At 37.1% G+C, this 288,358-nt stretch overlaps 5 protein-coding genes across 11 annotated transcripts; 3 read left to right on the top strand and 2 right to left on the bottom strand.

The window, feature by feature from the left end:
• Positions 1 to 97,093: 97,093 nt before the first annotated feature.
• Positions 97,094 to 101,239, bottom strand: MZT1 (mitotic spindle organizing protein 1). Its single transcript, XM_005516416.2, has 3 exons — positions 101,115 to 101,239; positions 99,058 to 99,203; positions 97,094 to 97,639 (listed from the first exon to the last, which is right to left on the bottom strand). The coding sequence occupies exons 1-3, from the start codon at positions 101,161 to 101,163 to the stop codon at positions 97,616 to 97,618; spliced, it is 219 nt and encodes a 72-aa protein (XP_005516473.1). The 5' UTR covers positions 101,164 to 101,239; the 3' UTR covers positions 97,094 to 97,615.
• A 202-nt stretch (positions 101,240 to 101,441) lies between these two features.
• BORA (BORA aurora kinase A activator) lies at positions 101,442 to 119,243 on the top strand. Of its 2 annotated transcripts, none has more exons than XM_005516417.3 (12): positions 101,442 to 101,564; positions 102,176 to 102,346; positions 103,431 to 103,537; positions 105,863 to 105,908; positions 107,271 to 107,352; positions 108,538 to 108,603; positions 109,361 to 109,417; positions 111,095 to 111,312; positions 112,695 to 112,848; positions 113,878 to 114,482; positions 114,844 to 114,975; positions 116,272 to 119,243. In XM_005516417.3, exons 2-12 carry the CDS (start codon positions 102,191 to 102,193, stop codon positions 116,455 to 116,457), a joined length of 1,809 nt encoding a protein of 602 aa, XP_005516474.2. In that variant the 5' UTR covers positions 101,442 to 101,564; positions 102,176 to 102,190; the 3' UTR covers positions 116,458 to 119,243. The 2 variants fall into 2 exon arrangements, with proteins under 2 accessions (XP_005516474.2, XP_087907462.1); XM_088051336.1 differs by lacking the exon at positions 101,442 to 101,564 and adding an exon at positions 101,696 to 101,833.
• A 129-nt stretch (positions 119,244 to 119,372) lies between these two features.
• DIS3 (DIS3 exosome endoribonuclease and 3'-5' exoribonuclease) lies at positions 119,373 to 138,904 on the bottom strand. Its single transcript, XM_005516789.3, has 21 exons — positions 138,659 to 138,904; positions 136,563 to 136,720; positions 135,639 to 135,832; positions 135,455 to 135,528; positions 134,214 to 134,381; positions 133,135 to 133,299; positions 132,120 to 132,233; positions 131,894 to 132,031; positions 130,710 to 130,856; positions 129,905 to 130,021; positions 129,019 to 129,120; positions 128,365 to 128,429; positions 128,176 to 128,260; positions 127,457 to 127,584; positions 126,911 to 126,997; positions 126,112 to 126,268; positions 124,338 to 124,552; positions 122,691 to 122,859; positions 122,168 to 122,326; positions 121,641 to 121,763; positions 119,373 to 119,677 (listed from the first exon to the last, which is right to left on the bottom strand). Exons 1-21 carry the CDS (start codon positions 138,902 to 138,904, stop codon positions 119,594 to 119,596), a joined length of 2,895 nt encoding a protein of 964 aa, XP_005516846.2. The 3' UTR covers positions 119,373 to 119,593.
• A 168-nt stretch (positions 138,905 to 139,072) lies between these two features.
• PIBF1 (progesterone immunomodulatory binding factor 1) lies at positions 139,073 to 243,168 on the top strand. 5 transcript variants are annotated; one of them, XM_005516418.3, is made up of 18 exons: positions 139,073 to 139,367; positions 140,203 to 140,518; positions 141,388 to 141,488; positions 143,262 to 143,460; positions 148,416 to 148,535; positions 156,604 to 156,737; positions 158,757 to 158,865; positions 162,068 to 162,249; positions 164,047 to 164,172; positions 168,153 to 168,251; positions 200,919 to 201,084; positions 204,367 to 204,517; positions 208,499 to 208,589; positions 211,864 to 211,966; positions 213,736 to 213,866; positions 222,642 to 222,726; positions 240,519 to 240,695; positions 242,927 to 243,168. In XM_005516418.3, the coding sequence occupies exons 2-18, from the start codon at positions 140,267 to 140,269 to the stop codon at positions 242,981 to 242,983; spliced, it is 2,283 nt and encodes a 760-aa protein (XP_005516475.2). In that variant the 5' UTR covers positions 139,073 to 139,367; positions 140,203 to 140,266; the 3' UTR covers positions 242,984 to 243,168. The 5 variants fall into 5 exon arrangements, with proteins under 5 accessions (XP_005516475.2, XP_014118253.2, XP_087907571.1 ...); XM_088051444.1 differs by lacking the exon at positions 139,073 to 139,367 and adding an exon at positions 139,448 to 139,600; XM_014262778.2 differs by lacking the exon at positions 168,153 to 168,251.
• An 18,804-nt stretch (positions 243,169 to 261,972) lies between these two features.
• On the top strand, positions 261,973 to 281,453 carry KLF5 (KLF transcription factor 5). 2 transcript variants are annotated; one of them, XM_014252476.2, is made up of 4 exons: positions 261,973 to 262,192; positions 265,220 to 266,090; positions 267,192 to 267,251; positions 279,532 to 281,453. In XM_014252476.2, the coding sequence occupies exons 2-4, from the start codon at positions 265,232 to 265,234 to the stop codon at positions 279,708 to 279,710; spliced, it is 1,098 nt and encodes a 365-aa protein (XP_014107951.1). In that variant the 5' UTR covers positions 261,973 to 262,192; positions 265,220 to 265,231; the 3' UTR covers positions 279,711 to 281,453. The 2 variants fall into 2 exon arrangements, with proteins under 2 accessions (XP_014107951.1, XP_005516476.2); XM_005516419.3 differs by lacking the exon at positions 261,973 to 262,192 and adding an exon at positions 262,907 to 263,317.
• Positions 281,454 to 288,358: the final 6,905 nt, after the last annotated feature.

Below are 288,358 nucleotides of genomic sequence, written 5' to 3'. Positions count from 1 at the left end.
TCTCCCTGCTCTGTTCACCTTATCTCTCCAGAATTAAATTTGGAGTGTAAATACCAGCAATCTTCCTTGGAGGGCTTAAAGGAACTACCTCATCAGCTTGCAGACCCATTTATCAGCCTGAGTTGTACATTTTCTTACTCCTGTACAAAATGACATGAGTTAGTTGAAGGCACTGAACCTCACCATTACTTCCCCCTGAGAGTAACCAATTCCCTCCATACATTTCCCCTTGAATTAAATGTCAGGAAAAACCACAATTACAGACCACAGAAAGCCTTTACAAAATCAAGAGAAGTTCAAGCTCTCCTACTGGAGCTTTGTCAGTATACATCCAGCCTTGCAAAATGGGGGGGTTTTATTCCAATGTCAAAAAAGCCAGTCTATTTAATCTGGGTACCAACATGAGTCTTCACTATCTGGGCCCCTAGATGTATGAAGCCACTGAAAGCCTCAATCAAATATAATCTGGTAAGATCCTCAAGTTTACATTCAGGTGGAAAAGAATCGGCATTAGCACCTGCATTTGAGAGAATTTAATGGAAGAGAATTTATCTCCATTAAAAATTAGAGACACCCCGGAGACACCTGCAAGGACTTCTCAGCCACAATAAAGCAGCTCCTAAGTTGCTGGATCCCAGAGTATCTAGGCTGGAGTCATAGGCTTGAAGGAAGTTGTTTTTACAGGGTTTGTCCTGACTGCAGCTCTGGATGCCACACCTCAGCTCCTTTATTTGTGTGGTCCCTCTCACTCTGCTGAGACTATCCACATCCTCAGTGGGTGAGACCAGCAGGGTCTCATTGGTGATGGGGTTTTTTTGTGTGACAAAAAAATTCATCAACTCATGGTATGCTATCACAGACTTGTGCCAAGTGATGATTTTTGCTGCAGCTGACCTGAGCTGATTGAATCTATGAGTTATGGATGAGACTTTGCTGTCTATTACAGATCCCCAGAGTTTCTCTGTCCTTCAAATAACGTCCAGCATTAACACTAGGCCAATGAAACACAATGTTAAACTTTTATTGCTATTGTAGACTTTTCCAATTTAGACTATTCTCAGAGTCATCTTCATGTGCAAATTAATGCCAGCTATGCATGTACATACACACAGTACACGTGAAATTGCTTTGGATGATATAAGATTTCATCAGAAAGAAGAAGAGCTGAAGTTACCAAATGTGTTTTCATCAATGACCTCCTATTAGGCTCAAGAGTCACTAGGTTAACTGTCAATGATCTGATATCTATGCTGTAGCAGAGCCATCTCTTTATTCACAGAATATCTACTATTACACCAAGTACAAATCAGAGCAATTGTTTTCCCATTTATGAGATTTATACAGCCATTTAAATTTTTTTTTTCTCATTAAATCACTGATAATATCATCTCAATAGTAAAGTGAATGGTTTGAATCAAATTTCTTCCAAGTAAGTTTTGTGTGTCAGCAGGAACTTTCAGAACATGCTGGCTTATAGAAATGAAGATAAATATAGGCATATTAAACCTGTCTTTTTAGAAAGAATGATTCAAACCTCCTATCAAGTTTTCATGTTACCTTGGAGGGGGGAGAGGGTAAAATAACACTAACATCGCATCCAGACACACACACAAAAAAGCTAACCAATCAAAATCCTCCAAAAAAATAAACACCCCCAAAACCCCAAGCTAAAGCAGTCCCAGCAGAACTGAGGCAAAATTTTTGTCCAGTTGTCTTGTTTTTCAGTACTATTCTTACAAAGTCCTTGAGATGAAAGAGAAGGCCAGACCTCCCAGCAGACTGTGAAACAGTTTGACTGTCCAGCTGATGATTCCCATTTCATCCAGAGCTGGTTCCCTTTCTCCTGCTGATCACTGCCTCACATCTGTGAGACTCCTGCTGCTCATCTCTTCTACCCTCCTATTTAGAAATAGAAAAATGTGCCCTGCCAATGGCCTTTTGCACTTCTGCCTTTGCTTGTCTTCTTGCTGTGGTGTTTGCAGTGGTCTTTGTGACCCCTACTCTTTTTTTGCTTTCCTTTACCACTCTCCCAAAGATATTATGAGAAGCAGAGAACACAACATGTGTCTGACATTCTGAACTACTTCTGCTTCTCTACCCCTAAGGATCACACATTCAAGACAACAATGGCTCTGTTGGCCTCTCTTTTACTCCCTGGGATACAGACACATTTGAATTCCTTGCATTCAGGAGTTTCCTATTCCTTGTTCTACAGAGTTCATCACATACAAAACTCTTCCTATTCTCACTCTGGGAGATATTAATCTTGTTTCCCAGACTAAGGGAGTTCACCCATTACCATATAATGTATTCCCTCTCCTGGGCACAACAGATAAATATTTCCAACATTTCTTTAAAAACTGACAATGAAAATATGTTAAAAGCGGAGCCAACTAACACTCGATGGCACTCTCACTAAGGTCTCAGGGTGGAGATGGAAAAAGAGAGGAGGGAGAAAGAATGTTAAAAAGCTCCAGATATTAATAACTAAAGATTCCAGAGAAGTCCTGTGTGCCATATAATGCTTTGTCACTCATTATATTGCAATCACATGTGTGAGGAACAAGCTCATCTACACAAATCAGGATTACAGTCATGAGAAGATGAGGACTTTAATTAGCTGCATTTCTAACTTTTAACTATTCCCTTATAATAGGAGAAGGATTCTATCTATCTGTTATAAAATTGTATCTCCTTCTCCACACCTTCTGGTTCTATGCAGCACACTGGGTGCTCACAGTGCTGGCTTTGCTGTTTGTTTGGGGTTTTTTCCAGTTTCATTTCCCAACCGATTTCCATTTGTTTCATTTTCTTCTGATGTATCAGAAATCATCAATCACATAATTAAAAAAGGAGCTGAAGAATCATGATTAATTACTATCTAGAGCAAAGGAATGTTAAATCCCAACAACAGTTGAGTATGTTCTGTAAAGGGCTGAATACCCCTCCAAGAATCCAGCTTAACTGGTTATACCAGCTTCACCTACTTTGGAGGCAATGTTTAGAGGGATGTTTTTCTTGTCATAAATTTTACTTCAGAGTTGTAAAGAGAAATCATCAAAAGTCGAGGAATTAATAATGAAAAAGTCATTGTTTCTTTTGGCATCCTTGATTTAATTAGTCATTTATTACGCAATTGCACAATATATTTCCATAGGAAAAATCACCACATTTTGTCTACAAGATGGACAAGGTTCCGTGAATGAGACAGCTGTTCTGTGTTTTCTGCTAGCATCATATTTCAGCATACAGTCCCAGACCTCATTTACCCAGCAAGCCCCACTTTAAAAATAAGTATCTTTTTCCTTGATGGGATTTGTTTTTATGACACATCTAAAAGGTGTCAGAAAACCTCACAAACATTAATAGATGTTATGCGTATACAACGCTTTGGGAGGCAGGAATGCAATCTGCATTTTCAGTTGTTTGCTCCATCAAAACACAGTGTCTGCTTTATTTCAAGTAGTCCTTTCAAGAGCAAGTGCAAGGAAGAGCCTCCCTCACAATGCTGCAGCTGCATTCCTCATGTCTGCACATTTTTCAGTAGTCAAAGATGTAGCAGAATTTACAAACTTCCCCAGACACTGCACATGTTTACTAATGAAGCATTTGTAGTAAAAAAGCAAGAAATATATTTTGAAGATACTAAAAAAACACAAAACATTACTTGTTCCTTTCCAAGTATCAGCTCCTTGTAAACACTTGGTAACATAAGACATCAATCTACAGATATTGTAAGACTTTATCTTAGAGTAATTGTTAAAGTATTATAAATCTTCCTCCCCCCCCCCCCACAATCTGGGTTTTTTAAGATATCTGAACTTTTTCTGTTTGTCATCCCAGAAAAACTAACTTCTGGGCAAAGAGCAGCCCAGCAAACTCAGGCCTGGAATAATAATCTGAAAATTGTAAGTTAGAATTGGACAAAGATGAAAAGCAGAAACAATAAGATTTGCTAGAGTGCAGAATGGATTTAATGATGCCCATAAATAAAAACTTTGTCCAGAGAAAACTAGAAGCCTCTGCAAGGCACTTCATCTCCACAGAAGTATGTGAAAAGGTTCTCTGAACAGACTATTTAAGTAAATTCAGTCAGAAATGACAGTCCAGTTACATTAAAATACAAAATCTTCAGAACTGAACTAAGTGGCAGAGGCAGGACATAATGAATCTTGCCTCATCCCACAGTCCACGATGAGACATTAATTAGCATTTTCAGTCCACTGCCCATGGCTATGTTGTTAATTTTACAGGCTTTTGAGTAACTCCTCTGCATCATTTCTGTGTGGCAATGTATCTCCTAGAAAAACAGAGTCAGGAATGCTTTTTCAAACTAGAGTTTGCAGAAGAACCCATCTCAGAAGACAAGTTACATTTTCAGTTTACAAAAACTGGATACATAAAACTGAGAACTAAAATTACTGAAACTGTGCCAAAGCAAACATTGATGTTTAGATCTGTGTTTAAGACACTTTTTTACCTTGGAGATGCAAAAGGAGCACCTATTTCAGTCATGTGAAAGATGGTAAATGGACTTACCTTCCAAGAGAATTAAAGAGATGGTTATGAGAAAGGAAAACCAGTGAAAGGGTGTTTGACCAGCATGCTAAAAAGTGTTGCTATGGTTCCAGACATCCAGTTCCATAAGTCAGTGTTGACTTTTATATTGCCCCATGAAGAGACAAGTACAACATGTGTCAGTGAGTTAACTTCCTTGGATATGCACAACCACTCTTTTAAACTCAACTTACATTTAGTATATAAAACATTGCCTTAAAATATTCCCTAAATAATACAATAGCACTACCTGGGTAGTGCTGTTCAAACACAAAAAATTATCTGTGTGTTAAAACTATCAAACAATCTCCTACAGCTGATTGTTGTCCAGAGTAGTTTTATCAGATCTGAAGTCATTGATTTGAACATATCATTTTACTTACCATCTTCTGCTTCAGACAATCTCAGCAAGCTTCAAGGGTTTTCCATATTGGAAGCGTTGTATATTTTGACTTTGGTGGATTCCTTGTTTGTAAATAGAAATTGGCAATATTTCACATTGAGCGTTTAATTGTGTGCGCAACTAGAAGAAACAACAAACAAACAAGCTTCAACACAAATAATTCCTGAAAACATTGTATATTAGCTTGCTTACAGTTGTACTATAGACATGAATAATAGAAGAGATCTGTACATCCATAAGTTTATATTTTTTTCAGAATTTATTATGTTTTCGATCTAACTTTTATATTTGTATGGGTATTTTTAATTTAATACAGAAAATCAGATGCCAGGTACTAATTCGAATTTTTTATTAGCAATTCTTAAAAAATAGTGTGAAATTTAAAATCTTCTGCACATTTCTAATTGTGACCTAAATGAATAATTGTATAATTAAATTTACATAATTTGATTTATATAATGACCTCTACTATTTTCTACTGTTAAACATTTACAGCAATAGTGTAGGATATTGTATTAACCTACTAACATGATTTTTTCATTCTTTTCTTTTTTTTTTTCTTCTTTTTATTTTTGACCTTTGTGGACTGCATTAAAATCTGTCTGTTGAAGGGTAGAGTGTGATTACAGTTATGGTGTTGTAAATTTGGGACAATCATTTGAGTGACAGTGAAGTTTAACTGTTTAACGGAGTACCCAATATTACTGTAAGAAAAAAAGCCCAATTACAGTAATAGGGCATACAATATAACTAAAACATGGCAAGAGCTGAGACATGCCCAGCTGCTTAAAGCTCATTTCTCTTCTTCTCATGCAAGCAGATCATTACAGAAGTCCTAGCCAGTGCCACAATTTTATCTCACACATCAACTCTCCGAGAGAAACATATATTTGGGCTTTGGCATCCAACTCAAATAAGGCTATTCTTGCACTCTCATAGAGGGAACACAGGCACCATGGGGGTGAATATACAAGAGAGAATGAGAAATGACATGATCCATCAATACAGGCGAATGGGGCAAGGATGTGTAGCCTAAAATGAAAGGGTCACATTAACTCCAAAAGTCCTATGTGGATCTATGGGATGAGAAACATCCTATATGCCATTTACTAGGGTGCCATTTGAAAGAATGCGCTGCACAGGGTTCCTCATTATTCATTAGGGCTGAATCCTCATTCATTCTCCTTTATATGCCATCCTGAATCTGCCCTACAGAGTCTTTTACAGGGAAATAACAATAAACTCTCTTATCAACAGCTTGTTGTAGCAGATACAATACATGGGGTACTGAGATCAAAAAGAGCATGAAAAGCATTTCTGCCAACATCGTACAAAATATTGAACATCTGCTATATCTGGGATCCTGGGAGTTGTAATTATAATTTTTGAAATCTGCACACAAGAGTTATAAATATTAGAACTGTAGCCTGTGAAAGCCATGAAATATTTAAGTTGTTTGGCAGGCTTAAGAAAAACTCATAAACTTAATTTAAGCAGCCAAACACTGTATTTTTACAGGTTTTACATCTTTCATGTCATTAGTCATATAAATTAAAGCAACCACGGAACAACACAGAAGTTGCAGCAGCAAGACCTGTGGGTGAAAAAAAAGGTCAGCTTGAGATTTAAGACTTTCACCAACACTTCACCTTTCCACTTACCCTGTATTTCAATTCTTGTATTGAATTTGTCATAGGTATCTTTAACGCATCCATTATTTTATTGTCTGTTAATTCTCAGTAGTGTGCCTGATGCTGATCGTGTGCATAAACACAGCAGGTCAGATTCACTGGTTACTTGGCATCAGTCTAGTGATGCAAAATACTCCTTAAGCCACCCTCTTTATCCTTTCCAGAAAGGTTAATGGCTCCTCTAAGCTAGTGGAGAGATGCTCAGGGTCTTTCCCACCCTTCCTGCTCTAAAGGAGCAGCAGAGAGGGCAAGTACACGTCATCCAAATGGTGATCAAACCTTAAGGAGCAGCAGGTAGCTTACACAAATCAGTGATGAAAGGCATCAAGGAAGGAGCTTAGACAGGAGATGAGCTTCACAGGAGACAAGCAAAAGGTACTGCCACGCCTTGAAGGGTTTCATGAACCAGAACAACATGATAGTAGAGAAGGAGGAGTAGGAAGAGGAGAAAGAATCATTAAGTTGTGCATAGGGGGTTTTCAGTTTGTAACAATCTTTTAAACTTGTTCAGACACATCAGAAATGTTCAGGATTAAGATGAGTAAAAAAAAAACAAACCAGTTTAAAATAGCAAATTAGTAAAAAATGCAACAGCCAGATTCACAGAAGCTAAAGCATGAAAAGCCCCAAAGGCAAATTCTCATTTGTACAGTGTCTGCTCCACCTGTTAGATAGCCATATGCTACTAGAGAAAATGGAGCTCTGCAGAAGGATTCAGGGATCGCCAACTGTGCCACCAAAAGCAAAGCAAGAATTTCACTTGAAGACAAGTAAAGAAGAAAATGTGAGAATGAGGGCCCCAAATTTTGCTCTCCATAAATCCTGTGTTCAGCAGAGAACACTGCTGTACAAGAAAGTCATCTGACATCAGAGATGTCACAATGGATCAGTGTAGGGGAAACAAAAGAGAATGTGTCTCAAGGGGAACAAATATATGCAACACATTCCCAGAAATTCTTCTTTGAACTAATGAACTGTGAGTAAACAGAAAAACACATCCCCATTCTTGACTTATCTAATAAAATATGTATCTAAGTGCCAGATGCCATGAGACTATGAGATGTTAGGGTAGTTATTAGTTAATTTAAAGAACCTAATTATGATCTCACTTGTATATATTTTACACCAGCCTAAGACCATTTGATCCATTCAGGAAAGCCATTCATGAACTGCACCTTTGTGCTGCACTTGTCAGCAGATTCCCTTTTCAAAGGTGCTGTGCCCAGACTGAGGCACACTGTAATTAGGGAGGGATCTCTGTGATTTAGAGGCTTTCATCTAAACTCTTTTCCTGGCTGCCATTTTAAGATTAGAGGGAAAAGGTGTGCTTTCAGTATCTCCCATGATACAAAGATGATGCTCCTTTCACACAGACAGGGTCTAAGAGGTTTTCTCATGTTACACAGGAGTGTAGCTACTTTGGCCAAGGAAAGTAGTGAAAGACTCTTTTCAGTGCCTACCTTCTTTCATTGATAATAAGGAATTTGGTTTCTGAATAAGGTTTAGAATTTTGTGAAACTCTTCTACCAAGAAGCAACCCAGGTAGACACAGTGTGTCTGTGAATCTGAAAGTACTGGAAGTACTCCACAAAGACAGTATTTTACAAGAATCTTCTTAAAACAAATCAGTTCCAAACATATGATTTAAAAAAATGTCATTATCTGTCCTATTTTTTCATACTCTCATTAACAATATTTGTGTTACAGACTAGAGCACAAAGAGCTTTCACTCCTCATTTTCACATGAAACGCTGAAGAGATTTCCTGTTATTTTCAGGACAGACAGTTGGAAATGTAATCATACACCTGGTGTACAAGTGTTTTAGGGAAGCAAACATGTCCCATTTCCCTGACAGACAAACACACACATGCATACCTCCATCCAAAGATGAATATATCAGCAAGGAGTCACCCACTCTGTTGTCATCATCCTCATTATCTCTCCGCAAGTCCTCCCTCCAACAGCTGGGGTTTTTCCCTGTCTCATAGATGTGCCATTGAAGACAAGTTGAGCAAACACTAGCAAGGAGTTTATTCTTTCTTATTTTCTAGTTCTTCCTTCAATTTTTTTGGCATCTACAGGAAAGAGGAAGAAAAAGCCAGGAAAGCTACTGCCTATCAGAATGGAAAACCTACAGAAGACCCTAAAAGGCCTTAAGAGACCTGGAGATAATAACAAGGTCTCTGTATCTCTGAATTTTCTAAGCTACATGCTCATCTGAGGCCAAGCTCTCTAGCCAGCTTCTGGCAGAGAGACAAAGCCAGTGTTTTTCAAAAACAGGGCAGTATCGATATCCCACCTCCACTTTAATGCTGAAAAATTTCTTCAACAATGTATTGATTAAAAGTTAAGGTCAAGTGAAAATAAAAATTCATAAAATAATCAGCAGCATATTTCTAAGAGAAGGAATAGAATGCAATTCAAAATAAGAAAAGAATCCGTCTGTTTTCCTGCCTAAAAATGTACAAGAAGTTGGAAACATCACTGTGAGGCTTTTCAGACAGCAGAAGTGTGTTTTATTTCAAATGGTAAAGGGCTGTATTTATAGAAAATTAATTTCTCAGATTTGCCACAGATATTAGTAGGATGATAACTATGGCATCTGCATTAGTCACATCTGAATCTTATTAACTCTTGTTTTCACCTACATTTCTACAGCATTGCCACAAGGTATTTGCAAATACCAATGATAAAAATATTAGGAATACCTACCAACATCCCTAGGAGTTCAGGCAAGCTTCTATTGACCTTAGCTGGACCACAGGTTCTAGTAAAAAATTTGTAAACAAACAAGGGTACCATATTGACAGCTGATGCATATTTTTCAAAACAAAAGTAAACCTAAAAGGAGAAGATTCATAGTCACTTTGATGAGATGTCACACTATATTAGGAATGGCGAAGCATGACACGGACTCTTTTCTGGGCTGCACAGGAGAGCAAGTTTTTTATTCTAGGTCTTCTTTAATAGACAGGTCTGAGAAGGTCCGAGACGTAAAACTCTCATTGGTCATTAAACTTACACATCACCATCGTTGGGCGATTAGGAACTACACCCCTTGACTGTTTTTACAAGTAAACAACAAGGATCCTAAACAACACCTGCAAAGGTTGTTTTCCTTCTCCAAGGACTGCTTGGATTCCTCTTTATGATTTCTCACACCAGAGTGAGAGCCTTGTGTGACTTAGTTTCACACAGGCTCAAGCTAATGCCCAAAGCCTAAAAATCTCTTATTTGACCATTGTCAGTTCCCATATGTGACACTGTTACTTGGCTCAAAAATTAACCCAAAATGCACTGAATATGGTATGAGGAAAACATGGACTGTTTTCATCATTGTGGCCATACCTGCCACATTTTAAATAGTTGATATTACTCCATTGTTATCCACTCTAAAATGAAAAAAAAAAAAAAATCCATCCCCAAAGGATAGGTTTTTATAAGTTAATAGCAATGTTGAGTGGACTGGACTGTCAGGTGTTTTGGAAATCAGTTGTGCTGTCATACCCAAAGGGTAGTGACCAATGATTCAACATATGGCTGCTACCCAGTAACAAGCACAGTACCCCAGGGGTCAGTACTGGGGCTCATATTTTTCAACATCTTCATTAACAACATGGCTGATAACACAGATTGCACCCTCAGCAAATCTGCAGACAACACAGAATTTAAAGAGGGTGGCTGACACAAATGAATGGCCAAGCTCTGCTCCAGAGGCCCTTTGAGAAATTTGACGACTGGACCAACAAAAAGCTCATGAAGTTCAACAAGGAAATTTCAAAGTTGTGTGTCCAGGTGAGTAACCCCTTGTGCTTGTGCAGGCTGGGATGCACAGCCCTCTGGACAGCTCCACAGGTGTGTAATGTTGAGTTTGTTTCCAGGAGACCCCACTAACACAGGGCAGCAGCACGGTTCAGCACCAGCAAGGCTGATGTGTGAGGAGGAGCATGTTTATAAACAGAGGAGTGTCAGGTACAATTGAGGGGGACAGGAACAAGAACAGAAAACTTTCACTCACACTGGCATGTCCGCATGACTTGTGGAGCAAGTTGTTTCTGTCCTCTGTATCAATAATCTGGTATCTCTGCAGGGACCATGGGCACACAGTACACATGCACAGCATGCATGTGCATCTAAGGTCTCATGTAATACTCTTAGTCACAACAAAGCCATAGGAGTTCAAAATTAACAGCCCAGTTACAACAGTGAGGACAGAAGCAGCAAACTGGCAAAGCACAAAGGCAGAAAACCCTGCACACACTGCAAGGCTTTAAAAAAAAGCCTTTCATAGCACATAGGAACAAGGGAAACACAGACACATGCACACACAAATTCCCTTCTGAGCAGGTTAGATTGAATGAGAGTAATCATTTTAAGTGCCCAAATTGCCTGACACCACATGGTGCTATCAAAAGCATTTCCATTTTTATCCAAATCAATGTCACCATTTTTCTGTAAAAATCAATGTGGAAAATAGAAGCAGGGCTAGAGGAAGATGCAGTTTTTGAGCCCAGTGGAAGCCATCACATGGCAGGATAACTGTAGGAACTCAAGACTTAAGCATCTAAGGCATGTCCAGCAAGTTCTGATGAGGGGCAATAAACAGCTAGAGAGAAATTCTGGGTTTGCACATGGATTAGGAAAACTGGTGTTTAATTTTATTGCAATTATAATCTCTCTTTCCCCCCAGCTTATACCTAAAAGCACAATGGTCAGTCTTCTGAACATCTTTCCTTCATATCCCCCTAACTTGCATTAAACAAGAAAGGAACTCTAAGTGAAAATTCAGTGAGCGCCTGTCTTATAATGCATGAAAGCAACAGATAAACACTTGGTACCAGTGTGCAGAGCTGCTGTGACAGCACATACTCACAAATTCTAGGGAGGAAGTATCGTTCAGCCTGTACCCCTGCCTGTTAAAAGAAGAAAACTGAGGCACTCTCTGCAGACTCATAGTGTGACTTATGGAAACTCTGAAAATACATCAAGAAATTACCTTTCCAAAGACATTTGTTGTAAACTTGGCCTTCTAACACAAGGAAAACATCTAGGGTATCTTTTCAGAGTCTAGTTCTCCATCTTGATTTTCTTAGAAAATCATTGTATCATTTCCCCTCTTTGAGAAAAAATGCATATCAACACATTCTTTATTGAGGACTTCCCTTCTCATTTTCAGCAGGACCTCCTAGTAGGACAAACATAGACTTGTCACAAGCAGTCAGGAATATATAGACTTCTCCCAGAAGTCTATATCCAATGCAGATTGCATCCCTGGACCATGTCACACAGTCACTTTCCATCTGCATGATAGCTATAACTGAATTGAGGCCATTATAAATCCTTAAGAAACTCACTTTGACTTGAATCAAAAGCCAGATTTCTCTTCCCCTCAGCAGTACATCCTCATGGCATTTTTTGACATGTTTCAAAGAAAAACTGACATTGAATATACAGCAAAATATCCAAATCATAAGAAATTTTCCTGTCACAACCCAGTGATTCTTAATTGGAATAACCACATGATTTTGGGTTAAAATACCTTGGAGTATGTGCAAAGAATACTCCACCATCATTGTCTTGCAGGTAGATCAGAATATCCTGCTGCAAATTAGCTAGTGTCAGCCTTCTCAGATGAAGAATCTAAATTCTCCAGATATCTTCCCTATTAGGGGATTGGTGTTGCAAATCTATGTAACTGTATAAGGAGCACCACGTTTTGATAGCAAAATCCTTTGTGATGATTACCTAATAGCCAGCATTTGTTCAAACACTTTTAATAGACCCTTTTTATCACATGCAAAAGAATTTCAGTGCTAGTTCAGTCTCCTGTTTCATTCTGTCATGAATCACTTCGTAGAGACATTTAGAAGTCAATAATCCACTGTAGCTTTGATGACAGGTGATTAATTTCTACATTTTAGAGACATAATAAGATTTAGCAATAAAAAGGCCTTGAAGTAACCTACCAAACAGCTTTAATCTCAGCCTTGGGACTGTTGCTAAATATGAATGCTTGTACACAAATGCAGATGATTTAAGTTAGGAGGTTTTATTGCAGACTTCTTGCCTTTCGTATTAATCTTGCTTTACAATCAGGCTATCTATACAATCACTTTATACTGAATATTGTTTCTGATGCAGTACTTGAGGAAGGAAAGTATGATTATTTACCCACAAGGGCTATATTCTCCCTAAAAACTAGTTTTACATGCTTTTCATTATGTGGCTTACCAGCACTCTTTGTGTGGCAAGGTTGGATGGTTAAAAAAAAAAATTAACAGACACACAACTAGTCAGTGCCGGCCTGCGCAACCACGCAGAGCCCTCAGGGCTCAATCCATCACACAGTGAAACTGGTGGGAGTATTTTGTTAATGCCAGTTGGCAGATCACTGTAACAGACAAACTTGAATAAAGGACCAAATTCCAAACTCTCCAGACATGTGCTGGTAGTAAATACAGAATACCTACATGGGTCCTGATCTGGCTTTTCTGAGCTCTCCCAAAAACTGCCTGGATTCTCATCTTTCAAAAGTGGTTTTCTGCTGAAAACAGTATCTGAGGAAAATGAAAAATTGCTCTTTTAAACTCCCAGTCTCCTATGTTTTCTTTATACCCGTTCAAGAATGCTTCATTTTTCTACTCAAAGTACGTCAGTCTGAAACCTTTGTCTATAAAACACTAAATCTTCGCTAAAATTCCTTCAGCCAAGAATCTCAAGATAAACTCACTAAATGGTTCTGTGGGCTACTTCCCTTGAGGAGAAGAAAAGACACCACAGTAGCAACTGCCTTAGAAAACCCATTTGCTAATGCCAAGTTTAGAAGACTCTTAAATTAAGTGGAAGCCTAAGGTGTCTAGTTTAAGTTGTATTTGTTAGTGATCATATGGTTTCCTGTGTAAAAGTAGACTAACAAAAAACACAAACAGCTCTGGTATCTGGGGAGACAAGGCAAGTCAGTGAACTCTTTTCTTCTTGCAGTGTATAAATTTTGTAGTGATCAGTCCTTGGGAGAAAAGGTAATAGAGGAACTGAATTTCTCACATCTGAGGGCAGCATTAAAATGCTGAAGAATATTAAATGTATTGTGCTTCTCCTGCTCTGTGTTTTGTGAAGGGCAAAGCGTTAGCAAAGAAGGGATGGGTTCTGCTTTTCTGTCTCTCAACACTTTTGGGGGTGGATGAAGTAGAAGGGCAGAACTTCCACTCCTGAAGAAGGAGCAACACCCTCAAATATCATCTAAGCAAGCCCTGAAGATGAGAAAACTTAAAAAAAAAAAAAAATAAAGCAAAACAAAACACATGTGACAGAATCAAAAGCAGCAGTAACACCTCCTTCCTGTCAGCAGACTTTGGGGAGGAGGAACAGAGGCTTTTGCAATCATGACAAATGGCATTTTATCAAAGACAAATGGTAGCAATATTGCATTTCACTAGCATCTATTAAGAAGCCATTTGAATTTTAAACTCATTTAAGTAAAGGAGATTTCAATGTCAGGAGATGTGGATGAAGATGTTTAGGACAAGTGCTAGATGTGGGGGTAATTGGAAGGTTGGGAGGCATGGGTGACACAGTGATGGTGGTGGTGAGGATGACAGCAAGAATTCTATTAGAGAGTGTAGGTGTTCATATTTGGCTAAGTATAAAGTGGAATCTGTAAGAAATCTATTTCCTAGCCATATTCCAGACTGATATGAAGGCAAGACATGAGTGTATAAGTTTTCTCCTTTCCTTTCCAGGGGACTTAGGTTTCTGCTGGAAGAAGTCCTAGGCAGCTTTTCTGGAAGGCATTGCAATATGGTCTGAGTACATGATTCCATTCTAGATGACCAGGAACAAGGACACCTTAGTCTAAATATATCTCAACTTTTTTTACAAACTTCAGGAATATACCTTCTTTAAGTTGAAAATCTCAGTTTTAATCCAGATTCATAGGTTCTGAAATCTTGCTCTTTTACTTTATTCATTTTTCCTGTTAAGAACAGGAATGAAAATGCAGTTTTTCTCATAAGACCTTGAATATAGGAATCTGATGGTTAAGAAGTCTTGATTACCACAAAAGTTGTGATAAAAAAGAAAATAAACATTTTTCAGACCTATAAAGGAAGCAATATTTGGAACAGCAAAAGTGGATAATGAGGGAAACAGAAGGAAAACAAGCATATGCAAGTTGAATCTGAAGGCAAAGGAAACTCAATCCATGATTGAAGCCAATGTTGAGATGTTGTATAAAACTGGAAGGAAAAACAAAAATCATAGATATCCAAACAGGATGAAATAAATAGAAGCCCTCTATGCATTTATGACATGTAAAATCCTAACTGTTCTCATAAGTACAGAATATATTGATTCATTTCAGCACTTCAGAATATAACTTTTGCACTTCAGACTTTCCAATATTTGTATCTCAGTAGGGGAAAGAGCTGCTTCTACATGTAAAGTAGCAACGTTGTGTGTGAGGACAAACACATATTGAGGAAATGAATCATAGCTAGAAACTGGACAGTTGGGGAAGATTAGATATATCAGACAGCAAATGGCAGAGTGAGGTACTGCAGTGGAGCTGCCTGTGCTGCAGAGCACAGGAAGAGTTATGACATTTATGCATTTTCATTTCTACAGGTGGGGACCTCAAATCATTCCATGGGTTAGGTTTCAGGTATCTCTAATATGGTCCTGCTGTGGCACACAGTTGATATACTTCTGACTTGTCAAGAAAACACACAAGACACATTTAAATCTCTTCATGGTCCTAGCATGAGACATTAAGTTTGAGCTGCTTGTGATTTCAGGATGTTATGTCCCAAGCAACACATTACATTTTCACTTTCAAAACTTAATTTCTCTTTATAGACTGTGATCTTTAATTCTTATGTAGATTCCTTATTTAGACCTTCAATATGAAGCAGATTATTTGAACTATTGCACAAAGGCATTTCTTGTCTACTTCGCTGAATCAAACGATTTATGAAAAAAATTGCCCAAACATTTTTTTTTAGATCTAAGGGATTTAATACTTATTTCATTCAGATAAAAGAAGATATAAAATGGCCTTTTTATCTGATAAAAATTCAATATATTCACCGTTTTGAGATCTCTCCTTTTTTTCCAAGAAAATTACTAATCACAGAAAACAACCCAACAGCTTGGTGGATAAGTAATTTTTCAAGGAATTGATATTCTAATCTGCACCTTAACCCACTGACCTTCTTTGACAGAGGAACATCCTACCTATTCTGCCCACTGTCATCATAGCTGGGAGTCTTTTTCACGAAAGTTTTCTGCAGTCAGTTCTGCAGTTTCAGTTTCAGGGTCAGACACTTTAAAAAAAATGGCACTGGGTCAAACCCTTTTACAAAAACAAGCAGTCAGAGAATACATTTCAGTGAGTTCTGTAACTTTGTTAAATGTCTATGCCATTTTAAATAGTATTTCCACTGCATGTGATCACCACTAGCTATTCCTGCTTGCTGAGGTCAACACAACTCTTCTAGACCATATCTCCTGCAGGCTGCTAGACCACCTTAATACTTTTGGTATGGGGACTATGATGTAAACATGGTTTTGCTACAAACAACTATTTCCTTTTTCTTTTACAGAAAATAACTACAAAAAAAATGTTTTCTCAATTCTTCCTCAGCCTGAGGATGTAAGCAACTTATTAATATATGTTCTACTCATGACAGGCAACCCTGGTTTGCCCATATTGTCTCCAACATGACTAAATCTCACTGTGTTTCTGTGTTTATAGTCTAATTATTTTTAATAGAATACATCCCAAAATAATTTAAGATATAGGTGAAAATAAAGGTTATTCAGACCTCCCCATTTCACCTTTTTACAAAATAAGATGAAAACACATTTCCTGTCTTACAATCATAGCAGGCCTTCACCCCTCTTAAGTTTCTAGAGAAAGCAAAAACAAAAATTTAGGAAAATTTCCAGTACTCTATATTCACGGACGCAGTTTCTGCTTTGAGAATCCTACTAGTAAGTATACCTTTGATGTTGTGCTTCTTTCATGGCTTCTTTCATGGCACTATGGATGGTAAAAACTGCCTGGATGGCCAGGCCCAGGGTGCTGTAAATGCAGTCACATCCAGCTGCCAACTGGCCACTAGTTATGTTCCCCAAGGCTCAGTACTGGGGCCAATCCTGTTTAATAACTTTGTCCACTACCTGGATGAGGGGATGCAGTGCACCCTCAGTCAGTTTGCAGGCAGCAGCGGGTTGGGTGGGAGTGCTGATCTTCTGAGGGTAGAAACTACAGTCCTCCATCAAGAAAAGCACACAAGGCAAACCACTGGTATCAACTCCAAAATGTGCTGCAAGTGTTTGACAGGAAGCACTGATCACAAGGTGTGTGCAGTCCTCCTCACACTGCTGTGCTCAGCATCTCCAGACTAATTCCAGTGTCACTCTTGACTCTGTGAATCAGAAATAAATGCATGTTCAGAATGGATGATGTGGCTGAATAGAAGATAAAGCAATGAGATACCGACTCCGAGAATATGTTTTTTGGATGGGATTCTTTAGCACGGATGTTTACACATCCAACATACCAACTTGCGTATAAAAGCAAATATTTCAAACAATTTCATAACAAATTCACTGCCATCTACTATCCCTTGATTTCCTTGCATCTTATTTGCCATGGGCTAAGTATTGGCCGAGTGGATTAAATGGCAAAGCTCCCACAGAATTCAGCATTCTTTGAATTTTATCCAAACTGTCTTCTTATCCATGCATTCTAGAATATTTATTTATATATTTCAAAATTTTTTTTCAAGATTAATTTAATTTTATTTCCTCCTGATAGTTGAACCACTATAATATTCTTTACCATTTGTATCATTCTGATTTTCACATGCCATCTCAATTCAGTATTATCTGTGAAATCTCTGTGTTTCCATGCCTTTAGAAGCATTAGAAGTCAAATGTAAAAAAATACATTGTTGTAATAATATAATAATATATATTTATGTATAATGTATAATGTAATAATATAATATTCTAATCTATGATATCAGTAGTAAATTACAAAGGAACAACTAATCTTGTTAAAAACTAGACTTCTAGAATGAAGCCCATTCTAGTCCACAGGAAAATAATTTAAATTTTCAGTTAGATGTGATAGCAGGCTGAGCCTGTCACTGGAACAAGCAGGTGAATAGAACTTTGGTAAATTGAGAAATTGCTGTATGAAGAAGTTTAATATATCTGCTGCTGAAGCAAATGACGGTGGTTTCTCTGCAGGCCAAGTCTAGAAAAGCTAATGTTAGCAAGATGTGCAAGACTAAATAACAGGCATCAGGGTCATGCATCTTATTAAAATCAGTATTTTAAAAACTGCTTGCTTTAAACATTTACCTTGACATTGTAGATTATCTTTAATACCAAGCCAGCTCTTCTTCAGTTGACCTCTATTTGAAGCAGCTAAATCCCAAATATATGATTGATTTTTGGTCTTCTCTATTCAAAGAAAAATATGAAGCAAAAATAAAACTTCAATATATTTAAAATTTATGCTTGCAGAGACAGACTCTGGTGAAATTCTTCCAACTTCATTTTGTGCTGAACAAGATGAGAAGATTGGACAAGATGCATTTTGAGAGGACCTTTACCAACAGATAACCTAGGTGGTTATAATTAACATTTTAGCCATTTCAAATATTTAGTACAATATGTTTAGTACAATTATAAGACACCCAAAAGGGTGGTTGTCCAAAACCTGAAGTTTCTCTAGATATCAGGTAGCAGTACAACAAAATTCCTACACAAAAGCTGAGCCACAGCAAAAAAAAAATTGTCAGCCATGAGTCCATTGTCCCTTTCCAGTCGGTTCAAATGATTCAAGCAGAAAAACTGCCATGAGAGCAAAAGAAAAGTGAGCAACCTAAAAATTTCAGCATAATATTTTAACAAAGTTGACTTTTTTGTCTTTTGGTTACTATTGAGCTCTTGATGCTTACTAATAAAACTTCAGTAATATCAGCACTAAAGTTTTGTTTTACCTGTCAGCAGATAAGTAATAGTTTAGTAATGCCTCAGGGTGATTGATGGAAAAGTAGCAAAAAAATAGCTAGTACTATAAACCCTATTTACAACATGTGAGAAGAACCTTGAAAAGATAATACAATGGATTACCTTTGTGTTATTTTCTATACTTGTTATAAAATTTGTCACGGGCTCTTTAATTGTCTCATTTTCCATTTTTTATGGTCTTTGTCATGACAATAAGTTTTCACATAACTCACTCTCTGCTAGATTGCTTCAAACTACGCAGCACAAGTCCGAATGCATTGGAGACGCTGCGGCATGATCATCCAGCTCTTCAACCCTTGTTCACCTAGTTATAAAATTTGTGAGTGAAGAACCATAGGAAATTTTATGTCCTCCCAATGAACAGCCATTCCCTACCTGTTACTTTTACAATTTTATTCCTTCTCTTTCCCTGGGCTGTCCACTCAAGGACTAGCTAATTTGACCGCAGAGAAGTCAGACATGTGCAGGTCCCTTTGTAGTACCAGTGAACCCCACATTTTTCACTATGGCCTCCAGAACTCTGGGGTTTCCTCATAATCCCATATTATCATAAAATAATCAAATTCTTCATTTTCTTTTGATGAAATCCAACACCCTTAAAAAAAGCTAATGGAAGGGGAATCATGAAACAAGGTAGAAGCTCAGTAAGATCCATAAACCCCATTTTCCATGCATGTATTATAATTTTTAAGCCCATTCCAAGTTGTTTTGGGGTATGATTCATGATTTTTTAAATGCTCATTGTTGGCAGTGTAGATGATTATTGAAAAAGGTTGATGTAAGATACTAAAAACTTTATATTTTAACAAATACATTGATGGCTCCTAGTGCAGCCTGAGGAAAGCTTCCTTAGAGCTGGCAAAGCTCATGGAAAGCACTTCCTTCCTCCTCCAGCTGGCACAATGGCTCCATTTTATCCTAGAATACTGTAGCTTGGCCTCATTTATTCACATTGCTCACATTCTGTCATTGTGTTTCTTTAAAGCAACGTGATAATTGTGCTTAAAGACTTCAAAACCTAAGTCCAAAAGGTGTGTAACCACATGTTAAATATTACTTATATTACATAGATAACTACAAACACATTTCATTTTTCTGCTGTTCCCTACTTTATTGTTCAGATTTAGGTATATTAAAATACCAAGTAAAGCAGAGGGGTGATGATAGCTTTCTTCTTCAGCAAAACTGAACTTTGAAACTTCCTTAAACATAAGTAGAACTTCATTCGTCAGAAGATTTTGAGGAGTTCCAGAATCATAAAACTGCATCCACAGAAAAAAGAATGAGCAGAATTTCACATTCTTCAGCCAAATGTGAGGTCAGAAATCTTACAGAGAAGCCAGCTTGTGCAGAGATGGCAATGGAGCCATGTAGTCATAGTTTTGGGAAATGAAGCAGACACTGACCAAAAACATAGGCTGCACCAGCAGGACAAAATGCTTTACTGACTGCAGCCAATGCAGTTATTAGCTCTTAAGAGAATTATAGTTCCAGAACTTCCACTTGTGACAAAAAACTGCAACTATAAGAGAAGCAGCCTTTGTATCTCCAGCAAGCAAGCTCTTTAATGCTCAGTGCACAAACATCAGCTTAAGTAGAAAATAATATAAATTATTGTAATAACATTCTATAAAAAAAGAACAGATTAGAGATGATCACCTGACCCTTGATGCTTGTTTACAAAGGAAGGCAAGGAGCCAACATCAGCCCTTCCTCTCCTATGTTGGTTAGTATGATAAGTATTTAGGTCAGTAACGAGAAAGGAAGTGAGAGTCAGTTGGAGTGAATGGAAATTAGACATTTAACAGCAAGTCTTACGTCTCATTGCCATTATTTTTATCAATGTAGAGCCACATTTTAAGAGACTTACAAAAGAGAAGAATGATATTTAAACAAGAGATCTTATATTCTAAGAATATACAATACAAAAAAAATATACAATGCAAACAAATTACAATAAAAAGTGAGCTGTCAAAAATGTCACAGATGCTGAGGAAAGAGGTCTGAGAAAACAGGATGCATATGTCATGAGTACAGGTACCATGGCTATCTGTGTTAAATGGAATGGTCAAGCTGCACAGCCTGTGGCTCTGCCCAGCCCTGGAGCCCAGATCCTTCTGGTGACACAATGCAGAAGAAGGTTGAGCAGCAATTTTAAAGCAGGGAAGTGGCCTACCTGGGAACACCTGCACTTGAGTTCCTTTGGCTGAATAAAGCAGAAGTGTCAAATCTTAAATCACCTCTTCTGAAACGTAAATCTGTGAAGGAATTTGTAGGGTGGAATGGCAGATGAAAGAAAATAAACAATATTTGGGTGCCAAGAGAGGATCAGGGAATTCTTTCAAAAGGAGGAAGGAAAAGAAGCTCCTCAGCTTTTACCCTTACTCTACAACTCCCAAGATTTGCACATCAAACTTGGATGTTACAAAGGAGACAGAAATCCTTAGCATGACAAGCAGTAATTTACATAAATTTGATCTCCCAAGAGCTGACTTTAAGAAAATATTGCCACATCTATTTCTCATCTATGTTCACTCTTAGAAACTGCACTCAGTGTTCCCAGATAAAAAGTAGCAATCCAGAACCATAATAAAGGGGGGAAAGGAAGGGGGGCAGGAAAACAAAGGCCCTTAGATAATAAAGTATGTGCTCACATATTTTATTCTTGAATACTTAAATGCACGTTGGAAATACATATAAATATATAGCTTTTATTTTAATTTATATTTAGCACTGTAAGGTTTTATTTGGCAGTGTATATTTGGCAAAAGTTTATCAAGCCAGTTGCTCAACAAGCAAATCCCTTATCTTGAACACAGCCTCAACTTCTTACCTCATTATTTTGTTCCCAGCAAGAAGATGGGAGTTTCAGTTTGTGGTACATTTCATGTTGACAATAGGTCTGTTTAACAGAGGGGAAAAAAACACAAGGAAAATACAATTAAAATGATACAATGAAGCATTGTTCCCCTAGTGTCATTGAACAGGGCCCAACTATACCATTCATGGGTAAATACAGAACTCTGACATTTAACTGATATTACAGACCAATGTTTTCGAAGAGTCACATGCTCAGTAACTGCAGCACATTTGCAATTGTCTTTGAAGTTTTAATCTCAGTTCATGCTATTAAAGCACCATGAAAGTTTATTTTTAACTTGTTATATAAAATGTCTTTAAAAAAAAAATTAAAGGAAACATCTCCAAGAATGAAATATGTCAAAATGAAAGCTTCTAATTGTGTAATTTCCGTATAGTGGGTTTTTTTAAAGTTGGGTTTTTTTTTGTTTTTTAATGTAAAAGAAAAAGTGCCTCTCAGTTTATAACAGTTTTCAAATTTTATTTTTAAGTTGTTGTACAGGAAGTAGGAATTTTGAGTGCATCTATAGTGAAATATAAATAAGACTAAAACAGATGATCCCACTAAGCCTAGTTTTTCTCAATAAAGCTCTGAAAAAAAAAATTATAGTGAAACTATAAAGAGAAAGGATAATGTACTGTTACTGAATTGCTGGCACACTCCAGTATTTCAGCATTTAGTTTAGAAAACCCATTTTACCTAACATCATATACACCTCAAACAAATGAATTTCACTTGGGTTTGCTGTGGGATCAGGGTCTGAACAAAGCAAAGCCAGTTGCAGACTGCTGTGACAAGAATTACTGTGTGTTGTTACCCAAAGATGACAACATCTAAGGCTTCCACTGAACTGTACTCACCACCGCTGAAACTTCTCACGCCCTCTGCCTCCCACTCATCCCTGCTTGGTGTCGCTCTTGCCCTTCATCTCTAACCTCACCAAACTGTGTGTTTACAGTCAGTATTGAGAATTTTCTTTCAAATCCATGTTAGATCTCTAAAATTGCCCTCTGCTGAAATTCCTTTCCCTGTTGCCTCAGTTTCCCCACTGGCAAAGTTCATTCAATCTTTGTTTACTCCTAAAATATCTTCAAATCAAGTCTTCCCTTGATCATCCAGTTTGCTGTCCTAGTCCTCTTACTACTTTGGTTGTCTTTCTGTTTGTTTATTTGTTTGTTTGGTAGGTTTTCGTTATTTGTTTGGGGGGAGTTGTGGGATGTTTTTTCTTTGTTTTTTGAGTTTCTTAAATTTTTTTTTTAGAGTCTAATTCAGCCTCTGACTTGGGGAGTGGAGAACAGTTATGAAGGCATATGGGCCCCTGCTACCCTAACTTTAAGAAAATCTAACACACAAATGCAAATTTGGTGATGAGGTTTATGCAGTTAAGTCCTAGCCATTGCATCTAGCAAGCAAGTCTGGCCAGTAAAGCTGATTTTCTTCTTTTCAACACCACTTTCTTAGTTTCTAGTCAGCAGGGCTAAGATATTCTTGTTCTTTCTTTGCTATTCCTTTTCAGCTTCTCTGGACAGTACTTCAGTATATATGCCAAATATCATGCTTATCACTCTTGTGGAAGTTATAATTAAATTTTGTAGATTTTTCTATGCATCTCTTCTTAAAGACACAAACTTTTTTACATATTCAAACAATTAGATTTTTTTGCCCAGTGTTTCATCCTCTCAGTCTTTGATTATGGCAGCATTTCACAACAAAGGCAAGCCTTCCATTTTCCTAGACAGTTGTTTAGACCATATAATCTTTTTTTGAAATCTTTCTTCTAACTACATTGTTTATCACCCAGGCCCTTCATGGTCTAGCCCCCACACTATTTTTTCCCTCTGTATTTCAGAGTGTCAACTCCCAACAGCATCCAGCAAACAGTGCCCATGCCCATGACTCATTTCTTGCATCCTCAAACACTTTCTTGCATGCTACCCTTCATGCTTGGGAGCTCTCCACAAACCTTCAAACCCATTTTCTGCAAGATCTCTGAAAGGCCTGGCAGTGGTTAGGCTGGTAGTGCTGGCAACACTTCTCATCACACTGACTTACGCTACTCCCTGTCTATATCACATCTGTCTATATCAATCTGCTGTGGTTTTACAGTTTGAAATTCAAAACTTGGTATATCCATCACCAACTTTTTGTTCTGATTTTTAGCAGTACCTAGGACAACTGGGACATGGTTCACAGCAGTGGTTTATAGCAATTCAAATAATGGGGAGAGAACACAAATTTTTCACATCTCTGAGAACAAGTTTAAGTTCTATTTCATACATTGCCTACAAGATTATAAGCATCCTATTTTCAGGTTACAGAACACACATGCTAGTATCTCCAGGCATGGAAAACAGACTAAAGCTTCTGGCTCTCAGTCCAGCTTTGAATCTTGGTAAACCACCCTACTTGTTAAATTTGTAAGACTGTTTCTGGAACTTGTAAACGGTGCTGATTGAGATGAACAAGCGTATCAGTCACTGAGGAACGGTCTCAAAGGCCTGCATCTCTGCAGAGTTATTAAGTAACACAGTGTGCTATGTCTGTGATAAAAACTGTTGAGCAACAGTTTGGTGGCAAAACACATGCTAAGGAAGTAAGATTTCTCTGAGATAAGTTTTGTTCTAGAGAACCACCTAAAGTGGAATCATCAGATTTATTTTACAGTGGATTAGATCACATTCTCTCAATGGATATGAGCATTTGCAGATCAAAATGAAAGTTAAAGTTTTGACCTTTTCTTTCTTTTTACCATTTTGAAACACAAAATCTCATGAAGAGGTGGGTAGCCTTAGGTATTACATGAGAGACAGAAAAAAAAGCAGTAACTAGAGTATACCAGTTATTTCCAACAATTGCATCAGCCTATTGTTACAAAGATATTCAACAAGATTAAAGTTAACTGCAGTTTCCCAAACAGTTTGATTCAAGCTGCAGCATTACTTACTGTTTTCCTCCTTTTTCCTAAAAACTAAGAGCATTTTGCTACTTAATTATGTACATGAACAAAGTTAATTGCATTATTAAGTCTTATTAACATGCAATTTACTCTGAAATTTGAGGATATGAAGGTTTAGCTTTACTTTTCGTATTCTGAGAATATGAAATAAAACGGAACATTTGTGAGGACTGGTGTTTTCCATTTGAGTTTTGTCTATAAAAAATACAATCACGTCAGACGTTGAAATGGGTTATAAACGTACTCACAGCACAGGATTTTCATTCAGGAGTTTGTATCCCTTAGAAAGATAGACCCAAATAATGTAAATCTGATGAAGAAGTTAATTATGGGGGAAAAGGGCCAAAAAGTTAGGAAGAGAAGAAGTAATATCATTGATTTGACAATGATGGCTGCCAGAAACAGCTTGCAAATCATGGAACTTTGCAAATCATGGAACTATGCAGGGACGAAAAGTTGACTCTAAATTATGGTGAGACTGGCTATCTCTAAATCACTGGGGAGCAAAATTACTTCAGTAGGCCTTTAATTTTCAGTTATTGAAAGTCAACATCATGGCAAATAGCTGCAATGTTTTACAGCAGACCATCATGAAAGTATTTTATTTTTCACTTTCCAAAACTGTATGAAATTTTCAAACACGGGTGAAAATCAATCATCTCACCAATCATACAAAAAGCAGCTCCCATCCCAAGTGAGGTATGGATTCACAGAATAATGAAGGAGATGTTCAAAGTCATCTGCTTAGAATATCTTGCTCTTGTAGTGCCTTTATCCAAGGACTCCCAAGTGCTCTACCAGTCATAAAGATGTTTTATTTCAGCAAAGCCAGTAGCAGAACAATAAGGAAGGAATATTCATAAAAAAGAGCAACCCCTTTCATGCCTTACCTCCCCCTCTCCACCCCTACCCCCCATCCCACTCCAATGTCATTTTCTGAATATGGAATTTCATTCTTGGTCAGGTAACTAGAGTCTTGCACCAAAATAATCAATAGCAACCTGATAAGATTTCTGCAGTATCCCATGACACAAAATTCCTTCTGCTTTTCCTTTTTCCTTCTCTCTCCACATATACAGAATCCTACCTAGAACTGTGTCTCTAGTCCCCAAAACAGCAATAAATACTAAGCATGGAGGTGAGAATAAAGTTTTGGTTTTCCCCACAGCACAGAAAAATATCTCAGGTCTGTGAACGCTGGCTGTTTGGAGCCCAAAATCTTTCCTGAGAACAGGACCCTGTCTTTTGCAAAATTTCCCTTGTGTATCCAACCAGTGGAAAAGCTGAAGACAGCAATGCAGTTCACCTCCAAGATTCAACTTTGACCCAGAGAGAGGGGATTTACTCTGCTAGTGAATAAAATAGGGCCAACACAAAAGCTCAGAAATTTTTCCATGATTTTTCAGATTGTCTGTTGCTATATACTCTGGCTCCTTCCAGACTCTGACTGGACTCAAGAATAACACACAGGAATAGCATTTACAAGGAAGCATTTCCTGTATTATTTTGGTTGCAGCCACCCTTTCTTAGAGGCAAAGAAGAAAGAATATTCCAAATTACTTTAACATTTTGGGACATTTGGATTGCTACTAGCAGTAAATGACAGAATTAGTAGTTGAATCTTGCATGTCTTAGTCATGTTAACCTGCCAAAATGTCCCTGGCTTGCTCTAGAACAACCTCTCAAGCCAAGCCGAAAGCTAAGCCTTTGTATTTGCTTAGTCCTTGCCCAGATTGGTTGGCCAGATTGGCATGAGAATGCCAACAGAGTGTTTTGGAGACATATATACTGTCCAGATTGGGAAAAAGTGACCTTCAGATATCTTTGATCAACTTCAATGTGGAAACAATTCCTAGTTGCTATGAGATAGGACACAGTCTTGACTTGTAACTAGAGCTATGTAAATTATTTTGGCTCAATAGGTTCAAGCTCCAATTTTTTATCCTCTTAACTCTCTTTTCTTTTAATCTTCTTTCATTTTTCTCTTTTTTTTTTAATAGAAACTATTCTTATCCTTATGGTTTGATGTAAAAATAAGAGATAATAAAAAAAGCAATTTTTTTTACTTTTTATTTTTGTTGTTTCAGTTTCATTTACCAAATTAGAAAGCAGTTTTTGCCTTTTCTCAGAGAATTTATTATTGTCCAAAATTATTCTGTTTGAATTTTGCATATTTATAAAGATAATGTCCACTTATTTTCCTGAATTCTACATTGTTTTCAGAAGAGGACGTGTCGTATTACGAATGATGATACAGCAAAAATAAAAGGTCTGCTGGTAGTTCTCAGGTACTGTCAATGCCATGAGCCTGATTTCTTTATGTTACTACTCTCATTGACACCATTTTTATACTTATTATATACATACTTATATTTATATATTTATATACTTTATATTTATATACTTATATACTTATTTATATATTTATATACAACCCACAAATAATCAGATAATACAGACTATTTAGACAGCAAAATACTGAAGGAAAAAATTAAATATCTGTTTTTCAGAGGAGCAAGGCTGTGTGCAAAAACTCAAGAGAGGCTCAGAAATATGCAAAAAACTTGACATCTGAACACAGAAATGACCATTCCTCTTCAAAATATATATTGGAACCTCAAGGCAGAAGAACTTGTTTTCACAGTCCATAATATATTTCCAGCATGGTAATGTACATTAAAGGGCACAGGATGATCTTTTGTCCTGTTTTAACTCCAAGTCCAGATTCTAAAGCTGCTGATTTTTTGTTGATTGTTGATTGATTAGTTTTTGTCATCTGTTTTTTTTTTAATGAAAGCCCAAAAAAGTGCACAAGAGAAATTTCATGAACAAAAAGAACACAAAAAATTACTAGGATGTCCAAAAACAAACTAGTAGGCCAGTGCTGGCAAAAATTGTCATCTAACAACTTGCATCCCTTAACTGAATCTTTACAGTGTTTTAGTTCCCTCCCTACTTTATGTAAAAATATGGAAAAGCAATAGCCCTAACTAGATAACACTTTTCAAGACTTTAATATTATCTATTGGATATAAGGACTCTTCAAAGAAGATAACCATAATGCAAAATGAGGTTATTCTGGATCCAGTTCAAGGGAATGAGCCAAGCATGATTAGCACCATAAGGCTGCATCTACAGAACATCTTGTACAAACGGTATTAGAAATAATAAGTCAGGAGGACACAATGTGTACAAGAAAATACAAGCACAGTTATTTAAAGGAAGCTGACATTGATGGGAATTAAGTACTACAGAACATATTGATTCAAATTTCATAACACTGTTACAGATATGCATAATAAAATTCCATAGGTCAAATCTACTTCCACAGATTTGGAAACACCTACAAAAGCAACAGCAACAGCAACAACAAACTACGAGAGGAGAGTGAGAGACCATTAATGCTAGAAGGACAGAGGTTCTCAGCCTCTATCTTTACCTCTATCTTTACCAGCACTGTTGGCCCCTTGTCCCTTGGAACAAAAACTCAGGTTAATGCAAACACAAATCCACCGTCAGTGAAAGAAGAGCTGGTTTGTGAACTCTCACAGGAGATTGACCCCTAAAAGAAAAAATAGAGACTCCCTGTTTACAAGGAAACATATGGAAAAGATGAGGCTTAATGGATACAAGTTGCTCCTGTGGAGATTCTGATTGGATTCAAGAGAAAAAATTTTCCCAATGTGAACAATAATCCATTGGAACAATTTCTCCAGGGAAGTGGTGGATTCTCCAACATTGGACACTTTCAAGAGTCAGCTGGAGAGGGTGTGGAGTAAACATGCCTGTGGTTTTGCCAAGGAAGTTTGGACCAGATAGTCCTTGAGGTTCCAGCCAGCCTGGTGTTCTCTGAATACATTAAAAAAAAAAAAAAAATTAAAAAGTAAAGACCCCAGAAAATATTACATAGAATTTAACAGAAATATTGCCATTTTCCAGAGACCATAGTTGAAGAGCTTACCATTTATTTTAGTACACTGTGAAGTTCACTACGTTTGAAGTAAAAGAACATTGCAAAACTTATCTAGTAGGAAACTGATCTTTTAACTAGAATTATTTTTAAATACTTGAGAAATAAAAACAGTTCCATATTACTGGCAATTAAAACAACAATGTGGATTTTATGTGACAAAAAACAAAACTTCAAGGGAAGTCAAAGTATTATGTGCTTCATGCCAATTACAGAAGAAGCTTGGTGTGACTTAGATATAAAACAGTAGCCATCAGTAATAGAGCTGATCTCCCAGGAATTGGTGGTTGAACACATCCCTCAAAAGCAAGTGAGTAGGAATGGACTTCTGCATCAGCATGAGATACCTACACCAACGTGTCTTTTGGGAAGGATACTTCTCACCTAGCTTCAGAAACTGGACATGTAGTCTCATGTACTCATCAGTGTATGGAGAGAAAAAGCTCCAGAGAAAAATTTGTCTTCTGCTCAAACACCCACAACATATGGACAGACATTTCTTCAGGAAGTTCTCTCCAAGGACTGTGGAGGGAGTCAACATGACCTGCTTAGGCTGGACAGATCAGCTGGAACAGTCCCAGACTCTGCCAGCTCCGCTTTATAAAATATATGCCCTTTCCTCTCTGCCTTCTGGCTAGAAAGGTTACCCACACATCTTGCAGCCACACTTACCTTCCTTACCAGTTCTGGCCTCCACCAGTAACTGCTGTAACATGTGCAAATGACAATCTTTACACAGAAGCTACCAGAACTTCCACTTTTATATGTCTTGCTCCACTTTGTACTGAATTATGCTATGTCAACATATATATTTCAGTGAAGCAAACCTATTAAAAATTAACATTGTTTTATCTATTGAATGAAAATATTTCTTACATTAAATGTTTAAACAGTCAGTGAAATTAAGTTCAGCATTTATACTAAGATGTTTTTAAAGCTTCAAACACAAACAATCATAATAAAAAATGTTCCTGTTTAATCTACAAAATAAGTTCATTTGATTTTAATTATCTGGGTAATGACCAAGCAAGTACATCAAGCACATCTCTTCCAAGATATAATGAAAGGAACAGAGGAGCAAACAATATCCCTGAGAATAGACCAACACATCCTGACTCTAAAGATGACTCCGGTAATGAAAATCTGTCTGCTGCAAATGACTCATCTTCTGAGGACTGCACTGAAGATGCTGAAAATCAGAATGATGCACGTGAAAATAAAATTATCACTATGAAGATGAGGAGCAGCAGTGTATCACTGAAGACCTATTTGATAATAATGAAACTGAGGAAACAGCTAGCAGTACAGAAACAAGGAAAGCAAAGGAAATGTCAATGATTATAGTGACTCAGTAACTATTTATTTAAATGCAAGAAGAAGATATAGAAGACAAGGAGGAAATACACTGGACAACGATGTTCCTGACTGAATAATGAACTGAAAGGACTAAAAATGTTAAATTAGAAACAAATAAATAAATAAATACAAACCAAACTAAAACCTTGCTGATGAGCGAAGACTTAGCACACTGCATTCAGCTCTACACAGCAATGTAGTGACATTATCACTATACCCAGATCCTGAGAGGGTCTGAAAAGAGTCAATCAATGGGAAGTGTAGGTGCTCTAGGCCCTCTGGGGGTTTGACTCTTCATTTTCATTGAAGTGAAGACTCATATTGACTATACAAGGAAATAATTTTCTCCTTATTTTAATTTTCACATTAGCTGATGGTACTAGCAGCAGTACTGATGAAAATGTACCTGATGTAACACCACCACAGGAAACTAACGATCATAATGAATCCCCTTCTGCTGCTGAAGTACAGAGATGCTAGAACATACATCTGTTTAAAAAGAAAACCAAACAACAAACAAAACCTAAAAGCAGATTTTTTAAATACAAACACATTTTTATTACCAGTGTCTTCCTGCTTTATGCATTTATATGTGATACTTTTTTTCCCCTCTTTAAATACATTTTTCATAAGCAACCTTTAAAAATATTAATCTGTTTCTATCCTTCATTGTCATACCTCCATAGAGATTTCCAAAGAATTTCCCTTCCTACTATCTCTGTCTAATTGTCATTGTGTGATGGCTGATTAATCTATTTCTTTCTTTTTCATCTAAAGATAATCAGTGGTTAACTGGTATAAAATATCAGTTTCTGAAGCAGTTAATGTTCTGTCAAACCTATTTTTAGAAGTTTTTAACTGATCACCTTCGTTTGTTTTTTACTTAGAATTATCATTTACAACATTGTTAGAGAATTCTAAGAAGCAAAATAACACAAAATACTTACTGAACTTTTAACCACATGTGTCCTTCATAATATTATAGCAAGTGGTGTTTTTTCTTCTAGGCTTAATCACTGTTGAAGTGTTGGGTCCTATTTTATTTTTTAGACAACAGGACAAAAGACAATCATAAAAGGAAGTGTTCTTTCACACAACACACAACTAAATTGTGCAGCTCTGATGTTGCAGAAGCCACATCAAAACAAAGCCACATTAAAATATAATTTGTTTTAAAGCAATTACATTCAAAAATGGGGGAAAAAAGTGTTTTAGAACTTTTGAACACTAATGTTGCAGACAAGAAGATGCAACACATGCACAGGACTTTGTGCTAATGGTATCTAATGGCACGCATTCAAAATGTGTAAATACCAAAAGAATTTTTTCTTGTAAAGCAAGAATTTTATCTCTAGATGGAAAGTAGGTTGGCTTTTTTATTTTTTTGCAGAGGAAAGAGAAGAGCTTTAGACTTTAACATGTTTTAGATATGTAAGTCAAGGTTTTGATTCAGGGTAAATCATTAACAGTTAAAAGGGACAAGAAAGCCAGAAAGTTGAAGTTGTAATTGAGGATGTGTCTAATGGTGATCGAAGCAGCAAGTCCAGCTTGGGGTGTAGAACCAGCTTAGAAGCCAAACCTATGGAGACACTAAAAAAAAGTGGAGATGAACAAAAGTTACCATTGTAGGTGTAAACAGTGTCACTGGACATAAATGTGAGACAGTATCAGTAGAGGAACAGAGTCACAGCAGCCAAAAATGTGGCATTCAACACATGGGTTTATATGGGGAGAAGTGAGATAAATGTTTGCTCAGAGATGTGTACCGGTATTTGATTTCAGAAAATGTTGCTTCTCCCCTAAAATGAGTAGATTAGAAAATAATTCAAGTGGATAGTAGAAACCACATGGAGATTTCAAGATGATGCTTTGATCTGCTCAAATCCATGAGGGCAAGACCAAAGACCTTATAAACTAGGAATTTCAACAGATCATAAAATAAGACAAAGAAGAGATAAGAAATGTCACCAGAAGAAAAAAAGGAAAACTAAAATGAAAGGGGAGTCTGGCATGCACTTTTTTTCCTTACTTTTTTTGTGTAGGCTAGTGTAGAAACAGATAGATGTGGCACCAAAAGTTCAAGGAAGAAATATCAAGCCTATGATTGACAAAACTGATTGCTTTGATACATTCCCCTTCCCAGATAATGAAAATATTTTTAAGGTACTGCCAGCTTCTTTACACGGTTATCTGAAATTCTGAGGGAGAAAACAAGTATTAATTTTTCCCTTTTCTTTAAAAATATCAAGAAGCAAAAAGAGCCAGGATGAAACTCTCAATTAACTTTTAAAAATCACATGAGAATGCAAAAATAACAGATTCTCTCTTTCTGGACTAATCAAAACTTAGAGGAAAAAAAAGAGGATAGAGACTTGCACAGTCATGTATAGCAAAAGCACTGATGTAAATTGACGCTACCTGGCTACTGTGTGGGGAAACATATTGTATTTCAGAGTATTATCTGTATCATAATTCAGGTCAAAGAACACATTTAAGGTGTCTTTTATGATTCTTGGGCAAACTTAGATGAATAAAGAATGAGCTGAGTAGTTTTTGATACTACAGTTGTAGTAAAAATCAAAGGAAAAGAGCTTCCATTCACTCCTTTGAGCTTTCAGAATGCCTTTAGGTCTTTCCATTAGAAGACAGAAGTCCCTGAGAAGGATCAGAAAACAATATTCTATTGGGAGCAATTTGATATCTGTAATACAGTTGGCCTTTAAATAAAAACCCCAAACTTTACTGATGAACAAATTTAATGCAAAAATGTTTTAAGATTATAAAAGCATTTTAGATCTTTTAGCTTTGCAAAGTCAAGCATACAAGTATGTTTTATTTGAAATAATGCAAATTATCTTACATTATCTAACCATCTTGGCTATGTAACCAAGCACTCCAAGGGTTTGTCTGACTATTATAGGAATAGCACAGAAAAATTGCCAGTGCTACAGCGCAATTTTACAGAATGCAAGCAAACGAAAAATATTCATGACATTGTTGAACACTGCTATTTAAACTAAGTCCTCTTTAATATGCAGAGGACTCATGCAGAGATTGCAAATCAATGCACACTTAGGATGTGTTTAAACATAACCAATATGTGTATCAGGAAAGAGGCACCAGTTCAGTAGTGTTGAGGCAGCTACCTGGTTTTGGGAACACAGGACTGGACCAGGTAGGTCCCAGTCCCAGGTGCCGACGGTTGCGAGCCGCAGATGCTGATTTTGAGGAGGTGTGCTGAACATCCACTCCAAAAACACCACACCCAAGGGGGCACAGAGCAATTCTCTTCCCCATGTCGTAAACTGTAAAACTAAAATGCAACCCAAGCTATAACGTGTCCAAGACAGAGAGTGAGATTCCCCAGAGTTCTGGGCCTCTCCAAACAAACCAGGGACATGGCAAATTTAGTTGCCTACATGCTTGTAGATAGTTGACTGCAAAACTTGTGCAGAGAAGTACGAAATAACCCATCTCCCCCTGGAATGTTGTTCCTGGGAGAAAAAAAACAACAATTGTTTTTCTTAAATCCAGCAGTGGATTTGGCCCTAAATATTTTAAAGATGCACAGAGCCCAAATACAGAATATAAGAACAAGTAGACTCTGCCCTAGAGCTGTGATAGAGTTTTAGACTGCATAAAAATTTAAATTTTAAAGTTTAAAATTTTAAAATACCCTTCCTGTAGTAAGATACTGTTATTGCTTAGCACCTGCCTTGCAGGTGTGAAAGAGGATGACTGTCTTCAGAAAAAAGAAAAAATATCTTACTAAGGTTTCTCGGCAGACACATTACACTGTTTTGTTTTTACACATTATTACTGTTTCAGTTTTGTCTTTCCTTTGTTTCCCCCACAACAGTAGGGCAGTTTTTCTGCCCTGGAATGTAAAAAGGAACCTTTTGAAAGTACTTTGCTGAGAACAGATGATTCAACATTGCAGTTTTGCCTCTTCAGGCTTGGTACTGTTGAAGGGATTTATCTCAGCTAACTTCAGCTATTTAAAAAATTAAAACTCTCACCTGAGGTGGTTATCCAGCATCTTCTCATTACCTACAAAGAACAGCACATTCATAGGGTAAGGTGCCCTAAAATAAATGCATAGGGTACATAAAAAAGGAGACTCTTTGAGAACAATTTTTAGGAGGACAAAAATTTTGGCCATTTGCTGACTAGTGCTGGATGCCAGAGTCTTGCAGGGCATTTCCAGATTTGAAGGGGTGGTGAGGAAGGGGAATAATCCAGTGTCTCTCTGTCATATTGTTTTATTCAGACACACTCACACACACACACACACACACACACATGTAGATGCAAATACAGAGTAGCTAATTGTGCTCATCAAACACAAGACTGCAAACGACTTTGACCATAATTGTTCAGCAATACATTACTGGAGGGAGATAAGGAGAACTGCTGTAACTGAATTTAAATGTGCTTAACACCTGACTCTTGAACACCAATGTAACACTGAGCAGCCCTCTGAATATCGATGAGGCACCATTTACAATGAGGTGTCGCCTTCCCCTTCCCCTACCCCTCACAGATAAAGCTGTGTTTTGTCTTCTCTCATAACCTAAGACCAGTTCTTGGAAAAACAGGTAACCTTAGCATTTCCTGCTCCAGTAGTGAGTGTTGGAAGGGATCCAGAGTGATGGTGAGTGCTGTTCGGGGATGGGTGCCTGTACAGAGCAGCGCTAAACATCTTGCTCTTCCCCCCCTCCCTTTTTTTTTTCTTTTATTTTCCTTTCTTTCTCTTTATTTCCTTCTCTTTCTCTCTCTCTCTCTCTCTCCCCGCCCCCCACCCCAGTAGCCAGTGGAAGTTTGGCATCAAATGGCTGAGAAGCCAAGTCTGAAAACCTTAGTGCTGTTCCTTATTTAACTGCTGCCATCAAGACCACTGAAGTAGAATAGGAAGGGAAACAGGAATTTCCCCTTCGAAGCCTTGCTTTAGTGATCCTGCCATGACAGCACTTCAAAGAGAAGCTGTTCCTTCCCCTCCCAGGCCAGCTTCCACCCTCAGCAACTCTACAGAGCAGCTGGGCTCATTAAAGCCCTAACAGCACAGGAAACGGCACAAAGAACTAAATTAAATTAAACACTTAATTTATTTATTTTGATGTATGAATTAAACAACATTGTCATAAATCTCATAGCAAATCCTGGCCACATCAGAAAAAAAAAAGCCAGCAAACATTTCCAAGGGAAAATTGAAAGTCCCTTTAGTTCTCCAGATAAGAGTTTTTATTTGTCAGACTCCATCCCAAAATCTGCTTTACAACAGGCTGATTTAGATCAAGGCAAAACTACAAAGAGGAAAATCCCTATGGAGAAGAGCCCAGATCCTTTGTAAAACAACTGGGTTCCAAAGCCAGACAATAGGCTAACAAAAGGATGCTACCTCTTTAAATAGGAGTTTTAACTCATCCCTTTCTAATTATTCATGTAAATTAAATTCTACAAGTGAAGAAAAATTCATAAAAGTCGTACTTATTCATCTCAGAGGGAGATCTGGCATATGAATAGTGCCCATAACCTCGGAAGGTGAAATGTAGAAAATATCACAGGCAACTCCCACCTCAAGTTAACTGAACCAAAAAAAGGGAGAATCTTGATGTGAAGGAGACTTGAAGGAGATCCTCCCTAATCACTTCTTAATAGACTCACAGTCCTGACACAGGAAACAAATCAGAAATTCTGAGGACATGTAATTGTTAATCACTAGCATTCACTATCAAACTCAGTCAGAACTTAGAAGCACAGACAATGAACATTATCACACTGAAAAATAAGACTTATTGCTAAGGGTATTCACAGACTTCTATAGTGTACTAAAGCAAAAGCTCTGGCCATGACAATGCCATTGTACTTCCATAGTTATTTATTTGCCTCAAGTGAAGAGAGGGTGGAAAAATCATTATCAGTTGTAATCAATATATTTCATAAGCAATTTTTTTCTGTAGGATTTAGCAATACTAGATTTATAGTTCTAACCTGTTCAAAATACTTATTAGACTTTCAAAAGATGAAACAGACTGAGCTTCTTTGGGAAACAAAAAAAAGACCAGGAGAAAGAAATTGAATTAATAGCTCTTACCACACCACCACACTCTGTATTAATGAACATTGTGTCATAATGACATTGCAACTTGGAAAACTGAAATTCAATTTTTTTCATATTTCATCTCCTAGAAAAAGAACAATGTGGTCTGCAAACAGGGTTTTAGAAGTCATCTAGAGTGTCTATGGAATAAGCCACATAATTTAACACAAAAATGGTTGAAAGTATGAGGGGAAACTATACTAAGGATAATTAGGCACATGTTTATTCAGTGCCAAACCAACAGACCCGTACATGCCTCCTTTTCATTAAACCTTCCTGTCCAGAGGCATGAAAAAATCCCACACTGGGGTTTTCTCTGCCCAGAAAAGTTACACTAGCAGAAGTGGTGTAACCCCTGGTGAGGTTTCCAAATCATGTATGGTTTGTTGTTTTATTCCACTAAGCCCTTCCATTATAAATAGAGATTACCCTGACGAAAGAGTACTTTACTTGCTAAAACTTCATAAGCCAGGTCTTCAAATAGGAACTCTATAAGTGAATGCAGGTTTTTTTTCCTTTTGGTGTTGTCACTACTCTTCACCTTCCATCAAAATTGAAATAACTGTGAAAAGTAAAATTCCATTCTGGACAGCAGAAAATACAAGCCAAAACTGCTAGCATAGCCCTCACCCTGGAGTAAATACAACCAGAATATATATCCATAGAATATATGTGTATATCAGCAGAGCTTCACTCTTACAGAATGCAAAGAGATTATTCTTGTGCAGAACTTTCATATCTATACCTGTATCTGTCTATCTAATTATTCCATACACATATGCATGTAAACACACACATTTACAATAAATGGTTATGTAACTGTATCCATAGCTAAAGCCCATCAGTGTAAGTGTATTAACACAAAATACAGATTACCCCTCCACCAAGTAACAGAACCAGACAGATTCTGAGTGCAAGCAGAGCCTTGCACTATACCAGAATTACAATGTTAGTCAGAGATGAAAGTTCCCAGAAACATCTTTCCCTTTAATTGGGCCAGTTACTGGTTCCCCTTCAGTGAGTTTTCTGACAGGAGCCCCTATCCTCAGAAGGTTTGCTGCTTACAATCGCCTGCTTCAGCCTCTCCTTGCATCTAATTGCCATCTTTCTTGTGTTGCAGATAGAAAGGCTGATTGCCGGGTGTGAGGGATGGGACGGACTTTTCCTGTACCAACAAACTTCTCTGTGTATTTTAGTTTTGGTTTGGTTTGGTGTTTTTTAATGTTCTAGTGGTCTGCTTTTTCTGGTATTTAAATAAGCATTCCTTCAACCTGGGGTAGCTCTGCTGTGTCAGGAAGCTGGAAGAGTCCAAAGGGCTCTGCATCCCAATAAGACACAGGAGGTGAATAGTGTGTGTGTGTGTGTGTGTGTGTGTGTATGTATATATATCAGGGCAAGGAATGTGTCTCTGCACCTTGGCTGGTTCATGTCTCTCTGTGTCTTCTGCCCCTGCAGAGTCCCTTGTGATGGATCAGAAGAACTATGGCTGTTACTAGGTACCATACTAGAACTTATTATTCCCCAGTGAGATCCAGCTTTGCCAGCAACTTTAGCTGGTTCTACTCCAGGGAGATTAACAGCTGTTAAATATAGCTATAGCATCCTCATTTAGCCAAGAGCAAAGTCTCTTACCACGTACAGGCTAGGGGCTGGCTCTCTTCACACAAATACTACTTCATAATACATTTTTCTTTTGGAATTTCAGGGTATATTGAAAGTTTTTCTGTGACACTGCTATTCTGAACCCATTTCTGGAAGGTTTATTTAGCACTTCTGCTCCACTGAGTTGTGAAGTATAACTCTATACAAAGACAGGTAGGTCGTGCAGGGGAAGACCACCCTCTGGAGTCTGGGTGCCTGCTATTCTTGGGGTCTTGCAGAAACTTGTACAAAGTCCTCCAAAGATTGCTAGTGAAATGCTGAAATTCCCCTCCCTATGATTGAGAGATTTAATAGGTTCTCCAAAACTGATTCAGAACTGGTTACACCTATCCAACAGTAACAACATTAACGTGACATACTTTCCCAGCACAGAGATAAGCAATATTTCTGAGAGATCAACAAGGTAGAAAAAAAAAATTCTAACACCAAAATACTAAATGTTGCAACAGCCACAAAACTTGACAAAATTTTTTCAAACCATACCATATAACTTAAGTTTCTGTTGCAGGGATTTATTCCAGTATAGTTAGATGAGCGATCAAAACTGGCCTTACAGCTCAAAGCTAGTTACAAACTTAACTACACTGACACCAGTGTGCTTCCATAATTAGCCCATCATACAAGGAATGTACTTGTCAGCCTGTGAATGCATATACAATTATTCAGCAATGTTTCAAGGAGCAAAGGAATAAACATGATCAAAGAACATCCAAGAATTAGGGATATATAATTTTAATCTCTGAAAATTGTGCTACACATCAAATGCATGACAAATAGAATAAATAACAGACAAATCTGATTTATAAAGTTTGAATACCACCTAGGGGTTATGGTGACATCATGCAACAAAAGAAAGAAACTGAATTTAAGATTAAACATAGCCTTCAAATTTCACCAAATTCTGTTTTCTATACATTGAAATGGATCTCAAAACTATGTCTCTCACCCCCCTCTGGCTCCTTTGTCTGTTTTCATTAACTGCTCATATCCCTCACCTTGGGTTTCCTAGCTGTTGAAGGAAGCCATAACCTATTGAGGTAAATACAGTTATTTGGTTGCCACCACACTCTTTGATGCATATTTTTAGTTGATCACAAAACTATAGTTACTCTTTCTTATCACTGAAACTTAGCTGCATTTAGCAGAATTCATCACAGACTTTTTAGGTACGTGTAAAACACGGTAAATATATGAGTGATTTCTATTCTGTTTGATCATACAAGGTAAGCAGTTCTCAAACCTCACAACACTCATCTGCTCCAAGAGCTCATACCTCTGCACAGGTGAGATAAGCTGGCACAGTCTCTGTGGGTCCTTTTCCTTGCAGCTACACTGGTTCCTGGCTCGTGCCACATGGTATCAGCCTCTAGCATCTACACAGATATGAAAGACTCTCACAACAATTCTCCTTGTTATCAGGTGTTTGGATCTTGAGCTGTTCGATTGAATTACATCAACCATGGTATATTTACACCAGTCTGATACCAAGGCATTTGTATAGTTTTTTGAGTCACAGAAATGTAGAAAGAACAAAGAGGGCAATCCTCAATGCAGCCCGGTTCAAAAGCAAAAACACTGGCATGCTCTTTATGTTTGTTGTTATGCACGTCAAAGCAAAACAACCAGCAGGCACAAAGCGTGTCTAGACTCTACCTCAATTTTCTATTTCATGCTGATTAAGATATGGCTGTCCCTTGTCCCTCCTACTCTTGCTTTATGCAGGACAAACCAGCTCAAAACATGATTTGTACTATACATGTCCAGGGGGCAGGTGGGGAAGGAGATCCATGCAGCCAGAAAGGACAGTCTAGATGAAACAGGAGGATAGGACAGTGCAGCCTCTGTACAGAGTTTTACACATAATGCTACTTACAGACTCAAAGTCCTGCCCTTGTGAAGCTTCTGTGAATATTCACATAAATAAAAGTCTACAATTAAAGAAGAAAGATGCTGACATATCACTGTGTAATGGGTATCTGACCCCCCTAAAGATTACAGCCCTGATACAGAACCTCAACTCACCCAGGGTCTTTCAGCTGAATCTTGGTAAGCTCCTCACTTTCACCTGAAAAAAAATAAAATACTCCAAACCCAAAGTCTCTGTTTTTGTTTTTTTTTTTAATAAAACCACTAAAAATGATCAAGAATAGAAATGGAAGAGTTAATAAGCCACTATCCCCCTTGCCCAGTGGCAAGATGTGTTATTTTCTTCAGGCTTGTGCTTTGGCCAACAGCTTTTCTATTGCAGTAAGTTCTGTGTGTCTTCCCAGGCCCATGGGAAAAGCTGGGTGAGTTTCCCCACTTCAGTGCTCTGGCTGCTTGTCAGCCTCCTCCTTTCCATGGGCAGTGGCCATCCCAAGCACCCCACAGGTTCCAACCCCATGGTGCCTCTTGGTCCCTCCCTGCCAACAGCAACACCTGGGAAAATTCTCCCAGAACTTGCTCCCAGGGATGAGCCAACCCTTTTCTTTAAACTATATCCCACAACTCCTGTGCATCCACCAAAACAAAGGAAAGAAATGCCTTCTTTTAGGCTATTTTTCTTGGCTACCTCTTTAAAAGGAAGATGACATACATTGATGAAAAACTAGCCAGAAAACACATCAACTAGGAGCTATCTATCACAGGTCTCCCTATCCTCAAGTAACTGACAATTCAGCTTTATTCCCTCTCCTTCCCTGTAGCTCACCATGTGCCTCAAAGCTCTCTGAAAACAGGTATTGATCCAAGATGCTGCAAGGACAGAGCCTTTTGAGCAGCTCTGTGCCATCATTTTTCCTGAGGATCTGAAAATACAGAAAAGCTGGGTCAGCTCAGACTGAGCCTGGACTTAACCTGGGCAGGTGCAGGAGTGGCAGTGTCTGCCCCAGGTGAATACACCCAGGACAATTTCTCTGAAGACTTACTGGCATGAAACATTTGCTCTCTGCAAAGGTGTATTTTTTATTGCTCAGCCACTCTCAACTAGATTAAGGGTTTTTTATTACCTTCATCGGCTTAGTATCTGTCACTTTCAATTTTACTGACTCATATTTAAGAATAATGTTAATTATTTTAATGTGTTTGCTGTAAATCTAGCCTATGATAAGAGCTATAATGCAAACCATTTGCAAACTGAATCTTGAATTATAATTAAAAACAAATGCTTTGTATTGTTTGTATTTCCATAGTGTTCACAAACCACTGAGGGTTGGGATGTGACTGCAGAAGAATTACATCAAACACATAAGAAGAAGAAGACTGGTTTCCTATCTCTAATTAAAACAAAAAAAAAATATTAAATGGATTGAAACTATGGCAGGTCCTAAATTGTTGTTTCAGAGGTCTCTTCCATCAGACATGCAACATTAAACAAGGAAAAGGAAAAACCATCAACATAAAAGAGTTAATACAGATAATTTTTCTGGTGGTTTGGGTTTGTTTTTTTTTTCCAAATAAATATATATAATATAAAACTAACAAGTCTTAGCATCTACTCACTTTTGGACTGCAGGGGCACAGGCAGCAGAAATTTCATAACCACTTCAGAAAATAAAAATCTCTTGAATTTAGGAAAAAAAATATTCAATTCTCTTCAGATTTAACAGAAGTCTTTTATCTAGGTGTACATTTTTCACCCTCAAAGTTTCAAATATAAAATATTACTCCCTGGGTTAAAAAGAGATAAAGTGACTAAAATCTGCCTTCTAAAGGAAAAGATATTACAGCCAATTTGTAGAGAGATTAATAGTATGTGCAGTTACACCAGATTCTCAGAATAAGGAAAACTAAGAACTAAACATATATCATTTAGCTACAAGCTGGAAAGTACCAGCTTAAAAATACCAGGTTAGAATGAGATAGCAGTGACACCAGGTCACAAAATGGCCATAAGACAAAATATTTCCATGATGTTATAGGGGCTGGGTTGCAGAAATGAACAGCTGGAAATACATTCTACAAAATGTTAAGCCAGCAAGAAAGAGTAGCCAAGAATAAATAGGAAGCTATGGGTAGGATTTTGCCGTCTGCTGAGGAATAAAATACAAGGAACTAACAGCATAGAAGTCCTGCTTTCCCCAGCTGTGGTGTCATCCAGCTGAGAACCTCACAGCTATGGCTTGGTCCAGACCTCTGGTGCGTGCTGTTATAATTTTTTTCACAAATTTTTATTTAAAGACTCATTTTCAGTAATGCACAGGGAATCTCAACTGGGACCTTCTCTTCCACAGCTTTGTAACATGTCGGTCTCTACCTCTTAGACTACAGAGAAGTGGCCTGACTTACTGTCTTGCTTAAGTTATGTGATACAAGAAATCAGAACAGAGACCCTGATCCTCAATATTTGTACCAGGAAAATAGAAAATAAATAGCACTTTGATATGTAGAGCAATAAAATAGTGTTTTTCTATTTGTCACATTTACCAAGGGACATATTTCTGGGTTGGATATGTATCTGTACCTCTGTATTATCATTCCCAAGCCTGTATGATCTGTTGAGCTGGGAACCATATAACAAGGAATTTCATGTTTTGCTGTTCTTAGAAAAGTTTTTAAAATGTTCCTCTATACAGACACAGTCATGTGTGTGACACCAGGTACAGATGTGCATCTCAAGAAGCTGTAATCTCTAGACTTTTATTGTCTGAGAAAGATCTTATCAACTAATTACTCATAAATCACATTACTTTGGGCAAAAAGTTGCTTGAAAATATTTGAATCTTCTTTTGAAACTTGTGTGTAGCTTTATTTTCCATCCTGCACTTACAGCCCTAAATCTGGAAGACAAATCCCTTCTCACTTTTATATATCTTGAAGAAAGAAATAACAATAAAATGTCTGTGACAGTGTCCCCAAAAAGAGAGGTTCTGGGAACAGCTCATTTGATCCAGAATTTCAGACAGTGGAACCTCAGGGGCAAGCTCATTGTGTGAGGAGTGAAGGGAAGAATAGGCAGGATATCCTGCTGAAATAATTTTGGGGGCTTGGCGTCAGATTTATTATATTGGTGCAGTCCAAAGTGTTTTTCCATACCAGGCTGGTAACGATGCCAGTGTTCACTTTCACAAATATAGAAGTTTCAGGTGCATAGTCAATAGAGGTTACTGCTGGTAAATCCTGTTTGAAATGGATATTGACATCAAATACCTTCTTGTCATCCTGGTAAAGACGGGGGGCACCTGCAGTGCCTGAAGCCTAAATCTCCCCAGATGCAGGCTAACTAGCACTTTGCCTTGCCCTGTACAGCCCTACCACACAGAAGTGTTTTTGACAAGGAATCCCTAGCAAGTTTGCTATTCTTTGTGGCTAAAAACTGCTGTGACCTCACCAAATCTGCTGTCTTGTCTAACCAATTGCACACTGCAAAACAGTCAAGGTCAGTCACTGTGTCCTCGATGAAGCCTCAGAAGAAAAGAAGCAATAACCTCTCTTTCCTCATTCCTTCTTCCTCTATTCCCTTTTCTGTTTTCACTCCTCATAAGTACCGGGGTATACATGATTTGTTACTTCCACGGTACAGCACGGTCTCCTTTTGTTTCTTTATCCCACAATCAATCAGCCTGCGAAAATAATTCTGCTTCTAGACCAACACAAAATTACTAGAGTAATTAATCTTGTTTCAAATTCTGGCCATCTGTACAGAATCTCAAAAGACAGGTGCTTAAAATTATCTTTGAGAATACCTGTGGAAAAAATACTGATCATCCAGCTATTTGCATACCTACCACATTAAACACAGGGAGGGGGAGCTTTGAAAATTCTGGCATAGATTTCAATGCTCTCTGCAATAATCTTAGATAAATTGCATTCTGCCTGTGCTTCAAAACCCCACTTCAAACACTTGTGCCAGCAAAATGCTGCCATTTTAATTCTGAGCAAACAGTGGATCACCTGCTGAGTCCAATGTTAGGTCTAAAGTTTTCTGTCATTTAAAAGCAGTCTTCCGACTTAAATATAAAATCAGTGGCTTACACAGTGAATCATTATAAATCTCTTGCAAGCTTTTAAATCAATCAGTCAAGCTTAGAAAGCAGTGTTTTGGAGAATCATAGCTCTGAGGCTTTGGGGCCTTTTTGTACAAGAGTAATAAAAGTAAACCATTTTGTAGCTTTTATGTATAGTGGTTAGTTTGCTTTTTACTTCCCAAGGACTACCCAGGTTTGACTAAGTAGGCTTACCACAGTATTTGGGGGAAAAAAATCCATTATTTAATATTTTTAAACCATAAAAGAGAGACTAACACGCAGAGAAATCATTTTCGTTCTGCTTAAACATAAAACTTGATCTAAAATGATCCTTTATACAGATGTGTTATTTTCTGGCTGATCATAAAGGCTGAAAATCCTGAATGTTTTTCAGTGCAAGGCTAGACAAATAATCGCAACACTGGTGGCAAAAGTACTGTCACCTAGAATTAAGGGTGCTTAGCAGTTTCCATAAATACAGCACTGCTTCCAGCTGCTCTAAACTTTGGAAAAGCTGAATTATGAAGTTTTAATTTTCTATGCCCCTGCCTGTCTATGGCATGTTTTTCAGAGAGAAGCAGAAATTCAGCAAAGGAATTTGGGAATTTTTCAGAATAAGATTAGAGAAAATTTTTTATTCATGAAAATTGTATTTGACTTCCTACAGCTTCCACAAATTTTCCCATTTGTCTAAGGACCATTGGACACTAATTGTGCTTTTCGGTTGCCATCATAACTCTTAAGTGTTGGATGGAAAATATATCTTTGTGATAAGAGGTACAATGTTTTATTTGCTCTGTCTCTTCTTAATTTTGTGTGTGCTTAAACATATATATTTATGAGTGTCTGTATTATTTATCTATATGCATATGTATATGTATATGTATATGCAAATAGTATCTATGTATGTGTATTTATTTTTCTTTTATACTGTTACAAAAGTTGTGCCTAAGCACAGAAAGGAAGGCTGCCTGCTCCTTTTTTTCTGTCATCTCTACACTGGCAGAGGTGAACCTTCTGAAAAGAGAGGGCTACGTCTTTTCTGAGACTGAGATTTCTTTCCAGGGGAAGTTCTGGAAGCAGTTTAAAGTAGGAAGACAGAGATACATGCAGAGTGGGCTGGAAGGCTAAGGAGCAAAGGAGCTGGTTGCAGTGGGAAAGGTGAAAGAAACCACATCCAAACTTTAGGGCTGCTTGAAAGCACAATATTTTTCATGACCAGAGGGGTGGCATGGAGTCTGTGTAGCTTTATGAGGAAAATAATCTTGCCACTCTGGAAAGCCATGATGGAGAAAACTAAGAATCAACCCAGAGAGGTGTAACATGGAGAACGATCTTTTCCTTTAAATGGTGCCACTGAGCATACTTACTAAGGACAGTTTATTCTGGGGGCTATTGTTATCTATTTTTACTAAATCAAGCTTTACTGACTAGAAGCCCAAAGGTGTATCCTGGGCACACTTGCTATGCTGTGGCCTCACCACAAGGATCCAGTTGATCCAGGTCTTGCTGACCTTCACATCCAAAGGCCGGAGATTTTGCTGTCGTCTGGGATCTGCATCTGTCCCTCAGCTGCTGGCAGAGCTATAGTTTTCTCAGTTTAGGTGCCCAGCTGGCTCTCTGTAATACAAAAGAAGGAAGAGAAAGACTTTAGGGATCTGTGAATCATTTTCCTCCACTCAGCAGCACAAAGCACCTTCGGCTGTGGACCTGGAGTTTATGCTCTGTGCCATATTCCTCACGGATATGTCTTAGGAGGGAAAGAGACACCAAAAACAAAAAAAATACAGATAATTGTTTGATATTTGCTGTGATTTTTCCTGGTGTGATGTTTGTGATGACATGAGGAAACCACTACAGTGCAGGAGAAGCCATAAACAATCAGCACAGTATTCCATCGATTTGAGTCATCTGCCTTTGATAACATCTGCCACTGGTTAAATCAAGACATAAACTCAATAAAAGAAAGTAACAAAGTTTCCTCTGGAAAAGATGTTTTTCCGCCATCTCTGATGACTTGTATGTTTTTACACTATAAAATGGATAGGGACAGACACTCTAAAATTATTTTATCAAACTCAGCAGCGCACATAGCGATTTTGTGCAACTATGCTTTTAAGTCATATTCTTTCAACAAATACCAGGTGCTTGGCTCCTGCCTACTCTTAAGATAATGTGTCTCATATATTGATTATGCCTTGTATAAAAGAACATTTCCTTTGATCCGTTTTGATCTTCAACTGCATGGAGAGCTGCTTTGTCCTTGTGCAGTGCAAGGTAAAGGAGCAGCCAGCCCCTCACCTGAACTTATTCTGGCTTCCATGAGACTGAGAAGTGCTCAGCCCCCTTGAAAACAAAAAGGCTAATTATGTGACTTCTTGTGGATTTAGGAGCCTAAACTTACACATTCTATGTTAAAATAATTCTGCAATTAAGCATAACCCATTATTTTCTTTTGCAATGACTGGGCCCCTCCTGTTTTCACATCACAGCCAGAAGCTATTCTCACTATTGTTACAGTATTGATTAAGTTATGCAAAGAATTTATCATGCAAGCAATATAAAACTTATTTTTTTACATAATTACCCATAATGTATATAATTGATGGAAAAAATATCTCTACATTTGGTCATCTTCGGATCAGGCCTAACGTTCATTTTGCTCCTAACATACACTTTGTTCCAGCAAATTTTGCTTGTAATTCCCTGAGCTTTGTGCCTTTCTGCCTATGGTACTGCATTAACATACTTTTATTGAATTATATTTCTCATTCATGTTAACCGAGAAAAATTAAGAGCTTGCAGCAAACTAAATTCAGGTAGATATAACATCATAGGAGCAGTGTTTGAATAGAAACATGAATCAGGTAATAAATAGCTCTCTTTGATCATTGTTTTTAAAATCTCTTGAACCATACTTTGATTAGTTCTATTTAATATTTAACATCTGGTTAGTCAATTTCAATCTGCGACGAGCGCTGCTGGAAAAATTCTATGCTGACTAAATACATTTATAATACTACAAAGCTGACATGTAATTGATTTTAGTTCCCATAAAAGGATTATGTTAACATTTCTTAATCCATATATTAGGGTTTCGTGAAGTCCAGTGAATTCACACTAGGGATACTAAGTGTTTATTCCTTATCAATATTTTATGTAAAAATGATAGGACTATATTTTAGCCTGCTTTAGTACTGCTTGCTAGCTTTTCCTCTGGAAAAAAAGCTAAAATGCAGAAAATTGCTGCTGTAGCATTGGTGCAGTGAAGGACTATTTGGTGTTTTCAGGTTTTATATTAGCCAAACAAAATCCTACTGCACGGAAATTTAGCATAGCAGTAAACTGCTACCAAAAATTGTTTCTCCTTCTGCTAAAGGAGTATGATGGATGCTTGGAATTTTTTTAAATCTTCATACTTGAACAAAAAGTATGAAATTCTTACCTAGGCTTTTGATTTAGCAAACATAGCATTTCAGGTCAATGTGAGTTTAGGAAGCCATAAAAATTGCCAGTAGCTGCTGCTGGCTGTGCCCAGTTGCCCAAGTTAACCCAGGCAATTTGTTAATTGTGTTTATCTCCAGTCCAACAGAATAAGTACTATATTAATAACAAATTTAAAATCCAAATGTGTCTCCAAAAATGCAGAATTCTTAAATTCAAAAAAGATCTTTGCCTGTCTGAGGAGAGTTTGATTTATAAAAATTTCCCTGTTTATCTGATCAAGATTGTGTGCATTTCTGTTCAACACCATAACTAGAAGTATGAGATCAGGCAGTGTGAGTTGCTGACTACATCTTCTCTTTTCCCACAGTAAACCCACCCCTAATCTAGAATAGTAAGTCAAAAGGGGTTTAATACAAATATTGGTTCTAAAGTGAGGACCACTTTAGGACCATCCCATTATATCCATCCCACTATGTAATACTTTGTCAGGAACCAATATTTTGCTCCAAGGACAAGGACCATTTAATGCTCACCCCTTCACAAGAAATTATCTTATAGAGAGGTAGTTGATATGGGCTAATTTAGAGTGGGGGGCAACTGTATGTTAATCACAGTAGCATCCACACACTTCTCAATACTGATGCTCATTTATCATTCTCTTACATGAAATTCACATTTGCTTCCCCTGCAATCCTAATTAATTCACAGCAGCTTAAAATTGATGATAAAAATTAAAAACACTTTTGCCATTTCCATGAAAAAATGGAACTGCACAAAGTGTTTTTTCTCCTTACACCAGCTGTACTACAGTGAATCTGGACTTCCATTTCTCATAAAGTATTCCATTATACTATCCTACTTATTCCTTTAGATTAAGAATAGCTTACACTAAGAAGTGTTATAAATTGTGAGGGATTTGGTGAAGAGAAATCTGAAAATGTTAATTGTGAATCCCTAAGTTATGAACTGAGAACTCAGTTCAGGCAAGGAGGTACCTTTGGCCCTCAGAAGCGAGGGTGCCTAGATGACTTTAGTAGCATGTACACATGAACTTTCTAGCACTAGATAGTGGACTTGTGCCTCCTTCTCTAGGATTTAAACACCTACTTTCCACCAGAGTCCTTCAAAAGGCAATAGATATTTTTTTTAATCTTGCACCTTGTCCTGTGTGTTCCACACAGGGAAAAAACAGGCATCTGCTTGCAATCAAGAAATGAATTTCTGAGGCAGAAAATTACTAAGCAATAAGGACAACCCAGAAATTAATGCTTCCTACAATCATAGATCCTATTTTATGTTTCCATAAATTATTTTCCTCTGTTCTTTTATCTTCACAAGAATACAGATTTACAGCTTAATAGTAATATTTATATGAGCTAGTAGGCAACTGCACTTTAAACCACTTGTTGATGTAAGTCTTCACCTCAAACTACTCACACTAATAAAAAAGGCAAGGCTTTCACTTTAGCTTGTCCAGGGCATCCAGAAATTCCCTCTGCTTAACACATAAGCAACTATTTACATGTTTGGACCATACACATAAATGAGTGTTGCACAGGCAGAAGACCAAAATGTCCATTGCTTTACGCCATATGTTGGCTGTAACCCAACACAAGAGCTATTATGTATGATACACAAAATTTACATTATTTGTACTATTAAGAACACTTGAGCAACACGGAGGCATTTGTTTTGGAACTAGGACCCTTCAGCCCTGAAAAGGGTAGTTAATAATGGAAAGAGTTTATTCCTTAGCAGCAATACTGCATTGCTAGCTCTGAACACTCCTTTTTCGAAGTTAGCATATGGCATATAAATGATATATGACTTTGGGATGTATTTCCATGAAAAAAAAATTCTTCCAGCCTTTGTTCTACCTTGAAACATCATCCCATTATTAATTTAGAGAACTGAAATATAAATATATGATTAAATGTCTCTGTACATTGTTCTCTTATTAGTGTTACCCTTTCAAGTCCTTAGTATAAGGTATGGACAAATTTCTATTGTGTTTACTGAACTCCTCCAAATAGCCAGTCTGAACGGATCAGATGTGGTTGCTGTGTAAGGTACCCAAGTTCAATGCAGAAAGTCCTTCACCCACTTGTGCAGAAAAAGAGCCCCTGCACTGAAACAAAACCCCTAGGAGGGATATTTAAATCCTGAGTAAGCGGTCAGGTAAGTGCCTGCAGAAGCAAGAGGACAGATAGCATATTTGGTATGCTAATAGAAACCTATTTACTGGAGGAAGTGACAAAAACATCAATCAAATCAGAAAGGGCTATTAAGAACCGTTAACTCCCTTTCATATGAGCAATGATTTCCATTGGGAAGTAAATAAATATTCATGACAGGGAGCAGTGACAGAAATTTCACCAAAATTACACTCTGGCAAGGTTTCCACACTAGACAAATCTTTAGGAGAGGCAGTTGGCCTGAAAGTTGGAAGGGGATTGACTATTTAAAGAACCCGACACAAGTCACAGAAAATCTATTTCTGTATTCTCTTTTCCTTCCTTGGAAATCTGCTGTAGATATTGTATTTCAATACTGTCTGGTAAGTAACCCAAATCTGAGATTTTTAAGGATTTAAAGACCACTTTAAAATCATTTGAAGCCCCTACCTCCTCATATTTGTTTTGGTACCTTCTCAAAAACATCTTTTTATTTTTCCAAATATAAAAAAAATCTTGCAGAAACTGACAGTAGATCCTGTTATCTCACACCATTTGAAAACAACATTTGAGCCAAAATCCATTTGAAAACAAGGTTTCCATCAGTTCAGGAGCTCTTTATGCAGAGCTCTGTCTACAGAGCTCTAAATTTATCAACAGTACAAAGTAATAAAAGGTTATTATGCATTTACAATATCCCATAACCAGACTGGAAAACAAACACCTGCTGGCTTTTCCTATATTTCTGTAAGAAAGAAATAAATCTTTGACTCTTATTTCCTCCTTTTTAGGCTGGAATATGGGAAGGCAAATTCTAGCTTGGTATATTCCTTTTCCATTTGTTAGAAAAGGAATACTTGTTCTTTTATTAAAAAAAAAAAAAGAAAAAAGAAAAAAATCAATGCAAGTTAATAAATATAACAACTCACGTTGCATTAGTGCATTAGTAATGTAGCCTGAAATGAAATAACCTACTTACAAATATGGCAGCCTTCCATGCCAAGTTTCAGCCTGGAGCAAATTTTTATGGTTAAGTTATGAACCTCTAAAATGATGACATGTCCTTAATACACAATCTTAAATGTCTCCATCTTTACAATTTACTCCTTTTTTTTTCTTTTTTTTTTATCAATTAAGGGATATTTTTCAGATGTCTTTGCAGAATGGTTTCTTCCAGGGAGCTAGTCAGTAGGAATAAATGTTTATGCCTTGTCTCAGTGAATGGAGGAGATTTTTGCATAGAAAAGCAGAATATTTTGCCTGAAATCTTAAGTGGAAAGAGGAAAAGGATGCCCTGGCTCATTTCCTTAAAAGCCATCTCCTTCTTTATCAAGATTGCTTGTCAAAATCACGAGAGGAAAAGATTTCTTTCCTTCTTTCTGCTGAGAGAGCTAGCAATTTGAGGAATAAAGATTTTTTTATTTTTTTTTGTGAAGGTTCTCTGGTCCTGTAAAAGGGTCCAGGGGGGTGTTTAATTTTGTATTTTCTCCTTTCTAGATGCATTGTAGGGGCTCAGATATAAATGTCTAAGACTAGTGCCTAAAAGGTGAAAATATTTGTAAAACTTACCTGTAGAATTTCATTTCAGCTTGTTGCTGGTGTATAAGAAAGGTCAGGGACTCAAAGAGGGCAAAAGTGAGATTAAGAAAAAAGGTGGTGATTTTTATAGACTAAAGGAAAAAAGGTTTAACACCAAGGGTCCAACACCATTTAGTCAGACGTGACAGGTATGACAAAAAAATTTATGGAAAGCCCAAGCTGGGTTTACAGTTGGAGACAAAGCAAAAAACCCAGGCTAGCTCATGTGACAGCAGTCTCATGCTCAAGCAGCTAAATTTTGCTTGCAGGGTAGGATTCAGTTGGAGATCAGATCTTCCGTATGTCAGTGGCTATGTTTAGGTTCTCCTCCTAAGTGAGGAGCTTGATTCAGCTCAGTCTAAATGTCAATATCCAGTACCATTTGAACTGCCTCTGTGCTGGAAGAACCAGATGCTCTTCCAGAGGTGCTCATGTCTCCTTTGGGCCCCATGTCACATCTTCCAGCTCTCTGTGCATACCAAGGATGCTGTCAATGGCACAAGATGAGCTCTGTAGAGTCAGTATAGGTGTACCCTAGAGAAACTGAAGAGCTACTCTAAAACAGACATGCTAGGTGAAATTCAGTTACCTAAACAAAGGCCATTTCAGAGGTTCTCATGGATCAGAGATATCCTCACAGGGCTGCTAGATATGACACACAACTTTTGGAAGACCAGTATCCTCCTGGGGAAGCAACTAGAACTTGATGAAACACCTCACAGTATCTGATACAACAGTATAAATCTACTTTTAGGCATGAATCTCATCATGGCCCTTTGAGTCAGTGGCAGCCTAGACACCATACCCTATGGACACCACAGGGATGGCTTAGTTGCTCACTCAAACCACCATTTTGAGGTGTCCTTGGTACGCTGAACATCGACATAGGGTGACAGAAATGACACAGAACCTATAGGAAACCCATATCCTTCTGCCACAGCTGCTTGAGTCCAAGTTCTCAGGTAAATTATGGGATCTCTCATGTAAATGCATACCTATGTGTGGTACCATCTGATCCTGGTCCTTAATCTCTGCAGGCTGTTAAGGGCTTCTGGAAGAGAGGTCTGGGGGTTTTGTCTGTTTGTTTCTTTATTGGTATTAGTTATTTTTTTACTATCTACAAGAATAAAATCAAAGCAAGAGCAGAGCAACTGAATCTTAGTAACAAGAATCACCCTGAATACTGATTATATGCTAGGGAGTAGGCAGGCTATGTAAAGGGAGTTCAAGAAAACCTCTGTCTCTCAGATGTGGAGGTGAAGAGATATTGAGTGCTCCACATTCCATGAATCTGAAAATTACAATAAGTATATCTACCCATTTTAAAACCTCAGCCTCAAGCATCTGCTTTACTTTTTGTGCTCATCCTAGGCAGCAATTGGTATTTGTGTGGGGTATATAGTCCAGTTCAACTGTGGCAGCTGCACAAAACACTGCAAATCTGATTTGGACAACAGTCTAACACCAGTTGTGCTGTGGTTCCAACACAGCATCATCACACCCCAGTGAAAAACTGCAACATGCATGCAGGTACTTAAAGGTATGAACCAAAGCACATGAATTTGCATACAGTGGTATCATCAGCTCTGCCCCTAAAACTGGCCTGATTTCCAACTTGATCCTCAATTTGCTGGTCATTAGCAGCATTACAGTCACAGCATGGTTACCAAATATATAATGTACCTATATGTAATGATGTTACTGCAGTCTACCTTACCCTAATGGACAAACAGGCACATTCAAGTGCTACCACCTGATCTCCTTTGCATCCTCTTCTGTTTTGCAAAAGGATGTTGTCTCAAACACTGTGTAACTGATAAATCATTACTTGGAGGAAGGCACCTAGTCTCATGTCTGTTTATTGTCCTTATCAATATGCACTTTCAGGCAAGGGATAGAGTTACTTGATGTCAGCTAAACATCAATACCATGTCACAAACAGCGCTTCTAATTGTGGTGCTGCATTAAACTAGTATTGAAAATTCTATGCATTTCTTTGAATAATACATCATGAAAGCCCTCAAAAATAAAGTGGTATTTTATGAGATCACTGCTCATCTAAAATTTCTTAATTCTAAACCCAGTAATACGTGGGTTTCAGGGAATGACAGCCAATGTTGATGTGTGACTCTGAAATTTGTGCCTAATGATTGTGGTTGCCAAGTATCCCTGTTCTTTCCACAGTGACAGTCTATATCAAGACAAGAACTGACTCACTAGTCAAAGTCAGCCACATTTGCCTTTTGACCACTCTACAGTTCAGCCTTTTTTGTTATGGAAGCTGTGAGATGAGATTAGATTGTTGCTTCTCATAACATAAATAAATAATATACAGCTATCAAATGTATCAGTTTCATCTTCATTCAAAGGTCTGAAAAATATTACTGTTGCTGTAAGGTTTTAATAATGTAGATTTTTGGACCCTTTCTTTACAAATACCTACCTTTGAAAATATAAATAAATGTAGACCAGCATATCAGGGTTGAAGTTTATCTGCTTTTATAGACATGACAATAGACATATGAATTGTAGGTACTTTTAAAGATTAGTATTCTCAGGACCTTTGAAAATGAAAGGAAAAGGAGTCCCTGGAGTGAAACTGTAAAAGCAGCTTCCAGAACTGAAGATATATAATTAAATCTATGATTTTGTAACGGGACCAATCTGGTCAGAAAATAAAACAACAAAAATTCAGTAATAATTACCTATCTGATCATTTTCAAATATAATTAAAAAATAGTGTAAGATATTCAGTTGCATAGATAAGTCAATCAATAATTACTTCTTGCATCCTGAGAATGTTACCCATGTAAAAACCACTTAGGTACACACCAGAGGAGAATTTGTGACCATATTACATGGCTGGAATCTATTTGGCTTTACAATCAAAGAGATTATTCCCTGGCTGGATTTAGCCCAACCCAGGACAAGCCTAATCTTTTTAGTGGTTTGGTTATCAGAAATTATGTTTCCAATATAACTTCAAACACCATTTCATGATCTTTCTTATTATTAGTTTAGGGGAATATTTTCTATACAAGTGTTTACTCACAAATTTTAATGACCAAAAAATTAAGCATGTTTTATTCAAAACACAGGGTGAAGACAATTTCTGCAAATTTAGAGTATGTAGCTGTCCAAACTGCAGTGACTATAGCCCCTTTATGAGCTTCCTTAGGAACCTAGTAGAACACTGTCATTTAGATCTTGTCCCTTCTGAGCTATAGAGCCAAGACTCAGTCTCATGTTTCTGAGCAGGAATGTGTGGGCACCCCTGGAGCTCAGCTTTCAAACATGGCTCAGCATCTCTGCTCTTGCCATAAGATAAAATCAGGCTGATTTTTATTAGACTGAAATATCCTACAGGAGGGTACTGGGTGACCTTCATTGCTGTATTACAGGAAATGGGCTGAAATGGATTACTGTGAAAAATGGAAGGTCACAAAACTAAGAACTAGTAACAAGAGCTTGGATTCTGAGCTGGGAGCTTACAAATTAGAAATGGCAGAGGAGAAAGAACAGGCTGTGTCAGTCAGTCACAGAATACCTATGTGTGCCTGTGTGTTTTATCTGCAAAAAGCCAGCTCCTAGAGCACATCACAGAATCACAGAATTTATGAAGAGGTTGAAGAGCACAGAGCTGAGGGTGGAGCCCTGTGGAACCCCACCAGTGACAGGTCTCCAGTCTGATGTCACCCCATTACTGTAACTCTTTGTGTCCAACCTGTGAGCCAGTTGTTCACCCACTACATGATGTGTTTATCCAGCTGTGTGCTGGACATTTTGTCCAGGAGGATCCTGTGAGAGACACTACTGAAAGTTTTACTGAAATCCAAAAAGATTGTTATCAACTGGTTTCCCTTGAGAGCAAGGTGGGTTACCCTGTCACAAAAGGAAATCAGGTTTGATAAGCAGGACTTCCCCCTCATGAAGCTGTGCTGGCTGTGACCAATGACTGCGTTGTCTTTCAGGTGTTTTTCAATACCTCTCAGAATAACCTTTTCCATACCTTTACCAGGCACTGAAGTGAGACTAAAAGGTCTGTAGTTTCTGGGGTCCTCCTTCTTGCCCTTCTTGAAAACTGGGCCGTTCTCTTGAAACGTCTCTCTCTCGTCTTGAAAGCTGGGACCTCTCCAGATTCTGAAGACTGCTCAAAAATCATCAAGAGAAGTTTTGCCATGACATTAGCCAGCCTTTGAGGATTCTTGGATGAATCCCACCAGGCCCCACAGATATGTAGGAATCCATCTGGAGCAGCAGATCCAGCACAATTTCAGGGTCAACTGCGAATTTATCATCATCTCAGTTACAGTCCTTATCAATATGCAGCTCAGGACACTGGGCCCCCCTTGGCCTGTCATCCATGCTGAAGACAGAGGCAAGGAATGTGTTAAATACCTCTGCCTTATGCCTCTCCCTGTTTGTGTGGTGGCCATCCTCATCCTGCAATGGGTTGGTTTTATTTTTACACTGTCTTTTGCCATCAATATGTCCTGGCAGCTTCAACTCCAGCTGAGCTTTGGCCGCACAAATTTTCTGCATACAGTGGCAAGCAACATCTCTGTATTTTTCTCCTAACCTCACTTCTACTGGGCATACACCTTTTTTGTCTTAATTCCAAGAGAATATTCCTGTTCAACCAAGCCTGCCTTTTGCCTCACCTGCTTCACTTCCCAAATCTGGGAATTCTATAAATACCAGGAAAGTTATATCCATCAAATATAGGAAAATATTAATGTTATCACACACAATTTACATTTCACCTGGAATACTGTGTCTGGCTCTACTTTTTCAGGATACATGAATTCAGATGGGGGGAAAAAAAGTCTAGAAAAAGGCTAATAGAATAGTCAGGGGAATGAGAAGGAGAGACCAGAAAGGAGACTAAAGCTGTGGTCATATGTCACTTCTGCCAGCAGCAACCCAGCACGTACTGTTCCCTATTGCATATCTCTGCCCACTCCTGACAGGAAACTTGGACCCCCAGACCTGCCAGCTTAATTTCTTGGAATTCAATCAGGGAAAAGAACAGTGTTAGGAAGTCTAGCATTAAATCTCTACATGATTTAATTTGGGGGAGGTTGAAAGATCTTTCCTGTCCCTCTGAGTACTGAGCTTTTGGAGTTGCCTTCTTATAAAAGGAGTGGGGACAAAATTGTTACTAGCTTTCAAGGGAGCTGTGGTAGGATAACAATTAATATTAGATGGCACAGTGCCTTTAAAAGCATGGAGATGGACAGAGGACTGTTGCTGTGCCTTTCATTCCTGTGTTCTTTTACCAGTCCAATATTTGTTTCTATGCATATGAAAGACTTCAAAGATGTATGTAATTTTTTATCTTTACTGCGTTAAAAAAAAAAAAGTAATAGCACTGATCTGGAAGAGAAATATTCTTCCAAAGGAAGAAGAATGGATTCATAAAGCTTTGCAAATTACAGTCATTGACAAATTAACTCTCTCACTGAGAGATCAATATCAAGATTGTGCTGTGACTTGGGCTTCTTTCCATGTGTTCCACAAAAGGGTAAAACCCCTGCTAAACCATTCCTTTTTATTGTCACTTTAAATAAATTAATGACAATTTTATCATTCAGAGGACCTAGGAGTAGCTAATTGATATTTAGGTCTCTCCTTTTGTATCTCACACTGAACACATAAATGTGTGCACAGTGGGTGTTTGTGTGTGTGAATAAACATGTATGAAGTTGAACTAGTATTTATTGCTTTATGAGAATAATTCCCCATGGTGCACAATTGCTATCCTACCAAAAAGCCAGCTGCTGTGTACTAATTCATGTAAGAAACTTCTGTGACCATATTTATGAAAGCAATGTAGAAAACCCCAAACATTTAAAGGAAAAAGTAGGAAGAGATTGAGTAATGGTGCATTGAATGTACCAGGGTTTGGCCCAGTATGTCCCCGCTGTTTTTTCAGGCCAACCTCAATTTGTCAAAGATGTCACATTCTTGTCCACATTAGAGCTTTCTAGCATATACACCTATATTTTTTTGCACTAATGGCATTCCTATCTTTCACTTTGCCAAAATATTCACCCACTATTGGAATAATGCCTATCATTCAACATGCAAAATTCTGCACAGATCCCACCCTCTGAAGAGAAAAATCAGCATTCATCCTTTCAGCAAATGGATAGAAAAAGAACAGCCATATTTGATAGTAGCCTTCAGAATCATGCTTTTGATGGCTGATATTTTAAGTCAGTCATAAACTCAGCCTCACTGGCCTGTTAAAGAGGAATATGGCTGCTTTGCAACACCAAAGCAGTGCAAAATGGATAGAGCACATCAGTGGAAATGGTCCCAGATGTCTTAAATAATAAAATAATATACTAAATGCTTAGCAGTGCTAATGTGCCTTGTGCACACAGATCTCAAGGCACCTTACAGACATTAATGAATTAAGCCCTGTAAAGTGGGTAGTATTATCCATATTATGCCCAAGGGGAAACTGAGAAACAAAGATGTAAGATGATGGTCCAGGAAGCCTGTGACAGACGTGGGAATAGAACCCAGGTCTCCTGGTCCCCACTCCAGGGCTGGAGCAACAAAGCACTCTCTAAATTCATCTGTCAGTTATTTTTTTGAGTAAATTTAGTCCTTATGAAATTGACAGCCCCAAAGACCAAAGTTAAACCACACTACAGGTACATCACCAGCACTGGCTGAGCACGTCTTTCCCACACTGTCTCAATAATAAGCATCAACTGTGTTTGTTTGGAGACTGTGAGCTGCTCCTTTTGCATCCTGCCCATTCAGCTCTCAGGTTTCTCAGAAGAGTTTATTGAATTACATATTACAAGGTGGAGCTTGTTCCATGAGAGCTGGTAATAACAGCTGGTGTCAAATATTACTTATTCAAACTGAGAGTGATTCATCACCACTTTTGTAAAATGTCCAGCACATGTTTAGCAGGCTAGATTTTTTCTCAGAACTACAAAAAGCATATGTCAAATGCATCAAAACTCAGGAATATTATTAAGAAACTAGACTGTGGGGTTTATTTCTCTCATCAAAGCTTTGAAGTCTCTCACAACCGAAATTAATGCCAGCTTTACCAGCACTATCACAGGATCATTCAAGCATGAAGACACCCAGTCCAAGCAACTACTCAGAGAAGTGGTAGCTCTGACCAGGTTTCTCAGGACTTTATGCAGTCAAGTCTCAAAAATTTCCAAGATTAGGAGCTGGATGGCCTCTCAGAGGAACCTGATCAAATGCTTGGCTCTCCTCAGAGTGCAATTTCTTTCTTCACACCTAGATGGAATTTCCTCTGCTTCATTTTATGCCTTTTTCCCACCATAATCCTCTGTGAAGGGTCTGGCTCCATCCCTTCCAAAGCCACTCACAGACACTGCTGTGCTGTTAGGTGCCCCTGCAATTACCTCTTTCCCAGGCTGAATAAATCCTGGCCCATCAGGCTCACCTTTGCAAGGCCAAACAACCTCAGTGGCCCTCCATGGAATTCACCTCAGCTTATCAATGTCTTTCCTGTACTAGGCAGAGAAACCCGGCTGTGTCATTCTGCATACAGGCTAATGATTACTGAGAAGTCAGAGATTAATAATTTCCTTTTATCAGCTGTCTCCACTCCTGCTGCTACTGCTCAGGATGCTGTTAGCCTCCATCACTGCCAGGGTACATCACTGCCAGGGTACAACACTGGCTCAGCAGAAACCTTAGCAGTGTGGTAGGAGGTGATAGAAGCTCTACTTGATGCCCTTTGTTTCAAATCCATAGTGTTTTTGCACAATGTTTCTGTGCTCTTATTTGCGCCCTGTCCTCATGAACCTTGCCTTTATGCTGCCTCCAGCACTGGAATTCACGAGTTCCCAGTTCAGTCAAGCCAGTCTTCTGATACATTCACCAGCTTAGGTGAGCATCAGAGTGGCCCATTCTTGAGCTTGAAGATGGTTTGTCTGAAAGACCTCACAGTTTTCCTAATCTCGTTTTTCCTTAAATGCTGCTTCCCACGAGATCTCACCCATCACTTTCCTGAGGAAATCAGAGTGTGACCATTCTGAGCCTATGGGCTGTACTCTACTACTTGCCTTCCTTGCCCTCCTTAGGATGTTGCAGAGCATTGTTCAACAGTAGCTGCACCCAAGACTACCGCTGACTGGCACACGCCCAATCAGTTTGTCCAGCAGGGCAGCACCTCACTTAGCATTTGTGTTGTCTCCAGAAATGTTCTGGACTGCTCCTTTCTCACTTGTAAGTTTCTACAAGTGAAGTGATTAGGGTTTCTGACAGAGGATTTTCCAACTGGCGTTTCATAGACACATTAAAGTGTCCCAGACAAACAGTACAGACCAAAGGAGGTGAGTTTGTGATTTGGGACTTGCACTTAGAACCCTCCTTCTCAAAACCAATTCTAATTACAGCTATGGTATTTTTCAAAATGAGATTGATTAATTAATAGCACCATTTCTTCAGAGATGTTGCTGACACACTGTCATTTGAAAGTTTTCCCTTTAAATTAGATACTTTCTGAAAAAATCATTAGCTATGAAAAACTTGTAAGTTTGATGTAAAAGCCACTTTGAAAAATATTTAAAACATCTGTTGTGTCAGACAAACATGCTTCGAATTAAAAGTTTATGCTTATAAGTATGTCTCACTCTCTGGAAAACCCACTCAACTTACACATAAACCAATGGCACTCCCAAGAAAAATTAGTCTTTGCTGAGCTGTTTTGGATTAAAATCAGTGACCTATAGTTAGAAAGCTTTGTACATCATTAGCGATTTCCCAGAGCAGCCTGGTAAACACTAATGTTATGCCTTCTAGAATGAAGCTTGTTTTCTGGAAAGATAAGCTTATTAATTCATTTTTTGACCTTTATTGAGCACTCAGGCAAGGTTGTCCACCCTCTGGACACAAAGGTAATATCTGTTGCATACATCACTCTCAATGCCATACACGTTCTACAATTAAGTATTTCAACCTCTTCCCAAAGAATCCACTTCCATTAAGTAGTCAACAAGCATTGCAAAACAGTATTACCCTAGATTGCTTCCTGAATGTGCATTGCAAGTTAAAAATTCAATCAATTTTGCAAGGAATTTGTATTAATTTCTGGGGAGGTTGTACACAGGCACACCAAAAGATCCTGTCAGTCATAGAAGGTTTTACATTTTCATACTTGAGAGGCATTGTAACTGCATGGAGACCTAGGAAGGAGAGCAGCAGTCTGCTCCGCTTTCTCAGAAACCATTGCTTCCTAGAAATATTCCCAGACTCTGGATCCTGGTTCTTCATGTTGCTGAACCATCAGAACAGATTTTTGTGTGGTTTTGGCCCAGGGCAAACAACCTTCTTCCAGACATTCCCAGGCATTATTTAGGAGCCAGCAAAGACCAAGGACCATGATTAAGTGGTAGCAATTTACATGTGGCTACCCCGGAGGGTAAGGATTTTAACAACATAGATGTCAGCCATTCCATGTCAATTAGTCTTGGTGCCAGAGAGAAGTCCTAAAAGTATTTAAAGTTTACCATTTTAGATCTGGTCTTGTGAAGACATAACCTCTCTTTTAAGGTTGCTAAAGTATTTAAAAGGCAGCAGAAAGAATTTAAAAGGCAGAGACATTCCTGTTTTATTTTGGAAGCAAATTGAAGACTTGGGATTACAGACTTAACAGGGAAGTTTGACCAACTGTAAAAATAAAACCTGAAGATTTGGGTTTAAAACCATAAATGCTCATGGTACTTTTTTGCTATACACAATGGTCTACTCTATTAACAAAAAGCTATGCAAACAGCCTAGCTTCTCAGCTTGTCTAAATCAACACATGTTGTTTCAAGGTAAATGATGGAATAGGGTGAATATCTGAAGATCTGTGGGCTGCAAAAGTACGTTATTTGGTTTATTCCATTTTATATTAATTACAGTATAGTCAATGGCATTGGGGTCTTCTATACTACAAGGCATATTCTGTTTATAGATTTAATTCTGTGACATTGTCAAACACTTATTTTTCTTATTTTTCAAATGTGTGAGTGATATTTACCTAGAAAGATACCTAATAATAAAGATTATGGAGGACATAGAATTGAGTAAAATGCTCTTGGCCTGAAGCTCAGTGCAAGTCAAACTTGTGTGCAAATTAAGGGATGAGAAAGAGGCATTTTCATCCAGAATCAATTATCAAAATGATCCCACAGTGATGGCCAAAATCACATTACTCACAAGAAATTAAAAATACCTGGCAATTCATTTTAAGTGCCTATAGGTTTAGACATAGCCAAAAAACCCCAAAAAAGTTCAAGTTCAATACAAGTAAGGAAAATTCCATCTTATTATGGCCTCTCCTGTGCCCTACTTTCTTTCAGTCAGAGCCTCAGCCTGCTGTGTCCATGTCCCATAGCACCCCTCATGCCCATTTTGGTGCCTCTGCTCATTAAACGTTTCTTTCCTTCACTCTTCAGCAGTCCTGCTTTCCCTTGCCATTTCTCTACATGCTCTTTTCTGTCAACCCTCCTAGTACTTATGTTGAAGATTCAACAACAGATCTTCATCCTATTCCTTCTTTCACCTTGAAACAATGTTCATTGATTCATACAAGCTAAGAACTTTAAAATTGTTCCTGTAATTTTTTTTTCTCTGAAATGATGTGTAACACACAGCATGTAAAATTCCAGAGAGACTGGCAGGTACTGGCCAACATGAGGTGTAGGCAGTGAAACTGGTCTCAGAGAGGAGGATAATTTCTGACATAGTTACCCATACTGACTGCAGTTTCGTAATATATAACTGGGTCCAGAAGCAAGTGTCAGACAAATAATTCTGTGACCATTTGCAAAATTACATCTGGCATAAATAGACTTAATAGGCACATACACTTCCTATATATTCATGGAAAGTAAACACGAGTTAAGAAGACTAATGCTGGTTTGCTTGTGTTAATGCTTGAGGAAGAAAGGTTTAAGCCTATAGTAAAGATGCAACATATCTAAAGCCCACAGGTTATTCTCTACAGTTACTGTGTCAGGAGTCATAGGCTGGTAAATGCAGAATTAGTAAACTGGTAAACAGAATACATTGATTGCTTTTACATAGCATGATCCCAGTTGAAATAAATGGTCAGCGTCCTTATAAATCTTTGTTAGTGCTTTTCCACATAGACAATTAAATAATATAACAGCACCCTTCACTGCTACAAGCGTGCAGTCACGAGCAATGCCTTTGTGATGAAAGAACATCACATTTTAATTCTTCACACAGACACTAATTTTTAGTGGTCTACTTTCCTGTAAGAATGACGCTTTGAACAAGATAGTAGCAAGACCAAAAATGGAAAGTTTCTGAAGTTTTTAGTCTTGCATACTTGATGACAGATTCAAAATCCTAGTGTTATTTTCAAGCCATCCTTTTGTATCTAGGACACAGGAACCAACAGAAGGAAATATTGCCACACGAGCTGCCTGATCAGTCTGTGCCATAAAACATAATTTGATTTTAGGCATGAACTTGCCAAAAACCTTTCCTAGTTAATTCAATAAGACCTTTCAAGTCACAAATATTAAACAAGTTGAAAAATATATCTTTGAAGAAACCACAATGTAAATATTCCAGAAGAAAATGAAGAAATGTTCAGAAATAAAATGAGTTGCTGAAAAATCATTTGCTTAATTATAATTAACACTGTTTCTGCTAGCTCATATACAGCTGGGTAAGGAGGGAATAATATTAATGCAGACAGGAGTCCTGCTTTCAGTAAGGAAGTACTCCTGTACCATCTTGCTTAGCTAAAAATGAAAAGAGACCTTCTTTTTTGTTTGGTTATGGTTATTTCTTCATGAGAAATACACTGGGGAAAGGAAAGTTGTTTTTAGAACAGCACTGAGGCAGAAAGAATGGGAAAATGTAAGGCAACTGTTCTCTGATCTTCATGTACATCAATTGCATGCAATAAATTCCCTGCTGTTTGAGCACAGACAGAATCTCAAATGCACATATACTTTTGCTATTAGAAAGTATAAACCAAATAGTGATAAACAGTGACTATTTGTTGTTTAGATTTATTTTCCGAGTAATATAACTGGGTGGAAAAAAAAAAGAAAAAGCAACCTAGTATTGAAGGATGTATCATTTTTAATCTCAGTGCTTTGGCTACTGCCAACATCAGATAGAGTGTCATATTGCAATAATTCAAGGATCTCTCTATTAGTTTCTCTAAGCCTTTAAAGTAAGGGAAGATGTTACAGCGGGAAATGTTAGGCACATTCTCTAATTCTCCTCAGGTCTGGGACTTAAATTTATTTTAAGGAGAAATTCAAGGTAAGCTGTATTTTACTTAAATGCATTAATCTTTTTAACTGTTATTGTTTGATACAATATCCAGCTGTGGGGTTTTTTTTTCCTTTTCAAAGCCTGCAATAAAAATTGCCGTTGCTCCCTTCTGCAGTTCAGCTGTATTAGCAGCAGCATATTACGGCTCTGAGCTACTGCCTAACATCACCAACTTTGGGAAGTGATATTCTCTAATTGCTCTCATCCAGCACTTACATGTACGTGGCACTCAAAAAGGGTTAAGCATCTGAATCCTCTGGAACAGTGTCTCCTAAGGAACAATAGAAAAATCATTAGTGTGTTAACTGGAACAATACCATACTTTTCTCTCTATTGTTTAACCTTTCGTCCACATTACAAATATCTCAGTGTAGTTCTTATCTTTGACCTTGAGGGACTGTAGCTTTATCAGTGCTTCCGTTTAGATCCCAGATGACCTTCAGCTGATATCATTGAGCCCTGACCTGCCTCAGTGATCTGCTCGCACAGAATACATATGCTGAACAGTGCTGGTGTGTGCAGTAGGGGTAAGTGAATTATTTACAAAAATTTGAGTTGACACCTTTTATCAAATGTGGAAAGATGAAGACAAAACAGCTGCTATTGCTGTCGTAAGCAATCTGCTGGTGATTGAATAAAAGTGTCAAGAAAATGGCTGCTTGATGGCCTTTTGTTCTCTCTCATCCAGCTTGATGTTAGTTTGAGCTGTCAGTTAGGAATCACGGCACAGTGATTTATCAATAGGCTGAGTGACCTTCCCGTGCAGCCGGCGCTACCGCGGGCAGACAGCACCCTCTGCTGCGGGCCGGCTCCGCTTCCCAGCGGGAACGGCCATCCGAAACAGCGGTCGTCTTTTCTTATCTTTCCCTTTTTTTTTTTTTTTTTTTTTTTTTTTTATTTCTCCTTTTTTTTCCTGCCTTTCTTTTTTTTTTTTTTATCAAATCTCGAAAGCTTAGCTGTGAATGTTGAGAGAAAAGAAAAAAAAAAAAAAAGGAAAAAAAAAATTAAAAGGAGTGCTATAAACTGCACTAGGTATTTCCAGCCTTTCTTCTAACAAAAGGGAAAGTACCAAGTGAATCGATCATTGATGTTCGGGCAAAACAAACTTGCTGCAATTAGACAATGGGAAGGGGAAAGGCAGCGGCTGTCAGACGAGGCCCCTTTGTGAGGCGGGTTTGAGCCGTGGTGGTTTTCTGGCACCACATCATTCCCGCGTTACCCGCGTTTGTTCCAAAGCTCCCAGTTTTACAGCTCGCAAACATCGTCACGCAATGAAGCACTGGCTCCCACACGGCCACGCTGCTTTGTTGAGCTGCTGTGGCCAAAGGAGCGAGGGGTGTTCCACGCCATACGCTCCTCTGCAAGAACACGCTTCTCTTCCCGCCCAGCGCCCCGACTCAGGAGCATCTCACTCCTCTCACCGACTCCCCAGGGGCAGCTGATCCCGGCGGGGCTCCTGGGCTATTGGCACGTCAGCCTGTGCCGGGGATAGCCCTTCCTGTCCGCCGGAGGCCGCCCCGCGGGCAGGGCAGCGGTGCGGGTCGGGCACGGGCAGCCCCAGCCCAGCGCCGGCCCCGCCGCCGCCGCCGCTGCTCGCAGACCCCGCGGTACCCGCAGCCAGACGATGCACTGCGCCTGTGATTATTGGTACCTAATAATGGGGTTATTAACGGCTTTCAAAGGCATCCGCATAACAAATTGCTTTCTGGACCAATTTTCCCTCTTCGAGATTATTTTCACGTGTTTTTGTTAAGATTAAATTTTGCTCAGTTTTCTTTCACAGGTTTCCAGAATATTCTGACTTGGAAGGGACACTCTAGATTTTCTTTCTCAGAGTTTGTGGAACCGATATTCTTGTACTGGGTATTATAGTCTAAGGTGCATCTTTTGTTTGTGGAGGTGTGATTTTTGCTGCAATTATCAGGTGAAAGGGCAATTGTTAATGCTTTAATTTTTTTTTCTTTTTTATTAAGGCTAAAGTAATGTGTGATTTTCTTTTTGGAGGGCTTTGCTTTTCATATACACATGCATGCATATTCAAAACCCAGATTGCCTTTGCTTTTTCCTAAAAGTGGATTAAAAAGGGAACTAGTGACTTGGAAGGACTAGTTTATTTTCTCTACACATGCTGAGTTAAAAAGTAATTGTGTGAAAAAAAGTTTTCCTTAAAAACTGCTGTAATAAAACAGTGATTAAATATCCCAGCAGCTGTCACTGCTCAGAAACAAGCTTTTAATTTTTCTCTCTTTTGTTAGTTTTTCACAGCAGTTTCTTCTATTATTTATTTATTTACTTCCTTTTAGGACCCACTAGTTAATCCTGCTCATAGCCAAGGTGTCAGGTTCAGTTGAAGTTTAGTGAAATTTAGTGAGGTTTGTGCATATTTGTCCAGGCCAGATCCTGTGTTCAAGTCCATGGCAGCACAAAACTTCCACTGACACCAGGATCCAGATTCCAGGCAGACACCAAAGAAATTTAACTTGATCAAGGAGAGAGATCCTCTTGGTAGCACACGGGTGACCAGCTGGCTAGTGGGGAGGATACAATTCAAGGGCTATCCTTGGAAATCCATTTAGTATCCTAAACTGATGGAGTGCTAAGACAAGAAATATTTTACTTACAAAAGGACATGAATTTCCTCATCTCTGTCAAAGGCAAGGATAGTCAGTGGCTGAATGAGGTGTTCACATTCATGTAATTTCTTCAATCTCCTTCTAAAAAAAATAACCCTTTTTCCCCATTTATTTTTCATTGCAGTTTCACTCATTTTCCCTGCCTTGGTTTCATGGGCATGATTTCCTTTCTGTCACTATCGAGTTAGAGCCAACGCTCTGGAATAGTACAGTTATGCTAGTGCTAATCTGACAGAAGTGAAATCAGAATAATGGCCAACATTTTCTAGGAACAGTATTGAAGCAGTCTTTGTGCTCACAACATGGCTACCATGCTGAGAAACACCTTGCTGGCTTGGGTGAAGGTTACCGAACTGCGAGTTGAGCATGGGTCTTAAAAGCAAAGTTCTTTGGATCATGAGAGCCTGTAATAGGACATAAATGGACATTTCATCTATAAAATGCCTGCTCATACACTGTCCTCACACCATAGCTAATGCATCAAAATCTGAAATGGGTTCTATGTGACAATTTATTCCCCTGGTTACAGAAAATAATGTCTCGTAATATCAGTAGATTTTCTGTAGTACTTATGTGTTCTATTAAGATGTCTTTCCAGCTTGTAGTGAGCTTTACTATCAGCTTACATTATTTCAATAAAACCTGTTATTTTAGTTTGTATTTTCCTGTGTTCAGATGTTTATTCATTGAATATTCTTGTTGCTTAGGTGCTCACTTTATTTCTCTCAAACTTAATAGCTGGGGGGAGAAAAAGGCATGTTGAATGCCCTAGTTGCAAAGATCAGCAAAAGTATAGAGAGCATGTCTTTGGTGTTTGGGGTCATTTTCATAGGAATAGCTCTCATGTTTTTAATGAAGATATTGGTTATTTGCATAAAGACTGTGGCATTGAAGGATCTGAAACAATTTTGAAATCATTGAACAAGCACAGTTTCCTGTGGAGATGAGGACTTTGAAGATGGCATGGTGGTACAATACGTTAAGAAGGCTACCCAGTACTTGTCTGACTGTTTTGCTCACAAGAATTTTTAGGGTGACTATTTTGGTGCCAAGCATCTTCCTCTTACCCTTGCTGTGTTTTATCCCTTGCCTTTCAGCTCACATCTTCCACATGCAGCACAACTCTGGAGACTGTAAGGAAATTCTCCCATGTCTTTGGGATGTGGCATAGATGTTCTCACAGAATGTCAGAAACACATTTCTGTACTGGATAGGGGAGCTATGTGAAACTTACCTCTTGCAGACTGAGGCTGTTGTTTGGGACTGTAAGAGACAACCTGCAGGGACATCATACAGCAGTCTTGAGGTGGGATGAAGGGATGAATGTTTCAAGCACACTCCCAACCAGACATTTCTGGGAGCATTTACAGAGCAATTAAAGTCCAATTTACCATCGCAGTGGGGATTTTCACCCACAGTAAGTCTATGTCAAATTTGAGTATATTTCAAATCTCTGAAACTATGTAAAATGTGCTTACAAGTGACTGAGTTTTACCAGATGAATTCCTGAGAGATTATATCCATGTTAGGCTTGCCCCATCACAGCTGCAAAAGGTTTTTCTTGCAACTGAAATTCAGGTGATCTAAATGTAGGTGTCTACACTGCAGCTAAGCCTGTGTAAGTGTGTTGGAAAAGGAAACATGGAGACAAATGAGATATGGACTGTGTGAATAAGTATTTGGAGGGGGACTGAGTAGATCTTGGAACAGGGATGCTGGACAGGCACTTTGGGAGAAGAGTTTGGACTAAAAGCTGTGTGGTGGAAAATGGGATTTATGCATCTGCTGTTGAAAACCCTGAGGAAAACAGACTGAGCATGATTTGTGGAGAAAATAGAGAGCTGGTGTTAAAATTTTTGTAGAAAAGTGCAACTTGGAGGAGGAGGGTGACCTCCAAAGTGTGAAGCCATGCATAGTTTGTGCCCAGAAGTGCTGTTCTCACAGAGAACAGCAGGAAACCCAAAACTCCTAGGTCTGATGAGAGCCAGCATCTATGAAAACCACCACATTCTCCAAACAAGGCATCTGCACTGTGAAACTCTCTTTATTTGTATGCCCAGCATAACTCATGCTGTATTCAGTGAAGAGGACGAACCTGCTGCGCTAACAAGACAAACACAGTAATCTGGTATTCCTACCCATTAACTCAAGTGGCTAATGTTTTTGTGATTGATGTCCACCATCCAGAAAGCGCTACTGATGGCTGTTCATATGACATAAAGTGACAGTTCTGGGTGGGATTTTTTTTTCAGTTTATTGTCTTAGAAATAAACAAAAATGAGGTAAAAGAACTTCACAAGATTCTGTCAGTCAAAAACTGTGAAACATCAAAATTAAGGTTACCTCTGAGAACTTTAATTTGCTCCTGCACCTGCATTTTAAGAACTCTTAAGCTGACATAATCACATTCTACCTTTCCCACTTGCTTCATTCAATTCATGTTAAGGCTAATGCTTAGTTAACAAACAGATTTTCAATATTGTTGCCTCCTCACTGTTCAGCATATGAACCAGGGTCTTGCTTGCACACAATTCAAGTCCTGCTCTGAACGCAGAATTATTTGTTTCCCCAAGGGCTTCTTTGTAAAACTTTCCTAACACCTCTGGGAGATGAGTGCCGTTATTCCCATTTTACAGTTGGGAATAATGGTGCAAAGAATTTGGGCCCCAAAGTATTCACCAGTTTGCAATGTTCAGTTTAAGAGCAACAAAACCAAGTATTTATGAGCATGTAGAATTCTACAATAAAATTACAATTTACTTCAATTTCAGTTGTGAATGCTTATTGCTTCTGTAAATCAGACTCCAGACACCCATAACACAAGAAACACACAATTATTGACCACCTGTTCAGTGACTTGCCAAGCATCCCACAGGAATTCCCTGACAGATGCACAGATAGAGTAAAATTCCCTATGGTTGTATTCAGCTCCCTTAACCATGACACCTTCTCTCGGTTTTTTTTTTTGCAATCTCTTATGTTGGCTACTGCGCATGGGATTATTTCATCAAATCTGAACCACCTAGAAGTTAGCCCCAAGCTGGTCATCATGCCTCTCTCTTGACAAAAGGGAGATTGGCTGAACCACTAAACCTCTGTAGGCATAAATTGGACCGGAGAGTAGGTACCCGTACTTAGCCACTGGCTACAGAAAGATTCCAGACTAGCTTAATAATTAGCACCCAGCATCTAGAAGGCTAATTTATGGTAAAATAAATCCTTCCCAGTATTACTTTATTATCTGTAAGAAAATAAGTAGACAGCATCATTCCTCACAAAAATCTGACAAACGCCCAGTACTCAGGTTCGCTTTTTAAAATAAATACAGCAAAATTTATGCAGGTGGAGCATATAAATAAAAATAGTCTCATAATGCATATGTATAGTCAGGGTAAATTAAACCATAATTGTACCCACCTTATATCAGTCTATACAGCTTCTGAAGGTATTTTAGTCACATTCTTGAAAAATTGTCTTTGCAAGTAAAACCTGTTTAACTCAGGCAGGACATGTCCTTGTCTCAGTCCTCTTTTTCATCTCTTATGCACATTACTGCCTGTATTATCACATTTTGTGATAACAATAAAGAGCCCATGTTCCGTATCCTAACAGAAGGTGGAATTTTCAATCCATAATCAGTTCAAATTCAAAGCCCAGGTCCAAGTCTTTGCTGAAGGCTATGTGATAAGCAACCCTTAGGTAAGGCAGAATAACTGAACTTGAAGCCAAATTTTGAGGGGTCTAGGAAATCAGTTCTATCAAAGGTGACTATGTTCTCTGTCTAACTAATGGAGAGAAATAGATGGTTTTAAAGACCCTCAGAATGTACCTTTGCCTACCTAAATCTAGGCATCTGGATCTTATCCCTGGAGTCTGACTCCTAGAACAGCAAAAACTGAAGTGATCCAGTCTTGAACCACTCTTCTCCAGGTGAAAATCATGTTAAGCCTATGATTTTGACACAACACTGAAATCTGTCAATAAATTCTGATGTTCTGGAAAAGGCTGCCTCAAGATGGCATAGAATGTCAACAAAGTCATGGAAATTAGTAGAGAAGCCAGCACAGCCTTTATAAGAGGTTACAGCTAATGTCTGGAATGAAAGAGCTATCCAGCTTCCAACAAAAGTCAATGTGTGCTGCTTATTTGTCATTACCCCTCCTTTACACAGATTTTGAAGCTTGGACAATTTACAAGTATCAAGTGTCTTACCAACCCCATGTATTGCCTTTGTACTTTTACAGATACAAAATCATAGAGTGCTCTCCAGCAGCAGGGCCTTGGAGCAGTGGCACAAATGCAGCAGAGCAGGTGCTGGTGTGAACACCAGGTACATCTCCAGAGATCCACAAATGACTGCACAACAACCAGGTGCACAATATCGGCTGCACACCTGAGGTGGATCAGTTTTAGAAAGTGGTAAACTGCAGCTGCTACTATCTGCTGTGGCAAAGACTGCATGTTCATACTCCCAAAACAAGAATAATTAAGCAGAGAAAAAAAAAGGTAGGACTACTGGTACAGTGTTCGGAATGGGTTCCAGCTGGGTATGTGCAAACACAATGCACAGAAAAACTCATCAATTTCTCAATGAGGAAATGCCCCAGCCTGAGCCTTCATATGTCATATCAGTGCAAAACTTCATCAAACACAGGAACAGAGACAGGTAGGTCTTGTCAGGATTTACAAAAGACACAGGAATACAGCTAATATCCAATACAGCATTGTCTCTGTGTGCTCCATTTATTTTTATCTAAGATGTTGATCAAAAAGGTGTAGCCAGAGTCATCCATTTCATGGATTAAAAAAGTGAATCTTTTCCAAACTGCAATATTTTTTATTTCATATTGTCTTCAATCTCTACTCTTCAATGTGCAAGGGGTAGTTGTCTGCCCTAAATCTCATGTACGTATGCATCATGACTTCTTCATAAAAGGACAGTAGAATGTTGAATAATATGTAAATTTTATGTTGTAATGAATTGGGTCCTAACATCTTTAAAGGTCAGACACCTGATATAATACATCATGTTCTTTAATATCAACTACAAAATAACTGTAATAAATTTTGCCAGTACCATATCCTCACACGCTGTTACCCACAAAGAAGCACCAAAGGAAATGTGTCATTTGTCAAAACATGTAGGGAAGGTGATGTGTGTACAAGTAATTTTAAAAGTATTGCTAAGGTTAGGCATAGTTATGCAAGTTACAAGGTTGACTTTTCAGGGAAGTAGTACACTGTCAACAAGCCTGTTGCTTAAATTTCCTAGAAGATCCATAAAGCCACAAGTCTATTTCTTTTACAGCGAATTCACATCTAATGAAATGCCTGTGAATTAAAATTAGCTACCAAAAGCCAGACACATGGAAAATTGAATTTATTGCTGTTTATGTAGAGTTAACAAAACACCAGTTTGGGTTTTAAATAAAAAACAAGTTTATTTTGTCACAAATTCAGTAAAGCCCATAAGAGCTTTAGGCCCAAAAGTTAAACATGTTTAAATACCTTGTTGAACAGGAAAATCATAGACATATATTTCAATTTAAGCACATCCTTAAGTGTTAAATATAAGAGGTACTGAGCAGTTAAGTGCAATAGGCATTTCCTTAGAAAAATATCTCCTGGAAATACTGACGCTAACAGGAGGAGAAATAGACGAAAATGTGAAATATACACAGATTTTGCGTACTGTGATGACTGCACCCAAGATTCCTTGGGCACACCAGAGTGTAAAAAGGATAGGGCAAGCACAAAAAAAAAGTATGTAGCTCTCTGATAAACTTTGACAAAGATAATATGTGAGGCATTTTACTGCTTCTTCGCTGTCTGCACAGGTAGGCAGCAAGGACAAGCAGTACACATACTCACTGCTTTCTCCTCAATTTCTGGCTCAATTTGTGCCTACTGTTCCTGTCTTTAAAATGTGAAGACAGTGAATCGGTTACAACCTATGTGAGTGGCCAAATCACCAAACTGTACTTTACAGAAATAATAAAAAATATGAAGTGCCCTTGACCTTCTAAATGATAGCAAAAGGAAACTCAGGATCATGTCAGCACAAGAAAAGATGTGTCCAACTATAGGTAATGCCACTGATAAAATTTTTGTCACTTAACTAAAGGGAACTTCTGTCTAAGTCAATAAATAGTTTGCTGTTGTACTGAGTTCCCCATCATGCAGTTCTAACAACGTGGTGCTCAATCCTGGCCTTCCAGTATCCTCCTCGTATGGCTGCTCTTTCTCCCACAGACACAGGGTAGGACTGAGGTTCTGCTTCACATTCACTCACTTAGATTTAGCCACATCCCATACAGTAGCTACTTGAGAGTTAGGTGTTCAAGTTCCAGATGTAGCCAACAGAGAGATCTGGGCCTTGATTCCTTTGCATGTGTGGCAGCTTCTGGTACCGCCTGCGTCACGCTGAAGTGTCCCAGTGAAGCTCATGCTGCTGCTGCTTCCAAAGGTCTCACCTGACACAAAACTGGGCAGGTGTGCACAGAGGGTGAATGGTGCAGCTGACTGCCCTGTGAGCTTAAAACACCCAGCCCCTGAACAGATGTCTGCAATGTAGGCCTAGACATTCAGATAAGAGCTTTGAGGTGCTCCCACACTTGCTGTTTTTCTTTGATAAGACCTACTTAGTCAAGATCAAACTGACCACCATTTATAAATAATGGCCTCCAGAGAAATTGTTCATTGCTAGGAACATCTAGAACTCTGAATTCCAGGCAGGAGCGGTGAATGAACAGGCTTCACTTCAGCCCTAATGAACTGCTTTCTCATTAACCATAAAATGGAGCCCCGACAAGAAACTCTTTAACAACTAAACCTCAGAGGAATGAATGTGGTGCTATTTTTATGAATTTATTTTTTGCCACTCAAAATGTATTGCTATAGTACATATTATTTCTCTGGTTCCATGGAGTTATAGGCATGGTCAATGGCAGAAAAATAGTCCCAGATGAGAAAGCCCCTCTGAACAGGAATTGTAGAAGGGAGGTTCCCTTTGGCCCTCTCGCAGCAGGAACAGATAGACCTGAGCAGAAACAGCATGAGAAACAGGGAATAATCAGTGAGATTTCAGTCTGTATATTTGGCAGATTATACTTATCTACCTTGCAAAAGTCTTTGGAAAATTACTGCTTAAGCCTGTGCATCATTTTACAGGGGATGAAATGTGCAAATTGTTACTTTTATACATATTTCCTAAGATACATTCTTCCTTTGATACCAATATGTAACCATCATGTATTAAAGAAATAAGATATTTCCCCATTAGTGTAAAACAGATGTATATTATAGGATTAGCACCTGAAGAATATAATTTTAATTTTGCCATTTCATAAAGAAGCCCTAATTCATAAATGTTAATGACACTGGGGAGTAACAGGCTTTTCCCTGGAGAAAGATTAGACCTTATATCATATTGCATATTATTGGACAGTTTCAACTTGAATTTTATCGTCGTGTGCATTTGATAATTTTTTTTTTTAGAGTTTATTCCATTATGTAAAATATTTTCACTTACATGAAAATTTAAGATTTGAATATATATGACATAAACATAATTTTTTAACCACTTAAACCATTTCCGTTAAGGCATCTTAGTTCACTCTGAAAGAGTATGTATATACAATGTATTTTTTACTTACTAGTGTTGTTTACCACAATGTGTGATGCACAATCTTCCAAAACTGTTTCCTACATTTTAAATTAATTCTAATATAGGTTTATCAGTTCCTTGTTATGGTGCAGAACTTATATTAAATTCTGTGATCCATAAAACCTTTTTTTGAATGACACATAGTTTAGTTTTTCATTTAGAGGCTATAAAAGTGTTCACAAAAGTTATGTTGGAAAAAAAATGATTGAAAGTGCTAAAACACTGTACAGAATATAAAATCCTTTCATAGACTTTTTATGACACATGAAACATGAGTCTTAAAGGTTTAATGTTACTGACTTTTATACAAGGCTTTTTAATTCTTGATTCCAGTTATGGTTCTGCAAATGAACTGTGACATTAAAAAGAATCAGGCTGGAACTGCCTTAGCTTTCTCTCTAGATGAGTTTCTCCTGGCCATGAAGGGTTCACATAATCTGCCCCACCCTGCCCACGTCTGGTTAGCACTAACTCGCTATAGCAGCAGCCAAGTGTAAATCCTGCACTGCATTAAATCTGCCTAACACAACACATCCTACTCAAATTTGTCATTTAGGTTAGGTGGGCTTATAAATTGTTAAGAAGGGTGAAGTGTTACTTAATTTCCCTTTCTCTTAATATTTAATAGTGTGCTACAACAATTGGGCGCATGATTTAATTGACTGAATACAGAACCAGCATTGATATATACTCAAATAAAGAGAGACAAAGCCAGTTACTGCATTATTTGCATAGAGGTGAAGAAGCTCATGCTGTTGGGATCAGTGGAGGAACAGGTTCTTACACTTTCTAACAGCTAAAGGAAGCCAAATATTCACACATGGACCACTGTCCCAGCTCAGCAGGTTTCTGTGACTCTCCAGAGTAGTGTCACATGTTCTCTGGGCCCTCCTGTGGGGGGATCTGTCTCTAGAAGACAGTTGTACATGATATGTTCTCAGCCAAATGTAGCCAGGGTGCAGCTGGAGAGCTTCCCCAGCACACCAAGTGACCTGCAGTACATACACCACATCAGGGACTACTCATGGGGGAAGGAACTGCCATCTTCTCGCTCTCCTAAAACCCAGCTCTGCACCTTGGATAATCCCATCTTGCCTGAAAAGCAGATCAACTCCATAACCCCAAGGATTAGGGAGGCCTGAGAATTACTGAACCCGGGTTTTCTTTGACCTGGACATTTGCAGTTTCCTGCTTCAACAGGTTTATCTGAACAAGTTATCTGAGCAAGTTTTCTACACAATCAAGAGGAAGAAAAAGGATGTGACTAACTCCATCTTGAAATAAGTATCTTACATCATTAGAAATGCCTATTTCTCTGACACCATTCAGGTGTACATTTACATATTGGATCTTGGCCTTTGAGTCACCAACAGCAGCCAGTCGGGAGAGCTCTGTCATGCAAGGTCTTGCACTTATTCGCTACTGCTTGCATCTCTGCAACTAAAACTTATCTCCAAACACAATAGCCCTGTCTCTACTTCTTACTAAGAAGAACCCTCAGCTCATGCAAAATTCTGCCCAGCTATCATTAAAGATACACGTAACAGCCCAAGTTGTTGTGGCTCTTTATTTGCCACAACTTATTTGGACAAAAATGGGTGATTCTGGACTGTGCTTAAGGCCAGGCCCCAAACCTGTTTAGTTTACTTGTACAGGTACAGTCAAAAGCTGCAGATGAAGAGAGCCTTTAGCTTGCTAGCTAATGCAAATGTAGTATTACTAGTAGATGAAATGATTGGCTGGGACTAAGTACCAGGGGCTTGATGGAATCAAAATATTTGCTGTAGAATCTTGTTCATGCTTGCTTTATATTTCATTACAAAATTATTATCGCTGTAGTATGCACACTTGACAAATTTCAGAGTATGCCACATTATAAATTATTGAAAGGGAACCTCACTATTCTCTACAGGGTTCAAAAACCTCAATAAAAGTTTTCTGGCTTTCTTTTTTCTTTTTAAATCCAATTACCAAGTGGCAAAAACACATTTACAGCAAAAGTTAATAGTGCATGATTGTGAAGCAGCAATCTAGTTCGTGAGCACTCTGTCCAGCAAATGTTATGAGCAGTGTGATTCTGCTGCTGATGAAGAAAAATTCAATGCTTTTACCACAGTACATTGATCTATTCTGAACTAATTTCATAATTCCAGGGTTTGCATTTGTTGCTCTTGAAGATTTGACAAGCATATTAATGCAGACAGAAAAAAATTGTATATTGTACATTGACATTAGCATCCAACTTTGTTTTCATTTTACTTTTTTAAGGTTTTTTATCTAGATTTCATCTAGAGAACATGTTTGAGTTGCGTTTGTTGGAAGACATATTTACATTGTGAAAGAGAAGAAAAGAAAAATAAAGCTGTAAAGTACCATGAAAAGCTGTCTGCTACAAAAGCAGTATTTCTCTCCTGACAGAAAAGCTCCATGTTCTTTTTCCAAAACCCCTCACTAAACTCAGAAACATTGATCCAGACATTTCTATTGCTTCCTTGCTCCACAGGTTGATTACATACCTCACAAAAACTCACAGCAGTTATAAATTTTCAAACAAGAGAAAGCATACCACTTATCCACACCACAGTAGGATGGCATTTTCACTTTCCTTATAGCTTTCCCACCCAGCATTTCCATTCAGTCTCAGGTCAGATTAAACTATTGAGTTATGTTAAGCTGTAATGTAATGTAAATACAAATTAGAAAGTCTTGCTCTCAAATATCTGTAAAAGTGATCCAGTAATTAGAAAAGTCCTTTTTCATGATATATCACAAAAAGTGACAAAATTGTGCTGAAAGAACCAAGGTCAAAATCTGGATTTGTTTTTTAGGGTTTTTTTTCAGTCAGTGCTTGTATAAACGTTCCAGTGCCCAATTTCAAGTGGAGGTATACTAGGAGAGAGGGTAATTTTTTTTTACAGTGGGTCATCTTGCAGTCTCAGGTCCCTCTTTTCTCCTTGCTCTTTATTCAGGACTTCCCCACTTCAATACAGCCTTTTAGAACTTCTCTCTGTTAACCATTTAGTCAGAAGACCCCATATTCAAAGTTTTATTTTTCCTTGTTCTTAATGTTGTTCTAATATATGACTTCTGAGGTGAGAAATTATATTTTCTCAAGTATTTTGAGGAAAGGAAGGTTAGAAATGAAAATAGCACCCAGACAAGCATCATCTCTGGAGCAAATGTTTTTTTACAAAAGAGACAAAGTATTTTTTTTCCTCAAAAACTCCAAAATATCAGAATCAAAATAATTGTTAACCACAGTTAAAAATGTTGAAAGCAATTGTAACCAACTGGACTATATGAGAGAGGCTGGAGTGGGACAAAAGAAGACATTTTCTTAAGCTATTGAATTCAGGTAGTGATAACAGATAAGAGATGAGTGAAAAGATGCAGAATAAAAAGATAGCAAATAAATTTTTATGATAGGAAGCAGTGAGTTAAATTAATTCCTTGCCAAATTTCAGTGAAGGTACCTAACCTGGATGCATGCTGAAAATAAACACAGGAGTGTCACATGGGTGTAAAGCAGAGCAAGAGAGAAACATTAAAGTAGGAATAAGAGCACTAGAAAGGAAAGCAGAGCTAGAAGGAATGACATAAATTGTTAAGTATAGTTTTTTTGCTATACCAGTGTAGGTACTTGCTATGGCTCCCATGCTTTCAAAATTCATTCTGTGCTTCTTTCCTTGAAAATTTCTTTTACCCCTCATTTAAATTTTCTGCTTGTCCCTGAAATTTTTTTCAAGAGATATAATCTTTTTTGTTACATGGGGTTGTTTTCCTACATATCTCCTTACTTTATTTGCATAGAGACTCTAGTTTAAATATTTTTAACTAAAGAAAACTCCAAGTCTCCTGTAGATTTGACTGTCTAAATCCACATATAGGTGACTCCATTACCTTACTTGAATTTATTCATTCATCTTTTTTTAATTATTTTTATTAAGATACCCATCTACACACATACTTCAGCTTTTCTTTCCATTGAATTCAATTTTAATCAAGTTATGATTTCTTGATCCAAGACCAGCTCTTTTATTTTTATCTGAAAGGAAGTCTAAACTAGCACTGTCTCTTAGTTCAGGAAGAGTTGGGGAAAGGTGTGCTGGGTGTGTATCATTGCATGTAGATTTCTCAGCACTTACTGTTGTCTCTGCTGGGACTGGGCTAATGGGAATTCTGTTTGAGTGTGATAAAGTCATTCTTATAATGCTATTAGCACCACAATCTAGTACAGCCTGGCTTTCTATTACAAAGGGGAAAAACAACCTCATACTGACTAAACTTCTAAGAGCTTCCTTCTCTCTTACTGCAATAGAGGATTGTACACAACTCAAAACAGAAGAAACACATTTATAGTTGACTCCTAGCCCTAGACCAGGACTTCCTTTATCTTTGTTTTTTAATGATTCTGGGTCAGATCCTTCTTTTCCCCGGGGGCACTCTCTCCTGGGATCTGCAAAGACATATGCTTCATGTGGGAGGCTGGACCAGGAGGGTCACAGCTGTGGGAGCCAGCTAACAGAGACCAATAATTTCTTTGCCTGGACTGTGCACCATTCATTCTGCCTCCTCAATATGGATATTTTTCTGGATGGTATTTCAACCTACACGTATCATTTTAAATGCTTTAGAAAACACCACAGATACATTATTAAATATGGAACCTGTGACAAACTGCCCTTGGCTGGTAGGATTTGAATCTTGTCCATGGTGTTGATCTATTCTGCATGCAGAGGGAATTAAATTAATGTCAAAGTCTCCTGGCCAATACATATCTACATCCACAAAATGGAAAGCATCTTGATTCTTGCAATAGTGGCACTGAGCTGACTAAAATAATATCCTTTTCACTGCCATTATACTAACACAATATAATTGGGGAATTGCTAGTGTCCCTATATTTAATTTTAGTGCCTCGGCAAATGATCCTAATAGCCTAATGGCTAGATGCTGCTGTTGCTAATGCTATTCAATTGACTAGGTTTCAAAGTGTATCAATGAGTCTTTTAAGTATCCACTAGAGCTGTAAGGTTTCAGATTACAGCTCTTAAACTATATGTGATCTCTAATGAAAAAAGGGGAAAAAAAGGAATTGATAAAGCAAGCTAAGGCAGCAAAGTCAGCAAAAATTGTGCAGGTGATCTAACTTCACTCTATAACCGCATGAGGACAGAAATTACATTTGGTCACTAAATAATGCACCTGGGAAAGTAAGAAACAATGCAAATAATAATCCATTTTTTAATAATTAAATCTTAGCTAGGTCACAATGATTTTTTTTTCATAGACTATAAGTATAATCAGGGAATTTGTAAACAAAAAAAAATTGCCTTGTAATGTTTTATGAAAATTAACACATATTTAGTATTGATCCTGATTTGTGCATGTTAAAACAAATCTCCTTGGGTAAAATATTCTTAAAGTCAATAATATGCTGTAATCTCATGTGACACTAATAAAATAGCACAAATGACAATTCATTTTTGTTTACTTGTCTCCTCTTAAATGGATTGATAAATTTTGTTAGAAAATAAAACAACTAGATCTTGGTGCATAGTAGGCATATTTCTAAAACAGTTCTGATTGATTTTTTGAGTCATTTTTGAAGAAGCAATCAATCTTGAGAATTCTTTTCTGAAACATATTTTAATGGCTGTTGATGTATGTTGTGCATATCGCAAACACCAAAAATTCTGTGCTGAAGGTCTTTATCCAGCAAACACTTTACACTTGCTTTCCCCAAGCATTTGATTTCTCCAAACATACAAGCAGCTCCAGTGAGGCACAGCTGATTTCACAGATTTCAAGTTTAGCATATGTGTTTGCAGATTCTAGCCTAAAAGAAGCTGAGATGTCACAGAAAACAATTCTGTCATAATCAGAGTTTATCTGTCTGCAATGCCAGCTGTATTTATTTCAAATTACCCCAAATTAAAATTGCAGCTATTACCATTCCTCAAGAAGCTGTACTTTTCAGCTTATGGGAAAGAGAATAGGAAATGGTGAAAGTGCTGTCACAATAGTGCTAAGAACTACATGTATTCACTGAGACAAAATGAGCAAACGTGAAACTATTCTGCCAAAGAAAATATTCCATCTCCTCAGCTAGGGGAGAGAGAGAGAAAAAAAAAAAATAAGCTCATTTACTCCACCTGCACAAAGTGCTAAAAGGAAGCAGGGTATGGGCAAATATTTTCACAGGAGTAATCTTAATAGTCTCAGCTGATATTTTGATGTTCACATAACAGAGCTAAGAGCTCACTAAATGGCAGAAAAATAAAGCCTAAATGGGGAAATGCCACCAGCCTATCTTTTCAGAGTGGAGGTGGATTTGGAAGAGTGTTCACTGGACCAGAATGCAAAGTGTTGTTGGGTCCAGTAGAAATGTTCACAGATCCAATCTATGGATAAACTTGCTGCCCTTCTGCACTGACAACTCCAGACACTTAGTTTCCTGTTACTGTGTATTTGGGCTGTCCTTACTCTCCAGCTACAGAGATTCAGGTGTGACTCGACAGCATGGAAATGAAAACAAGCTAATTTTAAACAGAGCCTCCTGGAGTTTTGGTGGGGTTTTTTTTGTTTGTTTTTGTTTTGGGTTTGTTTTGTTTTGTTTTGGGGGGGTTGTTTGTTTGTTTGTTTGTTTGTTTTAATTCTCGGAAAAATCTCTGCCTTATCAATTTTCTGGACCAGAAAATATATTGCCAATGCCTGGTATTTTTTTAATAAAAAGCAGGAATTGCTGCAAAAAAAAAAAAAAAGTTTATTACAAAGTCAGAGTACTGCCACTTGTCAACAAAACCAAAGGAAAAACTTTTTATATGTAAACCATATCAATTGAACAAATTACATATTCTGAAAATTATGGTTTAAACCAGTTAAATTCTCTGGCTAAACAAGTTTTCAGTGTTGCTACTCTGTTGTGCAAAGATCTACTCCAGAGACAGGTTAACCTTTATACTTTCTGCTGTCTGTAGGTATGCATTGGCTGAAATACCTTCCTATCTCTTCCTGATTCAATTTAAGGAAGCAGATTACTTGAATTACGCTACCTATTAAGTCCTCTGCTTTGCTTTTGCCTTAAACAGCCCCACTTCTAGTCCTAAGCTCCTCGAAATTCCATCCGGCCCCCCACTGTTCCTTAAAACAAACACTGCCTATTTCATTATTTGCAGTCCTGCCATCTCTCTGCTGAAACAAAAGGGTAGATTGTCTGCTGCACGAGACACCTGGAAAGTGCACAAAGTACAAAGGCCAGAATTCAAAGGAGTTCCCAGTGTATTCAACAAGCAATTACTTCTGCTTCTGATGGGAGACTGTCATCTTCAAACACGAGGCATTCTTTGGAAAGATTAGTCCAAATTACATTTTATTACATTGGCCTTCTTGGACGGCCTAAACTTCATCTCGTTCTTATTCTAATGGAATTCAATCAAGGGTATTAATATATTGTTTATGACATGTTTGGAGTTCTTGTGTTATCAGCACACATTCATGAGAGGAGCTTCAAACAGTATCAGATAACAGTGAGCTGGATGTTGGATGTTGTACAGCACAGGGGATTTTATCATCTTGTTGAACCAGTGGCAGTGATTAAATTAAACTGTCTGAACAAAGCTTTTGCATGTCAGGCTGTTGAATGGCAAAATGAAAGAGTGACACACTTCAAAGATCAAGGAGAGAGAGAGCTGAAAAATCATACTTACGTAACTTCTTATTTAATATACTGATTAACTGAACCATTGGCTGCCTGAGCTTTTACTAAACAATAACCAGAACAAAATATTTTATTCATCCAAGCATCAATACACTACATGTGAATACCAAGGTGAAGACAAAGTTTTTGTGTCATTGTTCTCTCACCTCTATGAGCACCACACTGAACCTTACCAGTTTTTCCCTGCCATACTTTCAAATAATTTCCAGAAAATATTATTTACATTAGTTTCTGTTACAGCTCACTTTACATATTTGTGAAGGCAAAAATTTTCACATCTTCTCTAAACGTGTAATAACAATATGCATCACTTCATGGACACCAGTAGGACTGTTTGTGGGAATAAAAAGTGTTCATTAAAGTAAGGACTAAAATATCCAGACCCCAGGCTCTTGAAATGCAATGCGGTAAATAATTTATGTTCTCTTTTCATATCATTTAGAAAAAAAAGAAAAAAAAAAAGAGAAAAAAATTGCTAATATGGAAAGACTGGTTGAAAGAGAAGTAAAAACAAATTAAGGACCTACTATTGTCTCAGACTGTCTGGTTTCTGGAAGTAATGACTTTAGACAAATTTAATTTGTATATGTGAGAGCTTTTAACGTGTGCAGCATGATTTACAGTTTAGCATACAGATTACTGATATTTTTGGTATGAGCTCAGATATCTTCCTTCTGCCAAATCTTATGTAAAAAAGCCCTGCTACCCTTTCATCTATTACACTGCAATCTTCATAAAAAATGGCTTTCTTCTGAAATCCCAAATAAGAGAGTCTTAGATTTAAAATAAATAGTCTGAACCAGAAGGCAATTTCTGTTGCAAGGTTTAGCTGAATCTTCACCGAGGATGGATTATTGGTTAGGTATTCATTTTTTTAAATATTTATTGCTAGTATAAGTCAAATTTTAAAAAACATCAGAATGATTTCCTTTCAATTTTCTGAGAATCCAGAACAGGTCTTGACCTTGTGCACAGTATTAACATAATAGGAATTATCGTTTCTTATCAATATTAATTTCATCTGATTACTCTGCACATTTAAACAAGCTTTAGTATGTTTTCTACATAAATAAATAAATTTCCTTTATTTATATAGCTAGATTAATTTCTTTTCATGGGCAAAAATGAAAGCATCCTTATTTTCATCAGAGCTGTGGCTTAAAAAATGTCTTCTTCAAAACTTCCAGTGTTTTTTTTGATAGTAATATTCTTCCTTCTAGTAGAGCCATAGTGCATTGACATCCATTAACATTCAAAACTAGAGAACACTTTCAAATTCAAATCCACTTGAAATGGTACAGTAACAGAAATGGAGCCTGAGGGAAACAATTTTCAGAATAAACAGAGGACCAACCTGTTAGAATATTCTACTGTGTATATCAGTTTTTATAATTGGTGGTACATATGTGTGCATACATGTTTGTATTTCTTTACAGCTCTATGAATCAAGATTTAATATTTATGGCAAACAGGCTAAATATTAGGTATTTCAATGCACTACAGTGTTTATGCAATAGTACAAATACACCTGATTATCTGGTGTAGATTTAAATATATATATATGTGTATGCTTCTTTAAGAAAAAAACATACAGTAACTTTCCAGAGATACTTGTTCATGTTAGGCATTTGAGGAATTACAGCCTATGATTTACTACATGCATAATTCTTACTTTTTTTTTTCTTTCTCTTTTTTCATCATTAAATAGCAATCTATATGAAAAAACTTAATAGCCAAATAACATAAAAAGTTCTACTTTCTATGCAAGTGCAATTGCTTAATTTTCTTTGCAAAAAGCAAATATTACATATTAGTGACTTTTGAGGCATGGACAATCTAACTAAAATAATTGAAACCATTTTACTAAATAGCAAGTCTATTTTACTATTTTCCAAATATTTTGATTTTTTTTACAAATAATTATACTTAAAATGCCTATACATCTAAAATGTCTATAAAAATGCTGGCTTTAGTATCATGCAAGTGTCTAGCTTTGCTGAGATGAGCAGCATTATAGTAGAATGCTCTTTTGTTTAATTTCAGTTCTGCTACTAGAGAAAGCCCAAAAAATGGGTCTCATTTCTCATATATCACATATATCATGGGCATATTCATGTAAGACAAGGAGAGTGTGACCCAGCTTGTACACCATGTTACTACATCCCTCTGTGTTGCAGGTTTTTTCAGTCTATAGATTACAATAAAAAATGCATAGTAGTATGTACACAGGTAACATATCTTTCATCGTGTCTAACCCTCTGTAAACATATATATATATATATATATATTTATACACATTACCCTGGTGTCTTTTAGTTACTGTGTGATTTACTGAGACTTTTCAAATAAGACAACTTTCAGATATTTGTAGTATAAGGCCCTCAGCATTTATTCATGCAACCAGTTGCACTGGACTCAGCTAAAACACTATATGACTAATGGTAGTTGTGTCTCCAGGAATGAAATTCATCTGATCGATAATAAAAGGCTGTGTCTAATTTAATCTAGATAATTAGAAAATTAATATAATTTGATTTATCCACAAAACAAGTCAGACTGTGCCCCAAAATTGCATCTCTCCATCAACAAACAACATGCCTAAGGCAACCAGCTCAGAGGTAGACATCATTACGGCAAATGTGAAGTTAGACAACGTGAATCTTCAAGCTAAATATCTGCAAAGTCAGGTTATAGTTTGTGGGAAGCAGGTCTCCATCACAAACTATTCACGTGCATGGGAATTCTATTGTAGCTTGTAAAGGAAAAATAAATATATTCAATACAGGATTGCAGCCCAAAGCAGAAACAAGATGAGTGCTTTCATGAGCTGTAGAAGTATGAAAGAGTACAGTAACACTCTGAGACATTTGTTGTCTGTCATCAACTTTTCTTAAATAGGTGCACTTCAAATAATTGCAATTTTTAAAATTATGTTCTCAAAACAAAATTCATACTATGTTCCTAGATCTAAAATAGAACACTGTTGTGCTTTGGTGGTATTATTCCCCATGGAAATGTGTCAGGAAAAATGACATCTAGTCTTCATTTTCTGTGTTCTAAAGACTTCCAAACCCTGGGTAGAGCCTGAGGAAAGATGCTTGTGAATTTTTTCCCTACCATGCTATTCCTTACAAAGTCATGCTGACATAGGCTTGAACAGTTCCATATTCCATATTGAAAGTAAAACCAGCAAAGAGTGGAGTCCTGTTTGTCCAGTAAAAGCCTCATTTAGAAAAGAACTTTACAACATGACTTTCTCATCTGGAGGACACATTATTTCAACTAGAATGCCTGAGGAGTGTATTCCCATTCTTAATACCTAGAAATATATTAATTATTCTTAAGCATGGCTATTAGAAGCATTAGCACATCAATATAAAGCAAAGAAAAAGGTGCTTTATAGTGTGCAAAAGGAGCAAGGCAATATTTTGCTGCCTTAACTACATGCTTGCATTAATACTTGTGGTCAGAATCCATCACCACGCATCAATGTGTGCCAGGTCATGCAGGAAGGCAGCACTGCTCTGACTGGCAGCCATAAGCATGGATCAAAAGACCAGAGTGATATGCTAATTTGGTTTAAAATGAATAAGCATGTCAGCCACAGCATTTTATGTAAAACAGAACTTGTGAAGTTTTATAATCAGGTAGACACCAGAGAGGAATTACAATAATCCACGTGGAGATGACAGAAGTACTGCATGGATTAACGTTTCAGTTGTGGCCTGAGAAAATACTATCCCCAACCCAGCAACAGCAGGTGAATAAAAGGTGTAGTGAGGATGGCATGTAAATGGCTGCTGAAGAACACAAAGAGTAAGGTGACTATGATTATCTTTGACAAGGGATACAGGGAAAAAATATAAGAAAAATGTCTACAGACAACTCAAGGAATCCATTGAAGTACTTACATGTGTCTTTTATCTCCATAGTGTGTGAAACATCTTTGTAGCTTTATCTGAAGGCCCTTACTCATCAATGCATTTAAACCAGCAGTTTGAGTTACATCCAGGAGAGCTAGAAAATTCCAGCCAGTGCCCAGCAAGAGGGGATGACCTCTACTACATGCAGCACAGGGCTGCAAAAGCTGTTAGCTCCTGAAATGTTCCTGAGAGGAATTTTCTTTTTCATATATGCTTTAATACAGTGGTCCAATAACTTTCTGAGTTCTTACTTCTTTGCAGAAAGATTACCATCAATAAAAGGAGATGCAGCAAAATTTCTGGTGTGCAACATGGCTGCCTAGGTAGAAATGGAAAGTCATAGTGAGAGTGTGGTAAGCCAGTGAACTTGAATTGAAGTGGCTATGAATAACCTTAGAGAAGTGATTAAAGTATTTGTTTAACATTCCGCCTTAAATGCTTGCACTCAAGGAAGCACTTGTAAAAGACCAGCAGCTCTGGTTAAGCCACCCACCTTTCAGTGAGAGAAATGGTACCCTATGCTGCTTAAAGGGCATTTATTTTGGGCCTGGCTTTAAAATGCAAAGTTTATGTTAAATGTATGTACTGATGGTCCTGTGCTTCACTTTGTATGAACAAGGATTTGCTGAGTGTCAATAAATCAAATTATATTTCCCCGGTGAATTACTGTCCATGCTGGACATGGTGTGAGTCTACTTCATAACATATAGACATATATCTATATCTATATTACAAGGATTATGCTTTTTGATAAATATGGATATAATTTTGTTTTGCTTAGCTGGGATAGGTTGCACCTGGACAAGTGTTTTATGGGGACATTTGCCATGAAAGCAATCATTTTGAGAAAATTATTGTGCATTCAGTGTCCAGCAGTTCTGTGGTATTTAACGAGATACTAAGTAAGTGTCAAATATGAGGCTTCACACTTTGAATATGTACATTGCAAACTAGAGATTAAGCATGTACATGTACACTCACATGCACATTACCAGGCATAATCCTTGTACTGAGAAGAAAAATAGACCTACAAGGCTTAAGTAGGACCTAAAAAAGTGAGCTGGGTTCAAAGCTTTACTAACAGATGAAAATAATTTTATAGGAAATATGCAATCCAAACCCATCAAAGTAGCATGTATATCTGCAATGGCATTCAGTATATTCCTGAAAGTTTTGGGTTTTTATGAATTTACTACAATTAATACTTTGATAAGTAAACAAGCATAAGAGATGTATGAGTTTCATTACACAGCCTCATAATTTTTTGTCACTGCCATTGTCATTGTATCGCCATCCTTCTCTGTGTGTCAGATTTGAAACTGGCTCATGAAGTTTTTCAGAACTTCATCAGAAGGTGCATTACATTTAAATAAGTTCATCACTCCCCTGTTTCCTCCTGATTTTGATAATGAAACATAAATGCCCCTACCATTCTGTGTGACTCAGAGAAGCAAATAACAGATTTTCCCTCACATTTTTGTGGCTCAGGACACTTTAAATGCTGCTAGGCTGTGCAGGAGCTGCTTAAGCTTCTCACTCTCCAAAGGATGATTCCTGCTTTCAAAAAACATTTTGGACAATCAAAGAATGTCAGTCTTGGCCACCACTAAGGCCACTTGTGAGGTTTGCAGTCTGTATTATGTTTGGCTTGTTCATAGGCAAGACCTTTGGACTACCACAAAGCCTGTGAAAAAATATTTATCTTGTGCTAGATTTCGGGCTACTGTAAGGGAAAAATAAACAAATAACAACTAAGTATATCTTTCAAGGGTTATTTGTACGTAGTCTCCTCAAAGACAAAAGAATCAACAAGACACTTGCAACAGTGCCATCTGGTGACTCCCCTACAGCTAGCCCTAAAGCAGGGTTCATTTGCAGCTACAAGGTTGGAGCAAAAAGCTACCCTCAGGAATCAGGAATACCTTAATTTTCATTTTAACCAGTAAAAAACAAATGAATTTCCATACTTGGACACTGTCTGTGATCAGAGAAGTGCTCTGTCTACTTTCTGTACTTACAAACAGCAGCTAACAGAATAAGACATACAAAATTGTAGAACACAGAAATAGTAAAATAATACATCATATATTAATGTACTAATGTTTGGAGCTACAAAGGAGCTAGGTATGCACAGTTAAGGAAAATAGTGGCATTAAGGAAAAAAGCAAAAGATCTTGAGTCTAGTGCTCTGTATTTAAAACTCTGGAGAAATTAGATAATTCTTGAATTAGCACTTACATTGTACCATTCTTTTGAAAGGGAAACTGTGATGACCCAGGTAACTTAAAACCAGTAAGCATCACAAAAAAGCCAGGGAAAATTAATGGAAAAGCTAATAAGCTGATGTGGGATTCAATTAATACAAAATTGAAGGAATGAATGTAATTAATGATGGTCAACATGGTTTTGTAGAAAATAGGTCTTGTTAAATAAAATTTACTTCATTATTTGATGGGATTATTAATTTGGTTTATAATAAAGTGACTACTCTATCTGTAATTGCATGCTTTTGGACTTTCATGGGAGTCCTGACTTTAGAAAACATGACAGCTTTTTATTTTTTTAATGGCTTACACAGTCTCAATAAAAACTCCTTTCATGGGCTTCAGGAATGGATAAATCTTCCAAAAATCAGTATTCAAAAGCAAAGACAATGTTGAGACTTGATTTTAATAAAGAAAGGACATAAAATCAAGTACAAGTTGTGGCCATATTATATAATTCAAGATCACACACAAGCAGGAGCGACGATCCTGATTTTTGCAGAGTGCTACAAGGTTCTGTAGCTGAACTGATGCTTTGTCATGGATAACCTGGAACTAAATATCAGAATTTTGGCTGATATGATTTATAGTTTACAAAAAAGCTGGCAGAGTAGTAAATGTAAAGAGAAGGCAGACAGAAAGATGGTTTTGAACAGTTCAGTTTAAGTAAAGTGGACCAATTCAATTCAAGTGAAAGGCATTTTAACGCAGATATGTGAAGAGCTAAGGAACTGGCAACAAGTTGGGCCATCCTTGAAAAGTGGAGGACCAACTTCTGTGAAATAGTAACTCCAGAAAGGACTTAAGGGGTTGCTGAGGAAGCATTAAGCAAAAGGAATTGTGAGGGTGATATTGGAGTAAATCAGATTGATCTTATCTCCACACACCACAGGTGAGATTGCTATCAGACTGAAGGGAAGGGAAAAACCCCACAGATTGCAAAGAAGACCAGAATGAGTACCGGAGAGAAAAGGGAAAATGTTTTACAGAAAGAAAAAATCCTTTCAATTTATCAAAAAGAAGATAGAGTGGTGACTTGATTATAATAGCTCCCTCAGGAGAAAATACCACACACTAGAGGGTTATTTAGTTAAGAAGGAATAAGCATAACAAGCAGCTTTGTACTGAGCTCGAGCCAGATAAATTAAAGAAATAAGGCACAGAAAGTTTAACAGAGAGATGATTAACTGTGGAGCAAACCAACAAAGGAATCAGTGGATACACTATCTCTATTAATGTCTTCAACTAAAGAATAAATGTCTTGTTGGATATGCTTTATCTAAACACAAGTTATTGAACTCAACAGAGAGGTTGTTGGGTGAAATTCAAAGGCTTGTGAAACACAGGAAGTCAGAGTAGGTGATCTAATGGGAATATTTGCAAAGACTAATCTTAGCCTCAGGATACTAGTCTCCTTGGGTTACCTTTTCAGTCAACAGAGTTTCCTTTAGATAGCAATTCAGAATAGTTTTAGTGCTCTCTTTACCCGTCTCCACTGAGAGCTTGCTTCCCTCCACCGACTGCAGAGAAAAACAGAGGTTAAAGGATAGTTGAAATAATCTGGGGTTTGTTTTTCTTTTTCTACAAAAATACCAGCACCATAAAGTATAGAATTGCACTTTTATTAAATATTTAGGAAAGGGCTTAGTGGGTGTGGGGAGTACTGGGACCAAGATGGGGACAGCTCTCTTTTCACTCATTAACAGTTGATAAATTAATCCGATTATACTGGGAGCTACACCTTGCTCCTGAAAGACTATCGTCAATGGAGAGAAGCTGAAGATTAATATGGTACTTCTATCCTACCCCTTAAATATCCTTCTTTAGGAAATCTCCATCCTACCTCCATCCCCCTCTCATTTTGGAGAACAAAGAGAAGAAAGAGATTCAGAAACATACTTAGTGGACAGAAATGACCTCCTTATCAGAGGGCAGGTGGGAGTATTCATCCTGCTTCTAACTTCTACTTTCACTGCTGGAAATGGTAGGAGTTGTCTTAATCCTTATGTAGTATACCACATTTAATAAATTCGACTATTTATTTGGTATTTATTTTAAACTGTGCTGCTGCTATGGTATGAATACATCCATTGGTATATCCTCAGCAGGGGAGGTATATCTTCCCACACTAGCTAGTCTGTGTGGCACCCTTACTTTGTGTGTGCCTTCTTGTCTTAAACACTGCAGATTGCTGAGTAACCACCAGAAAGTACTTAAACATAAAAGAAAAGTTAAAGTGGCTATGAACTACAGTGGGTGACAGAACTTTCTTCAGTGCAATTTCTAAGACAGTTTGTGTAAACGCTACTACTCTGAATGAAGGGGAAAAGATGCCACTAACCATTTACTATGCTGAAAACTCTCTCTCCTGTGGCCATTTTACTACTGCTATGTCCCTTCTTAGTAAAATTTAAATACAAACAATACAAAATGCTAAGTTCTTAAACCTCAATTCTCTCTTTTGTGAGCCCAAGTCATGCAATCAATAGCACACTTTTTTATTCTTCCTTCTACTCTCTAAAATGTTTTTAAAATAAATCAAAAGGTTAAATTGCACCAGTCCTTCATTAAACTGGAAATTGATCCTAAAATACTATTTATTAGATCCATACAAAACTAATAGAGGGATATTTTACAGCGCCGCAGCAGTGGTTGCAAATGTTTGCCTGCCATCTAGTGGAGTATGCAACAGTTTTCAGTCATGCTTCTATTTATTCTCCTACTTCGTGTTTTACAAACATTGGAAGGGCTTAAAAAAGTTACTGACATAAACACAAGGAACATGTATGGTAACGGTACCCTCTTAATAAAATCGGCAAACTTTAATTGTTGCACAGACAAAACAGTCATTTTTGTGGATATCAAGTATGTAACACAAATCAGGTTCTGTCTGCTGATCACCCCAGAAGTTGGGACAGATAAAGCCAAGTTGAAATTAGGGCAAAGCACTGCCTGTGTTTTTTTCCCTAGAGATTTTTTGCTAAAACTAAAAACAGATGCCAAGTGTGATTTGGGCACATCACAGGACAGTAATAGCAAAACACAAATAAAAGATGTATTTTAGAAGAATTAATGATATCTCTGAAATTCATGTGATCTCTCTACAAACAACACTGGCATCCATATACAAATGCATTGGATACCTACACTGAACGATATAACATTCTAAAAGTATTTTAGGGATACCTAAATAAAGAAGTTTGTGTACCAGGACACAGAGCAGATTTGAGCATGCAGGATATTGCACAATTCCACTTTCTCTGACAGTTGTGCCATATATATGATGACCAAACAAAGCACTTCTATCAAAACTATTTCCAGCAGAAAAGTCAGTCTCCAAGAAAACTATTATTGAATAGTGCCTGATTATCTTGAGGAAATATTGTAGAAATGACTGCTGAGAAATTGGAAAACATTGAAGCCTGACCCTCTCTAATGAGAGAATTAAAATTGAGGGGAGAGAGGAAAATAATGAATTGTGGCAGACGTAGTTATCAGAAAACCCAACTTGCAGAAGATAAATGGAAGCACAATTCATAGAACAACAAATTATAAAACTACACTGAAGGAAATTTTTGGAGTTTTAGTTAAATAATTTTCCTTTTTATTTTAATTATCATTATTTTTCAATATTTAGATGAAGGAAAACAACCTATTTTAACTAGTGTCCTCCCATGTGAAAACGAAAGGATTTTCCCAAACAAAATTATGTCTCTATTTCCCTCAGAAAGCCACAATTAAGATGAACAAAGTCCACATTCCCTGTTGATTCATGTGCTCTATTGCTATTTTCACTGACTTTCATAAAATTTTCCAGGGTCCATGCAGAATCTGGCCCAAGATGTCTAAAACTGGAACAGCTGCTGTGAAGTCATCTAATGAGAGCAGACAGCAACTGATGGACAGACTGGTGGCTTTATTACTGATATAATGCTTACCAGTGAAATGCATAGCCTGAAATACCATGCTAAAAATGCAGGCCAGATTATCAATCTGTTTATGCACCAGAGTTATTTTTCTGCCTTCAATGAGTGCAATCATGGCACGTAAGAATAAATAGCTGTTCATGCACCTTGAGTTGTTCCTGTGCCTGCAACAGGCTTTACCTGAAGTGAAGCTAAACAAAACTTTCCTTTTTGAATCAGAAAAGCACTTGCTCTGAAAATAGCCTGAGTTTTTCTTCAGGCTGTATCCCTGTATATCCAGTATCTTACACAATTCGAAGTGTATCCTGAATTCTACCTAAGAGAATGGCAAGGCTCCTCTTTACATGTCCCAGGAAATGATTGTCCAGATATTTTTGTATCTTTACTTCAAAATGTTCAAGACCAGTGTACGATTCTTTAAATCCCTCGTTGAACCTCACATATGCCAGAGCACTGTATTTGCAAATTTTTAATATTTTTTCTTAACATTGATCTTGCAGCACTTATGAACCATAAAGTCTCAGTATTTATGCACATATTATTTTAACATCCTGGAGTTTTCACAGATGTGAATCACAAACAGTAAATAACTACCTGCTGCTTACTATAGGCTTTGAATTCAGTACAAGTTCACTGGTCACAGAAATGAGACTAGTTCTCTGTCCTTGATTAGCTGTTCCCTCACAAAATTATAATTCCTATTCACAACCATATGCCCCTATAAACTGGCTTGGGAGCAAAACTGGGGTGTGTCCTGAGCAGCTTTCTAAGAATACAAATGAAATATCATGAGGAGCTTTTCCAGTAGCCCAGGAAAGTGGGATGGAATGAGAGCTGATAACTCAGCTCCTTCCAGTCACATCCTCACCAGCTACAACAAGCAGCAATGCAGGAGGGGTTGGCAGCCTTATCGTCTTACCAGCTTCAAGGCCAAATGCCAAAGCAATGGGACCACCTAAGTCTCTCTTTCCTCTCTCTCCTGTCCATTAAATAGGAAAATAAGTTGGTATCTCCAAACATACTAATTTTGTATCTGATGTGATAAAATAATAATAAATGAATTCAAGCTGGGATGTCACTCAGCCTCTTCACCATCCTGAGGCCTCCTTCCCTACTAAGGGGTCCTCCTGGGTGCTTCCTTGGGTAACCCCAATACAGCCTGGCATCATCATCTTCACTCCTTCATTTTCCATCTCCTTCACTGAAAGTTAAATTTGAGCATTAAACTCCCACTTGCCTACATAATGACACCACTGAGCTCTTTCAGAGATCCATTTTCATGAGCTGGTCTCCTCTTACCTGTAAAAATTGGACGTGAAAGAATAAGAATATTTATAGAGTGGTAATAAAAGTGCCTAGACTCAATATATTCCAGATTTCCAGTGCAGATAATTAATAGTTGTGGTGTTTGGGTTTTTTTGATCAGGTAACATTTAAATATCTTGGAAACCAGGCTTCCATTTATCTTACTGACAGAAACATCACTGATAGTCATCCTAAATATTCCTTATTTTCTCCACATTACTTAGAGCTGTTTTAGACTGCCCTTCAGAGTCTCTGCAGTCAAAAGGGACTGCTACAGTCAGCCTCTCTGACACCCTGCAGAAAAGTACTGTAAACTTTGCCCCAGAAACTGGATTAAAGCACGTCCTTTACAAATATTTTTCATTTCATTTTAACACCAAGCAGTAGCCAGCTGTCATTTCCCTATTATGCCATGTCAAAGTTTACTTACTTTCACTCCTGGGAAGCTGTGCTTTATTTTTAAGGTTTGATTTATCCAATAACACCCACTGAATCTGGTTTTCTTAAAAAAATGTACCCACAAGACTTCCTTTATATTCAAGGGCACAATTAGGGTCATTATGTCTCTCTGCAACTTCTCTTTGAAAACCTGCACACCACCTGAGTGCTTCGAGACCACTTCAGGCTTGCTCTCCCATTCCAAAAGAGTTTTACTGTTTCATTTAAATTATCCTTGTTTTCTTGAAGTATAAACAGTGGGTTTGGAAGTGGTGAATAGATAGCACTATGGATTTACTTCACTATTTCTACTTGATTAACTATTTTATGTAATAACCATTTCCTCTCATTCTGTCTCACATTACTCGACTTCTTTTAGCCTTCATTCTTTGCTGATAAAATCCTAAATTTACCAGTTGGATGTTTGCTGTTGATGTGAAGTAACTGGTCTGCAATGCTCTGTCCTTGCCCTCAGTCTTTTAAAGGTTGAAATTACTTTAACATATCTTTCATTCTTTGAAATTCTGTTTTCAAACTTTAATTAAACAAAAAAAAATGTGACTCAGAGTTGAATCTTCACAGTAAAGTAACCTGCCAATGTGCCTAGCTCAGATATATAGCAATGTAAAGCCCCTCTGTTCAGCATTCAATCTCTTTAAAGCAGGTTGTCTACAGCCATAATACATCATGGGTCACTGCTGAGTCTTAGGTTACTGCCATTTCTTGTGCCTTTTAATTTAAAGTATATTCAAATAAGGACTGCAGTGTTTCTCTGGCATGAAACAAAAGATGAGATGTTTGAAGGTGGAAAGTGTTGGGGAACAACAGAAGGCTCTGGTACAGAGCCTGCTGGGAGCAGTCCCTGGAACAATAACGTATGCCTGTAACAGTGCACAAGTTAAACTGAGAAGGAACTAGTTGACTGAATCAAAAAGCAAATCTAGGATTGAACCAGTGTTTGCTCACCTAGAGAGCAGCAGCTGGAAAGAACATTGGGGATCCTGATAGTTATCAAGCACACCATATTCTCTGCAGGACTGGATTCACAATTGTGCTTAAACTCTCACAGTGAGAGTTGCTGCATGACACTGAAGACACGTGGTGTAAGAATAATGCATTTTATTCACAATCACTGAAAAGGAATGAAAATAAATAGTCAGCTCCTGCCCCAGGTCATCAGTTGTCCTTTGCAGTCTTTGATACATTGTGTGCTGCATGACTTGCTTATAATTAACCTCAAAAAAGGGATAAAGCAACAAGATTTCCCAATGATAAAATTAGTGATAGCTAGTAGCAAGACTACTAGCAAACTGTGAGGAACTGGAGAAACACATGGAAGATTGATTAGAAGAAAGTGGCAGATACAATTCAGCACAAACAAATAAATTATACACATGGTTATAAATAACCGATTTCCACATATGAAAAAATAACCTCTGAGCTTATCACTGTACCAAAGAGCGAGATCCTGCAGTTAACATAGACAATGCCATGAAAACAGCTCATCATTCAGATCACGTTAAAAAAGCAAATATTAGGAAGTACTAGAAAAGGAATAAAGAACAAGAAAGTAATCAAGCAGGCCAGTACTTAGCTGCATGGCTAATGTTGTGTGCAGTTTTGGTTCCCATCTCAGAAAATAATATATGAGACCTAGAAAAGTTATAAAGGACAGTAAATATAGAGGCTATTCCATGAGTTTGATCACTCAAAGGCTAATACATTTCAGTTTAGAAGATGAAATTTAAAGGTGACTTACATATCTGCAGAACATGGCACGGTAGATAAAAGTTTACCGTGCAAGGGACATTAAGTTAAACTAGTGAAAATCACACTCAAAATGAACAAGAAGTGGCAATTCTTTATGCAACAGACATCAATTGATAAAGGCTGCCACTATTCAGGAAGCATGTATAGTCCAAAGGAAACTAGACAACTACTGGAAAAAATAGCATTGAGAATTACTAAATAGACAAACCATATGATGTTCAGGAAAGCCTGGAATAGAAGACATTTAGAAGCCAGGAGAACACAGAAGAAAAGCAACCAAATGTGCTTGCATTGTTCTTATCCTTCCTCAGGCAGCTGCCTTTAAGTACAAAAGAAGCTATTGTGTTAGAAAAAACAACTTTGGTCAGGACCTGTACAGACATTCCTATGTTTATCTTCTCCAGAGTTTCAAGAGCACGTAAGTAAGGAGCACAGAGGAAGAGCACGTGCTGTTTGCTCAGCTTCTTGGTTAAATGTAGTAAAAGGTGATGTGTGTTATAAATGCAGCCAAGACTTCTCAGGCATCAGTGCCAAGCCTCAGCAGTCATGTTCACATAGTGAGGATGCTTTTAAAGTGATAGACTTACATTGCAGCACAAATATTTCCAGTATGAAATTTCCTACTAGAGGGATTTTCTTTTTTATTTCTCATCAGGGAGAAGAAAAAAAATACTTACTGTATTTGTTATGGATGGTATCCCAACTAAAAGCAGTCAGGAGTTCTCTTATACCACTTTAAAAGGTACATATTCTCCCTTTAGTACATTAACTAACCAATGTTACCATTTAGTCCCACGTAATAGTGAAAATAATGCACTTTTAGTTTTATAGACATGAAATTGGGGTTTTGAATGTCAAAGACATGCCTTTCTTCTGTAATTCTGAAGGCCAAATGGTCTACCAGAAAATGTCTAAATAAATAAAAGCTGTAAGCTTACCAATGGTAAAATGGTAGATGCAATTTACTGGACAGTTTTGGAATTAAATATAATTGTATAAATTATGCATAAATTGTCAAACTGCAGTTGCAAGCTGGTTTTAAGTACTTCAAGAACATTAAACCCAATCCAAAATCAAGCTACCAAGAGAAAAAACCCTGGAAATACATAAAATTAATCAATAGAGTGACATTCAATGGAAGTCATCAGACTTCTTGTATTACCCAAAGATTTGGCTGTGGAGGAAAAGGAAATGCAGGAGCAGCAACATATGTTCTAAAAAAGTTTCATTATTATTCTGGGTACATTTGCTACAGCTTACAGAAAATTTTCAGAGTTTAAATTATACAAGGGAAATCTCATAGACTGAGATGTAACTCCTGAAACAAGTGAGAATGCCTCCCAAGTCTTTTCTAATTTTCAACATGTAGTACTGAGTCTAGAGAAAATTAAGTAAGAGTTAATTCCTTATTTGTGCTGATCTGACCTGAACTCTTCCTATTTTACTGAATTTTCAGATTTCTTATGATAAATTTCATTGTGGTCTCTTTTCGTAGTAAATATTCAGGTTATGAACATTTAAAGTCCTTGGTAAATTGATGCAATTGAGTGTGCAAAATGAAACCATTTAAATTCCCTGGTTTAGTTATTTACAGCACCTTCCCAGAATGACATTTTGGCCAGGCTAACTGGAAATAAAGGCAAGTGATTCAGTGCAATATAAATATTTTTCTATTCTCTTTGTCAGCAACATGAAATATTTGCTTTATTGCTTTTTGTACAGCTGTCATCTGGAGTGTATATGATGCAAACTCTTCAAGTAAAAAGAACTTTTTATCTCTGCACAAATATAACTTCTGGCTTAACTAAGATTCCAGGTTCATTTCCAAATGTGCTTTGTCCTGTTAACCCTGCAGATTGGTTTAGGCCCTATTAGTGCTACACTTTGAAAACAGCATAATGAAATATCATAAGACCTTTAAAAAGCCCCAAAAACTTAAACAGCAGCAGGTGATGAACACACAAGACACCATTTTCTTTCAAAGTAGAACTCCTGTGTGCACAGATACTTACTGGGCAGTAACACTTGTTTTGGCATCAGTGAAGGTTTCCAGTGCTAAATGAGTAGACATTCCTGTACCAAGCAGCTATTCAAGACTTACTGACACTCATCAACGAAATCAGATGCTCCTCATGTAAGCACTGACTATTGTATTGCAGTAACGATAAAGCTTTAATATTTTCAGATCCTGCAGTCAGAAGAGTATGTATATACTATAAATGTAATAAATGTAGCATCTGCTCTCTGTGAAACATTCCATGTCATCTAGAATTTAAATTTATGTACACATCTAGATGGATATGGATATATGGATAGCTGAAGAATTTTGTTATCTAAGTTAAACACTTTTCCCAGCAATTTGAATAGAAATCAAAAGCACAATTCATTACCTACATTATTTAAAAAATGCTTTATTTATTACCCTTAGCTTGAGACTTAAGTTACTGCCCTTACACTAAAATAAAGTCAGTATGGGCGTCATTCCTATCTGGACAATAAAGCAAGACTAAAATTGCACATATAGTTTTTCATCAAAGGAAAAGATAAAACCCATGATATACTACCACTTCTAAAGAATGCATTAACAAAGCTACGCTCATTATAACAAGAATTGTTGGTACACACTGGTAAATTCAACAACTGTACAATATCTGGTGTGATTTTACATGTACAGGATGCCAAAAAGAGCAATTGCACTACATTCACAAACATACAGTTCACAAAAATACCAACTAATAATATTACTGGTGAACTTTTTAAAAACTTTTCAATTCTTTTGAAAAGTACTACAGAAGTACTCTGAATCCTTGACATACACTTATTTCATTTTTTTTTTTTCTTAATAGTGGCAATCTTCAGAGCTCCTGGTAAGTTTAACCTGGCACTCTTCTCATGAAGAGATCTTGTCCCATATCAGCCTGTCATATTTTCAGCAGCCTAGAAACAAAAAAAAATTATTCCAGGTCACCAAAAGAGACATCATGTATATTAAATTTAATCTTTTCTTGAAACTTTTTTAATTTACCTGGAGAACTTAAGGGTTTAAAAAAAAAAGCTAATTAGGAAATTTTTTCTAATTTTTCTAATTTTTTCTAATGGACACTATTTTCTACAAAAATAATGCTGTCAACTGCCAACTTTACTAAAAGAGCCATTGCTGTTTGCTTGTGTTACATCCTGTATCTGAGCAGCTTTTATCTTGTACATTTTACCCTAATACCTTCAAGAAAGGCTCAAATGCATAAATATAGTTGCCTGTGGAGTTTGCTTTATATAATTTATGATAATTATAACCCCATCCATACAGATAAGTTATTGACACAAAACTCAGAAGAATGATGGTAATCATAACTGCATAAATCACACTACCAATTTTTTGATGAAGAATATTTTTTATTTTTATTACTGAATAACTCCAGTGAACAAGGCACTGCTGTTGAAGACTGATACTGGTAGATTTTAAACCAGTTATGGGACAAACAAGCAAAGAAGAACAATAGGAATGGGAAACCAGTGAAAGCAATGGAAGAAGTAAAACAGCCACCAATTATTTATATACACAGTTAAATGTGTGTGTAAGCACACATATAAGCACAGACACAAATACAAAATATGTATGAGCATAGAAAAATGTTAAGTTAAAAATAAAGTATGCAGTCTTCCAGAATAGAAGCTACATATTGGTTTTCCCTTTCACCTCTCAAAAATAACAAAATATAAGATGCAGTAGTAAAAGTCCTGACACTGATGTTTAGGTAGACAGTAAAGAATGAAAATCCTTTAAAATGCAAGTGAGATTTTTTTTTTTAAAACCATGATTACCCTCTACTAGTTAAACAGGCAAATACACATATATGAAAATCCCTATATATACACACACATCACAAAATCCCCTCCTTCCAGTCTTTGGAAAGGTTCAAAGCACAGGTTAAGGAGGATAAAAGCAATATGTTAAGGTGATGTTAACAAGCTGCATGTACCTGTTTACAAGTACTGTTAGATCTGAGGTTGTAGAAATGAGGTGATACTGGTTAAAGGAAAAATCTATCTCTGATATTAATCAGGTAGGGGGAGAAATGGTGACTATAATAAAAATTTGTGAGTTTTGGTTGTGTTTTTTTTTCTTCAGAAGAGTTAGTCTAATTTTTTTTATTTCTACAAAGCATGTTATTTGTACCATTTTCTGTTTCATGTTGAATTCAGTTGTATTCATTGCATCCTTAATTGAAAATTTAATTTCCTTGACTTAAAAATGAGTCATATTAAAGTGCAATTTACAAACTGAAGTACAGCAAGCTGCATGTACATCTGACTCTTAAAAACAAATTTATAAGCTTTTTAAACTTGAGCATTACCTTTAGAGCTTCTGTAGCCTTGCGCAGCTCTTTAATAACAGAAGATAATGCTTCTGGATTTATGCCTTGTTCACAAAGCCGCACACAAATAGATAATGTCTCCATATCCAAGCCAGTGTTTAATATTCTTGAAATCTCAAACAGAACTGCAACAGAAAAAATGAAAGCCCTTTAGTCCCTACAGACTATGAAATTTCAATGATCAAGACTATTCTTCATCAACATTTTGATTCTACAATACTTCTCCAGTGCGAACATGGCAAATGTTCATTGCTGTTTGAACTTCAACAATATTTATGGTCAACTTTCCAACATAACCTAAAAGCTTCTAACATAAACACCATGCTTTCCTGGGTCAGAAAATTTAATATTGGAAAATGGCTTTTAAAAAAGTAAAAAAAATAAGTAAAGAATTCAACAATTAACGTGCCTGCCCATTAGATAAATGGTAGTCTATAAGAACACTGTGCTTTCGGACTGCAGATACTGATGAAGTCCTTCCTAATCCTCAGGTGTTGAGGCAAGTGTCTTTGGCAGAGAGATGTAGCAGTTTCTCCAAATTCTGAACTCTTAATAACTTTGCAGACAGCAACTGCTAAACATCTGTATGCTAAATTAAATACACACATAGTTACAAAGGAAGCCTGGGCTCCTGAATCTTAAGATTAATGCACTTTCCATATCTGTTCTCAAAAACCTTACTTTGTCTTTAAATCTGCCTGTTGTCCCTCCTGTCTAAATCATTCTTGCAGAAGTGGCAAGAAGGAAGTTGTTAAGTGCAGTTACCAGAGTTTAGATTCTTTGTCCTTCCCAAAGAAATCTCTCCCTATCTGCACAAAATGGTTTTACCCTCTTGAAGAATCAGAGGAGCCATAATGATCCTGCTAGTCCTGCCTTGCCTCCAGCAGCAGGTCAGATCATGGAGATCAGTAGCTGAAATGCTTTTTTATACGAGCTCAACTCATGAAGGTCTGTGCTAAATAATCTTTCTGTAACAGCAGCTGTAACTTCAAGAGAAGGAAAGATGCTGAGAAAATAACAAATTCATAGCATTATCCCTTGAACATTCTCCCTACCCTCTACTCCCTCACTAGAGCATTGTCAGAGAAAGGCTTCACATTTAACAACCCTCATCAGAGTGCCTGGCTGCTTTCCACCCTGCATCTAAGCTTTTGGTATAGGGATTTTGTGGAATTCCAGATTTCCCACTACACTAAGAAACAACTTAAAAACATGCCAGCTTTGATTCCTCGTAGTCAGGCTGAAAGTGAGCACCAGAACTTCATGCACCTGCTCACATTTCTCATGGCTTATCAATCTCCAAAATATTTCCCAGTACTCCCAGTACCCTTTCTCTCACATTCCCCATCCCACAACAGTCCCTGGGTTTGGGCTGTTTGTTTTATTTCCAGATGAGAATCTATTTTAGCTCTGTAACACTGACAACTGTCCTCAAAGCTTATTGCAGTTTGGGTTGCTTTAGGTTTGGCTGGTTTTTTTTCAGTTTATTTTGGTTTTCTGACATGAGCCACGAACGAGAACGAAATATCGGGGTTCAGATCAGTTCAGGTGCTGCCGCCGCCACCGCCACAGGGCCGGTCCTTCCTCTCTCTCCCGCGCACCTCCAGCCCCCTGGCTTAAATCCAGCTGCACTGAGCCAATCATTTACATTACCCGTTACAAATAACGGGAAACAAGAGCAAACATACATACATACATACATACATATATATATATATATACATATATATATATATATATGTATGTATACACACACTGAAAAAACCCGAGTACTCTATGTTAAATACTTAGCTAAATTAAAAAAATAGAACCCAACAAAACCAAAATAAGGAAAAGCCACATCGCGTCCAAGGACACTCGCTCTGCGGCGGTTGAATCGCTTCACGAAGCAAAACAAAAACTGCTACTGATCTTTCGGTAGCCGCGACCCGCGCCCCTCTTCCCGAGAGAGGTGCCCATGTGCACGGCCCTGGGCGGGGCCAGGCGCTCCCTCTCCCTTGCAGCCTGCGCGTCCCTGCCCCGCGGCCGTCACGCACCGTCCATGGTCTCCCTCACGGCGTTCAGGCTAGCGGCGTTGCTCGCCATGGCGACCCCGCCGCGCCCGGAACCGGAACGCCCCGCACAGGCCCGGGCCCGCCGGCCCCACGTGACGGCCCGGCGCAGCGCGAGCGCGGCGGGGGCGGGCTCCCTTTGAATTCGTGTGGTGGCGCCGCTGGCGATTGGCCCGTTCGAGAGAGGGACAGCCCTGCCATTGGCCCGACGGCGCACACCGCGCTTCGTGATTGGTCAGAGTCCTCAGAGGGGGCGGGGCTGATTAAAGGACCGCCCGGCGCGGCGGGGGCGGGAGCGGCGCGGCGGCGGCGGCCGGATAACGGTGGCGGGTGGCTGTGCCTGTATCCCTGGCATTCCCGGCATCGCCTCCTCGGCGGCGGGGCTTGGGAGAGCGGCGAGCGGCTCGGCGCGGTGGCACCGTCCCGGGGAGAAGTGTGAGAAGGGGCTGGGCGGAGCCGCTTCCCCGGGGCTCCCGTCCCCTTTGCGGCCGGAGGCGCGGGACGTGCTCTCCCTCCGCAGCCCCGCGAGGGCTGGGGCTGCCCCCGGCCCGTTGAGGCGGAGGGCGGGCGGTTTCAGCGCCCGGGCGGAGCGGGACCTGCCCGGGGCGTTATTGCTTCCCCGGCCGCTCGGGCAGCACCGCGTCCCCCCGCCCGCAGCCGGGCTGGCCCCGTGTGCAGGCAGGACGGGACAGAACGGCCGTTCGGTCTCTGCTGGTGCTTAGTTGGGGTTTTTGGTTTGTTTGTTGGACTTTTGTCTTGTTTGCTTGTTGTTTTGCCCTTGTTTGGGTGCTTGTTTGGTTTTTCTTAATCCCCCTCTTCGTGTTCTTTCTTAACTCGTTTCCATAGTTTCTGTTTGTAATTGTTCGTACCAGCCGTATTTATCAATTTTATGTCATTAGGTCCAAGCCGTAGCTAACTTGGTTTTCGAAATGCTGCTGGTGCCTTAAAATGATAAATTATCTCTTCCCAAAGCCTTCAGGGTAGCCCTAAAATGTCAAAAGTGTGATTTCATGGTTTTCCTTAATCTTGCTCTCCTTCTTTTTCAGGTATAGCTTAGTGTTATGGGTGATACAGAAGAAGCTAAAATGCAGATAGCACCAGAAACTCCAGGACGAGTCACAATCCTGAATCCTTTTGAAAGTCCCACTGATTACTATACTCTTCAGGAGCAGATTGTTTCCAGTCCTTCCGTCTTTAAGTCAACAAAATCCTCATCTGTAAGATCTAGTCAGTTGTGTTACTGTAGAGATACAGTGTTAATATTTTCAAATAAATATTTCATAAAAAAGGGTATTTTATTTAGTGTGCTTCAACATATGTACCAAGCTAAAGAACTTCGATGGCATTTGGAGTTTCTTCACTTTATAGAACTAGGCTGCTTTTAAATACTAATATTGCCACTTAGTCTTCCTCCCTTCCTAAGTTTATTTTGTCTTTAGATATTAGTGGTTGAGTCCTAAAACCAGTAGAAAGTAGATAAAGACCAGTTGTTGGATGTGGTACTCTAATCCTACTTAAAGTGGAGAAAACCAGTTTCTACGTAGAGGCTAAGTAGGCTGGTTGCAAATAAAACTTAAATGTTGTGAGCTGTTCGTGTATTCAAGTCAATGATTTTGTGTATCTTTAACTTTTTTTTTAGTTGCAAGTTACATACTGGTTTGCAATTGAAATTATTTTCTGATAAGCAGTAGAGATTAAACTGCTAATGAAACTAAAAAAGACTCACTTGGTAGATAATTTTCCAAATATATTTGAATAGTACTTTGTTAAATAAAAGGGTGAAACTGCTTTGTTTCTGAATTGGGTTTTGTTGTGCCTTATATATGGCATTTATGAGGGAGACCTTTCAGGATGTACATGGTGTTGCAGCTCTGGTCTTAGAAATGGGAAGTGAAAGGAAGACTGCTCTATTATTTGGATAACTTGGGTTAAGATACTGGGTTTTCATGGATCCATAGTTTGGATTGTGGCAATCAAGAAGCAATTTAAGTTCACCCCAAGTTACGTATCTGTAGTATACCTGTCCTTAGAAATTGAGAAGAAACTGATGCCTTGGTTTGTAAATACCAGCTGTAACCTTACACTTAATATTATGTTGTAAATTATTGTAATACCATTACCAGCAGGATAAGAAGCTTGACTTACTTTTTTTTTAGAGTAGATCATTTAAATAGAAACACTTTTGATTGTTTTTGATAGAAACTATATGGAAGCTGTGATTGTATTGTTCCATTGAGATTTGTCTTGTGGTTTTATGGTTTTAGAATAGTAAGCATTAAGATGCCCATTTCTCTTTTTTAGACACCAGGAAAATTCAGATGGTCTATTGATCAGCTTGCTCTAATAAATCCCGTGGAAATAGACTCGGAAGACATTCGACGCCAAGGAATGTATTTGAGCCACGCTAGGTAACTTACAATCTATTTTTATGCAGCTAACTTAGCTTTAATACAAGAACACTTGCTCATTTATTTTATTAAAATTTCAGCATAGCGTTAAAGACTTTTTATTCAAATATTTTAACACAATTTTTACATGATGTGGATATAATATTTAAATGAAGCTACCTCTGTGTTGCCTTTTAAAGTTAAGAGCTGCTGATCCACTCTGATTGCAGTTTGGAAGACAGCCAGATAAAAGCAGTTAGTGGAAGCAAGAAAATGTCTTGCCAGTGATCATTAACAGGCTGTCTCTTCTGCTCCTTGTTACAACACAGTTTATCTTCTCAGAATGCTCCGTAGTGAGGCTTCTTTGGTCTCTGGTGCTCCTGCAGAAAGGGTAGACGTGGGAAAACGAGCTGGGGAAGCCACAGTACTCTATTTCAAAGGTATAGATTAGACTTAATATGAAGGAGGGGGCACCAGTGCTAGTTATTTGAAGCAGTTTGGGGACCTTATCTCAACTTCTTTCCTTTCTCTGAAAATAACTTGCATGAGGAAAATGGGTGGGTAAAATAGTCTTGATATTTGGAACTTGAGGGATAATTTTACACGAGTGGTAGAGAACAACATGCCAAGAGGAAGCCTTAATGGCGAATCCTGAAGACTCTCCTGTGCATTTCTCAGATACAGACTTGCATGAAGCACTGCAGGAATAGAATAATAAACCAGTCCTATCTATATCAGGTTGCTCAGGCTCATGCACCTTGATCTTGAATGTTTCCAGGGATGGAGCATCTACCACCTCTCCAAGTAACCTGCTCCAGTGTTTCAACACCCTCATCATAAAAAATACTGTGAAGTAACCTACTGTTTTTAATGTCTGACTGAACCTACATCTCTCTTTTTGAATCATAAAAGCTGTAGAACTATAACTGTCCCCAGCTGTATTTGAATCACCAGGTCTTAATGTTCCCTGTCCTTACTCTAGTAGCCAGTAGGTTTCGGACTAATGCTCTTTATACGTTTTAAAGTCTTAAACCTTAATTTGTTATGGAATTAATTACATTGTTTCTGGAACCTTATTCAGACAAACTAGCTTTAATGGAGATGACCTGGGTGACAATTCCAGTGATGATGAGTGACATGTCCCATAGATATAAAAGTGAAAACATGCATTGTCTCTGTGGGTCCATTCAGTCTGTCCCACTGTTTCATAAACATTGTGGCTCTTTTTTTAAAAAAAATCTGTTGTGACTAGAAAGAGGCTAGTTTGAGTGTGGATAGATTTGCTGTGTCCATGCTTGCAAGTTTCAATGCATACATATACATAAATACACAGTGATTGTATGCTTGTTTTTTTTTAGTACAATAACTCTGCAAGTGCCTCCATAGATCTATCACTTTAGCATCTTTTAAGGAGATGTAATTGAAGGTGGCGTATCCAAACATTGCAGATGTATTTGAAGTCTGATAAGCATAAAAGAGAGAGCTGTGAGAGTTTACGTATTTGGCACATCTGTGTGTGCTTGTGTATCTAATAATATCTTGCTATCTGACTGATTTCTGAAGTTATTCAAGGATAATTCAGGTATATGAACTGTGAATGAAAGTATTGGGTGATTCAGCTAAGATGATGATGAACATTTATAAGCTTAAAAATATTTTACAATAAATTACATTGTAGTAACTGAAAGTCAGGCTTAAAGGTGACTGTTAGAGGAAATATAAATATAGAATCTCACACATCATGAAGTAACTACAATATTTTTTTAAAAAGTAAGTTAAAAGCTGCATAAAGAGATATATTCATTGTTAGAAACTTAAATATGGTATTGAAGAAGCTGTGGCAGACGGGGTATTTGACTAGGGAGAACTCTGGGAAAGTGGGCTGTCAGGAATTTGAGTGTGCAAATTCCAGGAGTGTTTTCAGTTGCCCTTTAATTCCTTACAGCTTAGTTTTTCAATCTGCTTGGTTTTATAGTGCAAGTCTAATCTCATGTTAACTTTAATAGTAAAATATATTCATATGACATTATTTTGGAAGACCATGGAAGTTATGATTGAGTTTTAGTCCAGACATGCTGAGTAAACAGAATATTTGCTATTAAGTATTTTTAAGTGGTACAAATCTTTTTCAAATCAACTGAATTGAGAAGTGCATTTATATTTCTAAACTTACAGTATGAGATTATTGCATGTAAGAGTGAAAACATCATAAGATTTAGTGTTTAGTGCAATTTAATTTATAAAGTTTCTCTTGGGCATCTATAAATTATTATATGGCTGGACTTTATATCTTTTCCTACTTAGTGATGGTTTTGATAATTGAGTTGTTTTTCATTTGTTACTTAGAATTGATAAGGAGACAGAAGAAAGAAGGCAAAAAGCTATCGAGGAGGTAATTAAACTTTGTGCTATCAGATATTGATTTGTCTACAGAAAAGATCCACATCTTTTACTGTATTTGAAAACCCAGAAGCCTATTTTATTTCAATAAAAAAGTAATTTTGTGCCCTCATTCCTTGTGGTTGGAGTCCACACATTCTGTTTCTTCCCCTCGTCTTTTGGACACATAGGTCAAAACAACAAATTTTTTTCTTTCTTTTTTCTTGGCTAGTGGTAATGTAGCTGTAATATAACTCTTAAGGTTAACTTCAGGTTAAAAAAAATGAGAATTTGGGGGTTTACAGTAGCTGTTGGAGTGATACTGCATTTGTTGAAATATTGGAGAATTTGTGTGATTTTTTTATTTCTTCCAAAGTCTGCTTAGTCGGAGGGAAGAATTCTGGTAGCTTGTTTTCTTGTTTTTTTTAATCCGTTTTTCATTTTATTTTTCACTATTCATTTGGCTAGCAGAGAGGAAAAGTGAAGTGTTTAAAATATTCAATGCAGAAATCTTCAGTGTTATTTCAATTTAAAAAATAAATAAGTCTCTGATAGGCAGGTGTATCAGTTTCTGTCTCTACAAAAAAAAAAACGTTTTACTCCATAAAGGAGATGTGTATTTCACCTGAGCTATGATGTTCTGTTGGTCTAAACTTGCATTAAAAGGGGTATTTCCTCTTTGTGAGGTATAACCTCATGGATTGTGCTGCTGAACAGCTTGATACCCTGTCTCTGATAAAAATTATACCTTTAATAGTTGCATGTTTCAAGCTGAGTTTTTTCATTTACGCCAAGTCTTGCATTTATTTGAGAACAGGATTTTCCATGTGGTTCTTGATGCTTTGTAACAGTGTTCATCTCCTCAGCATTGGGGTGTTTCTCAGTGATGATGATAGACAGTTTCTGGTTCACAGAAAAAGACTGAAGTGCCAGTACTCAAAAGTGTTTTACCACTAACCAATTTAGCCAAATACACTAACACTAATAATGTTGCCAAAAAGCCTTGGTTTATCACTTATACTGTTACTGCAGTGTCTGTCACTTCTGTGAAATAGCTCAGTTGTCAAATAAAGCTTAATAGACTGAAAATTTAAAAATAATTATTTTTAAACTACTATGCAAGAGGCATGGTAGTGATAAGAGTAATTATTGTTAAATGAAACTTCTATAGTTTTCACTTTGCAGACTTGAAAGATCTGAGGCATTATGTGTCAAAAGAACATAGGGGTCTCCAAATCAAATTGTTTTTTCTTTAACCTCTTTGGGCCTAAAATAATGAAATGTTCTACTTTTTTTTCTTGTTCAGGGTACTAGTCTAAATTTAAATTGAAAATTTTAAAAAGTGCTGAGATGGTTTGTTTTTATTCTACTCCAGTTTTTCACAAAAAAACTCATAGTTCCTTCTCCTTGGACTGAACATGAAAGCAAGGAAGTTTCTCAATTTAATTCAACTAAATGTAAGTTGCCTTTCTGTGCACCCAAAATAATAAAGCTTTTGGAGAAGTTATCAAGCATAATTCTTTTTTAACCTCAATTTAAATTTGAAGAACCAATGATAAAATATGGCACAACTGATTATTTTCAGCTGTTGTCTCAAAGTTTCTTTGTTTAAAAATTATTTATTAATTGAAAGTCTTAAATAATTTTTCCTTTTTGTTATTCTTGGTCTTTGTTCTTTAATTTTTTCACTCTAATAATCTGTCTGCATTGGTTTTAATTTACACACATAACTTTGTATCTATAACTCTCAGCTGTATTGATACTGGCAACAGCCAAGTCTACTTCACTTTTTTCTTCAGATATTTTCATTTTTCCTCTTATTCCAACTGCTTTCCTCACCATATAAGCATATTGGAATTTGAATTCTGTATTGTTTTACCCTTACTAGCAGCATAAATTCCTGTTGTCATCCTGCTAGCTCACTGCCACTAGTTGTGGGGATTTTGTTCTTAATGCTGTTATTGAAGTTTATATATAACCAGCAGAATACAGAACAAATGGGTTACGAGATGGAAAATGTGAGCTATAAAGTATAGTTTGCATGCCCTGTTGTTTGATATGAAAGTCTTAAATAAATGGGGATTTTTGCAAGATTTGGAAAAGGCTAAACTGTTAAATTTTTTTAGCAAGGAGATATAGCTTATGCATAGTATATTTTAATTGTCTGTTGTAAGATGGTCACTTTAAGGGCAGAGAACATAAGGCATAATCCAAAATCTGGTAAAATGAATGGTGGAAGAAAACGGTCTAGTGTGTTCTTTAGATGCATAAAAATAGTTGAAGTGTGTCTTCACCTTTCTCCAGTCCAGACTGAATAATTTTCTGGAAATGTGTTTTACTTGAACACAGCCTGTTTAGCTAAGCATGAACTAGTTTGTTTTAAATCCCTGTCATGTAGAGACAGCAGGAGACAAAGTTTTAGGCAGTGTTGATGCTACTTCACTAAGCTTTTTTTGAATAGAAACCTGCTGAAATATCTCTTGATAGCTGTAACAGTAACCTTTTCTCAGTACTCCTTTCTAATCTTTTCCAAATATCAATGCAAAAATCTTGATTGGTTATATTAAGTATTCTAATTTAATGTTGCTACATTTCAAAACTATATGAAGAGCGTATTTAAATTTAAGTTCTCTGTTTTCCAGCCATAGGTATAAATAATATTTCTCCGATTGGAAGACAGCTGAGCTTGCAGCCTGGGAAAAGCAATGGTGAGTAAAAGGCAATGCCTAAAATTACAGGCTTTCTCTGAAGAAAAATAACCTATTTTTAATGGCTATTTAATTTCAAAAGGAAATAATTTGTTTATTAGTGCTACTGTAGAAATATTTTTTCTTGATCTGTATGGTACTATTAACTTTAATATCCATTTCTCATAGGAATTTAATTCTTTTATACTCTGTTGTATTTTTTCAAGTTAAAAAAAAGTCCCCCGTAGACTGTGGAGTGCATTTTTTCCAACTCAGTGTCTGTGTATTTTCTGGATTAAAAAGTGAACGTGAGCTTCAGATTTACAAGTAAATTACAGTTTCGAAAAACTTTTAATATATTGGATTGCTCTGGGTAGAGAATCATGATTATTTTCTATGACAAATAAATATCAGAACTCTTAATATGTCTTTTAAACTGCATAATTTTAGATAAATAATAACTTTTTTTCCCCAAGGTATTTTGATTTTTTCTGCTGCTTCCCTTTGAATCCTTCCTTTCTTCAGAGAGATCTCTCTTCTCAGTTAACATAAAAGTCTCTAAAGAGGCATTTTTAAAACTCTTGGGCTTTTATCTCTTAAGTCTTATGTGCTGCATGTAGTATTGTCAAATCAGAATTGTACTTTAATTAACACTTTTCCTTATTGCAATTGTAATTTAAATAGCTCAATTGCAGTGCAATTTGAAAGAGAATTTTTGTTTCTACAGCTTTAGTAAAAGGTCACTGTAAGCTAATTTTGTTGGTTTTATTCATTTCAGCTGCTTGTCAAACAGTACTGACTTTGCCAGTGGATTTTAATTTAGAGAAAATACTTGGTATGTCATGCAATATCTAAATTTAATTATGAATGTCTAAATAGAAAACTTATTTTTGTATTGTTGGCTGGGTTTGTCTTGTGAAATACTGAAAATGAGATGTATGAATGAAAGTTTTAATTATGTATTCTAAATAGACAGTTACTGCATGTTGCATGGGACATGTGGCTTAAATAATATGGTTTGAGTGTGGATGTAAAGATAAAAAAAGGAGGGATATGGAAGACAATTGGAAATTGTTCTGCCTGCAGGTGATTGAGGTGAGACCTCCTTGCCTTCTACAATTTCCTCAGAAGAGAAGGGGCAGGCATTGGTCTTTTTTCTTTGGTGGCCAGTGACAGAACCTGTGGGCATGGCCTGAAATTGTGTCAGGGGAGGTTTAGGTTGGCTATCAGGAAAAGTTTCTTCACCCAGAGGGTTTTTGGGCACTGGAACAGGCTCCTCAGGGATGTGGTCACAGCAACAGGCTGGCAGAGTTCAAGAGCATTTGGACAATGCTCTCAGGCACATGGTGTGACTGTTGTGAGGTCCTCTGCAGGGCCAGGAGTTGGACTTCTATGATCCCTTTGTGCCCCTTCCAACTCAGGATGCTCTATGTTTCTATGAAATTGATTAACAGTTCTGATTGCCTGGAAGGTAATGAGCAGAAGACAGCCCGTGCCTCTCCCAAACAGAGCAGTAATTTGTCTCAGCAGAGCTGTTTGGTTTACAGGTGCTGGCCAGGAGTCTCAAAGCCCAACCTTGCCTTGAGTAAAGCTGAGCTGTAACTCTGGCTTTAGTGTACCTGAAACCATGATGGGGACTAGAAGTTGTGTGGTGGCAAAAAGCCATGACTGCTGAGTGAGGAGCCAGGAGTCCAAATTAACTGTCAGATTAGAAGTGCTACGTGAAGGAATTGCTGCCACCTTCTCAGGCAAGGGGGCTGGAAGGGCCTGATCCTGCAGCTCAGAGGTGGGATTAGTGGGTACAGCCAGCTCACAGCATTTTGGCTGCATGCTCCTATCCCAGTACTGAAATTCAGAACCCTGACTGTGGGCCAACAAAACAGAACCATATTTTTTGCCTTTGTTTTTTATCTTAACAAATGCTTCCATCATTACATAGTTTGGGAATTCATGAAAAAATTCTCCTACAGGGACTATCCAGTAGAGCAAGATGAAAAAAACTAAAATAATCTCATAGATCTGAGGATATTTTGATGGGTCTTAGTTTGTGCATTCCTACTGTAAACAGCTAACTGCCTGGACTTTCTTCAAGTCTAACTGGTTTGCCACAATAGATGTATCATGAAGATTATCAAAGCATATGGGGGACCTGAAAAGGTCTTGGTTTGCTTGGATAGTAACCGCTGTTCGACAGCTCAGATGTGAGGAATAATAAAATTCTGGGGAAAGATAAATAAGTAGATAAAAGCCAATATTTTTTATTTTTTTTAAATTCAGACTTTTGTATTAAGGGATAATAGGCAAAAATGGAATGAACCTTAGTAGACAGAGGTGACTTCTTGTAGGGATGACAAGCAATCCTTTGGGATAGGTGCCTAAACAGATTAATTAGTTGCTATATTGGTAAATTAGATTAAATGTTTTAATTTAATTGCATATATATCTGTAATGGAATGTTTTTGGGTTTTTTTCTGCATTTGTATTGGAAATAATTTTCCCCCCACATTTCTAGGTGAATATTTTAGAACTGATGAATTTGCAGATCAGTCTCAGGAAAATCTAAGCTCTTCATCACTCAGAAGAAAGCTATTTTTAGAAGAAAATGGAAACGTATCTGCATGTTTGTCCCCTTCTCTGCATAGTCCATGTGGTAGTCAGCCACTTGGAGTGCTTTGTTCAATAGAATTATCTCCAGTCCGGTGCAGAAGCCCCCTGGACACATCTAGTTCAGTAAGTAGCCTGTTTTCTGGGCTGGGTGGGATTTACTTTGAGAGAGTAGGTGTTAGACTAAAATTTTGGGGTTTTTTATTTGTTTTGGGGTTTTTTTTTTCAAATTCTGCAAAAATTATGTGAACAAAAGTCTTGAAAGAATGTATTTATTATTTCGTATATTATTATTTTAATTATTTCCAATTTTTTAATATTTATTATATTTTTATTTATTATTATATTTATTTTATTTCTTTTATTATTTTTATTTTTTTATTTAACTGGACTTTTTATTACTTCCAGTAACTCTGTTATGCTGCCCTTCTTTTGTATTGGGAATTATGTTTTGATTTTGTTATGCAAAGGAAGTAGGAATTAATACATATAAAAGACTTGCTGAAAGCATGTTAAAACCTTCCTTTTTTTTTTCATAAAATGTATCTACAAAAAAGGTCCTGTTTAAATCCATGAATTGCTGCCTACAATACCACTTGATATGAAAATGTGATATAATTGTATTTCCTTTAAATCTCATAAACTCATTTATAGTGAAAGAAATGATTTGTGGATCTTTGAATTGCAGTGCTAAATATGCCTTTTCTTTCGCACTGGCCAGCGTTTTCAGATGAATAGACATTTATTAGGACACAGAATGTAATGTCCATTTTTTAAATTAAACAAGATGAACCTTATCCCCATGTGGACTTAGCACAGCTAAACTGGTTTAGGTGATATATTTTCATCTGTTTGGTGGTTTGAAGTGCATGGAAAAAAACCTACCTGCACTAGGATAGTGTATCTTATAACAAAAGGTAACCTAGTAAAGAATTCTTACAATATAATTATAGTGCTAGAAGTGATGGGGGGTGAGGGGGTGGGTTTTGGTCTGTGGTTTTTTTATTGTTGGTTGGTTCTTTTTTTGTTTTGTTGTTTTGTTTGCATGATAGTCTTAAGCAAGGTCATTCTCTTAAAGAAAAACACTTTTGTATCTGCTGCTGAATTAAGCAGATTGGATTACATTAAGATATAAATAGTGGCTGACTTTTATCTGCAGTGATACGAATAAGAAATTTAGATTCAACACTTGACTAGATACACAGCATTAATTCTCTATTTAGGTTTCTCATAGTTCTTAAATATAGTGGATAAAGTAGTCATAGCTGGTATTACGTGACAGTTTGTGTCCATTGCTCTTTTCCCCTGTGTTTTGGCATAAGGCCCAGGTGAAGAGCTGTAATTGGAATATTTAAGCTAAACTACAGATCATTGTAAAGGATTAGTCTTTACCAGTGCAGCCATATTAAGCATTTTAGTTAGAACAATTATATATGTATATGTGTATGCTCCACAGTTTACATTACAAAATTAATGCTCTTTGGGTTTGTTTTTTTATTTAATTGAAGGCTCAGTTTTCATCAAGTCCTATTCAGGGAGGAACAAGAGCTTATAGTTTGGGAAGTATAACCAGTCCGCCGTTTTCAGAGGGGTCTCCTGCGCATAATGGTTCTCCTGCTTTTTCACCAATTGCTTTTCACATAAGGAAAACACCACTCTCAGGTATGGTTTAACTGGATATGTATTACTTTATCTTGAGTAATATATTTTATTATAAAAACTTCTAAATTCTTAGTGGACCCTTTTTCTGTTTGGAGACGAATTCCTGTGCTTGGGAGACGAGCAGTCTCTTATGTGACACATTTGCTGTTCAGCAGTGAAATATGTGAAACAATGAAATGTGTATGCTTGCAACTGATCAGCTAGGGAAAATATTTTGAAAGAAGGCATTGAGACCCAACAAGAATGAAGAAAAGTTAAAAGGGTTAATTTAATTGAGTGTGGGTTTTAAAGCCACATGCCTGAACTGTCAGGTTACAATTCTGATGTGGCCTAGTTTGAAGCCTTTTCATGTCAATGGGAAAAGAATGTTTAGCTTGAGCTTTCAAATCATGCCATCATAAAGATTACTTGAAATGAAATAACTAATGAAAAAATCACAAACGTTTTGTGTCCTCATTGCTCTAGAAAATGTCACTGTTTCATGCTGTGTCCATACCTGGTAAGGCTTAATGCCTTGTTTATAGATGATTATATACCTTTGACATGGTTATGCATATTTATACATGACTTTTACACATTTTGATTAATGGTATTTTGCATCATTATATATGGAGATTGCACAGATGTTTTCTCACTTGTTTGATCTTAAACTTCATTGCTGCCAAAAATTTAAATGCCTATAGATTGTGTATTGACATTTTTTTAGGAAAAAAACATAGAACCAGCCTTCACCCATTTTTTTTTTCAATACTATTTAGTAATGACATTTCAAAATACAAGGTCTCCAAAACAGAAAATCATGTCATAGAAATTTGGTGGGATAAAAACTTGCCTTTTACCATGGTAGCTGAAATGTATGGGTGGTGGGTTTGGTTTTCAGGGTTGCTTGTTTAGTTGGGTTGGGAAGCAACAGTCAGTGAAATAATCTGTAGTTGGCTATAAATTATTCAGTCGACTGTAGGGCCTTGAGAATGATGAGTTTTTCTGTCAGATATCAGGTTGAATTAAACTTTGTTCTTTTTTTTTCAGACCAAAGAAAATTTACATTTCGTTCTCCAGATATTCCTTCTTCCTCCAATAGAATGACACCCCCAACAAGTACAAGAAGTCCTTACATAGATGGTTGTTCTCCAATTAAAAACTGCTCTCCTATGAGGCTTGGAACCTGTAGAGGAACTGCCCAATATCAGACTTCTGTCATTAGAATACCAATTGCAGTTGAGAATCGTGATGAGGATGAGGAAGACAAGGAAAGCACTTCTTCAGCAGAAGCTGGGTTCCCAGAAATTGATAATGGAATAAACTTACATCAGGAAGGCAATGATACTTTTGCACATGGTACACATCTTGTGGTGGCAACTGTGTCTATTGCACCAGATCACTCAGAAGGTTGTCATCAAAGGTTGTCATCTTTTCAGGATATAGAAGGCTTAAAGGAAAGTAATACTGTAGACATGGCTGATGCTGCTGAAGTGTCAGAGGGAAACACTTGGATAAAAGAAACAATTGGCAGTAGCAATACACCAATGACCAGCTTTATGACAGGCATTACTTTCAGTATTGAAAGCTCTCGCATGTGCATGTCACCTCTTGCAGAAAGCAGTGTGATTCCTTGTGACAACAGTAGTATTCAGGTAAAAATATTTATTTTTTGTTTCTCTGTAAAACTGAGCTTGACATGGAATGTGTATACTAATCTGGAAATAATTTTCTCTTACTTGATATGGCATGCAGGCAGTATCATGACTTACCCCTTCCCTCCATCTCCTCTTTCAGTGTAGTTAGCATAGCCATTATTTTTCCATTGCTATGTACAGTAGTATATTTAACTTAATCCAAACTAATGCTGACAGACCTGCTTACAATTTGCTTTTGTTATTAGTCAGTCATAGTTGGTTTGTTGGATTAAGTTCTGTTAATCAAATGCAAATCATATCTGATATCTGAGGGATTTATTTGTGTTGAAATTTTTCAAGCTCTGCTTTTTGATTTTAGGTGGACAGTGGTTACAATACACAGACTTGTGGAAACAGCATTATGGATACTGCAGAGGCTGAAAACAGTTGCAAAGAAAACGATGTGAATACTGTTATGTTTCAGAATAAATCTCAGCTGCTCAGAACAAAGGTAGGAATTAGAGGAAACTGAGGTATATGCATGAGTAGTAGTAATGAGACTGCTCATGACTATTGTAGTCTGTCTCTAATTTTTGTTCTTTTGTTCTTTCTGTTTCTTTTTGTTCTTTGCTGCTTTATTTATTGTTAAGTTTTAAACATGTGCCTGTGGAGAAGGACATTTCTGGGGAAAATTTGTTTGCTGCTGATTTTTATAAACTTAGTGTCAAGTCCATACCATACCTGGCATGTTGACTTGGTGAGGAAATTTCTGTGTGGGTATTCTTTGGTTACAAGCCCTTTGAGAACCTAGCTGAAAAACACATTACAAAAGATAATGCCTTATCTAGCAACCTCTTAATCTTGTGACTGATAGGAAAGAGTTCTACTTCCTCCTGAGAATTGGAAGCAAGGCTAGTTTCTTTGGAGAAGAGAGCAAAGATCATCTCCTCTCATTAAATATGGTCACATGGTGCTACAAACTTAGTAGTTTATGGTCTGCTATGTCTAGAAAGTCCTTCAAGGGGACACATTAGTGCCAGATGATAAAAAAAATCAAATAAACCTTAACCTAGTCAGGCCTGACTTCACTTCTTGATGTGACATGCTAAAAGCCACTTCTCTGCCAAGGGGAAGTGTAGACTGATGGTGTCTTACAGACCACTGACATCAAATTTTAAACTCTGTTCATTTAAGACTAGGACAAATGTGCCCATACAAGAACAATAGATAGATGTTTTGTCATTAACATCTAAAAATACTCAAAGATCCTGTCCCGGTCACCCCGTTGGACATGGATTTTATGTGTGCATGTACTTACCAGAATCAATTGTCTGGTATCAAACCCATCCTAGAGCTACTTGCCAATGTCATGTAGCTGCCTTTTCCCACTATTAGTCTTTGAACTGCTGGCTCCTGACTAAACCAAATTTTGCATTTTAGATTAGGAGTAAAGTGTTAAGGCATTAAGCGCTTCATTCACATCTTAAAACTGAGAATCCCCAGGGAATAAATAAAATAAAATAAAATAAAAAAAAAAAAGCACAGACATTGCTGACTGAAAGATTCAAGTCTGGCTCATTCAGACATTCATGTGAGCCCTTGAAATGAGATAGTTTGTGCACAGCACGTTTCAAAGATCTCTGTAGAGAAAGTGTGTTACTTTATTTCTTTCTCATTTCAGAAGGATAGAGTTGGTACTTGAGGTACTTTATATACTTGAAATTTGCAGATAGTAAACTTGGATCTATTTCTTTTGGAGAATTTCTGTGAAAATGGTTTTAAAACTAACTCTTTCTTATTCCCTTAGGAGTGTTCTGTTTTAAGCCATAAGGACAATCAATTGCTGAGAACAAAATCTCCAGAGAAGCAATCCTGTTTTCAGAAAGCCAAAACACATAGCACAGTATTTGGTCAAAATGCAACTTGCAACATTTCTGCTTGGAAACATAAAAATGAAAATCAAGTTCAGGGATTTCACAAAACTGGTATGTAGTTTTCTTATGGAGAACTTAAGCTGTGGTTTCTAATAAATTTTTATACATATGACCTCAGTTACTTGGATTATACAAGCTATTCTGCTTTTCTAATGCAAATGTTGGGTATATATTAAGGAAGTTTTTAAATAATGCGGGATTTTTCAGGTCTTACTAAGAAATTTATTGGTGTTATTAAGTGATCCTTTTTGAAAAATAAGGTGTCTAGATTTGGTACAGAGAAACAATAGGGTTTTTTTAGAATTGTATTCCTTCTATGACTAGGGTGGATTCCATGAGCAGCCTAGGATAATTTGCATAGGAACCAGTATAACTGCAAAATCGCCTATATTTTAAGATTTGTCCCTCCTAAAAGGCATGAAAGACGTTCTCTGTGGGAAAGAAAAAGTGAAAGGGGTATTAGTCTGGTTTTGGATTGCTTTTCTCCAGACTGATATATTGTATGGCTTCATAAATACTACCAATAGTACCAAGAGTAAGTCACTGGACAGAAGTGAACTGCTGAGGTGTGATGAGAGCAGATGCCAAGTTTAGTTCTCTTAGAAATGTAAAATGAGCTTTATGTCAAAAGAAGCTGTTTAGTAATTCTCCAAACAGCTTTTTCCTTGGTTTGACAGAAATCTGTCATGTCAGTTAGGTTTACTAGATACTTAAGTAAAATGTATTATTGGTTACCTTAAAATTAAAAGATAGTGTTGCTGCTTTGGAATTTATATTAGTACTAAACTTGGAGCTGATCACCTGACACTACCAGTGTCTCTGAAGAACACTTGTGTCCAAATTGATGCTCTGGTACTCTTTGTAAGTGTACCTTTCTAGGAAGGTGCAATAAGATTCATTGGTGTCAGTACATCACTAAGAAAATGCTTTTCTTCTATAAAAGTAAACTGTTACACTTTTACTTATATGTTTAGTTCCTACTATTATTATGTTGCTTACAGAAATTACCAAAATACTTAGATAAAGCCTTTAAAAAATATAATGAACTTTTTGCGTGCCATTTATTACCAGAAGTATTAATACAAGCAAAGCTTTGATCCTTTAAAAAACAAAATCAATGAATTAAAATAATGGACTGGGCGGAGGGGGGTCAGAAACCAAGAACTCCATTTATGTAATCAAATGAGATTGGTTGAATTTGCTTGTATTTGTTTAAAAGAACCTTCTGGAATTTATATGTGTAAATAGGGAGAAAAAAAATCCACATGGTAATCTTGTGACCCTAGTGACCAAGAGGGAAAGAAGAGGTATGGGATACACTGGTATTTCCAGGCTGTTTATGTAGAGCTCTGGTAAACTTCATTGGATTAATGAAAAAGGGAAGTCCATTCTAACAAGTGTTCCAGGTAAAGCAGTCTTCCTCTCTTTTCATAGCAATGATGTCCCAGGATACTGGATGGAAATTCTGCTTTCTGTTCTATTCCACAACCCACAGAAAAGCTTGTACCAAAGTGACAGTGGCTGATGAGCAGCTGTTGGCACACTAGGCCTGAAACCCATTAGTCACATTGGTCAGGTCTAAATTTGAAGGCAGGACAGCATTTTAAAAAAATCTCAAAAGGGGAAGTGTGAACAGAATCTCTTGGCATTAATATCAGTGTGTTAGACCTGAGAGTTGTGTGTTGTTTGAATAGAACAGTTCTTGAAATATTTTCATTTATAATTTCCTAGTGAAGGCTTTCTGAGAAGCATATTTCAAAAGAGGAAATGTCTGCATCACTTGATTGTAGTTCTCACATTGCAAAAATAAATATTGAAAAATTTACTTTAGAAATCTAATGAGCAAACATAATGTGCATTATTTTTACTTCTGTAGCAGTTTAATCACTATTTCTGAAATGCATGTGGGATTGACATGGAATGTCAATGTAATGGAATCGAGTGTCATAGAGTAGCTATTTCATGATCTTCAAACGGTGCCCTACTAGAAGCTTAAATACACTGAATTGGTAACTGTTAAGGGATAAATTTTGTTAAAAGTAGGAAATGAACCCAAGACTTCTGGAAAACAAACTTGAATAGGGCCTTCAAAATGTTCTTAGCTTTAGCTTCTAGGTTTTGTCACTCAGAAGCAGGATAAAACTTGTTTGAGATTTAAAAGTTATGTATGACCTTGTGTCATTTCTGTTTCTCATGATAACTTCAATGCTAAGCAGTTGAAAGGACTGTACAAAGCATTTATTTTTGCAATTGTGATTACTAAAATAATGTAAATTTAATGAATGTTAAGCAGGGCAACCCAAATTATGATCTGTTTCTGAATTTTTCCGAGTTACGTGTATAATTAAGATTTATTTTTTAACTAAATCTTTTGTTTTTATAATGTGTTCAATGATCAGAGGCTTTTGAAGTATTCACAAGTAAAAAAGCCATCCCTTAAGTATTTAACTTCATCCTGTATTAGTATTTTCTTAAAGGTAAGAAAAACGTAAGAGCAGAAATAAGTGAATGTGAGAAGTGATTAAGGATGCCCCCACCTGGATTGCCTGTATTTTTTGTCCTGTTTTGTAGTCTTCAGTTAGATGGGAAATATTTATTTTATGAAAACATGCTTATTTTTTTATTATGTTTGTACAACTGATTTGTAGAAGAAACCTGCTGTGCAAATTACCATGGAAATCACTTCACCATTCTGTTTCTGTTGTTGTTAATGCATTGGTTGGCACACCTTGCACGAAATGGTCATTGTTTACATTAAATTAAACCAGTAGTTTTAATTAGAGTCCTTTAACTTGTCTAATTGTAAATTGAGTAGTGAAACAGAATAAAGACATTTCTTTAATACCTATTGTTTTATTCTTTAATTACTTCTTCCAGTTCTGAGGTGCTAAAGAGAATGCAAAGAATTCTGTCAGACTCTCAAACCTTCCTTAAGGCTGGCTGTTAACAAGAAACTCTACAATTGTTTCTTCACTTTGCAGAAATATTTATTTTCACCCACAGGACAAAGGTGTAGATATACATTATTTTAAAACTTGTTCTGCATTCACAGTCATAAAAAAGTAGCTTTAAAAAAATTCTTTATAGATTATTAAAATGTGTATTTAAAAAGTAAACAAAACCGGCTTCTAGCATTTTTTGCCCATAGGGAAAAAATATGTAAATGCAAGTACTTGTGATTTCTTTTGTATCCAGCTATTTTTGTAGCTTCTTTTTCTTTTTCTCTGGTTCCTCCTTGCTGCTTGCCTCTGCAGAGAGATGTGCAGGCACATCATTTATCTACAGTAAGAAAAGAACATAAGTCAGAACATTTTCATTCAGTTTTTGCTATCCTGGTAAAACTTGAGTTTACTTGTACAGACCTTTTACAAACACTGTGTCAACATCAGAAACTTCTGATTTAGATGAACACCTAAAAGAGGGTCTGCCATCTTAGAATAATCACAGGTAGAACACTCACCTGAAATTAAAAGCTGAAAAAAAAGAGGCAAAGAGAAGCAGCAGGACACCTCCTGACAAAGCCAACAGGTTGTCAGCAGCCCAAGCATGAGCTTGCATTAGCCTTATATTGTGTCTGTTTTCAAAGTGTCCCTCAGACTGGAGACACACCTACAACAGAAGCTCCTGAGAAGCTAGAGTTGGTGAGCACAAGCAGAGAGCAGCTCAGCAGCACAACAGAATACAAGGGCTCCTTTCTGCTCCAGTTTTTGTCTACTCAGTTTTTGAAATCACAGGGATTCAACTCAACAGACTCGAGGGGTGGACAGATCAGAGCGCCCTGCTGGGGAGGACCTGAGGGTGCAGGTGGCTGAGAGGCTGGACATGACCCAGCCATGGGCACTCCCAGCCCAGAGAGCCAAACGTATCCTGGGCTGCATCCAGAGCAGCGTGGGCAGCAGGGCCAGGGAGGGGATTCTGCCCCTCTGCTCTGCTGAGACCCCACCTGGAACCCTGCATCCAGCTCTGGGGTGCCAGCACAGGAAGGACATGGACCTGTTGGAGTGAGTCCACAGGAGGGCCACAAAAATGATCAGAGGGTTGAAAGAAGCAGCTCTCTGTGAGGAAAGGCTGGTAAGAGTTGGAGTTGTTCAGCCTGGAGAAGAGATTCTAGGGAGACCTTTGAGCAGCCTTCCAGGACCTGAAAGGGGAGCCTACAAGAAGGCTAAAGAGGGACTTTTCACAAGGGCATTCAGTGACAGGAAAAGGGGGAATGGCTTCCTCCTGCCCCCACCTGAAAGAGGGTAGGTTTAGTTAAGGTATTAGGAAAAAATGCTTTATTCTGAGTGATGAGGTACGGGAACAGGCTTCCCAGAGAAGATGTGGATGCTGGATCCCTGGAAGTATTCTAGGATGGGGTTTTGAGCAACCTGATCTCATTAAATGTGTCCCTGCTTATTGCAGGGGAGTTAGAACTAATGATCTTTAAAAGGTCCTTGCAACCCAAACCAGTCTGTGGTTCAAACTCATACAACACCAAGAATATTAGAATATATTTACGTGTTTGGAAGCATCATTTCTCAAGGAAAAAGGTAATCATATTTAACTGTATAAATAGAAAGAATCTGTTGCTTATTTTGGGTTATCTTTCTTTCCTCTGATAAGGGATACTCATTGCTGCAGCCATCTGTTTACCAAGAAAGTTACATGTACTTTAAGAGCAGAATTTTGTAATGTCATGCAAAATACTTATCAGGCCTAAAGTATGAGAACAAATGCGAATCTCAGTGTCCTAAATGCACAAAGCTAGAACTAAAAAGTCTATAGAGATTAGAGACAGTTATTAGGACCTTACAGTTCTTGCAACATTATGAAGAGAGAATTTTTATATTGTGGGAATTGTAAGACAGAACTACCACTGACACCCAGCAATTATACAGAGCCGAGCCACCCATCACAGCTGTACTTCACTGGAGTAAAGGGAAGATCCTGCTGAATTTTGGCAGATTTTCAGAGGGACAATTGATTACACAACTGTGAAAGTCAATGCATTACTTCAGAAAATCATCAGTCAACAGTGGAACTATCCTGATGGGCCCAAAACGTAAGTTTAATTTATAAGGCTTTATTCCTTTCAACAGCCAGTGAAAGCAGACCTCTGTTTTATTGAGAGTGGATATGAAGCAATCATTACAAGCTGGTTTTAAGTTTTGTTTTTTCTTTTGGGTTAAATTTCAATTTTACCACATGATGATTTTTTAACATTACTGAAGGATAATATGGTTCTAAGAACTCTGTGCCTTACCTTGGGTTCTACCAAGACCATCCGCATTTTCTGATGTTGGATGTTGGAATCATCTAACATAATGTTCACTTTAACTTTATCAAATATATGTAATGTTGTGTCTTCCACAGTAAGTGATGGCACCTGAAAGTTCAAATTTTGTATACTCACTATTTGCAACAGCTTATGTTTTTATACAAGTAAATATTTTTCGTACAAAAATATTACTGTTACATGTAAATAAAAATAACCAAAAATTAATGTAGTGAATATTCAGTGTTGTAATATGTGGTACATACATTTTTTGCAGTAATTAATCAGGTAATTAGATGTCAGTACTACCTATTATAGAAACAAATTCCTGTCAGAATCTACTTATTTAGACTTAGAAAGACTATAGTGGCATTACTACTAGAGATTAATGAACTTGCACTTAGAAAAGCCTCTCTTACCCTTCTAAATCCATCTACAATAGATTTTAGTCATTCTGCTTGCTTACCAAATCAGAAAAAAGAAGTGTTTAAGAACAAATAACAGTAAGAACGTACCTCACTGTTGTACTCCAGTTTTGGTGCTGGTTTGTCTTTTTCTTCAAAGAAGACTGTTCCTTCTAACCCATACTTGGGAATCAGAACCACAATCGCATTTTTTCTTACAAATAATATATATGCATCTTCATTTACTACTCCCTTGGTTTTGAAGAACAGCTGTAACAAAAGCAGAACATACAGATCAGAAAAATAAAGCACTAGAACATTCTCTTTTGAATTAACAATACACTCTCAGAAAAATGAAACAGTAATGTGATAATTACACAGCATATCCTGAAAGCAGGTTTTAAAAAATCACATAAAGCATTTATAACATTACTTTAGGATTAAGCATTCATATTTATAAAAGCACAAAACTAAAAGAATCCTCAAGATGCCATTCTGAATTTTTCAGAACAAGCAAAGTAATGTTTTAAGCTTTTTGTAAGAAGCATCCCTCAGCTTTTAAAATTTCTGCTCTCTTGCTTGGTTTTGCCCTAGCAGTGTCCATAATTCAGCATAACATCCCAGAACTACTTACCTGCGTATGGAATGCCACAGAAGCTCTTTGTGCATACTGTGCCATTTTATGTCGATAATTGAGATTTTTACACATCTCTGCCAGCTTGTGTTTATCTGTGAGTTCTGGGTAAGTACTGTCTGCTCCTATGGCCACTGCCAAAAGCCGATGGACTATGATATCAGCATACCTGCAAGAATGAGGTTAAAATCATCAATGACACAGTAAGACAGATTTTCAAAATTAATAAAAAAGTTTCTGAACATACATTTGTTTTGGTGACTTACAGATTTAAGGTTTTGTAATAATGATGGTCTGCTGGCAACTCCCTCTATTAATTCAGCATCCATCTCTTTTCTGACCAAAGATACACCGCAGAGCCAGAATACTGTTAAAATGTTTGCTAAGATAAATTCCTTATTGTGCCAGAAAAAGAAACAAAGTTGTATTTTTGGACTTAAGAATGATCTTTCACCATGGCATTTTAAGCCAATCTTTCTTCCCTCCCCCATGAAATTAGATTAATTTAGTGCAGAATAGTATGTCAATGCCATAGATCTGCGAAGTATAATCACATTTGAACTTCAGCAAGGAACTTTTTAATACATTTGGTAAGAACTAAAATGTACCATTTGGACTCCTAGAAGTTCCACAAATTATCCATATAAATACATAGGAATTTTAATCCACATCTAAGAAATTTCACTTGAAAAGTTTCTAAGGAGCACGATAACAATTATTTTCTTCAAAACTCAGTGACTTCTTGGTCAGGAGAAAAATCTTAACATACTTTTCCAAGAAGTATGATTTCATTGCACGCAACAGCTGCCAATAACAAGTTCCCAATGACCAGTGTTTTCATATGGAAAATACAGTCTCCTCAAAATTCAAACACAGTTTCCATCTCAAAAATGGCTGAGCAAACTCTGCCCCAGTCTAAGACTAATGCTAACTGACTCTGAAGTGCATTTCTATGCCAGACATGTGCATTAGCTATGTATTCCTATTATTTTTGGATTTTTTTTTTAAATGTTAACCCTAGGAGTTGTGGACAGTAAACATGGGAGTGTACATGAAGATGGGCCACCATGTAAGCCACTGCTGTTTCAATTGAAATCTAATGCTGAAAAGAAACTTTAATGGACAACACTGTTGAAGAATGGCTTGCTTCTTGAGGCCATAGCTCCTTGGAAGGCCTGCACAACCCTGACTTTGAGTTAGCACGAGTCCTTGGCACAACATTGTGCTAAAGATAAGAGGAAAACTAAGTGCTAATGTGACAATGAATAGGATGTGAATTCAAGATGTGAAGTATGGATGAGAATTCAGGATGTGAAACCTGCAAAATGTATCTTATATAGCCTCCTTAATGTATCTTATGAGTTCTGCTAAAAGTATCTTAAGGAGCTCCAGTATTATGAGCTGGACCAATAATTGTAGAAACTACCGTGTGAAAAACAGCAATTATCCAATCATAATAGAACAAGTATCATGTGTTACCTTTCTAAATACTATAAAAATGTAGCTGAAGCTGCAATAAAATGGAACAAGTAGCTAACTTGTACTGAGTTGTCTCTTGATTCCCAAACCCTTCTCCTGCACAACACCACAATTTTCTTCACAAATAAATCACGTCTTTTCTCTGAAACTTTCATAAAATACAAGTACCTTCTAATAGGTGAGGTAAAGTGAGTATAAATAGGTGAAGCTAAACCATAGTGATGAAAATCATTATCCATTCCCGAGCAGAAGTAAACAGCTTGCATCATGCAGCGAGTGGTCAAAATTCGCAGCAGTGTGTTTAGGTAGGGGAATGCAGGAGATTCAGCTTTGTCTAATGATTCAGCTAAAGCCTTTGCTGAATCTGTCTTAATTTCCAAATTCTGAAAGAAGAAAAGAAACAAAAAAGATCAGATATTACTAGCAAATATTAAGAATATAAGCAGAAATGTAACAGCTACATCTAGGATAATCTTAGCAACTGGCACAGCTGTAACACCTACTAACATGATGGAACGCTACTACTACAAAACAAACAAAATCCATCCATGCACAGGTCCCTCCCTCATTTTTACTAGTGCTCTATGCAGAAAATGACATGCTGAATCAGTAGCATAGGAATTCAGAAAAGACCCATTCTGAACTAAGAAATACTTTATGCCAATATTAACAAGGTTTTATTTCCTTTGGTTTGATTTTTCTATCCCTCTATTAAATCAGAACGAATGTAAAAAAAAAATCCATGTATTTATGCCACAAAGATTTTCATCCAAGCACAAGGTAAATAATTGACTTTATAGTATTTCCTCTGCAAAATTATTATAATGTATACTTGGAAAAATGAAATGTAAAACTAGTACTGTGTATAACATTTTTTTCTGTGTTTGCCAGTGCTGTCTGATAAAAATTCACGTAGTGTGAAAATACATAATGCATTTTTAATTTCCAGAAATACAAGGTAAATTTCATCACATGATCAGCTGAATGCTCTTTCTGTCACATACAGCACTGACAATAAAGTATGATCCAGAGATCAAATTATGCTTGTATTATGGCAAGATAGTTGCATTTTTATTAAAAAAATATAAATATAGCATATTAATACCTAATTGTGAAAGTTATGTCAAAAGTAGTAAAATCCCTCTTTGGTTTATTTAAAATAATGTTTACCTATGCACAGGAATTCAGCTTTCCCAATCAAACAGTATTTAAAAAATATTTTTCAGAACACAAATGAAATCATTATCATTATTCCAGTTTTACAGCAGTGGAAAATTAAATGGGCTAGGTTTAGGCTTGTCTATTTATGTCACACTGAGAGAATCTGGGAGATTCCCTCTTGATCTTATGAAAAAAAAAGGGGTGGGGAAAGAGCTGAAAGAAAAAGAAACGTGAATATGCATCATAAAATTACAAGTTTAGCTCAAATAAAAGATCCTGAAACTGGAAAAGTAATTTTTTTCTGTTCAGACTCCTTAATTACATTAGACTTGTTTCAGGCTAAATAAACTTCTAGTTGCTCTATGGAGAAGACAGAAACTATAAACACATTTTCTTACTTCCTGACTTTAAGAGAAACACATCATTTGACGTGACTGATCAATTTTTAAGTACATCAATAATGTATATGATCTAAAGCCAAAAATTGTCTCAAAAATCACAGGTGACTTGGAAAGGAGAAACATTCACAGCTCACAAGTGCTACTATGCAAGATTTAAGAGAGTGGTATGTTTTCTTTACCTAAGAAAGGTTTTAAGCACGGCAATCTTCCTTTCACCTAGAGGTACAATTATCCTTCTAAAAATACCTGGGATTTCAAAGTGTAGCTGATACACATTTAAAATACTGCTATCCAGCCCTTATTCCTAGTTAAGTAGCCAACCAGAGAGAAAATACAGCTTTTCATAATTACCATGCTTAATTAGCATGGTAAAAACTTACCTTGGACTTTGCAGCCTTCACAAGGATGTCATAATTTGATGGGGGAGGAGCGGGATGTTTCCGGAGCAAGGCAAACTCTGGGAACTCATCATAAATTTTTTGTGCTACAGAAATATTGGCAAGCAACATGAACTCTTCAACCATGGAATTTGTCTCTCTATCAAGATAAATATTTTATATTGTTAGGAAAGCATTAGACATTTACTTTGAGGGCATAATGAAGAAACATTCCAGCATCCTGACAATGTTATGGAATATTAACTAGTGGTTTTGAACATTTATACAAATAGGTAAGCAACTTTAAGACTAAAAGCAATGCTTATTAAGCTCCAAATACTGAGTCAGAAGAAAAAAAGAACCTGAAATATTCTACATCATCAAATTAAAGAAAAATGCTCACTAAAATGCCCGAAAAGATCAACAGATAAACCTCTTGACTTCTTCCTAAGAAGTTCACATATGAAGCACACAGTTCGAGTCTTGCTAAATAAATACTTCAGTAAAATAGAGGAATTCTTTCTGAGGATCAGCTTGGGCAAAGAAGTTGTGGATGCTCTATCATTGGAAGTGTTCAAGCCCAGACTGGGGGGGCTTTAAGATACCTCCTCTAGTGGGAAGTGTCTGGGCCCATGGCAGGGGGGTTAGAACTAGGCAGGCTTTCAAGGTCCCTTCCACCTCAAACCATCCTATAATTCTATGACCTGCACTATTACAGGAACTTTTTACACTATTAACTAAATGTTGCTACTTAAACACATCTTCAATTCTGTCCCTACCCTGAATTAACTAAAATGCATACTTGAGCTCCTTAATCTGCAGGTCAATAGGATCATGAGTTTCACTGTCCATGTGGAAACGAACCTCTGGTGATGCAAGTGTCAAGGCTCTGCAAGACAGTAAGTGGTATTAAAAAATTACAGTAAAGCAGACAGAGCAGCTGAGCTGCAAGCCCATAACAATATCTGGGGTTACCATGACAGTGTAACTTAAAATCAGCAGAAATTAAAAATAAAATTGTGGAATTAATATTTAAATTTGCAAGAAATGTCATGCAAATACACACCATAGAAGCTCCTAAAATTTCAAACACTACTCCTCTAGTTGTGCATTTATGAGTCTGTGAGATGCATATTGATTGATCTTGCGAAGAAAAAGTTAATATCCCAAGTTTATATATTTTGGGAAATAAGGATAAGCATTCTTATGCAAATCAAAATGGCAAAATACTTCTCTTTCACAAGATTCTCACTAGAAAAATGGACACAGAACCATAATATATTTTGACAGCAAAAACAGTCAGGAAAAAAGGTGGGGGAAAAGGTAACAGGTACACTGCATGGCTTACCCATTATCAATTCTTTTCTTCTTCAAGATTTTTGCTAATCTGTTTAGTCCACATAGGCTGTTAGTAATATCATCATTCATAGTTGCTGAATCTATTCTCATCTGTGCTTCAGCATAGGTAAGAGAAGCCTTAAAGAGGTTAAAAAAAACAGACATCATGATACATAATTGAACTTTCTAAAAAAACCCCTTCTTTCTGTCTTGCAGAACGTGCAGCCTGCTGTTATAACTTGCTTCACACTATTACAAAGCTTTACATTCAATACCTAAATGCCTGTTATTCACAAAAATAATGGACAAATGAAGACAAATTTATGCAAGATATTAAGATATACCAGGTATTTACAGTGTGGTCTTTTTCTTTTTGCTGATCACGTGTGTTTTATGCATTGGAAGTCTAATTTTCAGGAATGTATTGAACAGCTACAGAATCCACTGAATTTAACTGATTATCTGATGCATATCAGCCATGTCCTATATGCATCATACACACAGTAACTCCACACATAAACACTGCAGCCAGCCTTAGAGGCTGAGAAGAATACAGAAGAATCAAACATTTTCTTTATTTTTTTAGTATTTCCTAGCACCATTTTCTAATTCTAATAAAATATAAATCATTAACCAGAAAGAAAATTTTATCAAGTCTGTTATCATTGTTTTTATAATACAGTTTACAGCTTTTTATTTCAGAATTATAGTAATTTTTACATGACTTACCTTGGAATTAATAATACTCTTTGTAAATCTGGTTTTTAGAATTTCAGCCTTATGGTTCATTTCCCATATGCATGAAAATGCAAGCCTAAGAGAGAAAGAGAGAGAGATGGAGGGGAAAACCTGTAAAAATCCCTACATAAACAACTGTAGTTTCTTGCCAGGATCAAAGTATGGATCATATACATATACCTGTCCACATTAGATCTCAGAGAGCACAAGTTGGAACTAAGGAGCTCTGGAACCATATCAATCCTCTGCAAAGAAAGAATAAAAATCAGTACTTTTTAAATTAGCATTTTAACTTCCTGATTTTTAATGTAATAAAAGCTTGGAAATAATTTTTTTTTTTTTTTTTTTGCCAAGACAGCTCAGATTACTGAAAGTAAAGTAAGCCACTTTAGGAAAATTCATTCCAAGATTCATTTTAGTTATCATCTTTTTAGTAACAATGATTTCTGAAAAGAAATCATGGTCTGGAAGAAATAACCAGGACTAAGTCTACAGTGTTCATGAATGCAAATCATAGGAATGTTCAGAGATTTAGCATCACAAAAAATGCAAAACCAATGGAAAAGGCAAAACCAGGCCACTTCTGAAATTTCAGATTGGAATTAAAACAGTATTCCAGTTTCAAAACCACATGCTAATAATGCTTCAAACCAGAGTTGAATGGAATTTTGTCCAGATAGCAGCTTTTAAAAGGTAAGATAGAAAATACAATTATCTTAGACAAATTGTCTACTTTTTTTTTCTCCTTAGTTCAGAGAGAATGTCCCCACTCCCATGAATTGAAAGAGGAAAGCAATGAAAATCCAACCACAAGAAGCTGTAGAAAACAATTACTTTTTCACACAGATACACTGTTGTTCCTCTTTTTACTGACTCCTCATCCAAAGCATTTCCTGGGCGAATAAAATGACTCACATCTGCAATATGTACACCGACCTAAAAAACAAGCATCACATTATGCACCTCATGAAACAGAAACAGTTCTCAGAGTGAAAGAAACTTTCCCACATTTTTACAAACCAATTTATCCATTCCCAGTTCCTTTCAGCAGCTCCCATATTTTGTAATAATACTTAAAACCTATCATACTGATATTAAAAAAGTGAACAGGGGCAGCATCTATTCAAAAAAAGGGCATTTGTACATTTAGGGGAAAGTTATATTCACGACCAATGCAACTTTTCTTTGAGGGTCCAAATAACCTCTTCCATTTTCTTCAAGACTCACTGAAAATTTGTTTTTGCTTTTCTGTTTGCTGGACCTTCTATTCTAGCACACCCTGCTATTACAATTCTAAATTAATTTCTAAAAAGGACAATCTGACTGAATCAGTTATAAAGGAGTAGAGACTTGGTGTTAAGCCTGTAGCTTTTTACTGCCTTTTATAAAATAAAATAAACTCCACAGGCATTACAGCAGTAGCATTTTTTTTTTCTGTAAATATCCTTGTTTACAACACTTAGCTAAGGGAGTAAATAAATGTTAACTTCCCATGCCAAATGAAGATATAAAGTAGGGAGAATCTAGAAGACACTGAATTCCCACTTTTGACACTGATCTGATGCAAATTAACTCCCTTTTTTTATTACCATCTTGCAGCTGTGCAAACACCATTAATCTACTTGTAACAAATCTGGACCTTTGCATGTGTCATTTAGCACTACTGCACTGTTTGCAAAATAAAGGAAGAAGTAAAAAAAATACTAGATTGATACAATACCTCTAGATTTCCATTTCCTATTTCTCTACAATGTAATGCATCATCAATATCTGTACAACCAGGAGGATCAACACTACAAACATTCAGATGCCTTAAGTCCTCCCTGTGTTTCATATCCTGAAATTTAAAAGAAATAAAAAATTGTTTACAAGAACACCCTTCCTTTTCCAAGTAAAAATGGTCATTTGAGAAAGGCACATTGCATAAAATTTTCCCCAGCAACCAAGTATTTTCAGAATGTTTATTTTGTTTTGGGTGGTTTGTTTTATGGCAAGATCAAAACAGATATGCAGAAACAATGATAGAAAAAAACCCAGAAGATTAAGTACTAATTTATTTTTGTTTGTTTTACAGAAATGATGAAGAGAATCATAACACAACCATAGTTTCATCATGATGTTATAATTAGCAATATGAGGAATTGAGATTTTTTTTAAGTGAAATTTTGACTGATGTCCAGCTGAATGACTTGTCTTGGATATGACTACTCTCAAGTCTAAGCTTTCTAAGGCTTAGTTGTCTACATAATTGAAAGGAACTGCAGACTTTGTAAGTATCTATCCTTGCAAAAACAAAACCTGTAGTTATCATCTTTATCTTAAAATATTTATCACAAACAAATGCAGTTTTAGCCAAAATGCAAAAAAACTTGAAGCGGTCTTGTTTCCATAGGAAATGCAGCTTAAAATTCCCTCCTGGACAACACTTCTCATCTATTTCTGGTGCATTGGGATATTCAAGGATGTCACAATTTGCATTGAAGGGCAAGGTACAATAATTACTACACTAAATTACAAATTATTACCTCTTCTGTAATGCTCCATGGCATTTTTGGTAGGAAACTAAGGACAGCCTGGGAAAAAGCCTGGTGAGGGACATCATGTTCAAGCAGAAGAACTTCTGTCTCTGTCTCTTTATCTCCAGCGCTTCCCAAATTCTTTACAAAATGACCCTGAGGAATAATATAGGTACAAACACACACACATCAAGCAACACCATTTGTCCAAAAATAAGTATTTAAGTATTTAAGAACATTAACCCTATTCTTGTATTAAACTACACAGTGGAAGCAATCTTTTTTAATTTGGTTAACTTTCCCATCTTTAAGAGATATTTAATTTTAAACTTTTATTTGATTCAGAAGTCTGAACTGAGTCCATCCAGACTGTTCTTCTAAAATGGCTCTAAATTCTCCACAATTAAGACTCAAAAATTTATAAAGGTGAAATCATTTTTGCAAGAAGGAAAAACCACTACTGCAAAAACAGCAGAACTCATACAATCTAATTTCTCTATGGGTTTGCCTTGTGGCACACATCTCGCACTCTAATACCACATCAATTCTGCCTTCTTCCTCATTTCTCTGCAGTAATGCTGTCTTTGTCTTAATGCTTCTTCCATATATTCCACATTCCCTTCATTACTTTAAACTAGCATGAGACACCTGTGCTCTGCTTCAACACAAGCTGTGCATTCCCACACGAGCCACTGGAAGACTCTTCAAAACCTGGCTAGTGCTCAGTACAAATGGAAGGCAGTGTTCTCAGTTTCTCATACAGCCTCAGTTATTTACACTGAGCTTTTAACTACTTTTACACTACTGGGTGTAGTGCATTGGGTTCATTTGTCAAATATCTGCTAGAACAATGATTGGTATGTGTGAATGAGCAAAATGACAGTGAAAGATTCGCATTTCTAGGAACTCAGACTTAAGTCCCTGGTTAACCTACATAAAGCATCTTAAGTAGCACATATATGTTCAATGCAGAACTGGATGAGTAAATTTTTTAAGTATGATAACCCCATAGCTGATGGTAAGTGCAAATTAAATAATTTAGGGACTTCTTTAATTTGCACCATCAAATGGCACTCAAAGAATTTAAACCTTATCTCAACATTGTTTGCAGTTAATCAGTGTTGCTGATATTTTACCTAAGAAACACAAAAAATCAGATAGTTAAAAGTTCAGAAGAAAATGCCTAAACTTACATTAGGATACCTGGAATTCCTGGGCCAACCGTCAATAGCAACAATGATTCTTTGCCCTTCCAATGTATCTGCTTGTCTGGTTTCTATTCGAATTCGAGGAATTCTACGATCAGCTGGTGTAAATAAATGGCGCCTTGCCTATGAACAATCAGAAAAAGGAACAATTAATTTCCAAATAAAGAAAATATCCAACCCTACACTTAGAGGAAGTGGATCATTTCCTCACCTCTTTAATCTGTGACTTGGAAAGCATCCCACAATACGGCCGCCAGTTTCGTTTTATAATGCCCACTACTCTTCCTGTGGGCCTCATCATGTCCTTGTTAATGGAAGTCTTCAGCTGGTAAAACACAGGTCAAAAATACAAAACTGTTTGAACTCATGACTGACTAGAGTAGGTAACTTAAAACTTAGTAGCAATGTTTTGTAACTCATTTTACAGACATAAATTCTATTTTGACTTCATAAATAGAACCTTCTGTGCTTCCCTGTGCTTTGCATGACTTTTAATATTTTCAGTATGTGACACAACTGAAATCACATCAGTATGTGATGTGACTTAGCAGAGACAGTGTGAGGAAATAGCATTCTGCAGTCCTTGTCTGCTGTTGTTTTTCTGAAAGGATGTTCATTAAGAAAACCCAAACAAGTAACATTTTCCATGTTATTTTACAATCTAGTGTTTTAATTTTTTGGAGTCCTTTTACGCTGCCTGAATATTTTCCAGTAATTCTCCACATAATTATTTAAAAACATTCCCATGAAATTCAGTGGAAAGATAGTTTTTGAAGAAATTATCTTCTTGTACAGGGCCTACACATGTGTACACTGCATGCACATTAAGTAGAATTACTGCAAGACCCAAATATAACCAAACAGGTTCCAAATGCATGTATTGCCTATATAAAAGATGATTCTCAGCATGCCGCAACGCCTACTCTAACAAATCCTAATCTGCACATCAGTAAATAGAGATTTACATTATTACATGACTACCATTCAGCAACTTTTGGTTTCATTAAGCTTAATGAAGTAATGTGGGAATTTCTAGCAGAGACTAATTGAAAATGGTCTTTATCCATCATCATGTATTTAACACAACTGTGTAACTACTATTAAGTGTTATAATTTTGTATTCACATTTTATAAAGAGGACATATAAATTTAAAGCCTAACACTGTCAAGCTACCACAGACTTCACTTCCTGTGTAACACCACAGTTAAGTAAAACTCTTTCATACAATGTTTTCTTTCTCCTCTTCATTTTCAATGTCCTCTTCATTCTGGCCATCATCTTGCAAGACCACTGAGGATGGTGCCACCCATTCATCTTTTGCCAACAGCTCCACAGCTACAACATCTTCATGAATTGCTCGGTTCAAATGTTTCAGTCCCTGTACAATTATCTGGATTTTTTTAGAAAACAAAATGGAAATGCAAATATTCATGATGATGAAAACAGAAGACCCAAATCTAGAGCAGTGTTAACAGAAAAGTAAACATGTATGACAGGTTCTACATTCCAAAGAACATTTTAAAGTATGTTTGTGATGCACTTTTTTCTTCTGCCAAGTTTTCTTACAGTACAGATGATCTTATACCAAGATTCCAATTGCTTGTATAAGAAATATGTTTCCCCCTGGTTTTTAGGTTGGTTTTTTTTAATTAAATCAGGTTTTTTGCAGGATAGGGGATTCCACATACTGCTGAGAAAGAGGAATAAAAGAGAGACAAGAGAAGTACCTCCAGCTGCCAAAAACAGGGAGGGAGGAGACAACTGCCACTGCTTGGAAACAGCATCTGTACAACTGCACAGAGAATCCAGCAGGCAGACAGATGGACTATCTGGTGGGTGGGAAACAGCCCAGCTGCCCCTCACCAGGCAGGAAAATAGAAGAGGGGAAACAAAGCAAGAGAACCATACAAGTGCTCATGACTGTTTTGTTTCTGAAAATCCTCCTACACATTTGTTCCTTTGTCTTTCGCCATATATTTCAAACTGATTTTAAAAACCTCTTAAAAGGTCAATTGAAAAACTATTAACAACCAAGATTCATCTTTATTTTACCAATTACTTTATCAAACTGTAATTTTAAATACATCATTCTTTTTTCCAAAAAGAGCATAGTCAGCATTTCAGCACTCTATATGCACACAAATACAAAATGAAAACATCAGCACAAACATCAGAAAAAAACCAGCAGAGTAAAAAATGACTAATATGCTCCATTTTAACATGCATTACCATGAAAGAATTAAATTTTAAGTCATTACAAAGGCTAGTTAAAGTTTAGAGCATGGAGGTAAATTTAAAACTCACCTCTTTGTTTTCTTCAGCATCTCCATGAACCCAAACAGTAGCTTCAAGATAATTCTCTCTGTTTGCCCTGTAAGTTCCTTGGAGGTAAATACCAGATTTTATTCCTTGCTGCAATTTGCTAAGAGGAATATGTTCTGGGAATATGATTTTTCCACCTTCTATTTCTTTCTTTAGGAAAAAAGAAAAATAGGAGAAGAAATTTTCAGTATTTTATATTCATGTTAATTTCAAAACCAAGCTCAAGAACATGACATACCCAAGCTAACAAACTCCCTAATTGTAACTGTGTGTACGTATGAATATGCACAATAATGAAAAGCTATTATTAAGAAGTACGTTTTTAGTGAAGCATCAAAAGCATAAAGATGTGGCAATTCTAGGAACTTTTCCTGTTTTTCTGCAGTTACTTAAAAACATACTGCACAATTTTATGTTGATTTGGATATAGTAACGGAACAGATACTCAACAAAGAAAATATTAGTGTAGTAAAGAGTATGGCCCACAGTGTATGTGTACTGTAAGCTATAGGAAACATTATGAAAATACATTACTGTGACAAAACTTTGGAGCAGTCAGACAAGTGCTGCTTGTGACCTAGTTAACTGCTGAAAATACCTGAGCCCCCCACTTTCTTCCCACTCTTGCATAGAATTCTATTCTGTTAAAACTGATTCTGATGAAATTAACTTTCCCGTTTTTGTGGTGAATGTTCAGCTATACCAATTGTATGTGAATATCTAAGTCTTGACTCTGATAAACAAAAAGCACAAGGAAGTAGAAGAGGATGGAGCTCATCTTTGAGCTGCAGCCTGCATTTATGTCAACTTAAATAATCATCAAATGAAAATGCTTTTGATCAATAACTTAGCATAGATTTTCCAGCAGACATGAAACAAAGATCTAAATGGTTTGCAATATATTTTGTTTTCATTTTGCTCCAATTGTTTCTCATTCATACACTTCATTTAACCATTATTATTCTCATTTTCACAACAGTTATCTAAAGCAACTTTTTACAGATAACAAGATACATACTGACAAGAATATAAGCAGAACTGAAAATGGCTGCAGTATTTCCTTTTTACTTTTCGGTTGTCAAAAAGTTAAATTGCCAAAATAGTAATAAAGTCCAGACTCCTTGTATTCTAAACTGATGCCAGTACCCTGACATACAGTATGCAATTTTATACTGCAAGCCATTTGTGATCAATTTGTTTTATAAAAAGAAAAAAAACCATACCCCTTCATCAGATACACAAGCAAGACGATCTACAAGCTCAGGATTAGCTGTCAAGCTTTTTATATACTCTTCACCTACAAAAGCACACAAATATTTATGCAAGAGATGCATGGGACTTAGGTATGAAGTAACTGCTCAGTTTATTTGAACAATAAATATTAAACATAAATACTACCTCACTTACACGTATAAGCAGTTATTCCTTCCTCCAAAGCTTTCTCTTTATTAATTCTGTCATTTGTTAAGAAGAGAACTCGAATCTTTTCCTCTTCCTCTATTTTCTTCAAGTGTTCATTGTACCATTTCACTGCTACCCGAATGGCTCTGTCATTGCGGTCATTAGAAGTTTCTCCCCGCTCTTGCTCTATGTACGTTTCTCTAAATAAATTTTAAAAACAAAGTGGGATATTTGACAAACCAAAACAAATCCCAGCATCTATCTATACATAAAATTTTCGACAAACAAGATCAAGGCTGTTAGGCCAAACAAATCATTATTGTACCAATTTTTACAACGTGTAACACCTCATTAGGCCACTGAAGGGCCAGAAGAGCTTTCCTTTTCCTATAGGAAGGAAGTGTTAATTTCTAATATAATTTTCTCACAGATAATTGAAGAGGTTTGCATTCAAGCTGTTAGAACTATGGATTCAAGATTCCTAGAACTACGATACTGCTGTAGTGGAAACTACTTGTGAGCACAAATAAAGGCAAATTAATTGCATCTCCATTTCTTAGAGCTTTCTGGCATTAACGTAATGGATTTTTTAATTCTGCTACACAGTATCCTGACAATATTGATAAAGCATTGGCATATGTTTAAAAGGGACACCAAAATGGAAAATCAGTACCCTATTGCTCAAGATAGTGCTGTCTGCAAAGCTTATTCAATATTCTAACCCCTTTTTCATAAAATATATAGATTTATACTAACTATAAATAGAAAAGCTCCTGGAACACCAACTACTTCCCAACAGGAATCCTTAGAAATATACAGTTATATGACACCAGTCTAATTTTTCTTCCAGTCCACAAGTTCCAGTTTTGTTTCCCACTTTCTTTTACTGGATATCAGCCCAACTTTGTTATATCCCATTCCACCTCTTACCTGTGATGCTCATTGGTGAAAGAATAGAAATGTTTTTCTGGGTTTTGAATCACGTCCCTAATTCGCTTGTACACTGGTGCGCTCCGATTCCTGACTTCTTGAAGGACTGTCTGCAGCACAATGACATTCTTAATAACAGGATCTTCAAGGATATCAATCTGAGGGACAAAATGGAAATTAATCAAAATTGTTGTTTAATTCTATCCAATAACAGGACTTGAAATACTTCCTTGGCTAATACATGAAAAGCTAACATGAATAATGAGTGGTACTCCTCCTGCCTTTTTCTCTCACCACTGGGAAACTGAACAGTGTATTAAATTGCTTTCTCCTCCTTGTGGGAAAAAAAGTCAAATAGGATTTTCCAGCCTCTCTCTGACCTGAAGATAAGGATTTATTCTGACCTCCAACAAATTCACTCCCGGTGCATGCAGGATTCCAAACAAATGTAAGGCTGAGTGTACAATACAAATTTTGCTTACATAAAATGGGTTCCTATAAAATTTACCCTTACTAAACAAAATGCAACCAATGCACAATCTGACAGAAATATGATGTAATTTACAGACTGTCTGCCTTTGACCAACACTGACTGTGTTGGGTTCTAAAATGGTACCCAACTACTCTTACACAGCTGACATGCCTAAGCATGTGTAGGATTGAGTTCTCCAGAAACAATCCCACTGTTAAAATGAAATTTTAATTTCCATGGAATCAAATCAATGGGCATTTTGCAAGCCGCTCTTTGCTTTTGAAAGACCTTTCTATTTTTTAAGGAATTTTGTTAATTTTTTCAGCACTTTTCTTTGCCAACTCCTGACATTAAGAAATCACATCAGAGAAATACACACTAGAAATCCATGTAATCTGTTGGGAGAAAAAGATAGGAGCTTCACTTCCTAACCTTGTGGCAAGAAACTCTGCCCACCTGCAAAATGAGACAGCAGTAAGGTTCTAGGGGGCATAGCTAAAGGAATTAAAAGCAACACCAGACCAAGGTCCTGTGAATCTGATGCTTACACAACCTGAAAGATTTAAAGCCATGTTCAAAGGGGAAGAAACCCAGCATTATTCTATGCAAAAGCTGAAGCACCAGTCCAAGTTTTACTGTGGCAAAACTGTTTCAGTTTCTAGGCCAAACCTTTCCCTAACATTACCAAGGCTTTCTAATCCCCACTTCTCCAGTTCACATCAGCACACCCTGGCACATTCTCGGAGCATTCTATAGGACACACATACAAATGTTAGCAACACACACCAAGAAGCCCATTTGTAAGAGGCAGAAAATATCCCTTGACCTGCTGTTTTGGGACGAAGATCCTCACAACTTTTGGGATCTCTGCTAAAACACACAAGTGTTGTGCCCCTCTCCAGAGGACTTCATAAATTAGTTATAGTCTCCAGTATGTGCACAAGGGTGTTCTACCTTCCAAAGAGGTACTCAAAAACAATGAAAGAAAAAAATTAAACATCAAACTTGGGAATTCCTCCCAGCCTCAAAGTCTGTCTGCCCTGCTCAGATTCAGACCTCTGCACAGCTGTTGATAGGCTGCAGAGTAAAGTTGCCCCCGTGCTTCCAGAGCTTTACATGGGATTATTTCACACAGTCTATTCATTACATGATACCAACATGACACTATAAAGAACCTGAACCTACACCCTGAAAAACAGAGGAGGCATTTAACAAAATACAGCGACCACAGAATAAAACAACAACAAAAAAGAAAATCACAAAACAAACAAAATAGCCCACACACGCTATCCCCCTATAAAACTGGAACACAGTCTAAGACCAGGCCAGGTTCGCTGATGCTGCAGCCGTCTCCTCAGGAGCTGGCAGGGAAAGACAAGACTACCCATGCAGGAATCAAGCAGCTACAGGCAACACGGCAGGAGCCACGCCAAACGCGCCTCTCCAGCGCGACGCTGCAACCCCCACGGAAACGTACAACCACGGGGATTTAACAAGGCCGGCGGCGCAGGAAAGGCTTGAGCCACCACGTGGGGCCCGGTCGGGCCCAGAGGAAGGCAGCGGCGGGCCCACCCTAGAGCTGAGGCGGCCACACCATCCGTCCCTCCCGGCCGGAGGCGCTCACCTGGTGCAGGAGGAGGTTGGTGTCGGGCAGGAGGAAGTGCGGCCCGGGGCAGAGGCTGCTGGAGGGGCCGCTGGGCCGCGCCTCCAGCCCGGGCGCGCTCCCGGCGGTGGGCGCGGGCGCGGCGGGGGGGCAGAGGCGGCACGCGGCGGCGCCGCACGCGATGTCGTCGCGCAGGTAATGCTCGCGCACCACCTTCACCACCGCGCCCGCCCGCGTGCGCTTCACGAACGTCCGCGAGGTCAGCATGGCGCGCGGCGGCCGCGGGAAGCGCGAGGGCGGCGGGAAGCGGGAAGCGCCGCGAGGGCGGCGGGAAGCGGCGCGGGAAGAGCGCAGGAAGCGGCGCTCCGGTCGCCGCGGTGATGGCGTGGCGCGCGGCCCCGCCCCCGCCGCGCTGAGGGCAGGCGGAAGCGCGCGCGTTGCTGCTGCTGCCCGAGTTGTGTGGGGCAGACCCTAGGACCGGCCCGGCCCGGCCCGGGCAGGGCCTCTGTTCCCCCAGCCCCCGCCGCTGCCGAGTTACCGCTTGGACAGCTGCCCGCTGCCTTCCGCAGCTCCGGGCGTCCTGCGGGACGAACAGTATCCCCTTTTCCCGAGCTGCCCCCGGGTGCTGTAGGGAAGGAAGGCGGTGCCCCGGAGGACAGCCCGGCTGCCGCTGGCCCGGGCTTCGAGTGCGGCGTGTCCTCTCCCTGCTGGGCTCTGAGCAGCGCTGTCTGTAAGTAGCAGCCGTGGTCTGTGCCAGGTGCTTATGAAAGTCCGCGTGGCTGCTGAGTTAACCAGCCCGGCAAGAGCAGTGCAGCTGCTGCTGCTGCTGAGAATGCAAAGGCCAGCAAGGTTTGAAAGGGGGTTGTAGCCAGGTCGGGCCCGGGCTCTCGTCCCAGACACCCAGGCATAGGATAAGAGGACAAAGCCTCATCTGCACCAGGGGAGTTTAAGGCTGGACATCAGGTGGGTTTCCTGATGAGAAAGGGTGATAAGGCATTGGAATGCGCTGCCAAGGGGAACGGTGGGGTCACCATCGCTGGAAGTGCTTAAGGAAAGACTGAACATGGCACTAAGTGCCATGGTGTAGTTAAGAAGGTGGTGTAGTTCAGATGTAGGTTGGGCACGATAATCTTGGAAATCTTTTCCGACATATGTTGGAAAACTACGTTGGATCCTGTAATCAAAGTATTCCTTTACAGTTTTCTCCAGTAAGTCGTGTTATGCCTCTTACAGGGTGCTGAATGTGCCTCGTGGGTCTCAGGAGTTTTCTGTGCACGTGGTTTTGACAACGTCTATATCTTTATTTAACTAGCATCATACTAGTAAGCTAGATTCACACTGGTGTTCACACTGGTATTTAGCTTCTTGTAGTCAAAACGCTTGATGATGATTGTTCAGGAAGGGGGTCCTCAGGCAGCAGCCCTCCGGAGCAGCTTCTCAAAGTGTTTTTCTTGGGTTAAAAAAAAAAGTTCATGTGATACTCAGAAGCATGCCTTGTTTTGTGATCTAATGTAGTGGTTAGTTTTTCATAATGACATTTCATTTCATTGTTTTGATTCTTGCAGTTGATTCTTCAGGGGGCTCATCTCAAAGTATAGCTTAAAAAAGCTTTGTGAGTAGTGGTAGAAAATGTCACACAAAAGCTCTAAGGTAATCAAGAAAGCAAACGTTTCTAGCTCCTTGGAGTCTGAGGATATCAGCTTGGAAACCACAGTACCAACCGATGATGTTTCTTCCTCTGAAGAGAGAGAAGGTACTGTAAAAATCACTAAGCAGCTGATTGAACGGAAGGAGTTGCTCCATAATCTTCAGCTACTTAAAATAGAATTATCACAAAAAAACTTGATGATTGACAACTTGAAAGTTGAATATTTGACCAAGGTAAGTAGTGTTTATCCTATCATTATATAGTCTTTTTTGATTATGGTGCTTTTAGATTATGATAGAAACTTTTGTTCTGAAAATAATTTGAGTTACATTATCGAGATCTGCTTAGTTGGTTTAGGGGTTTTCTTGGTGTGTTTTATGTTCTTTAGTGAGAAGATGGGGAAAAAAGATAAGGAAAACTTAGCTGACTTGTTCAAGTTGTTTTACTTATAAATAAGGGAGGATCTAGTTTTACCTTTCCTAATTACAAAGGAAAAACACCTGTTTTCTTTCAGAAATGACAAATAATTTTGTCATTCATGTTGGTTGCATAACAGGGCTTTGAACCTGAACTTGTAGAGTACTAGAGAAGGTGGTCTGAATACTCTTCAATGCTTTGTGAATGAAGATCAGGATAGAATATACCAACATGCTAACAGTAGATTTTGTTATGAACAGCTTGCATGAAGATGCATGAAATTAAGAAAGGTGTAAAAACATTGCCACATTTGTGTGCAGTTCATTTTTGCAACATACTATATGCTAACTGGTTTTTATTGGTTTTCTGCTCTGAGTTTAAGCCTAACTTGAAATTAATTGAACAAATAGCTATTTGGCTGAAAAAGACACATTTAAGGGCTAAGCCTTTTTTTTTTTTTTTTTTTTTTTTAGCTCATTGAGTCAAAGTCCATATGTGTGGAAGTCCAAACTTCCATTCTGTGAAGTCCTAGTGTATTTAGAGGTCCTGTTAGACAGCCATTATTGTACCGCCCACAGCATTGGGATCTTCATATTTTTATTTCAACTTACTCTTTTTGTAAAATATTTTTTAAAAATTAATATAGTAACTTGTTTTGTTTTATACTCACATTCTTTATATTTAGATTGAGGAGTTAGAGGAGAAGCTTAATGATGCAATTCATCAAAAGCAGCTGTTGTCTTTACGACTGGATAGTCAGTTGGCATTACAGCAAGAAGATGCCAGGTATGATGGAAGAAAAATTAAGAACTTCATCTTTAACAAATTTGTGAATTAATTTGAATTTGTGTAAATAAGTTTTTAACAGAAACAGATAATTAGTAGTTGCAGGAATAGGATTTCTTTCGCAGATTATATTAGTGCTTTCATTCTAAAAGTTGAATTTACATATTTAATTTGCATATAAGTAAATTTGAATTGAACTCTCACTGGCTGAAGTTTATGGATTTGGTTTTATGTTACCTAAATTCAAAATTTAGTAGGAAGAGGTAGTGAAAGTGTTTTTAAAACCAATAAAGAGCAAAAGGACTAGGCAGAGGTGACAGAATTTCCATCAATTTAAACAGCATTTTTAATAACTTCAGCATAGAAAACTTGGAAAGATAAGTGCATAATGTTTAGCTCTCCCAATTAGTACTTCTTATTTGTCAAAAATGCTTTCAGTTGGTGTTGGGGAAACTCACTTTCCATGTTGATTTTCTGAAACATTTGGAGTTAACCTGAAAAATAGGCTGACTAGCAGGCTTGTCTAAACCATTTTGTCAATTAAGTAGCTCCACACCTGTGAAGGAAGAGCATTACATGGTTTCATGTTGAAGTAGGGCTTACGGGATGTGGCTACTTCCAGGTCCTATTCTGTAGTGATGCTAAAACAGATTTAGGGATGTGGAGCCAGACCAGAGATTAGTTCCAGACAAGTCTTTCAACTGAGAGCAGCGTATTGTCAGGAAAACGTTTGTCACTCTGAATGCTTAGATGCACCAGAGCGGAATATTTTTATGCTGGCTATATTTGAGTTATCTAAGGAGTGCTCAGTAAAAAAGTATTCATGTGCAAACTGTTACTAATATGTGTAAAAAAGTTAAACTACTTTTCCCAATCTTTTCATTAGTTTTCTTGTCAGTCTTTTACTTCACTTTTCATCCTCATGTATAATTGTACACACCATGGAGTGTGGCCTTATGTGGCTGCTTTGCTGTCCTCAGACTTCCTGTTACCTGTACCTTACCAGTGGGATAGATGTTGTCTTCTAGTACTAGTTAGTATTTTTTTTATTCCTTTTTAAGTAGTGCAGAAATAGCCATGTTTTAAAGAGTGGTTTGAATATGTTTTTAAGAGTTCCAGGTAAAAAATAAATTTAAAAAAAGTAGGTTAGCTGTCTTTTAGTAAGAGAAACACAACATGATTCACTGATGTGCAGTTTCTGTTACTGTATAAAATATTATCACCGATGATAATAGTAGTGATGGTATTTTAAGGCTGTAAGTAAGGTTGCTTGTTTCTATTGTAGTAGTGGTTGGTTTGTTGCCATTCATTTTTTTTTTAACAAAGGACTCCAACTTTGTATGTTACAGTGGTTAGAAAATTAGGGGTTGGTATGACTGTGCATGTGCTGAAACTTGGTAATACCCAAATTCAAGTGATTTACCAGCTCCTTGGAGTTTCTGTGGAAATAGATTCCACTTTTTCATGTTTTTAACCTTTTAATTGGTAAATTAAGTTTAGTTTGTAAATTCAAGTCAGCATATTTGGAGATTGTCTGTTCTCAGATTCAGCTTTGTATTGTCAATGACTATAAAGTTCCTGGCTTTTTGTATATGCTGTATGTGATATGACTGTTTAACTATGGTGGTGCACATTCTGGCACTAATTACCTAATCTCAGTAAATTTTTCCCTCTACAAAATGAGCAGAAATCACTTCTTTGCCAGGGTATTGTGAAGCTTTGTCACTTGTGTTGCCCACTACCTGATATCCTGTTTTCAAATCGATCTTCAAGGAAACATCAGGCTCTAATGAAGCAAGAAATGGAAACTATTTTGTTGAGACAGAAGCAACTGGAGGAAACAAATCATCAGTTGAGAGAGAGGGCTGGAGATATCCGTCGTAGCTTGCGAGACTTGGAATTAACAGATGAGTGCTATGAGAAGCTGAAGTCTCTTCCTGAAGATCAGCTTTCTATCCCTGAATATGTTTCAGTAAGTATTGGCTTTTGTACTGCTCTAAAATATAAACTTGTATCTTGGGTCTGGCTGGGACAGAGTTGACTTCCTTCATAACAGTCTGAATATTGCTGTGCTTAGCACTGGTGGCTGAAACAGTGTTTTAGCTATTGCTGGACAACATCAAGGTATTTGCACAACATAAAGGCTTTCTTTTTTGCCCATCCTGCCTCCCTCTGCCCCAGCAAGCAATGAATGGTCATGAGGTTGATAGGGGATACAGCTGGACAGCTGACCCAAACTGACCAAAGGAATCTTCCATACCAAAAAATGTTGTACTCAGCAGCAGAGGAAAAAAGATGAGGTGGAGGGTGATGGCTTCCCAGTGTGGTTATTGCTCAGGGACTGGCTGGGTATCAGTTTTGATCAGTTTCCCCCAGTTTCTGGGAGGTGATCACGAGTTCTTTGCTTTTTCTGTTTCTTTTTTACTTTTTAAGTTCACCTCTCTTTCTTTCAGTAATTGTTTAGAAAACTTGACATCTGAGTTTTGCTTTTGTTCGTTCTTCTCACTTTTTTCTCTCTCTTGCTTCCAGGGGTGGCAGCGAGTGGGTGAGCAGCCATGTAGGCTGCTGGGCAGGCTCAACCCATCACAAGCTGTAGATTATGGTGGATTGTGTTTTGTGTTTTTTTTTCATCTCCAACTAGAAATAAAGGGCCTTCAGGCAGATGTGTTTCCGGATCAGTCTCTTATGACTGGGTTCCAGTAAAGACAAGAAGCTTTTAATTCCTGATTCTGATGTCTTGAAGGAGAGTAGAACTGCTGATTTATTTTAAGGAGGTTAAGCAGATGGGATGTTACTATTAAAATGTGAGCACATGGATGGTATGAAATACAGCAGGCTGAAAAAAAGAATTTGAAACTTGGTTTGCCAGAACCACAAGCTGGGATTGCTCTTGCAAACATCCCTTACTTTTCTCTTATGCTTTCCATATGTCCCTTTCCTATTTGGCTAAACACAGGAGACAAAGTGTACCTTAAAATATACTTTAAGATTCATTTTCTTGATTTAAGATGTTTGTTAATTATGGTTTGTTAATTATGGGTATGTGGAGAGGCCACAATATACTCTTGTTTGCAATAAAAAGCCTGTGGAACATGTCAAGAGCATCCCAGCTGACTTAGGAGAATGAAGAAGATTTAGACATACAAGCCTTAATTTACCAAAATGTTAGCATTGTGCTTATGTATAGACCTTGTTATTATGGAAGCTGTAAATAATACAGTGTTAAAAACCTTAATACGTTTTTTGAGGTATAAATGCTACATGAATGAATTCTCCGGGTCAAAGTCATGCTTTACTGTGCTTTAGATATGTATAGAGAAATAAAAGTTGTCACCCTTATCTAAAGGATGCTCTTGTGAGCACCTTTTAAAAAGCTGGGCTTTTGAAAGTGTTAGGAATATCATAAGGCTCTGTGGGATAAACAATAACATGTAGCTTGGATAGGTTATCACCCCCCCTAGCTGATTACAGTACCCACTGCCCTGTGCAGAAGTATTTGATGGGGTTTTGTTGGTTCCTGCATCACCATGGTCAAAAAAACCAGAAACTGAAATCCATGTCAATGGATCTATTGAAATTGGTGTGCAGGAAGTTCAGGACTTCAGGAATTGATTGACAGTCAGTACAAAAGAGTTTGCAGCCAGGCAGGATAGATATCAGGAGTTAGTAACCTTGTCAGCTGCTTTAAGTGAAGCTGTCACAGCACAGTTTAGATTTAATTTGTGAGTAGAAAATGGCTGTCAGAAAGATGTGAAGTATGAGAGATGAGTAGCAGCCACCTTCTACCCTTAACCTTCTATTTTTTTACTCTTGTGTTCAACCAGTAAATGGTATTTTTACCTGTGACAAAAGCTCCTTTACTTAAATGTTCAGTGAAGCTTTCTTCTTCGCACATTACTTTTTCTTTCGAAGAAGCCATTTTCAGACCTTTTCTTTTTCTGGACAAGGCATTCTAAAGGTGTACTGTAGTAAAGTGCTGCTTTCCACTTTTTTCAACTTCTTTTAGCAGAGGATTAGTGTGAACCTAAAGGTATCAATTGTATTTGTGGTTGTTTATCATTGCTTCGAGTTATGCAGCTGGTACAGATGCTGGGGGGCTACAGAATTGTTTTGCACATCTTGTCTGTGCATCCATTTGGCTTCCAAAGGCTGGGGAAATGACTTTGAAGGGAATGCTGTTTCCTGCTTTGCTTGCCTGAGGAGAAATTACGCATTTCTAAGCAGTTAAAATTTCTGACTCCAGAGCTAGGTGCAGACTAATATAGCCCACTGATACTTGGGTAAAATTTTCCTTGTCGAGAAAGGGTCCTGCGTAGACAGCTTGAGCAAGACATTTTCTATTTTTTTTTTTTCTTTTTATCAATTATAAAATATGGCCTTGCAATTCTCCAGGATGGAAGTAAACATGTATATAATGCTGAGACTATTTGAAACGTGGTGTACTGGACAAACAGTAGGAAGAACTTAAATGTGGATTTTGTATATAGAGATACTGTAAGTTTAAAATACTGGAATTAAAGCAAATGTGAGATGTTTTTCGCTGTTCTTCCACAAAGGGGTGCAATAGTGACATGTTAGAACAAAGCCTAGGCAATGTTTAATGACAGCTGAAAAATTATATTTTACACATCTTTCTCTTAAAACCATGCTTTTTCGTTTTGAACTTCTATGTAAAAAATCTGATTTTTTTTGGTCATTTTTAAGCAGTATATGTGAAATTTGAAAGTGCTTCAGGCTGTTAAATGGTTCAGCTGCCAAGCACCAGTTTAGTTTGTTCAGTAAAGTGAATCTCTTCTGTAAAAAAAACTCATCTCACTGTAAAAAAAAAATTCAGCAGTTTTCTAAAAAATGGTTTCTTCAAGTTCTGTTTGAACTGATTTTAATTGCCATGTCTTTCAGGTATATCATTTTGCTAACTGCAGCTCAGTTTCTGTTTGTTTAAGAAGGCAGTTAACTGATGCAACTGCTTTCACAGAACTTCATTTAACAGAAGCCAACTTTTTCAGTCTCTGCTGAAATTTTTACTTCACTATTTTTACTTCATTTATTATTACATCCATTTTTACTTCATTCTAGTTTTCTATAAAAAGTGGTGGGCCCAGGCTAAGAGTTTTTTAAAAATTGCCTAGAAAGTGGTAACTCTACAGCACATCAGTATAAACTTGTGATTTTTAAGTTATGCAGTTGTTTCTGAAATCCCTTTTAGAGTAAGTTTTGTTTCTGCTATATTGAACTGGCAAGAGGCAGTGTGTGCTTTGACTGCTGGGTTACATGAATGTTTATTGGCTTGCAGACCAGCTAAATAGCAGCAGTTGAACTGCTTTAACCTCACCCTCATCTGCTGCATTCATTTGCACTTCGTTGTTACCATGCAATGATCTTTCCTTGGGAGGGCTGTGTAAATAAATGTATCCTTGATACTTGTATCCCATGTAATCTTTGTTTCTACTACGAAATCTGTTTAAGGTTGTTGTGTTTTGGGAAATAATTGTGGTGTGATAGCACAAGTTTCCTAGGGATATTGCAGTAAAAATTCAAGAAAAGCAGGTGTAGGTTTAAAAAAACCATGGTGCTTTAAATTATTATCAATAAAGGATAATCAAGGTTTTTTCTTAAGAAATGGCCAATTGAATCATCAGATGCTACAGTTAAAAATACTAATCTTTCAGTCATATTGTGTTCTTGGCTTATTGTATAAAGCATACTACACCTGTATTTACATTGCAAATTTCCATGGCTTCTGTGTTTTTTAGAATTCCATGCTGTCAATTATATGAAATATACCTGGAACTTTTCTTTGTCTTCTGCTGTTTACAGGTAGCAAAACAGAGATTTGTCTTACTTCTGCATGGAAGTGCAGTACAGCTTGCTCTTGAATGCTTTCTTAATCTGTGCTTTCTTGTCTGTATTTCTTCTTTAATCATATATGAAAGAAAGCATTAGGGATGGAGGGTATGCAATAGCTTTTGCATGAAAACAGTACCTACTTATTCTCTTCACACACACTCCCCAAATGCAGCATTTTAAGGTATCAAGTTAATCTGGGAATAAAAACCTCTGTGTACGTGTATGTGGGTGTATATCAAAAAAGCTCTTTCTTCTTTGTTTTTCTCATTTTGTTTTTTAATACTAACTTCGTGGTTTAACTGCTGTATTTCCTAATCTTTTTTTCTTGATCTGGATAAAAGTTCTGAAAAAGTTTTATGAACTTGAGACTTACTTGCCTGAGACAATGCCTGTGACTAGTGTGGGGGAAGAGAGAGGAGTATGCGTTACAGAATTTAAATTTTTTTTAATCCTGTTAGAGGATTGCAATTTTCTGCTGTTAATTCAGCAGAATCAAGTCTTTTAGAGCCTTGGTTTCCTGATGCAGTTGAATCCATATACCAGCATGTTACTGCTGAAGGTGTCTGTGGTGGGGCTGTCATGGTTCCTCCGGTTATGTGCTGTTCCTGCTCCCTGTGCTTGCTCTTGCATTTTTCTTGGTGCAAATTCAGTACACTGAGCTGGCAGAAAACAAAACAAAACAAATCTCTCAATTTCTACAGACTTCATATAAATTTATATTGGCTATGGGGAAGTTAGCAAGTTAAGTTGGTTATTATTGATTAGGTTTTTGTTTGTATGGGATTTTGTTTGGTTTTGGGGTTTTTTTCCTCTTTTTGCACTATTAGTCAAATAGGTCTCAGTGTGGCACAAGAAGTGCAAGGGCCATGTGTCCATCAGCAACTGTATTTTTTGATTGGTCAGCCTGAGTGGAAGCTGCCTTAGTTGTACAGCAATATAATCTTTACCTTTATGGCATGCTCTAGAAATAATTTGGCAAATTATTGTCATAAAATGTTGAACTGATGTGTTTTTAGGTTTGTAGTTTTGAGATTGTAATTTTGCTAGTTTCAACTTCAAATATTTGTCTTGTTCTTCTAGGTCCAATTCTATGAAGTAGTCCATTCCTTAAGAAGAGAGCTAAGTGATCTACAGATGAAAAAGGAGAGTCTAACAGAAGAGTTAAGTGGGTTCAGATCCCAATTGAAGAGTTTAACAGAGGTCTGTTCTCCTTAGTTACCTCAGTTCAGAAACTGTGAATACATATATTGCGAAAATCTCATTCTCCAAATCATTATTCATGTATAAAATATAAAAGCTTTTTTGCTGTGTAAAAATTACTGTAGGGAGAAGAGGGCAGGGAGAGAGGGAAAGAGGAAATAAGCTATATGCATCCCTGTATAACAGCTAACTTTATGCTATGGCTACCCTGCAAGATTTGCTCATTTGTTCAGGCTCATACCAGCTATGTTTTGCTTTCTGAGGGCAAGATTTCAAGGTGGAGAAGCTGGGCAGGAGATCCATGCAGCAGCAGCTGAATACACCATGATGGTTCAGTGTATAGTTTTTGAGATGGGGATGTCTTGGTAGTAGTTTGCTTCACCTTTTGTTTTAATGTTATAAAAATATATTTTTAAAAGTTCTTTGGAGTTGCATCTTCTCTGTTATGCTTTTCAATTCTTTGTATTTTAATTTTCCTATTTGTTTTTATACTAAAGGAAAAGCTACTTTGATTTCAGGTAAGGTGGAAACACCAGAAGCAGAGAACAAAATTATATAAATGTTTTCTATTTTAATTTTTAAAGAGCTAAGGAATTGAAACAGTATAAGAAGCAGGTTTTTTCTAACATATTTTATCAATATTTGCATCATTCTTGGTACGTATGTAACTATGGTGGTTTCTATTTTTAGCTTAGTTCTCCCTAAATCTGGAGTTGGGACAACAGTTTTAGGTACTCAAAGTATATTTATCTAGGTCATGGCTAGTAGAGACTTAAACTGGCATTTTACTACTTCTGAGAATATGTTTTAGTTATTGCCTTTCTGCCCCGTGGAATTTGCTTACAGAAAAATCAGAAATTATTAAGAGAAATTCTTTATACAAGTTTATCTTTCGAAACTCATGTACTTTCATTTCTCATTCTGATTGAATTATAGAAAGTAGTCAATAGAAATTATGCATTTATGTGCTTCATCATTATTCTGTGTCACCGTCTCTGGTCATAATTGAGAATAAACTAATCCTATTAATTTTCGTCTTGCATAAGCATTTTCCTTCATTGTATATTTAATGTGCTTTGATTTTATAAAATTGTAGAGGAGGATTTCAGCCTTTGAGATTTGACTGACATCTATTAACTTTTGCTGAAGCAAATTAACAAGATAGTCTATAACAATAATTAAAGTTGTGCTAGAAACAGTTTTCATGGGGGAAATTACTTTCTTTGATACAGACTTCTAATTTTATTATTTTTGCACCACATGGTGGCAGTATCCACCTTTCCCACTGGTCTGCTTCTCAAAGTTGGAAGTGTGCTGTGCTTTTCTTTGTGGGGAGGCTTAAGAGTCTCTGTGTTTTGATTCTGGCAAGTTCAGGTTTTACCTTGCTGAGTGTCACTCTAACAAGGTACCTCAGAAAATGTGGTGAGAGGAGCACCATCAGGGTGTGAGGGTACTTTAGAATCTCCAATGTGCTTGGTGCACAGGAGCTGACATACCTATGCATGTCTTGCAGTTTATGAGAAAGTGATTTCAAGGTGTAATGCTGGGGTAATTTTTTTTAGCTCTTCACTAAGGTCAAGCTTTTTTGCAAGGAAATTCATCAGTAGGAAATAAATTTTTGTTCAGAGCCTTACCTAAGCTCTTACACTCTTTTATTGTTTTGGGGTGTTTTTTGTTTTGTTTTGGTTTTTTTTGTATTCTAGTAATTCTTGTTTCTCCAGGTACATGAAATATAGTTGCTGAAGTTTCTTCCCTATTATTTAATAATTTTTACTCTGCAAATCCTTCTTTTGGGTTTCCATTCAGTACTTCAAAAATTTTAAGTTTTCTCTAATACTTGCAGTATTTGTGTTCTTTATGTAATTTATCAACAAAGTCTGTTCTGAATTTAAAAAATCTTTAGGAAACTAGTAATACAGAAGTTTGAAATGCAGTCATCATTGGAGTTAAGACAATTGTTTTTGGGGGTTTTTCCTTTTGTGAGAATAAGCTACTTCCTACAGTAAGCATTCCTTCTTTTTTCTACTCTTACAGATAATTTAAGCTCTTCTTAATGAGTTTCAGCACGAGTTTCTTCCTTCTTTTTGGGACATAGAAAGGAACAAAAAATATGCTTAGACTAGATCTAGGAGGAGGAGGATTTTGTTGGCTTTTCTGGTTGTTTGTGGCTGACAGACTATGTTTGAGCAGGTTTTATACATGTACCTATTCACCCCAAAATAATGTAATAAGAAATATAAGGCAATTTGTTCTAGACTCATAGGAAAGATTATCTAGCCAACCAAGAATTGAAGAAGTTTGAAGGAAAATTTGAACTTGTCTTAATAGATTAAGTCCACTTTAGGAAAATTTAAATGTGAAATGAATTCATCAAATAAGACAACCATGGTGACTCTAAAACTGTAAACTTCCCTTGGTGTGCTGCTGCTCTTAGCCCTTAAAGGCTGATGAATCTTTAACACAGACCCAGTAGGATAAGGAGCTGTTTCTAACAACTGGTAGCAGAAAATGACTTGTGAAGACTGGTATCTGGCACTGGAACCTGATCTGATAAAAGATATTTGTTCTGCTGCTTCTGTTTTTAAAGTGGTCAGTGTAAGTGGTTTTGCTGTACAGCTAAATTGTACACAATTGTTGCATCTGATTTGGATCAGTGCAGTTCCTCCAGTTCCAGGTATAATAGCAGCCACAGCCCAAGGGGAGGCAGTGGAGCTGGTGAAAGCCATGTTCTTGTACTGCTGACTGTCTTGCTACTAAATGTATGGTACAGACTTGTTTTAGTCCTCCTTTTACAGTGCTCAGTACTCCAAGTATAAATAATGTTGGCACCACCAGCTTTGGAGGTAAAGATAGAGGAGGAAGTCCAACTATAGTGGTGTATTACCAGGAGCTTCCCAGAAATAAATCCAGCTTCTGATGTGTGCATTCCTATGCTGAACATCAGTGTACTATTTTCAGTATTTGTTTGTTTCCAAAGTGGTTAGAACCTTCCCTCAAACAGATGTAATTTACTACTAGTGGGTTTCTCTCAAGGCTGGGAGAGTGTCTGGGAAGGAAATCTTGCTTTTCTTTGTACCTCCAGAAGATTAAGTATTGCTTTCTTCTTCTGGCTGGGAGTTTCTTGGCAATGTTTTCCTGGAATTTGGTATTGATACAGTTTTATCAGGGCTCCCTTTTCCTTAGTTATTTTTTATATAAATTTGCCTTAAGGATTTGCAATAAAATTTATAGCATGAAAGTATCTGAAAGCTGTGGTTATCCTAAAGACAAAGCTGGTTATGTGTAGGACAAAGATCTTTTGTAAGACTTCATTTCTGAATCAGGATTAGTAGCTGTCAGGTTTTGCTAGACATAACTAACAATTTTCTCTGTGATAATGTTTTCCAGCTGGAGGGAAAACATATCTATAGTCTTCAAAGAATAAACTAAGCTTTTGTACTCAAAGGATCACTTGGCACTAGATGTGTCTGAATATCAGAAAACTGAGGCTGTTGTTGCTACTCCAAAAGGAGTGGGATCCCTAGGGCTTCTCCTCAAGTTTGTATATCTGTAAAGACTGCAGTCTAGAACCCTTCCCCAGCCCCCTGACACCACTTCTTTCAAGAAGTGCCTTGATTATTTGGTCTTCACAGCTCTCTTGAGACAGATGAGATCTTGATCTTAGGTGAAATACGTGCCTATTTTTTTTTTTTTTTTGCTATTGGTAATGCTGTTCAGGAGAACAGCTGCAAAGATGATACTCTACCGTAACTGTGAGCTTGGGGCAGCAGTTTAATATTTCCAAGACTTAAAGAAATTTCATACCTATGAAAGTTCCCTTTTCTATCCAATACCTTTATACTCTTTCAATATATAGCTATAGCTCACATTGACTGCTAGCTGTGGTTTAGAGGAGATGAGATGGTTTAATTATACTGCTCTGTAATGATGTCAAGGATCTTTCACTGAAAATTCTAGTAAGCTCAGATCCAGAGAAAGAAACTTTTTATTCCTCCATTTCCTTTTGCTATAGAAGCACTTTTTCCAAAGCTTCTCTTTCATATTTTCCTTGCAGAGTTTCTCTACTTTGGACTAGCTCAACATTTTTGTTTATAATTTTTAGTGGCAAATAGTGACCTATCTACAATCAGATTACCAATTTCCCATCTACAAGCAGAGTACTAATTTTATAGCAAGTTACTAAAGATATGTCTTATTTATCCAAGTATGTATAGCTTCTTCCTGACATTTGGGCAGTTGCATTCCAATAAATAATGTATTGACCAGTAATTTTTGAATGCAGAATATGTAAACAATTGAAGCAAAATGTCATCTTAACAAAGAAGCAGCACCTCATCCAAATAACTGGAAGGAATTTTTTTTACATCACAATAGTACAGTGGCTTTACATTTGTCTAGGGCCTTTAGGATAAGAATATAGTGCTGACTTTTGTAAGTGGTTCTTCAAAGATGAAGATCTTTGAAAAAAAAGCTTTTTAAAAGCAGGATCACTTTATTTCACAGGCTTATCTGTAGATGGTATTAAGAAGTGCTGCTTCTGCTTGATTGGCTGATTAATCTATTCCCTGTATTTGTGTTTATCTTCTTATCTCCAAAGGCTTTTTGAAACATCATCTAATCCCTATCATATGTTATGTGTCACTAATTTAGTTCAAAAAGTATGTCACCTGGATTTTGCATTTGAAATTCAGATAGGTGTTCATTTCAGTGACTGCTATAAACTGCTGCTCATTCCAGATTGAGGGTAGCAGTGAAGATTAATATCATTAAGTTGAGGTCTGTCATTAGATCTTTAGTTTCTCTCTCAGTTTGGGGTTTTAGGTGGTGCAGATCAGGCAAGCTGAGAATATTTTTGCTTGAAACATCATTTGTGGGCAGTGTTTGTAAACCAAATGAAAGCACTTCTTAGCTGACTCACACCCTGTAGAAACCACCAGTACTGATTAATACTGGGTTTCTTAGGCAGCTCTGTCAATAATTTCTTTTGGCAATGGTTGCTTATCTATCTCACAGGACAAGTTTGGTTTTTCATTTGTTTTAACCATCTCATCAATCTGAGTTTCTGCTCTGCAGAAGCAAAAATTAGTAAGAGGCTGAAGAAAAGCCATGAGATGTATAATGGTCATCACAGTCAGTGTTGTAAGGAAGTTCTGTTTGTCCTTTAATTATTTTAAGGTTTGTGGGCTTACTTAAGCTAATATTATTTACTGGTATTATTTCCAGGACCTCATTTCTGTCCTTGTAAGAGCTCTGTATCTTGATTATTTTAAAAACCTCTTTTTTGCTGCAGCAGGACAATGCTGTTTATCAAGATGTTCAAGCGATCTTTTGAAGATAAATGAAAAGATAAAGCTGTTCCATTGCAGAGATCTTAAAATCAGTTCAGCATATATGGACAGTGTTAGAAACTAAATTAATTTCATCACATGCAAAGCAAGGCTTCTTCTACCTAAGTACAGGCAGCTTGGTTGTGTGTCTTTAAGATGTATTGTATGAAGTCCAGAAGCTTGTGTATGTGCTATCTGGAGATGTGCATGTGGGATTTGTGTGTCAGCCTATTTGCAGCCTAGAGTGTGGGCATCAGCTTGCTTTGTCATGTTTCTTCATGTGTTTAAAATGCTACTTCAGCACCTTAAAATTAGGTAGATGAAAAGCAGTGTCCTGTGCAGTATAATTACTGTTTCTTCAGGCATTATATTAAATCTTGGAAAAACAAACATGACAAACCCCTCTAATTAAGGTAGGTCTTAGTATCACTTTTCCAAAGCAGAATTTAACTTTCCTTCCCTGAAATTGCCATACTGTTACATGATATTAATATGACATTAATAACTGATTTATTAAATACAATTCAAAAGTAATTTTAGGTCTCAGGTATTAGAAGGAACTGACTTTGCAGATATTTAGCTATTCTGTTAATTGTTGCTTTAAAGCTGCCTATGACAACTTTCTCCAGAGGTTTACCAATTAAATTTTTTACTTTTGCTTGTTGTCTTCTAGCTGCTGGCTAGATAATACTGTAGGAGCTTCAGTAGCCCACTCAGTGAAGGGTGTGTGAATTCCAACATGACATTAGCAGCAAAATGGCATGGGATATGGGATATCCACAGAAAAATTGTATTCTAAACCTAATCTTTCTATTTGCACTTAAAAGTGCCTGTACCAACATTTCCTGTTGCAAGATGAGTGATGTTTGCCTTGCATAGCAGGGTACTTGCACCACTATGTTACATATTTGCAACTTCAGCTAACTTGTGCACAACACCTTTTAAAAATATCTGTCAGAGACTGCCATTATAATAATGCCATCTTTATAAGTAATGACATGTAAACTGATTAAAGAAGTAGTGGTAGTTTCATAGTGGTAGTTTGCTTAATATATATTCATTAATTAGGAAAAACATAAACCATATAAACCAGTATGTGTTAGCATGAGTAACAATCATGTCTTTCCATGATGGATTTTTAATGGTAGACCATGCAGAATCCTCATAAAATCTTTCTGGGTGTAGCGATTTTTGTGATTTGCGACCCAAAGTGATTTTAGTAAAAGTGAAGATAAGTAGGTATGTGAAATATAAAACAAAAACATCTTTTTTATCAGCAGAATAGTTACAATATGGCTAGTAGATTAGGGAGCTTTTCTGTAGTGTCCTAAAAGTATTCAGATGTGTTTTTTCAAGACGGCATTCTGACAGTCTTTCAGCTGCTGATGTCTGTGAAGTTTGTGTCCTTCTGTCATATACTCCATATATGCCGTTGCCCTAAACTTTCCTTGTCTATTAAAAACTAGCCAGTTATCCTCCTGTAACTGTATAAAGCTTAGCTTTTAGCAGTGTTGAAAAATTATGCACTCATAAAATGTCTTTTACTGAAAAATAAACGTAATTTGCAGTTGCTAAATGCTTGGTTTAGTAATGACATCTTAAGGCTGTGCTCACCTTCATAATAATAATAATAATAATAATAATTCATAATAATATTGTGATGTCCATTCATAATAACCAGATAGAATAATTGTTTATCAAGCATCCATTATTGAGCTCGCTATCAATCACAGCAGTAAAAAACTGAACTCAGCAGTATTCTGGGAAGTAAGATATTGAAAAAATCTAGATGCCTGGGGGTATTCTCAAATTTTTAACAAGCAACTCTTTTTGTAGTCTTTTTGTTTTACCTTTTGTAAGTGAATGAGCATTATTATTTTGGTCATTCTTGTGAATAAATTGCTAAATAGTACAGTATTTAGGACAAGTAAGATAAGTTTGTGAAAAAAGTACCTACATAGTAGAAAACTGAAAAATGGGATTAAGGTATAAAATTCTGCTCTTCCTGCAGAGATGTGGAGGGAATTAGTGTGATTAGGAAATCTGTTGATCTTCAAAGGGAATACCTAGTATTTTATAAGGTGAATACTGTGTTCTCTTGCTTTGCTTTCATTGTTTCAGTTTCCAGAATAATCCGTTAAAGCATGTGAGAAGGAAAAAGATGGGAAAATGGAAATTAATGCTGATGGACCATTAAGTAAACTTTTTATTTTTTCTTCCACCAAAGCTTTCCATTATATGCTTTAGCAAACATAGGTTACCAGATGGAATAGCTACAATTTGGGAGTAACTGGCTGAAATCTTTCAGATAATACAGATGTTGCTAAGCTTGCTGAACAAACCATCCTCTTTCTTTTTTTTTTCCAATTAACTTGTCTTCACAAGTATCTTCACTTGTTTGAAACTGTTGTAAAGGTGGTGTGAATTTCTTGCTCCTAGTATAGGTTTGCAGACCACCAGCTATATATATATATGAGGGTTACTGGTCTCAGAAGTTGTGCTAATGGACAAATGCCTTGGGAAAAATAGGTACATTTAGTCAAGTATTTGTAGTAGGATAAAAATAAGTTGAGTATCAATATAGCTGGTTACTTTGTGATGCACTAAACTTCCAAATACTGAGACAAATGAAAGTATTAGCACCTGAATATTCGTAAGAGGTTTTCACAAAACATATTTGGTGATTACTTCAAGTATATATTGGTGTAGCTATGATCATTTCAAAATGTCTCACTTCCTAGAGGTATGAAGATGAGAGGAGGAGTCGGTCAGAGCTTGAGGTCAGATGCCAACGTTTAACACTGGAACTGGCTGATACCAAGCAGTTGATTCAGCAAGGTGATTACAGACAGCAGAACTATGATAAAGTAAAATGGTAAGTGTCTCTATGATTCAAGTGTTTAACTAATAAAGATCAGCCTGGATTGACCAGAGTTCTTACTTAGTTTTATTTTTGACTTATGCATACCACAGATATTTTTCCTTACCTTACCTTACCGTACAGTAATGGTTCAATTTCTTCCTTTGCTATATTGCGGATATAAAATGAACAACATTCTGAAAACCAGTGCATCAAATTATCTTCCTAAACATGTATATTTTCAGATTTACTGTGTTTTCAAGAGAGCCTAGCAGTCTGATTGCAGCTAAGGAAGTGGGAGCTGTTGATGGCAAGCATCTTGGAACAAGTACTCTTTTTTCATTCGTAGTTTAAAAGCAATGATCTAACAAAGGGCCCTATGCTCCACTCTGTGCTGCTTACAGAATGAGTTAGGAGGGCAGGACCTTGGGAATTAATATTTACAACTTAAGATATCCTTGAAACCATAAATTTGAAAAGGCTGTTATGAGAACTCTGGCAGATAAACTTAGGATTACCTTAATTGCAGGAAGTTCCAGTCTCTAGCTTTTTGAAAATATAGATTGTACTGTTATAGCCAATGTTTTTAATATCTATCTTGCAAAAAGCAATTGCAAAACAGTGAAAATAGACTTCATGTAAATAAACTCATAGATGTATACTTCACAGTCCAGCTTCCAAATAGCTTTTTCAGTGTGCTCAGAAGTACAAGAAATCTGGTCTTTGGCACATTTGTTGAGAAATGGATTAAAAAATGGGGATTATGAATAGTATTATGATATGAATTACCCTGTCAGCTCCTTAGTTGTTCATATGGAATGAGCTCAGGTGTAGTTGACACAAATGACTTTGCCCACCAAATCATTTTTGAGGGGAATTTGTCTTCTGTATTCACAGCATTTTTTGTTCACAGCTATATGTACAAAAACAACCTTGGAAACAGTCTGGCATCTTGTTGCAAATAGGATGGATTGGTGCTATGGTTTGCTTCCTATATGCAACTGCATCTTAATAAGTAGATTGTAATAACTTTCATGTGAATGGCCCTAGTGTTTTTAACAGTGTGTGTTTAAAGTAGTCTTGAGTTGAAAAAAGCATGAATGAATGTGCCAAAACTGTATTTGAGAGAGTTGGTTGTATTCAGCTGGGTAGGCACAGATGAAGGGGAGGGGAGAGCTCTGTTGGCATAACTGCATGAGGATATTTGGGAGCACTGCAGGAGTAAATCACTTCCAGACTTGTTTCTGCCTTTAAAAAACACTATGTCAAATCTAGTTCTGCTGTAATAAAGGTTATCTCAGTTTTAAAATGATGTTATCTTAATATAATATTGGTTAGCTTTTTTCTAAACTGCAAGTTCATATTGGCTCATTCATTTCAGTGTTCTGACAGTGTGAGAGTGGAGACACGGTAATGGTTCTTTGTGCATGCAGAAAGCACTTTTGCTCAGGACACCAGCACAGTTTTTGCAGCTGTGTCATGCATATTTTAAATATGACAACCCACTCTAGTATCAAGTCTGTATGCAGAGCAGAGTACTTCCTGAGAGCAAGTATATATTGCTTTCTGCTCTGTTAGGAAGAATGGAATGAAGTTGCTTCACTTTTTCATTGGACTTCCATGTCTGCAAAAGATTCAAGAGAATGTTGTGGGAAATAACATCAGAAGCTTGATAAAACTAAACAATGGATAAGGGTACTCACAGATCATTGCTAAGAGAATAAATGTGTAGCCCAAAGTTGCGCTAAAGAAGAATAATCAGAGGAGAATGAAAAAATTTAGGATGGGAGTTTGAGTGTTGTAGAATTTTCTTTGTTTCTGAGTATTTAAATAATCCTCAATTGTTTCATACAAAATGATACTGTTGCAGGTGTTAATAACTATAAAAGGTTAAGATAATCACCAGCTGGTCTGTGAATGACTGGTTGGAAGAAGTCAGTGTCATGAACTGGAAGAACGCTGAGAAACTAAAAAGGCACAGGAATTTTGCTCATTACACTTTATGCATCTAATAGTTTAACTTTGCTTTCACAGTGAACGTGATGTATTTGAGCATGAATTGTCAGAACTCAGAAGAAACTATGAAATACTGGAGGTGTCATACAAAACACAAACTAAAGAAAGAAATGACTTAGCAAAAGAGGTAAACAAAGTTCTTACCTTAGTAATTGTGTATTTCTTCATCTCAGGAATTTGATTCTTTGTCTAACCAAGTTTGTCAGGATCATGGAATAATTTAATTAGAATAGTCTCAAAAGATCATCTGCTCCAACCCACCCATGCAGTACAGATCAAGATCAGCAAGTTGCTTAGGGCTTTGTCAAGTTTCTGTTGTCTCCAATGATGGAGACTCCACAGCTTTTTGGACAATCTGTTCCAGTGTTTCTCTGGCCTCTTTTGAAAATGCATTTTTAAAAACTATACAGTTGCTACAGTTTTTTCTGTTGCATCTTGTCCTGTCACTATGTACTGCCAGGAATCTGGCTATTTTTATGTGTTGCGCTTGGATAGGTGAAGATAGCAATAATATTTTCCCCAATCAGATTTCTATTCTGAGGGCTGAAAAAAGTTCCATGTATTTCTCTTTACATCTTGTACATCATATGCTGCAGTTGATGACTATCTTGGTAGAGCTCTTCAGGTTCCGCTTCAATACGTTGAATAGGACATGCGTGTGATGGGATATAGCACACCAAATACAGTCTCATAAGTGTGGAACACAGAATAATAATTTTTTTTAACCCACTGTCTGCATTGTTGTTAATACAGCCTTGTAGCCACTTGGTCTTCTTTGCTGTCAGGGCACATTTTTGTCCCATGTTCAGTTTGTTCAGCTGGTATTTGTCCATCTGATCTGTATTTTGCCAGTTTTTCCATAGAGGTGTTACAAGGGGTGGCTGAAAGCAATGCAAAAGGTCAAGTAAATGACATGGACAGTGTCCATTCCTATCCCTGTCCACAGAGCTAACATTTTTGTCAGGTTTGCTAGGTTTGGCCTTGGTAAATTACTGCTAGTTTTTTCATCACCTTCTTGTTTGTATGCATGGGGATATCTTCCAGGGGAATTTACTTCATAATCCTTTCAGGGACTGAGATTAGGTTTACCAACCCAACTGAGTTCTCCTCCTTGAAGGAGGGTTCTGATAATCAGAAGCCTTGATCACTTGCTATGATCCGTCAAGTGCTTCCCATTTTTCCCTCGGCAGTACATGCATGCCATTTTGCTAGGAATGTGATGTAGAAGGCTGAAGCATAGACAGACTGAACTCTACCAATAAGCTCAGGAACTTGGGAGGCCCCAGGGGAAAATTTATCAGTGGAAGATGAATGCTGTGAGTATGCTTGATATGGTTTAACCCCAGCTGGCAACTAAGCCCCACACAGCTGTGGGACGGGGGAGAGAATCAGAAGAGTAAAAGTAAAGAAAACTCATGGGTTGAGATAAAGACAATTTAATAGGCAAAGCAAAAGCTGTGCACACAAGCAAAGCAAGTCAAGGAATTCATTCCCCACTTCCCATGGGCAGGCAAGTGTTCAGCTGGGGAAGCAGAGCCCTGCAAAACTAGTATGGAAGATCTTTGTGTATTAACACTTCAGCAGCCAAATAAATGAGAGGACTGCTCCTGAGAGTATTCAGGGGAGATGGTGTTCCTTAGTGTCTCTGTGTAAATAACAGTGTTACAGATAAAATAGTGGCTAAAACTGCCACTTTAAAGATAGCATTGGTCTGCCTAATTGTACAGGTAGCTGTAGAGATTGTCAGAGACATTAGGGAAAAAACTGAGTTTCCATTAGGAAATACCTCTTTGATATCAGTCTGAAGGCTTTGTAAGTCTATTTATTCCTCTAACATTTTAAGAGAACACCAAAAGTCAGGTTTGTTCTCAGCATACAACAATGGCCGAAAAAGTACTGTCCTGTACATCAAATTTTTACCTACATATGAAGTTCTGCAGAATAGCAGCAAGAATGGCTTTTTTCATTAACTTTATACTAAATTAATCAGAGTGAATAAAAGTAGCACTTTTATTTACTCTTTAAACTAAAATATCTCTTCAAACTGTGTATTACTTAAATTTCCTGAAAGATTTGTGCTGGTTTTTATGTATAATGATATAGTATCAAGTCCTGGATTGAAAGAGCATCCAATTGGAAGTTTTTACATGGTACTTGTTCCAAAGGAGGAGTATTCATAGGGGCAGTAACTGCTTGCTTTCTTTGTGTAGTAGTCCATGATGTCTGTTCACAATGGATATACATATAACATGTTACTTGGAGAGAGGCTATGTTTACCTTTTTTTCTTAAGTCGAGTATAGAACAGGCGTTTGTACCTCACCCTGAGTGTGCTGCTCAGCAAATGGGTGATGGAGAGAAGCATGCCTCTAAGAGCATTGTTTGTATATAAATTGTCATCTGTTTAACTGCTTGTTCCATGTCTGTCTCCAGTATCTTCCTTAAGTAACCTTCAGTCCTTCTATTTATTAGAGAAAGTGGACTATGTCTAAACCATGTACATGATGTCTTTATAGCTGTAGGAAACATGTTTCTGATAAGTTATTAATTTATCATTTATTGAACTTGGTATGTGAAATCCTCAGGAGCTTAAATGCAACATTCTTTAAGGGGATGAAACTGTGTTTCGTTATCATGATTATGGAGTTGGTCCACCCTGCAAGAGTGCCTTTATGCTCTTTGGCTGTTCTCTGTGTTCACCTTGAATGGATGGAGACTACTCTCTCACACTGCTTCTTGGTGTAGGAAACATGGCTTATCTGATGGCAAAGGTGGCTGTTCTCAACATATTCTTGTTCCTACTTTGGCATCAGTTCAGCCTTCTGTGGGAACACCACCTCTTTGCCCTTGGCATTGCCTTGTCCACAAGAATCACACCTTACATTAGCCCCAGAACTATCAGTTTTACCATTTCTTTATAGAGCAGTAACCACCCTGGTGCCCTGAAATGTTTCACTGCTGTTCCTGAGGAGGTTGTAATCAGTATGACAGGTTGGCACCAAGATTCTCCATCAGTATTTCTGACACAGCACTATTCAGTACTGCTGCTACTCAGTACTTCAGCACTATTTAGATACTGTTGTAGATGAAAGCACCTGTTTTTTCAGGTGCCAACGACTGGAAATAAATAATGAAAATTGATAAAATTGTAATGTTATTGAAGTCTTTTTTTCAGCTTAAAGCTTCATCACCTTAAACTAAAGTGTAAATAGTCTTTTGATTCATATGATTTCACAGGAGAGAGTTAAAATTAAATTGCAAATATGTGTACATAGATAAAATACTTATCTTGAAATTCATGTTAAAGTGTTCTTTTTAATACCTTTTATAGCTGGCAACTGTACAACAATCCCTCAACTTGTTGCAAAAAGATAAAGACTATCTTAATCGCCAGAACATGGAGCTTAGTGTTCGCTGTGCACATGAAGAAGACCGTCTTGAAAGACTACAGATTCAGCTAGAGGATGCCAAAAAAGCTAGGGAAGAAATGTATGAAAAATATGTTGCATCCAGGCAAGTTATTGTCTGTTCACTTCTCTCAGTAGACAGGTTATTTAACTGTTTTCCCTTGTTTCCCATGTTTCTTGCACAAATCCCATTTAATTAATCTTATTTTTCAGAAAGCTGACCTATATTTATGTAACTAGAAGCAGAACACTTTTCTTGGGTCATAATACATATCACAAACATCTTTTTTAAACCTCTGTGAGATCATAGTAGTGGAAGTAAGCTTTCAGCATTGGGAGTTTATGGCAATTATTCTTGTAGGTTTACTCAGTTAATTATAAAACAAACTTTTTGTTTTCAATGTATATCCACAAATCTTGTGTCCTGTATAACTAAGAGGAAGTGTGCTAATATGACTCTCCTGATAGACAACTAAAACAAAAATTGTTACCTAAGTGAAAATAGAAGGGCATTCTTGAAATGATCAGTTATGGAGCTCCAGCCCCTATCAGAAGAGTTTTAAATACTATTTTTCCTTTCAGCTCAATCAGTCATAGTTTTTTATAATAGTTTTGCATGTTTATATCTCAGAACTATCTTCACCCAGAACCTCTGTATTTTAAATAAAATTTTAAGTCTTACTTTGAAATGGTATTTTAAGAAATCATGTTCTTTTTGCGTTTTTTATGATCAACTTTGTTATTGTGTGAAAGATCTTCATGCAGTATTTGCTATAGTGTGGCACAGTTGAGGAAGGAGAAGAAATAAGTTTACTTTTATCTTGAAGGGTCAACTGAAATACAGTGTCTCAATAAAAAGAAAATCTGGAAAGTTTTCTTTTATAACAGGAAAAATAAATAAAGTAAAAGGAAAACCTGGATGGCAAGCATTCTCCATTTTAATATTTCTGGGCTTTTAGTTAATGTGAGGGAGTTTTTGACCAGCTCAGGTACTGATTTCTAAGAATTATGGGCTATCACATGACTGGAAATCAAATTAAATCTGAAACCCTTTACAGCTGTAAATGCATATATCTTCATAATATACTTTTGTTTCCAAACCTGTGATTTTTACCATTTATTTCATTGCTGATTGATTATTCTTGAACATTAACTAGATGCTATAAGATTTTGACATTCCTTAACTGTTAAGGGCTTACAGCATAACCCTGTTTTTGTAGGAGATTCCTTATGAGCTTCCTTACAACCTGCTGTGAGCTTCCAAAGTTACAAAAAAACTCAGTGTTTCTCTGAAATTAAATTCTTTAATCCTGATATCTTCTGATATCTGTTGCTTAAAAACTTTGTGTTTTAAATAATTTATATGTTATATTGACAGGATAAATTCCTAAATTTTGGGTGTTTTTGACTTCACAAATCTCCACTGCATTTAATCTTCAGTGTTTCTTGCGGTGTTTTTTCCCTCATGTGAGGTGCAGATAGTACACAAAGAAGTCTTGTAGAGACATGGCAGCATTTCAGGTCAATGAGTTAATCAATCCTTACACAGTGATGAAGAAGAAAGTGAGAAGTTAAGTGGTTACTTAATATAAGCACTTGAGTAGAAGCTGACAAAGAAGTTCTGAAAAAATTTTAATATTATGTGATTAATCAGTATTAAATTACTTTAAAAATTCTAAATATGTGTGCAAAAAACTTCTGTTTATTCACAGTTAAATATTATTTATTCCTGGTTGATTTTCATTTAATTTATGTAGCACCATAGGCTGATACGTATTTTAAATCATTGAGAGGTAAATGAATAAAGATTGAAATAAAATGTAAAATCAAGAACTCTGCTCTTGTAAAGCTGTACCTGAAGTTTTAATATTTTGACTAGTGCAATATGTTTGTTTATTTACAGAGACCACTATAAAGCAGAATATGAAAAGAGACTCCATGAAGAGTTGGAACAAATAAGGTTGAAAACAAATCAAGAAATTGAGCAATTAAGAAGCACCTCAAAAGAGATGTATGAACGTGAAAACAGGTAGGTAAGGCGTAGGCAATAACCTAATTGGGGCAGAAATGACCAAGCACTGTTCTGTGCTTAGGTATAATCCTACCTGACTGACTCTGAGAGGTGTTCAAAATGTAAGAATTTAAGTTTTGTTGTGAAACTGATGGGAGTCTTGTAAAAACTAAAATGAAATTATACTTGTACAGTAAGTGTATGTTGTTGTGTTTATTATTAAATGATGGACAACCAACATTATCACTTGAAAAGGGTTATTAAAATTCATATTCTACATGAACTTCGGTTGTTTGAAGTTTGTTCAGATGTACAGTATTAGTTAATACAGGATGACAGTTCACCTGTCATTCTCTAGGGACTATCTTGAAATTGTGCTGGGAATCCTGAAGAGAAAGTGTTGATGCAGAAAATAAGGCAGAAAAACCCAAAATAAATAAGACTTAAGCCTGTATTAAATAAATCTAATTGTGTTTTTTTAGAGCATTGTGATTCAAAAACAGAATCGATTTCCTGTAAATTATTGTAAAGCTCTCTTTTGAAGAAGACTCTAGTCCATAAAGACTTGCATGATGAGTTTGTATGTGTGCCATCTAGTTGAATACCATAGAATTACATGCACATGCATAAGCCTTTTAGGGACTTAGGGATTTGGACCTTTGGGGACCAAATTCCTTTTTTAGCTTTTTTTTTGCCTGTTTTATTGCTTTAAAATAAGAGGAGTGCTTTATAATTTAACTTCACTATAGATATCCTGAAAGTGTTGTGTGGAGAAGGAAATTACAGTAGTAAAAAGATATTTGTGGCATCAGCATCTATTCCTCTAATAGGTAGTTTTGTTACTGCTGGGAATACTGGAAAAAGAACATGACTTCTGCTGTCTTTCAGTCAGTGGAAAGGTTCTAATTAAAAAACAATTACATCATTGTATAGTTTTGCAAATATGAGTAAAATACACGCACACACATATACATCCACACCGCTTCCTGTATGCAAATATACTTTGAATTACAAAGTATGAATTTAAACATGCACTCTTTGTGGAGATTTGACAAGCGTCTGTATATCATTGAGAAAGCTACTGAAAGATATTTCATTTGTATCTGGAACTGTTTACAGAAGTTTTGTTCCTCATTTTGAAATAATTACTTCTGAAATGCAAATCCTTAGATTTGCCTACATGTTTGACAAAAAAAATAAATCTAAAAAGGCTTTCTAGTATATGTTCTTTCTATAAAATACCAAAAAACCCACCATAGGGCAGTCTGCCTCAATGGTAGGACAAATGGAACCTAAAATTGTGAGCAAAACAATTTGCAATGAATTTGTGTTATGTGATGAGATGCTGTTTCTGGCTGAAAATGAAGTTAAAATGCTGTTTTCGTCCTCCTGCTCAAAGCATGGAATTATATTACAGCTAAACTAATACAATATTCAGTTGCTCATATTCTTTGCCACTTCACCAAGCCTCATGTCCCTGATAGTTCCTTTGAATTTATTGGCACTTACTTTGCACTTGGATGAATCAGTTCAAGAAACTAAAATGAAAGGGAGCCACTGATAAAAAGGTGATGCCTTCATGCCTAATTTTTTTGGCATCATTTTCACTTGTATGGTTGCTGTAAGCATGGGCTATGTTTGCATTAGGAAGCATGAGTGAATTCACAGGGCTTGTGAATGTCTGCAAGAGGTTTGGCACTGGATTACCTGCAGTCTTTTCCCATAGATCAAACACAGTTTAGTAGCTGAGCATATGAGATGCTTTCCCTGAGCACCTTTTCTGATGTCAAATCCAGTCTGTGCATTCTAGAACAGTTTAGGGATGTGACAAAGTACAATAAATGGCAGTTGCCAAGAGCTTTGTTTGAAAACCTAATGAAGGTGCCCATGAGCTACTACCTCCCCTATCCTCATCCCACCTTTTTTTTCTGCCCATGCCCATTTTTGATCCTCCAGGTAGTATTTCTGTCCCATTTCAGAAGGTTACTTTCACTTGCATGATGGGCTGGCTAGATACCTCATAAGGCCCCAGTGTGCAGCCATTTGGGTAGGTGCTTCACTTCCTTTGAAATGGCAGTCACACAACTCACAACTGGCAGCATCACTGGTGTGTCTCCTGGCTCTCTAGAAAAAGAGTATTTCAACAGAAGTTGCATCACATCTGTGACTGTGGTCTTGTTGGTTGAATAGTACCTCAGTTGTGTCCTTTTTCTTCCTATTGCATTTTCAATTGATTAGTTGTTCAGCTAAGGAAAATAGTTTATTCTCTAAATGAGTAAGTATCTGTATCTCTTGCTGTTTAATTTTTATCCCACTTGCACTATTCTGGTCTTAAGGATACAGCTCTGGAGTCCTACTATAAGACATAATATGCTTGATCTTAATGTTGTTATCTAGTAACATGTTCCCATATTTTTGTATGAGACAGATTTAAATAATCTAATCATAAAGTCAGCCCCTGAGTTTCTGCACAAAATTTCTGCATTCAATTGTGCCTAGTAACTCAATTTTTAATGAAAATGTTATCTTTCTCTAATACCCATTTAACTGCTACATAATTCTGATGTTTATTTTTTCTAAGTAACTGTTTCCTGTTTGTATGAACTACTTTGAATTCGAGAAGTGCCACTGATAACATTTATTCTGGAAAATAATCTTTAAACCAGAAATTATATACCTTTAGTGTGATACAATGACCTAGGTTAACAATCACATGGGCTTAATAATTTTCTATTTCTTTTATATCCTGACTTTTATTCAAAGAAACTCTTTTATATCTTCACTTTTATTCAGAACTTGCCTGAGACTTTAATTTCATTTGGCCATAAGTCAGAAAGTTGCTGTGGAGAGAGGGAAAAGAAAAAACTTCAGTAGGAAGATGTTGGATACATCCACATTAGCAGTACAGTTCAGACGAAGTATGTGGTATTGAAGTGAAACCCCCTAGTCATTGCTGCTAGCCATGGTTTTGGCTTGCCTTGTAGCTGTGCTTGGATTTGCTCACATTTGTAGCATATGAATAGGATTCCTTTTAGATAAAATTGAAAGGAATCTTTAAGATCATCTAATATGTTCCAAATGCTAGTGAATGTTCATCATAGAAGCAAACCAGCAGTGGAGTAAAACCCTTAAGAACAGTCATAACAGATATTTGATGCTCAACAACCACTGTTAGCTCTAGCAAATTGGCTGGTGCTGTGTCACACTAAATATTGGACACAGAGTTTATATGCAGTATCTAAGCAGTGCTTCCCCTCAGTACAGACTTCTGCAGTGTTAATCTGTAGTCTGCTTACAGTATAACACACTATTAATAACAAATTCCAATTTTTAAACACAAATACTATGTTTTATTCTTAGTATCATGCTGTTCTCATTTGTGTTGGTGAAATAATAACTGAGGTAGCTTGAACATCTTGACTGATCTTTGGTAAAAAAAAAAGGTGTATTGGTTGTAATAAAATGTTATTTTATGGTTCTTTGCAGATCAAAAATAGTTCAGCAATAGAACCCAGAATGAGACACAACGAAGTGCGATAACCTATATATCAGAGTAATTAGACAATTCGTTGTATGTGGAAGTAGGATTTCTATGCTTACCTAAACTTTTTTTGTCTAAAAATTGTGGATCATCTCAGGCCAACAGCATTCCTGCAGTTATTCCCAAAGTACCAAGTGAAATTACTGGAATGTATTTAATTCCTGCAAAAAATAAGTAACTTTTATTTCTACTAGTCTAGTGTTACATGTTTCCACATAGAAATAGGTGCTTTGATAATTGTTTTCTAGAATTTCAGAACTGGAAGCTTTGCTGATAGATATGAAAATAACCTGACGTTAAGCCTCTGTAATAAATAGGTGAATAGATAGACCCTTCTGTCATTCTATGAGAGTTGAAGAAAGTAGTATTGAAGTTTGGATCAGAGAGCAGTAATTAATGAAGTAAAACAGTCTTTTTTCTAACAGATTCTTAAAATACCAATTTTTGTTTCCTTCAGAAATTTGAGAGAAGCAAGAGATAATGCTGTTGCTGAAAAAGAGAGAGCAGTTATTGCTGAAAAGGATTCTTTAAGAAAATATGATCAGCTCTTAGAACAGTAAGTGTCTTAAAAAGCATATAAAAATCTAAAGGTATAACAGTGTTTATATCTAGGTGGTGGAGGTAGGAGAAATAACTAACTTTCTGCTTACAAAGAACAAATTGAGTTACAAAATCTTCGTTTAAATGAAGTTACGCTTAATTCTGGTGGTAATTTTTTTTCCCATTATCAATGCATTAACAAGATGAAAGTTTGGTATTTCTCCTACTTCCTGTAGAGAGAAGGAAACATAATGTTTCATTTCATAGCAAGAATGTGGATTTTATATTGTATAGTAGCAGTGGTCAAACTCTGAACCTGTTTGTGGGATTTTTGTGGAGTTGAAAGTACTTGTCTTGTAAGATGACTTCCATTAATAGTTTTTATGAAGTTTGGATAGACAGCAGTAGTCATGAACATTTATGTGTGCTACATACTTCTTTTCTTACTACTGTCTCTTCTCAGTCTTTCATATTCCACGTGTAGAGTGTATTTTCTATGCCAATGTACTGTTCTGTTCAATGGAGAAAGAAACTATGGCTGATTTTTTGCCTGTTTACAAGCAAGCAGTCTTACTTTTGTTCCATAACACCTTTTCCTTTTTGTAAATTTAGAATATTAGCTGTGGTAAACTACAAGGTAATGTAAAACTATGGACAGTAATCAAAGTTGTTCAGGTTAGGTTTGTGATACACCTTTATTTTTGTCTTTAATTCGTTGTTTAATACACATTCGTTTTTTTTTAAAAATGTAGAGATTAGTTCATTAACTGACTGTGCTACCTAGTCATCTCCTCAAAGGAAGTGCTAGATGAACCTTCTTTGCTCTAAATAATTTTTAATTACAAGTAGTAATCAGTTAAAATATTGTTAACTTAAGCATAGCCACAAATTTATTAAAGCTTTTAATTTTTATGTATAACTCCTGAATTGCAGTGGTGATACTACTGAAGAAACAGCATTGCCTAAGGATTGAAAAAAACGTGATTTCTAACTGATCGTGTGAAACAATAGGGGTAGTTCTAGAGCATATGGGATGGGTCAGAGGTCTTGATATCCACAGTGCATTTAAGAGGTTTGACTTCACATTAAGTCTAGTTCAGCTGAATAGGCCCAAGGGTGCTGTAGGCCTTTTAGTGGTTAGAGCACATTGGAGGGGTTGTTGGGTTCTCAAAAAGGAATTCAGTTTGCACACTCTGAGATGACTCCACAATGTGGAAATCAAAGCCATTTGAGTAGGGAGGACCAGGAAACTTGGTTTGAAACTGATCTCCTGAGTTAAAATAAAATGCTAATGTGAGTTAGCATGGGTTTCTTTCTAACGAGACTCCTACCTTTCATTGTGGTAAGATTTACTGAGACATGGGGATTTCATATTATAACTGGAAACTCCTCTTGAAAATCAGTCTTGATGATTTGAGTTTGCACTTTTACTTAATAAAAATACTAGCTTTGCAATTCTTCTATATTTTAAGAACCATGGAGAAAATGCTTCTCTGTTCAGCTGTATTTCCACTCATATAATGTGTCCTATTTTCATACTGTTGCTTTATTTTGAGGAGGGAAGTTCCCCTGCAATTAGAAACATAGGAGTCTTGTTTGATACACTTATGTTTCTGTGCTTTTACAGCTTTTTCTTAGTGATAAACTATATAAAACTCTCCTTTCCTCATGTTAAAAAAATTAATAAATATTAGGTTTTGGAGTTCTGAGAAGTAGATTGTTCCTCAGTGGATTATTTTCTGCTTGGAAACGTGGAAAATCCATACTAGTGTTTTTTGAAATGTAGGTGTCTCTCTTTAAATCTACCTCACTTCTAATCACATAACAGGTGTCAAGACCTGACTATGACTTTCCCCACATTCCAAATCACCTACCTAAGTGAACTGCAAAGTAACTAACTGGCATGTTGAGATGGTATAAATACCTTAACTTGAAAGACTGCAAATTCTGTATTTACTGTGGATTCACGTGTGACAGTTCTATGGAACAAAGAAATTTTCCAATATCACCAGAAACCCCTAAGATGAAAAAGGAATACCTGTGTTGTCCAGTTCTGTATTTAAGTGATTATAACAGCTTGTTCTACTTTAGTAGAAACACGGTGACTCATCGTAGTTACCACTGGTATTATAATCGGTATAAACAGACATGTTTGAAAGCCTCAGAACTATGTGGAATGTTGACTGGCCTGAATGGTGGTTAAATAAAGCCCCTGGCAAATCTTGTGATCAGGAGTGTAACTAATACCAATTTTCTAGTCAAATGCAGTTATTTTCTTTTTTTTTTTCACTCGTGTTTGTGATGGTTTTCTGTGAACAGCTATTTACAAGTGCCAAGAAAATACCAAAATGATAATATTCAGGAAAGGGTTGTAGTGAGAAAGGATCTGCTGTTTCAACCTTACAGTAGACCACTGTGATGTCAGGATGTAAATGTTTTTACTCTCTTTGCCATTATACATCTGTAATTTCTGTCTGAGAATCCATGTTCCATTTACCTATGACAGTGACAAAAACCTTAAATTGTTTGATATTTTTGGATTAAAGTCTTGTTGATGTCACACATGTTCTAAAAAAGTATGACCAAAGGGAACATTTTCACTTGCTGTTGGTAGTGTGACTTAAAACTCTTTTCTAATTTCAAAGCTGTATTACCTCAATTGAAATTGTCTAGGGGTAGAATAAGCAGAGCAAATTTGTAACAACTCTGTCATCTACACAGTTAAGTTCAGATGCTAAATATGTTCCTGCTTTTCCTTCTTTTGAACACTCCTGGAGTGTTATTTTCAAACTGTTGACTTAATCTGTTACTTCTCCTTGCCAAAAGAAAAAACATCCAACCCACCAAAACACCACCAACAAAAAAAAACAACACCAAAAAACTAGAAGTGCACTAGAAGTGGTTTTCTGCTGGGTTTTTTCTTGATGGTTAAATTTTCTAGTTTCCTATAAGGTGCAATGTCAAACTTAAATCATTCCTTTTCTTAAAGTGGACTCAGAGGTCTAATATGGATTGAACTCATACTAGAGCATTTCAGCTACAAGAACCATATCTTGCCTTTGATTGTTGACTTCCTTTAAAATCAAATTCCTTAAATTTCTTCTAAAAAGAGTATAACTTTTTCCAGGACTCAGCTATATCAGTGGAAACTGGTTTAAAAATTCTAGAATTATTGGGACCACAAGGGAAATTCATACAAAACCTTATTTTTCTTAGTGAGGAAAAAAAAGTGCTCTTTTACAGATGATTGCTGTTCACATCATGTACGTGAGGTGATTTTTCTTCTCCTGTTTTTTAATGATAAAGTGAGAAGTGTAGAATAATGAAGAGAAACATAATAGGTATGCAGTAAACAGAAAATGAGTATTCAAGAAAATTGTGTTATAGCAATGCTGTTCCTTCAACTTTGCAATGGACACTATTCATAAAAACCCTTGGTTTTGTAAAAGCTAGTTTAAATTCCTGTCTCTGTCCATTAGGTAGTAGAATATTTTTAATTATGTACTTTTTTCTTTCTTGTTTGAATATACACTGATGGACAGATGATAAATTTTAAAACATGTTTCTGTAGTTGTGTTAAATCAAGGTGATGTCTACAGAAATTGTTTAGAGCCTTAGTTTTGTTCTATAAAGATTTCAAAGTATTTTGTATTATTATTATTTAAACATTTCTACGTTGATATTCATAGCTCAGTTTTAAAAAATTATTAAATTTATAATGGATGATCTGCTACAGGTAAAAATACCTTTAGGAGTATTTCTGTTGTTTCTAGTTGGAAATGCTTTTCTCAAATGAAAAACAAATTAAAGGTAATTGACATTTCTTGACAGCATTTGTCTCTGCTTTATAGGTTAAGAGAAATATGCAAAAAACATGTCTGCATGTTTGTATTTACAGATTTATTCCTTTTCTTTCCAGTCCGCTGCAAGCTGACTCTACAACTTAGAGACTTATTTTAGTCTCTCCATAATCTTTTTTTATTTGAATCTTTTATCCCTATTTTTTTCTCCTTCTTCATAATTGTGGTACATTTTAGAATTCATCAAATGCTATCTGATACTAGTCATCTGTCTTAAACTTTTTAGGTGGTTGAGAAGGGGATCAATTCTGTTCATTAAATGGGTTTTTTAATAAGATGAAATGAAGATCCCTGTATCTTATTAATTGCACGCAGATAGAGGACTGTCTTAGGTGAGAAGAAGATAAGCAGATGAATTTCCTGAATAAATAAATGTTAAAATTCATTTAGAATCTCTGTGGAGCATGCAGGAATCTCATAATTAGATTTTCATTTATTACATTATACTTTCATTGTTAACAGAAACGTTGAAACTAATTATTTTCCCTTTCTGATAACATAATTTTATAATATGGATGTTGCTGACTGCAGTGACAGGATTCTAATATTAAAATTACTAACTCAATGTATATTTGTGCTGGAGTTACTACTAATATTTAAATAGTTGTGTATTATCTCTTCAAGAATATTTGTATCAAATGAAGATTTCAATAACAGATTTTAAACAATCCATACTGCAGACTCCTGGCCAAAATAGTTCTTGGGCAAAGCTGTCATCACCCTGTGATAAAAACTACTGTCAGAACTTCTTACTCCCTACGCACGGCTGCTACGCTTGTATGTGCTTTGTAATCCCTTGAAGAGCTACATAGGTCTTGAAAATCACTACCACTTTAAATCTTCAGTTTCAATTAACACTGTTAGTGCTTTCCAAAATGCTTCTTTGGTAATAATAATTTGCTGCTACTGTATTCATTTATGACTTCTGTCATATGATGTGTATGCATAATTTTTTAACACTTAGGATTTCTATCATAATAAAGCCAAGCCTTTCAGTGACATTATTAGACCTTTTTTAGATTTCAGCCCTACCCAAAGTAACTATTGCACATTTCCCATAAAACTACCTTCATCTTCTTCTCCTAATGAGAAAGTTAAATACAAGGTACAACTAAAATGGTAACATTCATGAATGTCATGGAAATTGCTGAAAGACACCCTCTTGGAAATTCTGAATGAATGCAAATAAGTCAGTGTAAGAGCTAAGAGCAGTAATATGATGCAGAAGCGAAGAAAAAGTCAATTTCCCTATGTCTAGATTGTTTCCAAGCTGTAGAAGCAAGCTGAAATCTGTAGCAGAAAATGTCTAGAAAATTTCTACTGAAATGTCTAGGGAGATTCCTACTCTCTTCCTTTTCTTCTGAGGTTATGTTTATTTGAACTTTACATCTTAATGGATAATTAATTCTAGGATGCATTTTAATAAACAGAAGGAGAAAACCTACCTAACCTGATTGGATGAAATAGATGAATAATAGTGTTGGGAAGACTGCATACATGCTAAAGCATGCCTAGTTATTTTTGATTCTTAGATTCCTAATCAGGATCTTAAAATTTTACATTCTTAGCTAAGATGGTGTTCTTGCGGAATGAGTGTTTTGAGCCCTGTAACCAGTCACTTCATAACTGTAACTGTCTTGATGTTGAAGAATTATCTACATCAAGACTCATAGGAATGCTAAGTTAGTCTGATGTCTGACCTTTCTGAGCTTCATTACATCTGCAACACAAGCTTTGAAGTTTGTTCTCTTACTGTGCAAGGAATGTTTAATGATTATATTTATAGCTCCAAAAATCATCTTCTTCAGTTGCTTTTGCCCCAGCTCATAAGAAATAGTTCTCACACAATATTTTCAGCCTCTGAGGGATGCTTTGGAATAGTTGCAATATCAACGTATTGTCATATCATAAAGATTTTCCATAAGCCTTGTCGTTCTCATTTTACCTTTTATTTCCTGTTAGCCAAAACATTTGAATCTTATAATGTTATGATCAGTAGAGGCAAATTGTTAAATTGTGCAGTGGCTATTTGGAGTACCCAAGAAGCTATTTATTTACCCTTTTAAGTCCATAGGGTATTTTTGCTAGCCTGGAAAGGTTGAAATATATCATGTCCTTTGAGAACAAATTCAAAAGCAGTTGCAAATGCCTTCAAAGAGGGATTCTGCATTATAAGGGTGCTGCTGCTGCTTATATATATTTCTTGAAGTATTGGGTTGAAATTGCCACTGCAGTCCATGATTTTGCTATGGCTGTTAGTATTCCTCAGGTACACACCCATTTTCGTGACTCACTGCACCCAGCTTCTCATTAATGGTGAGCACTGCCAGGATGATCTAGTAGGGGTCATTTGTAACTCCTTACCAAATCATGTTTCAGGTACTAAACTTTACATGCCTTCAAAACAAGACTGGAAAAGCTCAAGATAAATTTGAGAATCCCTTTACAGGTAGAAAACATATCGCCATTCAGGAAATGCTCAAGTGAGTAGTTGAACGCTAGTGGCAGAAGATTAGGGAGAAATAAAGAAGATGCAGAAGTTTTTCTTGCTTTTCTCAAAGCACACTTTTGGCTGCACTTGGAGCCAGCTTTATCAGGCTACATATACCTTTCATGCAATACACTACAGCCCTTCTATGTAGAATAAGAGCTATGAGACACAGGGGAACTTCCCAGCCTTTTAACTATACGTGCTTTGGGTCCCTTTGAAAAGGGGACGTTACACTGGATGTAATGGCAAGTTACAAATGAAAGCTTTTACCTGAAGAGGTTGTTAATCTGGGTTTTTTTTGTATTTTTTCAAAGATTGTTACATACATTAGGTTGTCTGTGCAAATAATGTTTGTTTCTGGAGTGTTTCTAACCATCTAGGCTTGAAGGACTAAATGTGTGTGTGAAGTCCCTACCAGCATTAAGTAACCCAAAGCATTAACACTTCAATGGCACGTGAGAAAAGAACCTGTTTATAGGAAACTCCTAAATATAGAATACAGTTCTATAGTTTTTTAGAATACAGAAGAAAAACAAGTCACAAGTAACAGCATGACCATAGATACAGCCAGAGAACATTAATTGAATGTGTTAACTAAAACAGTGTATGCCAATTCAAGAGCTAAATTCTTCAAAGCAGGAATATGTATTTTCTCTGTGTCTGTATAAAAATTTTGATCTTCAAATTATAGCTATTTGTGTAATATTATATTTAACACTAACAAAACAACAAAAGTTTTCTTTTAATAGTAATTATCTTCTATAATTACTTTCTCAGTCTGAGGTTACGCCCTGGAAAAGGAGTTGAAATCATTTTGATTACCTCCTGGAAAATGATGTGATACTATACTCATTTCCACATAGCAAACTTTGGAAGAGCAGTGTCCAATAGGTGCTTGTGTGGTGTGAGATGGAGGTTATAGCTTTGTGTTGTTAAAACCTCATAATAAATTCTGAAATGTTGGCATGAAGACTTAACATTGATGAGTGAGAGCTTTGAGGTAAATGTTGGCTAGTGTTTGTCTTCTGCAGAATCACATTGGAATTGTTAAGAAAACGATAGATATATAACTGAAGAAAGCATTAGGCTGATCCTCATTTCCATGCTGTTGATACCCATTTCATGTGACTTATTCTTACAAATAAGAAAAATGGTGCTATGTGCTTCTGGAATAGAGGATAGGTAGTTAATTTGTAAATGAACGAATGAAGAACTGTGAGTAAATGAAGGATCATCATAGTATGTTCATGCACAGGCATTCAGAATAGTGTGCATTAGTTAGCCAAGGTACTTTCATACCATAAACCACAAGGAGCTGTTTGCCGTGTGTGGTGGGTTTTAGTCAGGGACATTAGTAAATCCAGCATTGAATGTGCCTAATTAATCACATCAAAGACTTCCCAAAAGAGAGTGATGTATGATCTTTATGTGTAGTGCTCACAGCTGGTGAGTCCAGTGTTCACAGCTGATGGAATAACCATGCAAGTCCTTGGCAGCTGTTTTGTTGCTTTCTCTCTTCATGAGATTGGCATGTCTGGTGACCAGTGCCTTCATGAGAAAAGAACAGAAAGACCAGGATGGGTCAGAAAGATCAGGAGGGCTGATTTCCCTTTCGTATGTTCTTGGTTCTAGATAAGATTGACTCAAGATTGTATCCCAGACTTTGTTAGGGTTAACTTAGAGAGTTGTTTACATTCAGGGACACCAGTAAATTTTTTTTTAAGCTCTGTGTGTTCAGTGCTGAAGTACATCACATATTGAATAGTGGGAAGGCCATGTCCTTCAGTTTACTTAGTGCAAAGCTATTTAGATTATTTTTACAGCTATTTGTGTTTCTAGCTGAATGATCTAAAGGCACGGTTGTGTCTACTTATATGACTATATGGGTAACTGTGAGTATATTCTGTGAAACCAGCAGAATGAATGTGCAATTAATGTTCAAGGCATAGTTAGCCAGAGTTCAAGAGCTTCCTAAGGAATAGCTTGATCTGGGTAGCTATAGGATGGCAGTGTGAGGTATCAGAACATTTTTACCAAACATCAATTAGCCATAGTGACACTTAGCTGTGACATCACATTTGAATCATGGGAGTACCAAGAGGGTGGTACTACTTTGAGCTGTTTATGATACCACTGAGGGGAAGCTGAGTTAGATTAAAAAACAAAACAAAAAAACCCCAAACAAACAAAAAAACCACCAAACCCCAAAAAGTATCTTAGAACCTTAGCAGACCAATAGGCTCTCCAGTGGTAGATGGGAACATTTGTTCTGGATGGGCCTCCAAGGGGAGCACAGTGTGAAAGCAGATATGCTGATCTGCTCCAGAGGGTGGCTGCTGGTGATTAGGGAGAGGATTTGTAATTCTGTGGGAGGTTTGTGATGAGAGGCAGTAAGGACACAGAATGCAGGGACTGAATAAACCCAACCAAGGTGGAATGGAGGGGTGCATATGAAACACTAGATCAAGAGGCTTTATGACTAGCAGTAACGGGCTCTTCTAGTTCTTGCCATTGGGCAGAATCCATAAAGATCCCGTTTATGTGTCTATACGGCCAGCCCTTTCTTAATAGTAGGTTTTTGTACTAGTAAAGAAACAAATGTTGCCAAGTCAAGACATTCATTGCTGCACAGACCACCCTGCTGACTCATCAAGCTTGGAGAAGGTACAGACTCTCTGTGTATCCCTTTGAGGTATTCCAGTAGCAAAAAAAATTGCCATAGTTTATGCTGCTTCGTACCCATGGAATAAACAAAATTGAGAAACTTTCTCTTAAGAGAAAGTAAAATTTTTCCATCAAGTGGCAGTGCAGTTGTAGGAGTAAATGTAACTAGAAATAGGTTCCTTTGAGATGGAGCTTGAGCACCACATAAAACGCTTATACCTGTCAGGCGCTTAATCTTTATATGAAATGTTGGATTTCATAGTAGATATATAAAGTGTACATACCTGTACTTACAAGCCTATTTGTACCTCTCTTCTAAAATTTAAACATTAGATGTGTTGTCAAAATGCTGCAGCTCTTGGCTAACATTTTAATATAAATACTACTGCATGTGTACGTATATCATCTAGTATAAGCTTTGATGTGGAACTTGTCATCTGGAATTGTTTTCATAGATATTTTAATTGTTTCATGGGAAGTGTTGCCATGGATAAACAGATAAAGTGCACTGATTCATCCCTTCTGAAATTTTTCTTAATGTTTGCTGTGATTTTTCTAATATCTTTAGCATTTCCATTCCAGAAATATAATCTAGATCATAAGTTTCAAAATGCTTCAGAAAGCTAAATCTTTGTGTTTTACCTTGGATACATTGCTGAGGTCACTAGAATTGGTTGTTGGTTATAGAGAAAGGAAGAATTTGGCCCACTCAAAACACTATGGGAAGGGGAAAAGGTTTTATTTGTGCAAAGTGGTACTGTAAGTAGATGAAAATAATTAGAAACCAAAGTCCTTCCCTTGTCTTTAAAAGCTGCTTGCTTCAGGTAATTGACTCCTGAATCTCTGAGTACACTTGTGATAGAGGGTTTCTCTAAACAGTAAAGGGCAACCAAAGTGTGATTGATGAAAATCCCGTGACCTTGTGAAATGCCCAGTATTAGGTGGAATTTTATTGATAACTCATTTCAAAGATTTTTAGACCTAAAACCAGGTGAGGAATTACTGTCTTTGTCTGTTGCATGTTCTTCTAGAACATTTTTGTTTTTACAGACAGTTACTTTACAGAAGCTAGTGAGGCTGGGTTTTTTTTTTTATTTTAGGTTTGTCCTTTATGACACTGTTCCCAGTCACAAGTTGTGAGATCTGGGTCTAATTGTCTGTGTCAGAGTTCTTTTTTTCTGTTTTCAAGGTATTCTATATGCATAGATAAATGGGGTACATTTCAGGTTTATTTTCACTGTGACAGATGACTTCTTCTTTTCAAAGCAAAGAAACTTTTTTAAGTACTGCATTTGCTGTAAGGCAGTTGTATTACTAAAATGTGCAGATCTAAAAAAGTAGTTGACATGCTCCAAGTTAGAAAAGAGCTACCTTATGGCAATTTGTTTGCCTGCCAGGGCTCTCCCCCCACCCTGCATTTTCTTACTTTTTAAAATAATCAAGTCTTCCTTTTGTACTTGGTCTCAAATGGTTATCTATTTATACTGAACAACTGTATTAAACAGTTTTAGTTTAACCATTCAAGTAAGAAAAAAAAATGGAATTTTTTTTATTGTTAAATTGATATCTTTTGGCAGAATTACTAATTATTTTTGAAGACAGTTTTACATTTATCTTTGTAAGTCTCTTTTGTTATGCCAGCTGTCTAAATCTTTTCATAAACTTCAGTTAAAAGAACATATTTTCCATGATTATTTTAAATATAATGTTTACTGGAAGGGAAGTCTAGTGAATTCCCACAGATGAAGTGTGAGTGTATTTCTCCCACTTGTAAATGAGTTCTTATTTCCTACAATATGTATTCTGGTACCACAATGAGTCATTTTCAACATGTTTTAGTTTAGCTTCTAAAACATTTAAAAACTTGGCAGATACACATAAATGAACGTTACATCTAGTTTTAGAAACTGCTTCCAAAGAGTATTTTACTAAAATGAAGACTGTGAATAAACCTTTCAGAATGCAGAAGTGTCTTTTGTGATAAGCTTGAAGTCATTTGCAGAGGTCTTTTGGTTTGGGTTGTTTGTGATTGGGGATTTTTTCCTCACCTTTGACAGGTTTTGGTTTAACTATCTTATAAAATAGGGAGAATACTGTTGTGAAAAGCCTTAACATTTATATGCAATGTGTTGTTAATTGGATATTTGAGCCAGGCAAGTAATACCTTTCTTCAGTATGTTAACTGAATTTTGTAAATTTTCATGCTGTTTTATTTTTAAATTTTTAAATTTTATAACTTTTTCAAAATGAATGTAGTGTCACTTCTTCTTTAATGTGATTTAATGTGTTTAAGATTATATTTGCCGTGCCCTGCTTAAATCTATTTCCTCATGCTACCTTGACAGTTCCACTGTTGGGAAAAACATCAAGACTAAGTAGTTTGCATGATTAAAAGGGACTGAGGAGTTATAGGGGTGGAGTGCAAGTGCGAGGAAAATGGGGGAGACCAGCCATGTTTGATTCAAAAGAAAAAAACAAAACAAAACAGCAAACAAAAAAACAAAATCCTCAATGCAAAATGACCAGTGTTCCATTTCAGAGAAGTTATATCTAAAGAATATTTTATATTTTAACTTCATTGTCTTTGCTTCCTGGTATCTGGTACATTTAATATAAGGGCACCTTAGATACTTTGCTCACATGAGACCTATGCTTAGATACTTGCATGTTTCTGCAATCTGGATTCAAATACCACCCTAAATATTTTCCAATTGTTGGCAACATTTGTTTTGTCACTTATGGTATGGATAACTTTGCAACTCTCTGATTATTCTGTTCCAACTTTAGCCATCTGTATGTTGTCCATGATGCAACAGCATGTTATCAGTAAGGTTTTACTGTAATTATCACCCTTAAAAATTTCTGTAGCTTTTTATTAGACTCAGAAGATGGGGAAAACATATAAAACTTGGATCAGTAAGTCCTTTATTAAAAGGTTTCCTGGAATCCCTTTTCCCTTAGTTACGTGGTACAAAATATAAAGGAAACCTGTTTTAAAACCCTTCTCTGCCTGACCCCCCAGACTGGTCCTAAATTGGTCAATTTTCATCAAGGACAAAATCATGAAAAGGAGGGGAAGAAGAAAGCTTAAGGGATTGAGAATCTTAATTGTTCTGTCAGACAAAAGTATTTTTCTCTGTCCATTATGTCTGTATTGTGAAACTTGCAGAGGATTGATGATAGGCAAAAATGTAAAGAAGGAAAAATGAGAGGTGGGGAAGGGAATAGTATAAATAAATGAAGAGACAAAACAAAAAAATAGAAATTGTGAAAGTTTCACTGAGTGATTCATATGAATGTAAAATACATGATGCAGTTTCCCAGTCTTTCTCTTTGGAAGAGTAGTATAAGCCAGGCAAAGACAAAACAGTTGTATGAAGCAATTGGTAAATGGAAGTAAGTGTGTTGGGATTGATGGCAGAGTCCATTTCTTCATTTCTGCTCATCCAGTTATCTTTGTACAGCTATTTGTAGAGATGGAAACTGTGAATCTAATTGATGATAACTTTGCTATGAATTTTGTTCAGTGACACATCTGGTGAAGGTGAACATCTCCTTCCAGATCTAACACTGAAAACCTTTGAACATCATATTCAGAGATCTCAGTTTTGTTCATACCACTGTTACAAAATTTTGTGATGTTTTTGAAGCATTTTGAAAATGTAATATACTGTTAGACTTTAGATGAGTTCAAACATTAGTTTCTGAGCAAAGTAAGTAAAATGCAGATTTTAGTACAGTGTTTGCTGTGTCTGTTATCAGTCTTGTCTAATTTTAAAAGTGCTGGAATGGAATCATGTCTGTAAGGTACCTGTTTCTTCCCATTGACTTATAAAGGGAGTCTGCACAGCAGGCTCAGGTGTAGGTAACCACATCATAAACAGCAGAAGCTACGCAGATCAAGTCCCACATGGCTTTTGTGAGTAAAAGAAGTTCAGCATAGACTCTTTTCCGAAATTAATGGGTTTTGGAGCTTTTATGTTTTACCATGAGTCTTAGTCTTCCTCCAATGCAGAATTGTCAAGCCTTTAAGCATTTCTCAAAGGCTGGTCATAAAATGGAATGTTTTCATTATGAAGTGCCATATGCTGCTTTTTTTAGTGAACTCTGCTCTCTTCCATGATTGGAAGTACTTTGATTGACAGAAATTCAGTGTAGGTCTAGATACGTGATTACACACAGGATTGGACCTGGTTAATGAAAATACAGAGGGTAAGAAGATACTATACTCTTTCAAAATTTTCAGTCTTAGCTACCTTGCAGTAACTCAAAAAGAGTTGCCAAACCCAAATGAAGAGTAAGGAAACTTGGTTTTTTGTTGGTGTGTTTTTTGGGTTTTTTTTTTGTTGGGTTTTTTTTTTGAGAGAGAGAAATGGTAGAAAGGACAGAAAAGATCTGTCATGTAGCAGAGATCTACCTGCTGCCCACGGGAGGGGTGGTGATTGCCCAAAGGAAGCTGTGACCCTGTGGGAAGCCCATTGTGGAGAAGGTTTGCTGTCAGGACTTGTGACCTCACAGGGACCCACACTGGAGTAGTCTGTTCCTGAAGGACTGCGCTAGTGGGAAGGACGCACACTGGAGAAGTTTGTGGAGGGCTGTCTCCCATGGGAGGGACCCCCATGCTGGAGCAGGGGAAGAGTATGAAGAGTCCTCCACTGAGGAGGAAGGATTGGCAGGAATGTGGGATGAACTGACCACAGCCCCCATTCCCTGTCTTTCTGCACTACTGGGAGGATGGAAGTTGAGTAAATTGGGAGTAAAGTTAAATTCAAGAAGAAGGGAAGGATGGGGGGAATGTGGTTTATTTTAGGTTTTGTTTTGTTTCTCGTTACCCTTTTCTGATTTGATTGGTAATAAATTAATTTTTTCCTAAGTTGGGTTTGTTTTGCCCATAAGGGTATCTGGGGACTCATCTCTCTCTGTCCTTATCCTGACCCATGAGTCTTTCATTACATTTCTTCTGCCCTTTCCAGATGCAGAGGGGAGTGATAGAGTGGCTTTGGTGGGTACCTGGGATCCAGCCAGGGGCAATCCACTGCACTGTACTGAAAATGTAGTGTATGGTGGGTAAGTGCAGGTTTTGCACACATTAATGACTTTCCAACAGGTTGTCATAGTGATATCTGGAGGTAGCTTTTCCCTGACTAGATTCCAGTGAAGTCTTACCAATACCTCCTGTTCTCAAGCACCACCTAACCTCAGAGGCACTTAAAATCATTCCAAGTTGGAGCACATTTAGGTAGAGGTCCTTGTGCATGCTCGGAAGTCTCCTGCTTTGGAAAGCTAAGTGTTTATTTTGATACGAGTAGGAGGTGCTTGAACTCTGTTCAAGTCCCTGAAGGGCCTGTTTTTATTAGAACATGGCTAACTCATTCAAAATCGAGTTCACTCCAGAACAATGTTAGAAGAAGTGGTAACGGCTAAGCTTTGCCTCTTTTGTAACATGATTTGAGCACTTGCCCAGAAAGTTTACGACCTTTGTCCTTTCCCTCTCAGTCTCCCTAATTATTTAAACAGGTTTTGGTGTTACCTGGAAGTTATGTTAATTTGTCCAGGACTAATTTGTTAATTTGTTGGCAACAAGTCTTGATACACATGATGCAATGAGTTATTCCTCATAAGAATGAGGAAATTTTCCTCATTTTTCAAGAGGAAAAATGAACAAATTAGGGGTTTTTTTGGTGAAAGTCAATCAAATTATAAGAAAATTACAAAAATGCAAGTAAAATATAACTTTCATAATCTTTTAGCTATGTAATTGTCTTTTTTGTACTTCTTTTTCCATTATTGAATGAAGAAAAAATCGAAAACTCTACAAATGTGGATATTGGCAATATAGTAGTTACCTATAAGGTTTATAAACATCATATTTAGAGTAAGCCTTTTGGATTATTGATCATTTTGTCATTTCATGTAACCATCTTTTCAGAAATTAAACTCCGAACTGTACTATTCCTAGTGGATGATATTCTAGTTGTTACATCCAGATTGGGTTTTAATTTCCGTTTCAAGATTATTTTCTCCTAGTTTATATCACAGTGTTCCGATAATAGCATTTGTCAAATTTATCTATTGTTTTGTCCTCTTAAAATCTTAGTCAGACTTTGTTTTTCTAGATTGAAGCTTATTTGAGTTCTCATGGGATAGATTCCTTTTTTTCTTGGACATCTGAGTACCATTTCTTTTAATCCTGACCTCACTTTAACACAGATAACTGGAATTCTGAATAACGTTTCAGATAATTTCCTGCTCTATCTCATATGATGCCATAATTTCCACTAGATGTACCTTAGTGATTCCTGGAACTTCGTGTCTTTTGCATAGCTAGGTTATGTTAGCAGTTTAGTTATCCTAATCTCATGTAACAAATCTAGATCGTTCTCCTCAGTCTGCTCTGTCTTGTAGAATGCTGGATGAACAGAACTGTCACCTTAAGTTTCCTAGCCCTGCTCTAAGTCTCCCATCCATATATACATTCTTACCAATTTTGTGATTATACTACATTATTATTGTTCTGTGATAATCACACTCTGTCATTTCATAGAGAAGCACATCACTAGAAGATGTGCAGTCATTTTTGCTGCAAATACTCAACATGAGATACAACTCACTAAATGAACCTGTGCTGAGTACACTTACAAAGGAGCTGCAAACTTCTGAATTGTTATCATTCCTCAAATATGTTTTTAATCTGCATTTCAGATCTTCAGCTATTCAGTGTTGTGTCAATAGGATACAAAAATGGAATTGCTAAAAAAGGAAAGGAACTAGTTTTCAAAAGTTGTAAGCTCTGGTGTGTGATGCTAATCAATTTGAACTTGTGTTACTGAGTTGCAGGGGGAAAATAACATTTGTGAAAAGTGCAAATACTTGCAAATTGTTTCTTTGTTCTTATAATTTGACAGTTTAACCATACAAACCTGCCAGGGCAATTTTCTTTTCTATATTAGTTATGAAAAATAAATTACACTGATTTCCCTGTAATTTTTTTACTTGCCTTGTTTTAACTTTTATGTACACTTTATTTAGCAGCTGCCAGATTAAAATGTTAAGGAAATGTTAAGTGATATACCTTTCTTTGTATTTTAGAAATACATAGATTCTAGGAACATTTGTTTTACTAATTACTAGTTCTATAGACTATCTTTTTGTGTCCTGTTAAACAGAAAATATTTGAACTGTAAGATGCCTTTTTACTACACTCTGGGTTTAAGGAAGAGAATAGTATAAACTATGTTACAGTTCAAATAATGTCCTAAGCTTTCACTTGCCTGCTGCAGTTTAAGATTTTGTTTATGTATTATAGCTCATGTATGAAATGAATAGACATGCTTAAGCATCACTTTAATATTTAAATTCTCTCATTATATTAGTACTTGTTATCATTCCATAATGTTTGCAATTCAAGCAGCTTTTATGCTTTCTTGTATTGGCCTGCCTACTCCAGTTACCAGCCTACAAAATAAATCCTTGTATATTCAAGTTGATGCCAAGATGCCAGCAGTACAAACTATAATGCGTGATTCATAACGCAGACTCCCAGAGCATTTACTCACGTACGAGTACATTCCTACGAAATGACAGTCAGAGAACTTTATATCTGTAAATGTGTGATCACTGAAAAGAGATTCTTTGTTGATCTTGCATGTGTGCACATTTCATATCAATTCAGTGATCTTAAAGTTAGAAAGTAGTAATTTTCTGTTATTCCTATTTTAATGCTAAAATAGGAAATAAACCATATTAAAAAAAATCTTCTAAGCTGAATTTGTTTGAAAAATGGAATCATATTTTCCAAAATTAATTATAAATTCATGTATCTTTGTGTATCAGTTTGTGGAGGGAATATAATGGAGGAGAATCTCCTAAAATAAGGAGATAAAAAGATTACTGAAATGTGATTGTTCCAAATGAAAGAAGAATAGTTTTGCCAATACAACACTGACCAGTAGTTTTCTAGGTCTTCAGAAAAATTTAAGTTCTATCCCTACCAACTGAATTGTTCTCAAGGCCTCTTCTTTTTGCCATTTTTGCAATTTTTTTTTCAAGTTACAATTTCAGAAATTGCATGCTAATAATGATAATACCTTGAGAACTAATAATACTTAGAGAAGGAACAATATTTAAAAAAACTTGAAAAACAGGTCCATTTAAACAGTCATAGAAAATTTGTCACACATAGAAAATTTTGCTATTGAAACTCTACAGCAAAACTCTAAAACACAAAGAGTGAAAGAAACATAGTTTAAATAGTTTTGTAGAAAGCTTTATTTTCTCTTATTTCCCTTCAATGTCAAAGGTGTCTCTTTTTCCTTTTTTTCTTTTTTTGTAAATTTTATTTTTCTGTTTAGTATTCTTTTGAACAGTCCCAAGCTATGTATTTATTTTTTTTTGGAAGCTGCATAAACTAATTTGAAGTCAGTAAGAAATGGAAAATGTGAACTTTAAATGCCACTAGTACTGGAGAAATGGAAATTGATAGGAGAATAATACCAAAGCACTAAGTATTGTTGCTTTTGTTATTGCAATTTGAAGTATAAAATCTGACCAAAATATTTGCAGTAGCAATAGACTGTGCATTCTTAAATACATAAAAATAAGTGAATATGCAAGTTGTAATTCTCCTTCTAGTGTATATCTTAATTACTTTCCTATCCACAAAGTTTATGGTCCTATTTTATGTCTTTGTAAGAGTACTTCAGGCTGTTTATTTTATTAATCATATTGCATGCTGTATTTGATCATGATCTGAGAGATGCATTGAATTACTTTAAACACATGCTTTAGATTCCTATAGATCCATAGTACAGTTGTTGAACATACCCTGCATTTCTAAAGAAGCAAAAAAGATTGCTCACATTCATACAAGAGCTTGCTTCCACGCCAGGAATGACAGATGCTGTTACAGCTGAGAAATGTAGTGTTTTAGGAAAACACTCAAGCAGTAGTAATCTTAGGCTAAAGTAAAAAAAAATTAATTTAAGATGCCTTAAACTGGAGTTGAAGGTACTTGCAGTGTAGATGTTTGTCATACAAACTGTCAAGGATTATGTTCCAATTCAGTAAATCTGCAATTTGAACAATATGAACAAAATGGTTTTGTTCTTTCCCTTTAATAATTTCATATGCACCTAATTGTTGTATTTCTCATTTTAAGTAAATATATTTGAAAGATTTTTTCTATTGTTTGTATTATATGTTGTAGAGTGTGTGTAAATGATAGCATACCAAGGAATGGTGAAGAGGGGAGTTGTCTGTGCATAATCCAAACTTTTGTGGCCTGTATTTGACTTTGCTGTGCCAAAGCAACATATTTATCCTATTTTAATGTTGATATGATCAGCCAAGAGTCTTTAAATTCATTCCATGTGCTGCAGAGAATAATTCACATGAGAGATCAGTTGTCATGTTTAGCAAGAATATAACATAATAGAGTAAATGGGAATTTGGAAAGTAAGAGAAAAGTATCAATAAAACCGAAGCAGCAAATTATATAGCATTCTATATAATGATGCCACAGTTCTAGAAACACAAAAGTGGTAATGGCACAGGTACAACCATGTAGCACTTAATGGACTTAAAGTCCTGACACACACTATCGTACTTGTATAGTGACAATTTTGCTTCCTGCAATGCTAAAAATGCATATGACTTTACCTGAATAAGAAAAATAATTGTTTCAAATTTTTTAAAGCCCCTAATGATGACATAGAAGTAGTAGCTTCTGAATTCTGTCAGTCATGAACTTAACAAAACTACAAGTTATTCTTCACAGTCCAGCAATTCAGAAAAGGTACTTCTTGTCACTGTCCAAAAATAAAAAATAGCTATAATAGGTGGAAAGAATATCTGTAAGTTGTGAAGTAGTTTTATTCCTTCATTAATTTATAACGATGTGTGTCATCGTAAGTGGCAAATAATCAATACTTCATTTGCTTTCAGAAAAAGATTATATGAACAAGCAAGTTCTGTTGAGTTGTGTTACGTTCTGTGGCTAGGGAACAGAGATTCACAATAAACATTTTCTTCTATTTCGAAGAAGCAGTTTTAAGATGGGATAAAATGCTAAATGTTCTGGGTCTTCCCAGTGTTGGTATTACAGGCAGAGTTGAATTAGCTTGATACTTTTTATTATTCTGAAAGGGAGACTATCCCATGAAAGTTCAAAGAAAATTGTTTAAACAATTTAGGCCACAGGCCACATCACAATGATTCCTGGTTAGAATTTGACATGTATCTAAATACTGTTTCTCTCAAAGCAGATACTCTTTACTCTTACCAATATACGCCATAGTACCAATACCAATAATTCAAGGAAGAATTCAGAAGGGTCATTTACATTGTGTGGGTCAAACAAACTAATCTCTGTGATTATTTTTGGCTATATATAAGACTGTGTATACAGTTTATTGTATTTTTGCATTAATCTGATCTAGCTTTATACTAGTCTGCACATACACCATTATTAACTTGATCACAAAGCTAAGTGAAGACTAATTTACTGTTCTCCTTACCTTACATATTGAATGCAGTCTTGGAAAATGCCCTTCATTTGTTGAAAGATCAGACATCTGTTAGAAAACCTGCTGTGGCAAATTGAATTTCAAATCTTAGCACTACTCATCTAGAAGTAATATCTTTTTAGTATCCCTTAGGTATTTGTCTCCACATCTAAACATTCATGCACTCAAGTCTAATGACAGTTTCCCATCTTTATCAATATTCATGCATGTCACCTACAATCCATATTCCTACATTATCATATTTAGTCTTTTTCAACAGAGAACAGAGCACAAGGTCTGGCACTATACTGTGATTTCTGATTTATCTTCACTTCTCCAGGGTGTCACCTCCACTGGTAGCTTTCTCACTGATGGTAATTCTCAAATTTGACACTAGTATTTTTTGTTTACTTTGCTTTAAAGAGGAGCATTTCATGCAAGGTCCAAAAATCAACAAGAAAATCTGTTATTAAAAATTCCAGAAATATTCTCATCTGAAAGAGTCTGTGAACTCCTTGACAAAAACAGGAAGTTTGGGTGGAGATCCTTTGTTGGGTAAAAGTATTTTTGATCTTAACTTCCTAAAACCTTCACTCCCATGATAGAGACCTTTTACCTCATCTAAGGACTTAATTCCAGTAATCTGCTGATATTAGGCTTAAGCTTCACTCTGGAGGACAGTTTACACATCCATACCCCTAAAACTTAAGAAAAATAAAATGTATTCTGTCCTCTGCCTGTAAGTTCAGAATCATTATATGAATAATGATGTGGTGACACCATTCTCATATCATTTGCTAAAAATAGGCAAAATGAGATCTCACTTAGGAATAACTGATCAAATTCATCATATGATAGTAGTGTTGAGTGAATCAGTAACTAGGATGGTTTGTTCCCAGCTGAAAAATAACTGAAGTTAAAACTGATGATTTAAGACCTGTATTCAAAGAACTTTGAGATAACACAAGATTAGACACCAACAGGAAGTAAGTATAATTCTTTCTCTTCGAATTCTGTCAAATCAGAGATGAATTTGAGAAGGTTTTTTTAACTTTCTAGCTGGGAAAGCTGCAGAATGTTTTTCGTATGTTGCTTTTGCCAACCAGAATCATCTGTACAGTAAATCCCCAACATCCTGTAACAATGGGGATTCAGCAAATGGAAATATAACTAACAAAGTTCTTAGCAGTGTTCTCTCTATCAGGAGTACTGCTGGATAGTCAGTTTTCCTGCTCAGCACAGTCACTGGTCTGATATGAGGAACTGTTTTCAATATGTGTGTGTCTGAGTAAATTAGATTCTTGATTTACTTTATGGTTGTCACTGAAATTTTTTGAAATAATGTGACTACTCTCTTACATATTGCAATTTGAAGTGTTTGGCCCTTTAACTCTATTAGGCAGCAAGAATAATTTTTTTCCATTTATCCTTCTTCAGGGAAGTTCTGCAGCTTTATAGCTGACATGCTTTCATTTGATACTAATAGACTTCAAATCTTTAAATACTTTTTAGCACGTGGCAGAGTGATCCTAAGGAACCTCAATGCCTCAAGAGCTTTTTCACTGGATGAAAAAGCTCTAATAGTTGTAATCATAATGTAGTAGAGCTTGTGTCACTGTGATTGTTCCCAGCACAAGTTGACCCCTGAGGTTTGTACTGCAAATAATGAGCTTTAACTCATGAAATGCCTGTGCTTTATGTAGCTTTCAGGATGGTAATTCTGCAGTTTTTATTGAAGATTCCTAACCCATACTCATGGTGTTTTGTGGGTAATACATCTTGGCATAACTAACACTCTGGATGTCCTGAAGCAATTTACCTGTAACTGTTCTTTAACGTGTGATTTTTATATGCACATTTGCAGTGTACACTCTTTATTTTTTGCCTTTGAATATCTATTTATGATTACCAGGAATTCTGAGATTAGAAAGAGGTGAAAATATGGGCCAAATTCCAGCCCAATACTAATATAGTAATAATAATATAATAATAACAGTAGTCAAAGTATTAGACTGTGTTATCCTATTAGTATTGCTAAGACAAGCATGCTTTAGTGTCATGTATCTGTAAACACTGCATCTCCAAGAACAGCTGACAGAGTGCAGATTTTCTTGTTTTCTGAAAGATTGACTCCATTTTGAATTAAGGCAAATCGAGGTATTATCCTATTAAGGGGTTTCAGATTAAGCCTAAAGTCTGGTTCTAACCTGGTTCAGACTTAACAGCAGAAGAATGAAATGCTAAGAATGGAGCTCAGAGTGGAATAGAGATTAAATAAATTCGGAAAAATATTAAACACCTTCACCTACTAAAACCTTCATGTAATAAACAAAGCAAAAGTATTGCAGGTCACACAAAATAAGGTTAACTGAAGTGCAGTGTTAACTAGACTGTTTTTCAGTCATAACCTAAATATTCATACAGAACTGGTAAATAGAATGGCCAGACTAAAGTGCAACAGTTCATTCTTCCAGTTTTGAAAGGAAATTAACTTTTTCTATCAGTATTTAGGTCCTCATTCAGTGGAAGTCTTGTAAACCATAAGAATACAAAGGGTTAAAGTCATGTTTTAATGCACTGTTCAGTGAATGGGTTCCTTTACTGAGGAGTCAGAAGAAACTTTCCATTTGCTCTTTAGTGACTACAAGAATTGCATCTGCAGCTGCTTTCTTATTTGCACAATAGATGTAGCCACATTCTAGGGTTCCTAGAAAGAACGGAATATGACAGGAATGAAATGTTAAAAGCACTGGACACACAGAATAATAGGAGTTTTCTCTTTCTTCCACAATAAGAATATGCTGACTTGGATACGTTACTCAGATGGGACAGGGAATGTTTGGAGATCAGGAGTGTCTTTGTCCACAAACCCCATTTGGGGAAAAGACCCAAAAAAACAATCACTGTTTTCAAGTCCCCTACAAGAAGAAGGAAGATTGTACTTCTTAGGTGTGGTTATTGCAGGGATTGTGATAGTTCAGCTAAAGAAGGAATTGTTGAAAGAGAGAGAGAGCAGAGCACATGAGAGGAAAATAGAAAAATTAAGACAAAGATATGTAGGAAGAGAGAAGAACTGGACATAATTAGAGGAAACAGAGAAACAGAAAATTTGATTAGTCTGAGAATGATATGCACTAAAATAAATTAATTTCAGTGCTTTTTGCTTTTGTGCCTCAGGACAAAATTGATGGCTCTATCACATCTAAGACTTTTCTTAGAATGTATGTATCAAACTTGCATTGCAAAGGCTGTTAGTATCCCGATAATTCATTAATTCCTTTTCTTCTTTTCAAACCTGAATTTTGTTTTCTTATTTTCAACTGCTTTTTGCAATACTGCTCTTCTCAAATTAATAACTTAAGTTGTAAAGGCAAAGTTGGGTCTTTCTATAAAAATTTTGTTAAACTTGTCAGATGACTGATAAAATACAGAAAAGTATGCTGTGAAAGCAAATATGCTCAAGAATGGAGACAGCTTGGAGTTAACTGATTATTTTTCACAGTAGTTACTGCATTTTTTAAGTATTTTCAGTTCTCACATGCCTCAGCAGGTAATATAGGATAATTTGATAACGGAAGAATTTATTGGGATAGGCTACTTTATAGAAAGCTTAGATTCACTTGACCTTTTTCATGTTTGCAGATGAAGAGAAATGAGATTGTTTCATTAGTGTCATAAGCAGCTTGGTGATGTATCTGTTCAGGATTCATTTACGAGCTTTTATAAGCATGGATAAGGTGACATATATATTCCTTTTGTTTTGGGCTGTACAAGTATCTTCCATATTCTGTTGTGCTATTGATACCGTTGTCTGTATGTTTATTGTTCCTTCAAGGACTCTTTATTTGATTGAAAGTCTTTGAAAGACTTGTACAGTTCAGGAAAATAAGTTTTAGAGCCAATATATGTTTCATTTCTGGATAATGACACCCAAAAATATCTACACTTTAGGACTTGTAATAAACCAGAGAGTATACAACACCTTATTATTTGATAGTTGTCTCTAGAGCTGAAATGCAGTTGATGAGCTCTTTTGGTTTTTAAGTCATGCTTATGAAGAGAGGTCTTCACACTGTCTGCTTTGTTTTCCTGTTAATGGTAATGTGGTTCCAATTACTGTGACTGCTTGGGAAAGGATATTTTACATATTTTAAATTTGAAAGAAGACAGATCCAGTTGTGCTCCCCTACCCACTGCTTGTCTGTCAGTCATTTTAGTGTCCTTTGATGACCATCTCTGCTGTTGCCATTATCGTGTCTTTCCAGCCTTTGCTCTTCTAACAAAAGCTCCCCTGAGCTGCCCAGTTGCACTGAAGCATGCCTGATCGCCTGCAGGCAGCTTAATGGAAGTTCCTTTAAATTCTGAAAAACAGATGGAAAGCCATGTATTTTTCTAGTATCATACTTAGTTTAGAACAACTGCTGGAAGTACATTTATAGCAGTCTTTGGTATGTGAATTTTAATATATTAATAGTTTTTATGTAGCATTCAGTTGCTAATAAGGATTATCTTGTGTGGGATCATCCTTCTTGTCTTTGAAGGAAACAAATGTCTTTTGTAAACAGCAAGTTCAGTATTAGCCAACAGTATACTCTTACAAAATCCTGGGCTGTATTATCAGGAGAAGAGTCAAGGCATCAAGAGAAGTCCAGTTTTGGAATATCCGATACAGGCAACATAGTGATAAACTGGAATAAATGTAGAGAGCCACCAGAATGGTCAGGACTGGAGCACTTGCCTCAGGAGAAGGGGCTGGAGGGTGGTGTTCAGCCTGGTCTCTGGGGCTCCTAATAGCAGTATCCATAGTGCCTCCAAACAGATCACTGGGAAGATGGAGTCAGGCCCTTCACAGCAGGGCACAGCAGAGGGATGAGAGAGTGTCACTTGAAACAGAAGATTCTGACTTGGTCTGAAGAAAATCTTTTTCACTACAAGCATTACTGTGAACAGTCCCCATCCTTGAGTTTCCAAGTCCCAAGGGGCTAAAACTTTGAAAAACCTGGTCTGACTTAATAGGTGACCTGGCTCTGAACAGGATATTGGACTAGAATAGCCCCTGAAATCCCATCCAGCCTCAATTATTTAATAATTGGTTTGTGTTTGTATCATTGAGATCTTATTTTTAAAGCATTATTTCGCTGCAGAATAAATGGAATATTATGCAGCAATATGCTGGCCTTTCATAAGTGATTGCAAACACCAAGACCTCCATTACATTATTAGGGGAAAAGGTAGTTTGCTGTCTCTCATTGCTAACTGTAGCACTTTAGGAACATGTCCTTGAAAGATAACAAGGTATGCCTGTACCTTGAACTCTCCTTATCAAGAAATCAAACCTGTTATGTGTGATATAAAGGACATACCAATCCTTTGCTAAATTATGGCAGTTTGAACCCTAACCTTCTGACCTATTCTGCCAGACTCTCAGTGGAGAAAATGGAAGGGGGGGAGTAAGCAGTCTCTCTGGTGGCACAGTAGTTAGTAGTTAGTAGTAGTTAGTAGTTAGTAGTAGTTTTGTCTGATGGTGTCCTAGTTAGCCTTGCCTCGAAAGATTTGTCCCTACCTTCTCATTTCCCTCCCTGTCCTTTTCCAGGAAGCTTCAGTGATAGCCCTTCCTTTTCTTATTTTTTCCATTGCTGATCATCCATTTTTTATCACTGTATAGAGCAGAATTTTAGTTTTTATATTATTGATTTCCTAAAAGTTACATTTACAGAATTAAGAACTTAAATATTTGGATGTTTATTTCTGACTGTTTTAAGGAGGTATATGGCATTCCAAACATTTCTTCTTCTTGTCTGTAGTTGTAATGCTCTTTAGATTTTATTTGTTAAAATGAGAGAGACATTTAGCTACTGCTCTTTTCATTTATGTAACTACTGTTCTGCCAATCATTTCACATTGACTTTTTTGCTCTTTGCATTATTGGAATTAAAAATCATACAGTGATTATATTTCCTTAATTATATATATATATATATGTAAAAGTATCTTAATGAAATTCCTATTAAATCAGAGGAGCATATATGTCCAGAAATAACGAATGCCCTTTAGGTTAGCAAGTAATAACCACTACATGTGGAATCACAAGAAATACCAGAAAATACTTTTATTGATTTAACTGTATATTTGATCAAATATAACCTCTCTAGTGGGAGGGGAGAGTTTAAAGGGACAAATTTTTGTATGTCTTATACAAGAAGAAAAAACAATTCACAAAACAGATTCAGAGTCATTCCGTAACTGTTGACTCCAGTCTCTTAATTTGCATGAGCACTGAAAAACAATATTTGTAATGTTTGTAGTGCAATAATGATAATGTAATGAACAATTTCTGTAGCTCCTGAAATCAGATCTGTTCAGGTATATTTTATCTGCTACACTACCATTTTATTACAATTATTTTCCTGAAACACAAGTACTATTGCTATTAGAGAATATTTTAATAAAGTAGTAGAATCTCTGGAAAAGCTAATACTTTGTTTGAGGAGGTAAATTGTGGAATCATTACCAAAATTGTGCCGTATCCAGAAAAGATTATTATGAACAGCAGAAGAAAATTACCAAGTCAGACAATTTCAAATGTGTGCTAGAAACTTGCAAGTTAGTGTAGAGAAATATTAAAAGTCAATGCTTTCATTATTTAATGTTAAATATCAGGAAACTTTTCTTCATTCAGATTGGTTTTATATTTCTCATATCAAAACCTCAAAACAGTTACAATTTCAATTAATTATTTCCTCATTAATCAATATACATTATTGGGGGATAGGTCTCTGTACTATTCCTTGATTTTTTTTTTGTTGATTTAGTACAAAATTCAGCTTTGTTAGCATGGCATTTTTTGCAAGGAATTAAGTAAACCATGAAATGAAAATATTTGTTTAATAAAGTTAATGGTTTGGGATGCCATGAGAAATCAAATAGAGAAAAGTATACATAGAAAATATGACTAAAGATTTAATGAGGTTTTAATAAATGTACGTTGGGTTCTTTGCTGTTAGATTAAAATATGTTCAATAGACAAAACCATATTGCATTGCAGGGATCCTTTTCAGTCTGTCATTTCAAAGTGATTTTTTTTTTAATGAAGTGAGCAAAGATGTTGATTAGGCAATGAGAAATTTAGTCATGCTTATTTTGCTGCTTATCCAGATGTATGGTCCAGCAGTTCAGCGTGTTCCTCATACTTCCAAGATCTGTGATTTTTGCCATTTTATGTGCTAGTGCACACAGATGCAGAAGATAACTATGCAGTGTATTGAGGCTGTGCCAGAAACAACACAAGTGTTTAGCTTATTCTGACTTATTTTTGCTTGAGGTGCTGATGTCTGGACCTTTAGCTTGGCTATGTTTCCCTTTTAGATTGTTGTCCTGAACTTAGGAGACTTTTATGAAGCTATTTCCTCTGGTGTCTTTTCACTAGGCTTCAGATAACTCATTTCATAGCCTTCCTATTTGAAAAAGAGGAATCTTTAATCTTTCTTTGGGCTTCACCTTTGGGCTGTTTTGAAGCTTCATTCAAGGTATCTTGTGAGGTGGTAATTTACATTTGGATGCCCAAACTAGGTATCTCCATGCCTACATCTCCTGAAATACTTGATCTGGTAGGTATTCTTGGGCCAGCCGTGTATTTCATGGTTCTATATTTTTTTTATCCCCAGAAACATAAATGAGAACACAAGGTCATACATCTTGACTAATTTGTATAGGCAAAGAGAAAAGCAACTACCATTACACTCCTAAAAAATACTGAGGTGACCCTTTTCTCCTATCCATGTATCTAAAAACAGGTTTTGAGGAGGAGGAAAAGTGACGTTATATCATATCCTTTATTATATGCTCACTCATTTCTTCAGGTTCTTTCTTTTTGCTAAGGATGCTGTCACATCCTTAATAAATGTCTGTATACTAGTAAAATTCATTTAAGTTATTTGAACATCTTTTGTGTTTATTTTATTGAAACAACAAAATTTATTGAAATATGCTGATTACTTAAACTAAGTAATAACAGTTTCGATAAGTGAGCAAACTAAGCACGCACTGAGGTGTTGCTCTTCTTTTTTTACAGTTGCCCAAAATAAAGAATACACTTACAGTAAGTGAAAGTTTGGATTTGGTGCTCTTCATTGCTTCAGGATTGAGAAAAAACTTCCTAGTGAAGTTTTATTAGGAAATTCTCATGACTGAAGTATGACTCCCAAGCACAGGCTTGGCAGAAGCAGTCTCTACCCAGTAGTCTTCAAGCTGTGTCTTGGTGCAGGAGGGAATCTTATGTTTCACAGAGTCAGAGTCAAATAAAGCACAATTGCATAGTCCAGAGACAGAGAAACAAAGATGGATTTCTGTCCCTGTCAGCGAGCATATTTCAGCAGATACATTTAAGGCAGACACATCTTTCATATTGTTAATTCTTGTAGTTTAATGTACACTGGGCATTCTAGTTAGGGTAGAAAGAATATATGGGTCTACATTCTGAAGAACTCGTATTAATTGTATAAGTGGTTTTGGATTTAGGTGTTCCGAAGCTACAAGGAGCATAAACCAAGTGTTTATCTTGCTGAGTGTGGATGTTTGGAGCTAGCACTTCCTCCAAACTGCAAAATATTATGTGGAAGTTTTTTTTGACAGAATGAGGATCAGAGGTCGATAAAAAATAAGTGCTTAGAATGCTGCAAAACACAAAAATCTGCTTTGAAGCAAGCAGCTTTAAACAAAGCTTCTAAGCTTTCTCTCTGAACCACATGCAAAAGTACTGTATGTTTAATTACTTGATACAAAGCAAATGTAACATCTGGTAAGAACTTGAATGTTAAATCAAGTCTACCCTTTAGCGTCTAACCTATATGTTTCTGGATTGTTTTTTTAATTACAACCTGAACCAGGAATATTGTGCTAAAAAAATTCTCAGCATGTTGTTTGGGAAAAACAAATTTTAAGTGAAAATTATTCCAACAAACAAGTTTTTAATTGCTTAAACAATTAGTAGATGACATGCTTCATCTTGTGTTTAATCATTATACTCAGAGCTTTGTTGTTGTTTTTGGAGGCATTTAAATTTGTTGTTACAAAGTGCATTGTTATTTTAGACCAGATTAGAAATAATGTAATTGATAGACATGAATGAAGTAATAAATACCACAAAAAACTGAAAATGCCTATAAAGTTGGAATAAAAACGTCATAAAATATGTATTTTAAATGAATGTCAGATTTCTTACGCATTTTCTAGTAAACAGTAAAACAGACTTTCATTTTGTGAAACTAGCCAGATATATGATTAATCAGACTTAAACTGTGTGCTGCAAAAGCTGAACATTGAAAGCATTTGAAAACTAAGGTTCTGAGTTCCTACATTTTTAGTTATTTAGTGAGTAACATGTGAACACAATTAATGGAAAATTTTTGATTGCTCAGAAATAAACCAACCAGTTTTTAGTACCAAGGATCAAAAAGAAAACCAGTGGAAACATGATCCATTGAATACCCATATTTGAACTGGAGTCTGGCAGTTTGCTGCATGTATGGACAGGATTTGTGCAGTCTGTGACAGACTGAATTTAATTGAGGTCTATCTAGACCACTGTTACTCCTTCTGTGACTCCAGTTGGCACAAGGGAGAGTAAGGAATATTTGTGTACTTTTATGCTTAGGTTGGGGCTCTTTTGGAAGTGAGGAGGCATTAATAGGCAGACTCAGTTGCAGACAGTGAGAAAGTTAAACAATCTTAAACAAGGGATTTGAACCCCAAATTACAAGATGTAAGGATGGGTAGGATTTGAGGAAGGATGCCAAACTACAAGGGTGATAGGAGAAGTAGAGAGAAATCCAGAATGCAGAGAGTAGGGCTATAAGATAGGAATGGAGGCTGAATAGGATATAGACATAGATAAGAAAAACAGATGTCCTAGGAATAAAGAATGAAAACAGAATAGGAATTCAAGAGACATCTGGAACTGGTGCTGGGACAGAGAGGGAGAAGGTCAGGAACATTAGGGGACATGTTGGGGCTGGAAGTAGGAGGTTTGCAAGAGGACAGGTTAGGGAGGAAACGTCTGTACCATTTAGGTTTCTTTGCAAATTTGGCACTGAACCAAAGCACAGACATTTGTACAAATATGAGAGTATATTCTAATTGCTTTAAAGATCTTAGATCTGGAACTGACCCAACTGTGGACTCAGGGTGATTTCACAACTTCCAGGGATTTTTTTCCATTTTTAAACTTGAAAATCATTTCTAAAATATAACCCACAAAGCTTTAGGCTGAGATAATCTGGTTTACAAAATTAAAATTAGAGTTCATTTTGTATCATTTTGGTGGGACTGTCTTTGTAAGATATATAGATTTTATTTACTTGCTTGGCACTCTTTCTTATTAACAAGTTTAATACTGATTTGCCACTTCTTGAACAGGTAATTGTAAAAATTAATTGTCTCCTAATGTACTTCATTGTTCAATTACCTTTTAAAGGAGTACTGCTGTACATCTCAGGTTTTGTAGGTGGGCAGTTTATACTTCCACCATTCAAAAACCAGTAGGTTGCTGTATTTTAAGAATCCAGACTACATGATTTTACCATTAAATCTTTCTGTTTCTTCTCTGGTATGCATATTTTGACACGTTATTATAACATTATCCACTACTTGAAAAACAAGCTCCTGTGAATAAAAAACCTTTCAAACCTTACAAAAGAGAGTTCAAGTCCCTCCCTGAGTATTCCCTCTTCTCCTTTACTCTAGAAGTAATTTTTTGGTCACGAATATGTCACAGCTTTAGCAAACTTCAGGCATCATTGACTGGTCAACCTAATGGCAGAGAGACATAAAGGAATTATGTCTCATTCTAGATGATTCTTACATGTGAGATTTTTTTCATTGGCTGAATCTGTAATTTCTCTTTGATTCCCAACCCTCATTTTTCTGTGAGACTAGAAGCTCTTTCATTATATCAAGTTTGCTAAAATTTCTCAACAGAGAAAAATCCTGCAGACCCACATTCCACTCCTGTGGGGTTTTTTCCATAATAGTAGTATTAAAGCATAGGGTGGTTTTGTTTTTGTTTTTTTTGTTTTCCCTCAGAGACCATCTAGGCAGATGAAGGAATGTATTTCAGCACATTGTGTTACATGACTCTGTACACACATGCACACTCACTTGTACTGAAATAGTAGCCAAGAAAGCAGAGTTACTACCTGGCCAAGTAAAAGCAAATATGACAAAGAAACTCTGAATGGTGCTGTGGTGAAGGAGTTACTAGTGAGATCAAGAGTGTAGTAAGGTTAAAAGAAAACTGACCCATCATAACCTTGCCAATGCAAAACAGATCACGCTCATGTAACCTACTTCAAATTTCCAAAACAAAGGATAAAATTTCTTTCTGAAGTTACTGCTCATGACTGGGTTTGAGAAGCATGCTCTGAAAGCACCCAGTTGATTGAGTAGAGAGCTACAGACTTCTCCACCAAATATAGGAAGTGGATACAGAGAAGTGTGGATTGCCTCTGTTCATGCATGTTGCCAGTGTGTCAGCTCAGTACAGTACAGATCATTGAAGCTCAGAGTGGTTGAAGGTCTGAGGCTGCGTACAGGAAGGCATTGCTCTTTGTTTTGTGTTGAGGTGGAAGATGCAAATTTGTTGCTGAGAGTCAATAAATATAACTAATAATTAAATTAGTGTATTTCATTGCACTGTTGGCTGAAAGACACGTATCTTCATGAAGATTTAACTCCTTTTGGAACAAAGCATTCTTCCCAGAATTGTAAACAATGTGTGAACCAGAACAGATGTAGTGTCACGTTTGCAGCCAGTCATGTGCAAAGTGTGGAAAATTCAAGAGTGCTGGATTTTTTTGTGTGTGGTAAAATGAAAACAGGAACATACAGTCAGGAAACAGTGATGAAAGTATCAGCACTTGAAAGGCATCCCTAAGCAAAAATGACTGGAGTAGTCAATAGGCCACACAGTGCAATTTTGTGAGTGCGTGATGTTGCTGGATGTCAGCGGTAACCCTTCCTACCCTTCTCTGATGCTCTGACACTTCTTATCCTTGTGAGGTGAGGTACTAGAATGGTTGTCAACATTCAGTAATGCAGGCAACAACGTGGAATTGCAAAGTGACACAGTGAATTCTGTATTATTTATTTCTTCCAGAGTAATTTCCAATATGTGTATTTTGACCATTATTTAAAACTGAACCAAAGTTTTAATGGTTTTATCAAGTATAATAAATCCCAAGATCTCACTAATGAATGAAAACAGTCAACTAGGAGTTCATCATTTTATGTATATGGTCAGGAGCATTTTTAAAACCTGTGATTTACTTTGCATATATCTCTTTTTAATTTTGAATTTATTTAATGCTAAGATTCATTAGATTTTCTCCTGTTCTTCACATCGCTTAAATTTTCATCTAATATTATAGTATTCCATCAGCAAACTTCTTTACATCTCATTTTTGAGATTGCCTGTTAAGTAGAATGAATGAATAAAACAGATGAAGTCTACTTCTAAGTGGAATATTATTTGTCACTTATAACTACCTTACAGTGATTTTCTAAAAATTATACTTCATTTCTGCTTTTTGAGAAGGATCTGTAATTCTGAGTGACTTTGGAAATTATTACACCATTGTGGTCAGACTTTTCTTCATAGCTTTGGCTATGGAAAAAAAGCAGTATAGCTGACACCCATGATATCTTAAAGGGTACACCATTGATATCACTGATGTTTAATGCCACTTCTCCCTATCACATGGTGGTGAAGAAGACAACATTTCATTAGTGTCTCTCCAATGAAGAGACTTCAGTGCATACATTTGTGTACCAAGAAAGAGATTCACATTGATCTAACACTTCACAAATAAGGAAAATAAGTTATACTGTATGTATACATTGTCTTGTGATTCTGCATGAACAACATATTTAGAAAAGCCATTGGCAGAGTTTTCCACCTACTGTGTTGTATTGTCATTATAATATTGGGTTTTCCTAATGATGTTTCAAATACAGGTTACAATAGTTACATAGATAACCATACCAATACCTGTTAAGGTCTTCAAAATACCATATTAATTTTTGAAATTTATACCTACAATGAACAGAACTAGGATATATTTCAACTGCTTATTTTTGTATCATAAAAACTTATTTTTTCATTTTTCTGTTAGGTATAGACAAATGCAGCTTGGCACAGAAAGCAAAGTAGCTGAACTTCTTCACCAAAGTAAGTTAAAGTCCTTTGAAACTGAACACGTTCAACTCATGCAACAAGAAACAGCTAAGAATCTTTCACAGTGCCAAATGGAATGTGAAAAATACCAGAGGAAGCTGGAGGTATGTTACATAAAGAGACACTTTATAGGGCATTACATAGTTGTTTTCAATTAGAATGTAAAGTGGAAAAGCTTGGGGAAAAGTAACAACATGGCATGACTGAATTGATATCTTCACCAAATTCTGCAGAAGCAGGGTCAAGTGACAAAGCTTGCTAGGTTTGATCAGCTTAATGCAACACAAGACCATGGGGAGAGGAAAACATAAAAGAATATCTCATGGAAAGATGTTAAAGACAGTACCTCATTCATGTGGGTATAATATAAATTTATTATTATAATAATATAGATATAAACATTTATCTGTTTGTGTCACAAAGCTGCTTATGTCAGTCTGTGAGAATTGCAGGGAGAGAAGACTATTTCACCAAAACAAGTACAGTGAATTCAGTATCATTTGCAAATAGGATCTGTAATAGCATTGTTACATAACAAAATACTTTTTACTGATACACAATTCTGGAATAAATTTTTCAGAGCTAAAAAAGTCAAGTGAGCATGGTGTATACAGCATTTAAAAGACCTAACATTGCTAGTCCTAGCATGATGGGTCACCTTGCTGGAGTGCTAGACAACCACCCAGTCACTCATTCCTCCTCCTGAAGAGGATGGGGGTGGAGTAAATACGCTTATAAAGAGCATGGGTTGATACAAAGGTAGGGACATCACTTGCCAGTTACCATCATGGGCAAAACAGATTTCACCTGGGGAAAACTAATTTCACTTAATACGCATTGACACAGGTTGGATGGTGAGAAACAAAGACAAAAAGTAAATCACCTTTCCCCACCCTGTTTTAACTTCCCCCTTCATTTCTGACTCTTGTACTTTCCCCTTCCAGAGCAGTGCAGGGAGGGATGGAAAATAGGGGTTCAAGTCGGTCCATAACTGCTCATCTCTGATGGTGTTTCCTCCTCACACTTTTTTATCCTGCTCTGAGTGTGGGTCCTTCATGTCCTGCTGCTTCCTTCAGGAGAAACTCTCCTATTTGGGCTCTCCACAGGTTGCAGTGCCTTCAGGGGATGTCCACCTGCTCCAGCATGGGGTTCTCTATGGGCTGCAGTGTGGACATCTGCTTTGGTGTGGTCCTTCATGGTCTGCAGGCAGGCAACCTGCTTCACCATGGTCTGCAGAGAGGATCTCTGCTCTGGCAGCTGGAGCACCTCCTCCCCTTCTCTCACCTCAGTGTCAGCACCATGGCACTCTCTCACTTTTTCTCCTCTCACTCCTCACTGCCGTGCAGTATTTTTGTGCTTTATTAAATACAGTTTCCTTGAGGTGTAGCCCCCTTGGCTGAGGGACACAGCCTGGACACCTGCAGCCAATGCACATGTTTATGTGGGCTTTAAGCACTTGGGCCCTCTTCAAACTTAGAATTTATTATCTCTAGAACGTACAAATCATATCCTGTTCACCTATTTTAACTTGGAAATGTGAGTATTCCACAAAGAAAACGTACTTTAAAACAAAGTTTCTTCACTTGTCCATAGTCCCAAAAAACTTACCACAGAGTCCTATTTATCAGATTTAAATGAGATTAATAGTGTACATTTCAAATGAATGTCAGGATACAAACTGGATGGGACAGAAGAAAGTGACATCTGTGGCAGCCTTTGTTTTTGGGGGAGGATTGCCAGTATTCAGGTCACCCCATTTCTAGTGCTCAACCTCCCTAAGTTGTTTATAAAAAGGAACTATAGAGTGGAAATAGAATTAGAGCATTTCAGCTAGGCTGTAATCTCTTGTTTTGTCCGTATTGGGACATTCAGATCCTGGCTGATGAGGTTAGTTGTGATCACAAGCACTGGGAGTGCCAGTTTTGCTAAACTTAGAGGTTGCTAAACAGATTTTTAATTGCACAGACATGTCTAAACTTGGAGAATGTAGTTCAATTTGAGTTATATTTTCATTTTCTTTGTGGAAATTTTTTGATCTGACAATAACTCAAATATTTGGCTTTCAATTCTACTAACATTTTTGGCAATTTTTCTCTTTAGAGAGACACTTTTAAATTCTTTCTTTAAGAAATATGCACTTAAGTGCTCTTTCATTAAGACATATTCTTGCAGAATTTAAATATTTGATGTCTGAAGCTTTTAGTTTTGTTCCTTTTGACTGAATTCTTGGGGCTTTTTTATTTTTCTTTCTTATATATAGCATTAATTTACTAAGGTTTCTTCCTTATTGTTACAGGTCATTGGTCTTTATTAATAGTGTAGGCACTGGTATCTTGTGGCTCAGCTATGGACTGACTGCTTTTATTTAGGGCATAGAGTAATTTCTCTTGCTAAACTGGAAAACAGATGATTTATATGTTGCCCAGTTTCAAAATACACGTTTATTTCTTCTGTGACACTAGACTGAACTTTTTATATTCAAGTGACTTGTTTCTCTAAGCATTCTTTTGTGTGTTCTTTTGTGGTTTCGACAGTGACTCTAGTATTACTGCTCTGCACACTGTGCATGTATTTCTGTATCTCCAAGTCTATATTCATTTGTCATTCTAAATGTTTGTGATTTTTACTTTGGAAGTTAGTATGACATTTAACAGCAGTACCACTTGGTTATTACTTCACCTGTTTTGGTGGGATTTTTTTCTGCAAAGTATGTAGATTGCTATTTTACATACCAAGGATTTTCTTATTCCAGTTTGGTGTATATTTATTTGGTCAATGTTGTTTCCTATTATCAAGCACTTCATCAAACTTAAATTATTATACAGGCCTCCATAGCTTTTACTTTTGAACATGAGAGTTTTTTGTTTAAACTTAGTGGATTAAGTATTCACTTAAGTCTTGAATGTTGATAGCATATTACCTTTTGTTAATAAGTAAGTAAGAAGACTGGTATAGGTTTAATGGCAAACTTTAATATTTGCATTCTGCAAAGGAATCTTCATAAATTGATGACTGAAATCAGATTCCATTTAAAGCAACAAAAATTACTGCATTTATACTATCTTGACTGCTGTGTGTGAATTTTTTTAGTTGTCACAAGGCTTTTCCTAAGCTTCCTTTAAAATTCTTGCAGCTTTTTCAGACAGCTTCTTAGAATCATTAAGGCCTCAGCAGATAGGCCTAAGATCTGAGAGTTTAATCTGTGCAAGATAATATTATTGAAAGAATGACTGCTTTTTAAGTACTTTAATCTTTGCTGTGCAAAACTTACATCAAATATTTAATATCATACTGGTGCACATTTTACATGTATTATATTTTGCCTCTTTCAAAAATCACTGATCCTAATGCTGAATCCCTGATCTTTCCATTATTCATTCTCACAGGTACTTACAAAGGAATTTTATAGTCTTCAGTCTTCTAGCGAAACCCGCATTATTGAGCTGCAAACACAGAATTCTGAGTTTCAAGCAAGATTAGATACTTACGAAAAACTTGAAAAGGAGCTTGATGAGATAATACTGCAGACAGCAGAAAGTAAGTTCTGTCACAAGTTGTTTTATCTGTAGGTGTTTCTGGCATTACAATACCATTTTTTTCATGACACTTGGAAGATATTACAGTGCCTGTCATTCTTCTTCATTGTGCCTGTCAAGTTAAAGGCAGTAATTATTTTGGTAGAAAATATTAATGGCAGGTTTCTAAGTGTACCTGTAAAGGTGTATCAAACATCCATATGTCTAAGTTTGTGCTTATTAAAAATTATCTCAGTATTTAGTACTTTCTCTTTTCCTTATTCTAATAATCCAGTTTAATTAGATACCGTTTCTAGAATTCTTCTATTATTTAATACATTTTAAATGTCAGGAAGCCCTCTTTGTTGACAGGCAAATACAAGTTTTATATTTCGGTACCATGATTAATTTGAATTTTTTAACTAATTGGAAGGAGAAAGAAAACTCTTCCTTCTTTGAATTAATTAAATAATTAAATTAATTAAATAATATTATTAATAATAATTAGACATTAAATAGTTGTTTGTGGCAGCTCAGTCTCTTCCAAGTACTAAACCATGGATTAAGATTACTCTTGAAAATTTTTGTCTCTCATTCACAAAAATTAAAATGTTCCCAAGCACAGAAAAATTTGTGTAAAATCTCTATTCATTTGGTTCTCAGCCTAAATCAATCCACAAAGCATTTCTAATTTGAAACTCTGACTCTAATCTGGAAATCTTCTAGCCAGGGCATAAACAGAGTAGGACATTCTAAAATTTCAGACTAATTCAACTGTCTTCTCCTTTTCTCTTTTTTTACTCCTTCAAAAAGTAGTCACATTTAGAAAGTATTCTGTATAAAAGATTATTGCATAAGGTTATATATAAACAGTAGTGTCTAGCAAAGTGTGCATTGCCAAGATGCAGTGATATTAGGGTATCTTTAGTAAACAGACTGCACATCCTTTATTAATTTTTTGCACTGCAGTCTGTACTTAGAATGGCCTGACTACCCAAAGGTTCCAGTCTGACCATAAGTATGTTTGCTGTATACATGCTTCTGTTTTAGTCAGTAACATGTTTTTTGAAGTGTGTGTATTTATAAACATGCCTAAGGAATATTTATGTATTAACACAGAATTTTTGGACCTTACCTTCATTTTCTTCAAGGAGAAGGTAGAGTTCAGAACAATGGTTTTTAGTTACACTGCTTTACATTTTCTTACACGTCTTGGGACAGCAGTAAGGTTTTTTACCAGATCAATATCAACTTATTCTTAAATATCTATTTCAATTACAATTTACATTCTATGCTACAGAATCTGATAAAAGGAAAGTTTCCAAATGAACTGTTCTTTTAAAATATTACTTTATTTTCTGATTTCCTTGGAGGAAAAAAGGAGTTACAGCTTCATATTATTTCAGTATACTTTCTATTTAATAATGTGCTTGATATTTCAGCTTATTTGATTCAGAAAGTTAAGATTAATACTAGTTCAGTTTAGTATCTTAGGGAAAACAGAAAATAAAAGTATTTTAAAAAAATATATCTTTGAAGGAGAAGACAGATATACTTCCTCCTGTGTCTCAAATTATGCCCTGATAGTTACAGGTCATAAATAACTAAAAGTAGAAAAATAACTGAAAGGAAATAAAATTATTTTTCAAATTGAATGTGTTATAGAAATATTTCAGTCTGTCTTTCAGGGAATATAATTTAGATGGAAACATTGTGTGGAAGACAATTAGAGTTTTTCACAAACTTAAGTGATAATAAGGATTAATCTTCATTCCTGTGGTCACCTCTTTATATTTAAACAGCATATAATGTTTATTTTCTTCATCCTGAGTCATGAAGCTTCTTCTGTTTTACAGTATTTGGGGATGCCAATGGGGGTTCGGTTCTCTGGACTTTTTAAGAAACTGTTTATTTATTTACATATGTAAGAGGTCTTTTGTCATATAATATATAAATTATTTAGATATATATATAAACCTTTTTCTTTTCAAAAATATGCATATGGAAGAGATTTCTGAATTTTTACTGTTACTCCCTGATCATTATGCCTCACTTTAATAATATTGAAATGACATGAAACAGCCTATTCAGGAAGCTATCAAGAATTTATATAGCCACTTCTTAAAGTGCCTGAGAGGTTTCCAGATGAATAACAGTAGTAAATTTCCTTGGCATTTGTCTATTCTTTCTTTTCAGGATACAATCTTCACATTAGGGTATTTTTATTGTAGAGTAGTTGTTTGACTTTTCTTGTTTCCTTTCGTTAGTATCTTTCTAAGAAAAAGGTTGAACTTATCTGTATCCTCACAATGGCACATCCTTGCTGAGTAGCATAAAAATCTGTCATTAATTAGTATCCCCTAGCTTGTAAAATGTTTATTTTACATCACAAAGTCAGGTGAAGTGCCTGGAATGTTGTATAAGAGAAGCTCAAACTGATAAAGAATATTATTTTGATACCTACAACATTTCTAATTTCTTTTTTGTTTGTCTTCATGATGTGACATTTACTGGATACTATGGACAGATCTTTCTGATAAAGGACAAGATCTTTCTGATATTTTTCTGAGTCATACGACACTGTATATGTAACCAAATAGAAGGGTATTAAAAAGGCAGGTTAAGTTATTCTTTATGTTTTTCTGAACCAGAGGTGTTTACAGCACTGAAGAATTCCCTGTCATATTTAAGACTGCTCTGAAGTGCTGCTGTCTTTGTAGTGCCACATGAGTAAACTTTTTCTGTCATACTGACTGAAATTTGTATATTGTTTTTAATGTAACTAGATATGTGACTTACCACAGGTGCTTTTCTAGAGGCTCTTCTCTTTCTAAATGTGTTTTAAGAATCCTTGTTTAAAATAGCATTAAAGGGTATTAGACAACTGAGAACAGAAGTTACAGCATTTTACAATTTTTTGAGAAATTAAGATATTTCCGATTTTGAGGCACTTGAGCATTAAGAAAGATGAGTCAGATAGGACTCACATCATTTCCTATAGTTGTTTCTCCTGTTCCCGACTATTTGATTCATCAAAGCTTTTGTGTAGTGCCTGGGCTGGTGTTTACTTGTTCTCCCTCCTTCTCTCACACCCCTGCCGCTCCTGTTTTTCTCATTGTCCCCCTTTACCCCTCTATTCCCCTCTCTGTTCCACCCATATACTTGTTCTTTTTCTTCCTTTTTTTTTTTTTTTTTTCTGGTCCAATTCTTCTTACAGGAGAGAGGAAATCTGAATTTCAGAACTTGAAATATGAACATACACATTTTAATCTTGCTGCTATTGGGATTTCTTTTCAAAACAATTATAATCTGTTTAAAACCCTTAGAAATGCGTTTTCAGAAATCAATCACCTATGGAGGCAGAGATTATTTTAATATTTCTATTTTGCATATACATAAGAATATAATTTTTGCCCTTCTCTGAAGAAATGGGTAGCATTTCTTTTCATCAAGTGTGGTGAAATTTCTGATCACCACAGCCTTTCACAAAAACCATAGTGAGCAGCCTCACTGTGATGTCAGCTCCCATAGCAACATTAGATGTCCCTTCTGGTCCTATGGACTTGGTTATGTCCTGTCACCTTAAACACTCCCTAATTATATCTTCCTCTACCTTCTCATGTGTGCACAGAAAATTAATTCTTTAGATTAAAAAACTTAAGCAACCTAACCTTCTACTACTGAATTAAACTTATACAAGTAATATGTATTTCGTGACCATACCAGCAGTATGAATATTCAAGTTAACTGAACTATTTTCCTTTACTTTCATATTGCATAAGTCTTATGTTAATCATAAAAAGTATTGTAAGTAATTAAAGTGTGGCACTATTTTTAATGCTAATAGGGAAAAAACTGTTCACTCAAGTCCAGAAGGTTGCACCAACTGAAAATTTAGCTTCTAGAAAAATCTTTTTGTATGTTGAGTTGTAAATAGAATTGCTTAGAAGTTTGTAAGTTCTGACACTGTTCTTCAACAGCACTTTTCTGCAATTTTTTGCAGTGGAAGATGAAGTTGAAGCTGAAAGGGTTCTTTTCTCATATGGATACGGTGCTAATGTCCCTACAACAGCCAAAAGACGACTAAAGCAAAGGTAAAAAAAAAGTACTTCGTGAATTTAATTGTTCAAGATAAACTAAATGAAGATTACATATTTTGTCTTAGAATCCAGCCAGCTTGATTAACATAAAGAGGTTTTATAATGACTTAAGCATACAGGAATAGATTGAGGACTAGGACCTGTTAGTGAGGTTGATGGATATGAATGAGCATATACATTTTTTCTAGGTGATTTTAAAACCTCTTCTCATTGACTTTCAGAAAGATTACTTATAATTGTATAAAACTAAGCAACTGTAAAAACAGATTTGTTACAATGTTTACATTTATCTAATAGGACATGCATTATTAATACTCTAAAAATCATTGTATTTCATAGTAAGAAAAACATATCTGTCAGGATATTAAGAAGGACAACAGTTCAGAGCATCAGTTTTATCTTCACTAATACAGGATCTGACTCCACTTGCATTTTTTTTTAGTTTGCTCTGGTTTGGCCAATTTGAAAATTTGATTAATAGACTAAAATGATGCATAGGTGAAAAACATACCTCTTGATCATAGTCATTTTGAACTAATAAATTTATATTATGCATTGTCTTTAAGAAATAATAGTGACATTTGAATGGCTCATTGTAAGCCTGTGTGTTGTGGCTATGACTCACTTCTCCCACGCAACTAACAACGGGTAAGAGGAAGTGACCTCAGGCTTGCCAGGGGAGGTTCAGGTTGGACAATCTCTTCACAGAAGTGATTGTCAACCATTGGAATAGGCTACCCAGGGAGGTGTGGAAACACCATCCCTGGAAGGTGAGGAGTATGCAAAAAACCTCAAAAGCCCTGTTGCACATCTGGTTTAGAAAACTTGTGAGTTCTATAGCACCATTTCCTAAAGCTTCAGTTTATTCCTCTTTTGTCAATAGTTTGGGCACTTTTCTGAGTTTCCACGTCAATCCTTCTTTTTCCTCACCTTATTAGATTCCATTTAGATTATTTACATATATAAAAACTGTTAAATTTCCTTTGAATTCTGAGTCTGATGATCAGGCCAGGATTTCAGATATGCTTGGAAGACACTTTCTGTGCTTAGAAGCAGCTCTGTCAGAATGACTCATATACTCCACTTTTGTTCCAAAAGGCATTGACTAATAAACTGACTTAATCCTTCATAATAGCGTTGGAGACTTCATAGATATCCTTTATCTTTTAGAATTAAAAAGCCATAAAAGACTATGTATTGTTTACCTGCTGTTTTGATTCAAGGAAAGTTGCCATGCAGATGATATGTGTGATGCCTTTGGCTGCCAGAGTTTTTAAAAGCAAAGACTCTGACACCATCCTCTATGTTTAGCACCATTAAAGAAACACAGAAATTTACTGCTGTCCAGGATTGCTTAAGGAAAGAGACTGTACTAGAAATGTGAATAATCTCCTTTCTGGAGTCCGCTACCTGCTCTTTAATCCCAGACATACAGGATCCTAAATGAAGAGCTCTTTTAGGTTCACATCAAGCACTTCATTCTCTGAAAATTTGTACAAAAACAACCTTTCCAAGCAGTGTGGGGTCTGTCTATACCTCTTTGGCTCTGTGCCAGAAACAACTCTCTCATTACTTCAGACATAGGTATTGTCCACCCATAGTACTAAATTAAGCATGCCTGGGGACGCTCTGAAGCATCAAGACCAAATGGCCTGTAGTAGCCCATTGCTGGAAAATAATTCTCCGTGTAGGTTAAGTTATGTGTGAACAACATACTGGCGATGATTTGCTTGCCCATGCTGACTTGTCAGCTGTGCCTAGGAACTGCTTGGGTTAGTTACTGCTTTAGGTGTTAATGAGAAAATGCAGAACACTACCAGGATGACTTTGGTGGTTTGCTAACAAGGAATTATCACATTCTTGAGTACTGCATAATTTTCTAGTATAGTTGGAATCAAATGTTTCTGGCATAAGACATCTTTGCACATTAGTCCCTTTGTCTCTTTGCTTTCAATTTAAACTAGTCAAAAAACATACTGAGAAGTATACTTGAAAAATGTACTTGTGTTATCCTTAAATATTTGCAAATTCAGGTGAAGTTCACTGAATAGCTGTAGCTGGGAAAATTACAATGGGCTACCTTCCTAAATTTGCCATGGGAAGGTATCCAAGTTTTCCCTTAAACTCTAATAGCTAGTAGTCAAAGAATTTGTTCTTTTCTCTTTTGTACTAGGTGAGATTAGTGCATGAAAGAGTATGTTTGTAACACAGATGAAGAATATTTAGACTTCTGCCAAATCGAGAAGTCTATTCCATTTTACTGAGCAAGAGATGGAGGTTATGGCCGGTCAGATTTTCAGATAAACTTTGTACACTCATCTAGATTTATGCACTCTTAAGCCTAATCTTCAGAGTAAATAAACTCTCCCTGTCAATCTGCTTTAGACCACTTACCCTCTCTTAGATTCTGTATCATAGTCAGGAGCTGGCTACGGAGTTACTCAAGAACCACCTGGATGCAGTCCTGCACAATGTGCTCTGGAGGTTGGACCAGATGACCACTGTGGTCCCTTCCAAACTTGCCCATTCTGTGATATGTAAGAGTTTGGAAGACTAGGTTAGATGTCTGGAAGTGGGCTCTGCAGTGCGTATTGAATCGTCCCATTGCTGCTTATATGCTCTTGAGGGGATAATAAACTTTGATTCTGGACGTGAAGTTTGCAAGAGGTTGAGGATTTAATTTTTTAACTAGGTTGTTTAAGTAGTTCAATAATCCTTTCTCTTCAAAGTTAATCTGTGACTCTAAATAAGGGTTTATTTAAAACAAAATTAGAAATAACTTAATTATTTAGCATATTAAATGTCAGACAAAACAATTTTTCCTCTCTTTTGAAAGGGATAAAATACTACATTTTTCAGTGCCTTACTGCAAAACGTATATTAATGACCATTTTTAAACAATTTTTAAGTTAGAATTAAAGTGAGTCGGTAAAGTTGCTAGAAAGTAAATAATCGTAATTAGATTAAGGATTTTAACAGTATTTCTCCAGTTGTGTAGTATTGGACAATTTGTATAGGTAATTACTTTGTATAAAATATTACAATAGCATAACTGTGGGAATGCTATTTTAATGCTGTTAAATTTTGTAATATTTACACGTGTTTTTCCAACTTTGACCATGCAGCATGTTTAACTATGTAGTTTATATATGTTAATATTTAAGCATTGGTGAAAAATTAAGGCAATCATTCCTGAAGCATAAATGTGAGAATTTCTTTTGCCTATTTTGGAAAAAAATCAAGTTGAGCTTGCTTTTTATTGGCACAGTGTTCACTTGGCAAGAAGATTACTGCAGCTAGAAAAGCAAAACTCATTGCTTGTAAAAGATCTGGAACATCAGAAGGAACAAGTAATACAGATTTCACAAGAGGTAAATCATTATTACACAAAAATTCAAATATGTAGAAACATTGCAGAACAGCTGTTCATAAAATGAAATATTTTCTAAACTGTGTTTTTTCATCTATTTGATGTTAAAAAAATACCTCATAATTAACCAAAACTCCATGATAGAAGTTCTCAAAGAAGTTTATATTGTGTTTTGCAACTAATATTGAAAGGAGGATTGCTTTACAGGCTAAACAAGAATGTGAGCCAGACAGACAGCGTTTTGATTTCTGAACAGAAGAACAGCCAGCCAAGCTAGTTTGTTCTGTTTCAGACTTAATTGTTGAATGAATGTATCACTACTTCTTACACAGCTTTTCTGTTAAATCACTTTTGAAGATACTCAACTTCAACCTCAACTTGAAATGTCCCAGAATTAGGGCAGACTAACTTTTTTAAAAATCTTCAAGATTGTCTTTTAATTTTTCTCATAGGAATGAAAGGACAACTAGGTTTGCTATTAAATGTGGCTACCATATGTAATTCTTATGCTTACTATTTCAGGAATGTGGTTAACAGTTTGATTTTTAAAGCCACAGTAATTGCAAATTAGAATTACTACACCCAAGTACTTCACAGAGTGCAAATATTTGAATTCCTATGTATTTTTAAATTACATTAATTTTATACATTTTGTATGTATATATATATATATTTATATAGATTATTTCAGTGAAAGATACATGAACGGTCAAGTTTGGGGATTTTTTAACCAATACTATAATTTGTTATGTATTTTTAGGCATATCATGATAATTCCTATTTGATTAAAGCATATTCTGTCAGGTTCTTAGTGGAAGACATCAGGAAATTGGTGAATCCATTGTTATGCTTGGTATTCTTCTATCCCTCTTCTTTATCTTAAAATTTTCTGTGTTCCACTTCAATACATTCCTTACCCACAGTAGTTCTATACTTGGTTCTAGATCACTGATGAAAGATTCAGTACCAATGACCTTAGTTCAAATTCCTGCAACTTTCCACAGGAGTACCTTCAACTCATTTTTATCCTGCCATTAAAGTTTTGATCTTTTACCATATAATTGTATAGTTTAAATCACAATACAATCCAGTACAAAGTTAAACATTGTTTTTTTGTGTAAAGTTCTAAAACTTTTCTTTGCTATCTTTACATAATTTTTACTCTGAGCTGTTGTCTTTCTTGACTTTTTTTAAATTTAAAACCAAACCAGAGATCCTCTAGACTACAGCATGCTTAGGTAGCCCATTATTACTCTTTTGACTGACATTTTGTTCAGTCATCTAGATGAAGTCTAGAACATGGCTAAAAAGCTGATGCAAAAGTGATTTTATCAGCTTTTGGTTTGAACTTGGCTCAAATACTGCTACTTAAGTGCAGTATTTATGATACAACCTTTTCAGCATTTTAAAGGAGGGAGGAAAAGACCACAGTAAGTTAATAAGACCATAAACAGACGCATCGACTCTACTTTCTTTTCTTAATCAATGGAAGCTGTTCTATTAAAACCCTTGAAATGCAGATTAGGGAGAGTAGTACTATTATTGCAGTGAAAATAGCGCACAATTAGAACAGAAAAGTGAGAAGATAATGTGCTAGTTATCAATTTGAAGGTGGTGTGTTTCCTTTTTTGTGTGTGTAATAACAGGTTTGAAGTTTATCTTACTATGCAATTAGTAAAAATCAATAGTATCCAATAATAATTCAGTAATAATCAAGTAATTGTGCTTTACAAGTTAAAAAATTTATGTAGTGTTACCTTTTTTTTGCAGCTTGACAGAGCAAATTCTTTGTTGAACCAAGCACAACAGCCATACAAATACCTCATTGAAACTGTGCAACAGAGAGATTCTCAAATAAGTCTACAGAAAGAACATATTACGCAACTTGAAAAAGATGTCAGGTAATTAAAATCATTGATTCTCATTTTACTTTCTCTTAAACTGAAGGTAAAATCAATTATATTTTTGTCATTAGAAAAAAGTTGTGCTGTTGTCCACAAAGTTGAGATGGTAATACTCCGTCACTGACCAACTCCAGTCTGTGTGCTGGAACTCTTAACACTTTTTATTTTTTCTCAGAATGTCAGAAAAGGGAACTTTAGGTCTAAACCTAAAGTTTGGAAAAGTAGCTGTGCCAGGTTTAAAGTGAGTTTGGAATTGAGAAAGAGCTATCATGAAGTAAAGTTCAGAAGATTAAAAGGAAAGAATGACACACCAGTTGTACAATAGTAAAAATAAAGAAAAAAAGTCAGAGAAAAATAAGAGTAGTCCACAAGTAAAAGGGTATTTCAGCCATAATTAGAGAAGATGCTCTCATGGAGACTCTCTGATTTGCTGCTGTATCCATCTGTCAGAGCTCTCTGACCACTGAGCAACTTCCTAGCATCAACTTGCCAGCAACTTCCCTAACACCTGATTACCAGATAAGCTGTTACAAAATAATATGTCCCTTGATTTTCAAGGAAGTTGATAGCCAAGTTCCACTGCTCTGCAGAAGAATTAGCATTTTAAGTATTAGGTGTTAATGTGGTATCTTGGTTTAGGAAAAGCAAACAGTAGGTATTAGGAGACATTAATGTGATTCTGTTATGAAGCAACTACATGAAAAATATCGGGTTTTCCACCAATCTACTGAAGCAATTAAAATAAATAAAACTAGGGTTCACCCTAGTTTTAATACTTAATCATACATACTCTCTTACATATGTGTCTATTCAGAGTGTTTTGATGGTTTGGGATAGTAGTTGTTATCCCTTAAGGAATGCCTAAAAATGCTTGTTATCCAAGCAGATCTATATTTGAATCAATAAGTTTATAAATAAATTGAAATATTCATTCATACTTCCCAACAAGACATCTTTCCCTGTGCTTAATCTTGATTTAGTAAGAAGAGATCTTTTTTTAATTCTAGAATCAAGTGTTTTTTAATATTTTCCTAGACTTACTACATTATAAGAAACACTTCAAAGATAAATTGTATTTTTTTTAGGAAGTGAAAAATCACAGTGTTCTCTATATACAGTGTCTTGCTTTCCAGTTGTGAAAAATACCAAAGAATTGGTCACAAAATTTTAGATTGTGATAATAATCATGGAATGGTTTCATTATTCACAAAGTAATCCAAAAGTCTCTCAAAAGGAAGATAGAGAGGGAGTCAATAGGTGAGGTAATTTCTGAAAGTGTATGTTTCATGCTTTAAAATCTTAAAGAACTTAAATGTGTTGTTAACATTGATTTTCTTGAGTTAAATGGCCCATTGCCAATTACCTGTATGCTTAAATATTTTTCTTAAATTTACCCTACAAATTAAGGTACTTAAATTAGTGATTTAGATCAACTTTCCTTAGTAGGTCAGGGAAGAATTGACATCTCCAAAAAGTAATTCACATTTTGGGTGGAGTGAGTTATTTCCTAGAGGTGCGTATTACTCTCCATTAACTGTAAAGGAAATTTTTTGCATCTTAAAGGGCCTCAGGTTAAGAAAGAAAACAGATCTGCCCCACAGTGTGAGCATTCATGGTAAACATACCAGCAGTGCTGTGGGGAGCTGGGGTATGCTCAGCATTAGTCTGTGTTCCTGTAAATGAAAGTGTGGCCTGACAAAAAATATTATAGCAAAAAAAGGTAACACTTACTATGCATATCAAATATATTGGTAAGATTTTTTTTTCTGTATTTTCCAGTATTCCTTGTAAACTGAAAATAGCTTTTACTCCACTATCGCAAGTTGGCCTAGTTTCATAGGCCAGAGAAATTCTTGGGAAAAGCCTAATGTCTTAGGTCTTTTGGTGCATATTAGTAGTCCCTAATTTTGCTATTCATAACTCAACATTTAAAACAAAGGTTCTAAATTGTTAGCTGGTATTCTCTGGCACTCATGAGAAATCACAGTACTCTATACATACTGTAGCCATCTGGGATAATACTGATAATGTTGGTCCTTTGCTTTCCCATAAGTGAGAGGAAGGTTAGAGGTAGGGATTTCTAACCAGAGAACCATTACATTCAAGAAATTTTTTGTCATGAGGATAACCTTTTGGAATCTGCTGATGACAGTTTTAAATTAAAATATCTCTTAGGTGATTTCAGATTATTCTCAGCTATTCCAGAACTGCATCAGAATGGGATTTAAGTAAATTAATGATAATCCCTACCAAATATATGCCAAGTGAAGCTCTGCTGGATCAAAAGATTTAGCCCACTATTCCTATCCCTCTTAGTTTATTAAACAGCATTTTGATGGTTTGTGCGTGGAATATTTTTGAGAGGATGAGTTCAGAGAATTAATGCTCCTCAAGGAGAGCCTTGCAGATAATGTTGGTGGTATTAGAAAAGTATTAGTGAAAACACTAAACATGGTTTATGAAGCCTGGTTTCTCTGTATCTCAGAGCTGAGGGAAAATTTTAATATTTGTAAAACTATTTCAAAATGAAATTGTTCTTTCAACCATTACCTATGATTTATAGTTAATACTGCAATTCTGCAGTGACCGTTAAACTGAGGTTTAATTTGTGCTACACTTACATAAGGTACAATATTTTTTAACATTTTAAGTACAATGATGTTAGTTTTATTTCTAAATAAATAACTGCAATTTCACAAGAATCAGCTAAAGGAAAAATAGCGCTTGAATTCTTGTTTTCAAAAGCCCTTCAAAAATACTTGTGATTTTTTGGATGCATTTTTTTTAATCTCATATTTGAGTACTAGATAGGAGACAAATTAATGTAGTGTTGATATGCCTGCACCGTGACAATCAAGACTGAATACTTAATTTATCCTCACAGCTGCTCTGTGCTTGATCATAATTTTCCTTCCTTCTTTTTTCAGTGTGTAGATCCAATGGTGGAAGGTTGTTCTTTTCATGTTGTGTTTTTATTTCATCTGCTCATCAAGAGAGATGGTTCTGCATTATGTAAATTATGGATTCCCCAAGCAGAACAGGCACATCTGTTTTATTGGTGCCAGTGTTCTCTGTCACTTCCCACTTAACTTGAGTGTGGAGGGATCAGCAAGGACTTATTTGCAAGTGATATTACCTTTTTTAGTCTTAATTCATAATTGCCTTCTGTAGGCAGTGATCATGGCCAATAGTTTTTTTAGAACATGCTCCTGGGGTGATTAGGTTGCAGCAGATTTCCCAGAATGATGAGTCAGTACTTTCTTGCAACCTATGAATGTTTTGCAGCAACCTGCAGCACTTTGTATTTCCATGTCTATTGAGGTTTGTTGGTTGTACTGGATGTGAGTTTGATTCTGTGATTAAACAAACTGTTGCTGAATCAGCACAAGAGGAAGACAAACATGAGGAAGGCTATCTATGACAGAAATCTCATTTTGGATGTTCTTGGGCCATTATCTTCATCAATTTTACAGAAAATGGCCTAAATTCACTTATGTAACGGTCCCTTAACAGGCAGCAGATGTGTTGAGAATTCTCCACACTCAAAATTTTATTAAAGTGTCATTTTGGACAGCAGTTATTTCTGCAAGAGGAATGGGAAAGATTCAAGCAGATCATTTTGATATAATATTTTTTACAAGTTCTGAAGACCCGTCTTAAGTCTCTTTCCAGTGTGGTCTTCAAAGTTCACTTTAACTAGAACAGCTTGCCTGCCTTCATCCTTAAGTCTCATGCCTATAGAGCTAAGGCTGTCTTTCAGAGCCTTCATATCAAACTGTCTTCCTCACTTGGAAGGACTGTTCAAGTGATATTCAAGGTTGCCTGTGTCAGTAGCTGTCAGACTGAATCACAGAGTGGTTTGGATTGGAAGGAACTTTTAAAGATGATCCAGTTCTACCTCCCTGCCATGCAACAAGAGCTGCACTAGCTGTTGTAGTTTGGGTGAATGCTTAGCTGGGCTGCTCCATTACTGTGATTTGCATGAACAACTTAGGGACCCACCACCAGGTTATTAAAGGTGTGCTGATACCACTGCTGAAGTGCTAGTGTGAGGGCACAAGCATATTACCATTCAAAGGAGAGGTTGTTTAGGAGTAATGGAGGCTCTGTCAGGTGTTGCCCACGTATACTGTTCACTCCCTCTCTCATTCCCATCCCTTTAGGATTCTGCCAGGCAGGCCATGGGCTGTGCTGGCACTTGGCCTCAAACAGAACTTGGCACTGGAAGCAGAACACTTTTTGTGCTTCTGAAATGAGTTATGCACCTGCAGATATGTTTCGGATACAAAACCTTGGTCTTGACTGACAGGGAATCTTCAGGATGAATTTATAGGTGGTCTGCATATCTCAAAATACTCTGCTAAGTAACTTCTTATTTATATTAGACCACATAGCACTCTTGTTAATAAAAATAAATAGTGATGGTTAATAAGAGCAGTGCTATGTGTGAGGATGACTCCTTGCTGCTATAAAGAAGTCTCTCTAGCATACAGTTCTTTAGGCAGAAATGAAAACATCATATTTAGCACTCCTTTTTGAAAAGAAATGCTTGTAACTGTGTCATGCTGTGGGAAAACAAATCTCTGAGTTTCATTCTTATGTGTGTAGTGAAGTAATTGTAGTTTTAGTACATAATTTTCTGCTAAAAACATCTAGGTTTATAAATAACTGGAGATGTTAAAAGGACTTCATTCATAAAGAGAAGGTGTTTATTTTAAATGCAGTTACTCAAATTTCTCAGTACCAATGGCTGGTTTTAAAAGAAGTTCACTTACCCAAAAGCGCTACTCAAAAGCCTTAACTGTGTGGCAAATCCAGAAGCCATATAAGGATTTTGCTCACTAAGAAGCTTTGTACTGGAATGTTCCTTACCTAAACATTTTGGGTTCTCTAATTGCCATCCAAACATAAAGCTCAGCATAGGGTGTTAGATGACTTTTTTCCTGTCAAAGAATGGGCAATGAGCTTTTTATGAGAACATTACCATTCTGCGAAGTATGCACCATCTATTCAAATAGTCCTGCAGCTTACCAGAGAAAGGTTCCAAGCAAAATTTGTAGAAATATGTCCTTTTTATATATTTTCTGACCTGTAATACAACTTTTAAAAAGTTGTTTGGGTTTGTTTTTTTTTTTTTTAAAGTTTGAAAAAGTGATTTTAATTTGTACACTTTATGGATAGATTTTTAAGCCTCCTGAAGCATTCCAATTAAAGTCAATGAGAGATCACTGATTTGACATGTATTCTCTCTTGTAAGGAACTTTTGTTTGCAAAAGATCTTATACCACCCTTTCTAACTTCATGACTTTAGAACAAAATTTAACCTAGACTAATAATTAACTGCCTGTTTTGAGCTATTCATTTGTAATTTGCAGACAAGGGATAGCTTCACTAAATGGCTATATTATATATTCAGTTATATGTACAAAACCTCTATATATACACTATTTGTATTTGGTTTTTTTTCAGTGATAATACTGTATCTGAATATAAAATGCAAAAAAAAAAAAATTCAATAAATTCAATATTGGACTATTCAACTTAATGCTAAGGGCAAATTAACAGAAAGGCACAATCCATTGTGCAGAAAGGCACAATCCACACAGCATCTGGAGCACACAGTTCGCTGAAAAAGAAATACACTTTTTTTTTTTCCAAACTGAATAGAAGTAATAATAAAATCCAGTGCTATATAAACCCATGTTTATTTTGTATGTCCAGCATAAACATATTATTCAGAATATCTAATTATAGAAGCTTCTGAACAGGATAGTAACTAGTATATTTACAATTAAGAATTAAAATGGTTTAGTTGCCCAAATGGAAAAGCATTTATAAGGCTGAAACTGGGAAATGCTAGTATCCATTCTCCAGAAAAATCATGTTACCTAAAAATGTCTTACATACGATATCCAAGCTACCTTGACTTTAGATCCTGAGTGAAGCAAGACAAAACAAGCCAGTGGTTGCTATGAGCAATGTGTATGCATGTGACAAGTGTGTTTTATGGTAAGCCTGCATTCCTGGTACCTGAATTAACCTGGCTAGGCTTTAAAAGCATGATGGAATGACACTGGATGCCCTCCCAGACAATCTGGTTTCTTCTGGAAAAGAACACAGAAAAAGCAGGACCTGCACTGCTTTTCAGTTAGTTCTCTAACCTGGACTTTTGGGGCCAGTTTTATGACATACCATAATGGGCACCTTCTCCACATTCAGGGTGAGGCCATCAGTTACCAGGACTGTGGAGCACATCATGGTCCCATCTTTTTAGATGTAAGTTTCAATCCTTCAGCTCCAGTGTGAGAACCTGGTTTGCCTAGACTCGTAGATGGTGGTTTCAGAATCATAGCAAGACACTTGAGGCACTCCATCACCAAATGGAGCAGCTCATCCTTGCCTTCAGCTGTAGATGTCCACCATACATGGTAAATCAAGTTATTTTTGTGATCCATGTGAAAGATAACCTATGAAAGGACTCCAGTGTCCATCCAGATCAGTGAAGGGACCTTCTTATGTGGTGACAAATTGTCTAGTACCAACAGAAAGAGTAGGTTACCAGGATGTGGCAAGGGAAGGATGATCCTTCAACAGTTCTCACTTAGGTCAGCTAAAAGAAATTGTAAAGCTGCTCTCTTGATTTGTCACACTGACAATTAAACGTGGACTAGGTTAAACTACTCTTCAATGGGAGTGTAAGGTAGGTTAAAGCTTTGCTGCTATCCAAGATGCTGGTTCAGAACATTTTAAAACTAGAGACTGAAACGGTCAGTCTTCTTTCCAAAATGGAACTTTTATTTCTGTTTAACCTTGTCATATATTATCATTCTGTCTGGTAACTGCTATCTCACTCTGTCAAATGTGTATATGCCTCTTGCACCATTCTTTCATGAGTACATTAATTATTCCCTTCTATCTGTAATGATGAAAAAGCACAAGTGTTGCAAAACTACAAAATCTAAAGTCAGCACATACTTTGGTAATTTTATATCAATGTGTATGATAGAAAACACATCAAGTACTACTGAATGATTAGTAGTCTATGTCCTATATTTGACTATAAACAAAGAAAATTAGAACTGCTCTACCTATTAGTCTCATGTAATTTCAGAAGGTATAAACAGTATAAGTAGAATAGGTTCTGTTCTGTAGATGAAACTGAACCTCAGACATGAATTTCTGGTTCAGTCATGAACACTGATGCTTATGCTTATTCAGTACACTATTGAAGTCATAGAGAAACTTGTATTATTGCTTCTCTAATACGTTTGTGAGCCTCTGGAAGGATTAGTTTATGTTCTTAGGAAATACAGAAATCCAAGAAAAAGTGACATAAGTTACAACCCGTGAACCCAAGAAAAAGAAGGTAGAGTAATTTCATCATGATTAAAAATGTGACAGAAAATAAAAGTCTTGAAAATATTAAAATATTTTTATAGGTTTTTATGTTATTACTTCTCTTTTAAATAGTTGAAACAACTGAGCAATTTGGCAGAAGGATACATTTTTTTCTTAGAATTAATGAATGCCTAGAAGGAATTGACAGTCATAATTTACGATACAGAGCTTGTAAGGAACTGCCAGAAAATCTCTGGGGCAAAGGATGATGTTCCTTATTTGAAACAAGCGGATGATACATGGCCAATTAAAGATTGATTTATTTTGTTGATAATTTCTGGATCAAATATTGGAAATATTAAATCATTTGTGTTCGCAACATATGTAATTGCTCCAGTTATAAAATTTTAATGTATTTGCTTTTGAACTCCTGACCTGTTTGCAGTATAACATATTTGCATTCCATATGCAGAATTGCATTTTTCCTAGTTGTTGACTTATGTTACAGTTTATATTGTACAACTTAGTTAAGTTATGCTAATGGCATATATAATATGTTTTCCAAGAAAATCTCTGTGACTGTTTTAACAAAATAGATTGTATACTGCTAATATGCATGCATTAGTCTAAAATTTAATGTTAGAAACTAATGCTGGGGCTCAATAGGAAAATACATTTAATTATTATAGAACTGCTACCTGGAATCACAGTGTGTAAGCTAAACATTTCAAATATTCATGCTCTATAATTATGAAGACAAAGAATGATTAAAGTTAAATTTTACATTCTACTATAAAGGCATGCCTTCATGCTAAGTCAGTTTTCATACTTGGTTCATAGGACCAACTTGATCCCATGCATTATCCTGGAATAAAAAAAAAAATAACAAAAATATGTTTACAGTTTTTATAGAAACTACACAGCTAAAGGGTGAAGAGCTTGATGTTTTTCTCTCTTGTATTTGCTATTTTCAGAATTCTAAATACAGCAGTACAAAGAGTTCATACAGTGTGCTACTACTACTGACTAATACAACAAAGAAATCCACATTTTGATATGGAAGTGTACGTATATGGAGACCTTGCTTATAAAATAAGATCATTTTGCCTAGAAGAAATCAAGAAATTATAATAGAAGATTCTGATCATTTAAATTACCTTCAGAGAAAAAAAATAAAAACAAAAGCATTTGCTGAAGGCCTTGAATAGTTTTTCTGTTTGACTAAAGAAAGATGTTGTGTGTATCAGTACATTTGGGCCCATTTATAAAATTTTCAGTGCTTGAATATAGAGTAGTATCATTTGATACAATTACTTGAGTAGGTTTTTATTGTTGCCAGTATTTAGCTTTAGAAAATGCATGTTTCAGCCAGAACACAAGATTAAAAGAGATTATCTGTTGCTATTACTGCATTTCCTATCCTCTTTTTACCAGTCTTTTAAATAAAGAAAAGACAGCTTTGCTGCGTGTCAAGAATCAAATGGCAGCAGATTTGGAGAGACTTCTAAATGACCGTGAGGTAATCTTCCTCTTTTGCATTACTACCATGAGTGCTCATTTTTGCTACTGGTCCTTAAGCCATGGAGAAAAAAATGGTTTACTTTGGTTTGTTTCATTGGGGTTTTCTTGTCTGTGTTGTATTCAGCAAGAGAGGTGACTGTGTCTGGCAGGTACTGGGGATGGTCTCAGTTGTACTCTCAGCTGTTAAATTCTTTCTGATGATTTATTGTCTCTGTTCTTTTTCTTTTTTTGCCTTGAACAGCCTTTGGTGATTGCAAGCATTTAACAAGAATCTAAATAAAGACAATGAAATTGATACACATGTAATCTGCAAGGTCTACATGTGCCATAGTATACCCCAGGATCTCTCTGTGCTCCCTAGTCCTTGCAGTCAAACATTGGACCAAACCATTGTTCAATTCATTTTCTATACACTCTTTTGAATTCCTTTTCAGCTCCAAAATAGGGGTTAGGGAGAGGAAACAAGACAATAGTTACACAGGTTTCCAAGAAGAGTCAGAGTACTTTTTTATGTACTTACCTGACTTTCATCTGAGCAAGAATCAGGGTGCTACTGGACTGGAATACATTCTCAGATCTAAAAGTATGCAAAATTGAGCCATTTAGGGAACCCTAAAGGCCCTTGTCAAGATTTTCATCCAGACAATCTTAAGAGACTAATTAATGTCATGGCATATGAGAGAAAATCTGCAGATTAAATGTCTGAAACAAAGGGTGAAAATAAATGAAGTTTACTGCAGGAATCTGACAATGTGAATAATACCACAGAATTTTCTGAAGCTAAAGAGTACTGAAGATACAAAACCAAAAGCTGACCTAAGCAGCTATTAAGTCTTCTCCCAGAGCTGCCAAATGATTTGGCAAGGATTTGCAAGGAAAATACATTAACAAATCAGGAATTATGCATATGAGGAAAAACAGTGCAAATTATAGATAGAGAATGATGAGACCTAGCTACCCTCTTACCTGTTCAGAAAGTGATTGTAGAGTTATTTCAATAGTTTTCTGACAACATCTTTCTTTTCTCTTACTGCTAAGAGAAAAGATGGAGAGATTACTTTCAAGAAAGCTACAACTCCCCTAAATTATGCTGTCAGAGATTGGATTATCACTCATTTTAATACATTATTTTCATGGAAAATTGACTATCCACCTCCTGAAGTCTCATTCCACCTCCAAAATTGTTTCCCCTCGTCTCCTTTTCATTTTATTTATCACATTCCCTTCTTAGATCAGTAAACCAAAATCCATGTCATTAATTGGTCCAAACTAGTTTGTCTCTTCCAAGCACATAAAAAACTCCTTTTTGTTAGAACCAAATCAAAACAGTTTCACTGAGAGCAGAGTCCAAGTGAGCCTTAAGTTATATGAAATCTAGTAATTCTGTTTGCTATGTTCCAAACCAAACTAATCTATGATTTAAACATTTCTAGATAGTTTATAAACCTTACCATTATATTAATGCTTTATCATATCCTTATATTAATGATATGAAAAATACTGTGAGGAAACATGACGTAATTATGTATAATTGTAGTGGTTTCTTTCAACTTTCTTCTTCTAAAATTAAAGTCTGTGAAAAGAAACAGTTAATTATGAATGCAAGTTCTTTATTTAAAAAGTGTATAAAATGCTATAATTGTCTCCAAAGCATTATTATGAATGTAGCTGATATGACAAAGAGATAAAAGCAAAAAAAATTCCAACCCCTCAAAGTCTAACATTCCATTAAAAAGAGTTAATACCGTCTGAGACCACACAGGCTGGAATACCTTTAGTCAAAACTGTACACCTATTGAAACACATCACTGGAAGACAGCTTTAACACTGTTTAGACATTTTGCTTGTACTTTTAGCATTCACTTTTAACATGCCTAAACTTCATTTTATCTTAACTATGAATATCTTTGGTTTATCTATTCAAGAACTCTAATGTTTCTACTTGCAAACATGAGAGCAACAAGGTAATTCCTAACAAGACATGACAGTTTAGTATGTGCAATGACTGAACAAGGCTGATAGTAACCCTGTTACATGATAGCACGTACCAAGCACATAAACCCATAATTCATCTTCTTTTTTTGTTCTAACTATATGGATCTGTATATCTGACTGGTTGCATGTCAGTTTTATTTAAAATTGCAAACTGTTTAAATGCAGTTAACTCTTTACTAACCAGAAGTGGGAAAATTTGTATTCTTTTTTTCTGTCAGCAAGGATAATTACTGGAAAATTGTGATGTTACTGCAAATTTAAATCTTTTATTAAGACGCCAAAGAAGTATAGTCGAAGACTAACTCACTATCCTGTACAAAGATTTCAATACATGAGATAATTGCCTTTTATAGAAATTCAGAAAGTGTAAAACTACTGGAAGAAGTCTATATTAGAAGTAAAAAACAAAAGGCTGCATTAGGAATAAACAGAAGTGACAAAAGTTAAAGCTACACACGAACACAAAAGCCACCTGCTCTTTTCAAACATTTTCCTGAAACAATTTTAACTTATATTTTGTTTCTTATGAGATTTTTTTGTACGTTGTACTGGTATTTCATACTTTTCTTCTCTCAAACATGCAACTTCTAATGTTTCTTTTTCAGTATTTATATCCTTTTCTGCAGAGGTACCTTTAAAAAACATTTTCACTGTTTGACAAAACCAATATGACTAACATGTCCTGTTTTTAACAGAGGTAAAAAGAAATTTGAGAAACAGTACTAATTTTGGAAATATTTGCCCAATGTCTTAACATTCAGGGTATGAGGAACATCGAAGTCTGTTTCAAACTCAAGTATTTGCTTTTCTTTTTCAATCAAGCCTTCCTCTGCCAGCCTTTCTTGATTGCTTGACACAGTTTAAAATTTGAAATGGTGCTATGACACTAAGAAACAAACTGCTGCATATCAGGAGAGGGTACTTACAGGGGTTAGTGTAGTGTGGATGCAAACAATCTTGCAGAGAAATGTTACAGTTTTCTTAGAAAACATGGCAAAATTTTTCTTTTATCACTTTCTACTATTTCTTATTAGCTGCACTGCATGCTCATTGATATGACACTACTAAAACTAGGTAACCAAGGTGTGACTGCTTTGTGAGCACAACCTGTTGGCACCACCCCTGCTTGAGAAAGAAAGAATAGGAACAGGAAATTTTGAAGGAAAGTAGTTATACTTTGAATCTTGGAAAAAATTCTTACATGTGCTCTTTTATTACAGGAAAAAATTACACTAAATATTAAATGTCATAAAATAGTTAATTATTTTAAATTACATAGATGTCTAATTTGATGATAAATCTTACATTTTGCTGTGGCAAATGGAAGTGAAAACTAGTTACTTGATTATACAAAGCCTTAAAGACTTCTGTCCACCCATGAAGGAGAAAAAAGGAAGGCTGGGTTTTTTTCAGACGATATTCTTGGCCAAAATTCTGAATTGTTTCTTGACCTACTGCTTCCTTTTTTGTCGGACTTAATTAGTAAATGAGTGTAGAAAACTTTTTAATCTAGTTTTTCATTTAGAATGCTGAGAATCAGCTGGTAAGATAAAATTTCTTGCATTCTTTATGTGGTTAATACAAACTTTCCTATTAGAGGGAGTTCAGTGGCACTATCATGAATGACCAGTATCTAGGATGATGCTGAGCTCATGTTAGAGGTTCATAATAAAGCTTTCCTAGTGCCCCTTGTTGTCTTTGAGTTCTCAGAAGGGTCTGGAGTGCACAGAGTGCATTTGTACGTCCCTTAGTGCAAGACAGCAAGTTAATGCAGCCAGGTTTTTCAGTTGATTTTAGAATAAGACATTTTATATGTTTTGTCAAAGTGTTATTATTTATTTTTTTTTCCAGATCCATCAGAAAAACATAAAACATTGCTTGGATGAACAATGGGGTCTCCCATTAATAATCTTCCAGTAAATAATGGGGAGGTTTTTTTAGAAAAGGGTTTTTCAGATCTCCAGATAAACCAGGTTTTTTTGCATTATTATTTGTAGTTTCTGTTCTCATTTTAATCAGCTAAGTTTGCACTATTGACACTTTTATTAACTCAAATAACCAAACCACGCCAACCCCCAGCTTGGTTTAACTGTCTAGTTAACTGTCCCCATCATATTGCTCTCGTGTCTTTGTATAGTCAAGGAAGAATGAGTAAGAAAGATGTTTCTTCAAAGCATAAATCTAGATGAAATTATATGTCATTCCTGAGTTGACCCAACAGCTATAACACTGCCTTACCCCTTTGCTCCGTTCTCCTTCTCCTTCCCTCTTCCTGTTGCACCAGCTCTGACACACTTCTAATGCTGCAGTAGGACCATTCAAATCACTAAACAGAAACCTAACCTGGCCAAAAAAATCCCTACAGAAGTGTATTGCTGTCTGTTAAGTTAGTAATTTGAATGATCTTTGGAAAAAGTCCAGCAAAGAAAAAAAAAACACAAGTAAAAATATTTACTTGTCAGTACTACTTACCTGTGATAAAGAGTTTTGTGTCCAAAACTGTATAGAACACTAACTTCTGTGGCATCCTTAATCTGCATCCAAACGTTATCCTTTTGTGTATGTAACAGGCATCTATTAACTTAAAGGCACTGAAATGCAGTTCTCCATTAAGTGCTAAAGTTAAGTGGGATGAATCGACTGAATCTTTTTGGTGAAGCTCTTTATACATGATTCCTTTTATGTAGTTTGTTGGTTTGTTAGGTTTTTTTCTTTCCAGCAGTCAGCCTTTGACTGAAAGAAATATTTACCATGAGCTCTGTGATCCTGGCAATTCCACTGCCTTTCATGCTTGATGCAGTTGTTATTATTTTGTAACATCAGAAGTGCAATTCTAGACTTTATCCATTGGCTTTCAAACTTCAGATGAAAACTTGGAAGGGCAGTCTGTCAGCACTCAGATGTTTGGCAAGAAGTTTTAGTAATAATTTCCTGAGGTTACATTTAAGAGGTTATAAATTTGCTATGCTTTGATGTATAGCATTGTACTATTTCTTCAGAAATTTAAGATGCAGATGTGTCATAATAAAGAAAACTAATAATGTGCACAATTAAATCTATTTTAGCTTTTCCAATTCAAACAGAGTGTAGAAATTGAGTTCCAAAATCTTGAAAATTAACAAGCTGGGGTTTATGTTTTTAATGTGAAGTTCATAATCCGCTGGGTTTTGAGGGGAAAGAAAAAAAAGGAAAAAAAAAATAGAGCAAGTAGAACAAATGGAGTTATTACTATGTTTCAAATAGAAGAACTGTAGGAGACCTTAAAACAAAAAATGAGACAGTGGTGTAAGAGACACTAACAGAAGACTTCAATAGGTGTTCCTTCAAGTCCTAAGGTCAGTTTCTGTTTGTATGAATATAAGGGACTTCATTTACACTAATTTTTTAACTGCTTGAAATCACCAGTATGTGTCGCAGTCTGGCAATACAGTAATTTTTAATCTAAAAAAGTAAAACTAATGCTATGAAATCATTGTCGTAAGAAATAGAAGGGTAACATTTATGACATTAATGCTGCAAATTCAGGCTGTTTACAATGGCCATGAATTTCCTACAATGCAGTTGTTTATGCAGACATGATTTATTATCAGCCCATGAATATTATAAACTAGGTAAGAAGATATGACAACCTACTGATATTTTATCTGCTTTACACATCTGTGCACTCACTGTCCATTAGCAGCTGTGCATACAAGTGATAGAATGTAAACTTGCTGAACTAGTCACCTGCCTTATTGACAGTGTTACTGTGACAAAGCTCTCCAAGTGAAGTTAGCAACCAGAAACCAGGCTCTGGCTGTCTGCTAGAACACAAAGTAGAAACCACGTAGTAGTAGTTGAAATGAACCTGTTTGATATCAATCAGTTAAATGGCTACAGACACAGTGAGTTTGATTGCTATTTGTTTACTTAAATCCAGTTAGCTTAAGTCAGTAAATTGTTGTGTCACTCAAATTGAGTGTAAATCTGTCTAAATATGTGTACCTGATTTGGTAAGAATCTCCAGCTACATCGGGTTAAAATTTATTTTGGTTAACCATTGCAAGATCTTATTCTATTTAAAACATATAAAAGTATAAAAAATTCTTAGTGAGCTGTTCTTGCTTAAAATAGTCTACCAGGTTAATATTAAAATGCTAATTGCCTGAGTGACTATTATGTTGAACTTGTTTTCCAATTGGCAGGTGAGGTGCATTCTACATGTGATGTATAACTCACCATTTATGAGTAAACCTAGTGCTTTTCCTTTAAAACCATGTAACTCCCTGTCCCAGGTCTTCACAGTTTCTTAACAATATGTCAAAATAATCCTATTTATTAACTGAATATTTCTGTGGCCTTCACCACTGTAACTGAACACCTGTCTCATGAATATTATACCCACAAGCAGAAAACTATTACTATCTATGTTTTGCAGAAGCAACGATCAAAATAAAAGCATGATGCTTTGTCCAGAACTCCTCCATTTGTGGAAGAGATTAAGAGTTCACGTGTCCTAATGCAGTATCTTACTCACAGCCATTTTTTGTTTCTTACATGTTTCAGTTCAAAAGCCTGAAAAGAAAATCTCCTTAGTGTTTATTTCTCCTAACTAGACACAAATTTACTCTTTTCTCTAAGTCATCATCTTATATAGGAACTGATTGCATTTTGGAAGCAGTTTCACACAAAATTACATTTTCACTTTGTATCATTCTGAGAATTAACATTCAATGTGTCCTGAAAAAGGCCACTTTCCAATGTCCTGCCAGTCTCCTAAAGATTAAATCTTTAATTAAGTTTAAAAACTTAAAATGTAAATTTAAAAAAAGTTTTTATTTAATCTGTAGGATGGATATTATGTATCTTTTGTATAATATTTTCTGAGGGGAAAAAAGATAAATTTCACAACAGGCTGGAGGACTCATGTGAGTAAGATTAAAGATGTAGCTTATTTTGTCCAAGCAAAGAGAGGATGTGGTGGTTTGCAAGAAAAGGAGATAAGCATAAGGAAATATTGTGTAGGTAATAAGTAAGCATAGAGGAAAGGACAGAATAGGTGAGAAAGATGAAGTGAAGAACAGAAATACTTATTTCATTATCTTTAAAATGTAAAAAAATCTGACTTCTTTTCTAGTTTTTGATAAATGGTTGCCAAAGGCATTTTCCTAGTGTGTTTAAGATTGGAGAGAGGTCATGATCAGGCAGAGAAACTGTTACTAATTAGTCATGTTAGGATATGCATAGTATGTGAAGGGCTCTAAGCATGTTTTTCAGAGCTTCTATAAATTATCAGGCTAAGGTTTCCAAGGATTTAGATAGATGTTTATGAATGTTAGATTTGAAACATGGCCATATGAATTTCAGAATTCCATTACATTGTTTCAGTATTTTAATGTTCACAGTGTTTGAGAATCTAGTAGTCTCTGTGCTTGAATTCATCCTATGTCAGTATCCTGCACAAAATCCTGGTACTTCTCAATAGTTATCCTGGTTTTTTGCCCACAAGAGTGAAAGAAAAGTCAGATGGTTTTATTCTTTTTTTCCTCTTTTCTGGAAGTGCAAGGTGTCCTGAAGAATCTCTGCTTTATCTTACTTCAACCATTCCATTCTATATTACCAGGTTTGTCCTTCTTACTTGCATATTGCCTTTGGGGACTGCCCCTCAGTGCTGAAGTCTCTGTGCCCAGATTTTAATTCCATCTCAGCAATGACCTTGAAAATTCCAAATGAGTTTTCAGCATTTCATTATTAGTCATACTTTAAAGTCTGGCTAATGCTATCCTTAGCTGTAATTAAGTTATGCTGAAGAAGATTGACTAGGAATAACCTAGGACAGAAAGCCAATATGTTGGATTTAGGAACCTGGAGAGTAGCAACAGCTGCCATCTTCAAAAAAACAGAGGTGGAGAGAAGTTCAGACACTCATAAAAAGCTTTGGAGTCATAAGGGGGAGGGCAGTACGTGTTTAATCAGGGATGGAAGCTTAGTGGATAAAAGGAGAAAACTGCTTTGTTGGGGAGAGGGGAAGGAAGGGGTATCTGCAGGGGTTGGGAAGACATGAATGAAAAGATGTGATTGGTAACAGGTGCCTTCAAACAATCTCTATCTCTGCCTCTTCCCCCTCTTTTCTGTGCAAAATGATTGTACACGATAATGTCAAAATTATTTGTGTTTCTAAAGTGAACAACTTCCTGCTCATCTATGTGCTGCAACTTGTTTTATATAAAAAAAATGCTGATGTACAATGCTTAGCTCTCTTTTTAAATGTTAAGCCACAGAGTAATTATCATTTTTCTTATGCTACGTTTATGTTCCAAGATTCTAGTTTCTATTAATGTTCTGCATGTTTTCTAAGTAGATTACAGGGACATTTCTGCATCACAAGTAAGCCCTGGAGCTATTCTCAGCTTTAAGCTTGGAGAAACAAAGTGACATTTACATTGCTAAATGAGTGTAGAGAAGCTTCTGGCTCATTTTTTACAAAGAAAAATATGTTCCTAAGCAATATTTCTCATAATTTTGTTATCTATTTTGTTGCTGTCAAGCTTTAATAAAAATTGAATTGCAAATAGTACTGAATTTAGGAAGAGGAAGGACTTAACAGCACTGATTATTTTCTTTGAGTTGTATTATTCGGAATGTTTTACTGTTTTTCATATATATTCTTGCAAGAATTATCTATTCACAGTGGTATACAGTAAGCAGTTGTGTACTAAATAGGAGGTTTCATAGGCAAAATGCAACATATATATGGATTATGGGATGGAAATTGGCACATGTATTTTAAATTATATGGTTTTGAGAGAGATAGAATCAATTAAAAGGACAAACTTTTAAATAAGAAATTTTTAATTGTTGATTACTCTGAAATTGTTCAGATTTTCTCAGCTTGTATTCCACGTTACATTATTTTTTTCCTGTATTGGCTATGTATATTTCTGTCTCATTCTATCTGCATATATCCAGCTGTGAAAATTTTTTTCATTTTTGTTCATTTCATGGTATCATTTGACTATTACCAAGTGGAAAATTAATTTAAATACTCTGTAAGAAATAGCAAAAACAGGGAGAATTACCCTAGACTATTACCATCTCAGAAAATACAGTAACTTCTACATAATAATTTATGAAAATAAGTCTGTTTTAACACATTAGCATGTTAGCATCCATTTCCTGTTAGGTAAACATAAAAATACTTTTTATTAAATGTTGAGTAAATGAATGTCACAATGGCTCAGATTAAAAAAAAAGTATTCAGAGAATTAGTCCTAGTTACAATTACAAATATATTTCTGATCTACAATACAAAAGTGAAAACCTTAAGAATTTGACATGCTAGTATTTTTGTTAAGAAGTTAGAAAGATTAAGTTGTTAAGAACAAATTTAAAATACAGCTGAAATAGGCAGAGATTTTTGTGTGCCTAGAAAGACAGAAGCTGTTTTCTGCAGTGACTGGGACATTTTATTGTTGCCACAGTTCTAATGCGTTCACCTTATAAAACTGGAATTAGTTTGTAGAACCATATAGTCACAGACCTGTCTGTTCATTTTAAGGTTTTTATATGCACTTGGATATAGAGAATGAGTGAATTAAGTGTAGTGCAGAGGAGCTATCAACATCCTGCATATGGTCTGGCATCTTTCCACCACCCAGTTATTAGGTTCATTTGTTTGATCGGGACATTTCATACTCTCTTCCAACTTCCAGCCTTACAGTGTATCCATGTGCCTTAGATGACCATATGTGTAATTCTCACACTGGAATTCTTGCTGACTTCTTCTGTTTCCTCCACAGCTGCAATTAGATGCAACTATGTCAAATACACTCTGCCTTACTTGAAGGATTGAACAATGGCTTGTGATGTTTTCTTGATTTCATAGGCAGTTGTTAAAATCTTCTTTGAGCTCTGTTATGATGTAGATTATATTTCTGATAAGCACAAACTCAAGGAGTTCCACTGGTGAAGCTGAGTTTGCACCAGTTGGGCTACTGCTTCCTATCCATCTGCAGTCTTAAATTGAATTGGCTGACTGACCATTTGCTTCATTTTGCTGTCATGTCAAAATGGTGATTCTGCAGTGTCTTTCCCCTATTTTACAACTTGTCATCATTAATGTTACTGTCCAGTGTTGTCAAATTAGTGCTAATGGTGTTGGTCTTTTTTCCATTTCCAGCCAAAAAAGGGAACAGGTAATTCATTCCAGGCTATCGGCTGTCTTCTGCAGTATGTCTCTAGCAGAAGTAAAACCCCTGAAGGACAATTCTAAAATAGTTCTTTGTGTGAATTGTCAGCACTTCTGAAGAGGAGACATTGTAGGTACTACTTTTGCTTGAGAGTCTCATTCCTTGATAATGACACGTATGTCTCCTTTCTCTAGTGCACTCCAAAGTTTGAGTACTGTACTCAAACTTCAAAGTGCTGCATGCAAGTCACTGCATATGTTGAAAGGTGGAACCAGGTTCTGTTTCAGTCATCTAGTCTGTTGTTGTGCAGAAATATATTTATGCCAAAAATCCATACAGTGAGCTTTGTTTGTTTACCTCCATTTTAACTGGTGAACTCCAGTGCTGTCAGAGTACTGCCAGTGTAAAGATCATCTGAGAAGTCACTTCTCAAGTGACAAAGTAGCAGAGATGGATCTTGCCTAATTTTAAAAATATATTGTGTAGGTATTTACATCTGAAAATCATCTAGGGATTTGCAGTCAGAAAAAAGAAACAGGCACTATTATAGTGTTATTTATCATAACCTCATTTAAAATAAGCAAAATTAATATTACTTTTGCATTTCTCACCAACAGCAATATAAAGGAATCAGACAAGCTAGTTTGCCTAGGTTTAAATTTTATTACTGAAGATATCTAAAGATGCATGTGAGAAGATCCAGCCAAGTATCCAGTCATGTGTTCCAAAGCTGTGTTCCAAACTGCAGTGAGACTTCTCACAAAGTTCCCTCTTCACCTTAGTATTAGCAATTAAATGATCAACTTTTAATATACCTTTACTTTCACAAAAGTTACAGTATGAGTCTAAAAGTAAGAAGCAGAGAGAAATATCCTTAGTATTTTCTCTACCATCACCTGATATGCCCATTAAGCTTGATGTTAATGAATGCCTTGGGACAGACAACTGTGAAGATAGTTCCTTCTGAACCACCCTGCCCTGCCTTTTTCCAGATTAAGATCATTTTCTCTCAAGAAGGAGATATGGGAAGTATAAAATTTTAATTTTTTCTCTGAATTCTCTCTTGAACATTTGTATATTGAACATCTGTTTCTAATTCTTCAGAGACTGAGAAATCATTCCAGAATGTGCTCTTTACAGAGCACTATCAAATGGGTATAGCATTCTTAAATGCTGGTTTAAGTTTCTCAAATTAGTGTTCTTTAACAAACCTGTAGCTTAAATTTCTGAACTCTCTTTTTCCCTGTGCAGACTTGTTTGAAGACTACAATAGCTGAATAACTTAGAGGGAACATGCATGTGAAGACAGATTGCATTGACTTGCCATGAACATGTTTTTCATGCCAGTATGGCTTTTCCCTCAGTTGTATGTTCTAATATATTTATTGTTTTTATTGTTAATGTTATTTTAGAAGTTAATGCAGCCATAATAGTCACCAGGCTGCTACATTCAAAGCTACTATTTGGCTCCCACATTGAGAATAGTCCAGTCTCTGGACTCAAGTTTTGGTGCGTTAAAAGTCTTTTTGTGAAGCAGTTTTTTGTTCAATCTCTTCCACACATGGGGGATGTACAGTCAAACTCCAGACTGGATACATATTTTATTTTGAGTTACAGTTTGCCCACATGGGGACCATATGGCAGTTAAAGTGAAGAATACCAGCTTTCCAAAGGAGGTCCTGACCATGCATGCTTTGCTCTCACAGTACACTTACAGATTGGGAGTGAGAATACACATCTAAAATCATTACTTTAGTGGTTGACTCACAAATTTTGAGAGACCTTAACTTTTAATCAGGATCCCTGACGGGGGAGACCTCTGGTTTTATCCCTTCTTCATCTGATTTTTCTGATTTTGACACTGAAATTGGTTTTCTGTACTATTCTTTCATGCTGTGTTCTTCTCTGGGAGCACTTGTCAGTCATAAAGTTCAGTGGTTCTGCAAGAACCTCATACATTTTCTAGGGCAGAAATCGCTTGTTCAGCTTCCACAATATAAGTTCTCTGCTTCAAAATGGAGTTATAATCTAAGGTGAAGTTTGCAATTGTAAACTGCATACAGAATTCCTAAATTCTGTATGCAGAGCTAAAAGTAGAATGCCACTTCCCATGATAGAGGTTCAGTTAACTGCACATACTATTATCAGGGTCATTTTTGCTTTAGAGGACATTTACCTGAGTCAGTAACCATGAGCTTTACTGCATGAGGAAAGAGTCAGATGGATCTGACACCCACTGGCTTCTTCTATGATTTTAGTAATATAAAAGATGCATTATATTTACTGTTAGAATGAGCTATCTTGAGACCACATAGGTATATATCTCTTCCTACTGAGGAGTTCCAACTGTTTGGTTTGATCTACATGAACCTTCATTTTAAGATCATTGTATGGAGATTGTTTGAGGTGCAAGACTTCCCTACCCTAAGAACCTAAGAATTGACATGTATGTGATTGATTCTTGTTAGCCAGTTAATTTTTCTTGAGGCTGTTATTTTGTATCTGCTTCCAGATCATGATATATAGATATGTCTTATTAACTGCTTATATAAATTTACATAGTTACTGAGATTATACATAGACATATATAATGTTAAGTGCTGTTGCAAGTTCTTGAGTGCACACAGAGGATTCTTTCTTCCTTTGATAATAGTTACATGACAGAGACAGAAAAAAGAAATTTATACTGTTGACAATTCACTAAAAAAAATGAAATTACTATCTTGATACTATACTTGAGTACAATGCTTAATGTATGCATTTCTTTCACATACTTCATCAATTACTTCATCAGTGAGAAAAGAGCACCTTTTTATGCCTCAATCATTTCCCACAGGAGACAGTTCTTTTTTATTATGCTTTTACAATGTAAGTCATGGTTTTGTTATAATACTTAATATTCTATTCATTTTGAATTAGGAAGACGTAAGCTGCTCTTTTGGTACATGTATATTTGAGCATGTATCAATAACATCAAAATGAATGTTAATAGAGTTCATTTTATAGTATCTGTAACTCAAAATACATTTCTCTTTTATATGCCTTATTTTTGCATTTGCTTATCTTCTAGTTGCATTGCTAGTTGAAGGAATCAAATTTTATCCTTTGTATCCCAAAATTGATCTTCAGTCTTCATTTTTCTAGGTACAATTTCAATTATCCATAATACACAGGTAAAATCTATTTTAAATAAACTACAACTTATTTTTACTTTTATTTTAAGCTCAAATAACATTTAAAAGTCTCTGAATTTTCTCAAGTATGAATAATATTAGCAGGTAATACCCTTTTTTACTTTACCTTTTTTAAGTTATTTCCACTTCTTTGGTTTGGTTCTTTTAACACTATTTTAAAGCTTGATGATTTTTCAGTTCATTCCATAGCACGACCATTTAGCCTAATAAATTAGAAATGTAGAATTTGGAAAATATGCCAAACCAGAAAACATTTTAATTAATGGACACTGTGGAAAATACTGCTGTCTATCCTTTATCTGTACCTAAATAAAGAATCATAGAAACACTAAAGTTGGAAAAGACCTCTAAGATCATTGAGTCCAACCTTTTTATCTCCTTCTCTGATTTTATATAGGCATATAAAATTGCTTTTGCTATTTTTAACTAAGATTGTTGGACATAACTTACCAAAAATAAATGGAAATAAGCAAGTAGTTTCTTCTGATACTATTTACAATGCAATACATGTTGCCTTCACCTCTTGCTACGTCACTCTCAGTGTTCTCAGTCTATTCATTCTAATCACTTACTTTGAATTCCAACTCCTTTCTGGTTATGTATGCAAAATTTTCAAGTATGCTTTTATACTTCAAGTAATCTTTACTAAAAATGAATTAATACCCATAAGTGGAATACAGGATGTTAGATTGTCCTAAAGTATGAATCTCTGTATGTTTTGGAAAACTTGCCAGGTAGATAATCTGTTGTGTGAAAGCTTGTTCTAAAAACACAGGTCTTTTTAAGAAAATAATTTGATACTTCACATTTCTATGCAAGGGGAATTATGATTGCACACTGGCTATTCAGGATGAAAGTTGTTTTACGTGAAGTAGAAGCCTGAGAAAAGTAAGTGATAAGGAGAGTGAGGTGAGAAATGTATTCAGCTTATCACAACTAAATTTAGGTATCAAAATGAAGGTGTCTGTGGTAAGGTATTTTTCTGTGCTTTATAGTTAACAGCAGCCTAACGTTACAACACCAGTAGTGTCCCACTTCTGAATGGAGTCACTTTCCAAACTACATTGTCTGTGATGGAAAATTAGATTCTTAGCTCATAGTTAGATACTTAATGTTTAGATACAGCAATTTAGGTGTTTCAAGTTCAAGTGAAATCCCACTTAATGTGTCACATAGCTCATTACTTTGATTTTTGGGACTTGAGCTGGTAAACATAGCAACATCCTTAACAAAAATTAATTAGGTAGCTGTGGACAGACTTTCAAAATATTTAATAATGTAGTCCTGATACTTGTTTGTATGGGTGACACTAATTGTATATAAGCACTGTTTCATGCCAGCTGCTTTTTTCCTTGTGTCATCCTAACCCACCTTTTTTTGCCAATTGCATTGTTTTCCATGTATCCACACTGCCACGTCCCCACAGCATGTTGCATAAGCGGTGAGTGGGTGCTTGTGTTCCCATAGTTTGTGACCAAAGGTGTAAAGCCAGCCCAGGGAGGAGCTGGGTGAATCCACTCAGAGGTGTTGGTAGTCATAATTCTCCCATGAAGGATTGCTGTCTGGTTCGCCAAAGCCCTCGGACCTGGAAGCCTCAACACTGTGACACAAAGCTTGCATAGCATGGCTTATATGTCCAGGAGCCAGCTTGGCAAAGACTAAATACTTCCCCAGAGAAATTGGGAAATGCAGAGCTTTAGCAACACTGTTTCCTACAGTGTACTGAGTAACTGAAGGGAATACTGTAAGTAAACAATTTGCACAGCTCTGCCTGGACACAGAAACATGGACTTGACACAGTAAAAAACAGAAGAACTTTAATGACCCATTTTTCTTCACATCTTCCTTTACTTAGCTTATCCTGAAACTAGTACATGTCCTACACAGAAGAGCCTTCCTATCAACTTTGAACCCTCTACCTACTTTCCCCTTCTTTCATAAGGTCTTGTTACCCCTGGAACAAGTTCACATATTTCTGCTGAGTACAATCTCCAGAGCTGCTTTTACCTTGCTAGCTTTCTAGACCAACTTGCTGGATTTTAGGATTGGAAAATAATATTCACAGAATCATGGTAGCATGCCAGAAGTAGCAGGTACTCATGACTGTTTGGAACTTAAAAGTGAAGGTAAGAATTAAGATTGTGTTGAGGAGCAGATAAATCTAAAGAGGTGGTTAAAATCACTGCAGTTCAAGACAAGCTTTGTTTTCAGTATTTCCTTTGTTGAAAACAGTAAATCTCTTGCAAGTATCTTGGGGCAATTTTCTTTCCTTGTTTAGCAGTACACATACCAGAAATTCTATTGGATTCAGTATTTCATGTGCTATTTATTTTTCCAAGTTTCTTAAGGTCTTTCTTGCTAAATGTGGAGGGGGTTTAGAACAAATATTAAGGCAACCTTAGCTAAATCCTCATGATAAATTTGGCTGTGATGTCAAAATAGCTTCTTCGCCCCACTCCCTGTCATTCCTTCCTATAGCTTCACATTGGAGAATCCTGCTGTCACAAGGGAAGCTTATGTGAGAGCTGACTCTCTAGAGCCTATTCCAAGTCTGAGAACAGACAGTGCTGTCAAGTACAGGACAGATAGTATTAAGTAGAGAGGACTTTAAACTGCCAAGTGGATCTTGACACAGGAGAATTTGACCCTACACATACAAGTTTCAACTCTGTTTCTGAAATAAATCTGTGTGACAGTTTTTGGGTTTTGCCTTGTTCAAACGTGCAGCTATTTGGTCCACAGAATAACACAGTTTAAGTATAGGAACACCATTTGCTAATGTCAAAACATTGTTTATGTACAATTTAATCTCCTGTGATGGTGTATTTATTTGCTGTATACTTGCTTGAGTTATTTTCATCAAGAAATTCTGTCTATGTGTTGCTTTGGCAACATCTTTGCAGAGTTTACAACTTCGAAAAACATGTTGGCATCAGCTATGCAGTCCTTTTAAACAGCTGCTCTGCAGTCATGCTGTTTCAACATGCCACCACACATGGCTGAATTATGCAAATAGTTAATATTAAATGACTGAGATACAAGAACAATTTGTACACTCCATAAAGATGATCTGTGGAGTGTAACTTCCATTCATGTAACTGAGTTAGTGTTGGACAATTTAAAGGCTTCAGCATGTTTCTTTTGACTTTGTTTCTTGTATTAAAGGCAGCAGTGGACAGAGAGAAGGTATATGGCAGGAGTATCTTAAAAGGCTGAGGGTTTTTTTTAACTCATTACTAATAATTCAGTGAAAATAGAATGTGCATCAATGTTATTTTCCAGCAGGTATTAAATAGGTAAGGCTTAACAAATATTTGTCATTCAGCTATAAACACAAATTACCGTTTTCTGGTTGACAGATGAGACAGAATGTTAATTGGATATAAGGCTAATATAGTGACAAGTGTTACTTATTGAAGACAGCAGCATTTGTAAAAAGCAAGCAAACAAAACCATTAATATTTTAAAATATGTAAGATCCTCTTAAAATTTACATTGAAAGGCTTTTCTACTGATCTTGCTGTTCTAATTCTACAATAATGAATGCTCTAAATAATACTACTAATAGTAATAATACTTAATACTTTAAATTCTGGAACTTATTTTACAGTAATCATACCTATTACATGGGGTGGAGGGGGAATGTTACGAGGTAGGTGTGGTGAAAGATGACAAAAGATGTCCAGTTAAAGTCAGAAAATGCTATGTTTTTTCCTTTCTCACTCTACTGTACATTTTTGAGTAATCTGTTTTGTTCAGCCAATTATTAAGGAAAGATTACATTTTTAATTCATATTGTTTTCAAAGCAAATTACTAGCATATCCAAAAAAAAGGCTGCATTTCTATGTTCTCATTCCTTTTTCCACACTGGAGCTTTCATTTTTCACAAAACTTCTTTACCATTCTGATCCTCTTTTTACTGTACATCCTCTAAAGGTTCTTCATTGATTTTTCTTTTCTAATCTGGTTACAAGGAAATATTTCTAGTAATGTATTTATAATATATATATTATATATAATATATTTCTGTGCAAGACCTAGTGCTCAAAAGTACAAGTTGTCACAGTCATTCAAATTAGATTTTTACACCCGCTCAGCCTGAAAAAATAAATGCCAAAGAATTCTTTTAAATGGAGTGGATGTCCAAGTTAAAAGAGATAATGTGCTTCTTATGCTTCTTACTATACAGTAAATGTTGTCTTTTACAGCCTTTAAGCAGAACAAAATTTGAGTTGAATAAATGCTCTGTGCTTCTTTTATTTTCTTACTTTGCTAGGGTTTAAGTGGTAATTTTACTAATTATAGCAAGTATATATTCTTTTTTGCATTTACTGATCCAAGTTTCGTGAATACAAGCTTGTTAATAACAAATAAATAGGTTCAAATGTAATTTAACTGCATAACTTAGCATTGTTCTTTTGTGGTTTTATAGGAACTAGCAACAATGAAGCAGATTATTATTACTCTACATGGTAAACACTGTGAACAAAATCTACCTCTGTCTCATATTGGTGTAAAAAGTGCAACTGGAAAAAAATCAAGCCCTTTGTTAAAACTGCTGTCAGAACATGAAGAAGAAAATATATTTACACCTAAGCCAACATTATTTGTAAGTACTATGAAAAGAGTGAGTGCTAAAATTTCTGATGGTTCTCCTCACTTTTTAAGAAGAAAAATGTGGATTCATCTTTCAGGGAGATGTATAATTAATTCAGCTCTTTAGGGAAACAGTCAATGTTGAGGAGAAAAATTAGGTTTTGTGATGTTTTTTAGCTATTTGGTTACTTTCTATATCTTAAGTTTGCAGCAAACCAGGTCGTTTTCTTAAAAAAATACCATTGCTGTATTTACAGCATTGAGTGGCTAGCAAAATTTTAATAGTTGTAGGGATTCACAGACCATGTATACTAATTTAAATCTACTATGATTGTGTATAAGTGGAGTTTGTGCATATCTATATTGAGAAGCAGGAGTGAGGAAACAGGTGTATTTATGTATTCTTAAATTGATGTATGTGTATGTGCGTATGTATCTAAATATATATAAAAAACAGAACACCAGAAGTATACCACTTCTGTTGCTAAGGAAGCCAGATGTTATAAAACCATTATAAAACCCTGTTTTATTCCTTCAGAAATGAAAAGCTTTTATTTTAATATTTGAAGTGGCCCACTTCAGATTTAGTACTTCTGGTACTGGAAAGCTTCATGAAAACGGTTTGAAGTGTCTGACTATGACTGTGTCAGAACTAATAGATTCAAGACAGCCAAGTTGCACTGTTGAATCACAAAACAAATTATGACACTTACAAACTTCGTGATTCTGCCTTTCTCTGGGGTGGACTGGGTGTATCCATATTGCATAGCATATGTGCTGACTTGGTCCAAAGAGAACTCTTTTTTTCCTTTTTTGTAGTTTTTTTTTTCTTCTTTTGTCTTTTTTCTTTTTTTCCTGGTAGAGATTTTTAACATACAGTGTCTTAAACAATATGAGGTTTGTGGTGTAGCACACCATGTACTGGGTTTATAACACAAAAAGTAGGAAATCGTAGCATCTCTGGGACATGATGTGAGGACATTGGGGGATTTTAGGAGTTCAAATTTTGCTTGAATAGCATTATTAGACTAAACACAGGCTTATCCATAGTCCTTTTGGTAGTGTTAAATTATACTGCCCAAACTTTGCTTTTGATGGAGCTATTCAGTGATCCAAAACACGAGCAAACAGTTTGTGTCAATGATCTGGAGTATCAGTGCATAATCTGTCGTGTCTTACAGACAGGATATAGAAACCATGCAGGAATCCAGAAAAACTGCACTTATATTAAGAAATTGTAACCAATTTCTCTGTGAAAAACTCTAGCCTTTGCAGATTTTGAAGTAGGGAACTTAAAATGGGCAGATAGCACAGGTTTTCTTCTTAGATAGGAAAATAAATCAGTAGGCCTTTGAAAATCCTGATAGTTCAGGTCAATTTTTAGAATTCTAAAAGCTTGACTAAATACAGCAGATTTGTTTTTGTAACTGGAATCTTCGAAATGAATAAAGTATATTTTTTAATTGGATGCTTTTAAGTCTTGGAGGAAAGAATGAATAGAGAGCAGTCAGAAAAGGGAACTAGAAAGGAACAAGTTTAGAGACAACATACTGAGACAGTGCTCACTAACTCAAGATATTATATTCAACCCTGGAAGCAGAATAGTCCTTACCTTGTTCCACCTCCACTTGATTAGTTGTATTTCTATTAAAACTTGAATTATTTTATTTTATACAAACCACCACTGAATTTGCCACAAGCAATCCTGACTGCGCAGCAGTAACCCATAGGATTATGAAGATAAGGAAAAGTTGCTCACAGATAGTTCTCTGCAATTAAAATACCTTCTACAGAGTTAGAAAACTGTATGCTTTTATTTTCAATTAAATTTTTTTAAGAACTCTATTTCTCCATATAGTGCAAAATTTTGGCACATGTAAGATCTTTTTTCTAAGATCCATTTCTTTCTCAGTTGGAAAGACAAATTATGTTATTTCAAATGAAACCTATTTATGGCACAGTTGCTGCTTGTTTTCATTATGACAGGTATTTTTTAAAAAATTATTTTGTTTTCATTATATAATTTGCTCTCTACAACCTGGAAGTAGGGAGGTTTTAATACTGATATGTTGTAATAGTAAATTTAAATGTGTGGTCTTGTTTTTGATATTTGCATTTAAGCAAAGAACTCAACTGTTAACTACATAGGAAGGAGAGGGACTTGTATAGATTGTTTAAATTGTGTAGATTGCATGTTTTTCTTCTGTTCACTGTCTCACAACTAAATGTTCTTTCTTTTTACAGACAAATAAAGAGGCACCTGTATGGTACAAGAAACTGCAGAAGAAAACATCACCATAGCATTTTTCCAAAATTATTCAAAATAATCCTTTTGGATGCTTTTCATTAAAGAAAGTTATTTTCATAATAATGATGCCCATTTTACTGTAAAAGTAAGCAACTGTTTTGGTTTTAATTATTTCTTTCTTAACTGTCAAATAATCTTATGCTTCATAAAATAATTTCTAGATCTGTCATGTGAATAAAATGTGTGAAAATGATGTATGTAATAATTTTACTAACATATTAATTTTAAAAGATAAATAAACACTAGTATGTTGTACACATTATAATCTGGGCAGTTAAAAGGTGTTATTCAGAGTGTTCAAATTAATGCATGTTTCAGTCTTTTATATTGTTTTTCCTGTGTTTCATGCCACATTCCTTGCAACTATTCTGGCTAATGGAAATTTTCAAAATATACATGCATTAGTATCAAACTATATCATACTTTCTATGAAGGAAATTCGTGTCAGCTGGAAAAAAATTCTTGCTGCCATTGATTTGTAGTTCATCACTGATGTCATTTGTATAACCAAATAGGCATTAAAAATACTTTAAAGAAGCAATAAAATACATCTTAATTATCAGCACTGATACTTAATGGACTAGACAGCAGTGTAGTTACATCAGTGTAATAACAAAAATAGAACCATGATGGGAGAAGACTGTAGTGTGTAATGAGGAAATGGATAACTTAACCATATTTAATTGTATGAAAATAAGCCCCAAAATCCAGGAACACATTCTACTTTTTTATTCCACTCCATCTATTCTGACTATACAAAAGTTCTCTAGTTTTTCAAAGCATTCTTGACTGCATATGGTACATTTCTGTGTATAACATAAATACAGATATTTAAGTATTGCATACTGAAAATATTGCTCAGATTTCATTTAAGAGAAAGTTCCTTCTTCAAGGAACCTTTTTCCTTGACAATATATCTTAAATTGATTATTTTTTTCTAATCTGGACATGAACAATAATTATTTACTGTATAATACTGAGCTGGATGAAGCTTATGATTCCCAGATACACTTTTCTTCTTTTTCCAAACAGTTGAAGCACACTAATACTTCCACTGCTCCAGGAAAGCTCCAGTTTCCCTTTTTTTTTTTTCTTTTTCTTGTTCTGAGAGAGCAAGGTAAAAATACTGGCAATTACACATCACAGGTTTAAAATTACCATTCTGTGAGTGAGGGGGGGGCAAGTGTGTAGACAGAGGTAATAATCTTTTATTAGACTAACTGCTGTTCACTGCAGAAAAAATCACACAAACTTTTGGGCTCACAAACCTTCAGTACAGTCATTTCTGAATAATTTGTTTCCTGAAGTCTAGGTTTTATCTAACTATATTTTTATATGACTAGAATCTTAAACTTTTATTTCCTATGAAACAGCTCCCACATGCAGATACTAATTTTGTAGATTGTAATAGATATTTTATATGATTCAGTCCCTAGCTGAACTTCCCATACTAGTTTGTCTGTTATCAATTAATAAATAATAAATTGTATTATCTAGAAGGACTGTGAACCATTTTAGACAAGATACTAGCTGCAGTCTTGATTTGTTTTCCTATGGTATCTTTATAGACAAATTGGTGAGATATGGACTGTAAGGTGGGTGACACACCCACCTGAACAAAACATGAACAACAGTGCCACATCATGCTGGAATAGTGTCATCCCTTGGCAAATTCACAGGCAATACCAGATTTGAGGGAGTAGTCTATACACTGGAAGGAGAGGTCTCAGAGGACCTCATCAGACTGGAAATTCGGTTAACAAGAGCTCTATGAAGTTCAGCAAAAGCAATTGCAGCCCCACATCCAGAATGTAATAACCCCATATGCCAATACTGCTGCAAAGCAGCTTGACAGGAACAGACCTTAAGGTCCCAGAGGACAACAGATGGAATATGAGTCAGTAATGTGCCAGCCAGCCACATCTTGGGTGGTTATTACCAACAGGATAGCCAGCAGATGCAGGGAAGTGATCCTTCCCTTCTGTTGAGCACATGGGAAGTCACATCTGGAGTCTTGCATCCAGTTTTGGGCTTGTTCAAGAAAGACATTGACATATTGCAGTCAGTCCAGCAGAGGTGCACCAAGATGGTCAGCAGCTGAAGCACCTGATGTAGAAGGGGAGGTGGAAAGAACTTGACTTGTACAGCATTAATGTTAGAGGACTTACAGGAGAAACTTGTACTCTCCAACTACCAAATGGGATGGTAGAGAGACAACAGAGCCAGACTCTGAGCTCAGAGGTGCACAGCAATACTGTAAGAGACAATGGACACCAGATGGAGCACTAGAAAACTCAATTAGCTATTATGAAAAATGCTTTTACTGTAAGGATAGTCAAATACTGGAACAGGTTGCCTAGAGAGGTGGTGGAATCTTTGTCCTTTGAGATGTTTGGAACAGAACAAACTCCTGAGAAAATTGGAGGTATAACTGGACCTTACTTTGAAATGGACTAGTTGACTGATTTTCAGAATTCCAATTAAGTTACTCTGTGGTGTTATTCCTAAATAATCTGATATCAGATAGTGACATTAATTTACTTTGTACCATCCAAAGACAAAATCCTGTTTAATTCTTCCATGGAAATGCAAGACCCAGGAACATTTTTACTCTTAGATAATAACTGTGCTTTGTAAATTTCTGTGTCCTCCGGGCAGCCTAATTTTCTAAGAAGGCTGACAGAAAATTAGGCTGATTTTGTGGTGAAATTTTACTGATATTTAAACTGTTCTTCAGATGACAAAGTGACTTATTCTGTGAAAGGGTTGTAGTTTTTAGGGGTTTTTTGTAATTATTAACAAGGTTCATCTTTAAATGTGCAAAAATAAGAGTAATTTATTAGAATATACTGATAGCACACAATGCTCATGGTAAATTCTTGTAATACATGTGGTCCTTATGTAAATCTCAATACGTTGGGATTTTTTTTAGTTGAAGATTGTATTTTTCCTATGATTCTTCACTAGACTGCAGGGCTATAATTAATTATCTACGAGGAGACTTTCTGAGCTTCTCACGAGAAAGCTAGAATGTCACTTAAATATAACTATTCAAACGTGAGATGCCCTACAGCAAAATTTAATGAAGCTTTTTGCTCTTCATGTAATGAAAAAGCTCAGTTGCAGTACCTGTACAGCACTTTTACTGATGTTCTTTCCCACAAACATAGTTGTCAAATGAATTATTCTAAAATTATTCTTCATGGTCTTTGCAGTCTCCTATTGTCACAGGCCTTGTGTCAATGATGTGTGAGTCAAAAATAATGAAGTAAAGAGAAATTTTGAAGGGTAGTCATGCATGTAAGCAACTTGTGACTAAAGTGCCCAACCCACATAATCGTCTTCAGTTCCTCTTTTTCAAACCAAAGGGAGCGAAGCCAAAAAAAATCTCTATCCGCTATTACATTTCTTGGTACGTTAAGTAGGTGTTACTTAAGTGATAAGTTTCGTAAATACATGGGTTGAACAGGAAAGAAAGAAAGACAATGCTTTAGAACAGGTTAGGATTTTAGGGGGTTTTTAACACTGTAATTGCTTTCTCACCTTTCTGTCCCTTGTCTAAAGCCAAGAAGCTATAGTGCATCAAGGTAATCTCTTGTTTTCGGAAAAAATTGAAAACATAATTGCTTTTTTAAATAAGGATCTAAACTTCTAAGGCTTACTGCTGAATCCTGTGGTCATAATTCACTGGCACTGTAGTTTCTCAATATTTCCTGTACAAAGAAACAATATGCCTTTTGGATTTGTAATTTTCATTCCCTTCAAGATTTTGTACAAAACAGCAATGAAACCTTATAAAAGAGGAATATCTATGAATTGAGATATCAATTAAGAATTTGTCAGTATCACTGGGATACAATTTCCTACCTCTTAGCTATTAGTTATTTTCTGTTTCAGTTACACTTTTTTATGATACGTAGTTCCAGCAAGTAAAGAGGAGCACTTAAATCTATTAAACCTCTGACATCTGCAAGATGGTCAGTCAGAGTTCTTTTATTCCTGGTAGGCATTAATTAACTTCCATGTCTTTGAAAGACGTGACTCAGAGAGCATGACATTGTAGAAACAAATTAATACCTTTTGAAGAAGTATTTATGTTATTATGTATATGTGTCTCAATCAATTGACAGCCTGTAGCACGTTTACATGAAAACAGATTTGTGCACAACCGTTTGAGTCTGTAACATCCTGTCATCTTTCAGGGTTGTGCTTATTAGGGAGGTCTACTGAGGAAAGCATTTCTCTCCCTGTTAACATTACATTTTATAGATCATATGCCAGACTTCTTACTGAGTAAAAGAAATGTATCCCTGGTATTTTCTTATACCAAAGAATATCGAGAATCTGTATACATTCTCGACCTTTGAAAATGAAACACGTATCTCTAGAAGATCAAGTTTTGCTTAGTGTCTTTGGGCAATATTATCCCCTTCTTAAATTCCTAGGATTGATTGGGAACTCTTGACCTTTAAAACGCATACTTCCACAGCTTAATTAAGGCAGTTACACTTAGGGTATTTCAGACTGAAGTTGGGCAGCAATCTGCAGCAGCAGAGGGTGCCAACTCTCAGGGGCCAGCATCATGAGCGGAAATGAACAGCACTTGGGAATTGTGGAAGAGTGAGTGGCGAGTACTGCAGAAACTTCTATCAGTAGAAGAAGTAGGTATGGCTCTCCACAGATATTACCCTCTGCAGCTCTTTAAGCCCTCTGCTGACAGCACAAGAACCACAAACTCTTCCACAGAGTTCATTTTGTAGAGTTCCCTGTGTTTCTTTCCTCACTGATAAGTTTTCCACAGAAGTAAATACCTATGGTTTTTGTTTCTTGGTTTTTCTTTTAGAGAGAGAAAGGCTTCTTTTTCTCAGGACGTTTGAACTAGGTTAAAAAAAAATGGTGTATTTCAATCAGCTTACCCTTTAAAGAATGAAGGGGACAAAAACTCCCAGCAAATTTCATCCTCATGAAAGGAGCAAATGGCAGAAATATTAAATGTAAGAAGTTAGGATTGATCATGGAAATAGCTTTTACTCAAAAACTTACATTTTTTCATGGACTATGTGCCCTTTTTGAAGATACTACAAAAATAACCACAGTAAAAGAGAATGCCGCTTTGACTGTAGCAATAGAATCAACTTTGTCTGACCATGAATAATTGAAGTCTTTGTGTTAATGCTCCTTTTAAGGGAGTAGTGGACCAGTAAATGTAACTTAATTGCAGGAAAAGTCTTATGGATGGAATTTATGACTGTATTTCAATGAAAGTCTTTTCATTTTTCCTTTTGGTTCAATAGAAAAAGGATTACTTAGATTATTCAGTGTTGAAGCTGAAACCGTTAGCAATTCCCAGAGGTCCTGTTTTTCGTGATTTTAGATACATATTGTGGCACGCAACACTTGCTTTCTTATTCAGTTCTTTAGAAGAATTTGTTTCTTTGTGCATTATTGTTAGGTAATGCTTGACTTCCACAAGGGAATTTACATGTGCAGTGTGTATGTCAGTTTTAAACAGGATTGCTACCTAAGTGAAAAAAGAATTGAAAATATTCCTACTGGGTTATCTCAGAGACCTTGAGAGAGGGTTGATCCTGTGCTGAAGCTTTCTCGCACTCCCCATTGCCAGTACAGGGCCACAGATACAGGAGATCTGTCACTGTTTCACAGAACTGTGGTTTCCAAACAGTGTAAACACAGATTCACACCTTGTCATCTGCAGCTACATGTAAGATGTTCACAAAAAAATTAATATCACTCATCTCCTTTGTGGTATTGTGAGAAATCTAAGCAGAGGGAAAATACAGTATTTCAGTGCAGCTTGTTCATTTGCCACTTTTCCTTCCTGGTTAGCCTATAAATGACATTTAGCAAGCCTTCATTTTTGGACATTGAAATGGAAGCACCTTGCAAGTGTTGCAAGGATGGATGGCTAGATCCTTTTTTCATATACTTCATCAGACATGTTCTGTGTTCAGGTACTGACCAGACAGCTTCTAAAAGATCATTGCACGCCACTTCTTTCACATTAATCTTTGTTTTACTAATTTATTATTTAAATACTAAGTCCCCAGAATCCACTCAGTATTTCTGAGTAAAAGAGTACGTGCCTGAAAGTAACAAAAAGCAATAAAGGGACTAATATGTCAATGACTTGAGTCTTACTGAATTACCACATTCCTTGTCATTTTGTGTCATTTCTTTCATTATTGCAGTAATTAACATTGCAGAATTGCATTTGTGCCATTCAACAGGGAATGGGGAACAATAATAGTGTTTACCAGCAGCAGGAGGGAGCTTACCTTTCTTTCTCAACCCCATAAAATCTCTGCAGGCTAATCTCAATGCACAGCCAGGGTGCCCTCCTACACAATGGAGACTGACTGAAACCTCCCTTAGGGGAACCTGAGTGAGCTGATTAGATCTCTTGTCCAAGAAAGCCAAATACCCAATCCTACGAAATATAGCGGTTTTTCATTCTGACGCACCATTTCACATCTGGGCAGGCTGAAACCTTTGTCAAATAGATTTACACCATGATAGTAATTGTGAGATAGCCGAGGGATTTAAAAACAAGTACAGAGTATTTTAAATCCAATAAATTATGTGAGATTACAAAGAAACAAACTATGTAAAGTTCTGTAAAAGCAATATGTAAAGCAGTTTCCAGCTGCAGCAATATCAAGAAATTTTCATAACACACTTACTATTTTGTAGCTGTAAATGAAATGTTACATAGAAATACATACACATTTTTAACATTAAAAGTTAAATTATTTGGGCTTGATTACTTTTAATACAAGGCAAAGTATTTTTTCTGTGAACATCCATGTTTTAAGGTGCTTCTGGTAATGAGTTAGATGCCAATAAAGTATATTGAAATTAATTTTATTTTAAAATATATTACTCTATTACATCATCTTCATGGACTTGTCTGATTACTGTGCTGGCTCCAAGAATTGTCAGATTCATGACAGAAAGGTGCAAACTCCTCATAGGCCACGAGTGGACAACACCACATTTACTGATTTAAATGACAGTCCTGATTTTCATAAACATATACAGTAGCTTTGATAAGCAAGCTTCCAGATTCACTGGATGTTTCTGGAAACAGGGTTACCTGATCCACCTTCTCAGCTTTGTTTGCTGTTATTCTTTCATGTACAAGGTTTTGTGTGTTCTTACCAGTTCTATGTAATCTCTGAAAACATAAAGATGTAACTATAGACTATATATAAACTCCTGTTTGGGTGCCCCTCAGCCATGGAGGTGCCAAAAGCAGAGATGTGCTGGCATTCTTAGGAATCTCAGGAATCACCTTGCCTCGTCCTAGTCATGACACTGCAAAGTCCTACTCTACACAAAGAGATGACAGCTTTAACATTGCTTCACTCTTACAAAATACCAGTTGTTGGGTTTGGAATAGGAACAAGTGTGATCCTGAACACGGATTTATTGGAGCAAAACCTGGAACTCCATCTGAACAAACCTGGCAGGGCTATTGGCTTAACAGCTTTATAGCTTTACAGCTGTTATACTGCTTCCATAGGAAACTGAGTAGGTACCATTTTCCTCAGGTGATGGGTAGGATTTAATTTGTTCATCCCTGAGTATGTACAGAAGTTCCCTTTGGGTAAGATGGTAATAGGGGCACTTCTGAAGAAAGGAATAACCTTCGGCTTTGGAAAGAAACTGCCGAGACAACATTCAGAGTTTCCAGTCTACTGGCTTAAGGCACCTTCTACAGACTGCATAAAGCTCCTCAGTACAGCTGCAATACTGAACTTAATATACACCTCTTCCTTCTTCATTTTCTGATGCCAACTTTAAAAATACCAGATTTCTAGTTTTTATCTATCCTGTTTTTAAGCACCTGACCTTATGAAATAGTGAGGAACATTTGGCAATAGTATGAATACTGTGACTACTTGAACACTTGACTTTGCCAAGGGTAGAACTTTTCAGCTGTATATTGCCAGTTAGGTGTATTTAATCCAGTAAAACAAATTAGGGCCATAGCATTTGATGGAGGGTGGATATTAAAAAAAACCAATATTTTAACATTTAACTAATTGTAGAGGGCAATTTCTTAGGTTGCATAATTCAGTGTGAATTCTGTGTGAATTGTGTGTGAATCTCTGGCTGTTTGGTTATTAGCTTTCTGTGAGTGCTGTTTTTGCTCCTGCATTCAGAGCAGAGGGAAGTGGTCATTGCATCACCTTGTGTCTCACTGTGATACTTTTGAGAAAACACGGACATTACACTAGTTTGATAGTACCACAATGTCCTCGGGATAAAGAACACAGAGCTGGTTTTGATATTCTTAAATTAGATACCAAGAAAGTTTATTACCACTGCTTCATACTATAAATAACATCACCTGGATTGGAAGTGCTGCAATGGATCATTGCAAAATACTTCTGTTGATAGAACACAGTGGACCAAGCTGGTCTAACCTACTGTGATTAATTATCTCATAGGTGAATTTCACTATCTTCAAATAGTTGTTTTAACGTAAGATTTAAAACAGCTGTGATGGATGCAGATGGTATTGATGAAAGACAGTTTGTGCATTTGCATTTGAACATTGCATTTGTTCACATGGTCTGGCATGTGAAGCAAAAGGAAGCCATGAACATGAAGCAAAAGGAAAAGAGGTAATTTCTTTGTCCCTTCCACTTCTATTTCTTTCATGTGTCAGTGATGTCATATCTGGATCCATAACTTAAAATTTGAAAAACTGTCATACTGCATGGTAACACACTTTAAAACATATAGAACAAGATGTTTATCCTGGTCCTGTCTAAATGCTTGTTTTAATACTAGTTTGTTTCTCCTGTGCACTAAAATGCATATTTTTTTCCACATTACATGTAGTTCTGTTGTATCTTATGGTGATTTGTACCCAATACCATGTGCCATATTTATGAATCATTAGGCCCTATTCTTGAAGTGCACAGAAACAAGGTTTTCTAATCATTAGAAGAAGCTTTGTATTTTGTTATCTTAAAAAGTTATCAATATGCAATCTAGACAGAAAGAAGCCTTGTTTTGTTAAAAGATTGAATCAACTTTTCCTCCCTTTATCTTATTTATATCTTTCAGGCAGCACAGGGATTAAGACATGTTGTTAAAGTCTTGCCTCATCCCACTTGCCACATTACCTCCGAGTTCGTGCGTAAGCGGGCTCTGGAGCTTAACTAAGCATGTTGTGAACCGGTCAGGTAAACGCATTTGAAATGAGCTGTAAGTTCATGAACAGCAGTTTTCCATACCACAACACAATAGGCATACACCAAACTTCCATTAAGTCACCCAGCAAGAATACTACTTACAGGTCAAATGTGAGCATCCTAAAACATACCTTTTTTTTTTTTTTTTTTAATCTAAAACTGTTCTAGTTAAAAAAAAATTAACAAAGCATCATTAAAATGGGGAAAGGTTTTTATATTCATCTCTTCTTGTGAAAGCATTTCTATTTATTTTCTTTTTAAACAATTCAAAAAGCATTTTCAAAAACAAATTATGAAAAAAACTTTTAGAGAAATATTAGTGGAAACTAGCTAAGCTGGTTGTAACATGATTGTAAATTAAATGTCTCATTTTTAAAAACAGTACCTTTTTTACATAAATAAATCTATATCCTTAAACTAGGTGCAGAATAAAGCTTGAATACTGTACTGAATATTTTGTTGTGTGTTTTTCCAGCATGTTTTGTAGAAAATAATCTGACACTTGAAGCTGAAGCTATGAGTACCAATATGTTAACAAAGTGTTTCATGTTTTTCACCCTGAAAACATATTTATTTCTGTTAATCAGGTTCTAAATATTTTCAAATAGGCAAGAAATGATGAGGGGGGAAAGTAAAATTGTATTAACTAACTGTTTAACTGCACTGAATGTTATTTACCATAATCTATTAATATATATCTGAGAAATTAGAAACATTCTAAAGGCATCTGCGGCTCCTGGGAATAGTACAGTTAGCAAAACTAGGGTAAGATATGTAATACTGTCCTATGTCATTAGCTGTTTCCTCTTCTGTAACATTTGATTTTACTTTTTTAAAGGACATGTTACATGATTTATTTGAGAAGAGAGGTATTTCTGTGTGCCAACATTCTGATGGATGTCTGTCACTTCTAAGTCCCTACCCTGAACAGACATGTGAGCCATCACAGATAGCCACTGTCATTTTTCACCTATCATCTGATTTCTAGATTGTTGCAGTGTTAGCAAATCTGTCATTTTCTGGCTATCCCTTACTTAGAGTAAATGAAACTAAACAAACTGTGTGGAGGCTGTTGCTTCCTTGATGGAACTAGTTCCTCATGAGGCAATTAGAAACCTCCAAGGGGGATGCAGCTGTGCCTTTTCATTACACTACACTGTTAGAAATACAGACATTTCCTCATCCAGCAAGATGAATGTTGTCACCAATTCTGTAAGCCTCCAAGTGAGCAGGAGATAGGACTCATGTGCAGCCACATTTTATCAAGGCTAATCAGCTTCCTCGTAGGGGAGGACTGAAGTCTCTGAGTTTGGCAGTCTCTGGTTCATTCATCATTCTTATTGGTCAGCTTGTGATGGCCACTAAACACAACAGATACTCTGATGAGTTTTAGCTTCAGTAGTGCTTTCAGATACATTCTCTGATTTCCGGAGTTTTGATGGTTGTAATTTTAAACATTTTCATCACAAAATGTTATGTACATTAATGTTAATGTAAATCCTCTTCTATGGAGTGATCGGGATGAAAAATCAAGCACACCTTTATATTTTTTTTTTTTTGGAAGCACCTTTCCAACTCCTGACTCACCCTTCTACTGCAACCTGAGGTATGTTTTTGTAATCTCTGCTTTGCCATTATCTCTCCTGACAAGTGATATCCAGTTAGCCAGCTCACTTACGGGAAGATGTTTAATGTGTCTTCACACATTACGTGAGGTCAAACCTCAGTCTTGAGGCAGATTCATAGAAAATCAGTACTTGCTGTTGACAGCTTTTTAGAATTATGTGTTCATTCCTAAACTTCTATTCAAAACATGTCAGTTGTGTTACCAGGGTGTTTTGAAAAATGGTAATGGTCACCTGAGTTATTTCCCTTATTATTAAGCAAGTGAGAATCCTGTGGTAATATTAAGATCCTCTGACTGACTGAAAATCCTGCTTTTGCAGCTGCAGCAGCTGTTTCTGATTGCAGAAAGGCTGGCTCCTTCCAATTGTTGGTGGTATTCCTCCCCAAGGGCAGTCTGTTTAGATAGACAGGAGATGCTACCTAATTCTTTCTGCTCCTTTAAGCTAGGGTCACTTCTCTGCACAGATCATGGAAATGGAGCAACAAAACTGCATTACCCAGCTACTTTAATTGGGAATTCCTGAGCCATGCTGCACATGCCATCAGTTCTCTGTAAGCTGCATCTGAATGATTCACAAATACTAACAAGAAAGATCTATCAGACCACAAACAATGGTAGTGAAGCAACCTCAACTTGGGAGTCTGATCAAGATTGAAATTGTCTAGATTTAACTCCAGTCACTCAGCCTCCAGCCTCAGTAGATCATTATACGATAGCTCAAAGAATCCATTTTCAGTTTTAGCTCTATGCAGACATCTATACTGCGTGTAAGTTTTAAGTGTGTGTTGTAGAAGTCCTTCTAAACAGCTGTCAGTCTCTGAGCTTGTGCTCTTGAACTACTAGAACTGCTCAAAATGTAACCAAGAAAAACAAGTTTGCTGGTGCCAAGTTTGAATTAATTATACTAGTTTTTGTCTTAGGGTTTCATATTATTTATTTATTTATTTATTTATTTATTATTATTTTAATTCTTTTAAACAAAAAATAAAAGGAGGCATAAGGAGGGAGTCTTAAGCAGGAAAGACTGAAAACTGCATTCTTAAAATGAGCACCTCAGTTTGCTGCACAGTCCATCCAAAATTCAGATGTTCCAAAGGAAGCAGTGTCTGCCTCCATCTTGAGACACAGCTTTCTCCTCTGGCTGCACAACAAATATTCCCATCGACACTGCAAGTGCATGCAGGCTCAGCAGCTAAAGTGTGAGGGACTGATTGCACCCCAACTTGAGCTGTAGATGCTGAAAAAGATTGAGCAGGTCAGTGAAAGAGCCCTGCAAGTTACAGTATAACCTCTCTACAAGGTTCACCTTAGATGTTTAGGCACCTAAGATCCACATCTTTCTTGGCCATCTGAGGAACCTAGCTAAGTAGCCATAATTAAGCCATGAACCTTTCCATGGCTTCATTTATATCTCTCCTTAAAGATATACAGTTTAGAAGCATCCCACATACCAAGGAATCTAGGGATTTGTTGTTTCAATAGACAGATTTCCCACCTTTATTATTTATTTTTTCCCCCACACCTAGTCTCAACAAAATTGATCAACTATTATGTTTTCTTTTAGAAAGGCAAACAGCTTGTTGTTAAAAACCAATCAGTGCCTCCACATGAGACCTTATACACCAGCCAGGCAATATTCCACTTGAAAAAAAGTTGAGACTTGTCAGTTAGGAATTTCATGCAAAAATATTGAGCTAAATCCAGTGATATACTTTGCAAAAATTCGTTTTTCATAAACTCTTTTATATTTTGTGACCAACTTTATCCAAATGTAATTCAACAAAATCTTGTTTTTCATTATCATAATGTCACATAAATAATACTATCTATTCTAATAGATTCACATACTGGCTGCGCACATTAAGCTGCTCAAATTAATGTCACAGTCCAAGTTCATAATTAGCTACACCATTTAATTTACATTTTCTAAGTGTTGGTTCTAACTCTAGCTTTCTTAACAGAATTCTGGAACATGTCTAATCAAACTGAATATCAATCCTGAAAGCTCACTGACCATCTCTTTTAAAGAGATGTGAAGTTTTCCAGACATGCTCATCTAAAACCATAAATAGAAGCTGGTTTAATATGCTCTTGAATTACTGTTGAAATGTAAAATATTTTGTCATTATATGATATAAATATATTTCCTTCTCTTTCCCCAAATGCATCACAAAAACATCTAGCTTTTTTTTTTTTCCTCTTTGCTTATCAACAATTCTACATCATTTATCTAAAAACAGACAATTGCTAGAGTTCTTAATACATTTCATGGACCATTTTAAAGTGTTTTTTTTAATGCGGATTGTTGACTTCTTAGGCATCTTTCTTTCTCCATGTTATTTTTCCAAAATAACTGCCATCAAAGTTATATTTGCTGTTATAGTTCTTTTCCCAGCTGTTCAGTGTCTATAATTATAACTGCTTTAAAAAATGCCCTTTAAAGAGGCAGAAGGCAAGGGGTTGTTTTTTTGAGGAAGAGGTGATTTGACTTCCGTGGGATTGTAGGCTTTCAGGACTGCACTCACTTCACTCCACCTACAGTTTATTTCACCTTTGTCTAATGCAAAATTTGCCTACCCTAGGTGCAAGGCTGTTTGAGTACAGATATGGCTTAGTTTTAGGACTTATGCAGACATTGGCACTAATAGCATGAACTCTCCTGCCTCAACCCTAAGGGTAGAGCTTCTGGGCACAGTGAAATTTAGGTTTCTACACTTCTCTGAATGGGGTAGTTCAGGTACCACAGGGAACATAACCACCCAGGCTCGTTAGCTCCTCTAGATAGCCAAAGCTGTCTCTCAGGGCCTCTGCGTTTCTCCAGGGTCAAAGTGAGCAGCACACTCTACCCTGCAGACATTGGCCTCTAAGGGCCTCAGAATCTTCCCTGAGCACCTCATAGGCAGTTGATTAAGGAGCTTATCCTTTCTTCCCCTACTTGAAAGGACACAGCATAAGAAGTGAAGGCATTTTTTCTGACCACATCCCTTAATTACTTTTTTCTCCCAACATCACTATTTAATTCCAAATGAGCATTCACTGCCTGACCTCATTATGCTTCTAGGGATTGTTAACCTAGCAGCTCACTGCTTTAATGTCCACCTAGCTTGTCCAGCCAGACCTTCGCCTCTGCCATGTCCAAGCCTGTATAGGCTCCATCTCCCACCTGGCAGACCAGTATTTCACAAGACCCAAACCACTCTCTGCTATGTTATTTCTCTAATCAGGAGATTTCAGCCAAAATACACTATTACGGCAGCTTTACAGTTAGTGTTTGTTAACAGATCCTCAGCATAAACATTCTGGAGCTAAAAAGTGCTTTCTTTAGTAGTAAAAAATGTGGGTTTCTCTTGTATATGCAAGCAGTTAAAACACTCACGTAAGACCACCTATTGCTAACAAGAATTGCCAACACCATTTGCTCTTTTAAAGCAGGCGGTCTCCACACTGGACAGGGGATGTGGAGGTAAAGAATGGTGATGGCTCCCACTAAACTTCCAAGTAATGGGCAAACCACCTTTCCAAAAACTGTGAATGTTATTTCTAAAGTACATTAGCATTTTAAATAATCTTGTCTAATTATTCCACATGTACAGATTTCCATCTGCTCTAATAGTACATAAATAATTAAATGACATGCTGAAGGAGCATGTCATTGTCATTTCTGGCCCTTCTGTGCAACAAGTAAGAGCCGAGCAGCTGTATGACAATGGATGAAAATACAGGAGAGACTCATCTCCTAAAGTTGAGTCAGTGACGTGTTGTTCTCAAAAAGACCTGTTGTAATTAACAGCCTCCAGTTCAGACATACACTGAACATACAGAGGTCAAAAAAAAACCCAAACAACTAGTAACAATAAATTATTTTTTGTATTTTGTCTCGTCAGGTGGGCTGAAAATATTTGAACTGTACCTGAAACCTAAGTAATATGAGGCTGTTTACTTGAAGCTAAGACTTCTTAATATCCAACAAAAGATTGGGTTTAGCTACTGAGTAAGATGTCTTGTTCCCTCCAGACAGGTTGATGATTCTTAATCCAAGAATTCAAGTAATGAGCAGTTGAAGTTTCCATCTTGAAACATCTGTTCTGCCAAGTCAGCACTGGCCTTGATAAATAGCAAATCAGACTGATGCATGCAAGTGTATACACACATGCCCAAGTTAAACTTGAGGGAAAATACTTGAACAGACCTCTGCATAGACAGATTTATATAATTAATCTGTAATTAGGCTTTGTACAGTGCAGACTGACTCAGGTCAAAACACAGAAAATGCAGACATGGTAGGATCTTTACCTGTTGCTGCAAAAAGCTTTTTTCAAAGGTTGTTTGTGGGTAAGTTTACATACCTTTATTTAGTTGTCACAAACCTTCACTGCTATTTTAACTTACTCATCTTGCAGTGGAAGAAAAATATGTTTAGCTAAAGGATAAAAACAAACCACAAGTACAACTGCATCTGCGTGCTTTTAGTAATCTCAGCAAAGTTCAAACATAACTTTAAAAGTTTGCTTAACTTTTATCTGTGCAAAATAAAACCTTGCATACACCTCTCATTTTATAAAGTCTCTACCAAGTTTTGCAATGGTGATTCTCCCTGAGCCGGTAGAAGAAAGGAATAATTTATTTTTTGCAGGTTTGTTATAGTCTTTATATCCTAAAAAACTGTCAAATCCAGTTCTGGAGTCTCTGTTGAGAAGGTTCCTACCTGATATGATGTGAGAATTCAATTCCATTAACAAAAATGCCAAGCTAGTTCAGGAAGGTACACACTTCACTCCCAGCAGAGCAGCAAAGAACGCCTGAGGAACTCCACTGGAAATGAGGAGGTTTGATACAATTGTCCTCTAGAGTATAAAGGAGGGTTGGCAAAATGAAATCTCACTTTCTGTACATCCGTCAAAACAAAGCCTTGTCTGACGGGAACTAGAGGTATTTTCCTGATTGTAAGGTTTTGCACACTAGAGCAGAGGTGGAGGAGGATGACTACTGAAATGTCAAGAGGGGAAAGAAGTCAAGATGAAATGTGTTTTTACTCAAATGCCAGGCTGAAATAATTAAGGAGTGCCATTTGTTATTTCAGCAGGAATATCCTTCTCTCCATACGGTCTATCACAGTATTTCTGGCTAAGTGAAAAGAAAAATGGGTACCTGGGCTTGCCTTTCATAAGCCAAGGGAACACCTCTGTAAGCTAATCCTGAAACAGCAAGAGATAAAGATACACAGGAATAGACCGTCATTTCATGATTTCCCACATTCGCTTTAGCAGAAAGTCACCCCGCTGCATTCCTCGGTGTGGTGGTGCTGGATTATATAGCACGAGTGGCATTCGCAAAGCCTGTCATGAGTTAAGATGGTACCTCGTGGCTGGTGCAATCCTGTCTTCAGAGGAAAGTTAGCACGAGAAAAATAATGACTTTCTTAAAGTAAAAGGCTTGTGCTGGCTCTCTTTTGAAAGTTAGAAGTCAAAAAGAAAACCCATTTCTTTCCTTGGGGAGATGGAGTGTAATGAGTGGCCAAAAGTACAGACAGCTACTATTTTGCAAGAAGAAAGTTCATGCCCACTTCTATAGTAAATTTACGTGAAAAAATGAGGTGGGTTTTTGCTGAATCACAACAGGCCTCTATGTGCTACAAGCTCCTGAAATTATAATCAGACATCTTCCTGTGGCTTTCAAGCCTGGCTTAGTTTAGCTCAGGTCCTTGGTTTTCCCTCACCTCATCATTATGAAACAACTTGTCCATGTCTTGCCAGTCCTTCCCTACACCTCCAAACAGCATGTACAGGTCCCCCTAACTCTGGCCCTACTCCTCCCAGCAGGACAGTGGGACACAAGTACCTTTCCTAAGAGGTAAGTCTTGTAGAGTGATGGGTTAGGAAACCAGAGCGCCTGTCTCCATCCTGGCCCCCCTGCTGAACTCCTTTGCTCCCAACCCCACTCCCACAAGGCAGTGCTCTGCTCCTCCATTGCCAAGCTCCCAACTGCCTGGGACTTGACATTTGTTCTTGTTTTCTCCTGTCTCCCCTAATGGGCATAGCACTACTAAGCGAATAGGAATGTACAGAACAAGAGAGTTCAAAGTAATTGAGTCTACATTCATTCAGAAAGCCTGGATCCTTGCCCGCTCAGAACCTGAAGCATTGACATAGTTTCAGAAAGTTTAACCCTTTTCCCCTGAACCTGGTAATGCTGTTTCGAGCACGGAGCCTTGCACTTCTCTTGACACTGACCTTGGACACTGAAAAGTATCTTTCACATACCTAGCTCTAGGTGTTTACCAATCAATGCTTTATTCCTCCTTTTTTTATTTTTTGCTCAGCAGGACAATAGCTAAAGACCTTGAACTGTAATTTTTAGAAGATGCCCGAGGATTTATGTTCCAGAGGAATAATCACTTACCAAAACTACTAAACATGTCTGCCTGAAGTCTTACTTACACTAACAGGGCTGTTCTGGGTTGAAAACAGCTTACTTGGTTTTCTGCTGCAAATTCATCTGTTAAGGTGTAAACTCGCTTCTACCTCAGTCTGCAAAATCGGTGAAGAAGCAGAATCATTCCAAAATTGTTATAGCTGTAAACTCTTTTTTTTTCATGATGATTAATTCTGAACAAACTCTCATTTCAATTTAATTTAGGAGATGACACTACTTGGCAGTTTATTATTCACTTTAAATTTGTAAACAAAAATTTTTTGTTCCAAGAAGTGTAAAATCTAGTAACAACAGGAATCCCTGAAATGGCCTATCAAGTATTTTTTCTGTCTGGATTTAAAAGGGCATTTAGACTATCTGTAAATTAAATAGTGAAGCAGTATGTAGGTCAGATAAGCAGTGAACATAGCAGGAACAAGAGTCTATCTGTATCCTGTTTAATTGTTACTGATAGAAGAAAACTCAAAATAAAAAATTGTTCTTTAAAAATTATACAGTCTTTAGGCATCTTCCATCGATTGTTGCTTGACAAAAGACTGTAGGACTAGACTATCAGTTGTACAAAAACATGGTGATGAGGTTGGATTTATTTATCTGCTGTTCAGACCTTATTTCAACCTCTTTTAAATAAATTATAACACATTTAGAGATGCTTCTGAAAATGTTTAAAATATACACAGAGCTTTATTCTGTGATACCATTCTAATTTACCTGCCAAAGCTTTTGCCAGGGCAGGCCCTTTATAAATGCATACGTATATAACAAAGCAAAACAAACAAAAATAGCCCAAACAAACAAACAAAAAAAATTTGAAATTATCTATTTATCATTGATTTAATCAGATGGAGAGAAAACATGCAAATAAGGTATGCAAGTCTCAGGAACACTTCAGAAACAGTACAGCCACAGGATTCATATAAATGCCTGAAAGTTACCAGTACATGCACAACATCGGATGCTGCCTACTCCTTACTCCTGTGTTGTGCCTGATCTACAAGAATTAGTTTCCAGACAGCAAAGAGTAGTACTGCTAGTTTTGCACTTTTAAAGCTGTTAGAGCTCAGTTTCTATTAAACTTGTGCTTTCAGATGGTCAAAAACATAATTTGAAGCCTAACCGAGTTGACGTAGGGGACATGTCGGGTGTTCAAACAGCGTAGTGTGAAGTTTAACCCTAAACTACGGTTATGTGAAGGGCATTCACACAACAACAAGACATGATTTTAAAATCTGATGGTTAAACACCTGTTCCTATTCTTGAGTGGGGAAAAAAACGCCAGCCATGAGTCTTCAGTAAAAGACACTGAAGTTGCATATTGACTAAACGGGAATATGTGTTGGTGTCGGAGGGAAATGAGCCCGCACGGCTTTAAATGCTGCGCTGATGGGAGTAGCCGGATCTACGTTAGTAATAACAAGCATCAAGAGGCTACATATTGCTAAACAGTTCGTGTAAAGAAATGTTAAGCTGAGCTCTTCTCTGCTTCTGTAATTAGCTTTCTGCATGCAGGCTCTCAGACATCCTACTCGCTGTGCACTGGGCGGCAAAGGGGAGGAGTACCAGGTTGACCAGAAAAAAAAATGCTTTATTTACGTTTTTAAAAAGAACCTTGTCTGTAAATGATAGGGGATAAATACGGGGAGGGGGAGGTTGCCAACATTTCTGTGGATTGACAGACTCTCCCTGCAAACCGAAGGCGCAGAGCTGAGAGGGCTGGGAGAAAGGTGGAAAGTTTGTGCTTTTTTCCAAAGTTCCACTACATTCTGTACTTTTCCCATACGACGTGAGCCGGTCGGTGTTGCACGAAAGGACGGCGTCCCTCCTTTTTCTGCTTCAGCGAAACATGCGGTAGCTTAGCTCACCGTCCTGTGTCTGCGGGGAAATATGCTCTGCGTCGAAACCACACCTCAAAACAAGTAAACAGAAACTTGCCTCATTTCGGTTGGGGGCAGGGGGGGAAGAACAGATTCAATCGTCGCTACCTCTTTTCCTCTACCCGTCTTCCTTATCCTCTGCGCTATTTCTGTAAAACGCTGGAAAACTTCATTTTCGCAGCGTACGAGGCGGGGCGGGTGGATGCGTACTGCCGGGCTGATAATTATTAGCAGCAGGTTTCGAGTACGAGTTGCCTTCAGGACAAAAAATAATAAATCTGAACGACTGCCTTTAAAACTCTTTTGAAGATGAAAGGTAGGACAAGACAGTTGTTTTAAAGTGCCCACATTAGCAGTGCTTCTTTACAAGACTATAAATAATAGTAAAAGCACGAGAGAAGCCTCGGCGGAGCGCCGCACTTGCTGAAAACCCGCTTTCACTCCGGGGCGATCGCCGCTCCTGCCGCTCCTTTCCGGGGACGCTGCCCCGGGCACCGCTCCCCGGTGCTGCCCGAGCGGCACCGGCACCGGGATCCGGATCGGCACCGCTCCGCCATCACCGCCGCGCTCGCCGCTACCGCCGCTGCGGGGCAGGGCCGGGCCGGGCCGGGCCGGGCCGGACCGGGCGGCGGGGAGGAGCTGCCCGCGCTCCCCGTAGGCAGGGCAGGCGGCAGGGCCGGCCCCCTCTCCGTGCTGGGTGGGGTATAGGGGGGCCGGGGGTGGAGTAGGGTGAAATAGAGGCGGGCGTGTGTCACTGGATAGATACCCGCGGCCAGGTACGGGCGGAGGCACTGACGATTCCGGAGTGGATGCGCTCTGGGCTGGTGCTCCTGGGGAGTGAGCGCACGAGTAGCCACCGCCCGCCCGCCCGGAGCCGCCCGCGGGTCACTCGCCCTGCGCCGGGGCGGGCAGCCCGTCCGAGCCGCGCCCGCCGCCAGCCTCATGGCCACCAGGGTGCTGACCATGACCGCCCGCCTGGGGCCCCTGCCGCAGCCCGAGGAGCCGGTGTTCGCGCAGCTGAAGCCGGTGCTGGGGGCCCGGGAGGTAGCGGTCTTTCCCGGGGAGGACCTGAAGCAGCAGCCGCCGCCGCCGCAGCAGCAGCAGCAGCACCCGGGGGGCGGAGGCGGGGGCGGCGGCGCGAACCTGCCGGCGGAGGAGATGGTGCAGGTAGGCAGCGGGCACCGCTCACAGCCCGCCGCTGGGCACTCGGTGCCCGCACACACCCGCGGCCAGCGCGCCTCGCCCCGACCGGAGCGGCCGCTGCGGAGCGGGCGGGACTGGGTGGGGCCGGGCTGCGGGGCGAGGGCGGCGGACACCGAAGTCCGGGGCTGTGGCGGTAGCGGCAGTGGCGGAGTGTATGTGTGTACGTGTGTGTACGTGTATATGTGTGTGTGTGTGTGTGTGTGTGAGGGCGGGGGAGCGGCCACGCCGCCCATCCCGCCCGTGCGAAGCGCCGCGGAGCGGGGAGCGCTCCCGTGTTCCGCCGACGGAGCGCGGCGAGGCGGCCGAGGCGGGGCGCGGACTCCGCGGGCCGGCGGGGGGAGCGGGGCTGCCCCCGCGGCTGTGTTGAAAGCTACAGCTGCTGCCTTCGCACTTGCCCGGCGGCAGAATTAGAGCGGCCGCCTGTCCTCTTCGCCCACGCAAGGAGTCATGTTCGGGGGGCGGGGTGGGGGGGTAGGGGGAAGAGCACACGACTCGCTGGTAAGCGGGGACTTCCCAGGACTTTTTGCCTGTCCCAGGAGACTGGTTGGGAACGGATCCGCAGGCAAACAGCTGGAGGAGCTAAAAGCGGGAAGGTGCCAACCGCAGCCGGGGTCCAGCCCGCGGACGGTGCCCGCTCCAGGCGCGGCTCCCCGAGCCCTGCGTCGCCCGGGTCGGCGGGGAGGGAGCCCCGGTGCCGGGCAGCGCTCTATCGGGCGCTGCCTTTCGGTGGTGTCTTCCCTATAGAGTAAATAACTCCCCGTCTTCAAAGCGAGCTGCCCTCGACTCGTAAACAAGAGCTGGAAAAAGTAGCCTGGCATGTCGGGGCAGATCCAGATCAAAGGGACGGGAAGGCGGCTGTGTTTGTTTGTGGTGTTTACCGGGGGTCTTTGAAGAAAGGTCCTAAAATCCACTTTCGGGCAGAGTTGCTGTTTGTCAGCTGCTTTCGCTTGCGGGGTGCTAAACGGGTCTGGTATGAGCACTCTCTTGACAGGGCAGGGGGGAATGTCGCATTTGCCCACTGGAGAGTGCATGATAAATGTTTTGCCGATGACTGTACACCAGTAATGTATAGGGCTACAGCCACCCACGGATTCCCTCGCACTACTCTGCTAAGAGGATGATTTTCCAGTAATTAAAGAGCTCTCCGGGAACTGAGGCATGGATAGGGACATGTTTATCACGCTGTTAGACAACCATAGACTGCACAGATTATTATTGGTTAAAGTGTAGTCCTGGAGACACTTTACACAAAGAGTACTCTGTAGTCAACCTGTCTCCTTTTTATTTGATATTATTAATAATTTCACTCTTTGGTGTTGTATTTCTAACTACTAGATCCCATTCTTCTAGAGATGAAAAATCATGGAAGTATGGAAAATATATATATATAGATAAACGTTATTTGAAGTATTAGTATTCAAATAGTCAGCTGAGGATGTGGCTTTTACAGTTAGCATTTCAAAGAGAAGCGGGTGAAACAGATAGGCAGTCACCCTGCTGGAGCAGTGAATTCCAGAGCAGGAGATCTGCAGATTAGGCACAGCGCCTGTCACTTCTGCGCCTCACACTCTTTTAGGCATAAAAGATGAAAAGTTTGTGTATGCTGAAACATCAGATCTGTCTTAATGTGTGAACGCTTTGTACCTTGACTTTATCTCCTTGTCCTTGATGATGTTGATCAGTGTGCTGATTGTAAAATCAAGCAGGTTTTCATTACTGTGAGCACTCATAACTTCCTCTGTAAGTGTCTTGTGGCTGGATGAACAGTATTGCCTTTTATTTGTAAAGCCTCACATGACTTGGATGCCATCATCTTTCTTAGCTGGTAACAAATCATGTGGATTATGGTCTGTTTTGTCTTTGTAGACGAGATGTGAAATGGAGAAATACCTGGCACCTCAGCTCCCGCCCGTTCCCGTCATCCCTGAGCATAAGAAGTACAGAAGAGACAGTGCCTCAGTTGTAGACCAGTTTTTCACTGACAGCGAGGGGTTGCCTTACAGCATCAACATGAACGTCTTCCTGCCCGACATCAGCCACCTGAGAACTGGCCTGTACAAATCTCAGCGACCCTGCGTAACCCACATCAAGACAGAGCCGGTCACCGTCTTCACTCACCAGAACGAAACTACTGCCCCTGCCCCTGCTCCCACTCAGGCCCTCCCAGAATTTACCAGCATCTTCAGCTCCCACCAAACTCCTGATGTGAACAACATTTTCATCAAGCAGGAGCTTCCTACTCCAGATGTCCATCTTTCCATCACGCCCCAGCAAGGCCAGTTGTATCAGCTCTTGAGCTCTCCGGATTTAGACATGCCCAGCACCACTCCTCAGGCAGCCGTGATGGACTCCCTTAACAATGTTTCCATGCCCTCAGCCATGGCGGGCCTTAACACGCTCTCCTCGGCTGTTCCACAGACTGCAATGAAACAATTCCAGGGCATCCCCCCCTGTACCTACACCATGCCAAACCAGTTTCTGCAGCAGCAGGCCACTTACTTCCCTCCTTCACCCCCAAGCTCAGAGCCTGGAAGTCCAGACAGACAAGCAGAGATGCTGCAGAATTTAACCCCTCCTCCATCATACGCCGCAACTATTGCTTCCAAGCTGGCGATTCACAACCCGAATTTACCAGCAACTCTGCCCATAACCCCCCAGAACATCCAGCCTGTCAGATACAACAGGAGAAGTAACCCAGATTTGGAGAAAAGACGAATCCACTACTGTGACTACCCAGGTAAGCAGTCTGTGCCAGAAAATCCCTTTTGCAGTAAAAAAAAAAGATGTGAATAATCATGGATGAAGTAGAAGTGGTTTTCTTCAGCTGTGGTCTACACCTAGAGAGAACCAAATAGTTTCTTGTCCAAGTAGAATTTGTCTTCATCATTGTTTTATTTAGAGTGGAACACTCTCACATTCTTTAAATAATAGGTGCTCTTCATGTCAATTGTAATTCTCTTGAGCTCATTTTACCATGTTGCAAAATACGGACTCTGTAGAAAATATAAAAATTTTGGCCTTTGCTAGTGTAGATCAGTGTGACTGTCCTGTATTCACGATGGAGCAGAGGCTCTGTTTGCCCAGTGCAGTGGAGCCGTTTGAATTTTCTGAAAGAATCATTTCAGCTCCTGATAGCCAAGGCCATAGCCATTCTTCCATTTATGAACAGGAGATTCAGCTGCCCTCATAAATCCATTAAAACCATCTCTGGAAATTGTCCGCAGATGGATTGCCTTCTGCACTGAAGGGGAAGAGGGACCTGACTGTAAAGTGTGCCTCCATGTAGTACGTGATCCGGGATAGAAAGCGTGCATGCGCACCCGTTGTAGCGAGAGAGAAATTGCTGCTCCCCCTTTACCAGCTCCTGGTGCCATATCGCCCATTTGGTGTGCCATACAATAAAGGCCCAGTGGAAAAGTTATGTCGAGCCCTGGGTGATAATGACATGGAATCTGGCTTGATCAGGTCCTCTGAGAAATTTTAAAAAAATAATCCCCCCCTGCTAAGTTGTTGACTTAGGTAGCAGGTATTATTGTACGTAGATTGTAGCGGCTGTTGGCCGATATACTACATTTACAAAGCAGTAAGTCCACCAGAAATGTACGTGTTTTTCTCTTTTCTGTGTAAATCAACACATCTCTAGGACCGGTCTAAAAAATTTTGCTTCTAAATGGCAAAAATGATGTCAGAAAGTAGTAAATTTTAATGATAGTACAGGTAGTACCCCAGCACTGAATGAGGAAGCTTAAACACAATGCAGAGTGTTTCTGTTCTCCCTACTGAAACCTCTTTTTTTTTTTTTGTTTTTTTTTTTTGTTTTGTTCTTTGTTTTGTTTAGGCTGCACAAAAGTTTATACAAAGTCTTCTCACTTAAAAGCGCACCTGAGAACTCACACAGGTATGTATGTACTCACTTTGTCGCTGTCTCTTGTTCGTCCGTGGCTGACGCGTTTTCTGACAAAGCAAGCACGCTGGGTCTGCCAGCTTCTCCCTGTTTTTTTCTAGAGTGGTGTGGACAGACTGGCAGTTCAGCTACAAAATATTTGAGGATTGGTCAGTGAGAAGTAAAATTTGTTAATGCGGTTTTGTTAAACCTCAATGGAACTCAAAATAGCCGACAATAAAGCAGATGGAAACTTTCCTTTTCAGTCTAAAATGCCATTAAAGTGTTAAAAAAACCCCACCTTTTTTCCTCCCCGAATAGTAAATTAAACATAGTAAAGATGTTCTACTTTTGAAGATTTATCTGGGTAGATAGAATTTTCTGACCTTTTAGGATTATTTAATCTTAGAATTTTTCACCAACATCATGAAAACTCCCAAGATACGTCCATTTACTTTGTCCTTGGCATTAAGTGGGCTTCATTATTTTTTCAAAGGACAAATGGTTTGCCATGTTTTTTTTTTTTTAAGAAAAGGACATAATTTTGATGTTTTAAATTTTTTTGTTCTGTCAGGAAAAGATATTAAAATTAAGAAAATTTAAAGTGTGAGTTTGTCACAGTTGTTTTTTGTACCCTGGTCAAACTCTGCTTGCAGCTACGGAGGCAGTCCCTGTTCCTGGGCCCTCAGGGAGTGGAGCTGGGGACAGAGTTGGTTGTGTGTGGGCTCAGGAGCTGTGAGTGCTGAGGACGGTGTTTGGGAGGTGGAACTGCCCCAGATGCTCTTCCTGAGTGTTCACCTGCTGAGCTGGGGGAAAGAGGAGAGAGGGAGAGAAGGAAAAAACCATAGCTCACCTCCAGCACACCTGGAACTGTTTAGGGATGTTCTTTGCTGGGATCTTGGTACAGAACTCGTGCTAAATCAGTGAAAAGCATGACTGATTTCGTAAAGAATGAAATTAAATTATATGACTCCTGTTTTTAAAAGTGAGTGTGAACTCCGGTTCTTTTCTGTATGGGCTTAGGATCAGAGCAAAACACAAGTCACAGTTCAAGCTACTTTGTTATTGAGGCGGACTGTCAGCACTACGGCTGTGCCGTTCAAGGAGTGAGTTTTCAACTGAGCTTAAGTCAAAACTTGTCCTGAGCTATGGTCTAACAAAATGTTTCACTATTTCTATGGAAACAAGGCCTTCTGTTCGGCAGCTATTATAAAGGGATTGTTAGATTATTGTAAAGAAGTTGAGTATGTCCAGGCTAAGTGTTAATAAGGAAATCTTGTTTTCAGAAATGAAAGTTGCCTGTGTTATACAGTGAAAAATTAAAAGCAAGTGTAGAAGATTATTGTTTTGCATTAGTGACAGACTAAACACCAATGCTGTTAAAAATATTCTTAATATATAATCACTCACTAGCAGTAAGTTTAGTAAGAAAGGAATGTTTTCATGAGGCTGTAAATTGAGTAGTGTCAGAGAACAGAATCCCCATTTAATAAATAGTCTGTAAATTTAAGTGTACCATTTCCACTTGTGCACTTCAGCCAGGATCTAAATACATTTTTAAATATCTTGATTGCTATTACAAAATAACTAGGAAGAGAGATAAAAGCAAAGCTTTAGTCTAAACATTAACACTATATAGTTAGCATTTGAAATGAATGCTTTTCTTTTTTTAAATCAATTTGTATCTTTTTCTGTACCTTAAGTAGTAATGACTTCAGGGTTTTACAAAGTTAGTTCTTGTATGCATAGAAATACATACCTCATTGCTCACATATATTGCTTAGGGTCACTAATGTTTATTGTTGCCTTCACTTTTTTGCCTAGAAATGTGTATAAATGTGTAAAGGTCAGAGGAGCTGATGTATTCATAGAAACAAGAATGTTGTTTTAGATAAAAATCTAGTGAACTTAAGCAGGTCTGTAGTACAAAGGGTCTTCTGGGGAGGTGAATGAAGGGATAAACTGTCTAAGGCGTGCATTACATGCAAGAATGTGAGTCTGTATCCTGTTACCTGCAGTATTTCAGAGTTTGGATTAGTTTAACTCTCCTGAATATTCACTTCATACTTGAAGATTTCCAGCAGCAATTCTGATCGCTGCCTTAACATACAGTTGAAGTGTGTTTTAAGAGCCAGATCTCTGACTGAACATTTGATCGGTTAAGGAATGCTAAAGTAAAGGGGTGCAAACTCAGGGAAACCTGTGAAGTTGCTCAGCCTTCCCCAAGAGTGTAAGGCAATCTTGCTATTGATCTCCAAAGGGATAGATGCCGAGGGCTAAATTAGAGGATGTGCCTCTGTTCATCCCATCCCCCTGGCACTGTGAATTCATACAGCTCTAATAAGTTTTGATTTTTAGTTTTAAAACATTTTTAAAGGACTTTGTAAAGCATTTACTTTCAAAGTCTAAAGCAAATGTCACGTAAGCCGTTTTAATAAAGTTGTGTGTGATATTCTTTCAAATCCCTCCAGGGATAGCAGACCTGTTTATCTGGCTAAACCCGTTCTTTAGTAATCATGGACCACTGAAGTTGTTCTCTCCTTATTCTTAGTTTCTTAACAATACCTTTTAAAATTGGCTGCAGTCTCTCTCTCATCCAAAGCAGTCCCTGCCCTTCTCAGCAATCTGTCATCTTAAAATAAAAGAGCCTGCAGCAAAGTTTGTCTACCATTAAAAGTCAAGACAGACCTCATGGTTTTCCTTTTGTGTTGGAAAATCTCAGCCTTTTCACAGTATTTATTTAGCAGCCTTTTTCTTCTGAAAGGCTTTGACTGGGTTTAGTAGATGTTCTTTGACAACAAACCTGAGGGAAATGTTACTTTGGATCGATGGAATGTAGGCTGTAGTCTAATTTATAAATTACATCCAAACTATAGGAAATAAGCGAGAGGAGAATCCCATATATTTTTCTTCTTAGGTGTTCCCAAGCTGTTTACCTTACACCAAGTCAGGTGGTATAAAGTGATATAGTTATGCTGATTTACCATAGTTACACTGGACTCTTGCTGTTGATCAGGAGTCCAGTATTCCCGTTAAGAGCTAAGATATGCTTGCTGAAGCAGGCACACATTTTTATTTCCTTATGTAATGCTTTTAGCATTTGTTCATGAGGAAATAAATTTTAGTTGGTAAACTGGCAACCCCTAAACAGAATATGAACAAAGGTTCAAGTGTTGAAGAGTTACGGAACACTTTTTGTCCATTTCCATGCAGTTCTGGAGCAGATGTGTGGTACATTTTAATACCTTAAAACACTTCAGTGTGATACCTGAATTTGATACTAGTTACTTCTGAAACAGGTAAAGTGGTACTCAGTATTTTAAAGTACCTACTGGAATATCTTTCAAAACAGGTTGGATTTTTGACCTTTTGAAGCAGGGAGTTTCTTTTAAAATTATGTCACCTGTTCGTCATGGAACAAGTTTTGTTTCGTAGCCGGCCTTGTGCAACTGTGGTATCTAATGCGTGAGGGGGTTGCGCATTTATCGCGGGCTGTTCAGCAGCAAAGCCACCTGAAAGCTCTGGCATAACAGCTGTATGTCCAAATTGAAACATGTGCCAAATCTCAGGGAAATGCAGTTACTTTCGTATTGCAGATAAACTTCATTCAGTTCTTCTGGCATCCGAATACATACACGTATATATATATCAAGTAATCATTTAGAAACAGTGGTCCTATAACGTATCTCTTTAGATTTCTTTATATGCCAAACATTTGGATTGTGGTTGTTGACTGTTGGTTCTGCAGGCACCTGGAATACCATACCTGTACACTACCTGTAATGCTGCAGAACAGCTGGCTACAGGGTTGGGGCAGGGGGGTTTAATTATTTCTGTGAGCAGCTGCACACTTCAGTATTGTGTATGTTTTTAAGAGGAAAATTTGTGATTGTTTTGAACACATCAAGGCACGCACATTGAGGACATTTTCCAGCTGCATTCTGGTTTTCCGTATACAGAGTCTTTGTACAGGCATGTTCTCTGGTCACATGGTGGGCTTGCCATTAATAGTTTCTAGCATTAACTGCAGAACTATTTCATCTCTATCTATAGATCTAGCTTGTATTTGGTGATGGGAAGTGGAAGCCGCGATAACTCAAGAGAAATGGCATTTCTCAAATGAGATGCACTCAAAATACTTCCACGGTCCCTGGTTATTTCTAATGTTTATATAGGCATGGAACAGCTGCTGACTTGTGCGGTTTCTCAAGGTGTTAAACATTTTACTTTATTTTAGATCTCTGCCTCAATAGATCCAGAATTAGACCGATGGTACGTCAGAATTAGAACCAGTTGTAAGCAGTAGACTTCAGCAGTCGCTGGGATTTGGTGCTCTCAGTTCACCATACCTGTATAGGGACACTTGTTAAGGGTGGTGCCAATTGCCCAGGAATTCAGGATGCCCCTGGTTCAGAAGGGAAGACAGTAGTTGGGCTCCTGCTAGAAAAAAAGCATGTTGTGAAAACAAGTATGAACTCAAATCATACCGAGTCTTTGGTGAGGGATTTCGCTCATGGTGCGCAAATGAGGAATGGAGACCTCAAAGGACTCATGGTTGCAGCCATAGCAAACTTCATCCTGAAATTGTGAAAACAGTAATTAAGTAATACTTCTGTGCAGATCCAGCTTCTTTGACCTGTTAAATGAGTCAGTTGCATAGATTACACTTTAAGGAGCTGTCAGTAAATGCCATCATTGATAGAGACCATAAGGAAAAGTGGAAGAGAGTTAAATAAAACTGTTGACAAAGTGCATTAAAGTACAGTGTTGCTAGACACTGCTGAAGGGTATGTTAGTATCTTTTATTTATGAATTCTGCTACATCCATTAGTTGCCTGTGTGAGAAATGGAAGTACATTACTTTCCTGTGCAAACCACAGTTTAAGGGAAAATAATGCATCTTTTTCAAATACTTCATGAAATACCTACTTCACAGGCCTTGGGAATAATTGATCTGGTTCTTTATCTGCAGTCATGGGAAGTGTTTGAATGTGTTGCTCAAGAGGTTGAAATCTTAGCAGCATAAACCTAAATTTTATTTAAATATTACTGATTATTCTCACTGGCATCCAGCATGCAACTTTTACAAAGCATGAATTAAATTCCAAGGTGGCAGGTGAGGGTATTCCTGTTAGATTTTAGATACTGAAAAGAAAAGCCTAATATTTTCTTTTTGATTAAAAGCCTAGAAAGTCCCTCTAAGCACGAAAGCTTAAAAGAACTGTTGTTTCTGTCAATTGCTCCCTGAGAGGATTAAACTTCAGTTCCAGGATATTTGATTCTTGATAAAGAAACTGTTGACCTAAGAGACCAGCTTTAAATATAGTTCATTTTGAGACCGCCCTACATAGGCTAATATAGTCCCGAGATTCACAGCAATTGCTAGTGATTAAAACTTTCCATTATTTGATCAGACATTCCTTATTGTAATTAATTTCTGAGGCTTGACTGGGACGATTGACTCCTGGTTCCAGCCTGGGTGGTGTGTTGCTTGTTGTTTGTTAGATGACCTGCACCTCCCATTGGTGAAAGATTAGAAACATTTAAGTAATGTCCTAGTTTAGTCTGAGTATCTTGGTAGCAGCATTCCTGTCCTGTCAGGCTGCATTATTTATATTCAGGGATCTCTAACAACTCTGATTAAGGACATATTAAAACCTTTGATTTTGGCAAGTGTACAGTGCTTTGCTTTTAGTTAAAATGCCTTTTATGTATTGCTTTAATTTTTTTTTTTTTTCTTTTGGTGTGTGTGTGCATACAGTAGATGGAAATCTGGAAGTCTACAGTATGTGTTTAATAAATTCCATTTTAAGAGCACCTCTTATCTGACTGTACAAAAGCCAGTGTTATTGGTGAGAGAGCTAAAGAGCAGTTCTTGTACCACAGGCATAGATGAGGAAATGTGTTCTTCAGCACAGGATGTGTAGACACAGGCGTGCACCCCAAATGGCATGGATTTCTTATAAACCTACTTAAAAAATTCCTTTCCTCTGTGTTTGCATATCTCCTTGAAGAGAGACCACCTCTGTTAAGACAGAATGTTATACCAGAAACAAAATAAACCATTGCACAGGGCAGTCAAGATTCCCCACTAATCCTTGAACTGCGTAAGACAACACTTAGCAAAATAAGTGTGCTTCTAGCACTGGTGGGAGTGCTGAGAAGGTAATACCTTCTGCACCTCTGTAGTCAGACAGTGAATTCTTTCCACTGTCCTCTTTGATCACCGGTGAGTTATCTTTTATTCCTGTTCATGCTTCATTTATCAGTGATTGGACTTTGTGCTGAGCTCAAAGCCCTCTGTTACAAAATTCCTTAAAATGCTGTTTCATCATGAAGTAGTATATAATGGTACCCCTTTAGCCACTACTATAATGGGCAGAGACTTAATTGCATTTTAAAGTGTGCAGCATATGTTGCTCATTCATACCCTTGTGGATGGATGTTTCAAGGACTAAATTTGTTTTGTCACTCACAGAGTAAGCTGGATGTACCTGGCTTGCTGTCAGCCCTCTCATCCATCTCCATCTTGGACAACTGAGGATTTTAGTGCACATGTTTTAAACACCTCAGGGATTATTTATTTTGAAAATCCAGCTTTCTGTTCTTTCTCAAAAAAAAAATAAAAAACCAAAACCAAACTAAGAAGCTGCTTTTAATGATGATTACAGCACTTAGCACTTAGTCAATAAGAGAAAGAAGATCTGATTTTAGGTAAATGTTGAGAGCAAAAAACTTCTGAAGTCCAGTCACTGAGTCAGTATTTTAAAACTATGGTGCTATGAGGTAGAGAAACACTATTTCAAGCAAACTAAAACAGAAAAAACATTCCATTTATTCTTGGTTTTTTTCTAAAATTTGAGACTATATCATGCCAGGAAATTAAGACAACCGATGTTAATGTGAAAAATTTGGAAACAAATTCACCAGAAAGCTTTGAGACAACATAAATCTTAGTAATATGTTTTAAAGCTGAACATGATAAAGGTTATGTACATAACTGATGCAGTTTTGGTACAGAAACTTCTGTTTTGCCTGCCACAATTTTATCACACCTATCTGAATATTTTTTAAGGCTAACCACTTGCCACTAGAAATAGTTCCATAATGAGCATGAGTAATATTAAAATGATCGCAAGACTTGGTGGGGGGAGAGTGGCTGTCTTTATACTTTTATACCCTTATGAGGTGGTGTCATTTTGGAGTCTCTGAAAAGTGTATTGTTTGTTATTCCTTAAGTAAGCTCCAAATTCACTGCTCTGACAGAAATTTCTGATAGGAAACAAGTGAAGTTGCAGGCATTGGCTGGTGTAATATCTGTATTTGGATTTCTGCATACCAATAGAGTTACCTAACTTTAGGTTTGAAAATCCAGCCCTTGCTGTTTACAACTTTATTTTAAAGCCGTCCTAGCAGTGAATTGCAGAAATGAAGTCAAAAAACTCTTTGGTGAAATAAGGAAGCTTATTTTCTTGCTAATGGGAAGATTCATCAATAATGGAGTCTGTCGGCGACTTGTTTTTTCCAAACAATTTTAAACAGAAACATGTTCTTGAACAGAGGCTGCGTGTTGAAGATAGAGGGTGTCTTCAAAATGACTGTCTCCCCCCCACTGGTGGCACTGTGCCTTACCCAAATGAGCATGGCCATGAGGGTCACTGCCAGCGACTAGAATTAAATGTTAGGAAAGCAATTGGTGTGTTTTGACACAACTGAATCAGAAGGTAAATTAAAGGGAGAAGAGGCAACACAGTGTGCGTACTTTACTGGTCCAGACCACTCTCTTGTGGTGTAGATAAGAAACCTGAACCATGGGATCTGCTGGGGGAGATTTTATCTTTTGAAGTGGATGTTTAGCGTAGCATGTTATATGTGAACATCTAAATGTCTTTCTGACATCCTTGTAATCTCACAGCATTATGAATAATTTTTTTATAACAAATAGGCACTTTGGAAGCAAAATAGTCTCATTTCAGGTTAAACTCCCTTATCTCTTGCTGTGTGCTTTCTTTAAAAGACCTTCCAGTCCAAACATTAGGGCTTACAATTTCTGTGCTCAAATACAAGTCTCATTATAATGCTCCACAAGTGTATTTTTTTAAAACTGGAGAATGGATTCATATTAAGAGCTCAAGAACTTAAAAATATAATTTGTGATGTATAAACCTAGCAAAATATTTTAAACAATTGATACTGGAAGGAGGTTGTACAGAAATCCAATTAAACTTATGAAATCTCTATCCTGTTGAAGTATAATTTAAAGGAAAGCAGTTCTGTTTCCCAGAAGTGCTGTGTATAATATTTCTGGCTTGGGAAGAAAGGGTTGGAGTGTGCTATTTGGCTGGAAATCGGTACCAGCTTCCTCCATGGTGTTTTAGTTGAACAGTGTTGACATTCTAACAAATCCCGTGGAAGCTCCCCTGAAGTGGAGGAGTTAGCTGTTTTCTTGCTTTTACAGTGAAATATCTGTTTGATACCGTGATCATGTTCCAGTAACTGAGCCGTACTGCCCTTGTGTTTGATGACCAGTGGCATTCTTGGTTTAACGCCCTATAGAAGCCCTAAATTGATGGAGGAAAACCAAATACTTCTAAAACTTTACAGCTACTGTATTTCACACAATCATTAGAGTAAACAAATCTTACATTACTATGTAGCCAATGAAAACAGTGGATAAAGAGTTCAGTGTCCCTTATTGTGTATACCTGCTTTTTTAAAAAGTAAGTCTTTCACCCAGATTTCTCAGAGCTTTAAAGTCAGCACAGCAAAGAAGTAGGATCGTGTCAGAAAATATGAGACTATTTTTCCTTTGCTTCCAGGACCTTAAACCAAATTCTTATTTCTGCTAAATGACAAATAGCATGTATATAGGTTGCGAGAGAGAAAACATGACCAGCTAGTTGTTCTTCTGCTTGCTCTAGAAGAGTGAAAATTAATCTCCACCTATTTTTATTTTTTTTTTTTTTATACCTCCCCTTCCTCCTTGCCCAAAAGGAAAACATTTGAAATTGATTCAGTTCTTAAATAGAACTTTCCAACGGAAACTAGCATTACAAACATAGATATTCAGTATTTTACCCCTAGGATTTATTCAAAATAATCCAGGCGTCTACACTTGCACTAAAAATATATTTTCCAGTTCTCACTGTTGGCCAAAGCAGGAGTTAAAAGCAGTGTTCTGGCTTTAATTTCCAGTACATAAAAGTAACACTATTAAAACAATCTGAGTAAGGCACCGTTGCCTCTGCTCATCCCCTGAGCAGCGCTTGGTTTAGCTCAGGTCTGCAGAAGTCTGCCAGTAAGGAGGAGTGGTGCTGCTCTGCATGGCACTGCCCGAGCTTTTCCCGGGAGCAGCGCTGTTGCCCTGGAGGATTCGTGTCTGTGGAAGGCAGTGATGTGACCATGACAGTGTGGTGAATTTCTAAACAGTGTCTCTACAAAGTTTGAGTGAGTTTGATAGGGGTTCTGGCTATGGGACTCAGCAGTGCCTGCTGGCACCCAGCAGGACACAGGGATCGCCGCTGCCCAGACAGCCGGCATGCCGGCACTTCCTCTGCCAGGAGCTTTCACAACACCTGCTGACACTGCGCCGTGTTAGGAAAAGTTTTAACGGGGGGCACCTTTTTTTTGTTGTTGTTTGGACAACTTTGAGGCTGGTTTTACAGTGCAGCACAGTCTGATACTCAGTGAAAGTTGTGTGTACTTCATAGCTCCTCAGTGCCAGACTTGGAAACAGATCTTAATCTCCAGGTCTCCATTCTGGTCTGGTCTGGATATTTCTAGGCTTTTGTTAACTAGAGCTATTTTCCTGCCCTCTTTACCTTCTCTGTCATTCCTTGTATAACTCTGCAAAATACAAGAAGAAGCATTTGGGGTAGATAGAGACATGACTGTATATGCTTTCCCTGGACAGTGAGGGTGTCAGGCTCTGTGTCAAGTATAACGTGGCAGTTTTGAGTGAAGACTTTTAAAGAAGAATTTAAAGCAAACAGGGAGAAAAGGTGAAAAAGAAAGGAGGAAAAGAAATAAATACACTGTCTCTAAATTAAGACATTTCAAATACAGGAGTAGTACTTTGGTTTAACCTCTGTGCATGCACGTGTGCATTAATACAAAGTGTTCAAAGATCATCTCCCTGGTGCTGTGCCTTTGAATCAGCAACACAGGCTTTTACAGCCTCCAATGCTAACCCAGGTAAAATACATTGAGGATCATCTATATAGTGCAAAAGATAGGGACTCAATAGGGACCTTTCCTATCATTCTGCTGTGAAGACCAAATGTGTTCTCAGGTGGCTTCACTGGTGTAAGAAAAGCTTTACACACCGGGTTTGAATGAAGTCTGTATTTTAGCCTATAGCATGTGTTGTATGAAGCAAAAAAAAACCCTTATATGATAGATAATTCCCATCTTCAATCAGAATTTACTGAGTTAATTCAGAATTTACTCAGACAGAGTTAATTCAGCTGACAGAATTAATTTCAGTGACAGAAATCTGTGATGATTTCTGTTCTGATTTGTGATCCACCAAATAATTACAAATTCTGTGAGAGGTGATGCTGGGCTCTTCTTTTTCCTAAGGGATGTTATGTTTCCACCATGAACTCAATAAATCCCAGTTGCTGTTGATACAAAGGTGTTGTTGGGTGGGTAGGTGGTTAGTTTTTCTTGAAAAGGACTAATTCTGGTTGTGATGACACCTACCAAAGGCATATCCCCATTATGAGCAAAGGGCTGGTTCTGCTCTCAGTAGTAGATGAAAAGTTTATAAGTTGATCAGACAAAGCAGTGGAAACTCCCAGACAAAAGCAGTTCCGTAATTTCATCTGCATGATAAAATAAGTGCCTCTGAAGTAATGTTTTGGAGCTTCTCAGATGGTGTCACCTGCATAACTGATGCAGAATAAGCACTCTGATTTCAGGATACTGGCCCCTTTCTTTCTTCCATGTGCCTGTGTGGTAGTAAATCAGGGAAAAGTGGGAGGCACTTCACTCTGCAGTAGAATTTGGACTGTCAGTGTAAATGTTTGGACCAGTTGAGATGTAGAAGTGCTGTAAAATGGATTAGAAAGAACTGTTTGAAAATCTCAGCGTTGGTCAGTTTCTGCTCCAGATGAAGCTACTGCCAAATGCTTTGATACACTTGGTTTTCTCTCTCTTCTTGCCAAATGGGTCAAACTAATACAAAATATATAGACAGCAATTCGCTCTCCCAACTCTAAGGTGTTTTTGTCAAATAACATCAAACATTAAGCTCTTTATTTATATGAAGCTTACTTGTATGGTGGCATCATGCCCACAAAAGCTCCTAGGCAGGTGTGTGTACCCATGTAAAACTGTTTTCACACAAAAGTCGTCATGGCTTTGTGACTCCATATTTCTCCCATTTCAACAAACACCTGTATATTGTAGGCATGCTCCAAATACTGTTTCTAGTTCTAAAATGGATGAATGCAAATGTTTCTGGTTCCTGGGCTGGTGTATTCAGGACTAGGTGGATATTTTGAAGCTGCTGCTGTAACACAGCAAGTTTTCAGAGATGGCATGTTCCTCCTACATCAGTATAGACTGCTGAAGACAGCAAGCACTTTCCACCTTAAAATATGGCTGTTTAAGCACCTGATTAAAGACATCTCATTCTGAAAATGAGTGCTTTGAACTTGGAGGTTCTTTCTCCTATTTATAGCTAGCCCCAGGCAGGATACCATGAGTTTTTATTGCTTGTGACATTTTAGAAAATACTATCCCCGTTGTGTTTGTAGCACACTGTGCCCCTTTCTTCACACATAAGAAGCTCTTAACAGATCTGCACACTGCAAAGAATCCTTATAGAAATCTTCTTTCCCATTTCAAACTTCTTAGAAAAGCACTGTATAACTTAACTTACCCATTTTTGAAAGGTGAAAGTGTAAGTTACAAACCAGGCTAGATTGTCACATGAGACTGTTTTTTTCCCCCCTACTCCCTCTCATACTGTGGTGAGTGTAAAGGAGCATGTTTCGTTCTCATGCAGGCTTTTTAACTCCGTGTTTCTTTACCATAGCTCCCTCCAATTTGCACGTTTGAGAGTTTTGTACATTTTAATGAGGTAGAAAATCCCATTTTCAAGAGAAAAATTTGCTGAAAAAAACAAAGGGGCTGTTAGTTTGCAGCCTGATGGAGAGAGCTGTGGATAATTAGGATATGTCAGCTCCTTGTTTGTAATGGAGGAGCAGTGCCGCTCAGCGTGGACTCACGTCGGGTTTCTGCTGAGGAGTGGCAGCTGACAGTTCCATGTCTCCGTGCTGTGTTCCAGGTGAGAAGCCCTACAAGTGCACGTGGGAAGGCTGTGACTGGAGGTTCGCCCGCTCGGATGAACTGACGCGCCACTACAGGAAGCACACGGGGGCAAAGCCCTTCCAGTGCGCCGTCTGCAACCGCAGCTTCTCCCGCTCCGATCACCTGGCGCTCCACATGAAGAGGCATCAGAACTGAGAGCTGGACTGGTGGTTGAGGCTGTTTTGTATCTATGCAATTTCCTATTGACTCTCGACATACAACTGAAATTAGTTGAATTTTTGAGTATATATCCATTTAAAAGAGATCTCAAAAGGAACTGGAAATGTATATTTTGTATATTTATGCAGAAAAAGGGAAGACACTGTATCACAATTACCAGAGTGTTCAGTCATTTGTTTGCTTTCATGATGTATATGGCTTTAGTCAGCAGGTTTCATCTCTTTTACAAGTATTATATCTCTACACATTGCAGCTTTATACTTTTTTTTTTTTGCCTCCTGCAGTGTTTTGACCAAAGCACTGTCATTATTGTGACAATGTTTAGTAAACAAATTAGCGAGAGGAGGCAGATAAATGCACACAGTGGAAAAGCCATGAACTGTAATCTGTCAGGTTTTTACTGGACTTACTTAAGTACATGTGGGTTGTTTTTTTTTTTAATGTTAAGCCATTCTGTGGATATAAAACACATAGAAAAATTCATAAACAGCCATAGAACAAATCATTTTGTTCTGTGTGTTGCATGTTTGCTATGACAAAGATTTTGTAAATATGCAAATCAGCTTTTTAGGTTTAATACTAAAGTTTTCTAAGAAACATCTGAAAAAAGCAGTTGTTTTACATTTGATAACATGGCACATTTATAAAAAAAGTACTTAAATACCTCTCAAAATAGTACCAATTTAGTCAGATGTTTTGTACCTGTTAACTCAATGGTGTGCACTGAATATTCAAAGCAGGAGTTTGCTTTCAAATTGCATAAAAGGGCAAAACAAGCAGAATGAGCTGTAAATCAATGTTGGAAGCTGAAGTAGCGGGGATAGTTAAAATGAACACAGAATGTTAAACCTCTTACTATAAGCTAAACTTAGTATCACTTTAAAAAGAAGGATTTAGGATGCAGTTTTCATACACAGACATGTTAAGCTGGTTCAGCACCAGTATGATCTAGTTTCACGTGGATATTGGATGTAATTTTCTAGAAGGTAAAGGATACAGTAATTTTTTTTTAAATTACAGTGCAGTTTAGTTAATCCACTGTTCAGATTGACACACGCAGGGAAAAATTTACTGCTGACAGAAGTAGCTGAAACTCCACTGAAGTCAATTAAATGGTGCCCTTTTATGCTAAAAATGACTTTGATCCACCGTGCTCAGCCTTGAAATCATAGATGAAGGGCCAAAGATGAGGTTAGACCAGGTTAGGATTTGGCCAGACAACAGGAGAAAACCAAACAAACCTAGTAAGTGTCTGAACTTCACAAGCCGTAATATTAAGCTGTCAACCAAAGGCTAGAATAGACAATCAAAATACCAAAAAAGGGGTCTTGCAGGAAAACCTAGCTTTGTTAAAACTGTTGTTTGTCTTTATTTATTTGTGGTATATGATAGACTCTTTTTTTTTTAAGACAATTTTACATATACTTGATAAATTATAGTTTTGTTTGTTATAGTTAGAAATGTTGCTCTCAATGTAAATAGTTCACAAATGATGTAAATAATTTTGTAAGGCTTCAAATGTTTATACGTGGAAACACATGCAGAAATTGGTTGCTGTTTCGCTTCTTTTGCCTCCCCCTTACCTTATTTTTGTATTGTGGTATTTCCTATGCAAATGATGGAGCAAACAGCTGTATAGTTGTAGAATGTTTTGAGAGAGAATGAAATCGTTTATATATAAAGACTTTTTTTTTTTGCAAAATAAAACAAAGTGCCTAATGTGTGTGTGCGTGCATGTGCTCTCTCTAGCTCCTGACAATGAAAGTTCTGTGTTTTGCAGTGGAAGCTGGAAATCATGACAGTATTAAGCAAAGAATATCTGTTGTACATAGGAACTGTCTCTTTGGAAAGTACCTGGCACTTCTGCATCCTGCCCTGATGAAAATAATAAATGTGAAGAGATAAGGGTTGGTGCTTTTCTGCCATCTGAACTTAAAAGGAAGTGACTGATTGCCTGAAAATGGTTGCAGTTGTCTATCCACAGTACCATGATTGGACCTGTTGGGTGTATAGAAGTATACAAATTCCTTCGCACTTTCAAAATGGTGAAAACCTATTCACACTCAACAGTGTTGCCCAACAGAAATTCCTCTCTGAAAAGGAGCTTTCATGTCCTAGAAAGGCAGGAAGGTCCCAGAGCAGCACTGTGCAATGCTTACCCCCACACCTAGCATATCAGTGTCTTCTTTTAAGTGTTTCTCCCTTGGAAGTGGAAGTACAGTTCACATGAAAAATTCAAGTGGTTGTGTATGTTCAGCTCTGGGGGTACATCTTTCTTCTTTCCTCCAAGGTTCAAGAGAAAAGGCATGCTGGGCTTTTTAAAATAAATTTATCTTAAAACTAATGAAAGAGTCATTTTAAATATAGTTTGCTAGCAAATGTTAGTATTCAAACCAATCATTTATTCAAAATTCCATTATTGTCTCATAAGCTCTGATTCCTAAATACTTTCTTAAAATTCTATGTTCTTTCCTTACAATCAAACTTTTATTTTACTTCAGTTGATTCTTCTCTCTTAATTATTGTCTCTCACATGTCATCTAATCCCTCCTTTTACAAAATAGCTAGGATGGCATTAACCAAGTTTGTGAAGACACAGTTAACTACTAAGGAAATCTCCCTGCATCTCACCTAGCTGCACAAGTAAGCGCGGTGTTTTGGAGCATCGGGAGAGAGAACTCCCAGAAGCATTGCTGTGCCATTACCCTTTCCTGGTCCAGCCATTAGAAAAACACCCAAGTTTCTTTGTGGTGTTTGTGCGCAGAGAAGAAGCTGGCAATGAATTGTGCAATTGTCCACGTCACTGGGAAAGAGCTACTAGAGCTTGTTTGGCTGAGTACCAGTGGTGATGGGGGCATTGGGATTGGCAAGCTCCCCTGTTTAGCTCAGCCCCCAGTCTGAGCTGGACTGGTGGTGGGTTTGGGCCCCTCTCTCCTCTTTGCCGAGTTTTATCTCAAGTCAGTGGTTGAATGCAGCACTCCTGTGTTTCCCATGCCTTTTCACAATGAAGGCCTGCTGATTGCATGGTCTAACATTGCCTCATACTTGTTTTAGATGTTTTTATTGCTCAGCTACCTGGTTGCATAAACCAGCCTAATGGTTTCATATTAATCTTGAATGAAAGGCCATAATTAGGCCCGTCTACTTCAGCAGCATTTAACCTAATGCAAACAGAGAGAGAGAGAGAACAGAACCCATGCACAAGAATATGTTACAAAACCTAAAGTAGAGGGGCTTTCTTTTCTGGCAAGTGCTATGGCTGCAGAGCACAGTATTAACACAGGAGTTCAACAGCTTGCCTGGTCTGAAAATCTGCAAGAAAAAGCACTGTTACCATAGCCCCTGGCTTGGTTCCTTTACAGCAGTTGACGCAGAGTCCCCCAAGGTACCGAGGCCACCGTCAAGTTCGAACTCTCCAATTACCCTTCAGAACCTGAATTATCATTGCATGCGAAGAGAGAAAATCCAGTAGGCCAACTGGTTTTTCTGGTGGCCACATGAGCACCTTGTCCTCCGCTTGACTGGGTGCTGAGTCTCTTCCCATGGTTTTCGATGTGACTTTACAGCCTATTTATCCACAGAAGTGCCTCTGCCCACTGGGGAACCTTGTTACCCTCATCAAGGGATCCTTGCATGGATCCTTGTTTTAATCTGGTGGGTAATGAGGCTCTGTCATGCTCTGCAGCTACCACAGTGGTGTTGCTATTGACCTGCATGAGCACAAGAACTTACTCTTAGCCTGAAGAATGTGGCTGATTACTCATGTGCTGAATAGTGTATCCTGGCACTTGAGTGTGTTAGGACAGAGGGAATTTATTGGCCACTTTAAGTAGCAGAGGCAGCCCAATGGGTATGCTTTTAATAAAGTGGCTTGCATACTTTGCTTGTGTTTGTTTACTTGCTCCTCTTCTCCTGCACTACTAACCATTAGGTTGTTGTTGTCATCTACAATGTATCCAGCACCCTCACCAATGCTGCCTGTTTGGGATTTGGGATTTGAACAGCCTCAGGGCACTGGAGAACCCATGGCAGACCAGGCAGAGCCCCGTCTGTCTACAACAAAGGCCAGTCTGTGGCAAATGAGGAACACCTTTGTTCACCAGACTCCTTTGATGTTGTTATTGTCCTTCCTAAAAGTAGTTGCTGTTTATATAAAAATATGTATATAAATATATATTGGGAGGTGTGTGTGTGCATGTTCATTTGCACATTCAATTCAGTTCTGAATTCTAGCAAATACTTGCTTTTGGTGAGCTGTAACAGCAGCAAGCTCCACAGGTTAGCTGAGGAAAAAGTTGGTGCTCCCTAGTGTCCATTCCAAATTTCCAAGCAGCTGGGGAAATGTAAAACTCTGTTCCCTGTTACGTGTACTGTATTGAGAAAGAGATGTAGCAAAGAATTTCTGTTTCCAAGGAGTAGATAATGTCTTTATTTTGGAGTCTCCTCAGTGGGGGGGCGGGCAGGGCAGGAGATACGAGAGGGGGAAGGGTGGTTATATTACAAAGTGAATTCACACTGAAAAATAAAGTAACTTCAGCTAGGCAGGTTAGAAATGTGAGTTATTTCTGCAGGAGAATCTGTCCAGGTGGCTGCAGACAGCATCCTGAAATGAGGTCTCAAGGGTAGCTTGTTAAAACAGGGCTCCTTCTCCGCTTTTCCTTCCCAGTCTCTGCCCTGTTCTGTTTCTGCTGCCTGTCAGTATCTGACTTAATTTGTATTTCCAGTTGCTCCCATAGCTCCAGCTCCTGTTGCTCCTTCCCACCCAGCTGAGCAGCTGCAGTGATGGGCTTGGGCCACTGCTGCCCCCGCCCTGCTCTGCCTGCCTGTGGCCTGGTGCTGCACTGGTGCTGGTTGGGGCACTGGCTGCCTTCTCACCTGCCCCAGGTTAGAATTTGTGGCATAAACCATAACAGCATGGCTTGTTTGTGTCCTGCCAGTTTCCCTGTGCTGTATAGCAGGGCAAACTTTCTGTTGTTATGTGCAGTGCTTGTGTCAATACATAGGACGTGCTGTGACACTTTTGCACTTAGTGTGATCTTTATCCCAGGGCTCAGGAAGCTGATTAGAGCCTTCTCCTTCCCATGGGATCAAGCAAAGATATGTGTTGCCAAGGGAGATTCTCTACTTTTGAGGCAGCAACTTAGAAAAGCTTCAGAGTGGAGTCATGGGGTATCCAACCTTTGTTTTTGTGCTGACCTCCCTGTTTTCCCATCTCACTCTTTTTTACTGTAGCAGAGTCAGTTCAACAGCTTTGGCTACAGGAAGATTTTGAAAAATGTGGTTTTTCTCTTTCTCAAGAAACAAGGAGTCATACTGGCTGATTTGCCATCTCCTCTGCCTGGGAAATCAAAGTCTCAAGTCTCTTCAAAATAATATCCCCAAAGGCCATTTCTCTTCCCAGCCTCAGTTGTTGTTTCTGTTTATACTTGTTTTGTTTAGCTGGCTATTGTTATTGTGGTTTGTCATTATTTCCAACCCATTGGGGTGGATCACTAGACCAAAAAAAGGACACAGACCCCTCAGAGGGACCAGAGTCCCAGTCTCTCAGGTCAGTACCCGCGCTGAGAGGATGCAGACTCATCATTCTCTTTTTCCAGTCCCATGAATCCGCTAGTCTCGGCTCCTTGAGGAGGATGAAATGCAAATGCAGTGAGCTCTCACTATGCCCCTGAATAGTCCATGGCCTGCTGGATATACTGGGAAGTTGTGGAAGTGTGCTTTTGGCTTTCTCAGGGCCAGGAGGAGCCAGTACTGCATCTGCAGGCCACTGGAGCACTATCCTGCTTCATAGGTTACTTCATCAGAGAAGGGAACCATCACCAAATTCCTTCAAGCCAATGGCCTAGCAAAAAAAAGCCAGCAACAGCTTGTGAGAAGCTTCATGCTGTGGACATATAGAAAGTGATCCAGAAGTGTGCCTTTGACATTAAGATCCCAAGAGGAATTGGGCAGTGCAACACCTTGTTCCTGGAACCTGAAAGGGGGTGAACATTGAATCCCTAACAGCATGAAGCCTGAGACTCTGCTATAAATCTAAAAAAGCACATCTCTAGGACCTCATAAGGAATTTTAAACTCTTTTAAATTTAAGCTGTAGTGTAAAACATTAGGAGTATGAATGTTTTCTGGATTGTGTGCTTACATTACACCCCACCATAGGTGCTAAATCCCTTTTAGGTGGATCAGATGTTTTGCTTCTGTGAGAAGAAGTGTGCAGCTTTGGTAACTCACATGACTGGAGCAGGCTTGAGAAAACTGTTTCTGCGGGCTGTGTTGGCACCAGGGATGCTCTGAGGTCTGGGTCTGTGGGAGCAGCCTTCTTCCTTGGTGGTGTTGGTGCAGAGCTGGCACTGAGTGAGCACTGTCACTACCTTGTAGGTGACTCTGGGCACCTTGTACACTTTGGGCTCGACTGGACAACCACCATCACTGACTGAAATAATATGCTGAAATAGGTTTAATTTGAAAAATTGGCTGTATTTAAGTATGACAGAAAAGAAGAACTAAAGTCCAAGTGTATTGCTCTTTGGGAGTTTTCACAACAAATTTCTGGATGCCAATCTTTTAATCTGCAGTCTGGGGCCAGATCCAGATTTGATCCTTTAAAAGATATTTATTTTCCAGTTTCATTTGAATACAGTGAGATTTCTGCTGTGGAAGATGGCAGTATTCTTGCCTGATTAACACCATTTTCTCTGCTGCCCATTATCAGTCAGTAAGAGCCTTGCATGGTCCAAACCTGTCCCCTCAGCTCATCTGTGATGAATCCCTTGAATGAACACTCAAATTCATAAAGTGTGGGTAAGAAAAAGCAATAGAAATATGTTCAGATACACTTGAAGTTGGTTTGGCTTGTTTTTATGTTCTCTGTGTTCTCATGTAAGTAATGAAATAACAGTAGTTTTCTTATACAAATATTTATACACTATTACTAAATTTAACTGTGGTTTCCCCTCCACCCCAAAAAATTAATAAATTGCTATTTTCCTAATACTGTGTTTGGTTTTTCTCCTGTGCTGTTATCAGGCCAGAACTAAGAGTCATTCCTCCTTTGAAGAAGCTCAGACAAATGGGTAAGCCAGGCTCAATGTCCCCGGGGGAAAACTTACTTCATTTCTGAAACATTAACAACAGCAATCAAATGAAATGTGAGTATTTTCAGAGTACATTCTGTGCCTTAGGACATTTAAGCTAAGTTCTTGAATAAAGGAACTTTTCAGTAACCTTAAAGAAGCGTGCCCTGAAAAGACAGTTCTGAATACCAGCTATTTCTGACATGTACTATCTGCAGACAAATTAGTCTCAGAGAACCCACATGTTCCTGTTTTATCATCTTTGGGAGATTATTTTGTGTAGTTAGGCTGTGTAGCTTGTATACAGTGGCTGGTAGATGATCCTTTATTTGCTTGTGTCTGGGATTGCTGTTTTGTGGTGGTCCCTTAGAGACAACTTCTGCCATTTCTTCTGTCTGTTGCTCAGTTTGTCCCCAAAGTGGGGAACAGGGTTTTGTCTGGGGTCTGGTGACTCAAAAGAGGATGATCACCTGACCCATCTTCATCTTGTTTCCAAGCAAATATTCTTTACATGCAAATACCACCAGCCACTGCTGCCATAAGGTGTGTGGTTTGGTGCACCTTTCCATGCCTGGAGAAACATTTGGGGCTGCCACATTTGCAGGTAAAACCAAATTACTTTGAACTGTACACTGTTTGCACAACTGTGGTTGGAGATGGTTTGGCCCATGCCTGACAGATTTGACACCTGATTTGAATTGTTTTCCAGCACTCAGTGTAAGTGCAGAAAGTTTCTCTCTGCTCCATCTCAGACTTTTAATTCTTAATGCCATTGGAGAATTGGCAAAATAAACAGATATTTTTGTTGTTGGGTTTTTTCCCTCCGAGTGTCTCATCCTTGCATTTAAGCTTGAACATCTGAAAAAAATCATGTTTAGCAATTAATGGAAACAAATCAGTCTTACAGCCAAGGCAATGCATACAATCAACCTAATATGCATACATAATGCATACAATCAGCCCAAGCAAATATATATGTTTATGCCAGCAAGATGGATAAGCAGCTTTCTCCTTGCAACAGCATAGTTGTACAAGCCTTGTTTGAGCAACCGGAGCTGTGTCTGTACTCGTAAACTAAACATGGTTGGGACTGTTCCCTGGTGCTGAGACCAGGACAGATGGAAATAGTGCATCCATATTACTGACCTCCTTTCTCCTTGTTCTGCACACAAGCTGCCTGTTGAGAGTGGCTCCAGTCCATGCCAGCTGTTGGCCTGCACTTGGGAATTGTTTGGGAAAGTTGGCCCTGGTTCTGCTGTGCCAGGCACTGTGCTAACAATTAAACTGCACAGACAATTGCCTTCCAGCGCCTGGGAACGTTCCCCAGAGCTGTTTCATTTACCAGGATGGACATTAGCTTTGGATTCAAGCGTTGGCAGATTCAGCTTGGCTTCCCCCTGACTTTAAAAGGAGGGAAGAAAACAAACAAAATCCCATGGCATTCAGGGGAGCAGTTCTGCTGCATGTGGTCCTTCTTAGAGCCTGAGAAATATGCAAATACACAGGCTCTATTGATTTGCTTCAAATTGCTCTGCATTGACAATAGAATAAT

Source organism: Pseudopodoces humilis, chromosome 2 (assembly GCF_049639895.1).
Source record: "Pseudopodoces humilis isolate 2021_Gansu_Grassland_sample_001 chromosome 2, ASM4963989v1, whole genome shotgun sequence".
NCBI classification, from domain to species: Eukaryota; Metazoa; Chordata; class Aves; order Passeriformes; family Paridae; genus Pseudopodoces; species Pseudopodoces humilis.
Note: the sequence above shows the minus strand (reverse complement) of the source record. Positions and strands in the feature narration are given on the sequence as shown.

Bases quoted from the DNA above. Each gene is read 5' to 3' on its own strand.
- BORA (XM_005516417.3), top strand. From the start codon at position 102,191: ATGGGTGATACAGAAGAAGCTAAAATGCAGATAGCACCAGAAACTCCA. The intron at 105,909-107,270 runs GTAATTAAACTT...ATTCTACTCCAG, and splicing joins GGCAAAAAGCTATCGAGGAG to TTTTTCACAAAAAAACTCAT. The intron at 111,313-112,694 runs GTAAGTAGCCTG...ATTTAATTGAAG, and splicing joins CCCTGGACACATCTAGTTCA to GCTCAGTTTTCATCAAGTCC.
- MZT1 (XM_005516416.2), bottom strand. From the start codon at position 101,163: ATGGCGAGCAACGCCGCTAGCCTGAACGCCGTGAGGGAGACCATGGAC. The intron at 99,204-101,114 runs GTGCGTGACGGC...TTTCTGTTGCAG, and splicing joins CGTGAGGGAGACCATGGACG to TTCTGTTTGAGATTTCAAGA. The intron at 97,640-99,057 runs GTAATGCTCAAG...TTTTGTTTCTAG, and splicing joins AGGCTACAGAAGCTCTAAAG to GCTGCTGAAAATATGACAGG.
- PIBF1 (XM_005516418.3), top strand. From the start codon at position 140,267: ATGTCACACAAAAGCTCTAAGGTAATCAAGAAAGCAAACGTTTCTAGC. The intron at 222,727-240,518 runs GTAATCTTCCTC...GTGGTTTTATAG, and splicing joins GACTTCTAAATGACCGTGAG to GAACTAGCAACAATGAAGCA. The intron at 240,696-242,926 runs GTAAGTACTATG...TTCTTTTTACAG, and splicing joins CACCTAAGCCAACATTATTT to ACAAATAAAGAGGCACCTGT.
- DIS3 (XM_005516789.3), bottom strand. From the start codon at position 138,904: ATGCTGACCTCGCGGACGTTCGTGAAGCGCACGCGGGCGGGCGCGGTG. The intron at 128,261-128,364 runs GTATATGTATAT...TTTCTCTCTTAG, and splicing joins CTGAGATCTAATGTGGACAG to GCTTGCATTTTCATGCATAT. The intron at 124,553-126,111 runs GTAAGTTTTTAC...TTCTTCTTTCAG, and splicing joins TGAAGGCTGCAAAGTCCAAG to AATTTGGAAATTAAGACAGA.
- KLF5 (XM_005516419.3), top strand. From the start codon at position 263,093: ATGGCCACCAGGGTGCTGACCATGACCGCCCGCCTGGGGCCCCTGCCG. The intron at 263,318-265,219 runs GTAGGCAGCGGG...TTGTCTTTGTAG, and splicing joins CGGCGGAGGAGATGGTGCAG to ACGAGATGTGAAATGGAGAA. The intron at 267,252-279,531 runs GTATGTATGTAC...GCTGTGTTCCAG, and splicing joins GCACCTGAGAACTCACACAG to GTGAGAAGCCCTACAAGTGC.